The sequence below is a fragment of the Hydra viridissima genome, unplaced genomic scaffold (genome assembly GCF_058129835.1).
Source record: "Hydra viridissima isolate aposymbiotic clone 2 unplaced genomic scaffold, HvirCarnegie_v1 scaffold_12, whole genome shotgun sequence".
NCBI lineage: Eukaryota > Metazoa > Cnidaria > Hydrozoa > Anthoathecata > Hydridae > Hydra > Hydra viridissima.
In genome coordinates, this window is record NW_028324311.1 from 8,833,312 (window position 1) to 9,121,669 (window position 288,358).

Genomic DNA, 288,358 nt, shown 5'->3' on the forward strand with positions numbered 1-288,358 from the left:
AATTTTACTGAGTTGCTTAGTGTTTTCTTTCATATATACCAACATCTCAACCTTTGAGATTGAAAGATTGGTTCTTCTAGAGCTGTATATATTCCCTGCTGTTGAGAAAACTCTTTCAGATGTTGATGATGCAGCAGGTATACAGAGGTTTTTTCTGGCCAGCCTTGACATTATTGGGTAAATATACTGGTTTTGTTTCCAGAATTCCAGTACATTTGTATTTGCTGGAACTGGTTTTGAATTCAAATACCCCTCAATTTCAGTAGAAATGGCTTTCTTGGTGCTTGTTTCACCTCCAGGATTAATGTAACCTGCACCAAACACTTTCTTCCTCAGTTGTTCAGTGAAATCAAAGTCGTCGTCATCTTCATCATCCAACATTGAAGGGGAAGGAGTGCTTTGGCTAGCCAAAATTTCTTTTTTTGACAGTTCTTCCATAGCTTTTTTTACTGCAGTTTTGACTACTTCAAATTTTTCCCCCTCATCCACAAAGCACATGCCCTTGCTGTTAGGATCTAAAAAATGAGCTATAGAGAATTCAATATTCATCAACTCCCTTTTCGAATCTTTTGTTTAAATCTTCATTGAAGTAGTGAGCAAGCTCTGATGACACCTCGGTTTTTGGCTTGATCATCTCCCTTGCTAATCTTCCTCTGATGTTGTATAGGCAATTAATAACGGAACAGATGCTAACATTCTTTTCACTGCTGCATTTCTCAGAGAATTCTGAAAAGCCTCTCAGAAGCCGGATGACAGATTGAATAGATTCCACTTCATCATCTGTTGGTAAAAGATCTGTCAACTTACAACCTCCAGAAACAGTAGGGTTCGGATTCTTTAAAGAATGCATCGCCGGAAGAAGATCCACCACAGACTCCATTTGATGGAGGTCAGAGTTCCATCTTGTGGGGCATCTCTGTACTAACTTTGTTCTGGAGTTTTTTAAGGCTTTGGCAGCATTAACTAAAGTCATAGCTTTTTGAGAGGACTGGTTGAAGTGACCTACTAATTTTGTTATTTTGTGGTTGAGAATTGACCATTTTGGACATCTTTTATCATCGACAGCACCACTGACAACTAGATTTAGACGGTGGTCGACACACCAAATTGCACTTTGAACCCCAATTGATTTCCTAACACCTGCTTAGACATTAGCTGCACCGTCGACTGTTATCCAGGTTTTGACTCAAAATCAAGTTCCAGTTTGTTGATAGATTCATTGAGCTTCTTGGCAATATTGTCGGCAGTATGTTGTTCGGGGAAGTAGGACATTTCTACCAAGAAGCGCTTTAATTGGAACTTTGAATCTATATAGTGGAGTGTAAGGCTCATGAAAGACAAATTGGTGTGATCAGTGGTCCACACGTCGGATGTAAAGGCCACTCCATCAAGATTTGACTTGTCTGAATTGAAAATGTTTTTTACTTGTTCCTTGATGAATTTAAAAAGGAGAGGAATGTATTTTGTAGATATATTCTTTGCTGTAATGGCTCTGAATTGACCGTTGGTTGCAGTTCTCATCATCCGGGTGAATGCGTCAGTTTCTACAATAGAAAATGGTTGAGTGTCCTCAATCACCCATTTAGTAATGTCAACAACAGTTCTTATTTGATTGATGTCAGTAACTTCCCATTCAGGTTTGGTAGCCTGTTTTCTGCCTTGCAGTGTCTGTGTGTTGGAAGTGCCACAAGTTCCACTTGGTCCAGGCTGTGGCGATACTGGTGTATCTTTTTGTGTCTGTGGACATCTCCTCTTTTTTCCTCTTTCTTGTGTTTGTTCAAAATCTGAGTCTTCAGAGGCAAGCTCATCAAAAATGTCTGGTATTGTTGATTTTTGCTTGTCTTTCCTTTCTAATTGTTTATATAAATTCAAGTGGACTCTTTTCAAATGGTTCCTTAAAGGACTTGTGGTGCTTTTATTGATTAAGTATATTTTGCCACAGGCCTTGCATTTTGCCTTGTTTTCCTCCACATTGTTGAAGAATTCCCAAATATTAGACAGCTTAGGCATCTGAAAAGAAAAAAAAAGTGAAATGAAAAAAAAAAAAAGAAACGAATCGGATTGAGTTTGCCATATCGGATCGGACGAATATTTCGGATTATTTATTGAATTTAAAATCCACAAAAACGGATCAGATTGTTAATAAGGATTACTTTTCGGATTAAAAATTCGAAAACACGGATCAAATCACATTTTCGATTTACTGACTTTTTATTGAAATATTTGGCTCAATATTTCCTTAATATTTGCCTTAATAAAACGTGATAGTTTTTGATGCATACAAACAGTTTCCGAAAAAGAACTAATTATTTATTAAGTTATTTGAAAATTTTCCTTAATATTCGTCTTAACAATAAATGATATTTTAGAGGCATGCATAAAGTTTTCAATAAAAGAACTAATTATTTGCCTTAATTATTGAAATGAGCGTAACAATTTTTCAAACTAGTTTTTATCTCTATTTCTATTTTTATTTCTGTTAATATTTAAGTAGAAGAAATATTACAATATAAATTTTATCGGACCAATCCACTAATTGAAGCAATCCGCAAAGCGAAATAATTCGCAAAGGAATTCGATCCACAAAAAAAAAAAAAAAAAAACCGCAAAAATTCAGTTTGAAATATTCTTAACTTTTAAATCAAATTAATATAATAATGGCTTACCGTAATAAATGTAGGTGAAGAATAGTAGACTTGATCTGTTGAACGAATTGTTGTATGTTAAGATTTCCAAATAGAACTGATTGAAAATAAAAAAGAAATCCACTATTTATAGGACGCGCACATAATAAAAACGTAATTTTTTTGGACCACACCATTTAATGGTGACGCGAACGGAACGCGATTCGTATAATTCGCTAAACGAATAAAAGTTAAATTGATTTGTAAAAATTTTTCGGATTGATAATCCGAACAGCGAAGTGAATCCGCAAAAAAAAAATTCGCTAGTGGTTCGTAAATTAGTTTTCGGATTATTAATCCGAAAAATTTTTACGAACTGACTATTTTAATCCGCAAAATAAGTCGGATTGGCTTTTTGCGGATTTTACGAACCGAATCGGCGGTGCCTAGTTATTATAGAGATCAGTGGCTTAAAACCCACAGCAAATGAACATGAGAACTTTTGTGAAACCACCTCGTTATCGCCGAAAAATGCGAATGTGTGGTACCAAAGCTAGAAATTTTACTTACCAGAATCACCATGTAACCTTGAGGATCCTTATAAATTGTATATCGATAAATTCTTGTAAAATTTGGGGTATCAGTATAAATGAATTTTCTAAAAGAATTTAAACTTTCAAAAGTGTTTGCTTATAACTTAGAGAACTTTGATAAAGCAAACATTTTCAACATAAAATTAAATACCTCCAATTCAAGAATGTTGTAGGTTGAGTTATGTACAAGTGAACCGCCGAATTTCATTCGTTTTGGTTCACAGCGAAAGCTGTTTTTGCCTAACTCTGTTATCTTTCCCAAAAAAACAATGAACAAAAAAAAAAAAGAAACAAGTTCCGATTTTTGAAACGTTTTTTGTAACTGCAGTTTAACAACACTGTTTTTTTTTTATTAACAGGTTATAATTTGTTTTGTATATTTCCGTACATGAATATTTTAACAAAAGAGTTATGCACTAAAAGTTTGTTTTTTTTTTGTCTTAATATTATCTTTTTATTCACTATTACAAAACATTACATTTTATCTGACTTCAATATAACCATTTTGCGTTTTAAACTTAGTATTACTGAAGCAACTGTAGTAAAATTCTTCTTGTAGCATTTACTTCCATCATATGCAGATAGGAATCTTCCATCATATGCAGATGTTTTTGTCATAAGCAATAGTCTGTTATTTTGAACAGTGTCACAATCTCGAAATACCATTAAATTTCTCACAGTTTCTTATGTTCTCCTGTATAAACTTGTGCAATCATCTTCTTGTACCATTAACACAGAAAACATATTTTCAAGATTATTTGTCCAAATATAAAAATATATTATAAACCTGTGACGTTCCTTTGAGGTTGCCATTGGAATTGTTCTAATTTCTCAATCAGATGAAATTAGATTAATTGTTATCATATTCCCATCCTCCATTGAAAAGAAATATAGTCTGTGATTAGCATGAGTGGTAATCAATATGTTTATATCATTAGTATTAAAATTTAGTAAATTCATAATATTTTACACACTTAGCATTACTTTAAAATGGTTATTGCTATTGGTTTTGAAGGCAGTGCAAATAAACTTGGAATTGGAATTATTAAGGATGGTATAGTTCTATCTAATCCACGACATACTTATGTTACTCCCCCTGGGACAGGTAAAAATTTTTATTTAAAAAATATACGAACCAAAAGTTTGATGAATCTTTTTTTAAATCACTTTTCGAATTGTAAATATGAAATTAACAATAAAAAATTAACACAATTTATATAGTAGGTAGTTTTTACAGCTGTTTGTTATTTTATTTGCTATCTATTTTTATTGTTATCATAACGATTATTTATATTGTGATGATATATTATCATCACAATACAGCAAACAAAAAAAAGAAATTTTTTTTTTTTTCCCTATATACTGTCCATATTTTTTCTATTTTTTCAGATTAAAATGTTCTTTTATTTAAATAAATTTAACTTTAAATATAGTAAAAAGTAATATATTGAAAAATAATCTAAATTATTAAAACTACTTATTGTATCATGAAGTTTTGAGGTATTATATATTGTATTATATATTTTATTATTGAGGTATTATATATTGTATTATATTGTATTATGAAATTTTGAAATTTTTATTTGCTTTTAATATCAAACGCATTCTTAAGAAAAATAGTAATTATATTACCATAATTATTTCTTTATCATCTATTTTACCATCAAATAATGAGTTAAATTACATTAGTTTAGTTAAACAATTTTTTAGACTTGGCATTAGCTGGAAGCATTAGCTTGTCAATTATTTCCTACAGTTATGTACCAATCATGTTGTAATTGAAGTAACCCCAAGCCATGACACTTCCTCCATCATGTTAAAAAGTCAAGAAGTTGATATTAAATCTTTGAGTGACAAGACATTGAATGTATGTTTGTCATCAGATTAAATCAACATTAATTTTGACTCATTACTCTAGAGAATATTGGTCAATTTCTTTTTTATATAAAAAAGAGAAAATGGCATTTGGCATATCAGGCAATTCAAATATGAGGGAAACCAATTATTTCTTGACATATCATCTTCCAAGCAATCTTTATACACTATGGTGTTGTTTTACAGTTCCAACACCAGTTATCTTTGTTAACAATTTTCTCATTTTCTTGGATTATATTTTGTAAATTTTGTAATGATCCTGTTTCTCTCTTATTTGGATAATGTGGCATTTTCTGTTAAATGTTTTTAAAATTTTAAATTACTACAATAAAAGTAAAAAAAGCAATTCATATCAAGAAATAGTACTATGGTCATTCCATGCCAAGTGAACTAATACCCCCACATGGACCACTTCAGATTTTGATGAAATTTATTGGGTGCTATATATCAACAAAATAAGCAAAACAGATTTCAAAATTTCCAACCTAGAAAATACTCAGAACACTTTCAGGTGAACAAATAATATTTTGAAATTTTTCCGTAATGACAGGCTAAACTTGAAATTTCCCTTTCTAAATGGCAGATTTTGTGATTTCAAAAAGGTGATTTTTAAAAACCAGATTTTAAAATTCTTGATAGACATTTTGGATTCAGGGGGCTAAGGCTATTTATACAAAAGTTGTGTCATAAAAATGATCTATATATAGATTTTTTAAAACTATATTTCTGGTTTAAATGGTCTGTTACTTGTTTCTTGAAAAGTTTGTACACATCAATCCAAAGGTGTTTTATTTGAAAAAAGCCAGTAAAAAAAAAAAAAAGAAAAAGAGTAGTATTTATCTGTAACTTGCTCATTCATATAAGTTACTATGTGCACATTTTTGAAGCTCTGAAATCTTAGAAAAAAAGTATAAAATTGCAATTAAATAACATTATCACATTTTATTTACTAAAAGCTTAAAGATATGAATATTATTAATGGTATTGATTTGACAAAAACCTTGCAAACTACTGGACTTTTTAGATTAAAGCGAATTGCATTTTTAGTATTTAAAATGAAATTGTTTTTGTTTTTAGGAGCTAATTAATAGTTAATAGTAGTAACTAATAGCAATTAATTTAAAGCAGTAATACATCTTAGCCTTCTACTTTTTATGAAAATTTTCACCTTATTATATTTAACAAGTCTAAAAGAATAAATGTCTGAACAAAACCAAGAGTTTTCATGTTTAAGAAGTGAAAATAATCTGACTAAATTTATCTGTAACCATGGTAAACATTATTGTAATCCTTTTAACGTGTAAAAAATAAACAAAAAAGTAAAAAATAAATCTTAAGATTTAAACTACTATGTGAGCCTAAATAAATTTATTTTGATTTGAAAAATGTTAATTTTTCTTTTTTTGAGTCTTAAAATTTTTAGTCTTCCAGTAGCAAAAGATTTTTTTTTAGTCAGAAACTCTGAATTAATTGTAGAAGGACGCATTTTCATTTTCATCTGCATTCTAAAATTAAGAAGATGAAAATGAAAGTGATAACAACGAACCTCAAGACAATGACAGTTTTGTAATCAGTTTTGGTTATTCATGTATTAAGTTTGTTTCTAACAAATATCTAACTGTATATGGAAAGGATAAAGTGAACTAAATAAGAAATGCTACACAAAAAACTGTTACAACTCTACTAGATGTAAATATAACAGTATTTGGTGAAAATGGATCTCCTTGAACTATTTGCTGCAAAAGCAACCATCATCTTCAAAATCCCTAAAAATAACCCAGCTTATGCTAGCTCCAGACAGTTAGATAATAAAGAAACCCCTGCAGTAAATTTTGACTTCACAAAGATATGTAAAACGAGCAAAAGAATATCGAAAAGAATATTAAAAGACAGAAAGATAAATTGAGTTCTATCAAATCTGACAAATACTCAAGTTGCGTTTTGGAAAAAAAAAAATCTGTAAAATTTGATTGTGTAAACCAACATTTCCAAACATAACTTCTTTAAAGGTTTTAGTTTTGATGATTTAATAATAAATGATAACATTTTATCTTTGAATATTTAGTGTTATACATCTAGTATTTAAAATTTATTTAGTTTTATATTCTTTGCTAAGGTTTACAAATTTAAAAATGATTTAAAAAAATATTTTTATAAATTAAATTTAGTATGACTTAGGAAATCTACTTGAGGGGGTTATGAATGAGTCCCACTCATTTTTTTACTTTTTTTATGAGACTTAGATTGATGTGTACAAAAAATTTCAAGGAAGAAATTTAAGAAGCTTTTGAATTATAAATGTAGTTTTACAAACTCTAGGCCAAGGAATTTTTTAATGATAACTTTTTATATTCAAAATATCTATTAAGCATGAGTAGATCAACATTTAATTTGATTTGTGTCATTTAGAAAACTAGAAGAATGAATTCTTTGAAATCACAAATCTACATTTTAACAAAAAGTTTCAAGTTTATCCTGCGATTATGAAAAAATATCTAGTCAGATTTTTACTTTTTTGTTTATCTGAAAATACTTACTAGTTGAAATTATTGAGGTATGTAAACAGTTTGTTTAAAAAGTTGTTAACTCTAAAAAAAGAAGAAAAAACAGTTCTTATGTAAGGGGGTAGTTTTTATGTAAAATGTTCCTTTTTTTTAAATAGACATTTCTCAAGAACCATGTAAGATATTAAGTTGAAATTTTCAGGATGTGCTTATTTCACTGATATTCCCCCCCCCCCCCCCAAGTTTCAAAATCTGAAGAGGTCTAACTGGTTCCACTAATCAATACCTACAATAAAATTTCATCAATTTCACAAATTAATTCCAAATATTTCCAAAATTGATTAAGTTTGTGACAATATAAACTTTAATTGCTTTAATTTGATAAAAATTATCTTTAAATATTTTATTTTATATATAAAAAAATTTAATATTCTGTGTTACTAACTATATTCCAGGCTTTCTTCCAAGAGATACTGCAAAGCATCATCAGCAACATGTACTAGCCATTCTTCAACAGTAATCTTTTTAAGTTATTTTCTGTTTTGACATGTGTATCTGTGAAATATGTATATGTATATATGTAAATATATGCACATACATAAATAATAATACATAAATAAGTAATATAAAAAACATATATACATGTACATATACATATTATGCATAATACTTTTTAAAAGAAATATCTTCATACCCTATATTAACACTCTAAATCAAATTTAGAAAAATAATTATATTACAAATTTTTACAGAACAACAAAAATGCAGTTACAAAAACTTATTATAAAAAAAGCAGAATACTTTTTGTTTATTGGTTTGATCTAAATTTTGTGTAAACCTACTCCAGTGGACCATAAGTGTATTTTTGTCTTGTATAAACCTACTTCCTCATGGACCATAGGTTTATGTCAGTTTTTATAAATATTTTTAAAGAACAAGGCTATTTCTAAATGTTGCAAATTTTTAATGAGAATCCAAATCAGATTTTGTTTTTATATCAAAAAGTCTTGCTTAGGTGCCTCTTTAAACTAAGTAAATATTTGCATTTAAAACTCCAAGTTGGAATTGAAGCTGATTAGTATTATTGTACCAAACTGACATGTAGTAGTTATGAGATTAGAATTTTATGACACTTTTTTATAGTTTTAAATAAATTTAATTATAAAAGTCAAAATTTTCATTATTAAATTTATTTTATACTACATAAACATTCCTGTTATTTTCAAGATCTTCTGTACTATTTATTCTAACCATTTATTTCCCACTTAGCACTGTGTCTACAGATTGCCCATGAGATGACGGGTGTGATACTTTTATTGGTTTTAATTAAAAACTGTTTGACTTCAGAAGTTAGTACTAACTCATAAACAGCTGATTTTAAAGTTATCAGATCTGACAGTTTCTCATCAGTTGAATTCACCTATCTGTAAATACCCATTTCCATCACCTTGAATCTCTTGAAAAAAATGCACTTAATTTCCCCTTGTTAAACAAATGTGATCTTTTACTGTGTTAAAAAAAATTATTTTGATCTAATTTTTTATTATTTGTTGTAAGCATCATACATTAATGAGAGCTGTTGTAGCAATTGTAACTGGATCTTTAAGCAGACACTATATCTAACAGTACAGGCTTGTTTTATAATTCAAATACATAACAACAAAATATAAACAGTATCAATAGCTAGATAAAATAAATGTTCAACTTTAGCCTATTTATGGCTAAATGTCTTACATTAAAAATTTCTACTTGTTCCTACCTTCTCTGAACTCACTGCTGCTCTACAGAATTCACCACCTCCAAATTTTTATAATGAGAATACCCAAGAAAAAAGTAACTTTGTTACTTTTCCTTGGGTATTCAATATTTTAGCAATTTGGATCACAGCCTACTTTTTGGCAGCCCTTTTTCCCTATACCAAAACAAACAGTTATACAAAAAAAAACAAACATCCTTTTATAAAAAGTTAGATAAAAACGAAGGCTATACATTAGGAATGTCTTTATTAAAAATATTTAGTAAAAAAAATTTGACCCAAATTTACATAACCTCATTTTCTTACTTTTTTTTAGTTTTAATTAAGTAATAAAATATATAATCAAATAATAGTTAAAAGGTTAATCAATGGCTCCACATGTTATATTATATTTGGTATTTGATTAATGTATTTATGACAAGGAAAAGAAACTGTGTATCTGGTTATTCTTGATGAATATTTAACAACAACTTAATTGGCTCTTATAAATAATTCTAAAATGTTTGAAAGTTGATTCCAGACTGCTGCTTCAGTGATTGGCTTGATGCTGTTCATGAAATAATTAAAGTTTTTTTTACAAGTAGCTTTACAAACATTGGAAATGGCTTAGAAATGACTCCAATTTCACTTTTTTCCAGCAAGATATCAGATTAAGAGGAGTTGATTGTGGAAGCGATGATTCTTAGTGGAGATGATTGGAGTATAGGATGAAATATCCAGTAACTGAATGTAATGAATTAGAGAAAAAACAACTCCATGATGTGGTGACATTATCATTAAGAGCTGCCTTGTAGTCACTTAGACTAGATGTAGCCATCTAGTCTGGATTTCAGTCCTTTAGTCTGGATTTGAGCCCTCAAATTGGAATGAAAATGATTCATATTGAAAAGGTAAAGCTGTTATTACTTCTATCAAAGTTATCAATCATGCTATCGAGCCCTCAATTTCACTAATGAATTCCTTCAATCAATCAGTAGCAAGGCCAGTCTTAAATGCAAAAACTTATCCAAGCTGTTTAGTTCTTGAATATAATATTAGGAAATGAATGTAACAGATTCTTGCAAAAGCACCCTGATGACACTGCAGATTTATGCCATAAAAATGCAACTGCAGTAAATGAAATCTAAACTGCTGAACTTATCCTCCATTGAGCAACCTCTCAATATCAAAAATTGAATGCAAAAAATTACATATAAGTTAGTTTGCATAAAAGGAACAATATTAGATACTTTGATTTTCAAAAATATTTTTTCAGACCTTTCTAATATATATATATTGCTTACAGATTGAAAACTCCATAGTTTTTTAGGCTTGAAATAAAATATTTCAATTTGTCACTAATTTTATTTATCAGTGTCACTTTATACAAGACGAAGTTATCAAATTTTGTGGCAGCTCAATTAGATGTCAACCTTGGAGCTATTTGTAAATTTTTTTTTTAATCTTTAGGGCACTTGATGATTCAAAGATTACCCCTAAAGAGATTGACTGTGTCTGCTTTACAAAAGGTAAAATTAAAATATAGGAACTCATTACTTAAAATTTAATTGCAGGTTGCAGCAAAAGTTTTGATATAGCTTTTTACAAGATAACTTCTTTCCTTATTCCAACAGATCTTAAAAAGAGAAAATGTCTTTAAACTGGCTCGTTAGTTTTTCATGACTATGTTCAAGATTGTTAAATCTAACTTTGGAGGGGAAACCAAAGTTACCAAATGATTTAAAAGAATAATATATTATCAAATATTCAAAGGTTACTTTATTTGAAATTAGAAAGTTTGCTATCAATTATAAAAAGTCCTAGATTATTAGTAATTCAAACCAAAGTAGAAAACAAATTAAGTTTGTTTTAGTTATTTGATTCAAAATAAAAGAAAAAGCATCCTTAACATAAACAGCATCTTATTTTATGAACTTCCAATGCAAGCTGAAGACCAGATTAATTTTATAAACTTTAATTTTATTTTACTTAAATGTTGAATATTATTCTGTTTTTTTAAATCCTGTTAAAATTTTTAAAAGATATTTCTCCATTTCTCAGGTTCAGTCAACATAAACGTTTTGTTTGTCAAATCAATATCTTATATATTCACTTTTGTCAGTGTTGCTAAAAAGGTAACCAAAAAAATAGGACCTTTTTTGTGATTTGAATTCTTATTGAGTTTTCTTTTTCTTTTTACTGAGCTAAGATGAAGCTTGCACCTTTACTTAAACCTTAGTTAATTTTCTACTTTTTAAAATTTAAGAATTTATTATATAAAGGTTTCTTGCTGTAATTCTAGAATCATCAATGTTTCTTTGAGTTTTTAAAAAGGTAAAATGATACTAAGACTAATTAGCAAACTTACTTACAGATAAATTAAATCTACATAGATATTGCTCTGTTGTATGATTGATAACAAATCGTTTAGACAAAAAGGAAGGAATTTTTACTTTCATTATAAATAGAGATTACTTTCATGGCATAGAAAGACTTTTTTGCATGTCAAGAGTTTTAAATCTGAAAAGGATGATTAAAAATATTTTAGGTCCTGGCATGGGAGCACCACTTGTTTCTACTGCAATTGTTGCAAGGACAGTGGCACAGTTGTGGGATAAGCCTCTTGTTTCTGTGAATCATTGCATTGGGCGTATCTTTTAATAAATTATTAAACTACTGCATACTATACTACTAAATTGTAAAAGACAAATTTTTTTTTCTTAAAATTACAAATACTAGATATAGAGATGGGCAGACTAGTTACTGGTGCTATAAACCCAGTTGTACTTTATGTCAGTGGTGGCAACACTCAAGTAAGAAAGATTTATGTTAATTTTTTTTTTAGCAGTTACAATCATCTTCTTTTTACATAATGAAACTATTATGTTATATTTTAAAATTGATTTTGAAATATTATCTACAGAAGAAAAGATCATTTTAAATAAAAGTAATCACAAAACATTAATTTTAGGCCTCATTTAATTCGAAAACTGAAAATACTTTTGCACTTAATTATCAATCTTTTTAATCATAGGTGATATCTTATTCACAACAATGTTATCGAATATTTGGGGAAACAATTGATATGGCTGTAGGAAACTGCTTGGATCGATTTGCTCGTGTACTCAGAGTATGGTTTTAAATGAAGTAAAATCAGTAAAGTTCCTTGATTATTTTTTTTTTCAAACTAAACATCATTTTTGTACATAATTTTTAGCTTTCAAATGATCCTAGTCCTGGTTACAACATTGAGCAAATGGCAAAGCGGTATTTATTATTTGTACTCTTTGTAAAATTGTTAAGTAGTGCAAGAAGGTAATACCACTGCTGTTGCAATTATTATTTGAGGTGTTGTGTATATAATTGTCCTATGAGTTTAAGAATTATGAAAGGGGAATGTTGCTAGTGGGGGAAACAAGAAAGCAATAGGAATGAGAAATTGTTACCATATGTTGGTGCCATCTTTAAAACAAATTCTTCAAGCCTATCACAAAATTAAACATTTCTTTCATAGGCTCTGTAATACAACTAATTTAGTCATTTACATATAAAGTTTTTTCTTCTTCACTGTTAAATAACAAATAATTTTAGCATAATCTTTCTTTTTACTTTCCATTTCTTTATAAAATAGTAGATTCATGCTTCTTAGTTCTAGTTTTGAAAGGTATTTTCATATTTACCATCTGTGAACATCATTCTATATATGTGAAGTTCATTCTATAATTCAATTTCTGGTGCAAATATAATCATAACTTAATACCTTAAGTCATTCTACCAATTACATCTAGCACATCCATTTCTTCACCCATATTTTTTAAAATATCTAACACAAATTGCCGCTAAATACTTGATCACCATGCTTAATTTGGTCTGTGTTGTAATATATTGGATAGTGTAAGTATTTTTGTAGCCCCTTAGGGGGTGGTAAAAAATTGTTATCAAAATAATACTTTTCTATTTGCTTTTTGTACCAAGCTACTCAATGTGTTCCACTATTTTCACTGGAGTCTAAGTTAAATACCACACTCAGATTTTCTAGGCTTTTTACATAATGTATCTCTAAGATATTCACTTCTAAAGTTTTTTTTTATTTTTATATCTAAGCTGCTTTTATAAGATTAGTGTTAAATAATGGTTTGTTTTCTAATTTAATTTCACCAAACTTTATTTCCATTTTATGCAAACTTTTTCTCTAGATATAAAATGAATATTAAACAATATTTGTGGAGAGATTCTTTGAACAAACATCAAATTAATCAATTACTACCTAGATTTCTAAGTAGTAATATCTTCTATTAGAGGTTTAGTAATTGGTAAATATGAATGTGATAAGACAACACTATTACTTAATCTACTCATTAATCCAGGATGGTTAGATAGTAATAGACATGGTTTTTGGTAAAAGTCTTTTTCAACCAGAGTAGTCTTTAAAGAGATTAAAGTCTTTGAAAATTACCTAAGAAAAATATATCAAGATTTTTTGATGATAATGAGGCAATACTATAAACAGGTATATCTTATATACCAGTTTGGTATATTTTCTCACTTATTGAGGCAACAGTGTAAGAAAATAAAAATCTATAGGATAATGAATTGTACTAATGGCTGACAAATTTTAAACCCTGTAAATAACCATAAAGACGTGTGCATTTTTCATTTACACTGGTGATATGAAAAGACAAACGGTAGTTTCACAGCAAAAATGGAGATGAAGAACCACCTAAATGCTCTCTGTGGGATGACTATGCCAAGAAGTACATGGCTGACTTTGTATTTATGAATTTGCTTTTTTTAAATACTGATACTTGATCAGAATTTCCTAGATGAAGACCCTAGCACATTGAATGATCAAGTAGGCCATTATTTTCAAAGCTTGTCAATTTAGGACGACCCTAGTGTATAATGATACAGTTTTGTATCTTTTTATAAGGCAATAAAATATATAATGCATATTGATCTAAGTATATATTACTATAAGCTATCATGATTTTACAAAAGAGAAGTTTACCATTACAATAGTTTTTTGACATGGAAGTGTTTTGTCTGCCTGCTCCTATCTTAAATTTTTAAAAAAGTTGCAGATTTAAATAATTCAATGGGAGGTTCTTCAAAAATCACTGTTTTATCCATGTTATCATTAAAACAATAACAAAAAATTATTTACAAAAATAAAACTCTTTACACACACAAAAAAAAATCTGCTTATTGTAAGTTTAAAAAGAATATAATTACATTCCATTTGTATATACAATATGTAAGAAATACTTACGTAAGAAATTTAGCTCAGAAAAGAAAACAATCCATAACAATTCACGAATAAAAATTACAGGCATGTCAAAATAATTTGAAAGTGTAATAAACTACTTCTTGAAATGAATTGAGATGAAAAAGCTGGAGTTAGTTTTCCTAATCTCCAAAAAACTCTAGTGTATACAATTGCTATACTTGAGCAATCTCAATATTAAATAGTTGCTACATTTAATCCATGAGGCTGTTAAGCACAACAATATCAAATCAATAGGAAATGTTTAATTTTGATGTTTTATTGACCTTTCACTTCATTATAAAAAGTATGAGAACTTCCAAAATAGTATCAGTATTTTTTTCCAATATTTAAACCCACTTGCAAAATGTCTATTATTAAACCTGACATGTTATTAGTAAATGATATTTACCAAAATTTAAGTTGATTACATTTGATAATTTAACTTTTTTATTCTGTTGAAAAAAAAAGACAAATAAATCAAATATTTAATATTTATTTAGTAAATATATATTTGACAATTATTTAAACCACTCAGAATCATCAAATAGTTTATTAGCACAGAATCTTGAAATATTTCATGATTTTAATATTTCAAATGTAATATTTGAAAATTCTGGAAAATCTTTCAATATATATTTTTCTTTTTTTTTTAAATTTGAATTGTAAAACTAAATCTAAAACTTCTAGCTGTAAATTTTGGAAATATCTACAGGGCATTTCTAGATAAACTTTAGTCGTAGGTATTTTAAATAACAAAATAAAGTTCTAATGGGTTTGCTTACACTTTGTCTGCCTAGTTTCAGTGATATCTTGAAAATATTTATTGAAATCAGATTTTTCCTTTTTAGAGTGTTAGCTAGCAATGTACCCAAGATTTTTATTCCTAAATGTATTTACTTTTTAAATTTTATTGGATAGTTTTCTATTTTTAGTGGCAAAAAGTTTGTTGAGCTTCCATACTCAGTAAAAGGAATGGATGTCAGTTTTTCAGGAATTCTTTCTTATATTGAGGTAAAGTGCTTCAACTTTTGTTATTATTTAAAGCAACAACTCAAACATGTACTATACAGCTATTCACAAAAGTTTAAACGATTGCAGAATTTTTATCAAGTATGTTTGGTTATTGTTTAATAAAAAAAAACTGTAAAATAATATCGAATCAATTTTTTTTATTTAGTAAAGAAAAAGTAATTAGCTTTAAAATAAATATGAACATATTATAAAAACTTTAATATTTAGTTAGAAAAAAACTATTACAAAAAATCTTATAGGAAAAATAAGTAGCACAAAAGTTTAAACGAATTGCAACATTTGAACAAAAAATGAAAAAAAAAAGCAGAATTAACATTTAAAGTGTCCTCCTTGTTTTTATAGCAAAGATAAACTCGTTTATGCATTGATTCAACTAATTTCATGCACATCACGCAAGGTACTTTTAGCCAGTACTCATTCAAAAGTTGTTTTAAATGCTGAGTTGATTGAATTTCATGGTATGTCAGTTGATTGTCGATCCAAGACCAAATATTTTCAATTGGGTTGAGATCTGGTGATCTAGGGCACCAGGGCATCACATTGAACTTTTTTTTCAAAAAATATTTTTTGATTGAGTGAGCTGTGTCAGCTGAAGCCCCGTCTTGTTGAAAGATAAATTGCTTGCTTCTGCCATACAAGTGTCTGATTGATGGAACTAAATACATTTCCAATGTGTTCTTGTAAGTGTATTGATTAATTCAGCCTTCGTACAGCTCACAGAAGCCTATACCTTTGTGAGAAAAACATCACCAGATGGCAATCAAACCTCCACCGCCTTGTCGACGATTTTACAAAAACCTGTCTGAATATTTCTCAGTTGCAAATCTTTTGACATAGATTCTTCCCTTGCGGTTTACTACTTGAAAATTAGCTATATCACTCCAAATAACTTTTGCCCACTGTTCTACAGACCAGTTCAGCCACACTCGTCGTTAACGTTTATCCGTGATTGAAAGAATAGGTTTTTTAGCAGCTATGTACGTTCCAATACCTTTGTCCAACTATGTTCTTCTCACGAGCTCTCTGCTAACTTTTTGATTATTTTTTGAGTCGTTGAAGATTTGTGCAAGCTCTTTGTAGCTGAGTCTGGGGTTTTCTCTGCTCATTCTGAATATACCATTTTTGTCACGGTTGCTGAGTTTGGATGGTCTCCCAGTACGCGGCATGTCGGAGACGTCCTTGGTAAATTCCCAGGTTTTGATGGTTTTTCTAACGCAATATTCAGAAATGTTAAGTATTTTGCCTATTTGAACGTTTGTGTGATTTTTTGTCTGCGCCATACTAATAATTTGCCATTTGATGTCACTAGAAACTGATTTTCGACCCATTTGCACGCAATTGAAATTAATTTGAAATTCACAATATTTTAAGTTGGATTTTAATGAATTAAAAGCTGCCTGATGATATTCTGATGAATTTTTTGATTGTAAACCACTTATTTTAACTTGATTTGAAAATAAAAAAATTTTCGCACCGGATTAATCAATTAATTAGAAAATAATTGATCCTAAATAAAATCGTTTAAACTTTTGTGACACCTCTTAATTTGTATCATTGTACCTTTTAATGAAATTTCTGAGTAAACAGTGATGAGTCGAAACCTCCTTTTTTTTATTTTATTAACAAATAACCTATTTGCCAAATTGGAAAAAAAAATTATTTTGATATTTATTTCCGTTAGATTTTTATTCAAGAAAAACCGAAGATATATATATATATATATATATATATATATATATATATATATATATATATATATATATATATATATATATATATATATATTAGGGTGATTCAAATTGTAATAGAAAAAAAAATTTAACAAAAAAAAATATGGACAATGCAGAAAGAAAGTTAAAAAAACTTTATGACGAATATCTGTTGCTGAAAAACACCGACAATCAAAATTGGACAATTGGACAGAAAGAAGGACTTTTTTATGCTGACCTTGAAGAACTTTTTGATATATCAACCAAAAATGCATCAGAAGTTATGAAAAACGATGAAGATAAAGCATTTTTACATCAGCAGCAAGAAGAACCATTAAGTTGTAGCATGGCAGGAATTGATCGGAATTTAACAGCTAGGGAGGCACAGAAACAAGTCAGAGAAACTAAAATTTAATTGAGGCGTCAAAGCAGTAAGGTGGAAATGATGGAAAAAAACAGAACTCATTTCTTCTTCATCAGTAGTTGACATTGTGAGTGAAAGTAGCTCAAGTTCCTCGAATGATGATGATTATCAGACTCCTTCCTCTTCCAGCACACGAGTGGTTCAACGAAAAAGAAGATGAAATTTCTAACATAATATTGTATCGTCTCTTGATCGTGTTAATATTTCTGATTGCCGTGCACTCTTTGTGGTTGGAACAGTTGCTCAGGCTCTTGGTTACTCTCTAAAAGATTTATCATTGTTGTACAGCACAATCCGCAGAGAAAGGCAATTGGGATCTGCATTGGGATGGAAAGCTCTTACCTGATATCACTGGTGGTCAAAAAAAAGTGGATAGAATTGCCATCCTTGTGACTGGTGGTGGGGTGGAAAAATTGCTGGGCATTCCAAAGATTGATCGAGGTACAGGTGAGCAACAGGCTGATGCTTGCATGAAAGCTCTTAAAGATTGGAAATTGGAAGAACTTGTTCAGGGACCGGTTTTTGACACTACTTCATCCAACACTGGGTTTAACATTGGTGCCTGCACAATAATAGAGTAGAATCTTGACCGTAATCTTATATGGATAGCATGCAGACACCATGTCTTTGAAGTCATGCTTTCCATCATTTTCATGACTGCATTTGGAAGCAGTGGAGGACCTGAAGTTGGAATTTTTAACCGTTTCCAGAAGTAATGGCCAGCAATCAACAAGGAGGTGTTTACTATAGGAAATGAAGAATTGTATAACTGTGATTTTTTTCTCAAACTCCGTGAAGAAATGGTAGTGTATTATAGTGAAGCAATTAAAAGTCAACAACCCAGGGATGATTACTTAGAACTCTTAAATTTGTGCTTTATTTTTCTTGGAGAATCAACTGCAACATCGGAGTTGAATGTAAAGTTTTGGGCACCAGGTGCAATACACAATGCATGTTGGATGGCAAAAGCTATATATTGTATGAAGATATATTTATTTCAGGATCAATTTCTTATTACTGAAAAGGATAAGAAAGGAATAACAGGCATAAGTCTTTTTGTGGCATTTATATATGGACAGTTTTGGAATGAAGCTCTGTTAGCTAAACGAGCACCATTCAATGATGCCAAGCTTCTTTAACAAATTCAAGAAAATCCAAATCATACAATTGCAATTAATGCAGCAAAAGCTTTTCATCACCATCTGTGGTATTTTTCTGAACATCTAACAGGATTGGCTTTCTTTGATTCCCGTGTCGACAACAACACCAAGAGAGACATGGCAAACAACCTGAAATAACAGCCAAAATAGATATCTCTCAAAAGACATGATGCTGCCACATTCAATTGTCACAGTACATTGTCTTCCTTTGTTACACAACACACCGCAGAACTTTTCAATCTAATTTTGAAGAATGGCAAAGAAAAAGCTGAATCATTTTTAATTAAAGAATCTTCAGAGTGGGAAATGGAATCAACATATCTTGAAATGAAGCACAAGGTTCGTCAAATGAAGGTAGTCAACGATTGCACGACACGAGGCATAGCACTTATAACATACTTCAACTAAAGTGTTATGAAAGATGATGAAAATGATTGATCTATTATTGCCTAGTGTAATTACATTGTAGTACAGGACTATATTATTCTTTGTTTAACATTTAACATCCACTATCCACCACATGATAAGTAATTAATAATAAATAGTTAAAAAAATTTTTTTTTTTACTTTTTTAACTTCATTCCAAAATGTGACAAAACATGGCAACCCCTAAATATCATCCGATTTGATTCAAATTTCGGAAAATAATTACTATTGTCATATAGAACAAGGGCAAGCTTGAGGAAAACTAAAGTTTTGAACCTAAAAATTTTGCATCACTGTAGTATATATATATATATATATATATATATATATATATATATATATATATATATATATATATATATATATATATATATATAAAACGAAGAAACAACAACTATGTATGGTACTTAAAGTTTCATGCCTAGCGGCAATCATCAGCCATGAAATACAAATCAAAAATCTATAAAAACCGTTACAAGTTGCAAAAATTACTGTATCGTGTGCTCTGACGTCATATTAGGAAAAAGAGGAGGAAAAGAAAGAAAGAAAGAAAGAAAGAAAGCAATAAAGAAGTAAAGAAATGAAAGAAAGCAATAGAGAAATAAAGAAAAGAAAAGAAAGAAAAGAAAAGAAAAGAAAAGAAAAGAAAAGAAAAGAAAAGAAAAGAAAAGAAAAGAAAAGAAAAGAAAAGAAAAGAAAAGAAAAGAAAAGAAAAGAAAAGAAAGAAAAGAAAAGAAAAGAAAAGGAAAGAAAGAAAAGAAAGAAAAGAACGAAAAGAACGAAAAGAAAGAAAGGAAAGAAAGAAAGAAAGAAAAGAAAAGAAATAAATAATATAGGCCTAGTCACCAGTATCAAATTTCGAAAGAAGAAATTTATTTCTATGCCTGCATTTTGAAACCAATTCATTCTTCTTATTCAATAAGGTACCTTCATTAAACATAATCATGTACTTCTCATGCAGGCATAGCATGCAACATTTTGTGGCCGGGTTGTACGATTTGCAATGTTTGATTATCTTCCACTTAACGATAGGTGTGAAATTTTCTTCTTTCATTTTCCATATTTCTTTCGATAGTTCTGTGTCGTTCTTATATTTTTCAATGTTAAAGGATTTTTGGTGGTTTGCATACCTTAGTTTGAAAGGTGTTTCGCTGATGCCGTAATATATTTTTTCTTTCATTACTGGGTTGCTGGAAGAGATGGTGGCTTGGTAGACTATGTTTTTTGTAAGACAATTTTGATGTAAAGGACACTTAGTTTTATTGATGCAATTACAGGTTTTTTCTGTAATGTTGGGGTTTTTTTGCTGCTGGTTTTTTTGCAGAATGCTTTGGTTGTGGGAATTTATGATGTCTTTTATGTTCGGCATGCAGCTGTAGCTCACTTTAATGTAATTTCTATTGAAAATCTTATGGAGTTTGTGGTTTACTGGGAAATGTTTGTCGACCAGGTTTAAAAACCGCTTTCCTATATTTGTGCAAACATTTTTGCTGTAAGGAGGATTGAACCAGATAATTCTTCGCTTACGACTTTTGTTGTTAACAGGTTGTAAATTGGGGATGTATATAAGCTTTTGGTCGTAACCTGATTTTTCTAAGGCTTCCTCATACATATAAGAAGAATTTCTGAAGATTTGTTCGCTAGATGAATTGGCAGACAATCGTAGCTCGATGGAATGCGGGATCTGCTTTAAAATGTTAGGAGGATGGTTGGATTCAGCATGAATATAGCTTAAAACATTTTCAGGTTTACTATAAGGCCGGAAAGAGCAGTCATTGAGGTTTAAAGTGACGTCAAGATAATTGACAATTTTCAAATTACATTGGATGGAAATAAGTAAGCCATTGTCTTTGAAGATTTGAACAAAGTGCTTTTTTATTCTTTCCATTTGCGTGCCGCTGGTGTTTCTAAATATAGCTAAACCATCGTCTCGATATAGTCCAAAATCATCTTTGTTATAATGTTGCGATAGTTGGAAAAGTAGGAAAATGCCAACAAGTTCACAAACCTCGGCACCGTCAAAAGCACCCATGGTAACATCAAACAAACCGCTTTTCTTTTTAACCCAAACTTGATCATTATTAAAGAGTATCGATTTTCTTGCGTGTTTGATAATCATTTTTTGATCATTATTAATTGTTACGTGCTTCTCAGCAAAGCTAATTGCGTTGTTTAAAAGATTTTCATTGATTGAAGGGTAGAAGTCATTTATGTCAAAGATAAGAAACTTATACAGGTGTTTTTCAGTGATTATCTTAAACCAATCAGTGACATTTTGCGTACATATCCATTGATTGAGACCAAGTATACGTTTGATATCATGGTTTATTTTTGATAGTATAGATGGTTTTTATAGATTTTTGATTTGTATTTCATGGCTGATGATTGCCGCTAGGCATGAAACTTTAAGTACCATACATAGTTGTTGTTTCTTCGTTTTATATATATATATATTGCTCTATTTATACAAAATATTGAGCACTCTTATACGAACAAGAGATATTGTATTTGAAAATAATACAACCTAAAATAGCTATATATATATATATATATATATATATATATATATATATATATATATATATATATATATATATATATATATATATAGTACATGTTTGAGTTGTTGCTTTTTGCAGTTTTGCAGTACTGGGACAGGCTTTGTTAGGTAATGTGTGCGAACATGTTGCTAGCTAGCCCTGCAACAGTTATGTTAGCTGACTCCAAAAAACTAAAGTATTAAAAAACATAAAATGTGACAGGTTAGAATGAACCATATAACACTTACATCTATTCAAGTTTACTTGTAGCTAATACAGAACAAAATGAACTTCACCAGTTACATACAGCTCCAGATACCTTAAAATGAATTATTATTGCAAAAAACTAGTTATTAGTGCAAAAATGATATCATCATTTTCAGAACTTGCAGCTATTTGTGTGCTTTTTATAACTTTACCTATAACTGTGGCTGATGTAGAACATTCTTTTTCAAAATTAAAAATACTAAAAGCTTATATCTGGCCAACAATATCACAGGACAGAGATGATGGATTGACATTATTGTCTTTTATAGTGACAAAGTGAAAAAAAAAGGACACCAAAAAACTTGTAACTGATTATATCAATGTAAAATCATGAAAAAAATGTTTTTTTTAGAGACCTTTAATTATTGTATTTAATTATTATTATAAAGTATAGAAGATTAATTTGGTTTTTGTTTAATCATGAAGCATCAGTTCTTTAGGAAAGAGCATTTTTTAACATTAAAAAATATTTTAGTAATTGTTTAGATAAGAATGAATTATTAAATTAGCTGACACATTTTTGGAAATTGATGAAAATAAAGTTTCAAATTCTTGCTAGTAGATTTTTATGTAAAATTAGAGTGTTAAAACTTATATTGAGTTCTTACATACTAAGTTATCTGTTGTTAGAAGATTATATGTATAAATTATGTATAGAAGATTACATGATTTATCATTTTTAAATTAAAAAATGGAGTATTTTATAAATTTAATTCACCACCTTAAAACTATGGCTACATCAATGTTTTAAGAAGGGGTGAGGCCTCATAAACTTTTGCATACAAGTCACTGAACTGATGGGAACAATGAAACCTTTAGCATGCTTGATTATGTCAGAAATGGTCTGTCTTGAAATATTTTCTCCATTTGAGTGATTTTTTTGCCATAAGAGTTTGTAAATTCACTTTCTTTGTTTCTTGTTTTAAGCTGATTTTTTAAAAAATTGCAATAGTTATGTAGTACTATCAAGAAATAAAAGTAGAATATAAAACACCCTTTATATTATTTTTGTATTATACACTTGGTACAGTTGGCTTCCTTAGTTTGTACTACTTAGTAGTAGATCAAATCCTAGCTGTTAATTATGACATAGTTCTCAAATCAGTCAAGAACCTCTTTAGTGCAATTAGATTAAGATGTTAATTGTGAGAAAGATTGTCATTAAAAATATCTCCCCTCTTGTCTGCTTTTTTCAATTGGATTCTAGAAGCATAGAGTTCTAAAAATATAGTATAAGTACATTACAAATATTACTTTCTGTTTATTCAATTGTATAAATTGTTCTTAGCACCATTTTTATTTTGATACTGTGCCAAAAAAAGAAATTATCTACCAAAATGCTCTGCAGTCAGCAACTTTCACAAGTACCAAAGCAACCCATATAATTCATCTACATGAAAATTTTGATTTACAATAATATTCTGATTAACAGGAGTGAAATTCTCCATGACACTCGTTTTTGTTTCATTATTTAGACTCTAAAGAACAAAAAGAAAATTGTTTTTCAAAATTGGTGCATGGGATAACCCCTCAAATGTCCTGAAAAAAACTATAGTCATAAGAAATAGATAGTCTGGCCACTTGCAGTATTCCTTTGATCAACTCTTTGTTCGGATTTTTTTAATGTCCAGTTTGCTTCAGAGTGCACAAAATTTGTTTTCATCAATTGTTTATCTACGAACTGCTTGTTTAAATTACATCTTTTTCATCCAATACTAAGAATGCCTGGTGCTAATTGTTCTATTAATGGATGCTGTACTTCTAGGAGGTGTAAGGGAGTCTCAATATTTAAAGTTCCTGCTTCTAACGACAGTTTTAATACTTCTTGGAGGGAAAGTCTGATTGTCATTATTCTTAAAGATCGTTATGAAGATATAAGTTTGAAGACTCAAATAGAAAATAAGCGTCTGTTTATTTGTGAAAAGCATTATCTTCAGAAATGATACTTTATAACAATAAAAAAGACATTGAAACCTGGATCATTGCTGACTCTGTGCTAACCAATAAAATGTTTTACACTAATTCCTATACAAACAAAACCTACATCTGCCATCATTTCTAAAAAAGATGCTTTAAAGACTTCAAATAATATTACTGCCTTTAAGTCTATATATCAATGATTTGAAGAGTTCTTAAATCGTATTAGCAACTTACGAATTTGTGGCTGGACCATGAGTGTGAGTCCTGTTGTGGCAGTATTTAAACTTTATGTTAAAACCCACACATGTCCTTGTTATGAAATATGTTGATGATAGTCTTGCTTTCACCATTTGTGTATATTCTTGACTCATTCCAGATAATCATTCAATATATACAAAATACAGAAGATCTATGTGACATATTTCAGCATCAAATCTTTTATCTGTTGTTACTTCTTTAAATTAATATGTTCTGGAATAAATGATAACTTTGCATTAAAATCAAATCTTTATTTCAAACATTGTATTTCAAAAAAATTTGATTTATTTACATCTAGAAATAAGTTTCCCTTAAACCAGACAGTATTTTTGATCTCAGTCATGTATTATGCTGATTGAGTGGACATTATGCTGTTCTCAATGCAAAAACATTGGAAAAAATGAAGTTAAATGTTTGAAAAAAAAGATTTGCCAATTCTACTATCCCTGCTAAATTAAATGCCCCAGTAACATTTACATCTCCAGATCGTCTAAAGCTTACATTACAGAGTGTTCGTCTAGAATATAGAGAATTAAAAAAAAAATTAGCTTTAATAAAGCAAGAGATTGAAAGTTCATCACTAGCTATTAGTAAAAATATTGAAAGTGATTTAGTTCTAATAATGGCAGTAGCTGATAAAAGTCAGATTTTTCCATTTATGAACCTGTTTTGGGAGGAGCAGCAAAAGTATTTAAAAAGCTCAAAGCAAGGGATTTGATATCATCCAGCAATAATAGGTTATCGTTTGGGATTACCTGCAAAATCACCAGCTGTTTATGAAGCTATAAGGTTAAATGAGAAAACCAATTCTGGTTTTTTTAAATTTACCAAGTCATAGGCGATTGCGTGACTATAAAAGTTATGTTAAGTCTAAGTTGGGATTCAATAAAAAAGCAATAGAAGAATTAAAAGATAAAGTCATTAATTTTTCAGTTCAAGAGAAATTTATAGTCCTAGTTCTTGATGAAATGAAAATTCAAGAAAATCTTGTTTGGGACAAACATGCTGGAGAATAATTGATTATGTTGATTTTGGTGATCCTATTGTTAATTTTGCAACGTTACAACAATCCGATAAACTTGCTTCTCATGTTTTAGTTTTTTTAATTAGAAGTACTATATATCCTTTTAAATACATTTTTTGCAAATTTTGCTACTACAAATATTACATAAGTGCAATTCTTTTTTCTATTTTGGAAAGCTGTAGGAATTTTAGAAATCTCTGTAGGTTAAAAAGCAGTTGCTGTTACTTGTAATAGAGCATCATCGAATAGAAAATTTTTAAAAATGCGTTATAATCTGACTGAAGAAGATATTAATGGTAATGTTGATGTGATTTACCGCACTGATAATCTTTTTGCTGATGATGATAAAAGATTTATATATTTTATTTCTGATGTTCCTCATTTAATTAAAACAGTAAGGAACAACCTTTACCATTCTGGAGCTGGTAAAAGAAATTGTAATATGTGGAATAAGGGTCAACATATTCTATGGTCCTATATTTCTGATTTATTTTATGAAGATTTAAAATGTCAATTTTATGCATGTCCAAAGCTAACTGTTGAGCACATCAAATTAAATCCATTTTCAGCTTTGAATGTTCCTTTAGCTGTACAAGTTTTAAGTGATTCATGTAGTACTGCATTAAAAATCTATGCACCATCAGATACAGCTGGGACAGCACAATTTTGCAAATATTTTAATGGTTTTTTTTGATTGTTTAAATGTTTTGAATACAAATGATTGTATTTTGAAACCATTTTCCGACACAAATGATGCTTGATTTCCATGGCTAAAAGAAACATTTTTAAAGTATTGATTACTTACATTAAATTTTTTTTTTATGTTTGTAATAAATTCAATTTGAGTTAATTTTGCAGACCTTTTTTTACATTTACTTTTGTTTCAGTATAAACAGGCACCTATTATCCTTTTTATAAAACCTCTCTCCCTCTCTCTCTCCTAATATATATATATATATATATATATATATATATATATATATATATATATATATATATATTAGGGGTAGAATTGATCTTTGAGTTGTTTTTATTCTATGAGTTATTTGTTGTTTATCATAAATGTTAAACCAGTATGTGTATAGTTAATTTTGGACTTCATTTTTGATTATTTTTTGTTTTCTTTTAGATAAGGGAGGGTCTTTTACCTAGCTCTTATTCACATGAACAAATAACAATTTTTTTAAATTAATCTTTTTTATGACAAATAATTGCTAAAGATACTAAGCCAAGCATGCTTTCATGAGATTTGTGGCTATGAAAAAAACAGTTTTTAAGTGTAATATTCTACTAAACTATTATAATCCAATTGATGTTTTTTTCATTTTTGAGCAGAGGGATTTTGACTTTGTTTGATTCTCTTTGATTTTGTGGATACTTAGTTTTTCTTTTGCATATGAAAAAGATCTTACTCTGACATAAAGTGTAATCAGATGATAAAATAAGTTTAAAGCAGTGGCGTATCTAGGGTAGGGCAGGCAGGGCACGTGCCATGGGCGCCAGCCTGAAAGGGGCGCAAAAGAGGCTTGGTTGCGATACAATAAGCGAGAATTATATAAAATAAATTAAGAAATAATATATCATATAAAATAAATATATTATATAAAATAAAGTTTGTCTCATCATTTATTAAAAAATTGTAATTAAGCACTTTATGTGGGGGAAGAGGGGCGCGAGATCAGTGTTTGCCCCAGGCGCTATTTACCCTAGGTACGCCACTGGTTTAAAGACAGTTGTTTGGAAACTCGATTTGTGCAAAGATAACAAAGTTAAGATATGTTACCCAAAACTGCACTGGTTTTTAAAGTTTCAGTTACAACTAGCTCTGAATCAATTTTTTTTACAAAGCTTTTACTTTAATGGCAAAAGAGAAACTCAACTTTTGTAAAAATTTCTAAAATTGGAGGAGACACTTTCCACAAACAATCACAATTTTTAGCATTCACAAATTTATTATAAGATTTAGTGCATGTATCTGGGTTCTCAAAAAATTGTTCTGTTTTATCAGCATTAAGAAGTGAAAGGCAGTCTGTGCTTAACTTTTGCTGCCATAATCGAGAACTGCGAATTCTGCAATAAAATGTGCTGAATACATAACCACTTAGATAAAAGATAATTTCTTTATCTCTATCAGAAAGTTCAACAGATGATAAAGCATTTAAATTTATAAGAGAATTAATGTAAAATGTAAAATGAGTTTGTAAGAAATACTAAAACATGATTGCATTGTTCATAGCCAAGAAGTCTTGTTGATTTTTTAGTCAGATAGCTAAAGAAAATTCCATGATTAACAGTTTTACAAAACTTAGAATAAAAACTTTCAGCATCAACATCAGCGTTAAAACCAGCTATTACTATCTCTAATAGAGATAGAGTTTGTTGTGAAGCATCTAAAAGCATTGCATGATTAATTCTTTACTCATCTCTATACAAATCAGGATAGCATTTGTCATTGATTAAAATAGTAATGCTTTTATTGAGAAGATTTTTAAATTCGTTTAGAAGAACAGGTGGTTTAAGATTTTTTATTGTTAAATCTGAAGGAATACTTTGATGTTTTGAATTTGTATGCCTTGTAAGGCCTCTTTGAGATATGCACTTCTTTCACTAGACAACTTCAACACCAAAGTTCACTAGACAACTTCAACACCAAAGCATTTACAAAATTTAATCTTTAACAAAACTTTCGTCTTCAAAAAGAATATCATTCTTTAAAGAAAAAAATAATGCTTTTTTATCAAATTCACCATGGCGTTCTTTGTGTGTTTCCATTTTTTGTGCACTCAGTTGCTGGCTGTCCAACAAATTTCAAGTGTTTTTCATTATTATTAGAAAAATATTACAGCCCAAGTGATCAGATTAACTATTTCTTATAATATGAAAAAACAAAGCAAAAGTGATCCTAAAGTTTAATTAGGAATTTGAGGGGAAATATGGTCTGATCAGAAGAAAAAAATGGAAAAAAATATTTAATAATAATTTCTGGGGTGCCTCATAAGAAGGGACACAGGTAATCTAATGTATGTTGTATGTATTTTTTAAAATATATATATATATATATATATATATATATATATATATATATATATATATATATATATATATATATATATATATATATATATATATAACACACACACTATAAAAGCTATTTTTACTAAAAATTTCCATCATTTTTTAGTCAGAAAAGTTAATATTGTTTAGAGTACTGCAGAAAAGATGTTAAAGAATAAAGAGTGCACAGCTGAAGACTTGTGTTTTTCACTTCAAGTATGTTCGTTTATTATGTTTAGTTTTAGAAGATTGAAATTTAGCTGATAGTTTCTTTAATTAGTGCCCTTTTTTTTTTGTCTATTATTTTCTATTATTAGTACCTGCAGATATAATTAAATATATTTAATACTCTAGAATATTATTGTAGGCATCCATCATATTACTTTTTTGTAGTAGCATTATGTATACCTACTGCTTGTACCAATGACCTTTTAAAGTTTATGCAGTATACAGGATTTATTTATTCTTGAGACAAAAAAAGGTTTTCATGTGTATTTAGTTTCCATGCTACAAACTATATCATTTTTATTCATTGCAAAATTTTTTTTACATGATTAATGTTTCGATACCATTTTATTTATAATTTAGTACGGAATGAATCTTTATAAGTCAGAATAAGGATCATATGACAAATGATATTAAGCATGTTCTTTTTTGTGTTAATTTGATATCTAGATGTTATTTTTGTGTAATTTTGAAATGGATTACTTTGTGAATATAACGAAGCAGTTACAAGCAATGCACAATATTGATTTAAATCAATAAGCATTTTTGTGAAATGTGATGATCATTCATACTGTTTGTTGAAGTTGACAGTATAAATCATAATAATTTGTTGAAAGAATGGTGATGTTTTTAATGTTGATGTACTTAAGGAATGCTATGGTTAAAAAGCAAAGAATTGAAATTGATTCTTTTGGTAGCATTTGTTTGTATTAATTATTGTGATTACTACTTAGAGAATATTTAAATATCCTTATTTCATAGTAGTTTAATGTTTTTAAGACATATTCAGTGTTATTTTTTCCTTTTTATTACTAAAGTTACTTTTGAAATTTTATAAATTACTTCTAAAGAAATGGTAATATTTAATTTTTATCACCATCATTTAAAATACCAATTCTGTTAAATGCACCAAAATTGCAATATAAAAGAATTAAAAAAAAAAAAAAAAAAAAAAAAAATGAATAAATGAAATGAAATGAAAGAATAAATGAAATGAAACTGAAATTGAGAGAAGTTGAGTTGTGCTTATAAAATGTGTGTTCTGGATTTTTAAAATATTGCTTAGTATCAAAGTCATTGCTGGTTACCTAATATTTTAGTTGTGTTTTCATGGATTGCTATTAAAATTATGCTTTTTTCTTTAGGAAACATTATTTGCTATGCTTATTGAAATAACAGGTAATGATTTATCTCTATATATAGATCACAATTTTCAAGACTGGTGAAAGTAAGGTATTAAATTAGAATTATCAGTAAAAATAAAAAATACATAAAATACCATTATTTAGTCAACAACAGCATCAATTTACATTTGATATATTTAAATCAATAAAAAGTTCTCTGGTATGAAGAATTTATTACTGAGAATTACTTTATCTTTAGAAAGAGCTATGGCCCATTGCGGTTCTACAGAAGTCCTTATTGTTGGAGGTGTTGGGTGTAAGAAGTACACTATATATCTTTGATTTTTTTTTTTTTTTAGCTTTATAGTTGGGTTGCGTCTTGATTTTTTAGATGTTTCATACTGGCTAGTACTTTAGATGTTTGAGTAAATTGTGTTTTAAAATGTTCAAATTCTTTTTTGCAAATATTTAAAAAATTGTTTTTTTTTTGTTTTTTTGTTTTATAAGTTTGATAAATAAAAGGCAAAGAATGCTATTTAAAAATTAGTAAAATAAATTAAGCTTTTTTTTCTTAGTTTGCTTTGTTATATGACAGTTAGACTAGATATGAAAATTTTAAAATAATTTTTTATAGGTAATAAAAGACTTCAGGAAATGATGGGTAAGACTTTCAGTAGCAACATAATATAGGAACATAAATTTTACTTTGAATTTTTAAATGAATTAAGCAGTTTGTAAATGAAATATAATTTAAGTTTATTATTATTCTATGGAAAGAAACATTACTGTAATTTAAAAAAAAACATGTAACATTTCTGAAAAGTGCTTTTTTTTAATAAAAAAAAATTTAATGGATGAGTGTGAATGCTTTAATGCTCAATAATTAATAAGATGAAATCTATTCTAATAATATATATTTAAAAAAAAAACCTTATTTAACTGTAGAAAAACCATCCTCATAGGGGAGTTGGGAGATGCATTGATCAGCATAGGAGTATTTTCTAACATGCTAACATAACTTGATTTAATTTGAATTTTCTAACATAACTTGAAATAGATTTAAAAACTTGTTAAATAAAAAAATTTATTAATTGTAAAGCATAAGTAAAACAATCTGACTTTTAGAATATATAAATGTTTTAATTTAAAAAAAGTACAAATCCCAACCTATGGGGTAATATGATCTTTAACTTGGGGTGCATTGGTCTTATATTAGTGACATTAATTAAATGTTTAATACTTCTATATCTAAATTTTGTAAAAAAAATTTTTTTTATTAACGTTATTTTTTCTGGCAGATGCTTTTGGGTAAGGTTTCAAAACTTCAGATGAGATTATAGAAGCAATGCTTGCTAACACTTTGTTTAAAATACTTGTTTCAACATTTACTATAGTTATTTGAGGCACCATGTCAACAACATGCACTGCAGTCATTTCAGGTTCCACGTTTTAACAGAAATGGTGGTAACTGTATCTGGAACAGCACGATCTCTAACTGATGATAGTAAATATTCATCATCTTCAAAAATTTGAAGATTGAATGAATCAATGCCAGCTATCTGAAATCCTTTCTGTGTATTAGATGGCAAGAAAGCTTTTGTATAAGGCTCTTGAACTATTGAAACAATATTGTAAATCATCAAAGGTCTAGGATTTGTGACCATCCAATTATCACATGCAAAATTGTAAAACCTTTTCAAAGGTTCAAGAACAGATGAATGAATGAATCCAATGAATGAATAGATCCAATGCCTGCAATTTACAGTTAGAATTATATTTTATATTGATTTCTTACTGTTTTAAGGTTTTGAAAAAGCTCTCCTACATTGTTTTTTTTAAAAAACAATTTGTTTTTAATATGTACTTTACATAATACTAATTTATAACACAAGTAGGTTTAAAAAAATGGAATGCTAAAAGCTATTGTTTGTTTATATATACATTTTTGATAATCATAAATATGCCATTTGTTTAACTGTATGGCTTTTAAACAAAAACATTTAAATTCAAAACATCAAAATTGGGCACTTAAATCCTCCGATCAATGACCCCCGCATAGTCAAAGATCGATGTGACCCAATTGGTATAGTTAACATATTGATGACAATATTTTATACAAATTGTAACCAAATAAAAAATATATACACTATTATACATCTATGAATAATAGTGTTTATATTTTTAAACCCGTACAGATATCTAATTAAAAATGTATTTGAATTAGTTTACTATTTTACAAAAATCACTTTTGTTGAAAAAAAATATATTTTCTATTATTTAAATGCCACTGAAAATCTTATCAAAAATATTACGAATAAACAATAAGGGCAGCATAATGGTTAACCAAATTGCAGCCTCATTCCTAGTAATGCAAAGTTAGCGAGTAAAATCTAAGGGTGGAATGCAAGAACTGAACTTCAAACCTGAAGTGCAACTTGAGCGAATGCATGAGCGAACTTCAACTTAAGTCAGACTTGAAAACTGCCGAAAATAGACCGTTTTCAAGTCTGACTTCAAACCAGACTTTAGAAAGCAAGAATTCTTTCCAAATTTTAAATCTGAAGTCTGACTTGAACAGAATGCATGAATTGAACTTGAACTGAAGTTCAGACTTGAAAAACGAGAATTTTTGAATTTTCAAGTCATTTTTTTTTCAACTTTGGTTTCAAGATTGGTCTGCTCCAGACCAATCTTGAAACCAAAGTTGAAAAAAAAAAAAAAAAAACCGCCATTATCATTTTGCTGAAGCATAGCAAAACTTTGAAAAGTGTGTCTTTTAAAACATCCTGTAACTATGTAATGATCCAACATGTCATATTATGATGCCATTAGAAATGCTTATTAGCATTTTAAAATGTCAGACGTCCTAGCGTTATAAAATCCTAACAACTAATGAAGATCTTACACTTTTAAGATAGTAAACAGCCTTGTTAGCGAATTGTATTCTAATATGCCAATTCCACAAGGCTGTTGATTAAGGCACGTTTATGTGATACAGTATAAAAGTAAATTTCATTTAGTAATAAACAGTTCCAGTTATACAAAGAAGTGATATGTGTAAAAGGATTAAAACTCCCTTACGAACAAAACTGCAAAATTCCAGCCGTAATAATATCCTGTTTTGTGCTTTGCAAAATTGCCCTTCTACAAAATGATCATTAGGAAGGCAACAAAGTACAAAATAGCAAAAAAAGAGATGGCGCTAAAGCATTTGCAAGAGATATTTTTGGAGAAACAAAGAGAAATCAAATTGGGGACCAATTTTTTTAAAAAAAGTTTTTGGGTGTCTAATTATGGACAAAAGTCTAAAAACAAAAACGTTTGCAAATATTTATACTGCATATTATTTCAAAAGAATTACATTTTACATTTCAAATTAGTATTATATGAAAGTATTATATATAATATATTGTATATTATGTTTAATATATTTAATATTTGTTTATATATTATATATAAACAGTTTCACTAAAAAAAAAAGTGATAAATTAAAACATTAAAAAAAAAACAAGATCTGATATTGTTTGAAAATAATTATCCTCAAATAGAATAATTCTGTTGTGTTGTTTTTTTTAAACTTATAACTGAAATTTTTTTTGGGTAAATTTCCATTTCATCTCATGTTATTTTTGTTTGTATCGCTACTTTTTTTTGGAGTGAGTTTTTTTTTAATATTACCTATTTCTATTTGTTTTTGCATTAGTTCTTTATCAAGATCATGAATTTTATTATATTGCTTTTTTGCATTTCTTTTGTTAGGAGATTTTTGTTTAACTTGTTCTTTTTCATGTGTTAATGAGCAAGGTGCTTTCAATGGTTTTGTAAAAGTTTTCTTTTCTGTTTCTATAAGTTGCCCAATAATTTCAGAAGACCTGTTCCCATATGTGATCTCCATTGACTCGTTTGGAATACTTTCTTCTAATATTTAAAATAATAGAAAAAAGATAAATAACAATACATTGCACCATGTATTGTCAATGTAGGGTTCTGTACATTGTGTAGAATCCTATATTGACGCTATACTATATAGTATACTATACTATATAGTATAGTATCATCCCCAAAAGGCGTCAATATAGGATTGTGTATTTATTCCGATAAGCGCCCTGAATTCAAGGCCTTGATTTTTTTTCAAGTTCAACTTATTCTGTTTACTAGAGGTGTGCGAAACTAAGTTTCGAGTTTGAGTATGAGTTTATTCAATAATCGAACTCGAATCGAATGTGCTTAGTTAATCGAATATAATTTGAATTTTGAACCTAAAGTTCGATATTTAAAAAACTGCTGTAACATTGTATTAAAACGCTTCAAAAAATCGCCATAAAATTATTTTTAAAACGCTTCAAAATAGAGGACGAGAGAGTAAGGAGCGTTATTTGGAATTAATTTGATAGACGTAAAATTAACGATACTATTTTTGGTTTTTGTAAAATTGAAAAATGCAGTCAAAAAATATCTTGTCCTACTTCATCTACAACTGGCTTATTTACTCACCTGAGAAGTTATCATAAGAAGGAATCAGCAGAGTGTGATAAAAAGGCACAAGAAGTAAAAAGAATGAAAAAAGAAGAAAATAAAGCTGAAAAACAACTGTCAGTTAGTGTCACAGATCTGTAGGCTAAAAAAACAGCATGGACGTCTGATCACGAAAAAGCTAAAGAAACAACACGAGCTATAGGCCGCATGTTGGCTTCCGATTACCTACCGTACGATTTTGTAGAAGGACAAGGTTTTCAGGCACTTATGAAGTTGGTTGTTCCTCAGTATCATATTCTGAGCAGGACCACTTTTTCTTGCAGTATTGTACTATGTATAAAAATTTGAAACGAGAAATGATTGATCGCATTACTACTGAGTTTGTTGGCATGCCATCCTATTGCTTTTCCACAGACATATGGTCTTTTCACGCACTGGATTCCTATATATTTTTGAGTTTGTTTTTCCTATATTTTTTGACAGTTTTTGTAATATTTTATTAGGTTCAGCCAGATGCAGTTTGCACACTGGTAGAACCCAGGTACAAGTCACTTTGCAAGCAACCTGAGAAGCTGTCGACCAACTTATCAAAGCTTCATGAATTACTCAATGAACTTCCAACAGTACCAGGTTCAGAACTAAAACCAGTCTCAGCTATCAATGACGGAGTCTACACTAGAAACACAATCAACAGGCTTGTGGGAATCCCTCGATAACATGATGGCAACAACTGCAACCAACGACAATGTTGCTGATGCTGGTGTGTCAAGTACAAGTGCACTTGATGATGATGTGAAGAATACTTGAAAGATATGGCAATTGGGCGCAATGGTTGTCCACTGACATGGTGGAGGCAAAATAAAAGTCGATTTTCTTGTCTTGCTAAGCTTGCTCAATCACTTCTCGCAATCCCAACGACCAGTGTCAATACAGAGCGTCTGAACTCCTCATCTCGGAACATTGTTTCCATTCCTCAAACTCGAACTCGATCGAATTTTTTGTAATCTCGATCGAACTCGATCGAAGATAAAATACCTGATGTCACACAGCTCTACTGTTTACGCATTCACTCAAGTCAATTTATCAAGTCTGACTTGACAAAGTTGAACTTGACTTAAGTTTGGTTCTTCCATTCCACCCTAAGAGATCATACTGCCCCAGCGATCAATGTGCTCCCATCTCCCTTTTCTGTTTAAATTGTAAAAAAAAGAAAACAAAAAAAAACACAAAGTAAGGATCTAAATGCGCTGTAAAATGTCTAAAAAATTTTTCAAAGCAAACAGTTTCAAATCTTAATGCTACAATTTGGGGTCTTAATCTGATCAAACCTGTTTTTAGAGTAAAATATTTTCATTTAATTGGTGGTTGGAAAAATGATAGTGTCAGGATGTTTTCGATGCAAAAGGATTTGCAATTATGTAATAAGACCAATTTAAGTATTTTTATGAATGTAGAATAACCAATCTTTAAATTTCCAAATAAAGATATTTGACGTTTTATTCATGATGGATTAGTAGGTTGGAAGGGTTCAGACGGACAAAGTTTGTTATTTACATGCATATTAAGTTTTACGATTTTATTATCTACTGACCTTATCACGGATATTTTTTTCATCAAACAAAAAATTTGTAAAATTTAAGTTTATTTTATTAGAATACAAAGAAGTGATGTTCAGTTTTAATAAAATTAATCATTTGTTTTTAAAAAATAATTTGTTAATTTTAAAGTTAAGCTGAAAACCATTTTCTTTATTAGTTATGTATTGCTTTGGTACTTTTTAACTATTTCCTTTTAACATGTGCTCAACAATATGTTCAAAAATAAAACTGAAAAAGATAAATATTAAAAAATATTAAATCAATTCTTTTATTATTTCAAAAAAATCAACTCCTTACGTAAGTCACGGTTATCATGAAATCCAATATTGCCAACCTAGCTGACCCAAGAATGCCACTTATATGGGGTGATTTTAAATTCTTTTAGGTACGTCTGCGGGAAAAAAATGACTTTGAAGTTACAAAAATGGAAAAAATTTACCTTCTTTTTTGACATAGCAAAACTGCTAAAAAAACCATACCATTAGTCATAGACCAATAAAATATGGTGGCAATGCAGCCTATGCCAATACCAAGATTTGGGTAAAGTTTTATCCCAATCCCTGCAGTATAACAAAAGTTAGGGTAATTTTAGTGTTGATTTTTTCACTTACAGTGCAAAACTTTTCTGATTATGGCCTATTCCAAGCCCCCAGGCCATAATGTGGGTAACACATGTGCTCTAGTTGGATATACTAGCAACATTATAAAATAAGGATTTTCATGTTCTTACCAAAATTTTTGGTTTAGGGGGTCAAAACTGTTGTTCTTGATTGAGTCCTATTTACAGCATATGCACCTTTTTTTATGTAAAACCTTATATGATAGTGCTATTAGTGCCCCATAAGCATTCTTTTAACTAAACCACTACCTTAAAAGTTAGTTGAGACATTTTTACAGATTTTTTGATGAAAATTATAAAAAATCTTGACATTTTTTACTCTAGTAACTTTGCGCTTATTCTACACATGGATTTAGCCCTGAAGATTTGTGAGCAAAGCAAAGAAACATGTCAAAAACCTTTTGCATGTGATTTTTAACTGGTCAACATGTATTGTGTGCTGAAAAACCCATTTCATACATAAAATCAACTAAAAATGCCTAGAATTTCCTTAGTGCTTTGTTTTCAAAATCATTATCAAATGTACAAACTGTAAAGTTCAATAAATTTACACTAACAGTGAATTAATTTCTAAAATTTATTCAATTCTATTCACTTCTTGTGAAATCTTGACACTCTTTAATTTGTTAACATGACATTTAAAGCACTGGTCAGTTTATTATTCTTAAAATGAATACTTTTTTTCTTCTCTATCATAAGATATACTTAAATTTAATTTCAAAGAGTTAAGTGTTTTAATTTTAGTCTTGATCCATTTTTGTTTTAACAATGATTAGAATTAACAATATCAACCCATCATCAAGTGAATAAGACCATACACGATTAACTTGATTTTTGCTTTGGTTTTGTACGCTGTTACGTACATATCATAAAAACTTAAAATCACAACAAAACTTTGTTTTTGTAGTGCTGAAATGAAACGTTTGTAGAAATATCCAAAACTGTTAAACCTTTCACTTGAAAATCGTTGTATGTGGTAAAAGTTTGTATTTCATTTTTATAATATAGAAATTGTTAGGCTGAAGTAATAGGATTGATTTAGGTAAATATGTAGCTCTACTAGCAGCAATATGATATTTATTTGAAATATATCTGCTTGAGTCAATGTGATGTATATGTTAGTGTGTTAAATTCAAACTATTAAAGATGGCAGGATTCTAAAGATTATCATAATCTTGAAATCCAATCAAAAAAAACTCTAGGCATCTCTTACGATGATATTACAGAGAGTCCGCTAGTAATGTTAATAATGAAATAACATTGCCAGGAATCTTAATATTTGTCAATCATGTTCTTCAATTTCATATTATGGCTAAGTTTGTTTAGGTACACAGCTACAATCCACTGACTCCTTAAGATACCAAATCAGGCAAGAAACCATGAGCAGAACAGAAAGTGTGTCTGCATACTCTGCCTCCAAAAATGTGGCCAACAGATGACTGCTTTTCAGGCTAAAAGAGTTTGTCGCATTTACCAGGCAAATCTTAATATGTGTGCCTCAAGGTCTTTGTGAATCATGCAGAACTGCCTTAAGACGAAAAGAGGAAGGAAAGGATGTTGCTTTGCCAAAGTTGTTTGATTTCAAAACTATCCGAGTCAGAGCTAAAACATGTAGTCATGTGTATGACTGCTAGATTTGCAAAATTGGCCAGTCTAGGTTTCAAGAAAAAGCCTTGTGAACCTTATGAAAAAATGAATGTGAGTCAAATGCCAGCTGTGAAATGCAGTACCTGCCTCAGCCCATTAGGTAAGGAATTACCACATCATTGTTCACAGTTAAAGTTCAGGGAAAATATACAGAAATTGGCTTCATTAGATGCCAAAGCTGCAGAACAGATAGCATCCAATGTGATTGAAAATAAGGTAGCATCTCCAAAAGCCACAATTCGTTTGGCAAAAGCATCTGGAGGTCATCCACTTCCTGTTACTCCAGGTACAGTATCAGCAAAAAATAATTATAATATTATAATTTTGTAAGTGATTAGTTATAAAATGATAGTTTTTGTAATTTTTGTTTGCTGGAGGTAATGAATGCAATTTTTCTATAGGGTCAAGTGCAGCAAGATTAAATTCTGCCACATCAACATTGACAACCCAAGACCTCATCAATGTACAAATTAACACTGGCCTCTCCAACAATGGGATCAAAAAATTAGTGAAAACTGTTCATCAGTGTTCATCACTTTTATGCCAATTTTCAAATCACTGGTCAACAACTGAAGGAGTTTTTTACTTTAACAGACTTAAAAACCACAGATTCCAAAGGTTGTGACACAACCCATGTTGTTGTTCATTGCAAAGATTTGTCTGTTCTGGTTAATCAAATCATTCAATGTAGAGAAACTCCAGGTGGCTACTTTGTTAAATTAGGCATTGATGGAGGCAAAGGTTTCCTCAAGTTTTGTGTCAGTGTTATTTATTGAGAGTTCCACAGAACAAGATAAATCGAACTCACCACCTCAAAGGCAGCTTTTGAGTTCCAGAGCAGCAAAAGCAACAAGTGTGAAAAGACAAATTCTTGTGGCAGTCTCTGAAGATTTGCCAGAAACTCATTCTAATACTCAAAAGGTCTGGTCACTCATCCATGATTATTGCATGTGACATGAAAGTTGCCAGCATTATTTGTGGACTTCAAACACACTCAAGCGTGCACCCTTGTTGTTGGTGTGATATTGACTCAAAGAACCTTGCTTGCAGAGCTGTCATTGACGGTTTCAAAAAAGTTTAATTTGCTTGTGAACTCATGTTTTAGAAATGTACTAGAAAAGGATTTTTCTTTCAAGATTGATCAATTTAAAGCCTCATATTTGGCAATCCAACTTGGAAGCATCACGCCCAAAATTCACACAGTATTCCAACACATCAAGGACTTTGCAAACATGAAACAATTGCCCTTAGGACAATTCAGTGAACAAGCTGTTGAGACCGCGCATCAAGATTTTCACCTGCATTGGTCATGATACAAGAGAAATAAAACCCACCTTGAATACAAAGAAAGGCTGTTCAGTTGTCTTGTGGGTTTGAATAGCAAACTCCTTTAGAAAATTATAAAAGATTTTCATCCATTCAGCTTCATTTTAATGGATTAATATTACTTGTTAGGAGAGAATTTAAGCTCATAAGTAACCCATTATGATGAATTATAGTCAATTTAAAAAAAAATAGTTAAAACTTGTGCCTATCTTATGTCAAAGTTTAGTGCCATTTGAGAATAATAAACTGACCAGTGCTTTAAATGTCATGTTAATAAATTAAAGAGTGTCAAGATTTCACAAGAAGTGAATAGAATTGAATAAATTTTAGAAATTAATTCACTGTTAGTGTAAATTTATTGAACTTTACAGTTTGTACATTTGATAATGATTTTGAAAACAAAGCACTAAGGAAATTCTAGGCATTTTTAGTTGATTTTATGTATGAAATGGGTTTTTCAGCACACAATACATGTTGACCAGTTAAAAATCACATGCAAAAGGTTTTTGACATGTTTCTTTGCTTTGCTCACAAATCTTCAGGGCTAAATCCATGTGTAGAATAAGCGCAAAGTTACTAGAGTAAAAAATGTCAAGATTTTTTATAATTTTCATCAAAAAATCTGTAAAAATGTCTCAACTAACTTTTAAGGTAGTGGTTTAGTTAAAAGAATGCTTATGGGGCACTAATAGCACTATCATATAAGGTTTTACATAGAAAAAGGTGCATATGCTGTAAATAGGACTCAATCAAGAACAACAGTTTTGACCCCCTAAACCAAAAATTTTGGTAAGAACATGAAAATCCTTATTTTATAATGTTGCTAGTATATCCAACTAGAGCACATGTGTTACCCACATTATGGCCTGGGGGCTTGGAATAGGCCATAATCAGAAAAGTTTTGCACTGTAAGTGAAAAAATCAACACTAAAATTACCCTAACTTTTGTTATACTGCAGGGATTGGGATAAAACTTTACCCAAATCTTGGTATTGGCATAGGCTGCATTGCCACCATATTTTATTGGTCTATGACTAATGGTATGGTTTTTTTAGCAGTTTTGCTATGTCAAAAAAGAAGGTAAATTTTTTCCATTTTTGTAACTTCAAAGTCATTTTTTTTCCCGCAGACGTACCTAAAAGAATTTAAAATTTGCACAAGGTGACACTGGTATGTGTGCACTATCACCCCATATAAGTGGCATTCTTGGGTCAGCTAGGTTGGCAATATTGGATTTCATGTTAACCGTGAAGTTCACAAGGACAGGGGAAAAATTACCAGAATTGTTAGTCGTAAAAATTTTTAAAGTTATGAGACAGCAACTTTGTATTCCTTTATGATATTTTGCATGAGAAGCAAATATGTAAGTTATGTTACTTAAATAGTTAATATTTCTTTGGATTCTTTAAGGTATCATGGCTAAGGAGAGAGGTGCTGTTTTGTTCTCTACTGATGAAAGGTCAGATCCTTTTTTTTTTTTACATTATCTGACAAGGGTGATGCTTCTAACAACTTGCTTTACTTAAAATTTTCTGAAAAAACACTTTTTTTTACGTCTGAATTTACTGGAGGGGAAAGAATTTTTCTTGTAAATCCAGACAGGTTTACTCAAAAAAAAACATATTCATTACTATTTGTTATATATAGAAGAAATTTACACACATTCATTATTGTTATGTTAAATTATATAGAGTATATGTATTAATAGTATACCAATAACATAAGTTTAAAAATATTTAAAAGCTTCCATTTTATCTATTTTTCATTCTTTATATATTTTCACCTTTCTTTTAATTTTAGAAATTACTATTTGAGACATAGGTGTGTGAGTTTCTAGAAACTCACACACCTATGTCTCAAATAGTAATTTCTAAAATTACTGATTGTAGACTTTCTTAAGGTCTGTTTTGTAAACTTCCTTAAAGTCTGTTGGTATTAAGTTTTGTGAAGTACTAGTTCATACCGACGCTTTTATATAATTAAGGCTTTTTTGACCAGATACGGATACTAGTTTATTTTTTTGTTGAAATTTTTCATAATGAAAACACATACAGAGTGCGGAAAAAAAATTATTTGTAACTTTCCTTTCTATAGCTTAAATCTCTTGAAGTTTTGTTTACCTTTTTTTTTTTTACAATAAATTAGTTATTTTTACAATAAATTAGTTTTTGCATTGATAATGGCGCTATGATAGCTCAAGCTGGATACGAAATGTTTCGGACAGGTCATGTAACTCCCATGGAAGACAGTTGGTGTACACAGAGGTGATTTAAAAAAAAAATTTTATAGCGTACTTTGGGATCTAATGTGGATCTAATTTAATTTTTTTTAGTTTTGATTAAAAAGTTCTAGTTAAAGTTAACTTTTTTCTAGAATGTTTTTTTTCTTTAAGTTCATAATAGGCAATTACTTTGTACGAGTTTAATATATTAAAAGCTTGTACACATTTCCCCCATTCCCTATATATATTATTTATCATTTGCACATGTGAAAAATGTATTGGCATATATCAAAGAATGAAGAGTAATTCTTGTTTTTTGAAATTAAGTCATGTAAATGTGGTTTTCTCACACATTTTCAAGAATGTTTCATTTTATAAAACATTTAACAAATAAACTAAAGAAACAGTCTATAATAAATGTCAAAAATTTTTATGCTTTACTAAAGGTTTTTTTGATTGTGGCTGATATTTTTGTAGTTATACGGTTATCTGATTCCTGAATTAAATCTACAAAAGTCTTACCAGTTCACCTTCAGGTAATAGGCCTGGATTTACGGCTACTAGTCCTAATTTATAACTTACAGAGAGATTTACGAGGATTGTTTAAAGCTTCATTATATTCAATATTTGAAACATTCTTATAGTGAATTTGCACGTTCTATGATTTTAACGCAAGTTTAACGAACTGGATTTTGTGTTTCAAAATATTCTCCAAAAATTTAACTGCATTTAATTTATTAATCACCTAAAATATAATTTCAAAATTTTTGATGTTTGATAACATCAAAAACTTTGTCTTCTGTCTTTCAGTACTTATTTCTCATATTTCTTACTATCGCAGATTAATAAAGTTAAATGATCAATATTTTTATTAAAAAACTGTGTTTAAAGTCAAAGCTAACTTTCATGTAGAGTCTAAGAACACGTTGGTGCTGTTTTTTTATTGCTAATATTGTCATTTTAGATATCGAACAGATGAAGTGCGTGTTACTTGGCGAGATTAAAAGCTTTACAAAAAGCTATAAGACCCTTTTCTCTAATTTCAATGTATGGATTAGCTCAAGTTAAAGATCGAGAGTTATTTTTCATCAGTTTCCATCGTTCTTTTCAAAGATTATATAGTCTAATGTCATCTTTTTGTTTGCTTTTTGAGTTTGAAATGATGAGGTGGAATCTGAATAAAAACTTTTTTATATAGAAATTTATCTTAGAAAAAAACGAGGGGAAGCAGTTCGTTACATAATACCCGAACAATTCTTTTTGTCAGGTTATTTGTGAAAAAGGCCCATTTTGTTAAAAAATAATTGATATTTTTAAAAAAATTACCAAGAGAGGAATATAAGCGCAACAATCCATTTACACTTGGCATTTAAACAAAGTTTATTATATTTCATCATGCTATTCGTGCAATCTGATTGGCAAAATTACTGTATCTCACCTTTTATTTGAAATGTTACGAAAAAAACATTGTAAACCAAAACCAGCAAAAGCGATCGTAAAACATTGTGTGTTTCCAAAATTATTTTCTTTTTTGTTTCTTGAAATTATGCGAGAAAGACTAATTTTAAAATTATGATCGGACGTGCGTAAAAGAGCAAAACATTTCAAAAATGTTTGTTAGCCAGTCAAGTGCTTAGTCATTACAAAGTCTAGGCGATGCTGATACTAAAAACGAAGAAGAAAGTGAACGTGAAAAAGACATTCAAACACTATCTTCAGATCCAGATGACCCACCAGCCTATGAAAGCGAAGCCGAAAGACCAGGCAATATATTGCTAATTAATTTAATTTCTTTGTTAACTGCTTGTATACTTTACACAGGGTGTTAATTGCCTTCAGACGTTTTTAGTTGCAAAGAATCAAGAGACAATAGGAGGCATTCAAAGTTTTGTTCAAAATTAATCATAATTATTAGGCCTAATTTTTATTAAATTTGTCATTTTAGATGGCTGCCCAAAACTGAAGCTTCCTTTACTCAAGGAAGTGAGAAAGGAGGTGCACGACAGAAACACTCCCTTTTTTCGCAGTAAACAACTTTTCCAGCAACCAACTGTCGGGGAAATTCATCGGCTGCAAACTTTAAACATTGCGATTTTTGTAATTTTTAAAAATCTTTTAATAATTTTCGGGACCCAAACGATGATGAAGTCAAAAACCGAATGGGTATGGGTTTTTGGGTATTAAAAAATTCAATACTCGAACGGCTACCCGATAATTTATCGGTTTCGGTTCCTTAACTGTCTTTGCTCTTTAACCCGCTCGGTCATTGTTTCGGATGTTCAGACTATCGTTTGTTAAACGGGCCTTTTTTTCAGTTCAATTTCATGTAAAATGCGTTATAAACCCTTGAGTTTCGTAGTTTGGTTGGGAGAATTACTCCATGTTCATTACAATAGGCACTGATCCGTTTTGGTGAAAAACTCACGTTTGTGATTTTTTAGGCATTTTGCAAAGAGAAATATGAGTCTCGATTTTCCTACCATCTCACAAAAAGAATTCTTCCGCATAGAACGAGAAGAATATCCATACTAATATTTTTACTCTATTGATTTACATTTTTTAATAATAAAAAAATTATGTTATTCATATACATTCTGAATAAAGAAATATGGCAATATTGTCCAGCAGAGACAGCTATGAACAAAATTTTTAACGCCAGCTACATTTTAACAAACAAATCAAGATAGATCACTTCTTTGCAAATTTCAAGTTTTGTACAACAGTTACGGATAACAACAAGGGGGCCTTCCCTTATTATCCATCTTTCTCTTAAATGTTCTATTCAAATTCTACTCGCAAATTCAATCTAATATTTGACAACAAATAAACTCACTAGTACTAAATTAAAAGAAGCCAGAAAAATTTGAATGAACTATCTTATTTTGTCTTGAAAAACTTGAACGAACTGTCTGTTCCTTTTAGAGTATCCACTTGCCTTTAAATATATTGTATAACTTTCTTAATTTTCAGTTCTACTAGATTAATATACGGCCCAACATCTTTGAAGACGTACACCCACTAGATCTTCTAATGGCTTCAGAGGAAATAATAAGAAATAATAGCTGCTCAAAAGAGAGCCGAGCTTTTGTAAAAGGACAAAATGCGATGAGGGGAGTACAGACCTTAAATAGTGTAATACCTTATCCCCCTTCTCGCACCATCACACAAACACAGTTTGGACTATGAAATTTGGAATACGAAAATGATCATTAAAATAGCACATTATAAATTCTTTAAAACTATGCTGTCAGTGGGTATTGCATTACTTTTTCTTTGAATTGATATGAAAATATTTTTGCATTCCTATTTTCACTTTATTTCAGCAATCTCTAAACATGGAAAGGCGGACCTGTGCAAAAAGGGCCAAGAAAAGTTAAACGAAATATAATTTTTATAACAGCATATTAAAAAATACATGCAATTATATATAGCTTATTAATAAAACATAAGTTTATTTAGAAACTATGTAAATGAAGAATTAAAAGAGAACACTTAAAATTTAATTTATAGTAATTTTTTACTTAAAAGTTATTTAGAAGTCCACAGATCTTTGACATAACAAAGGCGATGGCATTTAATTAATGAAACATAAAAGGTACAGGATTTTCAGTTTTTTACTAGAATTTTGGAGAATGATAGTTTTTGGCATATTGCCATAAAACATATTATTTTTAAAAACCAAGATTAATGCACATGGACATAGTGGTATTATTTTTTTGAACACTAAAAAATGTTTGTTTAAATGTTTCGGTTTATGAACGATTTTAATCGCTCTTAGAAATAAGTTAAACACAGCTCTATGTTGAACGCAAGGCTCTCTTCTCTGGGCATCATACATATTATTTGCAATTTGCATGTGCAAACAGTATTAAAAAACATTAACATTAATTAGTTCGTAATAAGATTTGCCAAAAAAAACAATTAGTTACTAATGACTTGCACCAAGCTCAAATTTAACAGAATGATGCATTATAATCATAAATATTGACTAAACTAAATTCTTTTTTTTCTTTTTGACTTAAACCATTCTGATTCTCACCAACTCAATTAAAGAAGTATAATATGAATTATTGGAAAAATTGTTATTGCAAAAAAATGTTTTTCTTATTATTAGTTACACGCTTTAAAAACTAAAGTTTGGCTTTTTATATGACAAACAAATCTCTTTTTTGCACATATAAAGAACTTAATAATTTTCACCAGACCCCCTAAATAACCTTGTTTACTCAACATAACGCATCTCTTACAGATACATGTTTTTCCAGGTTTAGTAGCACCACTGTAAAAGCACTCGAGAATAAGTAAATATCGATGACGTGCACAGTGTACTCCTTAAATTTAACTAAACTTATAGCTTGTGATTAATAGATAACAAACTGTTTCTAAAATCTATTGTTTAGCTTTTTCTTAACAAAACGCCATCAAAAGAACGGATAAAAACTTACAGTAGAACCTTAAGTTCTTTGTTGAGAAGTTATCGTGGCATAAAATTTCGTTTTATTAAGTTTTTTAGATTGTCTATATTTTCTGATTTAACGGCCGAAACACCAATGACCGGAAGATCAATTTTACTTTGAATGCTTGCCACAACCGCTTGATACTGATCTAATAAATCAATTTTATTTAAAACAACAATTGAATTTAAGCTGGTCATATTCAACTTGTACATTCTTAGTTCATTCTTTAATATTTCGAATTGATGAAGGGGATCATTCACTGATATGTCCAAAACATACAACAAAAAGTTGCAACGTTCAATATGGCGAAGAAATACATGACCAAGGCCTTTGTTAACATGAGCACCTTCAATTAATCCTGGTATATCGGCAACTAAAGATATCATCAATTATAACTACAAAATTAAATATACAACTTGACTATCGAAATATACAACAACTATCGAAAATAAATTAAAATAACTTTTAACATTTTTTTTGATGACGTAGATAGTTTTTATTACTTATAAAAATGATAACAGCACTTGCCATACTATAAAAATATCTCAATTATTATACCAGAAATCTTTATATTTTCGAACACCATTATACCAATGTTAGGACTGAGCGTAGTAAATGGATAGTCAGCAACTTTGGGGGTTGCACGTGAAAGAGAACGTAGTAATGTTGATTTACCCGCGTTGGGAAAACCAACCTTAAATGAAATAAATAATTATAGAACATGTACGAGAAACTAAAAAATTTGAACAACACATTTTCATGGCACGTAAGAAACTTAAAGAGCAAAAAATTTCTTGGTAGTAGCAAGTGTAATTACCGTTTCGCACATCGGGCCAGAATGCCACTTTTTGTGACGAATTTAATACTTTATTACGATAGAATTTAGTACCCTTTAATTACTTATTACTCGAAAACTTAAACATTTGATAGAAAACAAATATTATTGCGAGTGCTTGAGATCTCCTGGGTCGTGCTTGGAGTTGCTTTTTTAGAAGCTGCTATCCGCTTCTTCACAGAAACAAATTGCCTACCATCCAAGGAACATGGGAGCAAGTTCTTCAATTTATATATACTTGAAATTATTATATGCTTTAAATTCTTGAGATTTAATTACTCTTCTTATCAAAACTTGGCTGTATTTAAAATTTCTCGCAAAATCTCTCTGCGACTGACATGGATTTGCTTTTATGAAACGAATGAATAATTAAAGATAAATTTATCTTTAAATTCGTTCTTTTTCTCTTCCTGCTTTTCTTTTAGTTCGATTCTCTCTATTCGCCGCAAAATAAATCCAACTGAAGATCGAGTTTTTCAACATTAGTCAATTTTGAAATATCAACCTAGAAATCTATGCAATTGAGGGCAATCTTACTTAAACACCGCTTTTTTATTAAAACCGGAAAATGTTGTACCAAAAGTTCAATTTCTTGCGAAGACGAAGGCAGAAATATTTTAACTTAGTTACAAATAATAGCTGACTGGATGAGAATTTTTGCAAATTTCTAATTTTAGATGCTTCACGTTCGGAGGGAATATTGATGCTTTATTTTATTGATTACTTTAAATGCTTTACTTTCGGAAGGCATTCATCATAATCTAAAGAAAGTCCACCAATAGCACCAGGAGATTTCTATAAGCTGATTTATTGCGTACCTAGTTACATCAAAACTCACAATCTAGCCATCTAGCATATTTCTTCTCAAACCATCTGTTCGTTCCAACATGACTTAAAATTCTAACATTGTAATTTTTATTTGAAATACTATTTTTCCTAATAAATTTGAATATATTACACTACTTCAATACTTATCTAAATGGAAAACTAAAATGTTTACAACAAATATTTACCAAAACTCCTATTTTATTTATCTGCTATTATAAAAACATGTTCATAATTTACTAACACGAGGTCATTTAAAGAAATATTAAATACTGTCTTAGTAATTAAATTATAAAACAAATATATATATTTTCTTTTTTTAGAGCTTTTTAACAAAATTTAAGACTACAAATACCAAGAGTACAAGAACTGGAAGCCAGAAAAAAAAAAAATATCTTTGTAAAAATTTTTAAAAGCACATTTGTTGCAAAACATTTTTAAGTTAACATTTAAACATAAACTTATTATGTGAAAATGCTGTGACACAATGCTTGTGTGCATTATTAAAAATTTTTATCTCAATGAAATACAATAGCGATTAATAAAAATTTTTATTCTTTTTTTTTTAACTTTTATTACTCACTGGCCCAATGTGCTTCGGTGTAATGTAGAAAGAATCTAGATTATATTGTCACTTTCATCTTCTAACCAAATGCTAAGAGTCCTTAAGTTAAGTTTTTGTCAAATTAAACCAAGTAATATTTACCCTAATTTACTTTATGCATTAAATAAATATGACCACAAATAAATAATTGTAATAAAATAAATATTATTAAATAGCACAAACAAATAATTAATTACTTATTACTTAACTTTTTTTTAAAAACCGTCAATTATTACACACTTAAAAAGCTGGATTTTCTCAAAATAAAGAATGTCCTTAATGATAATAATTTTTGTTATATTTCGAGAACTACTTTCGATTTTAATAATTTTTTCTGTTTAAAAGCAAATTTATCTCCAAATACAGAAAAGATTTTAGAAAGCATCATCTTTAAGCTGATTATAATATTTTCTCCATTTAGTGCAGACACATCGCATAAACTTTTGGACGACGGTTTTATTACAATCTCATCATGCCACACCCCAAATTCAGCAAATTGATTAAATGTCTGCTGCATTTTTGCACTTCTAACGTAGCTCACGTTTCATGCTTGCCCAAATTTTTCAATTTGAAAAAAATTTGGCACGTGGATTCATGTTTTTTTGGGACAAATTCAACACCATTTTGTTGATACCATTCGATTACACTTCTTGAGTAATGAGATGATGCAAGACAGGCCAGTAGACGGGGGATTATCGTGCTTTATGACGTTAGGCATAAGTCACATTTTTTAACATTCTTTCGCGTAAACTTCGAAGCTCATGTTTCCGTTCGTGAAAAATGGCTAAGTTTTGAAACCAAAACAACGGATGGCTTGTCAAACCATAACTTTCTTACCAAGCTTTTTGGTTTTAAATGCTTTTAGCGAAAGACCAGGTTTTGTCCTTTTTGGGGTTGAGTAAAACTGCTGGCCTGGGAGCGTTGAACAATCGAGTTTGCAGTAGGTTATATCATCCATTACTAAACACTTTGTAATGGATGATAAAATTTCCTTGATGCTCTTCTCGTAAGACATGTACCAGAAAAAATCTGCGCGTGTTCTGATGTGGTGTTTACGGAAACCGTACATCATTTAAAAAAGCTAATTGTTTTAAAATGTGATTGTATTAATGTTGTTCAAAATTTAAACAACTCTGTTATTAAAACAATTAGCTTTAATTGAAACGTCATCAAATCAAGATAAGCGAGAAAAAATTTTGCATTTTTTCGTTGAAAATCCTGGTGCATCAAACAAAACAATTTCTAAAGAGCTGCAGATTGCTTTGAGAACAGTGCAGAGCGTTGTGAAATGATTTAAGGACACTGGTACAATCATAAGAAAATCAGGAAGTGGAAGAAAAAAATGTTTTGTTAGACGAGATCTTGGTAAAAAGGTAAAAGATGCCTTAGACAGAAAACCGGAGATTTCTGTTCGAACATTAGCGAATAAATTTAAGACAAGTGCTTCCACTTTACAAAGAGTTAAGAGAAATTGTGGTTATAAATCTTATAAAAAGAAAAAAGTTTCTCGTCGTGAAGAAAAGCAAGAAAATGTCGCAATTCGATGTTCAAAGCTGCTCTATAAAAAATTATGTGCTAAAAAATCTTGTTTGATTATTGACGACGAAGCTTATTGTGCTGCATATTTCCGATCTCTTCCAGGACACCAATATTATTCAGCAATTAATCGCAAGAAACTGAATTCCAAATATAAATGGATTGGAATGCAAAAATTCGCTTAAAAATTCTTAGTTTGGCAAGCAATTTTTGAATGTGGTGAAAGAAGCTCTTGTTTTGTGACTACGGGAACAATTAACACCAAAATATACATAAAAGAATGCCTCAAGAAAGTCTTTTGCGTTTTTAAGAACACACACGGGTAACCCGTTATTTTGGCCCGATTTAGCATCATGTCTATACTCTGGGACAACTTTAAACTGGCTTAGAGAACATAAAGTAGATTTCGTTGAAAAACACTGCAATCCACCAAATTGTCCCGAACTACGTCCTATCGAAAGATATTGGGCTCTTGTCAAAAGAAAACTAAGGTTCAATGTAAAAGAAGCCAAAAACATTAAAGACTTTAAAAATAAATGGATGAGAGCTACCAAGAAAGTCCAGCCGAAGACTGTGCAAAAGCTGATGTCGAGTGTAAAACGCAAAGTGCGTGCGTTCCCACGTACAAAACTTCACAAACTTTCTTAAGTGAAATTTAAAAATATTATTATATATAGACTTTTAAAATATACATAACATTCAATATCGAAATAGTTAGATAAATATCCTTTATAATGTCCGCGCAGATTTTTTCTGGTACATGTCTTAGTAGTTTTCGACATCAGTTTTTGGCCTTCGCTAAAGTGCTGTTAAATCTTCCAAAAAATTTCTGATTGTTTGTCTTGTATTTAAATCTCTTTTTGACTTTTGGATTGCCTTTGGAACACTAGTTTTTTCTTTTTTTTTTTTTGATATCCCGAACGGAGTACTCTGGATTACCATCGATCCTACTGATCACTTTTTGATCAAGTTTTAAAATTTCTAAGTTTCTTGATTATCTTTCAAATCCACGACTTTTACTCCACGATTTAATGATATGACAAAAAGTTTTCCTTTAAACTTTATATTTTTTTTGCTAGCGTATTAATTGGAACATCACGATTTTAAAGCCACTCATCCAAAACAAATTTTCTCAATTCTACTTGCGAACACATTTTATTTGTTTACAATCACTTTTTTAAACTTCCTTTATGTTATTTGCAAGGAAGAAAATTTTGCCTTAAAACAAAAAACTTTTTATAATCGATTTAGTGGTTCTCAAAATATTTCCAAATCCCTTAGGTCGAGTGTGGGGAACCTTTCTGAACTTGGGGGCCGCATGACCCTTAAAAAAATTGTTTGGGGGCCGCACTAATAAATATGCAAATTTGGTGTATAGTACTCGTACTAATGTTATATTTCTTAAAGCATCTTGTATCACAATATTTCTAACGCATGTATCACAATATTTTTTAATGTATCATGATATCACAAAAGTTATCAATGACTTTTCTGATTCTGTTTCTTTTGAACCAGAACTTGAATATTTGGCTCTATTTTTATAGTTTTAAGCTTCAGTTGGTCTTCCAGATGCTCATCGGTCAACTGTGACCTTAAGACTTGATAAATGTCATGTGTGAAAACGTAGATTCACAGCAGTAGCTTGTACCAAAGCAGCTCAGAAGACGCCTGGCAATTTGACGGAGTTTTGGATACTCAACTGCAGTTTTCCAAGTTTCCAATGGATCCTTCTTGTTGTCAAAGAGAGATTTTAGGATACTGTCCTCAGAAAGCTCAATCAATTCCATTTGTAAATATTCTGGAGATGTTGAAATTTCAACAAGATGAGGGTGAAAAGCTAGTTTCAGTGTTTCATTATGTTCTTCAAAGTCTTTAAACCTGTCATTAAATTCTGCAATCAAAGAATCCAGGACTGTTTCATATCTTGATATATCATTATTTTTCAACCTTTTTCTCATTTTTTTGTTCAAGAATAATTTTTTTGAGCTCTGGGAAATGTTCTGTTGATAAATTTGACTTAGAAATAACATCTTTAAGAAAAACAAGTTTTTTCTTGAATGCCTGAATCTGTTGCCACATTTCATAGATTGGCTTAGTTTTACCTTGCAATCAACTATTCAGCATGTTATGCTTTGCCATCAGATCGCAGAGGAATGCAGCATCTCTACAAAATTCTGGATTAGAAAGCTCACAGATTTTCTTTTGACTTGTAAAAAACTCCTCAATTTGTTTTCGAAGCTCAAGCAATTTTTGCAGTACTAACCCTTGTGACAACCAACGAACTTTGGAATAGTAAGGAAGATCCACAGAATATGTTTCTTCATCAGATTGCAAAAGGTTTCGAAACTGTCGATGGCGTGAAGAATGTGCCCGTATATAATTTACAATCCCTATAACTTTTTTTAATGTGTCATCGAAAGTTTTTGCACAAAGACTTTGCTGATGGAGAATACAATGAAATGTAATCAGACAATCTGGATCAGACAATTTTTTTTTCAGGAAAGCAATGAACCCTTCATTTTTTCCACGCATAGAAGAAGCTCCATCAGAACAAATGCTGACTAGATTTTTGAACTGAAGTTGAGCCTGACAACTTTTTTCTTTAAAAGCAGCAAATATATCACAGCCTCGCGTTTTTCCTTTTAGTGTTTCTAAAGCAAACAACTCTTCATAACTTTTGAAGTCTGCAGTTATAACCCGAATAAATAACAGAAGTTGGGCAGAATCAGTCATATCAGTGGACTCATCTAAAGCAATTGAATAATATGCGTCCTCCATTTGACATATTGAGATTAATTGCTCAGAACTATTTGTAGCAAGCTCATGTTGACGGTCCGTAATTTTTCGCCGAGAAAGCGGAAGCTGCTTATACTTATCCACTTTATCTGGATCCATACATGACACTGCTTCAATGAGGCAAGCCTTCAAGGTTTCAATATCACTATATGGTTTTCTTATTTTGCCAAGAATAAGAGTAATTTTATATGTTGGTTCAGTTGGAGGACGTCCATAAAGTACGTACGCAGTAAAACCAATGCTTTTGGACCCCCCTCCCCCCTAGTACGCACTTATACGCTTTTAACACCCCTCCCCCTCTGCGTACGTACGCGTTATTTATTAAAAAAGTATGACCTCCCCCCCCACCCAAAAAAAAAAGTTTTCAAATCATTAAACACAAAAAAGATCAATTTAGCTATTTATATTTCCACAAATGGTGACTTAAATAAATTGAAAATGTTATGGAAAACAGGCATGAACTCTGCTTCTAATCTTTCATTAGTAATCTCCTCACTGACTTCTTCACTTTCACTTAAATCACTCTCCATATCAATCTTTATTTTTTGTTTTTTATGTGCTTTCTTGTGCCGTTTCATTGCTGCCTCGCTCGGCCAGTATTTATTGCATTTGTCGCAAATTTCGTTTACAAGTTTTTTATCCAATGAAGGACAATACAGATCAAATGGTATAATTTTGTACTTTAAGCCTTCTGTAGGTTAGGGCAGGTCGATTTTGGAATCAGAGGTTTGGTAATAAACAGATTTGATTAATAGGTGAAAAAAATGTGCTTGGTAAAGTTTTTTTTGTTTTAATGAAGTTTAAGTTGAGCTAAAATGATTTTAAATATTGATATATTTAATTAAAAATTTTTTTGCAACGCCATCTTTATCACTAACATTTTTATACAAATTAAAAATTGCCGCACTTACGCAAAATAAACAAATGTTATAATTGTGTGGGAAAAAGAAAGTTTTGTGGACGAAAAATAATGTTTTCAAACAAGCGTAAAACACGAAATTGCACAAAAAGCAAGTTTTGTGGAAGTCCTAACCCTCTTGCAAATACAGAACCACCCACAAACAGACAGATTATTCAAGATTTTTATTTTCTTAACAATACTTATCCAAGTTATTGCTTTAGCGTAATTGTAAAACTAATAGCTGAAAAAGTAATCATGATTTGGAAAAAAGTTAACACTCGGCTACCATTAATGTCCACATATTGTGTCGAAAAAAAAGTTGGAGTACTTCTAAACATATCCAGGTTAATTAACCGAAGAAAATGCAAAGTATTAACAGAAAAAAACACTTCTAAAAAATTGGATAGGCTTTTTGATATCAGTTCCTGCACATGTGATCTTAAAGTTGTACTTTGTAATGATAAAAATTTCAACTTGGCTCAGTTGATTGTGAAAGGTCTAAAAAAGGATCTTTAAAGAAACATAAAACTGAACATAAAAATATGGAACAATCATTACAACAAGAAACATTTAATTTACTTCCAGAAATAGTATTATCAGAATCTGATTCAGAATCTGTTATTTCTAGCTCTAGTGAGGTAATTAACTAATAAATCGAAATTAAGTTCATTATTACATTTTTAAAATTTACTTTCTTTTTTTTAACATATCACTTTTTTATATAAAATTTTTTTGTTAATTAACTTTATAACTTTTCTTTTAGATATGGGAGCCTGCAAGAAATCCATCAGGAATTTACAATCTTTGGAAGTTTCCAAAGTTTGCTATTGAGTTGATCAGAAACGATATAGGAAGTTCGATTGGAGCTGCATTAGGGAATACTCTTTTGCTCGATCTATCAGGACTGTTTAATGATCCAGCAATTATATCAAGTTTAGTTTTAGACAAATCCAAAATAGACAGACAAAAAAAGTCAGTTAAAGTATTGTCAGACTTAAAATCCTTTGAAAATAACAGAGGGTTTGTTTGCCTTGATGTTGATGGTAAAATTGATAATGAAACTTTAGTTATAAGTGAAATAAAAAAAGAAGATGGTGAGGTTGTGTTAAAGAGATCAACAGAGAAAGAACACCACATGACTGTGACTAAAGAACTTCTCCCTAACCTTTACAGTGGGGAGTATCTTACTCACAAAGTTTTACCTCTTGTTGGAGCAACAGGAAAAAAGCAAGCTCAGTGCCTATACGAAGTTCTTGAAGAGTATGATTCTTTAAACACTCTAAAAGCAGTTTTGGTAGACAATACTTCCACAAACACAGGTCATAAAGCAGGAATGGTTGTGGAGTTAGAGAAAAAACTAGGACGAAAACTTCAGACTATAGGCTGCTATCTTCATCAGAATGAGCTTCCCTTTAGATCTTTGTTTAAAAAAATTGATGGAGTAACTAATTCACCAAACCATTTTGCTGGACCTTTAGGTAAAATGGCAAATATCAATAATGAGCTTAATTTAGTTGTTAATTTTGGTGTTATTAAGTCTCCAATTATTGTTTTAGAAAAAGAAATTTTAGATGATTTAAGTAGTGACCAGAGGCTTTTATATGAATATTGCATTGCAATTGCCACTGGAAATATGAGTGTTAAATATTCAAGTTGGAAAATTGGTCCCCTTAATCATTCTCGTTGGTTAACATTGGCAATACGGTTGATGTCTTTATATGTCCGAGTACTAGTTCCTGATTCTAAATTAATTATTTTGGTAACCTATATTGTCCAAGTCTATGTTCCTACATGGTTCCTCCATAAAAAGAGCAATAAGTTACACGAAGCTCCATCAATTATATATTTTATGATTAACCAAATCAAGCTCCAAGGAAAAGAGGTGCAAGATATTTGCATAGCAAACTTAAGGTTCAATACTTTTTGCCTACTTCCTGAGAATATTTTGTACTCAATGTTAAAGTCAGAGGAAATATATATAAGATCAATAGCAATGCAGAGATTACCTTGATATTAGAAATCGTAAAAAAGATGGCCAAGTTATAAACAGAATTAATAAAATTCCAGAAATTAACATTGATGCTCATATATGGTATGAGCTCATAAACATTTTCGATGAAGACATAGATGAACCAGCAACAACTCAAAATATTACTGATGAAGAGATAGTAGAAAAGTTATTATCTGGAGAAAAAATTGACCTCCCAGGTCTTCCTTCACATTCACAGAGTGTTGAGAGATCTGTACAACTTGTTTCCATGGCTTCTCATACTGTTTTTAGAAAGGAAGCACGTCATAAGCATATTTTAGCAAAAATTCTAAGCAGAAAGCATAGAAAGAGTTTTATGTCTAAACGTTATTATGGTGAGACATATGATGATATTTTTTGTTAATTTAAAAACTAATTTATTGCTACTTGTACATGTAAAATTAAAATTTAATAAAAATGTATAATAATTTTTGAGTTAGTCATTACCTCGTGTGGTTGAACATTGTTAAAATAATTTCTTAATAAATAAAAAGATCTGAATGCAATTTTTTTATGGAATCTTTTATTTATATAATTTCAAATTTTGACAGTTATTTCAAAGGTTTTTAATAATCGTTATTAAAATTTAACTTATTGGGTAAATTTAACTTATCTGAAATAATTAAGATTTTCTATTTTACAAATATTCTATTATATAACCCAGGCGTCGGTAACCTTTTTTAACTAGAGAGGTTTTTCATTAAATAGTTAAAATAAATATTCATTAAATAATTTTAAAAAAAGAGCCGCAGGATTACAGTTTTAGACCCCTGATATAACCATTAAACAAATTTTCAACATTTTAAATTTGCGTTTTTTTTTATAAAATCCGGACCAGAATTTACAAAAGAATTTTGTTAAAGTATGAATATCTAACTTAGAAAAAAAAAAAATTTTTTTTGATTTAGAGTACTTTATTTTGTTTTTCTTTATTTCTAAGTAACTGTCAGTCCTTTTGCTTTTTATCTATTTTATTTTATATATAAATTAGTTGGGTCCTGAATTTATAATACAATGCCGCAGTAAATGTTGCGCGGAAAGCCTTAGGACCCAACTTCAAAGCTAAAATCGCTCATGAAGAAACTATTTTAATTTCATAAAATTTTCCAGGATGTGTTTTTGGACTGTTTAGAAATTATCTCCATAATGCCAAACACTGAAATCCAAAAAAAGTTGTAATTCGACCTGCCCTACTGTAGGTATATCTTGTAGCAAAAGCCTATGCGTCAGAGGTGCAAAGTTTGAATGGTTTGATATGTTTTTAAAATATCGAGATAGTTCCATCGCTTTGTAAACATTCTCGCAGTACTCGTAGATGGCCGGAAATGGAATGAAACGTTGGGGGATGGTATTCAGCCAATTTGTTTCAAACGATGAACAACATAACTTGTCCTGGCATTTCACAAAATGTAGACAGTATCGCGATTACTGGCAATGTTTCTCTACCCAAACAGGATCAGGATTCGGCGGTTTATATGCTTTTCCAACTGGAACTGCCCGAAGAATCAAGGTTATCGCCAAAATAATCATGGAGAAGAACTATTCCAGCCAAATCACGAGAAAGAGGTGCCATTCTTCTTTCAATGGGGTTAAAGGCTGAAAGCCCAGCTGCATTCACACCGTGAAGCAAGACATCTAAATCCAGCAAGCGGAAGAGATCAACAGCAGTTGCTAATGTTTTAGGGAAGCGTGGTGCCTCATCTTGAGCTCCATCAGTCTCCATTAACATAATTGGTTTACGTCTAACCATCTTGGTTTCAAAAAGCTCCCTAACATCAAAAGCATGTGTAAAAGCATTCGATGTATCGTGTTTCCCACTTCTTATGCGTATGAAAGTGTCTCCACTGTAGGATACATTTCCATTATTGTTAACTTCGCATATGCCATACACCGATGGGATTAACTTGTGCTGTGGGCCAACGACAAAGCCATGATCCATAAGTTTGACCTTGTATTCCATATGCATCAGCAACGGCGCTTGAAGGCTTGCAGCAGTAAGACCCAACGGTACCCTGGCTTTATCATCATTGGACATGAAAAGCACAGCTTTTGGTCCAAAAAATTTGCAAACTTCAAACATGTCATCAATAAAAGATTTGGCAAACATTCTATCATCATTTCTTTTTCGCAGTGAATTTTCTGGACGTAGTAGCTTCACAGGAACTGTTTTTACATGCTTTTTTCCTTCATGAGTGTTTTCACGTCGTGGTAAAAGACGAAGGTACAAACCACTTCTACTCAAGTTGAAGCCTATTTTCGTCAGCTCTTTCTGAAAACACTGCGAAGATATTCTGTTCTTCGACGCACATCTGCTGCTGATGAAATTTGCACAATTTTTATGATTGTTGATAAAAGTTCTGGTTGATCAATTTCGAGCCGTAGTCGTCCAGGATGGTTTCGCATAAACTGTTTCAAAGCACTCGATACTTCAGGGTTGTTTTGACAAACTGTTTCGATGCCCTCTTTAAGTTTTTGCCTCCGTTTTCTTTGTCGTGCCGATTCACGAATCAATCTGAAAACAAAATATTACATAAATCTTTGATTCCGTTATAAAACCTTCTATACTTAAGGTTTTCTGAATTCTGCGAACTTTGTAAATCCTCAATTTAAAGTTCTTATTGACAATTTGAAAACAAAATTTTGAAAGTTACTGCCTGCTTAAAAGTTTTGTTTTTATGGCCAAGACGTCTGTCTATACTTCTTAGCTCTATTCGATATATCTCTTAACATTTACCTGTCCAAGTTTGTTTTTTCTCTTCTTATGCTTTCTTTCACATTGTCTAATTGTTTCCTCGTTACAGTAGACAAACCAGAATCGCGTAAGATTATTAAGGATGAAAGCTGTGATTCAATATCTGAGATTTTCTTCCGACTTTTAACTTGCGCCGGATTTGCTCTTTCCTTCTTGTTTGATGTTAAATCTAAATTAGGAAATTATCAAAAATAAACTATTATAAATTCTTGATAGTTATAGAGATTGGATGTAGAGAAAATAGTCAAGTTGTCCAATTATGATGAATAAAACTATGCAATTGCAATATAGTCGTACAATGTAGTTTAATTACCAATTCGGTTGAATTAAATATATAGAAAATCATGAGAGAAAAAGTTTGTAAATTATTACAAAAAATGGCTTACTAAGTTCAATCCTTTCAGGTTCTGTCGTAGTTGCGTTCGGAAAACTTTGTATTTTATTTGACGAAGACGGCACTGGATGGATATCTTTTTTCTTTTTGCTAGGCGGTGATAAAGCATTTCCTCAGAATGACATGATTGATCCTTTTGACTTTTTTGCTTTCACTTTTAATTCGTTTACTTTTTTTTCATACAAAGACTGATCATATTTTACTATTTTCCACAACTCCTGTGCGTGCTGATACTGCTTTTGTTTTTCAAGTGTTGAATATGCTTTCTTATATAACTCAAGGAGTTGAAGATACTTTTCCTCGTTCCCAACAAATTCGTTCGACATCTTGGGAGTAAGCATTTTTTTTTGTTGCAACGTTTTCAATTATTCGATTAGATAGATAAAAGTTTTTGTTTATTTGGAAATAAACGATTTCATCATAAGATTCAGTGTCGTTAAAGCGAAGAACGTAAAAAAATAACCCGACTCAAATTAATTGCAGTTACATTTCGCAATGAAAGGTGTTGGTCTCTATTAGCATTAAAATTGTTGTTTTTAAAAATATTTGTTTTTTATAATCAGAAAAAATACATTTAAACTTTAATAATAATTTGAAGTAGTACATTGTTAATAACAAGTTAATAATAAAATATTAATTTAAAATAATAAAAAAATAACTTGTTGTAAAGTTTTAATTGAAAAGATAAAAACCAGGTTGCGTAATTTAAAAAAAAGATTTTTTACATTCGAAAAGTTCGTTGCTTTTTATGCAGATTAAGTTTTAAAAATAATTCCTGAGAAAGATAGACAAACCGCGTACGTACTCGCTGTCTTGAACACTCCCCTCCCCTTGTACGCATTTGTACGTTTTTTGGTAACCCCCCACCCCCCATACCTGCGTACGTACTTTATGGATGCCCCCCTTGCTCTATTTCCATGTTCTCGAACAATTGAAATGTCTGCTGTTGTTTGCTTTTTTGAGACTTCAGTTTTGCTAATGCATTTTTTCGAGCTTCTCCCTCTAATTTTGCATACTTATGATCCTTATGAATGTTTTCATGTCTCTTTGCAGTAGCATTCTTCTAAGTAGCAAATGTGAGGTCACACAACAAGCAAAGCATTTTATCCTTGGTTGGAATAATAAAGTAATCTTCCTCCCATTTTTCATTAAAAGACCGATTTTCCTCTTGCACTGTTCTTGCTTTTTTAGGGAGAACTGACATTTTGATACTAGTTGAAAAATTAGACATAAATAGAAAACCATGATATACATCATAATACAAAAACTTACAGTCTATTGATTTCTAATGTCACAAAAAAAAAAATTCGTACGTTGTTTTTATTTATTCATTTTGTTATGTTTTGTTGTCATTTTTGTCAATCAATTATTACTGTACCAGCTTTGCCAAGTTAAACAATTTTTTCCCTTAATTAACATTAGCATTCATACATTTTATTATAACTAAAATATAAAATTAAAGTAATTTTTTAAATTTAATTATTTTTTCTAAAATATTTAAAAAAAAATTTAAGTTCTTAATCTTAGATTTCAAGCCCGCAGGTTCCCCACCCCTGCCTTAGGTCATTTCCATTCTGGACGACCTTTAGTTATTTTGACTTACTTTTAGCATTAAGTATTACAAGTTAGAATAAACCTTTGAATAGAAAATTATCTGTGATAAGCTAGGACATTATACACCCTTTCAGAAAAAAAAACATAAATACTTAAAAGAATTTGCCTACCAGCCCAACATCAGCGATTGATTTTAACTCAATGTCAATGTATAACTCATCACCAAAGCCACCTTCTGTAAATTCTCGAGGCTTAACGTTTAATGATGACCTAAAATGAACATTACCCTTTCCACCATATCCACCAAAAGCAACAGTAGCACAATTACCTTCATTGACAAGGTCAGCAACTATATCAGAAGTTGCTGCCTTGAAAATAATAGATCCTTGGGGAACCTAAAAATAATTTAAAACATCACCATGTTTCCATTTTTACAATTTGTTACAGCGTTGTCTTTAAATTATTCAACAGGTTGTCTTTTAATTATTCAGGCATTTGTAAAAACTCAAACTATTCAAAGATTTGTAAAGATTCTACTTTGTCATTCAAAAATGGTTCTAAATTGCCACTAAAAGAGTTCCACACCAATAAACATATGTATGACGAAAAGTAAAAGTATTTGTCAGATGTTTTCCTCCATTCTGATCTGCATACAAACACTTTTTGTAGTAGAAAACGAAAACTTTAAACTTGGAAATATCACTCCATAGGACTGTCTTCCAGTGTTCAAGTATTCATTTTTTATGTTCTTCAGCCCATTTCAACATGTCTTCATTACAATCTTTCTATCCTCAGAATAAGTTTTTGTTAAATACATTCTGATTCGCATTAAAATTCTTCATGTTGTAACCTATTGTTCTTCTCACTATTTTCAGTTCCATTGAAACTTGGCAGTTACTTTTACCACTTTTATGGAATCTAATTACTATTGCGCCGATTACAACACAATATTTTTATACTTTAATTAGGCATGTTTTGCTGCATCCAAATACTTACCTTAATTAATAAATCATCACCATTTCTTCCATGCCTATTCCTTCCAGATCCATTCCCACCTCTTTCAGCATGATAAGAAGACTTTAAATGAGACAGGTGTGAGAAAGACGAGTCCGCAATTATAGAAATATTTCCTCCTCTACCTCCGTCTCCACCATCAGGACCACCTTTGTGATCTCTACAAAACAATAAAAAAAAAAAAAGAACTTAATTAAAAGCAGCTTTTATTTAAGTTCTAATTATAAATTAACATTATTTTCATTTTTGTTGTTTTAAAATATTTATCTAGGATTATAAACTTCAACATGAAATGCTATCAATCTTTATTCTTTTTAAAAAATCATAACCAGTTTGAGTAAATAAGAACCATTAAGAACAGAAAATAAGTGCTTGTGTTGAGAGAAAAAAAGTTATTATAAGCATACTTAGAATGCACAAATGAGTCTGAGCCTTTTCCACCATCCCCTGCTTTCAAATACAGACGTTTCCAATCAACAAACATTTTATCTCCTGAATTATGATTTAGATAGTTATAATGTACATATACAAAATTAAAACCTCGATATTAACCCCAAATGCACATTTCATCAGTCTGTTCGTTTAACTAAATCTTTGACAAAAACATTACCTTTAGCATAAATAAGCATCCTTCTGCGCTTTGATACAGCTTTGTTAATATTTGTAGAATTATTATCTTTAGCAGAACTAAACTCGTACAAAATTTTTCCACCACTAAAACAATTACTCTTATACATTAAGTTACTTCTCCACCTGAACCTGAATAAAAACATGATGTGATCTATAATAAAAAAGAAAGAAATTTAAACTATCTTAAAATATATTTAAAAAAATTAGAATATAAAGTAGTGTGAAAAATAATAAAATTAGTTTTAAATTTAGTTGATTTGTTTGGCTGGTGCATAGGGTTTTTCATTTAGATAAAGTTAGCAACAGTACTTTTTTGTTAATGTATAAATTTACTTGTCAGTCTTACTTAAAAAGCAACTCACACCATTTGATAATTGACTAAGATTGTCTCAGAAACACTGGACCTCTAGTCAGAACTTGGTTATATTGCCTTGCACCAACCAAGTTTTAGTGATAGAATGCAGGAAAAATACTGCTAAACATTAGGCAAAAAGCGAAGAAGTTTCAATGTACATTACAGCAGAATAATATCAAGGTTTCTATCAGTTGAGCCAGGCACTATCTCATTGAGTTAGGATTCCTTTCTCACTGACAAAAAAACAAAAAAAAAACAAAGATAAAATGACAGTAAAAACTGTATGATTGATGTTAGGTAAGAGTATTATAAAAGTGTAATAACTACATAAAAAGGTACAAAACTGATTTCATTCAGTTTACTTGCTCTAATCACATGGTGGCCACAAAACTTTAAAAGTAAAATTCCAGGACATTTCCAGGACATTCCAGGACATTTTATATCCTATTAAATAAATATTATCAATAATCTTAACATTAAATTTATTCATACTGATTGAATTATAGAATAAATATATATATATATATATATATATATATATATATATATATATATATATATATATATATATATATATATATATACACACATATATTTGCAAAAAAAATTAATATTACTTCAATATTAGTAATTTTTTAACTTGATTTAGAAAAAAAAATTCCAGAACATTTCAGGACATTTTTGAAAAAAATTTAATTTTCCAGAACATTCCAGGACTGTGGCCACTATGAATAAGCAATAGTTCAATTTTGGTGATCCTTAGATATCTAGAGAAATTTGAGTTTTTGCTTGTTGCTAACTAGAGACTTCCTAGGTCAGTGAGCAGCAATCTCTGATATTAAGCTGATCCACTGTACCCTTAAATTGCTTGCTAATTGTTTTTCTTTCTATCCTGCAATTCAACACCAAAATCCGCCTTGTATGCAGCATTACAACAAAGAGGTCAAGAGGTCAGAGGTCATTTTGGAGATGATATCAGTCCCATATCAAGTCTTCTCTTGTTAGTATAAATTGTTTTTTGAATAAAACAAACTTTTTTAACAATCTCTTTTGAAAGAATGCATCAAGTTTTATTTTTTTAATTCTTAAGAGCTTAAATTTTAATTCTTTTTTGAGTTAAATCAGTAACTTTTTAGATTGTTAAAAACAACACAAAATTATTTCAAGAATAATGAAGCATAAAAAAAATTAAATGTCACAGAGCTGCTAGGTACACTAATACCGCCTAACTTTAAAAAAAAAAAAATTGATAAAGGGATTAAAAATGTTAGAACAGTGTATCTTAAGACAGCCTGCACATTTGTACCAAAGTTAGAAAATCAGACAAACTTACCTCAAAATCCAAAAAATTTGAAACTGGTTGAAATTGCAAAAAAATTTTAATTTTTTACAAGTTCATAATGACATCAGAAAAATAAAAAACGTTATGACTTTATTTAGATGGAAAACAAAAAAAAAACCCATGCTCTGGCCAAAAAATTTTTGAAATTTAAAAATGATTCTAAAATTTTTCACACCACTATAAAACCTCTCTTTTATTAAGATATCAAGAGAAATGTTAAACTCTTTTATTTGAAAAAAAATTTTTTTTTGCATTTTTTCATGAATAGCACTTAAGCTCAAATCTGATTTTAAACTTATCTTATTTTGCATACTGATAAAATACCTATATTTTTTACAAATTTTCTGACAAAGAATAAAACCATGTGTTCAATATGGTTTTTATTTCTGTTGTAAAAAATCTGGTAAAATATTAATCTTTTAATATTACATTAAATAAATGACTATTATATAAATTTGGATGGAATTTACTTACATTTCCTGGCTTCAATCAACCACTAGGACAAAATAATTCATTTACATAAATATTATTGTAACTATTATCAATTTTTAATGCTTACACAGATATAATACACTTTTTTAAAAATAAAAAAGAAATTTTAATAAATTTAAATCTAAATTGATGTTGGGATTGTAAAAAGTTTACAAAAAATGTCTATCATTTCTTATTATCATATTAGCTTAAAAAAATAATGTTATCACAGTTTTTCAAGCAATAATAGAAACATCAATAAAACATTTCAACAGCTAATCCTTAATACTAATATTCAAAATAAAAAAATATGAATAAAAAATAAAAGCAAAGTTAAACCACTTTAACTTTTTGGTAATCAATACTTCACTCTAAGTTTAGCAATCAAAGAAAAGTAATAAGTTTATTATTTATATAGTTGCTCAAGAACATCCACAGTTTGTTTAATATTCTTAACCTGAACTGCTAAATCAGCCATTAGCTTCATTTTTTGATCAAGTTCCTCACATTTTGCAATCAGTCCATACATGGATCTAATACTATTTTCAACTTCTATATGAGTATTGTTGATTGTATTGTGATATGTTTGCACACTTTCTAATGATACTTTTGTTATACTGCTTAGCTCATTGGATAAAAAAAGAATAATTTTCTCCAAATTTACTTGAGTATATTTAGCTTGTTCTTCAAGTTCTTTTATTACAGTTGGGTCTACAGCTGGTAATACAGTACCTTTATCTCCTTTAATTTGATACTGACAAGGTGTAAAAATATCTTCCTCTGATGAGCTGGAAACGTATTTAACTAAATCTTTTTCTGTGTTTAAAACAAATAAATCTTCTTCAGATGAGCTTGAGATACAAGTGTTTATTTCATTAGCATCAGTTTTTGTTGTCATGTTGATCTTTCCATAAATTAACTCTTAATTTCAAATAAATATATAAAAAAATAAAAAATGTGCTTTTTATATATGCTGGTCTTTTTTGTTCTTTTTTAAAAAAAAAAAATTGTAAAAAAAGATTTGTAAAAAATTATTTGTATTTAACTTTTTCTATTTGAGTTTCAAAAAAGTAATATTCATACTTATAATTACATATTATTTCCATGAAAAAAAAAAAAACAAATAAAATACTTAAATATCTTAAAGTCAAAAAATAAACACACACTATTGAAGTTAATGTCAAGCTTTTAAAAATATTGAAAATATATGTAGAAGAACATATTCCAACTTAAGACTTTCTCAAAAAGAAAATTTTTTTTCACAAGTAAAAAATTATCTCATTCAATGGCAGATATTTGTACATCTGGAAGCTGTGCTGCTATTGTTACTAAAATTACTTTAGGACTGGTAACATCGGTTACTTGTAACTCTGATCCATACACAATACCAAGCTCTAAAAGTAATCACCACTAATTAAAAAAATATGCAAAGCAACAGTTGTAACTAATATAATAAGAAAGTAAGGACTAAATGGATTACACAGGGAAATAAACGTATAGATATAATAACTTAAGTTAATCAAATATCAAAAGAGAAAAACTTTAGTAAGCATAAAAAGCTTGTTTAAATTCATCTAATAATTTAAACAACAACTTTTTTTACATGTTTTAATTAAGTAACATTTAACTAATTATAGTGAAACAGTATTATTTATAGTGAAATAGAGTAAATTATAGTGAAATAGTATTAATTATAGTGAAGCAGTATTAATTGTAGTGAATTAGTATTAATTATAGTGAAACAGTATTACTTGTAGTGAAAAAGTATTAATTATAATGAAACAGTATTAATTATAGTGAAACAGTATTACTTGTAGTGAAACAGTATTAACTATAGTGAACTAGTATCAATTATAGTGAAGCAGTATTAATTATAGTGATATAGTATCAATTATAGTGAAACAGTATTAATTTTAGTGAAACAGTATTAATTTTAGTGAAAAAGTATCAATTATAGTGAAACAGTATTAATTATAGTGAAAAAGTATTAATTTAAGGTGTAGTTTTAGTAAATGAATTACATGCAACCTTTAATAAATATAGTTAGAATATTATTTTGAGAACTTCATTTTTATCATAAGTTATTATTTTAAGTATGATTATTGAGCATTTTTCTAAATCTTCATAATTATTTTAATAATGTAATCTTAAAAATGTACTTGCTCTTATGCTAAGCATAAAGAGCAAGTACACTTTGGTAGAAAACAAGCAATTATAAACAAGTATTAAATAAATTATTCAGTAACTGATGGAACTTTGTTGCCTGATTCTAATCCAAAGATGCGTTTTTTAACTTTTGAAAACTTCCTTAGACAGTCTACTATAGATAAATTAGATTGAGATAAAATATCTCTCACCTAAATATCAACTTTTACTATATTGTAAACTTGAGCCAATATGTGAATAGTCTCCCAAGTAGTGTTACAATCACAAGTTAGTGTTAAAATTATTAGGAGATGAAATTAAGTAATGAGTTTCAGCTTTCAGAAATTTTATCAAACAATTTTGGAAACCTTTTATCTGTGATTTGCTCTATTTTAAATAACTAATTTGTACCAATAATCAAGAAAATGTGTAGTTCTTGGAGATTCTCCTTCTAGGGAAGCTTTAAACTTAATACCACAAACAGGCATAATAACCAGATTGAGAGGACAGACCAAAGATAAATTACCACAATTGTAGGCAAATGTCAAGTGGCTTTACATTTTAATGACTTGAAGTTTTCTTTTCAAACTTTTTATCAACAATAAAATAACGAAAATTAGATGCTAAATTTTACAATTTTTATGGTGTAATTCATGGTTAATCAAGATATTTGGAAAAAAAATATCAATGGATGGATGATAAAATTCCTTCTTTTTAAATGTTGTTAAGAACTTCAATGATAGCAATCTTCACTTCATGATTTCTCCTTTTTTAAAAACCATTCAAACATGCACCAGCTGTGGAGAAAAACAAAATTCAATTTCAATTTAAGACTTTATTGCAGTGTGACAATTTTTATAACATTAAATTTCTTATTCATTTGTAACCAAAATTGCCTAATTATATGGGTTTCTAACATCATATTTCTTAGTCATGATTTCTACAATATTTTCATTTACCCTCATTTATATTACCATTACAAAATAAGTCAACTAAACATTTTAATAATTAGAAGTATATGTGACGGTAAATCTTAAACTTTGGTGTTTCTAATATCATTTAAAGAATTTGTTTGGAAAATTACTAAGACTTATTCAAATGTTACGCAGAAAAAGTTTGTGTCAAAAATGCTAAACCACATAAGTAAATTTTGTTGTTTGTGGAAAAGATATTTTTAAACCAAAAGAGTTGCAACTGACAAGGTGAAACAACCATATTTACATTATTTTGGTCATTCAGTGGTGCAATGTAAAGAATGGACCGCAAAACTTTTGCAATTCATTTTATACAATGTAGCAATTTGTGCTACATTGTATTAAATGACTTATTTAATAAAGAAGACATTGAGGTAAATAGACAAACATCAGAATATATACCTTCCAATAGCTTCCTGCAGTACCACATTTATTTGAAAAGTATGAGTTGAACAATTTGACTCAGGTTTTTTTTGCCTGTTGAGTAAGCTGAAATATTGAAATCTAGATTGAAAGAATGGCATTTGCTAGCACCCAACACAAAAGTATGTGTGCAGAGGAAAAGAAACAGACACTTGTCAAACATTTTTACAAACACCGAGTCAATTTGCTTTTTTAACAATATTATATCACAATACTTTATCACAATGACAAATGAAGAATTTTTATGGATGGTTCAAACCTGTAATCTTAAAAGCAATATTACTTCACCACAGCAACCAATATCTTTATTGGCTGCCTATTAGATACTCAGTTATTTTAAAAGAAATATATGAAAACAACAACTCATCTTACACTTAATCAAATACAAAAAAAAAAAAAAAAAAAAATTTTGTGCTGATTAAAAGTTGTTCCCACATTACTTGAATTACAGGGAGAGTTTACAAAATACTGTTTTTCTTTACTTTTGGGACAGTAGAAACAACATAAACCACTACAAACTCTGTCAAATATGAACCTCTTATTCCCGAAAAAAATGTGATTCTTCCAAACTTACACATAAAACTTGATGTGATGAAAATTTTTGTCAAGGCTATATGTAAAAATAGTAAACGACTTTTTTTTTATTTAAAAAGTGCTTTTTCCAAACTAAGTGATTCTAAATTGAAGAGCAGTTTTCCAAAACTTGTTAAGTCCATTTTTGTAGTTTTGAGATATTTAGGTTTTTTTGTTTATGAAAAAACTAAAACTCACATGTAAATTTTTATAAGTTGAAAACATTCAAATTACTTACACTTCATTTATAATTAAGCTTTGGTAAATCTTTGTTTATTATAAGCCACTTTTTAAGCCCTTTAAAATGTGTTCATTTTTCCAAAACTGTGTAAGTCCATGTGACTTAACAAGTTTTGGTTGAACTATAAAATGTACTAGGTAAAAACTCTTCTATAACTGTTGATTGTTGTGTTGTAACATCTTTTAATTTTACATAAAGTAAGTATTGTCTTTAAAAAATAACTGAACTTAGACTAAAGCCCTTTAATAATAATCTTAATTGAAGATAATCACATTAAACTTTTTATTTGTATTTATTTACAGTCATTTATTCTTCAAATGCAGTGATTGAAAGCTTAATATGATTACAAAATACTTAATTTTAAACAACATTATTACAGAATAACATTAATAACAACATTAATAACAACATTATGCAATAATTTAAATCTCCAATGTATTATTTTTGGCTTTTTATTGAAAAATTTTCCAAAACACACTAAACAAGAACACTAACAGTTGCAATAAAATATAAAGTATCTACATGTAATAGTAGTTGACAAGACACACGTCTTAATAGTGAAGTGATAATATTAATATGTGGATTATGTCAAATGAAGCAAATTTAAATGATACAATGAACAGAAAATAAAAATACATTACATTTCAAAAAAATATAACAAAAAATATTAATAATAGAACAAACATCAGTTATAGGAAATTTTTACAAAAAAGATTCAGTGATACCATCATAGATCTGAACTTCCTCTCCTTCTCCTTCAACATTCGCTCCCAATACATCATTATAAAATGAAACTGCATTAGCTGGAATAGTAAAAAATGACATAAGTTTTCGCACATCATCAGCTTTAACTTTTTTAACTTTGTTTTCTGGGGTTAATTTAACAGCCTTTTCAAGCGCCTCGATTTTCTTCCCCTTAGCCAAAACTGTTACCATTGTTGGTTCAGCATTGTAGGTTATCTGAACAAACAGTGCAGTTTTAGTATAGGTTAACACTCGCTGTTCTCTCATTAAGAATGGTAGCTTTGATTTTAAAATATTTTTTGTTACCAACTGAAAATCAAACATTTCCCAGTTTATTACAAATACGTGTAAAGTGCCAAATTCAGAAAAAATATCAATATTCCTCTGGGGATAGAATATTTTCTCTTTTCCGAAGCATTTTCTCTATTCTTCCAAACACTCTATCTGGAGGCATATAACTACGCCCTCGAATAGGGAAAAAATGTTCAATTTTTGTAAAAACTTCACTTTTTTTAATGAAATTCATCAGAGTGCTCATTACAACAGAGTTTTTATTTTGCGATGAGCAAGCATCTGAAAAAAGGCGTATAATTTTAGGACTCACTTCATTTTGACTGCACTCATCTTCAATCTTATCTAAGTAGTTCAATAATGCAGAAGCTACTTGATTGCTTCCGCGTCCACTTTGAGTCTCAAGCCATGTCCACATTTTGTTTGTCTTGTTTTGCACCCTGCCTTACAAATGTAAGGTTGTACAGCCATACCTGGAAAGTAGTAATAAGCTTTTGCTTAGCAGCTGGTGTGCTTGCACTCTTAATTTCCATTTTCGTTGTCTCACAAAAAGAGCAGACATCTGTTCTAGGATTTCCAAAGCCTAAGTTGAATTTGGAAATGAACACTTGAGTAAACTTTGATAACGAAGCTTTTTCATGTTGCTTAGATTTCCATGTACGCCACATTTTGGCAATAGACAGCTCTGGGGGAAGATACGACCTCACACTTTTGCCTCTCCCATAATGACTTTCTCTGCATCGTTAGGTAGCGATGAAGTCTGTGATGCTTTTTGTTATCCTTATATCATTGAGACTCTGTCTGGATCCACCTCTGGTCTCTTTAATAACAGAGCTTTCATTCTGGGCGTAGTTGCGCTGTATTCTCTGAATACGGTCTGCAGAACAACATGCAATTGATCTAAATGATTTAGAACATAGAGGCACTAGGTCACCTGCACTGTTGCGCACAGTGTAGTTAAGTATTTGCCGGCGTGTTTTAGTCTGCAATGCCTTACAATGTCTTGTTCTAGATGGCATTTTACTCGACACATGCCTTAGAATGAACTTGTCTTGCTCAATCTTTTCTCCACATTGATAAAATGCATCGAAAAATCCTAAAAACAAAAGAAAATATAATTAAATATAATATAAATTATATTACAATTTTATTATATTAAATTTAAATATTAACATTAGAATATTATAAATATAAAACCATTTTTATAATAAACAATAGTACTTTATTAAAAACTAAAAAATAATGCCTATATTAATAATAAAATATATAGGTCTAATCCTTAAAACAAAAAGTTATTTTTTTCAATAATAACTAGACTCGATTATATTACTATAACTATAACTATTAGACTACTGTCTAATAGTAGATCTACTAATATTAGAAGAGACCAACCTTGTAAATCTTTCGAAACTAGGTCACCAGCCCTACACTGGCCATTACGATGTTGGCAGCTTAGTATTGGCACTTTATCGATCTTTTTATATTTTGTACTCTTATCTTTTGTTTTCTGCCATTCTTTAATTCTTTTTCGTCCTCTACCGGGTGTTACTGGGGAAGCGAATTCATCAAGGAGCTCCAATACATCTACATTGTCGTTCGACGCCATTGCAACAAAATGCTTTCACTGCGCATGCGCATGGACATAACAAGTTTTGGAAAGAATTCGTATCATGACTTACCAAGTTTTGGAAAAATGTCAATATTTTGTACTTACTTTATATTGCCATATAACAAGTTTTGCATGAAATGGTTTTATTCATTAAATAGACATCAGAGAGAATTTCCAGAAAAATAAGTTATCTCATTTTTTTCATTTTTTGACTTAACCAGTTTTGGAAAACTTCTCTTCAATTGAAAGAAAGCATTTATTACAAACAAATAAGGAAATTTATGAAGAACAATTAATGAAAATCTTACTGAGAATGAACAAGCAGCTTGTTGCTAAAGAGGATTTTTAAGCAATAATAAAGCTGAGAATACTGAATTTGAGTGAGACTTGTTACAAAAATATGAGATAATGGAGTGTAGAATCTTTTTAAAAATACAAATTTTCTATTCTCATTTCATTTTTCCCCCTCAAATTCTGGAATAATGAGTGATAAGCAAGGTAAATGTTTCACCAGGATATTAAATGGATAGAAAAACATTACGGATAACGGTGGTAACAGATAACAATTAATCAAATAAAAAATTTAATCATTGATTTCCTAACAAATAATAGATTAACTTGCCATTTTAAAAATCAAAAAAATTTGGCGTTTTTTGAAAAAAAACATGAATTACTCATACTTTTATTTGATACCACTGAGAAATGTAAATAATTAATACATTTTCAGTGTAGCAGTATAATTAGTCTTATTGCCATTTAAAATTTTTTCTGAAGTTTGGAAGCATTTTTTTTATCAGAAAAAAAAAAAGAAATCAATATTGAAATGCAAACATTGTTCAGTCAAATTTAAATTCCATTCATCATTCAAGTTTGTTGTATCATTTAGAACACAAACATAAAATTTTGGCAACCAAAATTGTTTCAAGAAAGTCAAAAACTATACAGCAAAATTTTGCTTTAATCAAACAAGTAGCAAAGCTGAAGAGGTATTAGTTCATTTAACAGATGTAGATCTTGTCTTTTTTGTAACTTTATAGTAAAGATAACAAATATGGCTGGAAAGCTCAAGTACTAAAAATCCCTGATGATAGACATGCTATAAAGGCAATTGTTATGAACTATGGAAACTCAATTAAGTTAAAAATTGCTCAAGAGTTTCTGCAAAAAAAAATAATAAAATAAAGAAAAATTTTAAATTTCTCTTTATGAGTGGACTTTAGGTGAAAATAGAAGATACTTGTGTCTTAATGTACATTTTTCAGACAAATGTCTCTGGTTTTGGAATGAATAGAATAAATGGTTCAATGCCTTCCAGAAAGAGAAGTTATTATCATTACTGACAAGTTGAATAAATTTTTGGATATCACTGATGGTACTTCAGTTATGAAGAGAATGGGACAAGGAGTGGGGGTTATCCACCAACTTTGCAATTGCCATGGCATTCATCTTGCAGTGTGCAATATTTTTTATAAGAAAAAAAGTTAGCAACAAAAACAACTCAAGAAGAACTTATCAATGATGAGGATAATGAAAATTAAAAATACTGGAATGAAGAAAGCAATAAGAAACAATCGATAAGGGAATCCAGTTCAATGACGACTATGGTATTCTAATATCAAAAGTTTGTAAAATAGCCAAGATATTTAGAAAATCACCACTTGAAAATGACATTCTTCAAAAAATTTCTATAACTGATTTAGGAAAAGAGCTTAAGCTTATTATGGATATCAAGATGGAATTCTCTAATCAGTATGCTAAAACAATTCTTGAAATTAAAAAATGTTATTGGAAAAGCTCTTGTGGATATATACAGAACAGATATGATTTTAAATGAAGAAATAAAACATGTATCTGATATTGTTCAGGCTCTTGATATTGTAGAGCCAAGTGTTATAGTATTGGGGAAAAGAGATTGACCTGATAAAATCTAATAAAATTATTTTGTTTTTATTACAAAATCTTAGAGAGCAAAATACTAATATAGGTCAAAATTTATTTACTGTGATCTCTGAGAGAATTAATGAAAGAAGGAATTGTAATAATGTTGATTTACTTTGCTATTTAGATAATCTAAGTGACTATAAATCAGATTCAGAATCATCAGATAATTTTTTACAGTACCCAAATAAAACTGAAATTGCTAACACATCAAGAGAAATATTTGTACATTTATTTCTGCACAAGGATAACCAAAGGAAAAGTGAACTAGAAGTTAAAGTAACATCTGAATTTGAATACACTTCTAATATGGAACCGATGAGAAAAAAAAACTAAAGCTGAAGAACTAGCAGAAATTATATCACCTACAACTTCATTAGTAGGAAGAGCTAAAGGACTGACTTGTAATTCATCCCTTCAAGAAATTTTGACTTAAATTAAATGTGAAATGATAGTACTTAAAAGCATTGAAAATGGCCATGCTCTTTAGAAAAGATTTGTAATGGCATGTTAAGTCTTCCCCCATCTTCTATAGAAGCAGAGAAAGTTTTTGTGCCGCTGGTTTGTTTATTTCTAAGTTACAAACTAGTTTTAATGATGATACTATTAATAACTTATATTTTTTTAAATCATATACGACGAAAAAAAAAAGAAAAAAAAACCTTTATGAGTACAATATACTTTCTGTATATTGTAAAAATCCAATTTGAAAAATTAATTGAAAATAAGTCAATTTTGTGAAAATTCATATCTAACTAATTCAAAATATTAATTAATCTACTACCCCTTAGTTATGAAAGAAAGATGAATTGCCAAAAGTTTAAAAAATTACTGTTGGTTCATAGCTCAAGAGGATTTTACAATTCACAAAAGGAAAAGTTTATTTTTCATTATTTTCTTTCATAACATGTGGCTCATTTTTCTATACAATACTTAAATTTGAACTAGTTTTGTTTGCATTATATGTAAAAGTGTTTATTATAACTACACTTAACAAAATTCAAAATACAGGTAATTAAACATGTTTAGAGTTGATTTGAAACTTTCATGTCTTTATTCATTTGTTGAACCTAAACTTATCATTACTTGAAAATGCTACATGTTACAAGAATTAAGTTTATGTTTGTGCTTAGCAGCCCCAATTTAACAGAATTGATTTAACTCAATGTTACTAAACAAAGTTTTTTTTTTGTCAAATAGTATTAATGAAGATTGTTAAATAGAGACTGATATCAGATACTAAATTGATTTAGATACTAATCTTACATAAGAAATAGTTAAAAGAAAACCTGAGAAGATATTTCTTAAACTATTATATCATAATTGTACAATAGACTTAAAAACTTATTAGAAATACCTATAGTTCTTGATTTCTTTGTTAAATCTTTAAAATTACTGTCAAAGAGAATCACTTAACATTTAAGCTACTAAGCTGTACACTTTTAAGCTACTTAGCTGCATACTTTTGAAAAAAATTCTAACTCAATATTAAAAAATCTTACCTGTCAATGACTTGGAAAGATTTTGTCGAGTTGCTTGTTCCAATGATTCAATATTCTTTAAAGACAAATACATTTAATTAAATTTCAATTAAAGAGCATTCAAACAAGCCACAAAAACAAAAATAACCTCGAACATATTCATTAGTCCAATCCTTTTAACAAACATCTTACAGCTTTTTTTACCCAAAACTTAAAAAATTAGTATTAAGAAAGAAAAAACAACATTTTTATTTTAATGCATTATAGCAGTCTCCTTTGCAGTAGTTTAAAACTAATTAAACTTCTAATAAGCAAATTTATTAGAAGTTAAAGAAATTTTAAACCCCCTAAACTTTTAAATGCAGTAGCTTAAAACCCTTTAAACTTCTAAGAGACTTTGAATAAAACAGCAGACATGAAGAAAAACTAATATAATGAAAAACACCTTAAAAATAATAATCAAAATAGTATATATAAAAAAAAAACATAGGCTAAAACAATATTTTACCGGGATATAAAGAGTTCTATTTTTCCCCTCAACCCATGTTGTAATAGACGGGGAAAGCAGTTGCCTAAAAATATTAAAATTTCAGTCTATTTAGGAATATCAACTGATATTCCTAAAACAGTTAATACAGAGATGTTAGAGATGTAAAACCCTTTTAGATACTCTCAGTACAACATAAAAAAAACTTTAAACTAAATTTTAAGAATTAGAAAAAAAGTAAGTAAAAAAAAAATACAATCTAGAGTGTTTTTTAAGCATAAGAACCAGAGTCTGAAGTGTGATATTGACATCAACTTTCATTGGCAAAGGCTTTTGACTGCAAGCAGTGCAATCATCCTAAGAAAAAAAAAGAACTTTTATTTGATAAGTCAATATATCTTATTTAACAGTAAATTAATACAGATATCAATTAAACCTTTCTTTCAGCCTCAAATGTGTATGTGTAGACACCTTGACCATCATTAAAATTAATGTAATTATTGATATGATTGTAGCAACTAAAGAGAAATTACAAATAATTTTAAACAGCAACACTAGTAATTTATAATGACCTCTTAGGTTTAATGAGAGAGGTGATTTAAATACAGATCAATTTTAATGAAAAAAGTAAATTTTATGAAATCAAAACAACTGCTGAAAACAGAGCATAGTATGTATGTAAAAGAACCAAATTTTTTTAAAAATGTTTATATTAGCCATTAAAACACTACAAATAAAGAAATATTCTGTTCAGAGCAACTGTAATTATGATTTCCAAAAATTAAAATAAAATCAACAACTTACAAAGTAATTAGTTTCCACACTTCTGAGGTACAGATTGCTGGTAAATATTAAAAAATAATGTAGAAAATAATCTTAAGGGAAAAAAAAAGCAATAGAACTATTTAAATCAAATGTGATACACAATTTTTATGTAAAACTTGTCTAGATGTCTAGAAATAGCTTCACCTGCAATTACAGCATTTGTAGAAGCAACAGCAGGTATTATGTGTTTAATAACTCCTTGTGTAAGCCTGAAAGTTAAACCTTGTATTCCATATTGTCTTGCACGAGCAGATGCTTTTTCATATATCCATTGTATGTGGGAAGTGTCATCACCATCAACACATATTTCTTTAAAAAAAGAATAAAATTGACTAAAGTACACTTTCTAATCTCAAAGCAATGACTTATTAAACAAACATTTTTACACAATTTTTTTTTTTTTTAACTTTGTCCACATTTCAAATCTTTCTTCAGGTAGTATATATGAACAATATTTTTAAACTTGATATCAAAAACACATAGCACCCAGCATTAATACTGCAAACTGTGCTGATCTTGTAATTTGTTCTTTTTTTATTGATTAAATATTTAGAACTGAGAAACTAACATATTACCTAATGTGGTTCACATAATACAAAAAAAATATGAAAAAAATGTACACCTCCAAATGGTTTCTCATTAACCCACAAAAGAGTTCTTACATACTCAATACAATGTTCAGGAAGACGAGGTGTTTCAGCAATAGTGCACATTGGGTAATTTACCTAAACAGAATTTAGATAAAATTATAATAAAATATATTTTATAGGAATATATATCAAAAACTAAAGATTTAATTTAACAAAAAACATGGTAAATTTGAAATAGATTAGAAAAAGAAAATAAAAAGAGCTAATTCCAGGAAATAAACAAAATACTCCAACAAATTACTTCATTTACAAATGATTTATGTTAGCAATTATTGGTATTATATCTCAAATGATTTGAAATAGAGTTTTCATGCTGCTTAAAAAATAACATCTAACAAGTTTGATATGCATTAATAATTTTTCTTAAAACAGGCAATATGGCTCTCAAAAAAGTGATGAGAGATGCAAAATTTCTTTCACAGATATTCTGACATTGGACTTATGTTTGCTAAAAGATATACTGGTACTGGACTTGTGTTAGTTACATAGTATTGGTAGAATTTACAAATTGTATGTGTTAACGTCTTTGCTTGGATAATGCAAGGCTCTGGTTGGAACCTACTGATCTTAAAAAATGAAAATATTTTAATTCTACTAAATGAAATTTTTTCATGAATAAAGCTAAAAATAAAAATGTCTTACAATATTTAATACAACCATCATCAGCTGCTATCACAGATTTAATCACAAACTGAAAATTTGAATACACAGCCTTGATTTATGCCTCTGGTTGTCCTAAGGGTGCCAATATTAGATTAACGACAATCACAGGCCCTGGCCTCAATGAACATATACACCTAGAAATCAAGGAAGTTTAAATTCATTAAATTAAGACAGCCAAGTTTGCACAGTCTTTGTCATGTGACAGGGAGTACCATCTTGAACAAATAGAACTTCTTGTGGGTCAGGAAAGGTGGCAACAACCTAAGGAAGGACACGATCATTCAAAGCTTGGTCCAGCTACTCTTTAGTACCCATCCTTAAGCCTGTCCTAAAAACTACAGGTGGCAGCTTTTCTCTTAAAGAGACAATAAATCAAAAAACTATGACTTGTGCAGTATGCTTAGACTTGTAGACTGATTTGATGACATCAAGGACTTCTTTGGCATTCTTCTTGTTGATGAAAGTGTCAGTTTGGCTGATGCTGGCTAATCAACAGTGGAATCTTTTTGAGAACAGATATCTGCATTTTTTTAACATGGCTTAACATATTGGATTGTTCCAGTATGAGAGCCTTTAGGTAGTCAGCAAGAAGAAAATTTTTTGTCCTGGTCAATCACCTTGCACCAATTTTTGACAATCCTTCTCACTGATGCTTCAGATACATTCATTGAGGTGGATCCTGTTATGACAGATATCGTTCCTGTTAATCTGGCTTTAAATGGTGCTAACTAGCCTGAGTGTGACATCAGAAAGATTCCTTCATGATCCTGGCTTATTTTTGATATTTTAGGCAATATATTGTATATGACATTATATTATTAATATTGGCAACTTAGTTATACTTTATCATTGGAGACAAGATTTCCACTTTTTTTAAAGCAAATATGCCATCAAAAACTCCATAGGATCATCTTCTGCTGTCTTTTATTTTCTAGTTGAATGTTCATCTATTACTCTTTCATAATAGCATTTAAAGTATCCAGTCTTTCTATGATATCCCATTAGAATGAAAGAGATGTTAAAAGGATTAGGGGGATTGTCAACTGTATCTAATTTTGAAAGCTTATTATTAAGCTTAGTAGCTACAATTAAAGTGTGTGATTTAACTTTTAATGCATAACTTAAGATATAGTTATGGTGTAGTAACAAAAACTAAATACCTGTTGAGGAAATAAGTCAAGATTACATTCAATGCATGCAGTTCTTCCTGGCAATATTACACGTGCATTCCCTTTAAATCCTAGAATAAGGATGCAAATCTGTTTTCTGATGTGTAATGCAAGGCAACAACATAACAACTATAGGCAAAATAAATTAGTAGTTTTGTAAATAAAAATAAAATAGTAATTTTGACCAGAAAATATTTCTTCATCGCCCGTTGAAAATTCTTTTTCATCTTTATATTTAAAAAGTTATTTACTATTTTATTGATCATAGTTGGGCTGAAAGCATTTTTTAAAGGAAAATTTTTTTAAAAATTTATAAGCTTTTATCTTGCTTTTTTTGTTTATTGACTATTGAATATTCCATAAACTACTCTGCATTTAGATAATACAATAACATAGCAGAATTACTTTTATAAAGCAGTGTTTGTCTTTATGCATAATTGACAGCACTTCACTACATTTTTGAACATGTAAACCTTTTCAGTACTTTTTTTATTTACAATTATCTACAAACACAATATTCTACATTAGAAATAAAGTCATTGAGTATAAAATGTTAATTACACTGTAGAGCTTCAATTAATTTGGTTTACAAAAGAACTCAAAAAAAATCTTTGTTCAAAACTATTTTATCTGTGTACTGATATATGATTTTTGTTTGATGGTATCATTTTCTTCTAAAACCACCACAGTGTCAAGTAAATAACAAAAATGAATACATAAAAGTATCAATAGCCTTGACATAAACTTTATATCAAGACTATAGGTACTTTTGTATATTCATTTTTATTAGTTACCTAAAATTGTCGGGTTAAAAAATATGTATTTTCAAAAATAGACAGTAGAAGAGTTGAAACCTACCTTCTGTACCACCATCTACCATTGGAATGATTGATGAAGGATCAACTTCGCCATTTTCCAAGTAATTAACTAAACTTAACTATTACAAGAAAAATCAGAAAATTCATAACAGAAATATCTCAAAAAAAGTCTTAGCTATTTCTTAGAAACAAAAAAATTACTGAATTTAGGTACATATATATGTTTTCTAAAAGAATTGAAGAATATATATGTTTTCTAAAAGAATTGAATCTAATTTTGTTACCTGCCTCTGTTTATTAGTATTAAAGGTATATATGATAAAATATAAAGTTTTGATGATTTTTTACATATTGGTTTCATACCATTTTGGAAAAGAAAAGAATGGGTTTTTTTTTTGAAAAAAATTCTCATATATATGTTGATCAGTAACTTATGATTATTGGAATTATCAACATTTTATTGGTTTCCAAAAAACCTATAGATTAATAATAATAGATTTAAAAACACTTTCTTAAAAACAGTATAGTTGATCCTAGTAGAATAAGTACTTTTGATCCTTTTGACCTGGTAGAGAACTTAAAAATTGTCATATAATTGAGAGAAAATATTTTGATATTTTCAGGTTAGTCAGATGCTTGTGTTTTTTTTCTTCTTTTTCTTGCAAATGATTTTTATAGAAGGTATTAAAAAACAAAGATGTACTAAAAATTTAAAAAACAGCTACTTGTTTAGCTGTTTTTTAAATTTTTAGTACATCTTTGTTTTTTTTTTTTTTTTGCTCATAGAAATGTTATTAAAAATTTGAAGATTTTACTACAGCAACTCCATAAACTGGTTTTTCAAAGAAAAATGTGACGTGAACATCATCAAATTTAAATTGAGACTAAATTGAAATTTCATTGTATAACTGTTGGAAATCAGTCAAATAATCAAATCAGCAAAACAAAAGCCTTGCCCCAACATTAATTTTACCTTAATTGATTACTATGGACTTTTCTTTTACTTGCAATAGTAAACAAAAAGTCCATAGTAACCAATTAAGGTAAAATTAATATTTTGCAAAAATTTTTTTTATAACAAACGGGTTAGAAAAATGCTATTAAAAAACAATATTTTTTCTTTTGAAAAAAACTATTTTTCTAACCAACATTTGATTTCAATAATAGTGACTAAGGAATAACCAAGTTTTTGAACTTTTAAATTTTTCCATATCAAGTTCTCTGGAAGGAATATCATTCTGTTATCATGGAGAGTTTAGTAATTAGTCATACACTCTTTAGAACCATATACAGCTCATAATACTTATAACAAAAACTTTATAGACAATTAGAGGTGGTTGGTTTCTTGCTTGATCAACATTAGCAAAAGTGAATCCAAAACATTCAAAATTAAAAACAAAAATAAAAATATAAATGCAACTTTTTAAACATAGCTGTAAACTTTGAATGTGTGCCTTTTTCTAACTTTCTTTCCTTCAACAAGAGAAAAATCTTAGAAAAAGGAACACACTTTGACAATTTTTCTTGAAAAACTATTTTAATTGGAAATATATTTTATATTGTAATCAATATTACAACATGGTATATTTCAGGTTTATTAAAAATTTCTATGTATAGATTTATAATAACTTTCTATGTTTAGGACAGTGGTTAATCTTACACATGAGACAGTAGAAATAACTAAGAAAAGTGAAAAATATGATGCAGTTTATTCTGAAATAATTTTAAAAAATCCTTCAAAAAAAGGTTTAATTTTATACTACTCAAGGTAATTTTAACATAAAAAATCTTAAAACATTTTTATTTTATTATTAGTGAAAAAACAATATCAAAGAAACAACAATAAAAACCAAAATCTGCTGTAAACACCTAATTTAAGCAGTAGTTATGAATCTTTAAATTTTTGTCAAAATAGAAAATATTGAGGATCAATCTTAACACCAATTGGTTTTATTTTACCAAAATAAAAGTTGTTGGAGTGCTAGTAAAGAAAAAGCGTTTCCTTATGAGTCAGGGAGTAAATTAGTTAAGACTCTTATATGGCAAAATAAACCATAATCTATGATTAATAGAATTAAGTTTTTTTAAAATATAAAACTTCATTAAAAATAAAGCAGTAAAAAGCCTTTTTTAATATTAGCAATAATAGAAAAAAATCAAATATTGCTAATAGCAGTGATCTTAAATATTCATTAAAAATTGTAGTAGATAAAAACTGTATCACATTTTACCAGCATCCCATTTATCCATCTTCTTCCCACAACAGAATCTAAGCCACATACAACAAGGTTAAAACCTTAAAATGAAATTTAAAAAAAATTAACTCACAAGTAGGGCTTTGTAGACACACAAGATAAGGCTTGGTTTCAATTACAATTACATACAACACTTTTAAATGTATAATAAATTAGAACACATAATATATGAAATAATTATTTTAATAATGGGAACATGATTCTTTATTCTGTGACTTAACATGACTGGTCATTGTATTTAATAAACACTGCAAATGATACTTCCTTTCAGTAGTTGTATCATCACTTAGCTTTGTTTAATCATCATCAAGATTTATTTTTTTTAAATTTTACAAATACCTAATATCAAAATTAGTTGAATTGTTTCACAAAAAGCTCTCTCATTTATAAAAATTACAGACAGTTATTCATTTATTATGTTAAGTGGCATTTAAATAGAAGTATAAAAATTAATAATATTAAACATTCTAACTAGTTTTGAATTCAATAGTTAACCAATAGAAAACCAATAATTATGTAGAAAAAATATTAGTCATAAAACTAACTTTCCATCATCTTTCCAAAAGAAAGAAAGACATTAAAAAAAAAAAAAAATTACATGAAAAAACAGGGTTTTGTTTTCTAGAGCTATGGCAGAGTTTTCTAGAGGTTTTGTTTTCTAGTGCACATGTTAAAAGCAAATTTAAAAAAATTAGTTACTGAGAAAACTGTTAGCTAAATAGCTAAAACAAAAAGTAAACATTACCCTGGAACTGGGGCATGTTGTCATAACAAGAAGAATAAATTGTCACACTAAACAAGATAAATTGTCACATATTTTGTACCCAAAAACAAATCTTAAAAGAAAAAAATATCTAATAAGTTATAATGATTATACCAGTCAGGATATACAAAATAAGGACTGAGCACAATCAGAGCATGCAAATTAAGCAAGTCATTACTTTTCTTTGGGCAACATTAACATTTTTAAATGTTAAAAGATTTTTAAGTAGAATTTACAAAATAATTTTTTAAATATAAAATAACATTACTTCCTGAAAAAAAACAGTTCTATCTTGTAGAAACTAACAAATTTATAGGAAATTATTTTAACTAAAAACCATTCTACTAAGATTTAAAGAGCCCTTTATCATTTTTTTTTTCTTTTCAGTAACCTCCAAAAAATCTCCTAAGAAAGAGTTTTTCAGATATACTAAGAGAGAAATTTTGATTAACTATATTTTTCATAGCCTAAATGAATTTATTCCCTTAGAAATTAAAACATAATGACATCAATAGCAAAAATTAATGCCAATTGCTTAATATTTTATAAATTTGTGTGAAATTAAATGAGTACATGTTTGTTTAAAGTGCCAAATGCAATTAAAATATCAAAAATCCAATAATCATCAGATTTAATGAGTTCCCTGTTTCTTTTGAAAATTTGTTGAAAACAAAAAATCAACAGATTTCCCTGTACCCTTATTTAAATAAAAATTGACTTAAATAGACAAATTAATGATAAAATGTATAAAGATTTTAGGTGCCATATAAAAAATTGCTGTGTCACTAATCTGGGAATATATTTATCAATTTTGTTCAACTTTATATATAAATCTTGCAACATTGATTTTTGCCACAGTTCTATTTTTTTTTCAATTATGATTAGATATATATTTCAATTATGATTAGATATATTATGCAAGTAGTTTTAAAGCAGCTGGCTGATGCTTGCTCAAAATATAAGACATGTATTCTGATGTGGTGTTTAGGGAAACCGTGCATCATTTTAAATAGCTATGTCTTAAAATGCCATTGTATTAATGTTATTCAAAATTTAAACAACTCTGTTGTTAAAACAATTAGTTTTAACTGAAATGTCATCAAATTAAGATAAGAAGTGAGAAAAAATTTTCCATTTTCTCATTGAAAATCCTGGTGTATAAAACAAAACAATTTCTAAAGAGCTGCAGATTGCTTTGAGAACAGTGCAGAGCATTGTGAAACGATTTAAGGATACTGGTACAATCAAAAGAAAATCAGGAAGTGGAAGAAAAAAATTGTTTTGTTGGACAAGATCTTCGTAAAATAGTTAAAGATGCTTTAGACAGAAAACCTGAGATATCTGTTCAAACTTTAGCGAATAAATTTAAGGCAAGTGCTTCCACTATACAAATAGTAGAGAGAAATTGTGGCTCTAAATCTTATAAAAAGAAAAAAGTTCCTCATCAAGAAGAAAAGCAAGAAAATGTTGCATTCAATGTTCAAAGCTGCTCTATAAAAAATTATGTGCTAAAAAAACCTTGTTTGATTATTGATGATGAAACTAATTGTGCTGCATATTTCTGATCTTTTCCAGGACACCAATATTATTCAGCAACTAATTGCAAGAAACTGAATGAATTGGAATGCAAAAAAACACTAAAAAAATTCTTAGTTTGGCAAGCAATTTAGGAATGTGGTGAAAGGAGCTCTTTTTTGTGACGACGGGAACAATTAACACCAAAATATACATAAAAGAATGCCTCAAGAAAGTCTTTTGCCGTTTTTAAGAACACATACAGGTAACCTGTTATTTTGGCCCAATTTAGCATCATGTCATTACTCTGGGACAACTTTAAACTGGCTTAGAGAATATAAAGTAGATTTCGTTGAAAAACACTGCAATCCACAAAGTTGTCCCGAACTACGTCCTATCAAAAGATATTGGGCTCTTGTCAAAAGAAAACTAAGGTTCAATGAAAAAGAAGCCAAAAACATTAAAGACGTCAAAAATAAATGGATTAGAGCTACCAAGAAAGTCCAACTGAAGACTGTAAAACCTGATGTCAAGTGTAAAACCCAAAGTGTGTGCATTCTCAGGTAAAAAACTTCTCAAACTTTCTTGAGTGAAATTTATTAATACTAATATATGTACTTTCAAAATATATATAACATTCAATATTGAAATAAAATGGTTAAATAAATATCCTTTATAATGTCCGCACAGATTTTTTCTGGTGCTTGTCTTATTGACACAATATATACCTGTAGGCTAAATGACAACATGCACCTGTCAGCTAAATTTACTTTTTACATCTATTAAAAATAAATATAAAAAGTAATTATATCTTTCTTCTTTTTGCTCTTCAAATCTTAAAAAATATTAAGATAAGCTTAGATATCATTTTATCAAAATTAGTAATAAAATATGTTATTATATCTAAAATAGGTTATTTCCTAAAATAACTCAATCATTTTATACCAGAAAACTGTGTTGAGCTCAAAAAACTCTAAACCTTACTTCATTGAGTAATAATTCCTGCAGGTAACAGATAAAAAATTTCTAATGAAGATTGTATTTAAAGTAATTAATAAATTTTTTTCAAGGCAGAACTTTTTTATATACAGTACTGTGCAAAAGAAAATAGCACACAAGAGAATTTTAATAAATTCAAGATAAAATGTCAAACAAAATGAAATTGAAACAAAAATATACGTATAAGCATATTTTTTATTAAATTGCATAATATAATACAAGTTTTATTAAAAACATTTAACTTTATAACTATACACAGAGACTTAATTAATATTTAGTGTGACCACCATTATTTACAATAACATCTTGGAGCCTTTTAGTTATACTTTTATACAGATTCTCAATAAATGTGATGGGGATATTATACCATTCTTCTTTTAGAACATTCCAAAGCTCATTTACATTCTTTGGCAACCTTTCCATCTTCTTTCTGTCTAAGTAGTCCCACGCATGTTCGATTATGTTCAAATCAGGGCTCTTAGGAGGCCAAAGCATGGTTTTAAGCACTCCCCCCTCTTCCAGATTTGACAAATAATTTTAAATTAATTTGCAATTATGTTTGGGATCGTTATCCTGTTGTAGGATAAAGTAATCCCCAATCAGTTGTCACCCAGAAGGCACAGTATGATTATGTAAAATATTTTTATATTTTATACCTGTAAGCTTTTATGTTATTCTAACAATGTTCCCTACCTCTTTTATTGAAATACAACCCCAAACTTGAATATTCCCTCCACCATGTTTGATAGTTGATGCTAGACATGGCTCCTTAAATGCCTCTCCCTTTCTTCGCCTAACATACTGACGTCTATTCGTCCCAAATATTTGAAATTTAGATTTGTCTGTAAACAATATCTTGTCCCATTGATTTTTCTGCCACTCTTTGTGCTCTCTGGCAAACTTTAATCTTTTTTCTTTATTACCTTTGCGTAGTAAAGGTTTTTTAATAGCTACACAGCCTTTTTATCCACATTTTATTAAAGGTCGTTGCACAGTAGATCCATGTGCTAAAGTTCTACTAGCTCTTTTAAGATCTTGAACGAGTTCTGCGCTTACTTTCTTGCAATTTCATTCTTCTCCACATTCTTATTTATCAGAAAATATTTAACAATAATAAATTTAAATAAAATAACAAATAATACAGTGGTTGATGTAATCAATTTCTAGTGTTGATACTTGTCCGCAATAGATAAGCAAACATTATAAGTGGGTGAAAAATGATACGAGTTGAAACCATTTAATAAATATTAATAAAAAAGTTATATTATTAACGAAATCATTAACTAAAATAAATAAATATATCTTTATTTAAAACAATATCTTAGTTTAATTTAATAAAAACTCAATATTATTTACTTATATTTATTTAAATGTACATTTTTTTTAAAATTTCTTAGGTGCTACTTTCTTTTGTACAGTATTGTATATTTGTATTAAATTTTCTAAAAACTTTAAACAGAAAATTTCAATATAATTGGTTAGATAACCAAAACCATATTGCTTATAAAAAAACTCTCCTTAGAATTTAAAACTAGGCCAGTGATTTTAAATAGAAATTCATTTAAAGTGAATTTCAAGGCTGGTAAGATACATTGCAAATGAAAATTTTGATTTGTTGAGATGTCCATAACTGGTGTCTTCATTAAATTTTTATTACCTATACATTTTAAATATACCAGAAAAATTTCACCTGAATTTCTGAGTATACAATTCAAATTCAAATCGATCAGTTGGAAGTGACATGAACCATTGCAGTGCGCCTCTTTAATTTCTTTGTCAAATTTTTAAACACCCACCTGTCACATTGGTTTAGATCAGGACTATAGGCCAAATGACTGATCAATGTGACTTGTTGATTGAAAATAAAAATTATTAATTTTCATATGCAGAAGAAAAAAAGGCTGCACTGCAGTGGTTTAGGTCACTACCAGCGGATTGATTTAAAATAGAACTAAATATATAATATATATATATATATAATATATAATATAAAATATATAATTGTTTGTATGACTATTGTAAAGATGTCATATGCTGGAGACTACATTACATGGAAATAACATGCTATTTTATGTCATTATTATTTAATAAAAAACATTGGCAAATTCCTAAAACTTTTTGAACATACAAAATAATTTATATATCTAAATAAAAATAGAAAACCTCTATAAAAATCACTGCTTAAGTCTTGTATCTTGCAATAATGTCTAAAATTTTTATAGTTAAAGATTTCTAAAATTCTAAATATTTGTTTATATAAATATAGCTTCAGCTAGATAATTAGCATCTGGTTGCTAATAGTTTTCTAAAGCATGCAATTGTTAAATTCAGAATGATGAATTTCATTTTAAAATTTGTCACTAACACATTTTAAAAATATTTTTTTTGCATAATTACATTAAGTAATGATAGTATTAATTAAAAACATCAACAAACGAGTCAAGATATTTCTCTTAATTAAAATGTCATTAAAACCAGTAGAAAAACAAAAAAAAATTCTGCATAACTATCTACAAAATCCTTCTGGATTGTTACTTTCAATCGCTAAAGCATCAGAATCTAGCAAAACTACAGTTTATATGGTCATAAAACAATATAAGAGCTCTACATCTATAAAACGAGCAAAAGGATCTGGAAGAAAGAGTCGCTTTAAGGATAAGAAAGCAGCAATTAGAATTTGATGATCAAGCTAGACTTTTGCCATTTTATTGAAGTTACAATATCCCCTGTTGGTTCTGGCCTGATCTTCCTTCTCGTCATTATTCTAAGAAGACCATAGAGTTATACAATTCGAGAGACATCAAATTTATACCAAAAAGCTTAAAACCACCAAACTGCCCCACAGTTCTGTCCCATTGGAAATTTTGGGGATTTGGTAAATTATATTTGTGTAAGAGTAGCACAACAATAAGTACAGCTAAAGATTTGATTAGAGAGTGAAAATTAGAAGGGAAAAAAAATTGGCAAAAACACTGTGCAGAAGTTGATGTCATTGATTTGCATAAATGTTTGCTTATTTATTCAAAATAAGGAGAAATATTAAAATAAAAAGCATTTTTTATAATCTTCAAGTTCCTTAGATTAAAATAAATATTGAAGTTTTTGCATTAGTTAAATTATTTTTTTTTTAACTTTTGATTGAATTTAACGATCAAATGCTTTAAAAAATAACAAACTTAAGCACACCATATATTTAAAAAGTAAAATTTGAAAAGCATAATTTTTAACTAGAGCAAGAAAAAACAAACTTAATGATGCTAAAATTTTCAGAAAGCTGTAAAAAAAGTTACTTAGATATCAGCAGCATGTTACTTATTATTAGTAATATACCTGCTACTGATCAGTAACTTGATGGTATAAATACATGATGGTATACATGATGGCATTAAATACATTAAATTCTGCTTTTTAAAAAGAGTGATGATTCAACCACAATAATTAATTATATTGGAATAAATTTTATCAACATATGTTGGAAACTTAACTTTATATTGAGTTCACACATTATGTTTGATACACACCATGCTTTTTTAGCTTTGACAGATAAATAATTTTAGTTAACAGTAACGAGGTAAACACAAACATGATTCATTGGCAAATGTGAGCATAAAACGTTTATCACTTGCCTACTAAACCTGATATTTGATAAATCTTTATTATATGACATGCTTATAAAACAAATATTAGAAGAATATATTTTATGACCTATTCTAGTGTTAAATTTGTTCCCTTAAAATACAAAACAAAAAAAAATTTTTTTAAATTTTAGTTTTATAAATTGTAGACAAATAATGATAACTCTAGACTATTCACAATAGTTCTAATACAAATAGTTCTTTACCAGTACAAAAAGTTAACTTAACTTTGTTGTTTTTACTAAAAGCTTTTTAAAAACATGAAATTCCTTTTGTCTAAACAAAATTTTTTCATAAAGATTAAATGAGTTATACTTATTGAACTGAATACAGAAGGAGGAGGAACTGATCTGAACATCAGAAAAAATACATAAAAGACTTAAAGTTTAAAACAAAAATAAAAGTAAACAGTGCAAAGTTTATAAGAAAATCTATAACCTGCACTGGCATTAAAAAAAGATAAATTTTTTAAAGAAGGATACGGGATTACACAACATCCTTTAATTCGATTGTTTACAAAATTAGCAGCAACTTCAGCTTTGGGTTTTCCAATATCCTTTTTTCTAAAACAAAAGAAACGATTATAAAAAATTTAACTGTAAATGTGTTAATAGTCCTCTTAGATGGCAGATGTTATGGGAGACTCTATGTCTAATTACCTAAATTTACCTAATACCCAAGTTTTTTTTAAATTACCTAATACCCAAGTTTTTTTTTTAGCCTAGGTTTGATTTTATTGGTTTTTTCTTTACACAAGCTTCTTTGTTAACAGATATTAGAAACAACAATGATTGATGTCAAGGTGATGAGAATCTTCAGCGAATCTCTATTCAATCCTGCTAATGAAAGCCTGAAAACTTATTATAATACAGTATACTTACAAAGTATCAGATATTGGACCAAGAAAACTTTCATTATGGTTTACCAACACCTTAATATAAATGGATAAAATATATTGAGTATCTTCTTTACAATAACAGCAGAATAAAAATCAGTAAGAAAAGGGAGTGAGAAAAAATGTTGAAAGAAAAAAAGAATAAGGACTTAATCAACTGAGAACTAAATAAGGTTTATTCATATTAGGATGTTCTGGTAATAGTAAAGACAGGAACTCTGTTAGAGGGTTTTTTCCAAAATTACACAATATTTTCTTTAGTATTAAGAGTAGGCAAATAATACACATAATAATTATTCATCATCCTCTATGCCCAGTCTAGCAAAGAGAACATTAATGTTAACAAAATCCTACTTTCATGTCCTAGGCTTTCCACAAAATGGTAATTTGCAGACATAAGTTTGCGAGTGCAAAAAATTATTTGATTTGAATTTACTCTTTAGAATCTCAGGAGGTCAGAAATTTACAGTTATAAAAGTTCTTTTTTACAACGAAATAGTAAAATAGTCTCAGCACCAATAGATATTTCATTAAAAAAATATCAATGTATTTAAAATTTCTTCTTAAATATATATAGATTGCATATTTATATCAGTGATACATAAAAATAAGATTTAGATAAGTTCAATTACGATCTTAAAAATAAGAATACACTTTGATATATAGTATGTTTATATCAAAACTCCTTGCAGTTTTACTAACTTTAAATACACTCTGTAAAAATGTGCATTTTAATTACTCTTTAAAAACCTCATACAAAATGTTTTAAAAGTAAATAGTTAAATTTTTTCAATTAAAAACACATAAATATGTTTGACTTTTAAAAATAAAATGAACCTGAAAAGAAACTGCCGATTGAGATTAGAAAGATCAACAGTATCCATATCAATTACATGAATTTGCTTGAATCCCATCATACCCTAAATAAAATTTGATAATGAATGAAAGTAACATAGTTAGAAAGAATGAAAGCTAAAAATAGAAAATCCATTAAAGAAGTCTTCAAAGTGACATTTTTTTATGACTTAAAATTACTGACCTTTCTTTTTTTTTTTTAAATATGGAATTAAACTCCTTGTATACCTACAGAGTATATTGGTGACATACAACAAATTTAAAACTAAATTAAGCAGTCAAAAATTTTACTCAAATCAGAAATTGAAATAATTTTAAAAACCAGTAGCATTAGCAGTATACTTTCAGATCTTATTAAACTATTTTTTAGTCTCAGTGTTTTGACTCTTGGAAAATCAGTCTCAGCAAGCAAAATGTAAATAATCTGAAAGAATACAAATGAAATATAATTTTTTCAATAGTAGAAATAAATTCATGCCATTTAGTGAGAATACTAGATAGATTAAAAAACAACAACAAAATTTTTCTGTCTATTAGTAAATGCAGTATTAAAAGATTTGTAGCAACAAAAACAGTTAAAGACTAAAAGGTTTTAATACTGCTACTCCCAAAAAGCTTCTCTGACAGTATGTTTGGAGAGAAAAAGAAGTAGAAAAAGATGCTGCTGATATAAAAGATATCAGCAGCATCTTTTTCTACTTTCTTCATCTTTTTCTACTTTTCTACATCCTTTTCTACTTCTTAGAGGAGCACTATGCGATTACAATAAATGTGTTGGTCATGCATGCCAGAAAACAGTAAAATCAATATTGCCAAAAAATCCAACCAAAAACATAGAACCATTGCAAATTTTAGGAACCATTTAGATATACTTTGTTAAGAATTGTTTAGCATTTCTAAGGGGCTATATTGCTGATGGTCACTCAGCATTCTTGCATAATACTTTGGAAGGAAAAAACATACATGGTGGTTAACAAAGGTGAATTTATTTTGATAATTACAATTTTTCAAAAAAAATCCTTCTAAAGCACTACATAAAATAGTGAGACAGTGTTACTAACTTTTAATGGAAATTTGTAAAGAAAACTGATGAACTAGTGTTGAAAAATAACAGTTACTTTGTTCATCTATATTTAGAAATATTGAATAACTTTTTAATCATGACAATTTATTATAGCAAATTTTATTAACAATTCTCTTAACATACCAAATAAAATTGGTCAAAAGTTCAAAACTGCAGACTTACTTTGGAAAGCAAACAAGATCATCTATTCTAATATCTAATTTAGACACATGAAGGGAAAAATTATTACATTTGATCTATTAGTGACTTTAGGTGACATTTTACTTTCATCTTTACACATCAAATTTGGCTTGATCAAAAACTTCATTAAAAAGAATCTATTAAGTTCCTGATTTTAATGTTTCCAAAGTTTAGTTCAGCTAAAAAAGAGGGTCTTTTTGTTGAATAACAGTTTAGTCAAATAATGCAAAAATGAAGGTTGATAGAAACTCTATTTTAGATTGAATTATATTACCAGACTACTGCTGGATATTGCAGCATAGTACTCCACACCAAGTGAAACTGATCCTAAAGAAGTCAATTTTATTAGTGATGAGAAAAATATTCTTTTTTTTTCTAGACAATTGCTAAAATAATTTAAATAACTAATCGTGCTGAGTGAAATTAACATAAAACTAATGTTAACTAAAGGGTGAACATAATTAAGCTAACCCTTCAATAGTAACTTTTTATAGAACAAAAGCACTATTCCAAAACCTTTATCAGTTGTTTTAAAGTTTAAGCACCTCTATAAAATATACCTTATAGAAATATGTACTTTAAAAAATGAATTTCATAACCTAGAACTAATATAATGTTACTAAGATAACTTAGTAAACAATTAATTTTTAGTGTGAGTGATATTTATTGACTCAAAGTAAATTAAATTTTTATGTAAAGCCAGTTAACTTTGTGCTATGCAAAAAGGACAATATAATTTTAGTTGCACCAAATGTCAGAAAAACAAATAGCTAAAAAAACAGAACTTGAACATTTTATTCACTTGTTTGGTATTTCTTAGTAATAGTTAGCAACGCTATGTTGTTTATTGAAATTAAAAAATGTGAACTGCTTTTGATCAACAGTTCAAAAAAATTTTTAATGGGTGGTGTGGATAAAATTTAACAAAAAAGAAAACTGAAAAAGATTAGGAGTTTCTATACAAAAAAATGGCAACTGAAGATGGAGAAAAAGAAGAAAAAAGAAGAAAAATGAAAAAATACAGAGCAGCTAAATATAAGAGTTGCATTTACAAAACATATGTTCAGTAGTTTTATATCTGAATCTGAGGATTCCGATGAAGATATAATTTGCACCAGAAGATTACCCTAAGGAAAATATCAAACTGACCAAAACCCAAGAAAGTCCATGTGTGCCATTACCTAATAAATGAGCATAAACAACAAAACCATTTCTAAAACAGTTACAGAAAACCTGTGAATGAAGTCCTATGCCATGAGAAATCCTGACAGACACTATGAAGGAGACATGCAAAAATATAATTTCAGTTAAAACTTAAATTGTAAAATCTGTAAAAGCTAATAAAAAGATATAATATAATCCAAACATAATTTTAAAACAAGCATCTTAAGTTAAAAGTAATTAAATTAAAAGTAATTAAAATATTAGTTTTAAAGTTATTCCGCATATAAAAGCCAATATTGCTTTAATATCCTCAATGCCTACCTTTGACGAAGCTGTTGGCATCACCTATACAATTATAAAGACTTCATCCCATCAAGAGGAGAAAACACCTTAATGTTGATTTCTTTAACTTTTTGGTTTTCTAATGTGGGTAACCTCAAGGTAATCAACAACTAGTAATGATTCATTTAGAATGATAGCCATTAAAAATTTTTCTTATGTTCAAAACAAATTTGGCATCTGTTCAATAGCAATCTTGCAGGTTATGTGCTTGAACCTGGTAATAATTTGATTGTCCCATTTGAAAAAAACCAGCCTGTCTTTTAAGCAATAGAAATGGCTCTGCTAACAAACCCAGTTTAGAATCAGTTATTATAATTATGGAATTAGGCTGGTGTTGATTCAATAATAAAAGTGAATTTATGTAGATACCTATGGCATAACTTTGAATTTGCCATCAGAAAACCATATCTGCTAATGAACCATCCCTTTCAAGTTAGCTGAAGTGCTGAATATCAATATCCTTTTATTTCCTTGATCAGAATTATCTAGTAAAAATCTGTATACCACATCCTAGTGAACCATAAAATTGGCCATTGTGAGCTTAATGAAGTAATATCTTTAGAAAGAACAAAAGAAAAATCCAAAAATGCAACTGCATTGTTTCTCCTGATATTCATGCATTGATGTAAAGAGGAAATCTGGAGCAAAGAAAAACTGCAGAGCTGTAGGAGATTAGAGAGATTTAAGAGTCCAATTTTCAGGTCATCAATTGCAAAGTAAAAATATACTTTTTTTTTTTTTTATCAATAAATACATTTTCAGCTGAGCAAGCAATACCAATATTACCAAGAAAAAAATTTTTAAGACAAAGGGCAATTAATCCAAGACTAGCTAAATAAAGAAAAATCCTATATAAGCAAACCCCAATAAAATTATGGAAAATGTTCAATTAACAAGCTTTTAAATGAAGATTTAAAACATTTCAATAATGAGTTGAGTTCTTTGCTTCATTTAAGAAAATTACTTGAAATAATAAATTTTATTTCTTTATCACTATTTCTGCTGCATAACTAAACTGACATATATGTTTGTTTCATAAAAATGTGCAACTAGCTGATTTTTTTAAGACTTTGTACTTTAAAATTTCTATTAACATTAAAAGTTAAACTAATAGAAATTTTAAAATAATTTTTGTTTAAAAATCAAATAAAAAATTAATCATCATTCCCCAACTTTTATTAATTGAAAAGAATGACAAATTGAGCTAAACAGAAATTTCATTAAACTCTTGTGTATAGTTGTTTATATTACTGAATTATAATACAGAAGATTTAAATAAATTCATAAAAAACAAAAAGAGAAAACTAAAATTCATACCAGATCTTTTAAAAGTTCACAGCCCAAACCACCTGCTCCAATAACCAAAATCTTTATATTATCACGCATAAATGAAAAATTCTAAAAAATGAGCCTGTAAACAAGCAATTGTTATTTTGGACAAAAAAAAAGTATTTTTTATTACAGTGCCTAGAAATAGTTTGCAGGAAAGTCTGCAAATAAATGCAAGAGAAAAAAAGACAAGACCTTAAGACAATTTTACTTTATCAAGTATTACATGTTATAGGTAAATTTTTTGTGCAGCATTTAAAAAACTTAAGAAAGAATTAGTTCAAAAAAAAAAAAAAAAAAAAAAAGGATCTTTTATATATATACTTTTACATTTTGGTAATGACTGATGCTTTAAAGTTGAGTAAACTTTTTTTTTCTTTACTTATTGTGTATACATACACATAGACACATATGTATATAGAAATCAGAATTGAAATATCACTCACCTGTGAGTCAGATTCATATTGAAGATTAGAAAAAGGTCCTGTTGTTGACAAAAATGATTTCAAATTATTCCATTTTCTTTCTCTAAGTATAAAACAATGCAGTTACAATATCTTACTGAAAACATAAATGTTGCTAACAAATTACAATTAATTTTTTTCTTCTTATGACTATGTTTTAAGCATCTTTTTTATATTATTCTGTTACTTAAAAAATATAGAATCAACAATGTTAACAAATTTTTGCAAACATTGTGTGTGAGCATTTTTAAAGATGACTTAGAAAAATAAAATAAAGGTTTAAATAGTAATAATCCACTGAAAATATATCTATAACTAAGTGTGGAACTCAAAAATTCTATCAAATATTTGAAAGTTAGTTTTAATGTAATTACATTTTAATTTTAGGTAAAAATAAGAGTGGTCCGTTTTCTTTTTTTTTTTTTTTTTTTTTTTGATAGAATGCTTTTTGCTTTTTTAAATTTCCTTTCTCAATCAAATAAATGCCATTAACTTTTGGCATATTAAAATGTTTAGTACTGATTCAATTCCAGTAAAACATTTATGTAAATTTAAGTAAGTAATTGCAACTCAAAAAGAATGTGTTTTATTTATGCTAAAAAATAAACAAAGAAAGAACATAACAATAAGATTGTTTGACATTTCAGAAATAACAGAAAGTCACATTCATATCAACTGCCACACTCCAAACCTTTAGTAACAAAGTTTTAGCTAATCTGCCCTTGACCGTAAGCAAAACTGGAAAGGGAGAAAAAGACACAAGTTACTAATGTAAAAATTTTATTTGCCTGTGATGGACCTTGGTGGTTTATGACAATTGTGCTTGAAACTTTTTTGAGAAGAAGTTAGAGAAAAAAGGGCCAGGATTTTAGCCACTGTGTTCAATTTTTCACTAATATCATAGAAACTCAATTTAAACAAAACCATACTTCTAAGTAATTAAAACAAAAATTGTTTGTTTCTTAACTACTGCATAAGAGCAATAGTTTGAGCAAATACAAGACTGTGGATGGTAAAATAAAAAATTAAAAATTGAAATGATGTTCAAAAAATTAAAAAAAGAAAGATGAACTGAGATTAATGAAAACTTTCAGATATTTCTAGCATTTCTAGGTAATTACTATTATTGAAATTGTTTACAAAGCATCAAAGGGGAATGCTATCAAAAAAAGTTAAAAATAATGGTAAAAAATTGAAGAAACTATTAGTTGGAACATATTAGGGCAGAATCTATTGAGCTTCACCCTGAAGTTTTGTCAGTAACACAGATATGCAGAGAAGAGGTGTTTAAACATGGAAATTCTTACACAGTAGATATAAAAACACCCCTACAAAATAAAATTATTAACATTAAAAACTGATTCAAATAAGTATCAAATTTTTTTTAAATTTTAGAATACCTGGAAATAATAAAATAGCTAAAAAAAACTACTAAACTTGTTATTTCTTTTTATTAAGATTATTGCAGTTGAATGATGCTTAAGACACAAGTTTAAATTAAAAGAAAAGTTGTGCTGAGTAATTAAACTGCTGGCTTAATAAAAAAAATCACGTAAGGAACTGATGAAAATGATTGACTGTTGTCAAGAAATCAATCAATTTTAGAGAAACTATAGAAGAAGCATTTCAAAAATTCTTTATTCTTATATAGTAGAGTAACACAAGATATCAAAATAAAAAAATGCTGAGACTAAGGGTGATTTTTAGAAAATTATAAAATCATTTGCGCACACCAAAACTCATAGATTTAATTGGATTAAAACTCTGGAACTATTTGTTAAAAGCATACTTTCATCCATTTGTCCTAGAGAAGGGTTCAAAAAATCTATTTACTACAAAGTAATAAAAATTTGAGTTTTCTGTACAAAACTATTAATACAGAATTGGAAAAGAAAATTATCACTTTCTGTTTTCAAGAATATCTTTGAAGCTATAGTTAAAATTAAGCAAATTCTAATGCATTTGTTGTATGCACTGACAATGACCTGGATATGAAAATAATGAGGGAGGTGATCAACAAGTAGCAACTGGTATAAATTCTGGAAATTATTTCATTCCCAGGAAACTGTTCCTTAAGAAAAAGAAAATACTTTTGTTACATTTTTCAAATCAAATGTACTTACGAAAGTTCAATAAGATTGCTATCAAGCTCCATACCAAGGTCAACTGTTTATTCTAATCTGTAAAATGAACTTTTAAACATGCAAAAGGAATGTATGTATGTATGTATGTATGTATGTATGTATGTATGTATGTATGTATGTATGTATGTATGTATGTATGTATGTATGTATGTATGTATGTATGTATGTATGTATGTATGTATGTATGTATGTATGTATGTATGTATGTATGTATGTATGTATGTATGTATGTATGTATGTATGTATGTATGTATGTATGTATGTATGTATGTATGTATGTATGTATGTATGTATGTATGTATGTATGTATGTATGTATGTATGTATGTATGTATGTATGTATGTATGTATGTATGTATGTATGTATGTATGTATGTATGTATGTATGTATGTATGTATGTATGTATGTATGTATGTATGTATGTATGTATGTATGTATGTATGTATGTATGTATGTATGTATGTATGTATGTATGTATGTATGTATGTATGTATGTATGTATGTATGTATGTATGTATGTATGTATGTATGTATGTATGTATGTATGTATGTATGTATGTATGTATGTATGTATGTATGTATGTATGTATGTATGTATGTATGTATGTATGTATGTATGTATGTATGTATGTATGTATGTATGTATGTATGTATGTATGTATGTATGTATGTAGGTACGCGGAAATAGCGATTTACGGAACCGATTTTTATGCTAAAATTTTGGCTCTCACTTTTTTAACTTTTTTTTGAGGCAGCGTGAGGCAGACGTAGTTTTGTGGAGTTTCTTTTTAGAAACATATATACACATAGATACTTTTTGGAAAGAAGAAAGACTAATCTTCACTTTTTTAAAACTTTTATTATGGTTACTAAACTTTTTTATGTGATATTTTGCTCCTAAATATTAGGCTGATGTTCTCTCTTGAATTTGGGGTCGAAGAAATGTAAAGTCCGCTTTTTTTATTATTAAAATAGTTTCTTTCATGTATTTTCTACGCACATGCCAAATTTCAACGAATAATGAGGATAAGCAATTAGTTTAATTTGTGTTATACCAAGTATACCACTTTTTTCAGGTAGCTCTAGGCAAACGGTTTTTTGAGGTGGTTCTTTTTAGAAACATATATAAACCTTGACAACTTTTGAAAAAAAGAAAGGTTAGGCTTGTTTTTTATATCACTATTGTGTATCGCTACCATACTTTTTTATGGAGTATTTTGCTAAGAATTTTGCATGAAAATTTGGTTGATGTTGTCACTTGGACTTGTAGTCGAAGAAATGTAAAGTCCGCTTTTTTTATTATTAAAATAGTTTGCTTTATGCATTTTCTATGAACATGCCAAATTTCAACTAAAAATAAGGATTAGCAATTACTCTAATTAGTGTTGGACTTTAGGTACCTAATTTCGGTTTTTCTGTTATTTTTTTTTTTAAGCGAAATCCGGGTGGGGGCCGAAATCTGGATAAGGGGGGGGGATTCAAATGAAAATCTTATTTTGAATTATTTTGACTTATATTATTAAGGTGAGTTTCCACTCATCCTTTTTTGCTACGGGTAGGGAAAGGGATGGGAAAAAAAACGAATATGGACAGATCGGATGGGATATATTCATTTCCACTTGCACTGGTCAAACTTGCTTTACTTTAACTTTCACTTTTAAGTAATGATAGCTAAATAATAAAAATGGCGGTGTTATCGATTCTTAGCAGAAGAACTTTACATTTGTTATTACTGAATTATTTAAAAATCAAAAGAAGGCAAAAGTATAAAAAAAGGTTTTGGGTCAGAAAATTATTTAGAGAAAGAAAAACAAAAGGAGCATTCAATTTATTTATAAAAGATATGCAACTTTTCGATCACGAATTCTTTTTTAAGTTTTTTCGAATGACACCTACAAAGTATGAACATTTGTTAAGTCTAATTGCACCGGCGATTACAAAATCTTCCCTCAGACGCGAGACAATTGGAGCGAGTGAACGTTTAATGGTCACTTTGAGATATATTTTTGGAGGCACTTCACAAATAGACCTATCTGGTATGTTTCGAATAAGTCCGACTTCCATAGGAAGAATAATAAACGAAACCTCTACTGCTATATGGACTATTTTGTTGGCTATGGAATATATTAGCTATCCAAAAAACAAAAATGAATGGAGATCTATAGCAAACGAATTTGAGAAGAAATGGAACTTCTCCAATTGCATAGGGGCTATAGATGGGAAACATATAGTTATGCAAGCCCCTTCAAGATCAGGCTCGTTCTACTTTAATTATAAAAAATCTCACTCTATTGTTCTGATGGCTATTTGTAATGCAAACTATGAATTCACACTTGTTGATATTGGTGATACTGGTAGAAACAGTGATGGTGGTGTATTCAGAAATAGTAAAATGGGAATTGCTTTTGAATCAAAGTTATTAAATATCCCAGAACCTTATGAACCAATAGGCTCAAACGTAAAACTGCCATATGTTCTAATTGGAGATGAGGCATTTCCCCTCAAAAACTATTTAATGAAGCCATACCCTAAAGAAATATTATCTTTGAAGGAAAGAATATATAACTATAGATTGGCACGTGCACGCAGAACAATAGAAAATACTTTTGGTATTTTGGCAGCAAGATGCAGAATTTTTTGCAAACCAATTATTGCAAAAGAAAATATTGTAATTAACGTGACTAAAGCTGCCACTGCTCTGCATAACTACCTTATGCATGGTCGTCAGTTTGAACCATTAAATCAATATTGCCCTTCAAAATTTGTTGATTATGAAACACCATCTGGTTTGCAAGCTGGTAAATGGCGAAGTGATGTTTCTGATTACCAAGGAATAACACTTTTACAAAAACCATTAGGCTCAAATAACTATACTCGTGATGCAAAGGCAGTGAGGGAATCATTTCGAGACTTCTTTAATTCTCCCCAAGGACAGGTTCCATGGCAATATGATATGGTTACTCATACTCAAAACACATTTGATCAAAGATGAAATTCCTCTTCCTTTATATATATATATATATATATATATATATATATATATATATATATATATATATATATATATATATATATATATATATATATATATATATATATATATATATATATATATATATATATATCTGTGTGTGTGTTATATATATGAATATATATAGTTTTTTTAGTTGCTTTATTTGTTTTTATTTTTGAAGTATTTTATTGTTTACCTTAAATGTATATATTGAATGTAAAAATAACTAACATCTTCGTATATGAAATATATTTTATTTGAAAATTAAATTTTACATTTTCATTCATTGTCACTTTCCATTTCAAGGAGGATTTCCATAACTTTTATTTTTGCTAATTGTTTACTTTTATTTTTGCTAATGTTTTTCTTTTTTGAAAGATTATGAAAAGAGCTTACTAAGCTTTTACAGAATAACTCATCTGGATCATTTTCATTTATTTTCATCAGTTTATTTTGCTCCACATCATTCATTATTGCTTTTTCAAGAGCAACTTGTAATGGGTCAATTTTCATTTTTCTTTTCATATGATTTGGCGATGAGATAATCATCTGAGGTGATGTAATTGAATTTATAACTGTTTCATTTTCTACTAAAGTCAAATTATCTCTTGAACTTGATGCTCTAATGGAATTGTCTATATTTTCAAGTCCTCTGTGTTCAACTAAATGTTGTGTTGCAAAAATATCGCATTTTATGTTTGAACTAGTCGATTTTACCCCAATGACATCTTTCAAAAACATTAATTCTGTGAAGAATTGGCATGATGGTAATTGTTCCCCACCAGCTCCAGACATGGTAGCCTTTTTTTGACGATTCAAGCATCTACGAGAATTTTCTCTCAATTTCGTCCATGCTGAAGTCAAAGTTTTTTCTACACACAAAAAGAAAAAAAAAAAAAAATAGGTTACGTTATGTAAAATAGGTTACGTCATTTTATTACTTAGAAATTTTTGTTTAAATTTACTTGGAAAAATAAATAGCTACCTTCTATTTTTAATAAAGTAGATATCTGCCTCCATGCTTCAACTTTTAAAGGTGTTTCCTTATATGCGCGAGTTGTTGTGTCCCATAAACATGGAAATTTTCTCACTTCTTCTATTAAATGAGCCTCCAAGTTTGTTGGAACATTTTGTATTCTTGAAAAATCCACATTTAGTTCATTCATTATTAAATTAAATTTATAATAATATCGTAAATCGGACAGTTCACTTCAAAGTTTAATATTTTAACATTTTATTCGGGTATTTATACAATTTAAAGTAAGCAGTAAAACTAACAAAGTTGTAATTGTGAGTAACTAAATATCTTAATGATTTCCATTTTGCTTCATAGTAGGAAAGTAAAAATATACGCGTAAATAGCTTTAAGTAATTACATACATAGTTATAGGAAAATAAATGTTTTTGACAAAATTACGAAATTAAAGCTTTATGACAAAATTACGAAAATGGAAAAATTCTTGGAAACTTTTACACTTTTTTGTTTTTAATTTTCGAAAATTCTAGCAAGGTGATTGGCTGCTCGTTTCGCTATTTGTTTATTTACGGGAAAAATTTGATTTGAGATTAACCTTTTCCCGAGACAGATATGATGGGAAAAACTAAGCTGCGGGAAAATCAAATTACAAACTGCGCATGCTCACGTGATTAATTTTCCCATCCTTTCCCGTTCCCGTAGCTAAACGGATGAGTGGAAACTCACCTTTAGATTTAATTAAATATGGACAATGCCAACAAAAATCTTATGGCTACACTAACAGATAGTAAGTTCAATTTTTTTTTCTCATATCCAAAAATAATGATAAATGTAAAACCTTAATTGTTTTTTATGTAACATAAAAAAAGATTAATGTTTCAGATTAAAACTGTTGGCATTCAATAGGAACAGCTTTAATATTTTAAAATACTAACATTTAATATTTTAAAAGCACTAAGAAGTTTTGGCGCTACTGCAGTTTCTCCCCCCCCTTTTTTTATTTTTGATTATGATAGAGAATTTTATGCTGATTCAGAAAAATATAAAAACATGGACCTGAAAATCAACGGAAAGTGCTCTATTTCGAAGTCAAAGTTGAAAAAAATCCCACTAAAAACCCTAATATTCGCCATTTTTTTTCAAAACGCTTTCATTTTTGACAAAAGTTAATTACCGTTACATTGCGCAATAAAAAAACCTGGTTTCCATCAGCCTTCGCATTACTATTTTAAAGTGTTATAAGGAAAGTGTAATAAACGAAATGAAATTAATGGAAGATTTCAAATAAAAGTTGAACTTAGAATGTGGGAATGTAAAAAAATTGATGAATAATTATTATTGTATTGTACGCTGGTTTTTTTTATTAAAAAAAACGGTTTAAAGGTGACATTTTCTAAATTTTACACGTGATAAAACAACTATGAATTAAGTTTCAAAAGTTCTTCTTTTAGGAAACTAAAATTTTGAATTCTTTTTTAAAATTCATTACAAAAGTACATTACTTGCAATATAGTTTATTCTCTAATAAATCAAAAAACGGCTATTTTCATTGCCACAAAAAATTGCGCGAGATAAACATACTTTAACGACTTTTTTTAATGTAAAAACCATGCTATAAATTTATTGCTTTGTCAGCTAAAAAATCATTAACTTAATATTCTCAAAATGGCGAATATTAGGGTTTTTAGTGGGATTTTTTTCAACTTTGACTTCGAAATAGAGCACTTTCCGTTGATTTTCAGGTCCATGTTTTTATATTTTTCTGAATCAGCATAAAATTCTCTATCATAATCAAAAATAAAAAAAGGGGGGGGAGAAACTGCAGTAGCGCCGAAGTTTTTTGTTAAGATTAATCTAATGAAGTATGTATTCATATGTGGTTTATTATAAAACATATCATTCAATGATAATCATTGTTATTGTCTTTTATCATATTTGGATTATATACTTCTTTATCTGTGGATTAGTGTTTAAATCATTATACAAGCATGTCTAACATTTATTTCTTGTTTAGATCCTACACAGCTTTTTGTAGATTTTTTAAGATTTTGTAAGTATAAGTCACATAAATATTGGGTTTATTAATTAAAAAAAGATTTACATAATCACAAAGAGAAAATAGTTAAAATTAAGTAAATATTAATAAAACATTTATAATATCTTCCTATATAAAGAAACACTTAAAAAACTTAAGTTAATGTTCTTTACTTATTGTATACTTATCTTTATCTGTGTTTATTGTTTACATAAGTTTATAACCATTCCTAATTTTAGCTTGTTGCTTATAAAAATGTCTTTATATTTGAATAGTTATATTTTAATTGTTTATTTTCATTTTTTTAGTATAGTTGTTGCACCTTAAGCAGAACAGCTTTAACGATTGTTGCATTTGTAACTTGATGTTGACAATTTCAAATTATATTGTGTAAAATTTTTTTAACATTTTTTAGTCGAATCTACACGGCCTACTGCTGGTAAGTTTGTATCAGTTTGTATATGTTAATTATTACTGAATTAGTTTTTAATCTGTGAATAGATTTCAAAGAATACCAATTTCAAAGTCATTATTTTTCAATATTTATTTTTTATTACAAATTTTGAATTTTAGTTACATCCTCGTCTTCAACAAATGGTAAGTTTAATAACTATTACTTTTTAATATGTGTATATATTTTTGACGATTGCAATATAAGTTTTTTATTAAATAATTTTTAACCTTAGTTCCTTCTACATCTGCTATAAGTGGTATTTGTACAAATTTTTACCTTTCATTATGTTTATGCATATCTTGGTAATTACAGTATTTATTTTTAATTACAACTTTGATAACCTATAGTTACATCTTCATTGGCTACTGCGACTAGTAAGTTTAAAAACTATTATTTGCAAACATGTACACACCTTTCATATAAATTGCAAATTTTTATAAAAACTTTTTTTATCTTTAGTTACATATGCACAACCTTCTGCTGGTAAATTTATGATTTAGAAATGTTTCTGAATGATTATTCAATTTATGTTTCTATTTATATACACTATTTAATGGATTAGTATTGTGTTATCCCTCAAAGTGCAGTAGAATGAAATGACCAATCTCATTAACATTTTTTGAGCTATCATCGATTAATATGTTGTTCATATTATTTATTCAGCCTATGACTTTCACAATTAATTTTTTTATGTTAAATTTTACATAATGCTTTTAAGTACTAATCCACTACAACTAGTAAGTTTAAAAACTATTATTTGCAAATATGGTACAGCAAGTTGTGTAGCTTGCAAAACATTTTTGATAGACAGCTCTGGCTTACCTTCACGTGGTGTCTATTGTTAAAAATGGTATTTAGTTTCATTATTGGAATTTTAAATAATATCATTTACTAAAAGCCAAGACATAAATTTGTTATATTTTGTATTTTAAAAATTTTTTAAATTTATTTTATCTTGGCTTATTTTTAGGGTGGATACTCCAACTTGCATCTTGTAATGTGGTAAGGTTTGTAAAGTTATGTCTCCCTTTTTAAGTAAACACAATTTAAAAACATTTTCAAGCTTAAATAAGAATTAGAGGGGGGACTTTGGGCGTGGCACATGCCCCTTCCCCAACTAACATAGTAAAATAATCTTGAATACTTATTTCTCTTTTTCCATAAACTCTATTTAAAACCTTTATTGATATATATTTAAAAAATTTTTTTTTAGGTTGGATAAGACTGGGGGGGTGGGGCGGGGTGTTAAGCGTGGCACATGCCCCGCCCCTAATGTCAATCTATACACCACTTGTATATGATGTAAAGTAAGAAAATATAATTTAAACTTTTTAACACAAAGTATAATAAGTGTTTTTTAGGTTTAAATGTTTAAGAATGTAACATTTCACTACGAGGGTGTTAAAACATAACAAAGATGTCCACCCTTTAATCTAAAAAAGACCACTAATATTTGGAAATGGAATGGAAGCAAATTATATTAACGTTTAGTGTATAAAGATAACATATTTTATCAGAAAAACACTCTTTCATGTGAAAAACTTGTATTTTTTAAGGTTACGATGGTGTTCCGGTTCCCCCTCTGGCCCTCTATACATCCCTTCTATCTATAGAGTTATGTGAACTTGTAGCCTACTCTTACATCTATCTTTTGATACCAAGGTTTAGGCATTTGGATAAGATTTGACAAAGTTATAACAATTTCAGTGAAAAAAAAATTTTTTTTGGAACCAATTTCTTCAATAAATCCATATATCGAAAATTTGCTACTAAAAACGTCATAACTTTTTTTTAAATTGTTCGTTTTTAATAATTTTTCACCTTTAAAATACTGTATTGAAGGGCTTTCTAATGATATACAACATTTTAGTATATGCTCAGTTTTAAAAAATCAGTCCACGTACCTATACTAATGCTGTTTCCGTAAAATGGTTATTACTACATTGAAATTTCTGTGATGCTATTAACTATTTTTGTTCTTTTTTAGAAAATTTAGAAAAGTAAATTAAACTTTTGTGCCAACACTGACATGGCATGTCACATGTTATTTTATAATGATTATTGTCAATGTGTTTTTATAATGATGTAAAGTGTTTTTTTACTGTTTGTTTATGTGTTAATATGTGTTATACAGTTGTTTTAAAAATGTGTTTAAATATGTATATAAGGAATATATTTAACCTTATATACATATTTAAACACATTTACTGTGTTTATAGTTGGTACATATGTTTATATTATGTTGTTTCCGTGTTTTCAAAATGCTGTGACTTGGTAAACATCTACCTGAAAATCAATTATTGTATTTTAGAGAAGTAGCAGAACAAATTTGCAAGCAAAAGGAGCAACATCTTGGGAGGATATGCGTACTGTTAATGGTATTGTCCTTGAAACGTTTCTTGAAGCATGTGTTTTGAAAGAATTGTTGTAAGATGACACTGAATGGCAGAATGCTCTTTCTGAGGCGGTTTTAACACGTATGCCAAAGCAAATTAGACAGTTGTTTTCAATTATTTTGACCTTTTGTGAATCTGACAATCCTTTACATCTCTGGAATACATGCAAAGCTTTTATGATGGAAGATTTCATTCACCGCTCAATCCCACTTCTAATAGCTGAACAAGCTACTCTTCATCAAATTGAAAAGATAATTAATCAAAGTGGTAAAATGCTGACTGATTACAATCTGCCTGTTATTGATGAGTTTATTGGCTTAAATCTAGAAAATTTTGATGAAAATGTTCAACAACTGAAATAGTAGAATTGTGTATAAACACAACCAGCTGAAATAGTAGAATTGTGTGTAAAATGTTCTTTGCAAAATTTTGATGAAAATGTTCAACAACTGAAATAGTAGAATTGTGTATAAACACAACCAGCTGAAATAGTAGAATTGTGTGTAAAATGTTCTTTGCATTGGCAATGGGTGCAGAAGTTTGCATTAACTGAAAATATGAGAGTACAAGATGGGGAAGGTGAATTTTCCCAATGGCTACTAAAACTTGGGAATGGAACAATACCTGTAAAAGAGGAGGATCCTTTTAAAGGAAGCATTAAAATACTAAATCATTGCATTAGAGAAAATGAATCAGTTGTTGAAAAGATTTTTGGAAATGCTGATCAAAATGATTATTCTAAATGCGTGATTTTAACACCAACTAATGTTGATTCATTATCAATGAAGAAGTGCTTGAATGGCTGCTGGGTGAGGTCAAAATTTATTTAAGTGCTGATCAAATTGATACTGATGACCTTAATGAAAGAAATAACTTTCTTGTTGAGTTTTTGAACAGCTTAACTCCTTCAGGTATGCTACCTCATTGTTAAAAATTGAAAGTTGGTTGTGTAATTTTGCTACTTAGAAATTTAGATCTCAAAGCTGGGTTATGTAATGGTACTCGAATGAAAGTTTGTGCTCTTCAAAATAATTATATTGATGCAGAGGTTTTGACAGGTGTTTCTGGTGGTAAATGGGTTTTTGTTCCTCGAATTCAGTTGGCTCCATCAGATTCTAATTTACCTTTTGTTCTGAAACGTCAGCAGTTTCCTGTCAGATTGGCTCATTCAATGACAATTAATAAAATCAAGGTAAAACATTTGATAGAGTTGGAGTATTTCTCAAAAAACGGTGTTTCTCATGGTCAACTATATGTTGCATGTTCAAGAACTAGGGCATTTAATAGTTTGTTTTTCAAAGTTGATAAACATCTCATTCAAGGTATGGTAGGTAAAAAGTGTTACACAAATGTTATATATTTTTTTATTACTGTAATATTTTTTTTATTACTGTAATATTTTTTTCATAGTTTTTGATAAATATACCTGTCATTTAATGTTTATATGTGTTATATGAAACCATATTTGTTTATAGCTGTATATATGTTTAAATTATGTTGTTTCCATGTTTTCAAAGTTGTGTGAGTTGGCATTATATTGATCAAGATTGATAACCTTGCCAGCCAAGCGGTGTACTTATAGCAGAGGTGTGACTTGGCAGCATTTAGTGTCAGGCGGTTTTACTGCTTTAGAGCTAGGTTGTGTTGTCTAGCCTTTTTTAATTATTCTGGAAACACAATAATGTCTGTTAATGTTTAGCGTAATGTGTATGGGAGAGTATGCAACCTTGATCTTTAAATCTAGGGTGTTTTAATGTCCTAAATTTGAAGTAATTGAATAACTAATATTGAATATAAAAACAAATATACTTTTATGTAGTTACATGTTTAAATTGGTTTTCTACTTTTGCCTTTCAAATTTTAATTTGGTTTGTTATTTTCGCTGGATTTTAGGATCAAGGGTGTAAATATTCTATTGTTGTGTGTTATTGTTGTGATGTTTTGCGTTGATAGACTGCTTGGCTTACCTTCACGTTGGTGTCTAATGTTAAAAATGAATAATAGGTAGTTTCATTATTGGACTTACTGCTTTTATTTATTTACTAATAGCCAACATTATGCTAAAAATACAGTTTATATCTTAATTTGATTTTTTTTTTTAATTTATTTTAGTATTGTTAATCCTTTACACTTCGAAACAGATTTTATAGTTACATTTTCGATAAATGTTTATATTAACTGCCGTGTCAAAATAGGTTACTATAAATAGGTAAATCGATTTTCAGTTTTTATGTGGTGTTTTTTTTTCTTTAAGATTTACGATTGCCGCATTTATACGATTTATAAAAAGAAAACCTGATTACCTTTTATTGTAAACTTCTGTCAGTTAAAATGATATAAATATATGCAATTAGTTCAATTTTTTTTAAATTTTTTCTATTTTATGTCTAATAATATTTGTTGTACATAGGGGATCTTTTTAAACGGGGGGGGGGGGGGGGTGAATATTGTAGTTTTGCGCATTTGTCAAATATCGAGTTACTTAAATTTTATAAGGTGTTTAACTAATGAACTAGCTTGATTTTGAGGAAAGAAAAAATTATTATATATGTTAGATTCTTAAATCATTGTTTCACATTTTATTATTCTGGTAAAAGGTCTTCATCAAAAACTTGATTACTCTTAATAAAAATAGCTCTATTCTCCTGACCACCATTAAGGCAAAAACGGGGTAGGGAGGTCCTTTATTAGTGTCAAAATATTTAAGAAAATTGAGTTTCGAGTAACAAAAGGAATTTTTAGTAAATGGTAGCAAATTACTAGGGATGCGCCGAACCAAAATTTTTCGCCGAACACCGAATCCGAACGTTCGGCCATGTATCTTTGCCGAACACCGAACGACTCAGCAACCGAGCTATTGTTAAAATATTACTTAAACGATTGTTATTATGAAATTTTGTTTGAAAACTTATATAGTACCTTTGAAAAGCTAATTTATTATTGGATGATTAATTGGATAAAAGAAAATAAATGCTAACATTTTTATTTGTAGTGTAAAAAAAAATCTTAACGATTTTTTATTTAAAAAGATAATACAATTACAGTTAGGGAATATAAATAAATGTATAACAGAACGCATAGGATAAAATAACATTATATGTAACATTATTTTAAAACAAATTTACACAGTTTAAATTTAAAATCCTTTACTTTATTTTTGGTTGAACTTCATTTTTATAATTTAGTAATAATATTTTAATCTTGTAAAAGTATAAAACAATGTCTTCTGAAAAAATGTCTTATAAAAGTAGTGTGTGAAAATATTTTGAAGCTTCTAAAAAAGACATTCTTTTTTCTATCTGCCTACTATGCAAAGCAATACTCTCCAGAGGTGGGAGTTGTCCAAAAACATTTACCATTAGTGCAATTAGGCGCCATTTACAAAAAAAGCACCTTGTAGAGTATATATAGGCTGAAAATGAGTCTGATAAAAAAAAAAATATTGAAACATCGACCGTTTCTACATCAAGTGATTTGGAAATAAAAAACAATTAAAATTAATAGGGAGTATTAATAAAAAAAGGTTGTGGGATATTAATGACCCTAGAGCAATCAAGATTCACGATCGCATTGGAGAAATAATGGCGTTGGATATTCAACCATACACAAGAAGATCTTGGTCTTAGAAAATTAATTGAAGAAGATCTTGGTCTTAAAATATTAATTGAAGAGATGTGCCCTAATTACCGAATACCCAGTAATTCTACTTTAGTGAAAATATTGTTAAACAAATTTATGGTAATCTGTTTAATTCAATCAAGAGGAATATATCTGCAAATGATCAACATAAAGATTGAAGAGTATTTAAAACTCCCGCTAGTTATGGAAAAAGAAAGCCCTCTTTTATGGTGGAAAAATTGTGAAAGCTCTTTAAAAAACTTAAAGAAAATAGCCCAAAGGTTTCTTTCAGCACCACCTCCTTCTGTTGAAAGTGAAAGACTTTTTATTCAGGTGGCAACATTTATGAACCAAAAAGAAACACATTATTACCAGAAAGTGGTGAAAAGTTAATGTTTACACATTGTAACTTGAGGGCAACAAGTAATAATTGATTTTCATGTTTTTGACATTTTATTTTTCTAAAATTATTTATTTGTGATTGTTATTACTATTACATAATACAATTATACATTAATAACAAAATACTTGATTGGAGCGTTATTATGGAACTCCATAATAATGTTTTTCCCTAAGTTTGCTTTTTTCAAATATTTTTATCAGTTAAACCAGTTGAGTAGCAAGCTTGTAAGAAACTTTCTCTGTAGTGAAATTTATTTATTTTACCACAGCAATAGGCACCACTTTTAACAGATCTAAATTAAATATAATATCTTTTTCGTTTAAATTCCTATTTGTTATTTTTAGATTAGTAAATGGTGATTTTATATTATTAGATTTTTTTGATGAGCTAAAGTTTTACTCAATCGATGCAGGAGTATTTTAAAATTATTTTAGTCAAGTAGAATTTTTGGTAAATCTGTTATTCCATTTGGTCCAATTTATTCTGTATTGAAAATACATAATAAAGTTTAAACTAAAATTGTATTGAAATACATTTATAAAATCTTATGTCTTTCTATGTTTAATCGGTAAAATATATTTTTAGTAAAAACTTTATCCATTTAAACTGTAGCTATGGTACGAATGAATTAAATTTTATTTATATTTAGGTAAATGTACGATGATTTCCTAATTTGCATTAATGGCCGAACCTTTGCTAAGGTTCGGCCTAACCGAACGTTCGGCAAAAGAGCCGAACGTTCGGTTTTGCCGAACGTTCGGCGCATCCCTACAAATTACCGTTTATTAAAAACTGTTGAAACAAAGAGGCCATATATAAATATGGTCAGATTAGTGCCATAAATAGTAATGGTCAGATGTTCAGTAATTTTTAATTTATTTCCTTGTGTGAATTTAACGTTTTAAAGACAATTTCCTTTTTTAAAGGAACATGTATCAAGGGGATACCAAAAAATTAATAATTCATGTATAATAAACGTTCGCTTTATATTACTCTTTGTAATTAAAGTTCATGTTATAAAAAATAAAACAAAAATTTAACTTTTTTCGTCAATTTAAAGCATGATGAAGTGTTATTATTTTCTGCCAGTAACTAAAAGCGTATTGTTTTGAACTTAGTAATGTCGAGGAAAATGGTTCTGCCTTACACTGATGTCAGTTTTAAATTTCTCAAATAATGTTAAATAATTGGTAAATTATTTTACCTCCGCATACTTTTTATTTTAATTTCACAGATGGTTTAGTTTTTTAAATTTGAAGGCGTTTTTCTAAAAGGGTATTAGTAATGGTTTCGAAACTCTAAATTGTGGAAAACAGCCACCATAAATTAACAGACCGACCATAACCCGTATTACGGGTTGCTTTTTGCTAGTTATTATAATTATTATTATTGTTATTATTATTTTAATTATTATTATTATTATTATTATTATTATTATTACTATTATTATTATTATTATTATTATTATTATTATTATTATTATTATTATTATTATTATTACTATTATTATTATTATTATTATTATTATTATTATTATTATTATTATTATTATTATTATTATTATTATAATTATAATTAATATTATTGTTATTGTTATTATTATTATTATTATTATTATTATTATTATTATTATTATTATTATTATTATTATTATTATTATTATTATTATTATAATTATTATTATTATTATTATTATTATTATTATTATTATTATTATTATTATTATTATTATTATTATTATTATTATTTATACTATTATTATTATAATAATTATTATTATTATAATTATAATTATTATTATTGTTATTATTATTATTAATATTATTATTATTATTAACATTATTATTATTATTGTTATTATTATTATTATTATTATTATTATTATTATTATTATTATTATTATTATTATTATTATTATTATTATTATTATTATTTATACTATTATTATTATTATTATTATTATTATTATTATTATTATTATTATAATTATAATTAATATTATTGTTATTGTTATTATTATTATTATTATTATTATTATTATTATTATTATTATTATTATTATTATTATTATAATTATTATTATTATTATTATTATTATTATTATTATTATTATTATTATTATTATTATTATTATTATTTATACTATTATTATTATAATTATTATTATTATTATAATAATAATAATTATTATTATTATAATTATAATTATTATTATTGTTATTATTATTATTAATATTATTATTATTATTAACATTATTATTATTATTGTTATTATTATTATTATTATTATTATTATTATTATTATTATTATTAATATTATTATTATTATTATTATTAATATTATTATTATTATTATTATTACTATTATTATTACTATTATTATTATTATTATTATTATTATTATTATTATTATTATTATTATTATTATTATTATTATTATTATTATTATTATTATTATTATTATTATTATTATTATTATTATTATTATTATTATTATTATTATTATTATTATTATTATTATTAGTATTATTATTATTAGTATTATTATTATTAGTATTATTATTATTATTATTAATATTGTTATTCCTATCATTACGAGTATTATTATTAATATTAATATTAATGTAATCATTATTACTCCCAGACAATTTGTCGGACGGATCAAGAACGGGGCCCACACGGGTCCGCAACTGGGCCCCATATGGGAAGACAAAGAGTATTCTGCCAGATCATGGCCGAGGTTTCCATATGGAGCCGATATAGGTAAGACCGAAGGGCATCCCGAAGGGGTCCATATCAAATTCCGTACATTAATACCGTAAGAGACCTTATCGGGTTTAAAACTGAAACACATATTAAAAATACATTGGGAACCAACCAGAACATGGCCGCGTATTTCAATTGGGGCACATTTGGCTGTGCCCTCTCTGTTGATTGTCTTTGTTATTTTCGTGCTCAACCTGACAGGATACAACAAAATAGGGCCAAGGGATCCAAGAAGAGTCGGTGAAAGCCTCGAAATTGGCCACATTTGGCCCAAATTTCGACGTTTTGTATGGAAATTGAGCCAAAAACGGGGTTTTGTCGCCAAATCCGGTACTTGCAAGCCTATCTGTTGATTGTCTTTGTCATTTTCGTGCTCAGCCTGATAGGTTACAACAGAATATGTCCAAAGGCTCCAAGAAATCTCGGTGAAAGGCTCCAATTTGACGAAATAATCACAGAATTGACATTACAAGCAAATTCTAAGCATTTCTGTGCATTTGTCGCAAAAATCGGTACTTACCACTGAATTGCTTGATGCCCTTGGCCATTTTTTTGCTCAGCCTGACAGGATACAACAAAATATGGCCAAAGGATCCAATGGGAGTCGGTGAAAGCCTCGAGTTTGGCCACATTTGGCCCAAATTTCGACGTTTTGTATGGAAATTGAGTCAAAAACGGGGTTTTGTCTCCAAATCAGAAACTTGCCAGCCTCTCTGTTGATTGTCTTTGTCATTTTCGTGCTCAGCCTGACAGGATACAACAAAATATGGCCAAGGGATCCAATGGGAGTCGGTGAAAGCTTTGAATTCGGCCACATTTGGCCCAAATTTCGACGTTTTGTATGGAAATTGAGCCAAAATCGGGGTTTTGTCGCCAAATCCGGTACTTGCCAGCCTCTCTGTTGATTGTTTTTGTCATTTTCGTGCTCAGCCTGATAGGTTACTGTTATGTTTCTTAACAGATCCAAAGAAAAGTTCGATTTCAGTAAAGCTTTTATTTTTGATTCAGTAATACCAATACAATACAATAATATCACAAACTTAATATTTATAGTAAAATAGAAAGTTCCTAGAATGATACAGAACATTCTGGAACGTTATTATATATCTAGAGGGTTCTATGGAAGATTCTCGAATGTTCTGTTGTATCTAGAAAGTTCTAGAATGGACCGTAACATCTCCTCGCCAGCTTGGTTTTACGGAGAGCAAGCGTTTTGATTATTCTTTGATAGGCATCTACTAGATCGTCTTGTTTTGACTTGTTTTTTTTTTTTTTTTTTTTTTTTTTTTTTATCTTAACCAGTCGGCTCACACGACAACAAATCGGGCTGTACTATTATTGACTCCTCCACCTCCCCGGAGTTGTAGCGATGCCTGAGTTGTTCAATATGACGATGGCAGACTAGACCATCAGGCTCTGTCTTCACTATGACAGATCGAGGACCGCATACTTCAGTGACAATAGCCGTAATCCATTTTGAGTTGTAATCATTACTTGAGCTAAAATATCTGGCATAAACCAAGTCTCCCACTGAATATTTTACAACTTTGGAAGAGTCCATAGATTGCTTTGATTGTTGTAAATGAACAGGGGATGGCAAAAGCAGATCGATTTGCGCCCGAATTTGTCTGCCATTGAGTAATTCGCTAGGGGACGATCCATTTGCTAAAGGAGTTCGGCGGTAGACCATGAGAAATTCCTGAAGAGCATTCTTAGGAGGTAGGTTTGATTTCTTCATGGCTTTTTTGAAAGTTTGAACTACACTGTTACGGAAAAAGGTGTTCATGTAAAAGAAAAAAGGTGCTGATGCGTGATACTATATGAACACCTATTAGGTGTTGCCGTTAAAAGGTGTTGATGTAAAAAAAGGTGTTCTTGTTACATTAACACCTAATAGGCGTTGCTGTTAAAAGGTGTCGATGCAAATAAAGGTGCTCATGTTTAATAGGTGTTCATGCAATTACAACGCGTTTATGACGCACATATTTAATTATTTAAAAGTAAACATGATCTTCTTAACCTTTCTGTTTACTCATAATTAGCATGTTTTAACAAAAAAATTTGCAATTTAGTTTTATGAAAAAAAAGTTCCATGAGCGCTAATAATATATGTTTTATAAAACAACCTTTCATTTTATATTATATACACATTAAGACTTTAAATATGCAAGCATATTTTATAACAAATAAAAATTATCAGTAAAAAACAAATTCATATATTTGAAATAAAATTTTAATACAAGTTTTTTAAGTTGTTTTTTAAGTTGTTTTTTTTAACTTTGAAAATATACTCGACTTCACCAGTTTTTGCAACTAAACGGTTGTCATGCTGACTAACAGAACTTGCATTAAAATGGTATAACAGATATCTGCTCTCCAGACATTTGATGAATGATTATCTAAAAACGAGCAAAAAGTTTTATAATTTATCATTGAAAAAATATAATAATAATAATTACTAAGACATTCCTACTGTATTTCATTTTTAGTTCATTTCATAAAAGAAAAACTACGTAATGTTACCTTTTCATTAACTTTACTTTTTCCATCTGCAGATGATGAGAAAGAATTCTCAATAGAGAGTTCTTTCTCTTAAATATTTTCAGTCGGAAGTTCAATCTTTTGTTCAACCCATTGTTGTTTTCTATTTATTGTACCCCTGAATAAACTAAACAAAAATCGTTTGAGAACAAATAAGATCTCCATAAAACAATTAATATACAAAATAAAAAAATCACACAAATACATTTATATACAATGTATAATAATATCTAACACTGCATTTATCAAATAGGTTCCTGAAAGGTTTTTGAAAACTTTTTCATATCATTTCAAATCAAAGATCCTTTAAATAGGCAAAAGTTTATACAAACAAACTTTAATTTTTTATAATTTCTTTAATAGTTTTATTTTTCCTTAACTATATGGTGCCTTACAATCAGTTGTTTTTATTTGTATGATTTATTAACTAATTTTAAGACTCTGACGAGTTGTAATACAGCTGATTATACTCAGTTGAATTAGAACTAAGAATCGAAGCCTTATAATCAATTAAATATAATCAGCTATTTATTTTATAAATAATTTACAAACACAAAATATGTGAATGTGACAAAAAAAATTAAACTTAGAACAACTTATATAACAAAAAATGTTACAAAAACATAAAATTATTAACATAAAATGTTAAAGATAAAACCAAAAATATATTTAAACCATTTTAACAAAGTCATTATAAAAGTAACAAAATAGATTTTACAATTTTGATGTTACTCATTTTTCTAATTTGCATAATTATTTCTAATATTTCAAAAACTGCCTCTTGTTTTTTGCAATGTATTAAATTAAACGCTACACTCAAAGAAGTGCCGACAAGAAGAACTTCAATTAAGTTTGCACAGGGAATAGAAAATTTATCAACTGTAACTGCAAAATCTCCATTTTCATAGTGAAGACGAATCATATTCTATAAATAAATAAATCAAATAGATCAAACAAAGTTATTTTTGATGTTAATCAAAAAAAAAAAAAAAAATGAGGATACCAATAAGGATTTTAAGGAGATTTAAGGTGAAATTTCCCCAATTTTTAAGAAGATTTAACCCTGAACAGGAAAATTTTCATTAATAAATAAGGACAACTAAGGAGAAAATCATTACTTTTTACACATTATCTTTGTTTTCAAATAGATAGAAAAACGTCAAAAACAAATTAGGTAAAGAAATTCTTACATTTTCAGCTGATAAAAAGTAGGACTTAAATAATTCTAACTCTTTCAAAAATCCAACAGTTTCTCGTGCATTATTACGTTGCATGAAAGTTGTTTCCATTACAACCTCTTGTTCAAGTGAGGTTTGAACATTGTTTGAAATTGTAACAAGCTAAAGTGTTTTATTAAAATATGTAATAAACATTTATACAATCAAAAATATGTTAATTTATAAAACAGATATAAAGCTAATATGTGGTACCCAATTTTTTGTGACAATCTAGGAATTGCAATTTAAAAAGATTGGGAGCAAATAGATAATTGTAAACTTACATATGCCTCATTTACAACGTCTGATACTTCATTAACATTGCTTATAAGTCTTAATGGTTCATTGATATCACTGTCACTTACTGTTCTAAAATAGATTAGGACACAATAGAAATATATAATATGATCATAAAATAAAAAAAAACTATTAAATTGAACAAGCATTGATCATCCATATCACATTTTAAAAATCCGGAAAACTGATTGCATAAAATATCTGGAAAAATCCGGAATATATTTTCCATTATTTTCTTCTTAATCTTGCTTTGAAAGTAAACAAAGAAAATCAGGAGAAATTAATGAAAACTGACAAACTTTTCATCTTTTTATAGATATTTAGTTTAATTAGGTTTTAATTTTTTAAAGATTTTTAAGGAGGAGTGGAAACACTGCAATAAAAATATATCAATTACATAAAAATATATCAAATACATAATAATCAAGTATATTTATATAAAAAAAAACCTCTTCATTGCCTTTGACACAGTAGCTTTTGCATATTTCTTTCGCTTTTCAATGACAGAAGCACAATTCATTTTTCTTCTATAATTTTTGAACCTGTCAATAATTCTTTGGTGGAAGCATTTCTAGTAGTAAAAAAAATAAATTAACGTTTTTCTTTTCTAGTCAATTTAATCGTGTATTGTTTTGTGTAGTTTCCATTATTACTTAAAACGATATTAAAATATAAAAAACTTAATAATTTATAATTCAATTTATAATTTATAATTTTATTAAAATTTTATTCATAATATATTAAAAATCACATGTTAAGTTTTTTAGATTTACTCAATTTATTTAAAAATCATAACACGACTGTAATAAAAATTTTTTATAATAGTTATAATAAAACTTTACATTTTTTCAGCAAGGATAAAATATTTTTAAACAACAAAATATTATAATTTAATTTATTTAATTCAACCACTACACCACAGATTAACTCACTGAATATTGAACAGCTTTGAACTCTGGATACTTTTCTTGAATAACCATCACCAGCTCATTTCACTGAATTCCATTTATATATCTATGATATTAAAAATAACTAATTTAGTTTAAGAACTTAGAGTTAAAATATTTAGATAAAAAAATCTATATAATAGAACTAAAAACACACGGATTTTGTTGATCAACATATTCCAATACTTTATGAAAAATGATCCCAACCCAGTGGTTCATAAATTGACCATCTGCTACTATTGATTTGGCATCAGGTATCCCACATGTAAGTCTTGCTTCCACAATTGCATCTGTTGGGATTTCAAATTTCAAACCTGGCCATTGTTTTAAAGAAATACTTTCATTTCCCACAACTTCTTCTGATGATTTATTTAATGCTAAACTTGACACTTGACGTTCCAAAAAAACTAGTTTCAAATTATTATTTTTAACTAAAAAATCGAGGGTTTCTCCATCATCTATTTCTGCACCAGAACCATCATACAATTGTAGCAAATTACTGGACGAACATGGGAACTTATTGCCACATTTTGACAGCAAATCAGAATATGATGTGTATAGAATAACTTTAATTGTGTCACCTTTTTGTACATTAATTGATTGCATCTGCAAATATCAATGATAATATATAACACAAAAAGTAAATTATTTTTTTATTAGTATATAATTAACTAATTAGTATTAAATTAGTATAAAATTAATACTATCATTAATATTAATTATCATTAATATAAGATATAAACATCCTGACCTACCTGCTGGCTTTATAAGAGGGTAATAGGGAGGATGCAGAAGTTTGCCAGGGCCCTGGGTTTTTTCAAGGGCCCAAAGAAAAAAAGTGACAATACATAGTTACTAGTTTTGTTTAATTTTGAATTAAATAAATTATAAACATAAAAGGCAGAAATAACAACTCATGAAAAATATTCATATGATAAATAATCGGACAATAAACTCTTTTTCTTTTATTTCAACAGATTTAGATGCACTTGATTTAAGAGAAAAAATGTCATGTAAAGAAAATGAGTTTTTATGATGCTCTACAACATATGAGTTAACCAAAGGAAAAAATGATATTGCTATTTCTTGGCACATTGCATACCAAACATTGTTAATAGACATCAAATAATTTATTTTAACAGCTTTTTCTTCGCTTAGAATCAAATAAGAAGATACTGTCAACTGTTTTCCCTGGACTGTTAATTTTTCTGTATGAAAAATTGTGTTCAAATATGGTTTAAACGGTTCAAGAAGTACTTCTTGAGCATGACGAAGAGATATCTTTGCATATGAGATAGATCCTGAAAAATAAAATATTTGTATTATATTGCATGAAAATAAACAAATATGTGATTCATCAATTATTATGATAGCAGCTTACCTGGAACAATATCATCAGTCCTTTCAAGAAGACGTCTACAAGTTTCATGCATTTGAAATCTTTTTGAAAATGAATATATAGGGTTTTTGAATTGATGACAAACTCTAGCTAGCTTTTTAAAAATCTGATGCCGTTGTTCAAAACGCATGCACCAGAAAGTTTTCATTGTTCCCATGTAGCTTGAAAGGTCAGGATAGTGAGTGATGAAATGAAGCTTTGCTGCTACTCTTGTGCCATTATATAATGTTTTGATATAGTTAATAAGTTGTGGAATAAGAAAATACAACGATTCAATATGTTCATTACAACGGCTATTTAAAATCAATAAAATTTCACAATGGATAATCATCATATCCCAATAAGGTGCATCTTCATCATTGAAATTATCAAAAAGAAACAATGGCAAACACAATGAAATGGTTAGCATTTCACTAGCAGTAAGTGCCAGCTTTGATGTCATATAAGTTGACGTCAATATTAAATTCACTGGCAATTTTACATCTCTTAGCAATAAATTCATACCAATCAATGTTAGTTTTCGCTTGGCCATGTAGTGATTCAAAAATGTTGAAATTACAACATGGCTTATTCCTTCCAAAAAACCATGCATGAAATCACTTGGGAAAAATGCAGGTAAAAATACATACGGTAAGTGTAAAAACGGAGATAACTCCAAACATCCATGTTGTTGTTTTGTACTATCAACAATATAAGATTCATGAGTTCTTTGAAATACATTTGTGTTTTCCTGTCTAACACAGAAGTAACAATGTCTACATATGTATCCACTATGAAAATGTGATTGCAAACCAAGAAGCGGATGAGCTGTTAAATTGTCAGCAGCCATAAAACATGCAATAACATGATATTCTTCATCATTTACAAAAAATGTATTAAATAATAAGTTGAACAAGTCATCAATAATTGGCTTAAAAAACTCATTGAGTGTAATTTTTTTAACCACTTTAAAATTGCACAATGAAGCTAAATGATAGTTGCTCATTTTAGATCCATTATTGTTTTGGTTTAAAATAGAAAAATAAATGACTGATATTTTATGTATACCCCTGCTGGTACCTATTGGGTTACATACCTCTAACTCATCAGAATACAAACCAATGTATACTGTTTTGGCTGGATCTGAAAATGGCAGGATAGAACTTTGAAAGTAGTTTGATTTTGAAAAAGATAAAGAGTCCGGGTGCAAAATTATTTGACCCTTAAGAATACTTTTTAGGTTTTCTCCTAGAGGCACATGATAAAAAAAATCCTCACCAACAGTAACTTTCACTGCTTTTACATGACCCAATTTACCTAAATAACTATCAAACTTATCTGGACTCATACAATGTGATAAACACAAATCAATACTGTTGTCTCTTTGAAGTTTATACAAGAAAGATTGGGCATATGGGTTGTGAATTGATATGCCAGCCTGTTGCAAAAAACTTTTAAATGAGCTACATACGTCACCCAATATAGCTTTAACTGAATCACTGTGTAGTAAAAGTAACTTTTTTGATGTATTTTCAGAAACCAAATGATAATTCATAGTTATCATAAAAAACTTTTTTATTTCATCAAACATGTCAAATATATCAGTGGACTGGTCTGCATTTTTGTCACATAACTTTGTATCAATACAAACTGGCAAATCCAATTGAATAGGTGATTCAATCTGATTCTGTAAAATATTATTTTGTCGTTCATCTTGATGCCTTCTATAAACATGATTTTTAGCAACTACATAGTTTTTAAATTCAGCAGAACAAAAATGGCACGGTATTCTAAAAAATATTACAAAAATTAAAATGTTATAATTAATGTTTGACAGTTGAATGTATAAAAGTTTGTAACTTACATATATATATATATATATATATATATATATATATATATATATATATATATATATATATATATATATATATATATATATTAAGGTGGGTCGAAATGTAAAAAATATTAAGTTGGAGATCCTGTACATGTCTAAAAAGTTGCTTTTTGATGTACTCGTTTGAAAAAACCTCACTTTTTATTTTATGGACAGTGTCTACAGGTCCCAACTCTGACTAGAAAGACTACATAAATACCTAATGTTAGTGTAATGTATTGCAATGTATTACAAATTAAAAATAATGTAAACTGTAACGAATCAATGTTAAACAGCAACAATACAAAGTTGTTTAACCTAACTGTTAATAAAATCTTTCTTGCTGTCTATTTTTGGTATCTCTAATCTGGATTTCTTACTCTGTAACACCATGCCATGACGGGACTTTCTCCCATAAACTTTACAGCTCGCAGCGCTAACGTCTTTAATTGTTCTCTCTACTGCCTGTGAATGACATGGAACATCGGGCAGTAGTATTGGATGTGTGTAAGTAAGTTGATCATTTAAAAGGTGTGATAGCATTGGAGGAGATGTAACATTACTCTGGTCCCAGTCAATCATGTTAATGAACGATGTCGCAGCCAAATTTAATGTTATATCCTTCTTATCAAAGACGCGAACCGGTATGTTACTATTAGTCTGCTTCTCTCTTGCTCTTATTATTTGTTCTACTGAAAAACGACGGACTTCCATATCACTATCACTAACTGCAGCTAACAGAATGTTTTCAGCATGTGCAAAGTAGCAGTTATTTTCGAGAACAGGACGAACCAAAGCCTGATCTAATGCATCAAGTTCCTGAAACAACTGAACTAAGTAAAAGAAGTTGTTAGCACCATTTTGGCAAGAAGAATTTGATTTGATTTTGAACCAAGAGGGTCCGTAAAAGTTCAAAATGAAATGCGTTACTCTTCTGAGAGGTTCAGATGCCACCTCTCTAGACATGTAGAGACGCAAAATCCTGTTCGCTTTCGTCAACCACCGAGCATGACTTATATTTCCAGGTAAACTCTTCTCGAGGAAATCAATGTCTGTAGAAGCCTGACGTCCACGCTGTACTGCTAGACATGCTTTCAAAAAGTACAGTTGGTCTGTGCTAAGATCCTTCTTGACAGCTTCATCACAATCAGTCACCTTACCAGTAATGGGCAAATAATTAACGACAGGCAATTCATTCGGATCATATTCTAGAGCTGAGCTAATTGTACCTGTCGATGTGGAAGGTCCTGTAGTTCGAGCAAAATCCACGCCTGCCAAAAACCTTCTAAATGGCAGCTCGTTACAGTGTAGAAGGCATACCAACCACTGTAATGGTCTACCTAAGTTCTCCTCCAATTTTCTTATGATTCCGTTGCTTTTACCTGTATTATTATTTGTGCCATCACACACAACACCTTGAATGCTTTCTACGGAGTTTGTCTCTATAATAACTGACATTAACTCCTTTGTTATATCAGCAGCTTTACTACTTTCAGGAACTACATGATCGATGTATATGTTTCCTGGATACGAGACAATACTATAGTGTTCTTCTTTTTTACTTCTTCTACAACCAAAACTCTCAACTAATGTAGCGTCTTGTTTTCCATCAAAGCCTATACAGCAAAATTCCTTATTGCTCTGCATATGTTCTTCAACCAGAGTATCTCTCAAGAAATTCCTTTGTCGACGTAGCTTTGAAGGATCAAGAATTGTTGCTGAAGACAACATACTGAGGTCTTTTAAAACAGCATTAACAATAAGACATGTATCTCTGTTGCTAATTTTGCATCGATCAACTGCTTTACATAATTCCTTGTACTTGTTTCTGTTCTGCACTGATACTGTCTCTTCCTCTGATGTATAATTACTTTCAGATGTGTTACGCTCATCCTCATCAATATCTTTCTCAGTTTCATATTCAACCTCTTTTGACTGTGCTTCATCACACACTAATTTCATAAACTTGCGTTTTTGTCTCTTTTCCAGTGTTGCTGTCGTTTCTTTGTCTACTCCACCAATTATCATATTTCTAACAGTTTTCTGGTCAACCCAGAAATCCCACTCTATCAATGGAATTTTATTTGGCAGTGGGCACGTGCATAAGTTCCTATCTCTAATGCCCGAATCAAAGCATTTGCAGGTACAAATGTCAAATAACTGCTGAAAAGAATTCAACTTTTCAGTGAACGTGTCTGATGTTCTTTTTGCATCTGAATATTTTTCAAGTGTATGTACTTTATCCATAAGTCTTCTAACCCTAATGATTGTGCTATTCACTTCTATTGTGGGAATACTTGCTTTTGAATAAATACATTTCACTCTGTCTGCTAAAATTGAATATCTTTCTTGCAAGCTAATTTCTAATACTGTTTTCTGATTATAATAGAACGCCTTAATAACGTCTTCATATGATGGGATTTGATTTTCAGGAAGATCAACTAACTGTCCAAACAATGGATGTTTAGTTGCACTTCGTGTACACATAAATATGGATATTTAATATATTTGTCTAAAATAATAAAAAAAACTACAACAAGTTATGGTTACAATAAATAAAAGCTGTTAAAACAATTTTTCATAAGAATTTAGTCAATAAATATTCCAATATTTATACAGACTATAATATGTTTAGCCCTCTCATAAATAGGCCTACATGTTAAACGAAGTGATCTTTCTACAGTCTAAACTATAGCCTACTGTAGTATACATCTATATTAGCCTACTTGAATTTTACTATAGATCTATTATTGCAAAGAAGAAAATAAAATTACAAAATAATATATTAGATATTTTGCTTGTTTCTAAAAAATCCAGCACATGGTTTGTTGCTAATGTTGGTGACGTCACATGTAAATAACGTTATAAAATTTATTCCATTTCTTTTTTAGCACTTGTAGTTAGGTGCTAAACCATTTGCCAACGCATTTTAGTCCATGATTTATAGTTGGTACGTATTTAGACTGTACCAAGGAAATGGTTAAAATACATCAAATAAGGTAAGGCTTTAATCAAAAGTTGGGACCCCTAAACGTTTCATAAAAAATCTTTAAATATTATTTTCATACTGTACTGATGCCAAGACAACTTTTTATTCATGTACAGGAAAGATAAAAAAATTCGACCCACCCTAATATATATATATATATATATATATATATATATATATATATATATATATATATATATATATATATATATATATATATATATATATATATATATATATATATATATATATAACTTTCAATTAGGTAATAACTTTTTAATTTTTACGTGTATGTGCATGTGTGTATATATTTTATGTTAATGATGAAAAGTTAAAGTACTTTTGTCCATAATGGATTCGATGGTAGTGAGATAGCAAATTGCCAACGGATTTGCATCTAAATGAACACTTGACACAAGGAAAAGCCATTGCAAATATTTTTCGCGACAAATGACAAAAATTTTATTCCAAAATAAGCTTTTTCTTCGTTCGCCCTAGGAATTTATTTTTAAAGCTTTATGTTTAAAAAGGTGTCGACGTCGACACCTTTTTACGTGAACACCTTTTTTTTTAACGCTAACACCTACTTTCTAAACAGTTTGTATTTTTTTGTCTTCAACACCTATTACGTTAACATAAACACCAATATAGGTGTTCGTGTTCGTATAATCAACACCTTTTTACGCTAACACCTTTTTTTTCAGACACGGACACCTTTTTCCGTAACAGTGTAGTCGTTCGGCAGCACCATTTGTGGCGGGGTGATATGGAGCACCTTTGAGCAGGACAATACCTCGACTATTACACCATTCTAGAAATTCCTGAGAAGTGAATGAGGAATAGTTATCGGTAACTAGAGCATGTGGATAACCGAAGTGTGCAAAATCTTCTTCCAGTAAATCAATGGTAGATTTGGCACTAATAGAAGACGTAGGATGAATACATGGATATTTAGATAGAGCATCAATCATGATAAGCCAATTAGTACCCATGAAATTGATTGCATGATCAAGATGTAGACGACTCCAAGGGCGTTCTGGTAGCATCCATGGATGGACTGCTGGTTTTGATGGAAGGTTCTGATTTTCCGCACAGGTAGTACACTGGTGTGCTAGATTAGTGATAGCTGAATCAATGCCTGGCCAATATACGGCAGATCGTGCGAGTTGTTTCATTCGTTGAATGCCGAAATGACCTAGGTGCAGTATCTTCAAGACTTGATCTTGAAGAGTTTTGGGGATGACAACACGTGGACCATAGAACAAGCATTTGCCTGAAACTGAGAGAGCTTCGGAAAGTTTTTGGAATTCCCGTATTTCGTCATTATTGTCGGATTCGACCCAACCATCTCGAACATTGCGAATAACTGCAGCGATGACAGGATCTTTGCTCGACTCGCGGACCAGGATATTCGGATCATGCATATTGATTTGACGACTAACGGTTTTCATCGCACAAATCATTAAATTTTCTTCACTACTTTCCTCCCCATCGAAAATGCGATCATGGTCAACCGGTAATCGACTGAGCGCGTCAGCGTCACCGTGTTCAGCTGTCTTACGAAACTCGATTTCGTAATTGTATTGGCTAAGAATTAAAGCCCATCGAGCCAGTCTATTTGCTGCCATAGCTGGAGTAGCCTTTGTTGGACCAAACAGAGCCAGTAGTGGTTTATGATCAGTAACGATGGTAAAACGACGACCAAAAAGAAATTGATGAAACTTTTTCAAACCAAAAATTATTGCCAATGCTTCTTTGTGAATTTGACTGTAGCGACGTTGACAATCAGTCAAAATCTTCGATACATTTGCAATTGGACGTTCAGAGCCATCTGCCAATCGATGAAACAATATGGCACCAATACCAACTTCTGAAGCGTCTGTTGCCATTCCTAACGGTTTCGAAGGATCGAAGTGAGTAAGAACTGAATCAGATGATAACAACTGTTTCACAGCTTCAAAAGCTGACTGTTGTTCGGATGTCCACTGCCATGGCACATCTTTCTTAATTAGACGATAGAGCGGGTCTAATGTCATAGACAAATTTGGAGGAAGAAATTTGCCGTAAAACTGTACTTGACCAAGAAATGATCGCAGCGTATTAACGTCCTTAGGAACTGGCATAGCCAAAACAGCATCAACTTTGTTACCTTTAGCAATACCTTCCGAAGATATTATATGACCAAGATATTCAATCGAAGGACTAGCGAAAATACATTTTTCTAGACGACAGCGTAGTCCGTTTTTGCTTAGTCGTTGTAGAAGACCACGCAAGTTGGAAATGTGATCGGCTGCGTTGTTGCCACTGACGAGAATATCATCGAGATAGACAGCTACACCAGGTAGATCACTTGTTAATTTATTCATTGTCTCTTGAAAGTACCCCGGTGCTGAAGTGATTCCAAATGGAAGACGTAGCTGAAGAAGTACACCAGTATGTGTACTGAGAGCCAGTCGTCTCTGAGAAATTGGACCCAAACGAATTTGATTATAAGCGTCAGCCAGGTCAATTTTTGTGTATCCATAACCGCCACGCAGTTTACGCAACAGGTCTTCTGGCAACGGCATTGGGTAGCGATGAGGTTCTAGCTGAGTATTAATGGAGACTGAATAGTCGCCACAAATTCGAATCTTTCGTTTTGTTTGTCCCGGAAGCGCGGTCTTTTGAATAGGAACCACAGGTGTACCTTCGTCATTGAATTGAGTACGTTTCCAAACACCATGCTTGATACCAGCTTCGTAAGCGTCAACCAGATCTTCTTGAATAGCGAAAGGTACAGGTCTTGGACGGCAGAAGATAGGCTTGTAGTCAGGCTTGAATTTTATTTCAAGTTCAAAGTCTTTCAAACAACCCAATTCTGGTTTAAACAGGTCTGGAAACTCAGAACATAGAATTCTGCACCTTTGTTGGAGATCTGTGTCAGGTTTGAGATGCTCAAAGACCTTAGCAACAGTACTCTTGGATGATTTCTTAATCTTTTCATCAACTGTAAGATCAAGTAGTCGAATACCCGATCGGCCAATAAGATTTAGTCCAGGAACAGAAGTTACGTGGAACCAGATCTTGCAACAGGTTGTTGGAGCTTTAACTGATAATTCAACTTTCCCTAGTATCGGAAGTTGATGCTTGCTTGCTGACTCGAATTGTAAATCCGACGATTGAAGATGTGGTTTACCCAAACTTTGCCATAAAGTATGGGTGATGAAGTTGGCTGGAGCTCCAGGATCGAGTTCGAATCTTATCGAATGCCCATTGATTTGGAGATTTTGTGTAATTTCATCATCAACATTGATTTGGTTGACTTGGCGAAGTGCTTTGGTCTGTCCATAAATGAATATAGGCTTGACCGTCTTTCGGGATTCAGCTTTTTTCTTGAAACAAACTGCTTCAATGTGACCATTTTTACCACAAAAATTACATTCGGCGTCCTTGAAACGGCAATTTTTGCGTTCATGGGTCGATTTGCCACAACTTCTACAAGCGGTTGACTCAGTCTGAGATTTGTTTTGTCGAGGAGCTGAGGATTTGGATTCCGATTTATGTTGCCCCAACTTATTGATTGGGAGAGACATCGGAGACTTTGAGGGACCAACGGCAGTTTCCTTGGCTACCTTGGCGGCCTCCTCGGTTTCGGTTGCTATTTCTACCGCCTTGGCGAAAGTTAGATCTTCATTTTTGCACTTGAAAAGAGCTTTGAGCACTGCTTCATTTTTAATAGAGCAGATAAAATGTGTTCGAAGAGCTTCATCCAGTGGATTTGTGATGTTAGCAAAGTCGCATGTTGCAGCCAATTGTCGAATTCGAGCAACCAGTTGTGGAATAGATTCACCTTGATTTCGACCAATGCTTGACCAAAATTTGAATCTTTCACGAACAAGGAATTTGGTTGGATTGTATTGTTCTTTCATGAATTGAGCAATTTGATCATACGAAAGATGGTTGACTGTTAAAGGAGTCTCTTGTTGGCTAGCAAGATTGCACAACTGTTTGTAGATGACTGGAGTTTGACAACTGAGAAAATAAGCAGCTTTGTTATTTCTTGTTATACCCCGAGCTTTAGCGAATGTTTCGAACCTTTCCTGATAGTCGACCCATAATTCAGCTGTTGAATCAAAAGCAGCAAAATCTTGAGTGACCTTTGATTCATTGGCTTCAAGCAGTTTGACAATGGCGTCTTGTTGCTCCTTGATTTGTCGCTGTTGTTCGGCTAGTTGTCGTTGACTAGCTTCTTGCAGCTTCTGCATTTCTGCCAATATCGCTACCAGAGTAGCACCGTGTTTTTCTTCCATAAGTAGTTTTTAGAAAATAGAGAGATCATCGTCGCCAAAAATCTGTTATGTTTCATAACAGATCCAAAGAAAAGTTCGATTTCAGTAAAGCTTTTATTTTTGATTAAGTAATACCAATACAATACAATAATATCACAAACTTAATATTTATAGTAAAATAGAAAGTTCCTAGAAAGATACAGAACATTCTGGAACGTTATTATATATCTAGAGGGTTCTATGGAAGATTCTCGAATGTTCTGTTGTATCTAGAAAGTTCTAGAATGGACCGTAACAGTTAAAACAGAATATGTCCAAAGGCTCCAAGAAATCTCGGTGAAAGGCTCCAATTTGACGAAATAATCACAGAATTGACATTACAAGCAAATTCTAAGCATTTCTGTGCATTTGTCGCAAAAATCGGTACTTACCACTGAATTGCTTGATGCCCTAGGCCATTTTTTTGCTCAGCCTGACATGATACAACAAAATATGGCCAAGGGATCCAATGGGAGTCGGTGAAAGCCTCGAATTTGGCCACATTTGGCCCAAATTTCGACGTTTTGAATGGAAATTGAGCCAAAAACGGGGTTTTGTCGCCAAATCCGGTACTTGCCAGCCTCTCTGTTGATTGTCTTTGTCATTTTCGTGCTCATCCTGACAGGATACAACAAAATAGGGCCAAGGGATCCAAGAGGAGTCGGTGAAAGTCTCGAATTTGGCCACATTTGGCCCAAATTTCGACGTTTTGTATGGAAATTGAGCCAAAATCGGGGTTTTGTCGCAAAATCCGGTACTTGCCAGCCTCTCTGTTGATTGTCTTTGTCATTTTCGTGCTCAGCCTGACAGGATACAACAAAATAGGGCCAAGGGATCCAAGAGGAGTCGATGAAAGCCTCGAATTTGGCCACATTTGGCCCAAATTTCGACGTTTTGTATGGAAATTGAGCCAAAAACGGGGTTTTGTCGCCATATCCGGTACTTGCCAGCCTCTCTGTTGATTGTCTTTGTCATTTTCGTGCTCAGCCTGACAGGATACAACAAAATAGGGCCAAGGGATCCAAGAGGAGTCGATGAAAGCCTCGAATTTGGCCACATTTGGCCCAAATTTCGACGTTTTGTATGGAAATTGAGCCAAAAACGGGGTTTTGTCGCCATATCCGGTACTTGCCAGCCTCTCTGTTGATTGTCTTTGTCATTTTCGTGCTCATCCTGATAAGTTACAACAGAATATGTCCAAAGGCTCCGAAAAATATCGGTGAAAGGCTCCAATTTGACGAAATAATCACAGAATTGACATTACAAGCAAATTCAAAGCATTTCTGTGCATTTGTCGCAAAAATCGGTACTTACCACTGAATTGCTTGATGCCCTTGGCCATTTTTTTGCTCAGCCTGACAGGTTACAACAAAATATGGCCAAGGGATCCAATGGGAGTTGGTGAAAGCCTCGAATTTGGCCACATTTGGCCCAAATTTCGACGTTTTGTATGGTTATTGAGTCAAAAACGGGGTTTTGTCGCCAAATCCGGTACTTGCCAGCCTCTCTGTTGATTGTCTTTGTCATTTTCGTGCTCAGTCTGACACGATACAACAAAATAGGGCCAAGGGATCCAATGGGAGTCGGTGAAAGATTCGAATTTGGCCACATTTGGCCCAAATTTCGACGTTTTGTATGGATATTAAGCCAAAAACGGGATTTTGTCGCCAAATCCGTAACTTCGTCAAACTTCTCAACAAAACCAATGTCAAAGACTTTAGAATCCACTGGGTTGGTATAAAAGCTTTTAGTATATTTCACCTTTAAACGATTGCACAAGTAGTTATCATCTGCAAGATTTTCAACAATCACAAAAAAATAGTTCTGATGTAGAAAACAAGAATCTCGAAAACTTACAGACAGGTTTGTACGCTTTGAAGTTTTAAATACAGTTCTGACATTTTGCAATTCAAACTGACGCTTTGCAACTTGTGATATTGGGTTGTTGCAGTTTCGAACTTGTTTCTTCAATGTTTGCAGAAAATTTTCAAAAGGGAAAGCGGACATTTCATTGAGTGAACAGTCTTGATTTTCAACATCGTCTGAGAGATGAACCAAACTGTGAATGTTATAAACCACAAAGGTTTCACCATAAAAAGTTGCAGCGTTTTCTACAAAACAGTTAAGCAAGTCCCTAGCATAAGATAAGTAATGACGCCTGAACTCACTATTAGAACTCAACAAAATAGAAATAGAAACATGCAGCAAAAGAAAATGTTGATACATGTCGCTTTGAAGCACAGCTTTCAACACCAGAGGACCAGTATAAAGTAAAAACTGCCTGAATTCTGTGGCTTTCCATCTGTCTAGCTCAGACAATGAACGTGGTTGGCGAGCAAAGTCAGAAGGTAACTTGCCATTTAAAGATAACAGTCTGTTAGAAACATCGCTTATTAAAAAGTTTGACAGCCTGCATACTCTTGGACCCTGAACTAAAAAAGTCAAAATTCTTTTTGTTGCTCCTAGACAAACTAAATGCATGTAATCTAAAACAAAGTCATTGATCAAAGATGCACCTAAACTTGAGAGAGGGGATACACCAACTTGATGACCATTTAAATACAACAGCTGATCAAAACAAGCATTAGACCTTAACAGATATGAACTTTGGGGCTTGAACACCACGCGATGAGCAACATACTCACCAACAATCTCACAACGCTCACAAGCGTGCTTTGAGGTGTGTACAACAACTTGTTTCAAAAATGCTCTAGCTGGAGCATCACAGATAAAAACACCAAGACCAAACTTTAAGTTTGTTTTGTTGAAGGTTATACCAGCTACACAGAGGTGCTTGACTTCTAGAACAAAGTCCTTCAAAAAATCATCTACAGGATGGGGCTTAGATTTCCCACAGTATAGTGCAACAATGAAAACATTAGAGTGAAACATGCCCAAAATAGGCCACATTTGTACAAGCGATGATTTAAACAAAGGCAAACCGTCTATGCTGACATTTAACTTAATCTCAGTAACATCAATCACATCCATTTCTTTTAAACGTTGAATCAAACCTTCCTGAATTCCAAAGTAAGTATAGGAGCCACCGCAGATTTCTTGAGTACAGATTCGTCTGGGAGTCTTTAACAACGTTCTAGCATCCTTTTGTAAATGCTCATAACCATGTCTATTGAGAACTGAAAGCAGATCATTGAAGGACTCACGAGATACATTGTGCTTAACTGCCCACCTAGCTAATTCGATGTTTAGAGGTGATGTCTTCGATCGATCAGCACTGCTAACATCGCTAACAATTTCGCTGCAAGCTAAAACGTCATCAACGTGAAGATCATGTTTGTCTGGTACTGCAACATCACCACTAGAAGGTTCAGTCGAAGTTAGCATCTTGGTAATCTCGGACTGGATTCTCCTATACTTTTTACTGTATACTCTTGCTCTTTCGTTCATTTCAGCGCTATAAACATAACGATGATAGTAAAAGTAAAAAAACAACAACAAACAAACAAACTTGTATCAAAATCTTGTATACATTGCGTCCGCAAGGCAAACTTTAAACTTACAAAAAAGCCGGGGAGGAAGAGATGGTAAAAGCTCTAGACCTGCAGAAGGCATTCTTATTCGTTATATTTAAAAACTCTCTTTCATTAAATACGCAACACAACATTACCGAATCATTTTCATAAAATAAACACGAACATCATGAGAAAATTGATAAACCGTAAATAACATAAATTTTGCAAAGAGATGCCAGCATGTCTAATAACAATTTTGTCCCCCGGTCATTCAAGCTAGCTAAAGCAACTCTGTAAAACAGCCAAACAAAAACTTACTCAAAAAAGCAAAACAAAAAACTTACACAGTTTCCTCCTGATACTTGCAGATTTTGAAACTTTTTTTCATTCAAGACTAAAAAAAAACAACAACTATATAAGAAACCGGGGAGGGAGAAGGCAAAAGCTCAAGATCTGCAGGAAGCATTCTTATTTATCAACTTTAAAAATTCTATCTTATTAAATAGTAACACAACATTTCCAAATCGCCTTCATAAAACAAACACAAACACCGTGAGAAAATCGATAAAACGTAAAAAAATAAAATTTTGCAAAGTAAAACTAGCACGTCAAAGAAAATTATTGTCCCCCGGTTATTCAACCTAGCTAAAGTAACTCTGTAAAACAGCCAAACAACTCGAAAAATCAAAACAAAAACTTACTCAGTTTACTCCTGGCATTTGCAGATTTTGAAACTTGTATCACAGAAGCCCTTTTTATGTCTATTTTCAAAACCTATTAACGTAGGTGTATTTCCCATAATTGGCTCATTAGGACAAACCTCTTGTGGGAGGATAGACATTTGTGGCAGAGGCGAACTTCCAAGCTCATTGTTTGCCTTAACCAATAACACACCAGGAAACGGCCCACGTGAATGTACCAATTTCATTCTATGCACGCTGCATCCGCACAAACCTAGGAATTTTCGACATTCACGTGACCAAAGGGGAGGGGGTTTTATCTTGCAAAAATTTTACTATCTCTCTCTCTCTTTCTTTACCCCTCTCGCTCCCCCTCACCCCTCTTACTACAGGCCTATTCGTCGTGCAACTGGAATTTTTTGTGCAGGCCTATTTTTTTACGGTTGTAGACAATTATTTGTTTAGATTTGTTTTAAAAGAGAAAATGCAATGTTGTTTATGACATGTTGTGAGTTGCTGTTGCATGATGTAATGCAAACGAACTTGGATAATTTTAGCGTGGAGTTTTAGAATTCGTTTAAAGCAAGTGATATACATATATTTTTAATTTCAGATGAAGTTTTTATATCGTGCCAAAAAAACTGTTGTGTGTATGCCTGTCACAATAATTATCAAAATGAACAAAATAGATGTATCGAGTGAAGCTAGTAAAGTATATCAGTGCATCATATTTTAAATTACAATGTTGAGCGTGAAAAACGGATAAAAGCCATTCCAATCTCTAATTCAGTTGTTAACAATAGCACTGTTATCTGTGAGTTACACTGGCCTCCAAAATTTGAAACAGTTACAGTATGTGGAGGAAAAAATCGACCAAAAAAAGCTCCATTTCCTTGGCTGGGAGTACCCTTATCTCAGATTCCAACTGCTGGTCCAACTCAAAGAACTAACATAATATCTTTAAGTGGCATTAGAAATACATAATATGATGAGTGTATGAAAATCTTCACTTTGAGACATTTCATAATGGAGTTAAGCGTAATGTTTCTATTTTAACAATCAATCTAATGATAACTGTTGAAACCTGGTCAAAGTTTGATAAGATACTTGACTTTTATGTTCCTTGAAAATGGACAATAAAAAAAAAGGTAATTTTGCAACATATTTTGGTTATTGGACAAAAAATAATTGGAGATAAAATTTAAAATTCAGACATAGTTATGTGCTTATTTGGCATATTTTTCATCATCAAGAGATATAAGGCCGAGATCCACAAGATTCTGACATTTTCTTAGTATCTTCATTATTGTTATATCTTAAAGTTCTTTTTATTTTTGTTATTTGTTACTTACTATTTCTAATATTTTTATCAAGTTTTAAATTTTCTGTTTTTGATATTTTTACTTGTTCTTCTGTATTATTTTCATCATCTGTTTCAGTATTTAAAATTTCATTTATCATTTGATTTTTTTTTTTTTTTTTTTTTTTTCCTTCTTCAAATATACAGTTACTATGCTTTTTTTTTGTTGTTACAGGGCTTTTGTTGCTGTTGTTCTTAGTTAAGGTTTCTATTTCACTTTGATATATTTTTAATTATTGTTGTTGTTTATTATCTTTGTTATACTTTTAAATTAACATGGTTATAATATCAATTTTCTTTATCCTTTTTATCTTATCATTTTTGTAACTGCAAGTTTGTAAATTATTTTTGTAATTGTAAAAATAATCACTTACCATTTTTGTAATTGATTATTACTTTTATGGTTATTGCTTTTGTTAAACTTTTAAAATTGTTTGTGTTTTAGAATGCTTTTTTATTATTCAATGTTGTAATTATTGATTATCTTTAAATATAGTTGTTTTTGCTTTGTTTTGTTTGTTTCTTTTTGTTTTTGTTTGGATTAGGGTGGATTAAATTTCCATCAGCTAATTCTTGCCAATTTCTTTGTTCTAACTTTTCAAATAGTTAAAGATCATGTTTGCAGAAAAACTTTAAGTAATTATGATGAAATCAGACTATTATTTAATGGATATGGTTGAACATAATTGTATAATACTGTGCAATATTTTTTAAAAAAATTTATGTACCACTGTTGCAACATCATCTGGCAAAGAATCTGCATTAAATGATCTAGTTGTAAATATATTTTATAGTTTAAAAAAAGTTTCATTTCGTTGTGTTGTTGTTTTCTGATTTTTTTCTTATTTTGAAATAAAATTTAAATGGAATTATTTGTTTGGTTTAGTAACATTTTCTCATCATTATAAGAAAATAACAATTATGTGTTTCAGACTGTAAAGCAGGTGAAATGATAATTATAGGTAATATAACTAACAGGTGAAATTATAATTTTGTAAACATACGATGCTTTGAATTAAAAAATATTTCAGTGAGTTTTATTTATGTTGTTCATTAATTTAGGTTAATATTTTTGTTTATCTCATATAAAAAAAATTACTACTGCTCATCCTTATCCCCTTCCTCTCCCTCCCCTCCCCCTGCCCCTCCTTTCCTCTTTGCTATATAAAAGATCCCAAAGGCTAAGTTTACTTCAAATTTATAGACGCTAAATCAAAAACATTCTCACGAGTGAATATACAAGATTAATTTCACTTTCAATCGCCCCTAAGAACTTTTGCGCTGTGATTAAGTTGTATTCTTTGGTTCCAACTAATTATTCTCTATTTATAATACAAAATCAACAGCAATGATATCCATTTCATTATTACATAAAGAGTTGTTTGCTAAACCTACCTAATGCTTATGCAAACGAAAAATATCGTAGGTTAAAAAAATATAAAACTAATGAGAAGATAAAACAGAAAAGATATACAAAATAAATGAACTTGTAAATAAAGAAAAAAAACCAAGCCCAAGTAAAGCATCATTTAAAGCAATTAAGCTCATATCATTCTCAGAGCCTAAAACAAGATATCTTAAAAACGTATACAATACGCAAATTAAAAACCAGTCTTCACGGAGACCAAATGGAGACATCTATAAGAAGTCTAAAATGCGCTTGTGCCGGCAGGGTGCCAGCCTCTCTGTTGATTGTCTTTGTCATTTTCGTGCTCAGCCTGATAGGTTACAACAGAATATGTCCAAAGGCTCCAAGAAATCTCGGTGAAAGGCTCCAATTTGACGAAATAATCACAGAATTGACATTACAAGCAAATTCTAAGCATTTCTGTGCATTTGTCGCAAAAATCGGTACTTACCACTGAATTGCTTGATGCCCTTGGCCATTTTTTTGCTCAGCCTGACAGGATACAACAAAATATGGCCAAGGGATCCAATGGGAGTCGGTGAAAGCCTCGAATTTGGCCACATTTGGCCCAAATTTCGACGTTTTGTATGGAAATTGAGCCAAAATCGGGGTTTTGTCGCCAAATCCGGTACTTGCCAGCCTCTCTGTTGATTGTCTTTGTCATTTTCGAGCTCAGCCTGACAGGATACAACAAAATAGGGCCAAGGGATGCAAGAGGAGTCGGTGAAAGTCTCGAATTTGGCCACATTTGGCCCAAATTTCGACGTTTTGTATGGAAATTGAGCCAAAAACGGGGTTTTGTCGCCAAATCCGGTACTTGCCAGCCTCCCCTGCCGGCACAAGCGCATTTTAGACTTCTTATAGATGTCTCCATTTGGTCTCCGTGAAGACTGGTTTTTAATTTGCGTATTGTATACGTTTTTAAGATATCTTGTTTTAGGCTCTGAGAATGATATGAGCTTAATTGCTTTAAATGATGCTTTACTTGGGCTTGGTTTTTTTTCTTTATTTACAAGTTCATTTATTTTGTATATCTTTTCTGTTTTATCTTCTCATTAGTTTTATATTTTTTTAACCTACGATATTTTTCGTTTGCATAAGCATTAGGTAGGTTTAGCAAACAACTCTTTATGTAATAATGAAATGGATATCATTGCTGTTGATTTTGTATTATAAATAGAGAATAATTAGTTGGAACCAAAGAATACAACTTAATCACAGCGCAAAAGTTCTTAGGGGCGATTGAAAGTGAAATTAATCTTGTATATTCACTCGTGAGAATGTTTTTGATTTAGCGTCTATAAATTTGAAGTAAACTTAGCCTTTGGGATCTTTTATATAGCAAAGAGGAAAGGAGGGGCAGGGGGAGGGGAGGGAGAGGAAGGGGATAAGGATGAGCAGTAGTAATTTTTTTTATATGAGATAAACAAAAATATTAACCTAAATTAATGAACAACATAAATAAAACTCACTGAAATATTTTTTAATTCAAAGCATCGTATGTTTACAAAATTATAATTTCACCTGTTAGTTATATTACCTATAATTATCATTTCACCTGCTTTACAGTCTGAAACACATAATTGTTATTTTCTTATAATGATGAGAAAATGTTACTAAACCAAACAAATAATTCCATTTAAATTTTATTTCAAAATAAGAAAAAAATCAGAAAACAACAACACAACGAAATGAAACTTTTTTTAAACTATAAAATATATTTACAACTAGATCATTTAATGCAGATTCTTTGCCAGATGATGTTGCAACAGTGGTACATAAATTTTTTTAAAAAATATTGCACAGTATTATACAATTATGTTCAACCATATCCATTAAATAATAGTCTGATTTCATCATAATTACTTAAAGTTTTTCTGCAAACATGATCTTTAACTATTTGAAAAGTTAGAACAAAGAAATTGGCAAGAATTAGCTGATGGAAATTTAATCCACCCTAATCCAAACAAAAACAAAAAGAAACAAACAAAACAAAGCAAAAACAACTATATTTAAAGATAATCAATAATTACAACATTGAATAATAAAAAAGCATTCTAAAACACAAACAATTTTAAAAGTTTAACAAAAGCAATAACCATAAAAGTAATAATCAATTACAAAAATGGTAAGTGATTATTTTTACAATTACAAAAATAATTTACAAACTTGCAGTTACAAAAATGATAAGATAAAAAGGATAAAGAAAATTGATATTATAACCATGTTAATTTAAAAGTATAACAAAGATAATAAACAACAACAATAATTAAAAATATATCAAAGTGAAATAGAAACCTTAACTAAGAACAACAGCAACAAAAGCCCTGTAACAACAAAAAAAAAGCATAGTAACTGTATATTTGAAGAAGGAAAAAAAAAAAAAAAAAAAAAAAATCAAATGATAAATGAAATTTTAAATACTGAAACAGATGATGAAAATAATACAGAAGAACAAGTAAAAATATCAAAAACAGAAAATTTAAAACTTGATAAAAATATTAGAAATAGTAAGTAACAAATAACAAAAATAAAAAGAACTTTAAGATATAACAATAATGAAGATACTAAGAAAATGTCAGAATCTTGTGGATCTCGGCCTTATATCTCTTGATGATGAAAAATATGCCAAATAAGCACATAACTATGTCTGAATTTTAAATTTTATCTCCAATTATTTTTTGTCCAATAACCAAAATATGTTGCAAAATTACCTTTTTTTTTATTGTCCATTTTCAAGGAACATAAAAGTCAAGTATCTTATCAAACTTTGACCAGGTTTCAACAGTTATCATTAGATTGATTGTTAAAATAGAAACATTACGCTTAACTCCATTATGAAATGTCTCAAAGTGAAGATTTTCATACACTCATCATATTATGTATTTCTAATGCCACTTAAAGATATTATGTTAGTTCTTTGAGTTGGACCAGCAGTTGGAATCTGAGATAAGGGTACTCCCAGCCAAGGAAATGGAGCTTTTTTTGGTCGATTTTTTCCTCCACATACTGTAACTGTTTCAAATTTTGGAGGCCAGTGTAACTCACAGATAACAGTGCTATTGTTAACAACTGAATTAGAGATTGGAATGGCTTTTATCCGTTTTTCACGCTCAACATTGTAATTTAAAATATGATGCACTGATATACTTTACTAGCTTCACTCGATACATCTATTTTGTTCATTTTGATAATTATTGTGACAGGCATACACACAACAGTTTTTTTGGCACGATATAAAAACTTCATCTGAAATTAAAAATATATGTATATCACTTGCTTTAAACGAATTCTAAAACTCCACGCTAAAATTATCCAAGTTCGTTTGCATTACATCATGCAACAGCAACTCACAACATGTCATAAACAACATTGCATTTTCTCTTTTAAAACAAATCTAAACAAATAATTGTCTACAACCGTAAAAAAATAGGCCTGCACAAAAAATTCCAGTTGCACGACGAATAGGCCTGTAGTAAGAGGGGTGAGGGGGAGCGAGAGGGGTAAAGAAAGAGAGAGAGAGATAGTAAAATTTTTGCAAGATAAAACCCCCTCCCCTTTGGTCACGTGAATGTCGAAAATTCCTAGGTTTGTGCGGATGCAGCGTGCATAGAATGAAATTGGTACATTCACGTGGGCCGTTTCCTGGTGTGTTATTGGTTAAGGCAAACAATGAGCTTGGAAGTTCGCCTCTGCCACAAATGTCTATCCTCCCACAAGAGGTTTGTCCTAATGAGCCAATTATGGGAAATACACCTACGTTAATAGGTTTTGAAAATAGACATAAAAAGGGCTTCTGTGATACAAGTTTCAAAATCTGCAAATGCCAGGAGTAAACTGAGTAAGTTTTTGTTTTGATTTTTCGAGTTGTTTGGCTGTTTTACAGAGTTACTTTAGCTAGGTTGAATAACCGGGGGACAATAATTTTCTTTGACGTGCTAGTTTTACTTTGCAAAATTTTATTTTTTTACGTTTTATCGATTTTCTCACGGTGTTTGTGTTTGTTTTATGAAGGCGATTTGGAAATGTTGTGTTACTATTTAATAAGATAGAATTTTTAAAGTTGATAAATAAGAATGCTTCCTGCAGATCTTGAGCTTTTGCCTTCTCCCTCCCCGGTTTCTTATATAGTTGTTGTTTTTTTTTAGTCTTGAATGAAAAAAAGTTTCAAAATCTGCAAGTATCAGGAGGAAACTGTGTAAGTTTTTTGTTTTGCTTTTTTGAGTAAGTTTTTGTTTGGCTGTTTTACAGAGTTGCTTTAGCTAGCTTGAATGACCGGGGGACAAAATTGTTATTAGACATGCTGGCATCTCTTTGCAAAATTTATGTTATTTACGGTTTATCAATTTTCTCATGATGTTCGTGTTTATTTTATGAAAATGATTCGGTAATGTTGTGTTGCGTATTTAATGAAAGAGAGTTTTTAAATATAACGAATAAGAATGCCTTCTGCAGGTCTAGAGCTTTTACCATCTCTTCCTCCCCGGCTTTTTTGTAAGTTTAAAGTTTGCCTTGCGGACGCAATGTATACAAGATTTTGATACAAGTTTGTTTGTTTGTTGTTGTTTTTTTACTTTTACTATCATCGTTATGTTTATAGCGCTGAAATGAACGAAAGAGCAAGAGTATACAGTAAAAAGTATAGGAGAATCCAGTCCGAGATTACCAAGATGCTAACTTCGACTGAACCTTCTAGTGGTGATGTTGCAGTACCAGACAAACATGATCTTCACGTTGATGACGTTTTAGCTTGCAGCGAAATTGTTAGCGATGTTAGCAGTGCTGATCGATCGAAGACATCACCTCTAAACATCGAATTAGCTAGGTGGGCAGTTAAGCACAATGTATCTCGTGAGTCCTTCAATGATCTGCTTTCAGTTCTCAATAGACATGGTTATGAGCATTTACAAAAGGATGCTAGAACGTTGTTAAAGACTCCCAGACGAATCTGTACTCAAGAAATCTGCGGTGGCTCCTATACTTACTTTGGAATTCAGGAAGGTTTGATTCAACGTTTAAAAGAAATGGATGTGATTGATGTTACTGAGATTAAGTTAAATGTCAGCATAGACGGTTTGCCTTTGTTTAAATCATCGCTTGTACAAATGTGGCCTATTTTGGGCATGTTTCACTCTAATGTTTTCATTGTTGCACTATACTGTGGGAAATCTAAGCCCCATCCTGTAGATGATTTTTTGAAGGACTTTGTTCTAGAAGTCAAGCACCTCTGTGTAGCTGGTATAACCTTCAACAAAACAAACTTAAAGTTTGGTCTTGGTGTTTTTATCTGTGATGCTCCAGCTAGAGCATTTTTGAAACAAGTTGTTGTACACACCTCAAAGCACGCTTGTGAGCGTTGTGAGATTGTTGGTGAGTATGTTGCTCATCGCGTGGTGTTCAAGCCCCAAAGTTCATATCTGTTAAGGTCTAATGCTTGTTTTGATCAGCTGTTGTATTTAAATGGTCATCAAGTTGGTGTATCCCCTCTCTCAAGTTTAGGTGCATCTTTGATCAATGACTTTGTTTTAGATTACATGCATTTAGTTTGTCTAGGAGCAACAAAAAGAATTTTGACTTTTTTAGTTCAGGGTCCAAGAGTATGCAGGCTGTCAAACTTTTTAATAAGCGATGTTTCTAACAGACTGTTATCTTTAAATGGCAAGTTACCTTCTGACTTTGCTCGCCAACCACGTTCATTGTCTGAGCTAGACAGATGGAAAGCCACAGAATTCAGGCAGTTTTTACTTTATACTGGTCCTCTGGTGTTGAAAGCTGTGCTTCAAAGCGACATGTATCAACATTTTCTTTTGCTGCATGTTTCTATTTCTATTTTGTTGAGTTCTAATAGTGAGTTCAGGCGTCATTACTTATCTTATGCTAGGGACTTGCTTAACTGTTTTGTAGAAAACGCTGCAACTTTTTATGGTGAAACCTTTGTGGTTTATAACATTCACAGTTTGGTTCATCTCTCAGACGATGTTGAAAATCAAGACTGTTCACTCAATGAAATGTCCGCTTTCCCTTTTGAAAATTTTCTGCAAACATTGAAGAAACAAGTTCGAAACTGCAACAACCCAATATCACAAGTTGCAAAGCGTCAGTTTGAATTGCAAAATGTCAGAACTGTATTTAAAACTTCAAAGCGTACAAACCTGTCTGTAAGTTTTCGAGATTCTTGTTTTCTACATCAGAACTATTTTTTTGTGATTGTTGAAAATCTTGCAGATGATAACTACTTGTGCAATCGTTTAAAGGTGAAATATACTAAAAGCTTTTATACCAACCCAGTGGATTCTAAAGTCTTTGACATTGGTTTTGTTGAGAAGTTTGACGAAGTGGCATTTACATCCAAAAGGGTTCTGGTTCTCAAGACTGAACTTGTAAGAGTAAAGAAGGTTTCAGTATTGCCTTTCAATAATGGTTTTGTATATTTTCCTCTTTTGCATGAATCAGAGCAAAAATAATTTTTTTTTTGTGCATTATTTGTTGTTGTTACTTTGTTTGTTTTTTATTTGTTTAGTTTTCTTTGTTTTTTATTAGTTTAGTTTTTTTTTTTTTTTATTTAGTTTTTAACTGCAGAATTAAAGTTTTTCAAAATCAATTTGCTTATTTTAGCACAATGCAACATCCTTAACCAATTTCAACTTGCTCAATTTTTATTCTTCTTCAATATGGGAATTTAAGAATTAGGTTACATTGAAATGTTTTTCATAACAACAGTTTATTGATCATTTTAGTATTTCAAAAATGTTTTAGAATAGATTTATAGTATTTCTGAATTACATTAACAGTTGCATTACTTGTGATCATAATAATCAATTTAATATTGTCCTTTGTTTGGAGCTGTTCTCATCTTAAAATTGTTTTCTTTAGATTGATTAACAATACTTAGTAAAAAGGTTTGACGAAAGATGGAACCAGTACCAATGAAAAAGTGGGCTTGTGCAGTATGGCAAGAGAAGAGCAAAACAGAAATAGGAGTAGTTTTAAGAAAATGGATTGATACAGAAAAAAAGGTTGTTTATTGGCCAAGTGGTGTAGATGTATTACGGGCTGAGAGATACAATCTTTCACCAAGTTCACACTGGAAGCAGTTTAGACTTATAAAAATGAAATGTGAGGGTGGTAGGTCTTTTTTCATTTTTTCAAGTTGCTATTACTTTTATTGTATTTGTGTGAGTAAGATTTTAAATCAGCTATGTGTTTGTTATTTTTTTTTGTTTTTGTTTTTTTTTTAAAAAAGTAAATGTCTACTTTTGTTAAAGATGACATTGAAGTGTGTAAACTATCAGACTTGTCTGCTTCAGAAGATGAGCATGGTTTTGTTGTTGACAATACATTGACCTCAAATGAAACATCAGGTTAGAAACTGCACCCTTTGTTGGATTTTTTATAATAGGTTTACATCAAATGCATGTCATTTAATACAAATACATGGTTTTTTTGTTTGTTTTTTTCAGACATTCCATTGATACCAGCTTCTGCTCCTCACAAAACCAAATTAACAGCATTTCCAACTCCACCATCTTCTTTTGTCCCTTCGTCCTCAAAAGTCAGTCAATCATCGCAAAGTTTCAGAGAAGCAACACGCTCTCGGTCTAGATCCCCTGTGACCAACAGGTAATTTAACTGAGTTTTATCACATTGAACTCTGCATGATTAAACAATGCAGTGATGTGATATTTTATTTCATGTTAAGGACACCTCAACCTGTTGCATGCAGCTCCTCCCAAGGTTTTCCTCTTGAAACTGCACGTAAGGAAAATTGTTTTGACTAAAGCGGTTTATTTTAAATATGATTGAGCTTGAGAGTTGCAATAAAGAATTGTTTGGAACATGTTCTGTTCAGGTGACTTCTACTCAATATTTTTCAATTTATTCTAACAGAGTTTCAAAAAGCTGTTCTTAACAATTTGGGAGAGATTGCAGTATTCATGAATGAGCTACGCGAAAGGAGAGCTGTCCATAATGACACCAAACAAATCTCAGCTCTTTTGAGCATAGAAGAGTTTGAGACAGTAGAAGAGCAACTGAAGGATGAAAACTACAGAAAAAATTTGGTAATTTCACCACTGTTGTTTTTTTAACAATTATTGGACAGAAAATCTACTTTTTTTTTTAAAGATAGTTCCTAATTTGCAGTTGGTCTTTGTATACAGGTAGAACAGCTCTCTCAAATTGGGGGTGTAGATGTCAAAGATGCAACTTCAAAAATCATTGACAGAATGTTTTCTGTGAAACTGCAATGTAAAATGAACATGAAAGGGAGTGGCGGAAAGTTAGCATTAGAAAAGTCTGGGTTATGGAGAGTTGTAATTGGTAAATATGCTTTTGTGTGTGTGTGTGTGTGTGTGTGTGTGTGTGTGTGTGTGTGTGTGTGTGTGTGTGTGTGTGTGTGTGTGTGTGTGTGTTTGTGAGAAACATCTAGAAAATTAGCTAATGCAGTATTTTGTGGGTAAATTCTTTACAGAAGTTAAGAGGAACTGAAACTAGTTTAGATATTTTGCTTTCTTTAATTGTTTATCTAATTTACTTAAAGATGCTGTGAAAATAACATTTCCTGCTATGAAAGAGTCCAGTATGAGAGAACGTGTAATGGTTAAGCTAAAGAATGCGCCAGGTCGAAAAGATGGTACAAAAAACCAATAAAAGGTTTACTCCGATCAACGGTCTGATGTTGGGAGAATTGTAATTGGTAATTATACTTTTATTTAAGACTAAGAAACAACTGAAATGGTAGCTAATGCCATGCATAGTTTGTAATGTTTTTACCAAAGAAATAATGAACTGAATTAGTTGTTCTTTTAAAATTGTTTTTAATTTTGTTTTTTTTCTTATTGGATTTTTTTTTAATTGTTTATCATTTTTACTGTTTATTTTAAACTCTTTTTTGTATTTATAATTGAAATGCTGCCTGCACAAACTGCATTAGTCACACTATTTTCATTTTGAGATGTAACCATTTTAAGATTACTTGTAATAAACTAAAATAAGTTCACTGCTTTGTTTATTTTTTAAACTTTCTTGTCAAGAAATTCACAAGTCTGTTTTGTTTTTCTAAAGATAGTAAAAAAGATATAAAAAGAGAAAATAACTTAAATTTTATTGTTTAAATATATAAAATAAATGGTTGATGAATTTAATAACTATAAAATCCATCATGCATTTTTTAATATGCAGAATTTCGTTGCAAGAACCAATAGTATTGATTGTTTATTTTAAAAAATAAATTATTAAACAAATATGTTTTTTCAAATATTCTTTTGTTCAAAAAAAAGAAAGGATAAGCACCAAAATATCATTTCTATGTTTTAAGTATTAAAACTTTCAAAATGTTGAATTAAAAAGAAAAAAGAAAATATCTCACAGTTTATTTTTAAAGAACAAAACAAGGATAACTTTGCATGGATTCTTTTTGTTACAAGATTTCATTATATTAACCCATTCATATGGTTTGCTTATTTCTCCAATTTTTTCTTCTTTTTTCAATTCTTGCAAAGCATCAGTTAATAAGTGTTATGAAATAGGGTAATTAATTATTATTCTTTGAAAAGCTCCATTGTACAAAGGTTAACCAAACAATACAAAAGATATATTTTGTTTTGACTGTAGCACTTCTAGGCAAACAGAGTTATCTTCTCGTTTCTATCATTCTTGTTTTCTTTAATATAATCATCTAAAAATGTTATTACTTCATTGGGTCCTTTATCTGCAGCATTTTCTACATTATAATAGAAGGTTGTTTTTTAAGAAACAAGGTTAATGATACCAAAATTGTGTACCCATGTGTCTTTTGTAATATACTCCACTAACATTAGTTGCTTACTTGTAGTTAGTTACTTTTTGATAATTCGTACATAATACAAGACTGCTGTTACTTTTTGATAATTCGTACATAATACAAGACTTGTTTGTCCAACTCATATTTTTTTGTTTCATCATAGAAAACCTGTGCTTTTCAGATATGCATATCATGTTGGAGTGTGAAGTTTTTTGCTAGAAGTATACCTCCTTTCAAAAGTTAGCATTAAAAAGAGTAATCTAAATATAAATTTGATAAAGTTATCATTAATTTATAACAAATTTGCTATTAACTTATACATTAAAAAGAATTTAAAATGCAACTTTATTACAACTTAGAGACTAAATTTAAAAAGCTAGACTAGACTAAACTGAAACATTATTAATTAATGATTTCTTTGAGGTAACTTAAAATATTACTTTAGTTTTATAATCATTACATGTAAACATACATTCAATATTTTTTTAATTGAAAATATGTCCTTAAAAATAGATGAACAAACTGAATTCCTAAATTGAAATTTTATTATATATCTATGAACTATTATATTTTACTTATTTACTTAAGTTAAAGTCATTTATAATGTATCTATAAGTAAATTAAACAGTAAATAGTATTTCTATGCTAAAATGTTAATCTTTTTTCAAACATATTTCAAGTAAGGGATGAAATAGTTTGTAATTTAATAAAATAAACAATAATACCATGAAATATCATATAGTTATAATGACTGCTAATGGTAGTTACAACTTCAACAAAACAAATGTATAGGCATTACAAACACTAAAGATTAATAATGAAAGATTAATCAATAGCATGCTACAATTATCACAAGTGTTGATCCTTTGTTTAAACTTATTAATACAGTAGTATTGTTCCTTTTACCAATTAAGAGTTTCCATTATAATAACTGTTAATCATTATAATTGTAGAACAGATTTTCTTCACATTTTTTTTTTATCTTTTTATTTGTATTTCTGCACCAGTTTTCTTCAACTCTTTTTCTTCTTTTGGATGCCATGATAGCTTGTTTGTATTCGGCAAAAATATTAGATCTATTTGTCACTTGTAAAATCCCTTATTGAAATTGATTCTATTTTTTATGCAGCTCAGATATTTTTTTTGTTCAAAATAGCTGGTACACATGAAAGTTTATTAGTTCATTATTGAAGTGACATAGTTATCTCTGTTTTTTGTTTTTTGTTTTTGTTTTTTTAATGGACTTAAGGAGTTTTTGCTGGCAGCACTTCATTTGCTATTGTTTATTGTTTTAATTGTTTATTGCTTTAGTTGCAATTTTATTTTCTTGTGTAGTTGTTGTTGTTATTTATTATCTGTACTCTCAAAGAAGTTAAGTTTTGTTTATAATTGTTATTGTTTGGTATTTTTATCACATTTTAAAATTAACTAGTTTATATTTTTAAGTTCTTTTTCTTACTTATTATTGCTATTGCTTGTTAACTTCATTTTTTATTGCTTTTGATATAATTTTAAAATCTTTGTATCAATGTTTTTGTTTTTAATCATTATTGTTAAGTTTTGAAGTTTTTTTTAACTACTTCTTTATTAATTATTGTTGTTGTTCTTTTTATTATATTTCTATGTTTTTTTAATATTTATTGCTTATTGTATTTACTCTTTAATAACTCTTATTGAATTTAAAAATAAATTTTGACTACTTTATATTGCTAATATTTGAGATTTTTTTTTTATTGTAAAAACCTTTCTTGCTGTTTATTATTGTCATTGTTTATCATTTTTATGATGCTTTTTTGTGATAATTATTATTGTTTATTACTTTTATCACATTTTAAAGCTCTTGCTATTATTTATAGTTGCTGTTGTTTGTTAGTTTAATTATATTTGTATAGTTTTGATTTATATTTATAAGCTACACTTGATTGTTCCGTTATTTTGTTAATACATAGAGCTGCTGCAATTTTTTTATTTTTGTAGCAACAAAGCGCTGTTTTCAACTCCTCATTCAAATCAACAATCCCTTTCATCCAGATTATCCTCTCTCCTCCTCCCCTGCCTCCTTGCCAAAAATGAGGCCAGAATGATACATTTATTTTTCTCCTATGGAGCAAGATCCACAACATTCTGACACTTTTTTATTATCTTAATTATTGTTTTATCTTAAAGTTTTTTTGTTTTTTTGTTTTCTATCTTTTATTACTTATCACTTCTCATTGCTAATGTTTTTATCAAGCTTAAATTTTTTTTTTTTTGGTTGTTCTTCTATATTATTTTCATCATCTGTTTAAGTTTTTAAAGTGTCATTTTTTTAAAATTTCTGTTCCTTTATTCACATAGGCAAGTGCTATGCTTTTTTTTTTTTTTTTTTTTTTTCAATCACCTAGATGCTAGTCTCAACTCCTAAATCAAATCAATAATCCCTCTCATCCAGATTAATCCCTCTCCTCCATCTCTGCCTTCATGTAAGGCTGGAAAGATACATTTATTTTCATTCTATGGACACGAGATCCACAACATTCTTACATTTTTTTGTTATCATTATTATTGTTTTAACTTTTTTTTTTTACCATTTATCTTTTATTATTGTTAATAATTTCATCAAGCTTTAAATTTTTCTCTATAATTTTTAGTTTTTCTTCTGTATTATTTTCATAATCTGTTTCAGTTTTTAAAACTTCATTTATTTATTTATTTTCTTTTATGTTTTTTTTTTTTTTTTTTCAGGCAGGGTTTTTATTGTAGTTGTTGTTGTTGTTATTGCTGTGGTTGTTGTTGTTGTTGTTGTTGTTATGGTTGTTGGTGTTGTGGTTGTTGTTGTTGCTGTTGCTGTTGTTGTTGATGAGGTTAGTTAAGATTTCTATTATATTTTGCAACAACTTTAACTATTGTTGTTGTTTATTATCTTTGTTACACTTTTAAGTTAATGTTGTTATAATAAAAAATTCCTTTTATCCCTTATCATTTTTGTAATTGATTATTACTTTTATTGTTTATTGCTTTTGTTAAACTTTTTAAATTCTTTGTACTAGTGTTGTTGTTGTTGGGTGTTTTTATTGTGTTTAAAAATGCTTTTTATTATTCAATCTTGTAACTATTAACTATCTTTAAATATAGTTGTTTAGTTTTTTTTTTATTATAGGTTTGAATTGTTCTTACTTACTAAAAATGTTTACGTATTTTTGCAGATGCTGTAAAAGTTTCCGTTATTAAAAGAGTCGTTATTGCACGTTCGAGCATTAGTTAAGCTAAAGAATTTATCAATCCAAAAAGATGTTATGAACTGTATTTGAACGCATTACTTTGAGGAGTTTAATACGAATGTGGTTCGAACAAGTAGAAACTCCTAAAATTTTAACAATTCGTACTTATATTTTTCAGCCACTGTATTTGTAGGATAGAAGTAATATTTCTTGTTAATGTTTTAAATAAGTATGCTTGATATTTGTGCTTTTGCATTTCCATTTAAAAGTTTTATTTAAGAAACTCTATAATCTAACTGATATAAGAACAAATAAAGTTCCGTGTTAGTCCTATTTTTCTACTAATAATGAATAGTTAAAATAACACATTTCTCTTTGAATTTTAGTATGTATTACGGTTGTAAACTATTTGCATTTGAAAAATAAATATGTATGACATGAATAAATATGCGTTTTACTATTATTTTCCAAATAGATGATAACATTTACAAAGAATGTATTTTATGAAATATTCCTATGCATTAACTATTATTAACTTGATATTATTGAAGGACATTTAATTATAAAATTTATTATAAAATTCCTTTCCGTAATATTGAGTTAATAATAGTTATGAAAAGAGATCATAAAGAAAAAGGTTACAGGCAAGCTAACAAAAAGAGCTCTAAAAGACGCAATATCAAGACCTCTTTAAGAAAACTTTCCGTAAGCGTCTTATCGTCTCACGTTTTAGACGTCTACGGAGACGATTTCAAAACCAAAAATATGCCTATAAAAAACATCTTTTAAACGTCTTTGTGCCGGCTGGGTCTCTGTTGATTGTCTTTGTCATTTTCGTGCTCAGCCTGATAGGTTACAACAGAATATGTCCAAAGGCTCCAAGAAATCTCGGTGAAAGGCTCCAATTTGACGAAATAATCACAGAATTGACATTACGAGCAAATTCTAAGCATTTCTGTGCATTTGTCGCAAAAATCGGTACTTACCACTGAATTGCTTGATGCCCTTGGCCATTTTTTTGCTCAGCCTGACAGGATACGACAAAATATGGCCAAGGGATCCAATGGGAGTTGGTGAAAGCCTCGATTTTGGCCACATTTGGCCCAAATTTCGACGTTTTGTATGGAAATTGAGCCAAAAACGGGGTTTTGTCGCCAAATCCGGTACTTGCCAGCCTCTCTGTTGATTGTCTTTGTCATTTTCGTGCTCAGCCTGATAGGTTACAACAGAATATGTCCAAAGGCTCCAAGAAATCTCGGTGAAAGGCTCCAATTTGACGAAATAATCACAGAATTGACATTACAAGCAAATTCTAAGCATTTCTGTGCATTTGTCGCAAAAATCGGTACTTACAACTGAATTGCTTGATGCCCTTGGCCATTTTTTTGCTCAGCCTGACAGGATACAACAAAATATGGCCAAGGGATCCAATGGGAGTCGGTGAAAGCCTCGATTTTGGCCACATTTGGCCCAAATTTCGACGTTTTGTATGGAAATTGAGCCAAAAACGGGGTTTTGTCGCCAAATCCGGTACTTGCCAGCCTCTCTGTTGATTGTCTTTGTCATTTTCGTGCTCAGCCTGACAGGATACAACAAAATAGGGCCAAGGGATGCAAGAGGAGTCGGTGAAAGTCTCGAATTTGGCCACATTTGGCCCAAATTTCGACGTTTTGTATGGAAATTGAGCCAAAAACGGGGTTTTGTCGCCAAATCCGGTACTTGCCAGCCTCTCTGTTGATTGTCTTTGTCATTTTCGTGCTCAGCCTGATAGGTTACAACAGAATATGTCCAAAGGCTCCAAGAAATCTCGGTGAAAGGCTCCAATTTGACGAAATAATCACAGAATTGACATTACAAGCAAATTCTAAGCATTTCTGTGCATTTGTCGCAAAAATCGGTACTTACCACTGAATTGCTTGATGCCCTTGGCCATTTTTTTGCTCAGCCTGACAGGATACAACAAAATATGGCCAAGGGATCCGATGGGAGTCGGTGAAAGCCTCGATTTTGGCCACATTTGGCCCAAATTTCGACGTTTTGTATGGAAATTGAGCCAAAAACGGGGTTTTGTCGCCAAATCCGGTACTTGCCAGCCTCTCTGTTGATTGTCTTTGTCATTTTCGTGCTCAGCCTGATAGGATACAACAAAATAGGGCCAAGGGATGCAAGAGGAGTCGGTGAAAGGCTCCAATTTGACGAAATAATCACAGAATTGACATTACAAGCAAATTCTAAGCATTTCTGTGCATTTGTCGCAAAAATCGGTACTTACCACTGAATTGCTTGATGCCCTTGGCCATTTTTTTGCTCAGCCTGACAGGATACAACAAAATATGGCCAAGCGATCCAATGGGAGTCGTTGAAAGCCTCGATTTTGGCCACATTTGGCCCAAATTTCGACGTTTTGTATGGAAATTGAGCCAGAAACGGGGTTTTGTCGCCAAATCCGGTACTTGCCAGCCTCTCTGTTGATTGTCTTTGTCATTTTCGTGCTCAGCCTGACAGGATACAACAAAATAGGGCCAAGGGATGCAAGAGGAGTCGGTGAAAGTCTCGAATTTGGCCACATTTGGCCCAAATTTCGACGTTTTGTATGGAAATTGAGCCAAAAACGGGGTTTTGTCGCCAAATCCGGTACTTGCCAGCCTCTCTGTTGATTGTCTTTGTCATTTTCGTGCTCAGCCTGATAGGTTACAACAGAATATGTCCAAAGGCTCCAAGAAATCTCGGTGAAAGGCTCCAATTTGACGAAATAATCACAGAATTGACATTACAAGCAAATTCTAAGCATTTCTGTGCATTTGTCGCAAAAATCGGTACTTACCACTGAATTGCTTGATGCCCTTGGCCATTTTTTTGCTCAGCCTGACAGGATACAACAAAATATGGCCAAGGGATCCAATGGGAGTCGGTGAAAGCCTCGAATTTGGCCACATTTGGCCCAAATTTCGACGTTTTGTATGGAAATTGAGCCAAAAACGGGGTTTTGTCGCCAAATCCGGTACTTGCCAGCCTCTCTGTTGATTGTCTTTGTCATTTTCGTGCTCAGCCTGACAGGATACAACAAAATAGGGCCAAGGGATGCAAGAGGAGTCGGTGAAAGTCTCGAATTTGGCCACATTTGGCCCAAATTTCGACGTTTTGTATGGAAATTGAGCCAAAAACGGGGTTTTGTCGCCAAATCCGGTACTTGCCAGCCTCTCTGTTGATTGTCTTTGTCATTTTCGTGCTCAGCCTGATTGGTTACAACAGAATATGTCCAAAAACTCCAAGAAATCTCGGTTAAAGGCTCCAATTTGACGAAATAATCACAGAATTGACATTACAAGCAAATTCTAAGCATTTCTGTGCATTTGTCGCAAAAATCGGTACTTACCACTGAATTGCTTGATGCCCTTGGCCATTTTTTTGCTCAGCCTGACAGGATACAACAAAATATGGCCAAGGGATCCAATGGGAGTCAGTGAAAGCCTCGAATTTGGCCACATTTGGCCCAAATTTCGACGTTTTGTATGGAAATTGAGCGAAAAACGGGGTTTTGTCGCCAAATCCGGTACTTGCCAGCCTCTCTGTTGATTGTCTTTGTCATTTTCGTGCTCAGCCTAACAGGATACAACAAAATAGGGCCAAGGTATGCAAGAGGAGTCGGTGAAAGTCTCGAATTTGGCCACATTTGGCCCAAATTTCGACGTTTTGTATGGAAATTGAGCCAAAAACGGGGTTTTGTCGCCAAATCCGGTACTTGCCAGCCTCTCTGTTGATTGTCTTTGTCATTTTCGTGCTCAGCCTGATAGGTTACAACAGAATATGTCCAAAGGCTCCAAGAAATCTCGGTGAAAGGCTCCAATTTGACGAAATAATCACAGAATTGACATTACAAGCAAATTCTAAGCATTTCTGTGCATTTGTCGCAAAAATCGGTACTTACCACTGAATTGCTTGATGCCCATGGCCATTTTTTTGCTCAGCCTGACAGGATACAACAAAATATGGCCAAGGGATCCAATGGGAGTCGGTGAAAGCCTCGAATTTGGCCACATTTGGCCCAAATTTCGACGTTTTGTATGGAAATTGAGCCAAAAACGGGGTTTTGTCGCCAAATCCGGTACTTGCCAGCCTCTCTGTTGATTGTCTTTGTCATTTTCGTGCTCAGCCTGACAGGATACAACAAAATAGGGCCAAGGGATGCAAGAGGAGTTGGTGAAAGTCTCGAATTTGGCCACATTTGGCCCAAATTTCGACGTTTTGTATGGAAATTGAGCCAAAAACGGGGTTTTGTCGCCAAATCCGGTACTTGCCAGCCTCTCTGTTGATTGTCTTTGTCATTTTCGTGCTCAGCCTGACAGGATACAACAAAATAGGGCCAAGGGATGCAAGAGGAGTCGGTGAAAGTCTCGAATTTGGCCACATTTGGCTCAAATTTCGACGTTTTGTATGGAAATTGAGCCAAAAACGGGGTTTTGTCGCCAAATCCGGTACTTGCCAGCCTCTCTGTTGATTGTCTTTGTCATTTTCGTGCTCAGCCTGATAGGTTACAACAGAATATGTCCAAAGGCTCCAAGAAATCTCGGTTAAAGGCTCCAATTTGACGAAATAATCACAGAATTGACATTACAAGCAAATTCTAAGCATTTCTGTGCATTTGTCGCAAAAATCGGTACTTACCACTGAATTGCTTGATGCCCTTGGCCATTTTTTTGCTCAGCCTGACAGGATACACCAAAATATGGCCAAGGGATCCAATGGGAGTCGGTGAAATCCTCGATTTTGGCCACATTTGGCCCAAATTTCGACGTTTTGTATGGAAATTGAGCCAAAAACGGGGTTTTGTCGCCAAATCCGGTACTTGCCAGCCTCTCTGTTGATTGTCTTTGTCATTTTCGTGCTCAGCCTGACAGGATACAACAAAATAGGGCCAAGGGATGCAAGAGGAGTCGGTGAAAGTCTCGAATTTGGCCACATTTGGCCCAAATTTCGACGTTTTGTATGGAAATTGAGCCAAAAACGGGGTTTTGTCGCCAAATCCGGTACTTGCCAGCCTCTCTGTTGATTGTCTTTGTCATTTTCGTGCTCAGCCTGATAGGTTACAACAGAATATGTCCAAAGGCTCCAAGAAATCTCGGTGAAAGGCTCCAATTTGACGAAATAATCACAGAATTGACATTACAAGCAAATTCTAAGCATTTCTGTGCATTTGTCGCAAAAATCGGTACTTACCACTGAATTGCTTGATGCCCTTGGCCATTTTTTTGCTCAGCCTGACAGGATACAACAAAATATGGCCAAGGGATCCAATGGGAGTCAGTGAAAGCCTCGAATTTGGCCACATTTGGCCCAAATTTCGACGTTTTGTATGGAAATTGAGCGAAAAACGGGGTTTTGTCGCCAAATCCGGTACTTGCCAGCCTCTCTGTTGATTGTCTTTGTCATTTTCGTGCTCAGCCTGACAGGATACAACAAAATAGGGCCAAGGTATGCAAGAGGAGTCGGTGAAAGTCTCGAATTTGGCCACATTTGGCCCAAATTTCGACGTTTTGTATGGAAATTGAGCCAAAAACGGGGTTTTGTCGCCAAATCCGGTACTTGCCAGCCTCTCTGTTGATTGTCTTTGTCATTTTCGTGCTCAGCCTGATAGGTTACAACAGAATATGTCCAAAGGCTCCAAGAAATCTCGGTGAAAGGCTCCAATTTGACGAAATAATCACAGAATTGACATTACAAGCAAATTCTAAGCATTTCTGTGCATTTGTCGCAAAAATCGGTACTTACCACTGAATTGCTTGATGCCCTTGGCCATTTTTTTGCTCAGCCTGACAGGATACAACAAAATATGGCCAAGGGATCCAATGGGAGTCGGTGAAAGCCTCGATTTTGGCCACATTTGGCCCAAATTTCGACGTTTTGTATGGAAATTGAGCCAAAAACGGGGTTTTGTCGCCAAATCCGGTACTTGCCAGCCTCTCTGTTGATTGTCTTTGTCATTTTCGTGCTCAGCCTGACAGGATACAACAAAATAGGGCCAAGGGATGCAAGAGGAGTTGGTGAAAGTCTCGAATTTGGCCACATTTGGCCCAAATTTCGACGTTTTGTATGGAAATTGAGCCAAAAACGGGGTTTTGTCGCCAAATCCGGTACTTGCCAGCCTCTCTGTTGATTGTCTTTGTCATTTTCGTGCTCAGCCTGATAGGATACAACAAAATAGGGCCAAGGGATGCAAGAGGAGTCGGTGAAAGGCTCCAATTTGACGAAATAATCACAGAATTGACATTACAAGCAAATTCTAAGCATTTCTGTGCATTTGTCGCAAAAATCGGTACTTACCACTGAATTGCTTGATGCCCTTGGCCATTTTTTTGCTCAGCCTGACAGGATACAACAAAATATGGCCAAGCGATCCAATGGGAGTCGTTGAAAGCCTCGATTTTGGCCACATTTGGCCCAAATTTCGACGTTTTGTATGGAAATTGAGCCAGAAACGGGGTTTTGTCGCCAAATCCGGTACTTGCCAGCCTCTCTGTTGATTGTCTTTGTCATTTTCGTGCTCAGCCTGACAGGATACAACAAAATAGGGCCAAGGGATGCAAGAGGAGTTGGTGAAAGTCTCGAATTTGGCCACATTTGGCCCAAATTTCGACGTTTTGTATGGAAATTGAGCCAAAAACGGGGTTTTGTCGCCAAATCCGGTACTTGCCAGCCTCTCTGTTGATTGTCTTTGTCATTTTCGTGCTCAGCCTGACAGGATACAACAAAATAGGGCCAAGGGATGCAAGAAATCTCGGTGAAAGGCTCCAATTTGACGAAATAATCACAGAATTGACATTACAAGCAAATTCTATGCATTTCTGTGCATTTGTCGCAAAAATCGGTACTTACCACTGAATTGCTTGATGCCCTTGGCCATTTTTTTGCTCAGCCTGACAGGATACAACAAAATATGGCCAAGGGATCCAATGGGAGTCGGTGAAAGCCTCGATTTTGGCCACATTTGGCCCAAATTTCGACGTTTTGTATGGAAATTGAGCCAAAAACGGGGTTTTGTCGCCAAATCCGGTACTTGCCAGCCTCTCTGTTGATTGTCTTTGTCATTTTCGTGCTCAGCCTGACAGGATACAACAAAATAGGGCCAAGGGATGCAAGAGGAGTCGGTGAAAGTCTCGAATTTGGCCACATTTGGCCCAAATTTCGACGTTTTGTATGGAAATTGAGCCAAAAACGGGGTTTTGTCGCCAAATCCGGTACTTGCCAGCCTCTCTGTTGATTGTCTTTGTCATTTTCGTGCTCAGCCTGACAGGATACAACAAAATAGGGCCAAGGGATGCAAGAGGAGTTGGTGAAAGTCTCGAATTTGGCCACATTTGGCCCAAATTTCGACGTTTTGTATGGAAATTGAGCCAAAAACGGGGTTTTGTCGCCAAATCCGGTACTTGCCAGCCTCTCTGTTGATTGTCTTTGTCATTTTCGTGCTCAGCCTGACAGGATACAACAAAATAGGGCCAAGGGATGCAAGAAATCTCGGTGAAAGGCTCCAATTTGACGAAGTAATCACAGAATTGACATTACAAGCAAATTCTATGCATTTCTGTGCATTTGTCGCAAAAATCGGTACTTACCACTGAATTGCTTGATGCCCTTGGCCATTTTTTTGCTCAGCCTGACAGGATACAACAAAATATGGCCATGGGATCCAATGGGAGTCGGTGAAAACCTCGATTTTGGCCACATTTGGCCCAAATTTCGACGTTTTGTATGGAAATTGAGCCAAAAACGGGGTTTTGTCGCCAATTCCGGTACTTGCCAGCCTCTCTGTTGATTGTCTTTGTCATTTTCGTGCTCAGCCTGACAGGATACAACAAAATAGGGCCAAGGGATGCAAGAGGAGTCGGTGAAAGTTTCGAATTTGGCCACATTTGGCCCAAATTTCGACGTTTTGTATGGAAATTGAGCCAAAAACGGGGTTTTGTCGCCAAATCCGGTACTTGCCAGCCTCTCTGTTGATTGTCTTTGTCATTTTCGTGCTCAGCCTGACAGGATACAACAAAATAGGGCCAAGGGATGCAAGAGGAGTCGGTGAAAGTCTCGAATTTGGCCACATTTGGCCCAAATTTCGACGTTTTGTATGGAAATTGAGCCAAAAACGGGGTTTTGTCGCCAAATCCGGTACTTGCCAGCCTCTCTGTTGATTGTCTTTGTCATTTTCGTGCTCAGCATGATAGGTTACAACAGAATATGTTCAAAGGCTCCAAGAAATCTCGGTGAAAGGCTCCAATTTGACGAAATAATCACAGAATTGACATTACAAGCAAATTCTAAGCATTTCTGTGCATTTGTCGCAAAAATCGGTACTTACCACTGAATTGCTTGATGCCCTTGGCCATTTTTTTGCTCAGCCTGACAGGATACAACAAAATATGGCCAAGGGATCCAATGGGAGTCGGTGAAAGCCTCGAATTTGGCCACATTTGGCCCAAATTTCGAAGTTTTGTATGGAAATTGAGCCAAAAACGGGGTTTTGTCGCCAAATCCGGTACTTGCCAGCCTCTCTGTTGATTGTCTTTGTCATTTTCGTGCTCAGCCTGACAGGATACAACAAAATAGGGCCAAGGGATGCAAGAGGAGTCGGTGAAAGTCTCGAATTTGGCCACATTTGGCCCAAATTTCGACGTTTTGTATGGAAATTGAGCCAAAAACGGGGTTTTGTCGCCAAATCCGGTACTTGCCAGCCTCTCTGTTGATTGTCTTTGTCATTTTCGTGCTCAGCCTGACAGGATACAACAAAATAGGGCCAAGGGATGCAAGAGGAGTCGGTGAAAGTCTCGAATTTGGCCACATTTGGCCCAAATTTCGACGTTTTGTATGGAAATTGAGCCAAAAACGGGGTTTTGTCGCCAAATCCGGTACTTGCCAGCCTCTCTGTTGATTGTCTTTGTCATTTTCGTGCTCAGCTTGACAGGATACAACAAAATAGGGCCAAGGGATGCAAGAGGAGTCGGTGAAAGTCTCGAATTTGGCCACATTTGGCCCAAATTTCGACGTTTTGTATGGAAATTGAGCCAAAAACGGGGTTTTGTCGCCAAATCCGGTACTTGCCAGCCTCTCTGTTGATTGTCTTTGTCATTTTCGTGCTCAGCCTGACAGGATACAACAAAATAGGGCCAAGGGATGCAAGAGGAGTCGGTGAAAGTCTCGAATTTGGCCACATTTGGCCCAAATTTCGACGTTTTGTATGGAAATTGAGCCAAAAACGGGGTTTTGTCGCCAAATCCGGTACTTGCCAGCCTCTCTGTTGATTGTCTTTGTCATTTTCGTGCTCAGCCTGATAGGTTACAACAGAATATGTCCAAAGGCTCCAAGAAATCTCGGTGAAAGGCTCCAATTTGACGAAATAATCACAGAATTGACATTACAAGCAAATTCTAAGCATTTCTGTGCATTTGTCGCAAAAATCGGTACTTACCACTGAATTGCTTGATGCCCTTGGCCATTTTTTTGCTCAGCCTGACAGGATACAACAAAATAGGGCCAAGGGATGCAAGAGGAGTCGGTGAAAGCCTCGAATTTGGCCACATTTGGCCCAAATTTCGACGTTTTGTATGGAAATTGAGCCAAAAACGGGGTTTTGTCGCCAAATCCGGTACTTGCCAGCCTCTCTGTTGATTGTCTTTGTCATTTTCGTGCTCAGCCTGATAGGTTACAACAAAATATGTCCAAAGGCTCCAAGAAATCTCGGTGAAAGGCTCCAATTTGACGAAATAATCACAGAATTGACATTACAAGCAAATTCTAAGCATTTCTGTGCATTTGTCGCAAAAATCGGTACTTACCACTGAATTGCTTGATGCCCTTGGCCATTTTTTTGCTCAGCCTGACAGGATACAACAAAATATGGCCAAGGGATCCAATGGGAGTCGGTGAAAGCTTCGATTTTAGCCACATTTGGCCCAAATTTCGACGTTTTGTATGGAAATTGAGCCAAAAACGGGGTTTTGTCGCCAAATCCGGTACTTGCCAGCCTCTCTGTTGATTGTCTTTGTCATTTTCGTGCTCAGCCTGACAGGATACAACAAAATAGGGCCAAGGGATGCAAGAGGAGTCGGTGAAAGTCTCGAATTTGGCCACATTTGGCCCAAATTTCGACGTTTTGTATGGAAATTGAGCCAAAAACGGGGTTTTGTCGCCAAATCCGGTACTTGCCAGCCTCTCTGTTGATTGTCTTTGTCATTTTCGTGCTCAGCCTGACAGGATACAACAAAATAGGGCCAAGGGATGCAAGAGGAGTCGGTGAAAGTCTCGAATTTGGCCACATTTGGCCCAAATTTCGACGTTTTGTATGGAAATTGAGCCAAAAACGGGGTTTTGTCGCCAAATCCGGTACTTGCCAGCCTCTCTGTTGATTGTCTTTGTCATTTTCGTGCTCAGCCTGATTGGTTACAACAGAATATGTCCAAAGGCTCCAAGAAATCTCGGTGAAAGGCTCCAATTTGACGAAATAATCACAGAATTGACATTACAAGCAAATTCTAAGCATTTCTGTGCATTTGTCGCAAAAATCGGTACTTACCACTGAATTGCTTGATGCCCTTGGCCATTTTTTTGCTCAGCCTGACAGGATACAACAAAATATGGCCAAGGGATCCAATGGGAGTCGGTGAAAGCCTCGAATTTGGCCACATTTGGCCCAAATTTCGACGTTTTGTATGGAAATTGAGCCAAAAACGGGGTTTTGTCGCCAAATCCGGTACTTGCCAGCCTCTCTGTTGATTGTCTTTGTCATTTTCGTGCTCAGTCTGACAGGATACAACAAAATAGGGCCAAGGGTTGCAAGAGGAGTCGGTGAAAGTCTCGAATTTGGCCACATTTGGCCCAAATTTCGACGTTTTGTATGGAAATTGAGCCAAAAACGGGGTTTTGTCGCCAAATCCGGTACTTGCCAGCCTCTCTGTTGATTGTCTTTGTCATTTTCGTGCTCAGCCTGACAGGATACAACAAAATAGGGCCAAGGGATGCAAGAGGAGTCGGTGAAAGTCTCGAATTTGGCCACATTTGGCCCAAATTTCGACGTTTTGTATGGAAATTGAGCCAAAAACGGGGTTTTGTCGCCAAATCCGGTACTTGCCAGCCTCTCTGTTGATTGTCTTTGTCATTTTCGTTCTCAGCCTGACAGGATACAACAAAATAGGGCCAAGGGATGCAAGAGGAGTTGGTGAAAGTCTCGAATTTGGCCACATTTGGCCCAAATTTCGACGTTTTGTATGGAAATTGAGCCAAAAACGGGGTTTTGTCGCCAAATCCGGTACTTGCCAGCCTCTCTGTTGATTGTCTTTGTCATTTTCGTGCTCAGCCTGATAGGTTACAACAGAATATGTCCAAAGGCTCCAAGAAATCTCGGTGAAAGGCTCCAATTTGACGAAATAATCACAGAATTGACATTACAAGCAAATTCTAAGCATTTCTGTGCATTTGTCGCAAAAATCGGTACTTACCACTGAATTGCTTGATGCCCTTGGCCATTTTTTTGCTCAGCCTGACAGGATACAACAAAATATGGCCAAGGGATCCAATGGGAGTCGGTGAAAGCCTCGAATTTGGCCACATTTGGCCCAAATTTCGACGTTTTGTATGGAAATTGAGCCAAAAACGGGGTTTTGTCGCCAAATCCGGTACTTGCCAGCCTCTCTGTTGATTGTCTTTGTCATTTTCGTGCTCAGCCTGACAGGATACAACAAATTAGGGCCAAGGGATGCAAGAGGAGTCGGTGAAAGTCTCGAATTTGGCCACATTTGGCCCAAATTTCGACGTTTTGTATGGAAATTGAGCCAAAAACGGGGTTTTGTCGCCAAATCCGGTACTTGCCAGCCTCTCTGTTGATTGTCTTTGTCATTTTCGTGCTCAGCCTGATAGGTTACAACAAAATATGTCCAAAGGCTCCAAGAAATCTCGGTGAAAGGCTCCAATTTGACGAAATAATCACAGAATTGACATTACAAGCAAATTCTAAGCATTTCTGTGCATTTGTCGCAAAAATCGGTACTTACCACTGAATTGCTTGATGCCCTTGGCCATTTTTTTGCTCAGCCTGACAGGATACAACAAAATATGGCCAAGGGATCCAATGGGAGTCGGTGAAAGCTTCGATTTTAGCCACATTTGGCCCAAATTTCGACGTTTTGTATGGAAATTGAGCCAAAAACGGGGTTTTGTCGCCAAATCCGGTACTTGCCAGCCTCTCTGTTGATTGTCTTTGTCATTTTCGTGCTCAGCCTGACAGGATACAACAAATTAGGGCCAAGGGATGCAAGAGGAGTCGGTGAAAGTCTCGAATTTGGCCACATTTGGCCCAAATTTCGACGTTTTGTATGGAAATTGAGCCAAAAACGGGGTTTTGTCGCCAAATCCGGTACTTGCCAGCCTCTCTGTTGATTGTCTTTGTCATTTTCGTGCTCAGCCTGATAGGTTACAACAAAATATGTCCAAAGGCTCCAAGAAATCTCGGTGAAAGGCTCCAATTTGACGAAATAATCACAGAATTGACATTACAAGCAAATTCTAAGCATTTCTGTGCATTTGTCGCAAAAATCGGTACTTACCACTGAATTGCTTGATGCCCTTGGCCATTTTTTTGCTCAGCCTGACAGGATACAACAAAATATGGCCAAGGGATCCAATGGGAGTCGGTGAAAGCTTCGATTTTAGCCACATTTGGCCCAAATTTCGACGTTTTGTATGGAAATTGAGCCAAAAACGGGGTTTTGTCGCCAAATCCGGTACTTGCCAGCCTCTCTGTTGATTGTCTTTGTCATTTTCGTGCTCAGCCTGATAGGTTACAACAGAATATGTCCAAAGGCTCCAAGAAATCTCGGTGAAAGGCTCCAATTTGACGAAATAATCACAGAATTGACATTACAAGCAAATTCTAAGCATTTCTGTGCATTTGTCGCAAAAATCGGTACTTACCACTGAATTGCTTGATGCCCTTGGCCATTTTTTTGCTCAGCCTGACAGGATACAACAAAATATGGCCAAGGGATCCAATGGGAGTCGGTGAAAGCCTCGAATTTGGCCACATTTGGCCCAAATTTCGACGTTTTGTATGGAAATTGAGCCAAAAACGGGGTTTTATCGCCAAATCCGGTACTTGCCAGCCTCTCTGTTGATTGTCTTTGTCATTTTCGTGCTCAGCCTGACAGGATACAACAAAATAGGGCCAAGGGATGCAAGAGGAGTCGGTGAAAGTCTCGAATTTGGCCACATTTGGCCCCAATTTCGACGTTTTGTATGGAAATTGAGCCAAAAACGGGGTTTTGTCGCCAAATCCGGTACTTGCCAGCCTCTCTGTTGATTGTCTTTGTCATTTTCGTGCTCAGCCTGATAGGTTACAACAGAATATGTCCAAAGGCTCCAAGAAATCTCGGTGAAAGGCTCCAATTTGACGAAATAATCACAGAATTGACATTACAAGCAAATTCTAAGCATTTCTGTGCATTTGTCGCAAAAATCGGTACTTACCACTGAATTGCTTGATGCCCTTGGCCATTTTTTTGCTCAGCCTGACAGGATACAACAAAATATGGCCAAGGGATCCAATGGGAGTCGGTGAAAGCCTCGAATTTGGCCACATTTGGCCCAAATTTCGACGTTTTGTATGGAAATTGAGCCAAAAACGGGGTTTTGTCGCCAAATCCGGTACTTGCCAGCCTCTCTGTTGATTGTCTTTGTCATTTTCGTGCTCAGCCTGACAGGATACAACAAAATAGGGCCAAGGGATGCAAGAAATCTCGGTGAAAGGCTCCAATTTGACGAAATAATCACAGAATTGACATTACAAGCAAATTCTATGCATTTCTGTGCATTTGTCGCAAAAATCGGTACTTACCACTGAATTGCTTGATGCCCTTGGCCATTTTTTTGCTCAGCCTGACAGGATACAACAAAATATTGCCAAGGGATCCAATGGGAGCCGGTGAAAGCCTCGAATTTGGCCACATTTGGCCCAAATTTCGACGTTTTGTATGGAAATTGAGCCAAAAACGGGGTTTTGTCACCAAATCCGGTACTTGCCAGCCTCTCTGTTGATTGTCTTTGTCATTTTCGTGCTCAGCCTGACAGGATACAACAAAATAGGGCCAAGGGATGCAAGAGGAGTTGGTGAAAGTCTCGAATTTTGCCACATTTGGCCCAAATTTCGACGTTTTGTATGGAAATTGAGCCAAAAACGGGGTTTTGTCGCCAAATCCGGTACTTGCCAGCCTCTCTGTTGATTGTCTTTGTCATTTTCGTGCTCAGCCTGACAGGATACAACAAAATAGGGCCAAGGGATGCAAGAGGAGTCGGTGAAAGTCTCGAATTTCGCCACATTTGGCCCAAATTTCGACGTTTTGTATGGAAATTGAGCCAAAAACGGGGTTTTGTCGCCAAATCCGGTACTTGCCAGCCTCTCTGTTGATTGTCTTTGTCATTTTCGTGCTCAGCCTGACAGGATACAACAAAATAGGGCCAAGGGATGCAAGAGGAGTCGGTGAAAGTCTCGAATTTGGCCACATTTGGCCCAAATTTCGACGTTTTGTATGGAAATTGAGCCAAAAACGGGGTTTTGTCGCCAAATCCGGTACTTGCCAGCCTCTCTGTTGATTGTCTTTGTCATTTTCGTGCTCAGTCTGATAGGTTACAACAGAATATGTCCAAAGGCTCCAAGAAATCTCGGTGAAAGGCTCCAATTTGACGAAATAATCACAGAATTGACATTACAAGCAAATTCTAAGCATTTCTGTGCATTTGTCGCAAAAATCGGTACTTACCACTGAATTGCTTAATGCCCTTGGCCATTTTTTTGCTCAGCCTGACAGGATACAACAAAATATGGCCAAGGGATCCAATGGGAGTCGGTGAAAGCCTCGAATTTGGCCACATTTGGCCCAAATTTCGACGTTTTGTATGGAAATTGAGCCAAAAACGGGGTTTTTTCGCCAAATCCGGTACTTGCCAGCCTCTCTGTTGATTGTCTTTGTCATTTTCGTGCTCAGCCTGACAGGATACAACAAAATAGGGCCAAGGGATGCAAGAGGAGTCGGTGAAAGTCTCGAATTTGGCCACATTTGGCCCAAATTTCGACGTTTTGTATGGAAATTGAGCCAAAAACGGGGTTTTGTCGCCAAATCCGGTACTTGCCAGCCTCTCTGTTGATTGTCTTTGTCATTTTCGTGCTCAGCCTGACAGGATGCAACAAAATAGGGCCAAGGGATGCAAGAAATCTCGGTGAAAGGCTCCAATTTGACGAAATAATCACAGAATTGACATTACAAGCAAATTCTATGCATTTCTGTGCATTTGTCGCAAAAATCGGTACTTACCACTGAATTGCTTGATGCCCTTGGCCATTTTTTTGCTCAGCCTGATAGGATACAACAAAATATGGCCAAGGGATCCAATGGGAGTCGGTGAAAGCCTCGAATTTGGCCACATTTGGCCCAAATTTCGACGTTTTGTATGGAAATTGAGCCAAAAACGGGGTTTTGTCGCCAAATCCAGTACTTGCCAGCCTCTCTGTTGATTGTCTTTGTCATTTTCGTGCTCAGCCTGATAGGTTACAACAGAATATGTCCAAAGGCTCCAAGAAATCTCGGTGAAAGGCTCCAATTTGACGAAATAATCACAGAATTGACATTACAAGCAAATTCTAAGCATTTCTGTGCATTTTTCGCAAAAATCGGTACTTACCACTGAATTGCTTGATGCCCTTGGCCATTTTTTTGCTCAGCCTGATAGGATACAACAAAATATGGCCAAGGGATCCAATGGGAGTCGGTGAAAGCCTCGAATTTGGCCACATTTGGCCCAAATTTCGACGTTTTGTATGGAAATTGAGCCAAAAACGGGGTTTTGTCGCCAAATCCAGTACTTGCCAGCCTCTCTGTTGATTGTCTTTGTCATTTTCGTGCTCAGCCTGACAGGATACAACAAAATAGGGCTAAGGGATGCAAGAGGAGTCGGTGAAAGTCTCGAATTTGGCCACATTTGGCCCAAATTTCGACGTTTTGTATGGAAATTGAGCCAAAAACGGGGTTTTGTCGCCAAATCCGGTACTTGCCAGCCTCTCTGTTGATTGTCTTTGTCATTTTCGTGCTCAGCCTGACAGGATACAACAAAATAGGGCCAAGGGATGCAAGAGGAGTTGGTGAAAGTCTCGAATTTGGCCACATTTGGCCCAAATTTCGACGTTTTGTATGGAAATTGAGCCAAAAACGGGGTTTTGTCGCCAAATCCGGTACTTGCCAGCCTCTCTGTTGATTGTCTTTGTCATTTTCGTGCTCAGCCTGATAGGTTACAACAGAATATGTCCAAAGGCTCCAAGAAATCTCGGTGAAAGGCTCCAATTTGACGAAATAATCACAGAATTGACATTACAAGCAAATTCTAAGCATTTCTGTGCATTTGTCGCAAAAATCGGTACTTACCACTGAATTGCTTGATGCCCTTGGCCATTTTTTTGCTCAGCCTGACAGGATACAACAAAATTTTGCCAAGGGATCTAATGGGAGTCGGTGAAAGCCTCGAATTTGGCCACATTTGGCCCAAATTTCGACGTTTTGTATGGAAATTGAGCCAAAAACGGGGTTTTGTCGCCAAATCCGGTACTTGCCAGCCTCTCTGTTGATTGTCTTTGTCATTTTCGTGCTCAGCCTGATAGGTTACAACAGAATATGTCCAAAGGCTCCAAGAAATCTCGGTGAAAAGCTCCAATTTGACGAAATAATCACAGAATTGACATTACAAGCAAATTCTAAGCATTTCTGTGCATTTGTCGCAAAAATCGGTACTTACCACTGAATTGCTTGATGCCCTTGGCCATTTTTTTGCTCAGCCTGACAGGATACAACAAAATATGGCCAAGGGATCCAATGGGAGTCGGTGAAAGCCTCGCATTTGGCCACATTTGGCCCAAATTTCGACGTTTTGTATGGAAATTGAGCCAAAAACGGGGTTTTGTCGCCAAATCCGGTACTTGCCAGCCTCTCTGTTGATTCTCTTTGTCATTTTCGTGCTCAGCCTGACAGGATACAACAAAATAGGGCCAAGGGATGCAAGAGGAGTTGGTGAAAGTCTCGAATTTGGCCACATTTGGCCCAAATTTCGACGTTTTGTATGGAAATTGAGCCAAAAACGGGGTTTTGTCGCCAAATCCGGTACTTGCCAGCCTCTCTGTTGATTGTCTTTGTCATTTTCGTGCTCAGCCTGACAGGATACAACAAAATAGGGCCAAGGGTTGCAAGAAATCTCGGTGAAAGGCTCCAATTTGACGAAATAATCATAGAATTGACATTACAAGCAAATTCTATGCATTTCTGTGCATTTGTCGCAAAAATCGGTACTTACCACTGAATTGCTTGATGCCCTTGGCCATTTTTTTGCTCAGCCTGACAGGATACAACAAAATATGGCCAAGGGATCCAATGGGAGTCGGTGAAAGCCTCGAATTTGAACACATTTGGCCCAAATTTCGACGTTTTGTATGGAAATTGAGCCAAAAACGGGGTTTTGTCGCCAAATCCGGTACTTGCCAGCCTCTCTGTTGATTTTCTTTGTCATTTTCGTGCTCAGCCTGACAGGATACAACAAAATAGGGCCAAGGGATGCAAGAGGAGTCGGTGAAAGTCTCGAATTTGGCCACATTTGGCCCAAATTTCGACGTTTTGTATAGAAATTGAGCCAAAAACGGGGTTTTGTCGCCAAATCCGGTACTTGCCAGCCTCTCTGTTGATTGTCTTTGTCATTTTCGTGCTCAGCCTGACAGGATACAACAAAATAGGGCCAAGGGATGCAAGAGGAGTCGGTGAAAGTCTCGAATTTGGCCACATTTGGCCCAAATTTCGACGTTTTGTATGGAAATTGAGCCAAAAACGGGGTTTTGTCGCCAAATCCGGTACTTGCCAGCCTCTCTGTTGATTGTCTTTGTCATTTTCGTGCTCAGCCTGATAGGTTACAACAGAATATGTCCAAAGGCTCCAAGAAATCTCGGTGAAAGGCTCCAATTTGACGAAATAATCACAGAATTGACATTACAAGCAAATTCTAAGCATTTCTGTGCATTTTTCGCAAAAATCGGTACTTACCACTGAATTGCTTGATGCCCTTGGCCATTTTTTTGCTCAGCCTGATAGGATACAACAAAATATGGCCAAGGGATCCAATGGGAGTCGGTGAAAGCCTCGAATTTGGCCACATTTGGCCCAAATTTCGACGTTTTGTATGGAAATTGAGCCAAAAACGGGGTTTTGTCGCCAAATCCAGTACTTGCCAGCCTCTCTGTTGATTGTCTTTGTCATTTTCGTGCTCAGCCTGACAGGATACAACAAAATAGGGCTAAGGGATGCAAGAGGAGTCGGTGAAAGTCTCGAATTTGGCCACATTTGGCCCAAATTTCGACGTTTTGTATGGAAATTGAGCCAAAAACGGGGTTTTGTCGCCAAATCCGGTACTTGCCAGCCTCTCTGTTGATTGTCTTTGTCATTTTCGTGCTCAGCCTGACAGGATACAACAAAATAGGGCCAAGGGATGCAAGAGGAGTTGGTGAAAGTCTCGAATTTGGCCACATTTGGCCCAAATTTCGACGTTTTGTATGGAAATTGAGCCAAAAACGGGGTTTTGTCGCCAAATCCGGTACTTGCCAGCCTCTCTGTTGATTGTCTTTGTCATTTTCGTGCTCAGCCTGATAGGTTACAACAGAATATGTCCAAAGGCTCCAAGAAATCTCGGTGAAAGGCTCCAATTTGACGAAATAATCACAGAATTGACATTACAAGCAAATTCTAAGCATTTCTGTGCATTTGTCGCAAAAATCGGTACTTACCACTGAATTGCTTGATGCCCTTGGCCATTTTTTTGCTCAGCCTGACAGGATACAACAAAATTTTGCCAAGGGATCTAATGGGAGTCGGTGAAAGCCTCGAATTTGGCCACATTTGGCCCAAATTTCGACGTTTTGTATGGAAATTGAGCCAAAAACGGGGTTTTGTCGCCAAATCCGGTACTTGCCAGCCTCTCTGTTGATTCTCTTTGTCATTTTCGTGCTCAGCCTGACAGGATACAACAAAATAGGGCCAAGGGATGCAAGAGGAGTTGGTGAAAGTCTCGAATTTGGCCACATTTGGCCCAAATTTCGACGTTTTGTATGGAAATTGAGCCAAAAACGGGGTTTTGTCGCCAAATCCGGTACTTGCCAGCCTCTCTGTTGATTGTCTTTGTCATTTTCGTGCTCAGCCTGACAGGATACAACAAAATAGGGCCAAGGGTTGCAAGAAATCTCGGTGAAAGGCTCCAATTTGACGAAATAATCATAGAATTGACATTACAAGCAAATTCTAAGCATTTCTGTGCATTTGTCGCAAAAATCGGTACTTACCACTGAATTGCTTGATGCCCTTGGCCATTTTTTTGCTCAGCCTGACAGGATACAACAAAATATGGCCAAGGGATCCAATGGGAGTCGGTGAAAGCCTCGCATTTGGCCACATTTGGCCCAAATTTCGACGTTTTGTATGGAAATTGAGCCAAAAACGGGGTTTTGTCGCCAAATCCGGTACTTGCCAGCCTCTCTGTTGATTGTCTTTGTCATTTTCGTGCTCAGCCTGACAGGATACAACAAAATAGGGCCAAGGGATGCAAGAGGAGTCGGTGAAAGCCTCGAATTTGGCCACATTTGGCCCAAATTTCGACGTTTTGTATGGAAATTGAGCCAAAAACGGGGTTTTGTCGCCAAATCCGGTACTTGCCAGCCTCTCTGTTGATTGTCTTTGTCATTTTCGTGCTCAGCCTGACAGGATACAACAAAATAGGGCCAAGGGATGCAAGAGGAGTCGGTGAAAGTCTCGAATTTGGCCACATTTGGCCCAAATTTCGACGTTTTGTATGGAAATTGAGCCAAAAACGGGGTTTTGTCGCCAAATCCGGTACTTGCCAGCCTCTCTGTTGATTGTCTTTGTCATTTTCGTGCTCAGCCTGACAGGATACAACAAAATAGGGCCAAGGGATGCAAGAGGAGTTGGTGAAAGTCTCGAATTTGGCCACATTTGGCCCAAATTTCGACGTTTTGTATGGAAATTGAGCCAAAAACGGGGTTTTGTCGCCAAATCCGGTACTTGCCAGCCTCTCTGTTGATTGTCTTTGTCATTTTCGTGCTCAGCCTGATAGGTTACAACAGAATATGTCCAAAGGCTCCAAGAAATCTCGGTGAAAGGCTCCAATTTGACGAAATAATCACAGAATTGACATTACAAGCAAATTCTAAGCATTTCTGTGCATTTGTCGCAAAAATCGGTACTTACCACTGAATTGCTTGATGCCCTTGGCCATTTTTTTGCTCAGCCTGATAGGATACAACAAAATATGGCCAAGGGATCCAATGGGAGTCGGTGAAAGCCTCGAATTTGGCCACATTTGGCCCAAATTTCGACGTTTTGTATGGAAATTGAGCCAAAAACGGGGTTTTGTCGCCAAATCCGATACTTGCCAGCCTCTCTGTTGATTGTCTTTGTCATTTTCGTGCTCAGCCTGACAGGATACAACAAAATAGGGCCAAGGGATGCAAGAGGAGTCGGTGAAAGTCTCGAATTTGGCCACATTTGGCCCAAATTTCGACGTTTTGTATGGAAATTGAGCCAAAAACGGGGTTTTGTCGCCAAATCCGGTACTCGCCAGCCTCTCTGTTGATTGTCTTTGTCATTTTCGTGCTCAGTCTGATAGGTTACAACAGAATATGTCCAAAGGCTCCAAGAAATCTCGGTGAAAGGCTCCAATTTGACGAAATAATCACAGAATTGACATTACAAGCAAATTCTAAGCATTTCTGTGCATTTGTCGCAAAAATCGGTACTTACCACTGATATGCTTAATGCCCTTGGCCATTTTTTTGCTCAGCCTGACAGGATACAACAAAATATGGCCAAGGGATCCAATGGGAGTCGGTGAAAGCCTCGAATTTGGCCACATTTGGCCCAAATTTCGACGTTTTGTATGGAAATTGAGCCAAAAACGGGGTTTTGTCGCCAAATCCGGTACTTGCCAGCCTCTCTGTTGATTGTCTTTGTCATTTTCGTGCTCAGCCTGACAGGATACAACAAAATAGGGCCAAGGGATGCAAGAAATCTCGGTGAAAGGCTCCAATTTGACGAAATAATCACAGAATTGACATTACAAGCAAATTCTAAGCATTTCTGTGCATTTGTCGCAAAAATCGGTACTTACCACTGAATTGCTTGATGCCCTTGGCCATTTTTTTGCTCAGCCTGACAGGATACAACAAAATATGGCCATGGGATCCGATGGGAGTCGGTGAAAGTCTCGAATTTGGCCACATTTGGCCCAAATTTCGACGTTTTGTATGGAAATTGAGCCAAAAACGGGGTTTTGTCGCCAAATCCGGTACTTGCCAGCCTCTCTGTTGATTGTCTTTGTCATTTTCGTGCTCAGCCTGATAGGTTACAACAGAATATGTCCAAAGGCTCCAAGAAATCTCGGTGAAAGGCGCCAATTTGACGAAATAATCACAGAATTGACATTACAAGAAAATTCTAAGCATTTCTGTGCATTTGTCGCAAAAATCGGTACTTACCACTGAATTGCTTGATGCCCTTGGCCATTTTTTTGCTCAGCCTGACAGGATACAATAAAATATGGCCAAGGGATCCAATGGGAGTTGGTGAAAGCCTCGAATTTGGCCACATTTTGCCCAAATTTCGACGTTTTGTATGGAAATTGAGCCAAAAACGGGGTTTTGTCGCCAAATCCGGTACTTGCCAGCCTCTCTGTTGATTGTCTTTGTCATTTTCGTGCTCAGCCTGACAGGATACAACAAAATAGGGCCAAGGGATGCAAGAGGAGTCGGTGAAAGTTTCGAATTTGGCCACATTTGGCCCAAATTTCGACGTTTTGTATGGAAATTGAGCCAAAAACGGGGTTTTGTCGCCAAATCCGGTACTTGCCAGCCTCTCTGTTGATTGTCTTTGTCATTTTCGTGCTCAGCCTGACAGGATACAACAAAATAGGGCCAAGGGATGCAAGAGGAGTCGGTGAAAGTCTCGAATTTGGCCACATTTGGCCCAAATTTCGACGTTTTGTATGGAAATTGAGCCAAAAACGGGGTTTTGTCGCCAAATCCGGTACTTGCCAGCCTCTCTGTTGATTTTCTTTGTCATTTTCGTGCTCAGCCTGACAGGATACAACAAAATAGGGCCAAGGGATCCAATGGGAGTCGGTGAAAGCCTCGAATTAGGCCACATTTGGCCCAAATTTCGACGTTTTGTATGGAAATTGAGCCAAAAACGGGGTTTTGTCGCCAAATCCGGTACTTGCCAGCCTCTCTGTTGATTGTCTTTGTCATTTTCGTGCTCAGCCTGATAGGTTACAACAGAATATGTCCAAAGGCTCCAAGAAATCTCGGTTAAAGGCTCCAATTTGACGAAATAATCACAGAATTGACATTACAAGCAAATTCTAAGCATTTCTGTGCATTTGTCGCAAAAATCGGTACTTACCACTGAATTGCTTGATGCCCTTGGCCATTTTTTTGCTCAGCCTGACAGGATACAACAAAATATGGCCAAGGGATCCAATGGGAGTCGGTGAAAGCCTCGAATTTGGCCACATTTGGCCCAAATTTCGACGTTTTGTATGGAAATTGAGCCAAAAACGGGGTTTTGTCGCCAAATCCGGTATTTGCCAGCCTCTCTGTTGATTGTCTTTGTCATTTTCGTGCTCAGCCTGACAGGATAAAACAAAATAGGGCCAAGGGATCCAAGAGGAGTCGGTGAAAGTCTCGAATTTGGCCACATTTGGCCCAAATTTCGACGTTTTGTATGGAAATTGAGCCAAAAACGGGGTTTTGTCGCCAAATCCGGTACTTGCCAGCCTCTCTGTTGATTGTCTTTGTCATTTTCGTGCTCAGTCTGATAGGTTACAACAGAATATGTCCAAAGGCTCCAAGAAATCTCGGTGAAAGGCTCCAATTTGACGAAATAATCACAGAATTGACATTACAAGCAAATTCTAAGCATTTCTGTGCATTTGTCGCAAAAATCGGTACTTACCACTGATATGCTTAATGCCCTTGGCCATTTTTTTGCTCAGCCTGACAGGATACAACAAAATATGGCCAAGGGATCCAATGGGAGTCGGTGAAAGCCTCGAATTTGGCCACATTTGGCCCAAATTTTGACGTTTTGTATGGAAATTGAGCCAAAAACGGGGTTTTGTCGCCAAATCCGGTACTTGCCAGCCTCTCTGTTGATTGTCTTTGTCATTTTCGTGCTCAGCCTGACAGGATACAACAAAATAGGGCCAAGGGATGCAAGAAATCTCGGTGAAAGACTCCAATTTGACGAAATAATCACAGAATTGACATTACAAGCAAATTCTAAGCATTTCTGTGCATTTGTCGCAAAAATCGGTACTTACCACTGAATTGCTTGATGCCCTTGGCCATTTTTTTGCTCAGCCTGACGGGATACAACAAAATATGGCCAAGGGATCCAATGGGAGTCGGTGAAAGCCTCGAATTTGGCCACATTTGGCCCAAATTTCGACGTTTTGTATGGAAATTGAGCCAAAAACGGGGTTTTGTCGCCAAATCCGGTACTTGCCAGCCTCTCTGTTGATTGTCTTTGTCATTTTCGTGCTCAGCCTGACAGGATACAACAAAATAGGGCCAAGGGATGCAAGAGGAGTCGGTGAAAGCCTCGAATTTGGCCACATTTGGCCCAAATTTCGACGTTTTGTATGGAAATTGAGCCAAAAACGGGGTTTTGTCGCCAAATCCGGTACTTGCCAGCCTCTCTGTTGATTGTCTTTGTCATTTTCGTGCTCAGCCTGACAGGATACAACAAAATAGGGCCAAGGGATGCAAGAGGAGTCGGTGAAAGTCTCGAATTTGGCCACATTTGGCCCAAATTTCGACGTTTTGTATGGAAATTGAGCCAAAAACGGGGTTTTGTCGCCAAATCCGGTACTTGCCAGCCTCTCTGTTGATTGTCTTTGTCATTTTCGTGCTCAGCCTGACAGGATACAACAAAATAGGGCCAAGGGATGCAAGAGGAGTCGGTGAAAGTCTCGAATTTGGCCACATTTGGCCCAAATTTCGACGTTTTGTATGGAAATTGAGCCAAAAACGGGGTTTTGTCGCCAAATCCGGTACTTGCCAGCCTCTCTGTTGATTGTCTTTGTCATTTTCGTGCTCAGCCTGATAGGTTACAACAGAATATGTCCAAAGGCTCCAAGAAATCTCGGTGAAAGGCTCCAATTTGACGAAATAATCACAGAATTGACATTACAAGCAAATTCTAAGCATTTCTGTGCATTTGTCGCAAAAATCGGTACTTACCACTGAATTGCTTGATGCCATTGGCCATTTTTTTGCTCAGCCTGACAGGATACAACAAAATATGGCCAAGGGATCCAATGGGAGTCGGTGAAAGCCTCGAATTTGGCTACATTTGGCCCAAATTTCGACGTTTTGTATGGAAATTGAGCCAAAAACGGGGTTTTGTCGCCAAATCCGGTACTTGCCAGCCTCTCTGTTGATTGTCTTTGTCATTTTCGTGCTCAGCCTGACAGGATACAACAAAATAGGGCCAAGGGATGCAAGAGGAGTCGGTGAAAGTCTCGAATTTGGCCACATTTGGCCCAAATTTCGACGTTTTGTATGGAAATTGAGCCAAAAACGGGGTTTTGTCGCCAAATCCGGTACTTGCCAGCCTCTCTGTTGATTGTCTTTGTCATTTTCGTGCTCAGCCTGATAGGTTACAACAGAATATGTCCAAAGGCTCCAAGAAATCTCGGTGAAAGGCTCCAATTTGACGAAATAATCACAGAATTGACATTACAAGCAAATTCTAAGCATTTCTGTGCATTTGTCGCAAAAATCGGTACTTACCACTGAATTGCTTGATGCCCTTGGCCATTTTATTGCTCAGCCTGACAGGATACAACAAAATATGGCCAAGGGATCCAATGGGAGTCGGTGAAAGCCTCGAATTTGGCCACATTTGGCCCAAATTTCGACGTTTTGTATGGAAATTGAGCCAAAAACGGGGTTTTGTCGCCAAATCTGGTACTTGCCAGCCTCTCTGTTGATTGTCTTTGTCATTTTCGTGCTCAGCCTGACAGGATACAACAAAATAGGGCCAAGGGATGCAAGAGGAGTCGGTGAAAGTCTCGAATTTGGCCACATTTGGCCCAAATTTCGACGTTTTGTATGGAAATTGAGCCAAAAACGGGGTTTTGTCGCCAAATCCGGTACTTGCCAGCCTCTCTGTTGATTCTCTTTGTCATTTTCGTGCTCAGCCTGACAGGATACAACAAAATAGGGCCAAGGGATGCAAGAGGAGTTGGTGAAAGTCTCGAATTTGGCCACATTTGGCCCAAATTTCGACGTTTTGTATGGAAATTGAGCCAAAAACGGGGTTTTGTCGCCAAATCCGGTACTTGCCAGCCTCTCTGTTGATTGTCTTTGTCATTTTCGTGCTCAGCCTGACAGGATACAACAAAATAGGGCCAAGGGATGCAAGAAATCTCGGTGAAAGGCTCCAATTTGACGAAATAATCATAGAATTGACATTAAAAGCAAATTCTAAGCATTTCTGTGCATTTGTCGCAAAAATCGGTACTTACCACTGAATTGCTTGATGCCCTTGGCCATTTTTTTGCTCAGCCTGACAGGATACAACAAAATATGGCCAAGGGATCCAATGGGAGTCGGTGAAAGCATCGCATTTGGCCACATTTGGCCCAAATTTCGACGTTTTGTATGGAAATTGAGCCAAAAACGGGGTTTTGTCGCCAAATCCGGTACTTGCCAGCCTCTCTGTTGATTGTCTTTGTCATTTTCGTGCTCAGCCTGACAGGATACAACAAAATAGGGCCAAGGGATGCAAGAGGAGTCGGTGAAAGCTTCGAATTTGGCCACATTTGGCCCAAATTTCGACGTTTTGTATGGAAATTGAGCCAAAAACGGGGTTTTGTCGCCAAATCCGGTACTTGCCAGCCTCTCTGTTGATTGTCTTTGTCATTTTCGTGCTCAGCCTGATAGGTTACAACAGAATATAACCAAAGGCTCCAAGAAATCTCGGTGAAAAGCTCCAATTTGACGAAATAATCAAAGAATTGACATAACAAGCAAATTCTAAGCATTTCTGTACATTTGTCGCAAAAATCGGTACTTACCACTGAATTGCTTGATGCCCTTGGCCATTTTTTTGCTCAGCCTGACAGGATACAACAAAATATGGCCATGGGATCCAATGGGAGTAGGTGAAAGCCTCGATTTTAGCCACATTTGGCCCAAATTTCGACGTTTTGTATGGAAATTGAGCCAAAAACGGGGTTTTGTCGCCAAATCCGGTACTTGCCAGCCTCTCTGTTGATTGTCTTTGTCATTTTCGTGCTCAGCCTGACAGGATACAACAAAATAGGGCCAAGGGATGCAAGAGGAGTCGGTGAAAGTCTCGAATTTGGCCACATTTGGCCCAAATTTCGACGTTTTGTATGGAAATTGAGCCAAAAACGGGGTTTTGTCGCCAAATCCGGTACTTGCCAGCCTCTCTGTTGATTGTCTTTGTCATTTTCGTGCTCAGCCTGACAGGATACAACAAAATAGGGCCAAGGGATGCAAGAGGAGTCGGTGAAAGTCTCGAATTTGGCCACATTTGGCCCAAATTTCGACGTTTTGTATGGAAATTGAGCCAAAAACGGGGTTTTGTCGCCAAATCCGGTACTTGCCAGCCTCTCTGTTGATTGTCTTTGTCATTTTCGTGCTCAGCCTGATAGGTTACAACAGAATATGTCCAAAGGCTCCAAGAAATCTCGGTGAAAGGCTCCAATTTGACGAAATAATCACAGAATTGACATTACAAGCAAATTCTAAGCATTTCTGTGCATTTGTCGCAAAAATCGGTACTTACCACTGAATTGCTTGATGCCCTTGACCATTTTTTTGCTCAGCCTGACAGGATACAACAAAATATGGCCAAGTGATCCAATGGGAGTCGGTGAAAGCCTCGAATTTGGCTACATTTGGCCCAAATTTCGACGTTTTAAATGGAAATTGAGCCAAAAACGGGGTTTTGTCGCCAAATCCGGTACTTGCCAGCCTCTCTGTTGATTGTCTTTGTCATTTTCGTGCTCAGCCTGACAGGATACAACAAAATAGGGCCAAGGGATGCAAGAGGAGTCGGTGAAAGTCTCGAATTTGGCCACATTTGGCCCAAATTTCGACGTTTTGTATGGAAATTGAGCCAAAAACGGGGTTTTGTCGCCAAATCCGGTACTTGCCAGCCTCTCTGTTGATTGTCTTTGTCATTTTCGTGCTCAGCCTGATAGGTTACAACAGAATATGTCCAAAGGCTCCAAGAAATCTCGGTGAAAGGCTCCAATTTGACGAAATAATCACAGAATTGACATTACAAGCAAATTCTAAGCATTTCTGTGCATTTGTCGCAAAAATCGGTACTTACCACTGAATTGCTTGATGCCCTTGGCCATTTTTTTGCTCAGCCTGACAGGATACAACAAAATATGGCCAAGGGATCCAATGGGAGTCGGTGAAAGCCTCGAATTTGGCCACATTTGGCCCAAATTTCGACGTTTTGTATGGAAATTGAGCCAAAAACGGGGTTTTGTCGCCAAATCCGGTACTTGCCAGCCTCTCTGTTGATTGTCTTTGTCATTTTCGTGCTCAGCCTGACAGGAAACAACAAAATAGGGCCTAGGGATGCAAGAGGAGTCGGTGAAAGTCTCGAATTTGGCCACATTTGGCCCAAATTTCGACGTTTTGTATGGAAATTGAGCCAAAAACGGGGTTTTGTCGCCAAATCCGGTACTTGCCAGCCTCTCTGTTGATTGTCTTTGTCATTTTCGTGCTCAGCCTGATAGGTTACAACATAATATGTCCAAAGGCTCCAAGAAATCTCGGTGAAAGGCTCCAATTTGACGAAATAATCACAGAATTGACATTACAAGCAAATTCTAAGCATTTCTGTGCATTTGTCGCAAAAATCGGTACTTACCACTGAATTGCTTGATGCCCTTGGCCATTTTTTTGCTCAGCCTGACAGGATACAACAAAATATGGCCAAGGGATCCAATGGGAGTCGGTGAAAGCCTCGAATTTGGCCACATTTGGCCCAAATTTCGACGTTTTGTATGGAAATTGAGCCAAAAACGGGGTTTTGTCGCCAAATCCGGTACTTGCCAGCCTCTCTCTTGATTGTCTTTGTCATTTTCGTGCTCAGCCTGATAGGTTACAACAGAATATGTCCAAATGCTCCAAGAAATCTCGGTGAAAGGCTCCAATTTGACGAAATAATCACAGAATTGACATTACAAGCAAATTCTAAGCATTTCTGTGCATTTGTCGCAAAAATCGGTACTTACCACTGAATTGCTTGATGCCCTTGGCCATTTTTTTGCTCAGCCTGACAGGATACAACAAAATATGGCCAAGGGATCCAATGGGAGTCGGTGAAAGCCTCGAATTTGGCCACATTTGGCCCAAATTTCGACGTTTTGTATGGAAATTGAGCCAAAAACGGGGTTTTGTCGCCAAATCCGGTACTTGCCAGCCTCTCTGTTGATTGTCTTTGTCATTTTCGTGCTCAGCCTGACAGGATACAACAAAATAGGGCCAAGGGATGCAAGAGGAGTCGGTGAAAGTCTCGAATTTGGCCACATTTGGCCCAAATTTCGACGTTTTGTATGGAAATTGAGCCAAAAACGGGGTTTTGTCGCCAAATCCGGTACTTGCCAGCCTCTCTGTTGATTGTCTTTGTCATTTTCGTGCTCAGCCTGATAGGTTTCAACAGAATATGTCCAAAGGCTCCAAGAAATCTCGGTGAAAGGCTCCAATTTGACGAAATAATCACAGAATTGACATTACAAGCAAATTCTAAGCATTTCTGTGCATTTGTCGCAAAAATCGGTACTTACCACTGAATTGCTTGATGCCCTTGGCCATTTTTTTGCTCAGCCTGACAGGATACAACAAAATATGGCCAAGGGATCCAATGGGAGTCGGTGAAAGTTTCGAATTTGGCCACATTTGGCCCAAATTTTGACGTTTTGTATGGAAATTGAGCCAAAAACGGGGTTTTGTCGCCAAATCCGGTACTTGCCAGCCTCTCTGTTGATTGTCTTTGTCATTTTCGTGCTCAGCCTGACAGGATACAACAAAATAGGGCCAAGGGATGCAAGAGGAGTTGGTGAAAGTCTCGAATTTGGCCACATTTGGCCCAAATTTCGACGTTTTGTATGGAAATTGAGCCAAAAACGGGGTTTTGTCGCCAAATCCGGTACTTGCCAGCCTCTCTGTTGATTGTCTTTGTCATTTTCGTGCTCAGCCTGACAGGATACAACAAAATAGGGCCAAGGGATGCAAGAGGAGTCGGTGAAAGTCTCGAATTTGGCCACATTTGGCCCAAATTTCGACGTTTTGTATGGAAATTGAGCCAAAAACGGGGTTTTGTCGCCAAATCCGGTACTTGCCAGCCTCTCTGTTGATTGTCTTTGTCATTTTCGTGCTCAGCCTGACAGGATACAACAAAATAGGGCCAAGGGATGCAAGAGGAGTCGGTGAAAGTCTCGAATTTGGCCACATTTGGCCCAAATTTCGACGTTTTGTATGGAAATTGAGCCAAAAACGGGGTTTTGTCGCCAAATCCGGTACTTGCCAGCCTCTCTGTTGATTGTCTTTGTCATTTTCGTGCTCAGCCTGATAGGTTACAACAGAATATGTCCAAAGGCTCCAAGAAATCTCGGTGAAAGGCTCCAATTTGACGAAATAATCACAGAATTGACATTACAAGCAAATTCTAAGCATTTCTGTGCATTTGTCGCAAAAATCGGTACTTACCACTGAATTGCTTGATGCCCTTGGCCATTTTTTTGCTCAGCCTGACAAGATACAACAAAATATGGCCAAGGGATCCAATGGGAGTTGGTGAAAGCCTCGAATTTGGCCACATTTGGCCCAAATTTCGACGTTTTGTATGGAAATTGAGCCAAAAACGGGGTTTTGTCGCCAAATCCGGTACTTGCCAGCCTCTCTGTTGATTGTCTTTGTCATTTTCGTGCTCAGCCTGACAGGATACAACAAAATAGGGCCAAGGGATGCAAGAGGAGTCGGTGAAAGTCTCGAATTTGGCCACATTTGGCCCAAATTTCGACGTTTTGTATGGAAATTGAGCCAAAAACGGGGTTTTGTCGCCAAATCCGGTACTTGCCAGCCTCTCTGTTGATTGTCTTTGTCATTTTCGTGCTCAGCTTGATAGGTTACAACAGAATATGTCCAAAGGCTCCAAGAAATCTCGGTGAAAGGCTCCAATTTGACGAAATAATCACAGAATTGACATTACAAGCAAATTCTAAGCATTTCTGTGCATTTGTCGCAAAAATCGGTACTTACCACTGAATTGCTTGATGCCCTTGGCCATTTTTTTGCTCAGCCTGACAGGATACAACAAAATATGGCCAAGGGATCCAATGGGAGTCGGTGAAAGCCTCGAATTTGGCCACATTTGGCCCAAATTTCGACGTTTTGTATGGAAATTGAGCCAAAAACGGGGTTTTGTCGCCAAATCCGGTACTTGCCAGCCTCTCTGTTGATTGTCTTTGTCATTTTCGTGCTCAGCCTGACAGGATACAACAAAATAGGGCCAAGGGATGCAAGAGGAGTCGGTGAAAGTCTCGAATTTGGCCACATTTGGCCCAAATTTCGACGTTTTGTATGGAAATTGAGCCAAAAACGGGGTTTTGTCGCCAAATCCGGTACTTGCCAGCCTCTCTGTTGATTGTCTTTGTCATTTTCGTGCTCAGCCTGATAGGTTACAACAGAATATGTCCAAAGGCTCCAAGAAATCTCGGTGAAAGGCTCCAATTTGACGAAATAATCACAGAATTGACATTACAAACAAATTCTAAGCATTTCTGTGCATTTGTCGCAAAAATCGGTACTTACCACTGAATTGCTTGATGCCCTTGGCCATTTTTTTGCTCAGCCTGACAGGATACAACAAAATATGGCCAAGGGATCCAATGGGAGTTGGTGAAAGCCTCGAATTTGGCCACATTTGGCCCAAATTTCGACGTTTTGTATGGAAATTGAGCCAAAAACGGGGTTTTGTCGCCAAATCCGGTACTTGCCAGCCTCTCTGTTGATTGTCTTTGTCATTTTCGTGCTCAGCCTGACAGGATACAACAAAATAGGGCCAAGGGATGCAAGAGGAGTCGGTGAAAGTCTCGAATTTGGCCACATTTGGCCCAAATTTCGACGTTTTGTATGGAAATTGAGCCAAAAACGGGGTTTTGTCGCCAAATCCGGTACTTGCCAGCCTCTCTGTTGATTGTCTTTGTCATTTTCGTGCTCAGCCTGATAGGTTACAACAGAATATGTCCAAAGGCTCCAAGAAATCTCGGTGAAAGGCTCCAATTTGACGAAATAATCACAGAATTGACATTACAAGCAAATTCTAAGCATTTCTGTGCATTTGTCGCAAAAATCGGTACTTACCACTGAATTGCTTGATGCCCTTGGCCATTTTTTTGCTCAGCCTGACAGGATACAACAAAATAGGGCCAAGGGATGCAAGAGGAGTCGGTGAAAGTCTCGAATTTGGCCACATTTGGCCCAAATTTCGACGTTTTGTATGGAAATTGAGCCAAAAACGGGGTTTTGTCGCCAAATCCGGTACTTGCCAGCCTCTCTGTTGATTGTCTTTGTCATTTTCGTGCTCAGCCTGACAGGATACAACAAAATAGGGCCAAGGGATGCAAGAGGAGTCGGTGAAAGTCTCGAATTTGGCCACATTTGGCCCAAATTTCGACGTTTTGTATGGAAATTGAGCCAAAAACGGGGTTTTGTCGCCAAATCCGGTACTTGCCAGCCTCTCTGTTGATTGTCTTTGTCATTTTCGTGCTCAGCCTGATAGGTTACAACAGAATATGTCCAAAGGCTCCAAGAAATCTCGGTGAAAGGCTCCAATTTGACGAAATAATCACAGAATTGACATTACAAGCAAATTCTAAGCATTTCTGTGCATTTGTCGCAAAAATCGGTACTTACCACTGAATTGCTTGATGCCCTTGGCCATTTTTTTGCTCAGCCTGACAGGATACAACAAAATATGGCCAAGGGATCCAATGGGAGTCGGTGAAAGCCTCGCATTTGGCCACATTTGGCCCAAATTTCGACGTTTTGTATGGAAATTGAGCCAAAAACGGGGTTTTGTCGCCAAATCCGGTACTTGCCAGCCTCTCTGTTGATTGTCTTTGTCATTTTCGTGCTCAGCCTGACAGGATACAACAAAATAGGGCCAAGGGATCCAATGGGAGTCGATGAAAGCCTCGAATTTGGCCACATTTGGCCCAAATTTCGACGTTTTGTATGGAAATTGAGCCAAAAACGGGGTTTTGTCGCCAAATCCGGTACTTGCCAGCCTCTCTGTTGATTGTCTTTGTCATTTTCGTGCTCAGCCTGACAGGATACAACAAAATAGGGCCAAGGGATGCAAGAGGAGTCGGTGAAAGTCTCGAATTTGGCCACATTTGGCCCAAATTTCGACGTTTTGTATGGAAATTGAGCCAAAAACGGGGTTTTGTCGCCAAATCCGGTACTTGCCAGCCTCTCTGTTGATTGTCTTTGTCATTTTCGGGCTCAACCTGATAGGTTACAACAGAATATGTCCAAAGGCTCCAAGAAATCTCGGTGAAAGGCTCCAATTTGACGAAATAATCACAGAATTGACATTACAAGCAAATTCTAAGCATTTCTGTGCATTTGTCGCAAAAATCGGTACTTACCACTGAATTGCTTGATGCCCTTGGCCATTTTTTTGCTCAGCCTGACAGGATACAACAAAATATGGCCAAGGGATCCAATGGGAGTCGGTGAAAGCCTCGAATTTGGCCACATTTGGCCCAAATTTCGACGTTTTGTATGGAAATTGAGCCAAAAACGGGGTTTTGTCGCCAAATCCGGTACTTGCCAGCCTCTCTGTTGATTGTCTTTGTCATTTTCGTGCTCAGCTTGACAGGATACAACAAAATAGGGCCAAGGGATGCAAGAGGAGTCGGTGAAAGTTTCGAATTTGGCCACATTTGGCCCAAATTTCGACGTTTTGTATGGAAATTGAGCCAAAAACGGGGTTTTGTCGCCAAATCCGGTACTTGCCAGCCTCTCTGTTGATTGTCTTTGTCATTTTCGTGCTCAGCCTGATAGGTTACAACAGAATATGTCCAAAGGCTCCAAGAAATCTCGGTGAAAGGCTCCAATTTGACGAAATAATCACAGAATTGACATTTCAAGCAAATTCTAAGCATTTCTGTGCATTTGTCGCAAAAATCGGTACTTACCACTGAATTGCTTGATGCCCTTGGCCATTTTTTTGCTCAGCCTGACAGGATACAACAAAATATGGCCAAGGGATCCAATGGGAGTCGGTGAAAGCCTCGAATTTGGTCACATTTGGACCAAATTTCGACGTTTTGTATGGAAATTGAGCCAAAAACGGGGTTTTGTCGCCAAATCCGGTACTTGCCAGCCTCTCTGTTGATTGTCTTTGTCATTTTCGTGCTCAGCCTGACAGGATACAACAAAATAGGGCCAAGGGATGCAAGAGGAGTCGGTGAAAGTCTCGAATTTGGCCACATTTGGCCCAAATTTCGACGTTTTGTATGGAAATTGAGCCAAAAACGGGGTTTTGTAGCCAAATCCGGTTTTTGCCAGCCTCTCTGTTGATTGTCTTTGTCATTTTCGTGCTCAGCCTGACAGGATACAACAAAATAGGGCCAAGGGATGCAAGAGGAGTCGGTGAAAGTCTCGAATTTGGCCACATTTGGCCCATATTTCGACGTTTTGTATGGAAATTGAGCCAAAAACGGGGTTTTGTCGCCAAATCCGGTACTTGCCAGCCTCTCTGTTGATTGTCTTTGTCATTTTCGTGCTCAGCCTGATAGGTTACAACAGAATATGTCCAAAGGCTCCAAGAAATCTCGGTGAAAGGCTCCAATTTGACGAAATAATCACAGAATTGACATTACAAGCAAATTCTAAGCATTTCTGTGCATTTGTCGCAAAAATCGGTACTTACCACTGAATTGCTTGATGCCCTTGGCCATTTTTTTGCTCAGCCTGACAGGATACAACAAAATATGGCCAAGGGATCCAATGGGAGTCGGTGAAAGCCTCGAATTTGGCCACATTTGGCCCAAATTTCGACGTTTTGTATGGAAATTGAGCCAAAAACGGGGTTTTGTCGCCAAATCCGGTACTTGCCAGCCTCTCTGTTGATTGTCTTTGTCATTTTCGTGCTCAGCCTGACAGGATACAACAAAAGAGGGCAATGGGATGCAAGAAATCTTGGTGAAAGGCTCCAATTTGACGAAATAATCACAGAATTGACATTACAAGCAAATTCTAAGCATTTCTGTGCATTTGTCGCAAAAATCGGTACTTACCACTGAATTGCTTGATGCCCTTGGCCATTTTTTTGCTCAGCCTGACAGGATACAACAAAATATGGCCAAGGGATCCAATGGGAGTCGGTGAAAGCCTCGAATTTGGCCACATTTGGCCCAAATTTCGACGTTTTGTATGGAAATTGAGCCAAAAACTAGGTTTTGTCGCCAAATCCGGTACTTGCCAGCCTCTATGTTGATTGTCTTTGTCATTTTCGTGCTCAGCCTGACAGGATGCAACAAAATAGGGCCAAAAGATGCAAGAGGAGTCGGTGAAAGTCTCGAATTTGGCCACATTTGGCCCAAATTTCGACGTTTTGTATGGAAATTGAGCCAAAAACGGGGTTTTGTCGCCAAATCCGGTACTTGCCAGCCTCTCTGTTGATTGTCTTTGTCATTTTCGTGCTCAGCCTGATAGGTTACAACAGAATATGTCCAAAGGCTCCAAGAAATCTCGGTGAAAGGCTCCAATTTGACGAAATAATCACAGAATTGACATTACAAGCAAATTCTAAGCATTTCTGTGCATTTGTCGCAAAAATCGGTACTTACCACTGAATTGCTTGATGCCCTTGGCCATTTTTTTGCTCAGCCTGACGGGATACAACAAAATATGGCCAAGGGATCCAATGGGAGTCGGTGAAAGCCTCGATTTTAGCCACATTTGGCCCAAATTTCGACGTTTTGTATGGAAATTGAGCCAAAAACGGGGTTTTGTCGCCAAATCCGGTACTTGCCAGCCTCTCTGTTGATTGTCTTTGTCATTTTCGTGCTCAGCCTGACAGGATACAACAAAATAGGGCCAAGGGATGCAAGAAATCTCGGTGAAAGGCTCCAATTTGACGAAATAATCACAGAATTGACATTACAAGCAAATTCTAAGCATTTCTGTGCATTTGTCGCAAAAATCGGTACTTACCACTGAATTGCTTGATGCCCTTGGCCATTTTTTTGCTCAGCCTGACAGGATACAACAAAATATGGCCAAGGGATCCAATGGGAGTTGGTGAAAGCCTCGAATTTGGCCACATTTGGCCCAAATTTCGACGTTTTGTATGGAAATTGAGCCAAAAACGGGGTTTTGTCGCCAAATCCGGTACTTGCCAGCCTCTCTGTTGATTGTCTTTGTCATTTTCGTGCTCAGCCTGACAGGATACAACAAAATAGGGCCAAGGGATGCAAGAGGAGTCGGTGAAAGTCTCGAATTTGGCCACATTTGGCCCAAATTTCGACGTTTTGTATGGAAATTGAGCCAAAAACGGGGTTTTGTCGCCAAATCCGGTACTTGCCAGCCTCTCTGTTGATTGTCTTTGTCATTTTCGTGCTCAGCCTGATAGGTTACAACAGAATATGTCCAAAGGCTCCAAGAAATCTCGGTGAAAGGCTCCAATTTGACGAAATAATCACAGAATTGACATTACAAGCAAATTCTAAGCATTTCTGTGCATTTGTCGCAAAAATCGATACTTACCACTGAATTGCTTGATGCCCTTGGCCATTTTTTTGCTCAGCCTGACAGGATACAACAAAATATGGCCAAGGGATCCAATGGGAGTCGGTGAAAGCCTCGAATTTGGCCACATTTGGCCCAAATTTCGACGTTTTGTATGGAAATTGAGCCAAAAACGGGGTTTTGTCGCCAAATCCGGTACTTGCCAGCCTCTCTGTTGATTGTCTTTGTCATTTTCGTGCTCAGCCTGACAGGATACAACAAAATAGGGCCAAGGGATGCAAGAGGAGTCGGTGAAAGTCTCGAATTTGGCCACATTTGGCCCAAATTTCGACGTTTTGTATGGAAATTGAGCCAAAAACGGGGTTTTGTCGCCAAATCCGGTACTTGCCAGCCTCTCTGTTGATTGTCTTTGTCATTTTCGTGCTCAGTCTGATAGGTTACAACAAAATATGTCCAAAGGCTCCAAGAAATCTCGGTGAAAGGCTCCAATTTGACGAAATAATCACAGAATTGACATTACAAGCAAATTCTAAGCATTTCTGTGCATTTGTCGCAAAAATCGGTACTTACCACTGAATTGCTTGATGCCCTTGGCCATTTTTTTGCTCAGCCTGACAGGATACAACAAAATAGGGCCAAGGGATGCAAGAAATCTTGGTGAAAGGCTCCAATTTGACGAAATAATCACAGAATTGACATTACAAGCAAATTCTAAGCATTTCTGTGCATTTGTCGCAAAAATCGGTACTTACCACTGAATTGCTTGATGCCCTTGGCCATTTTTTTGCTCAGCCTGACAGGATACAACAAAATATGGCCAAGGGATCCAATGGGAGTCGGTGAAAGCCTCGTATTTGGCCACATTTGGCCCAAATTTCGACGTTTTGTATGGAAATTGAGCCAAATACGGGGTTTTGTCGCCAGATCCGGTGTTTGCCAGCCTCTCTGTTGATTGTCTTTGTCATTTTCGTGCTCAGCCTGACAGGATACAACAAAAAGGGGAGCAAGGGATGCAAGAGGAGTCGGTGAAAGTCTTGAATTTGGCCACATTTGGCCCAAATTTCGACGTTTTGTATGGAAATTGAGCCAAAAACGGGGTTTTGTCGCCAAATCCGGTACTTGCCAGTCTCTCTGTTGATTGTCTTTGTCATTTTCGTGCTCAGCCTGACAGGATACAACAAAATAGGGCCAAGGGATGCAAGAAATCTCGGTGAAAGGCTCCAATTTGACGAAATAATCACAGAATTGACATTACAAGCAAATTCTAAGCATTTCTGTGCATTTGTCGCAAAAATCGGTACTTACCACTGAATTGCTTGATGCCCTTGGCCATTTTTTTGCTCAGCCTGACAGGATACAACAAAATATGGCCAAGGGATCCAATGGGAGTCGGTGAAAGCCTCGAAATTGGCCTCATTTGGCCCAATTTTCGACGTTTTGTATGGAAATTGAGCCAAAAACGGGGTTTTGTCGCCAAATCCGGTACTTGCCAGCCTCTCTGTTGATTGTCTTTGTCATTTTCGTGCTCAGCCTGACAGGATACAACAAAATAGGGCCAAGGGATGCAAGAGGAGTTGGTGAAAGTCTCGAATTTGGCCACATTTGGCCCAAATTTCGACGTTTTGTATGGAAATTGAGCCAAAAACGGGGTTTTGTCGCCAAATCCGGTACTTGCCAGCCTCTCTGTTGATTGTCTTTGTCATTTTCGTGCTCAGCCTGACAGGATACAACAAAATAGGGCCAAGGGATGCAAGAGGAGTCGGTGAAAGTCTCGAATTTGGCCACATTTGGCCCAAATTTCGACGTTTTGTATGGAAATTGAGCCAAAAACGGGGTTTTGTCGCCAAATCCGGTACTTGCCAGCCTCTCTGTTGATTGTCTTTGTCATTTTCGTGCTCAGCCTGATAGGTTACAACAGAATATGTCCAAAGGCTCCAAGAAATCTTGGTGAAAGGCTCCAATTTGACGAAATAATCACAGAATTGACATTACAAGCAAATTCTAAGCATTTCTGTGCATTTGTCGCAAAAATCGGTACTTACCACTGAATTGCTTGATGCCCTTGGCCATTTTTTTGCTCAGCCTGACAGGATACAACAAAATATGGCCAAGGGATCCAATGGGAGTCGGTGAAAGCCTCGAATTTGGCCACATTTGGCCCAAATTTCGACGTTTTGTATGGAAATTGAGCCAAAAACGGGGTTTTGTCGCCAAATCCGGTACTTGCCAGCCTCTCTGTTGATTGTCTTTGTCATTTTCGTGCTCAGCCTGACAGGATACAACAAAATAGGGCCAAGGGATGCAAGAGGAGTCGGTGAAAGCCTCGAATTTGGCCACATTTGGCCCAAATTTCGACGTTTTGTATGGAAATTGAGCCAAAAACGGGGTTTTGTCGCCAAATCCGGTACTTGCCAGCCTCTCTGTTGATTGTCTTTGTCATTTTCGTGCTCAGCCTGACAGGATACAACAAAATAGGGCCAAGGGATGCAAGAGGAGTCGGTGAAAGTCTCGAATTTGGCCACATTTGGCCCAAATTTCGACGTTTTGTATGGAAATTGAGCCAAAAACGGGGTTTTGTCGCCAAATCCGGTACTTGCCAGCCTCTCTGTTGATTGTCTTTGTCATTTTCGTGCTCAGCCTGATAGGTTACAACAGAATATGTCCAAAGGCTCCAAGAAATCTTGGTGAAAGGCTCCAATTTGACGAAATAATCACAGAATTGACATTACAAGCAAATTCTAAGCATTTCTGTGCATTTGTCGCAAAAATCGGTACTTACCACTGAATTGCTTGATGCCCTTGGCCATTTTTTTGCTCAGCCTGACAGGATACAACAAAATATGGCCAAGGGATCCAATGGGAGTCGGTGAAAGCCTCGAATTTGGCCACATTTGGCCCAAATTTCGACGTTTTGTATGGAAATTGAGCCAAAAACGGGGTTTTGTCGCCAAATCCGGTACTTGCCAGCCTCTCTGTTGATTGTCTTTGTCATTTTCGTGCTCAGCCTGACAGGATACAACAAAATAGGGCCAAGGGATGCAAGAGGAGTCGGTGAAAGCCTCGAATTTGGCCACATTTGGCCCAAATTTCGACGTTTTGTATGGAAATTGAGCCAAAAACGGGGTTTTGTCGCCAAATCCGGTACTTGCCAGCCTCTCTGTTGATTGTCTTTGTCATTTTCGTGCTCAGTTTGATAGGTTACAACAGAATATGTCCAAAGGCTCCGAGAAATCTCGGTGAAAGATTCCAATTTGACGAAATAATCACAGAATTGACATTACAAGCAAATTCTAAGCATTTCTGTGCATTTGTCGCAAAAATCGGTACTTACCACTGAATTGCTTGATGCCCTTGGCCATTTTTTTGCTCAGCCTGACAGGATACAACAAAATATGGCCAAGGGATCCAATGGGAGTCGGTGAAAGCCTCGAATTTGGCCACATTTGGCCCAAATTTCGACGTTTTGTATGGAAATTGAGCCAAAAACGGGGTTTTGTCGCCAAATCCGGTACTTGCCAGCCTCTCTGTTGATTGTCTTTGTCATTTTCGTGCTCAGCCTGACAGGATACATCAAAATAGGGCCAAGGGATGCAAGAGGAGTCGGTGAAAGTCTCGAATTTGGCCACATTTGGCCCAAATTTCGACGTTTTGTATGGAAATTGAGCCAAAAACGGGGTTTTGTCGCCAAATCCGGTACTTGCCAGCCTCTCTGTTGATTGTCTTTGTCATTTTCGTGCTCAGCCTGATAGGTTACAACAGAATATGTCCAAAGGCTCCAAGAAATCTCGGTGAAAGGCTCCAATTTGACGAAATAATCACAGAATTGACATTACAAGCAAATTCTAAGCATTTCTGTGCATTTGTCGCAAAAATCGGTACTTACCACTGAATTGCTTGATGCCCTTGGCCATTTTTTTGCTCAGCCTGACAGGATACAACAAAATATGGCCAAGGGATCCAATGGGAGTCGGTGAAAGCCTCGAATTTGGCCACATTTGGCCCAAATTTCGACGTTTTGTATGGAAATTGAGCCAAAAACGGGGTTTTGTCGCCAAATCCGGTACTTGCCAGCCTCTCTGTTGATTGTCTTTGTCATTTTCGTGCTCAGCCTGACAGGATACAACAAAATAGGGCCAAGGGATGCAAGAGGAGTCGGTGAAAGTCTCGAATTTGGCCACATTTGGCCCAAATTTCGACGTTTTGTATGGAAATTGAGCCAAAAACGGGGTTTTGTCGCCAAATCCGGTACTTGCCAGCCTCTCTGTTGATTGTCTTTGTCATTTTCGTGCTCAGCCTGACAGGATACAACAAAATAGGGCCAAGGGATGCAAGAGGAGTCGGTGAAAGTCTCGAATTTGGCCACATTTGGCCCAAATTTCGACGTTTTGTATGGAAATTGAGCCAAAAACGGGGTTTTGTCGCCAAATCCGGTACTTGCCAGCCTCTCTGTTGATTGTCTTTGTCATTTTCGTGCTCAGCCTGATAGGTTACAACAGAATATGTCCAAAGGCTCCAAGAAATCTCGGTGAAAGGCTCCAATTTGACGAAATAATCACAGAATTGACATTACAAGCAAATTCTAAGCATTTCTGTGCATTTGTCGCAAAAATCGGTACTTACCACTGAATTGCTTGATGCCCTTGGCCATTTTTTTGCTCAGCCTGACAGGATACAACAAAATATGGCCAAGGGATCCAATGGGAGTCGGTGAAAGCCTCGAATTTGGCCACATTTGGCCCAAATTTCGACGTTTTGTATGGAAATTGAGCCAAAAACGGGGTTTTGTCGCCAAATCCGGTACTTGCCAGCCTCTCTGTTGATTGTCTTTGTCATTTTCGTGCTCAGCCTGACAGGATACAACAAAATAGGGCCAAGGGATGCAAGAGGAGTCGGTGAAAGTCTCGAATTTGGCCACATTTGGCCCAAATTTCGACGTTTTGTATGGAAATTGAGCCAAAAACGGGGTTTTGTCGCCAAATCCGGTACTTGCCAGCCTCTCTGTTGATTGTCTTTGTCATTTTCGTGCTCAGCCTGATAGGTTACAACAGAATATGTCCAAAGGCTCCAAGATATCTCGGTGAAAGGCTCCAATTTGACGAAATAATCACAGAATTGACATTACAAGCAAATTCTAAGCATTTCTGTGCATTTGTCGCAAAAATCGGTACTTACCACTGAATTGCTTGATGCCCTTGGCCATTTTTTTGCTCAGCCTGACAGGATACAACAAAATATGGCCAAGGGATCCAATGGGAGTTGGTGAAAGCCTCGAATTTGGCCACATTTGGCCCAAATTTCGACGTTTTGTATGGAAATTGAGCCAAAAACGGGGTTTTGTCGCCAAATCCGGTACTTGCCAGCCTCTCTGTTGATTGTCTTTGTCATTTTCGTGCTCAGCCTGACAGGATACAACAAAATAGGGCCAAGGGATGCAAGAGGAGTAGGTGAAAGTCTCGAATTTGGCCACATTTGGGCCAAATTTCGACGTTTTGTATGGAAATTGAGCCAAAAACGGGGTTTGGTCGCCAAATCCGGTACTTGCCAGCCTCTCTGTTGATTGTCTTTGTCATTTTCGTGCTCAGCCTGATAGGTTACAACAGAATATGTCCAAAGGCTCCAAGAAATCTCGGTGAAAGGCTCCAATTTGACGAAATAATCACAGAATTGACATTACAAGCAAATTCTAAGCATTTCTGTGCATTTGTCGCAAAAATCGGTACTTACCACTGAATTGCTTGATGCCCTTGGCCATTTTTTTGCTCAGCCTGACAGGATACAACAAAATATGGCCAAGGGATCCAATGGGAGTCGGTGAAAGCCTCGAATTTGGCCACATTTGGCCCAAATTTCGACGTTTTGTATGGAAATTGAGCCAAAAACGGGGTTTTGTCGCCAAATCCGGTACTTGCCAGCCTCTCTGTTGATTGTCTTTGTCATTTTCGTGCTCAGCCTGACAGGATACAACAAAATAGGGCCAAGGGATGCAAGAGGAGTAGGTGAAAGTCTCGAATTTGGCCACATTTGGGCCAAATTTCGACGTTTTGTATGGAAATTGAGCCAAAAACGGGGTTTGGTCGCCAAATCCGGTACTTGCCAGCCTCTCTGTTGATTGTCTTTGTCATTTTCGTGCTCAGCCTGATAGGTTACAACAGAATATGTCCAAAGGCTCCAAGAAATCTCGGTGAAAGGCTCCAATTTGACGAAATAATCACAGAATTGACATTACAAGCAAATTCTAAGCATTTCTGTGCATTTGTCGCAAAAATCGGTACTTACCACTGAATTGCTTGATGCCCTTGGCCATTTTTTTGCTCAGCCTGACAGGATACAACAAAATATGGCCAAGGGATCCAATGGGAGTCGGTGAAAGCCTCGAATTTGGCCACATTTGGCCCAAATTTCGACGTTTTGTATGGAAATTGAGCCAAAAACGGGGTTTTGTCGCCAAATCCGGTACTTGCCAGCCTCTCTGTTGATTGTCTTTGTCATTTTCGTGCTCAGCCTGACAGGATACAACAAAATAGGGCCAAGGGATGCAAGAGGAGTCGGTGAAAGTCTCGAATTTGGCCACATTTGGGCCAAATTTCGACGTTTTGTATGGAAATTGAGCCAAAAACGGGCTTTTGTCGCCAAATCCGGTACTTGCCAGCCTCTCTGTTGATTGTCTTTGTCATTTTCGTGCTCAGCCTGATAGGTTACAACAGAATATGTCCAAAGGCTCCAAGAAAACTCGGTGAAAGGCTCCAATTTGACGAAATAATCACAGAATTGACATTACAAGCAAATTCTAAGCATTTCTGTGCATTTGTCGCAAAAATCGGTACTTACCACTGAATTGCTTGATGCCCTTGGCCATTTTTTTGCTCAGCCTGACAGGATACAACAAAATAGGGCCAAGGGATCCAATGGGAGTCGGTGAAAGCCTCGAATTTGGCCACATTTGGCCCAAATTTCGACGTTTTGTATGGAAATTGAGCCAAAAACGGGGTTTTGTCGCCAAATCCGGTACTTGCCAGCCTCTCTGTTGATTGTCTTTGTCATTTTCGTGCTCAGCCTGACAGGATACATTAAAATATGGCCAAGGGATGCAAGAGGAGTCGGTGAAAGTCTCGAATTTGGCCACATTTGGCCCAAATTTCGACGTTTTGTATGGAAATTGAGCCAAAAACGGGGTTTTGTCGCCAAATCCGGTACTTGCCAGCCTCTCTGTTGATTGTCTTTGTCATTTTCGTGCTCAGCCTGATAGGTTACAACAGAATATGTCCAAAGGCTCCAAGAAATCTCGGTGAAAGGCTCCAATTTGACGAAATAATCACAGAATTGACATTACAAGCAAATTCTAAGCATTTCTGTGCATTTGTCGCAAAAATCGGTACTTACCACTGAATTGCTTGATGCCCTTGGCCATTTTTTTGCTCAGCCTGACAGGATACAACAAAATATGGCCGAGGGATCCAATGGGAGTCGGTGAAAACTTCGAATTTGGCCACATTTGGCCCAAATTTCGACGTTTTGTATGGAAATTGAGCCAAAAACGGGGTTTTGTCGCCAAATCCGGTACTTGCCAGCCTCTCTGTTGATTGTCTTTGTCATTTTCGTGCTCAGCTTGACAGGATACAACAAAATAGGGGCAAGGGATGCAAGAGGAGTCAGTGAAAGTCTCGAATTTGGCCACATTTGGCCCAAATTTCGACGTTTTGTATGGAAATTGAGCCAAAAACGGGGTTTTGTCGCCAAATCCGGTACTTGCCAGCCTCTCTGTTGATTGTCTTTGTCATTTTCGTGCTCAGCCTGACAGGATACAACAAAATAGGGCCAAGGGATGCAAGAAATCTCGGTGAAAGGCTCCAATTTGACGAAATAATCACAGAATTGACATTACAAGCAAATTCTAAGCATTTCTGTGCATTTGTCGCAAAAATCGGTACTTACCACTGAATTGCTTGATGCCCTTGGCCATTTTTTTGCTCAGCCTGACAGGATACAACAAAATAAGGCCGAGGGATCCAATGGGAGTCGGTGAAAGCCTCGAATTTGGCCACATTTGGCCCAAATTTCGACGTTTTGTATGGAAATTGAGCCAAAAACGGGGTTTTGTCGCCAAATCCGGTACTTGCCAGCCTCTCTGTTGATTGTCTTTGTCATTTTCGTGCTCAGCCTGACAGGATACAACAAAATAGGGCCAAGGGATGCAAGGGGAGTCGGTGAAAGTTTCGAATTTGGCCACATTTGGCCCAAATTTCGACGTTTTGTATGGAAATTGAGCCAAAAACGGGGTTTTGTCGCCAAATCCGGTACTTGCCAGCCTCTCTGTTGATTGTCTTTGTCATTTTCGTGCTCAGCCTGACAGGATACAACAAAATAGGGCCAAGGGATGCAAGAGGAGTCGGTGAAAGTCTCGAATTTGGCCACATTTGGCCCAAATTTCGACGTTTTGTATGGAAATTGAGCCAAAAACGGGGTTTTGTCGCCAAATCCGGTACTTGCCAGCCTCTCTGTTGATTGTCTTTGTCATTTTCGTGCTCAGCCTGATAGGTTACAACAGAATATGTCCAAAGGCTCCAAGAAATCTCGGTGAAAGGCTCCAATTTGACGAAATAATCACAGAATTGACATTACAAGCAAATTCTAAGCATTTCTGTGCATTTGTCGCAAAAATCGGTACTTACCACTGAATTGCTTGATGCCCTTGGCCATTTTTTTGCTCAGCCTGACAGGATACAACAAAATATGGCCAAGGGATCCAATGGGAGTCGGTGAAAGCCTCGAATTTGGCCACATTTGGCCCAAATTTCGACGTTTTGTATGGAAATTGAGCCAAAAACGGGGTTTTGTCGCCAAATCCGGTACTTGCCAGCCTCTCTGTTGATTGTCTTTGTCATTTTCGTGCTCAGCCTGACAGGATACAACAAAATAGGGCCAAGGGATGCAAGAGGAGTCGGTGAAAGTCTCGAATTTGGCCACATTTGGCCCAAATTTCGACGTTTTGTATGGAAATTGAGCCAAAAACGGGGTTTTGTCGCCAAATCCGGTACTTGCCAGCCTCTCTGTTGATTGTCTTTGTCATTTTCGTGCTCAGCCTGATAGGTTACAACAGAATATGTCCAAAGGCTCCAAGAAATCTTGGTGAAAGGCTCCAATTTGACGAAATAATCACAGAATTGACATTACAAGCAAATTCTAAGCATTTCTGTGCATTTGTCGCAAAAATCGGTACTTACCACTGAATTGCTTGATGCCCTTGGCCATTTTTTTGCTCAGCCTGACAGGATACAACAAAATATGGCCAAGGGATCCAATGGGAGTCGGTGAAAGCCTCGAATTTGGCCACATTTGGCCCAAATTTCGACGTTTTGTATGGAAATTGAGCCAAAAACGGGGTTTTGTCGCCAAATCCGGTACTTGCCAGCCTCTCTGTTGATTGTCTTTGTCATTTTCGTGCTCAACCTGACAGGATACAACAAAATAGGGCCAAGGGATGCAAGAGGAGTCGGTGAAAGTCTCGAATTTGGCCACATTTGGCCCAAATTTCGACGTTTTGTATGGAAATTGAGCCAAAAACGGGGTTTTGTCGCCAAATCCGGTACTTGCCAGCCTCTCTGTTGATTGTCTTTGTCATTTTCGTGCTCAGCCTGACAGGATACAACAAAATAGGGCCAAGGGATGCAAGAGGAGTCGGTGAAAGTCTCGAATTTGGCCACATTTGGCCCAAATTTCGACGTTTTGTATGGAAATTGAGCCAAAAACGGGGTTTTGTCGCCAAATCCGGTACTTGCCAGCCTCTCTGTTGATTGTCTTTGTCATTTTCGTGGTCAGCCTGATAGGTTACAACAGAATATGTCCAAAGGCTCCAAGAAATCTCGGTGAAAGGCTCCAATTTGACGAAATAATCACAGAATTGACATTACAAGCAAATTCTAAGCATTTCTGTGCATTTGTCGCAAAAATCGGTACTTACCACTAAATTGCTTGATGCCCTTGGCCATTTTTTTGCTCAGCCTGACAGGATACAACAAAATATGGCCAAGGGATCCAATGGGAGTTGGTGAAAGCCTCGAATTTGGCCACATTTGGCCCAAATTTCGACGTTTTGTATGGAAATTGAGCCAAAAACGGGGTTTTGTCGCCAAATCCGGTACTTGCCAGCCTCTCTGTTGATTGTCTTTGTCATTTTCGTGCTCAGCCTGACAGGATACAACAAAATAGGGCCAAGGGATGCAAGAGGAGTCGGTGAAAGTCTCGAATTTGGCCATATTTGGCCCAAATTTCGACGTTTTGTATGGAAATTGAGCCAAAAACGGGGTTTTGTCGCCAAATCCGGTACTTGCCAGCCTCTCTGTTGATTGTCTTTGTCATTTTCGTGCTCAGCCTGACAGGATACAACAAAATAGGGCCAAGGGATGCAAGAGGAGTCGGTGAAAGTCTCGAATTGGGCCACATTTGGCCCAAATTTCGACGTTTTGTATGGAAATTGAGCCAAAAACGGGGTTTTGTCGCCAAATCCGGTACTTGCCAGCCTCTCTGTTGATTGTCTTTGTCATTTTCGTGCTCAGCCTGACAGGATACAACAAAATAGTACCAAGGGATGCAAGAGGAGTCGGTGAAAGTCTCGAATTTGGCCACATTTGGCCCAAATTTCGACGTTTTGTATGGAAATTGAGCCAAAAACGGGGTTTTGTCGCCAAATCCGGTACTTGCCAGCCTCTCTGTTGATTGTCTTTGTCATTTTCGTGCTCAGCCTGACAGGATACAACAAAATAGGGCCAAGGGATGCAAGAGGAGTCGGTGAAAGTCTCGAATTTGGCCACATTTGGCCCAAATTTCGACGTTTTGTATGGAAATTGAGCCAAAAACGGGGTTTTGTCGCCAAATCCGGTACTTGCCAGCCTCTCTGTTGATTGTCTTTGTCATTTTCGTGCTCAGCCTGATAGGTTACAACAGAATATGTCCAAAGGCTCCAAGAAATCTCGGTGAAAGGCTCCAATTTGACGAAATAATCACAGAATTGACATTACAAGCAAATTCTAAGCATTTCTGTGCATTTGTCGCAAAAATCGGTACTTACCACTAAATTGCTTGATGCCCTTGGCCATTTTTTTGCTCAGCCTGACAGGATACAACAAAATATGGCCAAGGGATCCAATGGGAGTTGGTGAAAGCCTCGAATTTGGCCACATTTGGCCCAAATTTCGACGTTTTGTATGGAAATTGAGCCAAAAACGGGGTTTTGTCGCCAAATCCGGTACTTGCCAGCCTCTCTGTTGATTGTCTTTGTCATTTTCGTGCTCAGCCTGACAGGATACAACAAAATATGGCCAAGGGATGCAAGAGGAGTCGGTGAAAGTCTCGAATTTGGCCACATTTGGCCCAAATTTCGACGTTTTGTATGGAAATTGAGCCAAAAACGACGTTTTGTCGCCAAATCCGGTACTTGCCAGCCTCTCTGTTGATTGTCTTTGTCATTTTCGTGCTCAGCCTGACAGGATACAACAAAATAGGGCCAAGGGATGCAAGAGGAGTCGGTGAAAGTCTCGAATTTGGCCACATTTGGCCCAAATTTCGACGTTTTGTATGGAAATTGAGCCAAAAACGGGGTTTTGTCGCCAAATCCGGTACTTGCCAGTCTCTCTGTTGATTGTCTTTGTCATTTTCGTGCTCAGCCTGACAGGATACAACAAAATATGGCCAAGGGATCCAATGGGAGTCGGTGAAAGCTTCGAATTTGGCCACATTTGGCCCAAATTTCGACGTTTTGTATGGAAATTGAGCCAAAAACGGGGTTTTGTCGCCAAATCCGGTACTTGCCAGCCTCTCTGTTGATTGTCTTTGTCATTTTCGTGCTCAGCCTGACAGGATACAACAAAATAGGGCCAAGGGATGCAAGAGGAGTCGGTGAAAGTCTCGAATTTGGCCACATTTGGCCCAAATTTCGACGTTTTGTATGGAAATTGAGCCAAAAACGGGGTTTTGTCGCCAAATCCGGTACTTGCCAGCCTCTCTGTTGATTGTCTTTGTCATTTTCGTGCTCAGCCTGATAGGTTACAACAGAATATGTCCAAAGGCTCCAAGAAATCTCGGTGAAAGGCTCCAATTTGACGAAATAATCACAGAATTGACATTACAAGCAAATTCTAAGCATTTCTGTGCATTTGTCGCAAAAATCGGTACTTACCACTGAATTTCTTGATGCCCTTGGCCATTTTTTTGCTCAGCCTGACAGGATACAACAAAATATGGCCAAGGGATCCAATGGGAGTCGGTGAAAGTTTCGATTTTAGCCACATTTGGCCCAAATTTCGACGTTTTGTATGGAAATTGAGCCAAAAACGGGGTTTTGTCGCCAAATCCGGTACTTGCCAGCCTCTCTGTTGATTGTCTTTGTCATTTTCGTGCTCAGCCTGACAGGATACAACAAAATAGGGCCAAGGGATGCAAGAGGAGTCGGTGAAAGTCTCGAATTTGGCCACATTTGGCCCAAATTTCGACGTTTTGTATGGAAATTGAGCCAAAAACGGGGTTTTGTCGCCAAATCCGGTACTTGCCAGCCTCTCTGTTGATTGTCTTTGTCATTTTCGTGCTCAGCCTGACAGGATACAACAAAATAGGGCCAAGGGATGCAAGAGGAGTCGGTGAAAGTCTCGAATTTGGCCACATTTGGCCCAAATTTCGACGTTTTGTATGGAAATTGAGCCAAAAACGGGGTTTTGTCGCCAAATCCGGTACTTGCCAGCCTCTCTGTTGATTGTCTTTGTCATTTTCGTGCTCAGCCTGACAGGATACAACAAAATAGGGCCAAGGGATGCAAGAGGAGTCGGTGAAAGTCTCGAATTTGGCCACATTTGGCCCAAATTTCGACGTTTTGTATGGAAATTGAGCCAAAAACGGGATTTTGTCGCCAAATCCGGTACTTGCCAGCCTCTCTGTTGATTGTCTTTGTCATTTTCGTGCTCAGCCTGACAGGATACAATAAAATAGGGCCAAGGGATGCAAGAAATCTCGGTGAAAGGCTCCAATTTGACGAAATAATCACAGAATTGACATTACAAGCAAATTCTAAGCATTTCTGTGCATTTGTCGCAAAAATCGGTACTTACCACTGAATTGGTTGATGCCCTTGGCCATTTTTTTGCTCAGCCTGACAGGATACAACAAAATATGGCCGAGGGATCCAATGGGAGTCGGTGAAAGTCTCGAATTTGGCCACATTTGGCCCAAATTTCGACGTTTTGTATGGAAATTGAGCCAAAAACGGGGTTTTGTCGCCAAATCCGGTACTTGCCAGCCTCTCTGTTGATTGTCTTTGTCATTTTCGTGCTCAGCCTGACAGGATACAACAAAATAGGGCCAAGGGATGCAAGAGGAGTCGGTGAAAGTCTCGAATTTGGCCACATTTGGCCCAAATTTCGACGTTTTGTATGGAAATTGAGCCAAAAACGGGGTTTTGTCGCCAAATCCGGTACTTGCCAGCCTCTCTGTTGATTGTCTTTGTCATTTTCGTGCTCAGCCTGATAGGTTACAACAGAATATGTCCAAAGGCTCCAAGAAATCTCGGTGAAAGGCTCCAATTTGACGAAATAATCACAGAATTGACATTACAAGCAAATTCTAAGCATTTCTGTGCATTTGTCGCAAAAATCGGTACTTACCACTGAATTGCTTGATGCCCTTGGCCATTTTTTTGCTCAGCCTGACAGGATACAACAAAATATGGCCAAGGGATCCAATGGGAGTTGGTGAAATCCTCGATTTTAGCCACATTTGGCCCAAATTTCGACGTTTTGTATGGAAATTGAGCCAAAAACGGGGTTTTGTCGCCAAATCCGGTACTTGCCAGCCTCTCTGTTGATTGTCTTTGTCATTTTCGTGCTCAGCCTGACAGGATACAACAAAATAGGGCCAAGGGATGCAAGAGGAGTCGGTGAAAGGCTCCAATTTGACGAAATAATCACAGAATTGACATTACAAGCAAATTCTAAGCATTTCTGTGCATTTGTCGCAAAAATCGGTACTTACCACTGAATTGCTTGATGCCCTTGGCCATTTTTTTGCTCAGCCTGACAGGATACAACAAAATATGGCCAAGGGATCCAATGGGAGTCGGTGAAAGCCTCGAATTTGGCCACATTTGGCCCAAATTTCGACGTTTTGTATGGAAATTGAGCCAAAAACGGGGTTTTGTCGCCAAATCCGGTACTTGCCAGCCTCTCTGTTGATTGTCTTTGTCATTTTCGTGCTCAGCCTGACAGGATACAACAAGTTAGGGCCAAGGGATTCAAGAGGAGTCGGTGAAAGTCTCGAATTTGGCCACATTTGGCCCAAATTTCGACGTTTCGTATGGAAATTGAGCCAAAAACGGGGTTTTGTCGCCAAATCCGGTACTTGCCAGCCTCTCTGTTGATTGTCTTTGTCATTTTCGTGCTCAGCCTGATAGGTTACAACAGAATATGTCCAAAGGCTCCAAGAAATCTCGGTGAAAGGCTCCAATTTGACGAAATAATCACAGAATTGACATTACAAGCAAATTCTAAGCATTTCTGTGCATTTGTCGCAAAAATCGGTACTTACCACTGAATTGCTTGATGCCCTTGGCCATTTTTTTGCTCAGCCTGACAGGATACAACAAAATATGGCCAAGGGATCCAATGGGAGTCGGTGAAAGTTTCGATTTTAGCCACATTTGGCCCAAATTTCGACGTTTTGTATGGAAATTGAGCCAAAAACGGGGTTTTGTCGCCAAATCCGGTACTTGCCAGCCTCTCTGTTGATTGTCTTTGTCATTTTCGTGCTCAGCCTGACAGGATACAACAAAATAGGGCCAAGGGATGCAAGAGGAGTCGGTGAAAGTCTCGAATTTGGCCACATTTGGCCCAAATTTCGACGTTTTGTATGGAAATTGAGCCAAAAACGGGGTTTTGTCGCCAAATCCGGTACTTGCCAGCCTCTCTGTTGATTGTCTTTGTCATTTTCGTGCTCAGCCTGACAGGATACAACAAAATAGGGCCAAGGGATGCAAGAGGAGTCGGTGAAAGTCTCGAATTTGGCCACATTTGGCCCAAATTTCGACGTTTTGTATGGAAATTGAGCCAAAAACGGGGTTTTGTCGCCAAATCCGGTACTTGCCAGCCTCTCTGTTGATTGTCTTTGTCATTTTCGTGCTCAGCCTGACAGGATACAACAAAATAGGGCCAAGGGATGCAAGAGGAGTCGGTGAAAGTCTCGAATTTGGCCACATTTGGCCCAAATTTCGACGTTTTGTATGGAAATTGAGCCAAAAAGGGGTTTTGTCGCCAAATCCGGTACTTGCCAGCCTCTCTGTTGATTGTCTTTGTCATTTTCGTGCTCAGCCTGACAGGATACAATAAAATAGGGCCAAGGGATGCAAGAAATCTCGGTGAAAGGCTCCAATTTGACGAAATAATCACAGAATTGACATTACAAGCAAATTCTAAGCATTTCTGTGCATTTGTCGCAAAAATCGGTACTTACCACTGAATTGGTTGATGCCCTTGGCCATTTTTTTGCTCAGCCTGACAGGATACAACAAAATATGGCCAAGGGATCTAATGGGAGTCGGTGAAAGCCTCGAATTTGGCCACATTTGGCTTAAATTTCGACGTTTTGTATGGAAATTGAGCCAAAAACGGGGTTTTGTCGCCAAATCCGGTACTTGCCAGCCTCTCTGTTGATTGTCTTTGTCATTTTCGTGCTCAGCCTGACAGGATACAACAAAATAGGGCCAAGGGATGCAAGAGGAGTCGGTGAAAGTCTCGAATTTGGCCACATTTGGCCCAAATTTCGACGTTTTGTATGGAAATTGAGCCAAAAACGGGGTTTTGTCGCCAAATCCGGTACTTGCCAGCCTCTCTGTTGATTGTCTTTGTCATTTTCGTGCTCAGCCTGATAGGTTACAACAGAATATGTCCAAAGGCTCCAAGAAATCTCGGTGAAAGGCTCCAATTTGACGAAATAATCACAGAATTGACATTACAAGCAAATTCTAAGCATTTCTGTGCATTTGTCGCAAAAATCGGTACTTACCACTGAATTGCTTGATGCCCTTGGCCATTTTTTTGCTCAGCCTGACAGGATACAACAAAATACGGCCAAGGGATCCAATGGGAGTCGGTGAAATCCTCGATTTTAGCCACATTTGGCCCAAATTTCGACGTTTTGTATGGAAATTGAGCCAAAAACGGGGTTTTGTCGCCAAATCCGGTACTTGCCAGCCTCTCTGTTGATTGTCTTTGTCATTTTCGTGCTCAGCCTGACAAGATACAACAAAATAGGGCCAAGGGATGCAAGAGGAGTCGGTGAAAGGCTCCAATTTGACGAAATAATCACAGAATTGACATTACAAGCAAATTCTAAGCATTTCTGTGCATTTGTCGCAAAAATCGGTACTTACCACTGAATTGCTTGATGCCCTTGGCCATTTTTTTGCTCAGCCTGACAGGATACAACAAAATATGGCCAAGGGATCCAATGGGAGTCGGTGAAAGCCTCGAATTTGGCCACATTTGGCCCAAATTTCGACGTTTTGTATGGAAATTGAGCCAAAAACGGGGTTTTGTCGCCAAATCCGGTACTTGCCAGCCTCTCTGTTGATTGTCTTTGTCATTTTCGTGCTCAGCCTGACAGGATACAACAAATTAGGGCCAAGGGATGCAAGAGGAGTCGGTGAAAGTCTCGAATTTGGCCACATTTGGCCCAAATTTCGACGTTTCGTATGGAAATTGAGCCAAAAACGGGGTTTTGTCGCCAAATCCGGTACTTGCCAGCCTCTCTGTTGATTGTCTTTGTCATTTTCGTGCTCAGCCTGATAGGTTACAACAGAATATGTCCAAAGGCTCCAAGAAATCTTGGTGAAAGGCTCCAATTTGACGAAATAATCACTGAATTGACATTACAAGCAAATTCTAAGCATTTCTGTGCATTTGTCGCAAAAATCGGTACTTACCACTGAATTGCTTGATGCCCTTGGCCATTTTTTTGCTCAGCCTGACAGGATACAACAAAATATGGCCAAGGGATCCAATGGGAGTCGGTGAAAGCCTCGAATTTGGCCACATTTGGCCCAAATTTCGACGTTTTGTATGGAAATTGAGCCAAAAACGGGGTTTTGTCGCCAAATCCGGTACTTGCCAGCCTCTCTGTTGATTGTCTTTGTCATTTTCGTGCTCAGCCTGACAGGATACAACAAAATAGGGCCAAGGGATGCAAGAGGAGTCGGTGAAAGTCTCGAATTTGGCCACATTTGGCCCAAATTTCGACGTTTTGTATGGAAATTGAGCCAAAAACGGGGTTTTGTCGCCAAATCCGGTACTTGCCAGCCTCTCTGTTGATTGTCTTTGTCATTTTCGTGCTCAGCCTGATAGGTTACAACAGAATATGTCCAAAGGCTCCAAGAAATCTCGGTGAAAGGCTCCAATTTGACGAAATAATCACAGAATTGACATTACAAGCAAATTCTAAGCATTTCTGTGCATTTGTCGCAAAAATCGGTACTTACCACTGAATTGCTTGATGCCCTTGGCCATTTTTTTGCTCAGCCTGACAGGATACAACAAAATATGGCCAAGGGATCCAATGGGAGTCGGTGAAAGCCTCGAATTTGGCCACATTTGGCCCAAATTTCGACGTTTTGTATGGAAATTGAGCCAAAAACGGGGTTTTGTCGCCAAATCCGGTACTTGCCAGCCTCTCTGTTGATTGTCTTTGTCATTTTCGTGCTCAGCCTGACAGGATACAACAAAATAGGGCCAAGGGATGCAAGAGGAGTCGGTGAAAGTCTCGAATTTGGCCACATTTGGCCCAAATTTCGACGTTTTGTATGGAAATTGAGCCAAAAACGGGGTTTTGTCGCCAAATCCGGTACTTGCCAGCCTCTCTGTTGATTGTCTTTGTCATTTTCGTGGTCAGCCTGATAGGTTACAACAGAATATGTCCAAAGGCTCCAAGAAATCTCGGTGAAAGGCTCCAATTTGACGAAATAATCACAGAATTGACATTACAAGCAAATTCTAAGCATTTCTGTGCATTTGTCGCAAAAATCGGTACTTACCACTGAATTGCTTGATGCCCTTGGCCATTTTTTTGCTCAGCCTGACAGGATACAACAAAATATGGCCAAGGGATCCAATGGGAGTTGGTGAAAGCCTCGAATTTGGCCACATTTGGCCCAAATTTCGACGTTTTGTATGGAAATTGAGCCAAAAACGGGGTTTTGTCGCCAAATCCGGTACTTGCCAGCCTCTCTGTTGATTGTCTTTGTCATTTTCGTGCTCAGCCTGACAGGATACAACAAAATAGGGCCAAGGGATGCAAGAGGAGTCGGTGAAAGTCTCGAATTTGGCCACATTTGGCCCAAATTTCGACGTTTTGTATGGAAATTGAGCCAAAAACGGGGTTTTGTCGCCAAATCCGGTACTTGCCAGCCTCTCTGTTGATTGTCTTTGTCATTTTCGTGCTCAGCCTGACAGGATACAACAAAATAGGGCCAAGGGATGCAAGAGGAGTCGGTGAAAGTCTCGAATTTGGCCACATTTGGCCCAAATTTCGACGTTTTGTATGGAAATTGAGCCAAAAACGGAGTTATGTCGCCAAAACCGGTACTTGCCAGTCTCTCTGTTGATTGTCTTTGTCATTTTCGTGCTCAGCCTGACAGGATACAACAAAATAGGGCCAAGGGATGCAAGAAATCTCGGTGAAAGGCTCCAATTTGACGAAATAATCACAGAATTGACATAACAATCAAATTCTAAGCATTTCTGTGCATTTGTCGCAAAAATCGGTACTTACCACTGAATTGCTTGATGCCCTTGGCCATTTTTTTGCTCAGCCTGACAGGATACAACAAAATATGGCCAAGGGATCCAATGGGAGTCGGTGAAAGCCTCGAATTTGGCCACATTTGGCCCAAATTTCGACGTTTTGTATGGAAATTGAGCCAAAAACGGGGTTTTGTCGCCTAATCCGGTACTTGCCAGCCTCTCTGTTGATTGTCTTTGTCATTTTCGTGCTCAGCCTGACAGGATACAACAAAATAGGGCCAAGGGATGCAATAAATCTCGGTGAAAGGCTCCAATTTGACGAAATAATCACAGAATTGACATTACAAGCAAATTCTAAGCATTTCTGTGCATTTGTCGCAAAAATCGGTACTTACCACTGAATTGCTTGATGCCCTTGGCCATTTTTTTGCTCAGCCTGACAGGATACAACAAAATAGGGCCAAGGGATCCAATGGGAGTCGGTGAAAGCCTCGAATTTGGCCACATTTGGCCCAAATTTCGACGTTTTGTATGGAAATTGAGCCAAAAACGGGGTTTTGTCGCCAAATCCGGTACTTGCCAGCCTCTCTGTTGATTGTCTTTGTCATTTTCGTGCTCAGCCTGACAGGATACAACAAAATAGGGCCAAGGGATGCAAGAGGAGTCGGTGAAAGTCTCGAATTTGGCCACATTTGGCCCAAATTTCGACGTTTTGTATGGAAATTGAGCCAAAAACGGGGTTTTGTCGCCAAATCCGGTACTTGCCAGCCTCTCTGTTGATTGTCTTTGTCATTTTCGTGCTCAGCCTGATAGGTTACAACAGAATATGTCCAAAGGCTCCAAGAAATCTCGGTGAAAGGCTCCAATTTGACGAAATAATCACAGAATTGACATTACAAGCAAATTCTAAGCATTTCTGTGCATTTGTCGCAAAAATCGGTACTTACCACTGAATTGCTTGATGCCCTTGGCCATTTTTTTGCTCAGCCTGACAGGATACAACAAAATATGGCCAAGGGATCCAATGGGAGTCGGTGAAAGCCTCGAATTTGGCCACATTTGGCCCAAATTTCGACGTTTTGTATGGAAATTGAGCCAAAAACGGGGTTTTGTCGCCAAATCCGGTACTTGCCAGCCTCTCTGTTGATTGTCTTTGTCATTTTCGTGCTCAGCCTGACAGGATACAACAAAATAGGGCCAAGGGATCCAATGGGAGTCGGTGAAAGTCTCGAATTTGGCCACATTTGGCCCAAATTTCGACGTTTTGTATGGAAATTGAGCCAAAAACGAGGTTTTGTCGCCAAATCCGGTACTTGCCAGCCTCTCTGTTGATTGTCTTTGTCATTTTCGTGCTCAGCCTGACAGGATACAACAAAATAGGGCCAAGGGATGCAAGAGGAGTCGGTGAAAGTCTCGAATTTGGCCACATTTGGCCCAAATTTCGACGTTTTGTATGGAAATTGAGCCAAAAACGGGGTTTTGTCGCCAAATCCGGTACTTGCCAGCCTCTCTGTTGATTGTCTTTGTCATTTTCGTGCTCAGCCTAACAGGATACAACAAAATAGGGCCAAGGGATGCAAGAGGAGTCGGTGAAAGTCTCGAATTTGGCCACATTTGGCCCAAATTTCGATGTTTTGTATGGAAATTGAGCCAAAAACGGGGTTTTGTCGCCAAATCCGGTACTTGCCAGCCTCTCTGTTGATTGTCTTTGTCATTTTCGTGCTCAGCCTGATAGGTTACAACAGAATATGTCCAAAGGCTCCAAGAAATCTCGGTGAAAGGCTCCAATTTGACGAAATAATCACAGAATTGACATTACAAGCAAATTCTAAGCATTTCTGTGCATTTGTCGCAAAAATCGATACTTACCACTGAATTGCTTGATGCCCTTGGCCATTTTTTTGCTCAGCCTGACAGGATACAACAAAATATGGCCAAGGGATCCAATGGGAGTCGGTGAAAGCCTCGAATTTGGCCACATTTGGCCCAAATTTCGACGTTTTGTATGGATATTGAGCCAAAAACGGGGTTTTGTCGCCAAATCCGGTACTTGCCAGCTTCTCTGTTGATTGTCTTTGTCATTTTCGTGCTCAGCCTGACAGGATACAACAAAATAGGGCCAAAGGATGCAAGAGGAGTCGGTGAAAGTTTCGAATTTGGCCACATTTGGCCCAAATTTCGACGTTTTGTATGGAAATTGAGCCAAAAACGGGGTTTTGTCGCCAAATCCGGTATTTGCCAGCCTCTCTGTTGATTGTCTTTGTCATTTTCGTGCTCAGCCTGACAGGATACAACAAAATAGGGCCAAGGGATGCAAGAGGAGTCGGTGAAAGTCTCGAATTTGGCCACATTTGGCCCAAATTTCGACGTTTTGTATGGAAATTGAGCCAAAAACGGGGTTTTGTCGCCAAATCCGGTACTTGCCAGCCTCTCTGTTGATTGTCTTTGTCATTTTCGTGCTCAGCCTGATAGGTTACAACAGAATATGTCCAAAGGCTCCAAGAAATCTCGGTGAAAGGCTCCAATTTGACGAAATAATCACAGAATTGACATTACAAGCAAATTCTAAGCATTTCTGTGCATTTGTCGCAAAAATCGGTACTTACCACTAAATTGCTTGATGCCCTTGGCCATTTTTTTGCTCAGCCTGACAGGATACAACAAAATATGGCCAAGGGATCCAATGGGAGTCGGTGAAAGCCTCGAATTTGGCCACATTTGGCCCAAATTTCGACGTTTTGTATGGAAATTGAGCCTAAAACGGGGTTTTGTCGCCAAATCCGGTACTTGCGAGCCTCTCTGTTGATTGTCTTTGTCATTTTCGTGCTCAGCCTGACAGGATACAACAAAATAGGGCCAAGGGATGCAAGAGGAGTCGGTGAAAGTCTCGAATTTGGCCACATTTGGCCCAAATTTCGACGTTTTGTATGGAAATTGAGCCAAAAACGGGGTTTTGTCGCCAAATCCGGTACTTGCCAGCCTCTCTGTTGATTGTCTTTGTCATTTTCGTGCTCAGCCTGACAGGATACAACAAAATAGGGCCAAGGGATGCAAGAGGAGTTGGTGAAAGTCTCGAATTTGGCCACATTTGGCCCAAATTTTGACGTTTTGTATGGAAATTGAGCCAAAAACGGGGTTTTGTCGCCAAATCCGGTACTTGCCAGCCTCTCTGTTGATTGTCTTTGTCATTTTCGTGCTCAGCCTGACAGGATACAATAAAATAGGGCCAAGGGATGCAAGAAATCTCGGTGAAAGGCTCCAATTTGACGAAATAATCACAGAATTGACATTACAAGCAAATTCTAAGCATTTCTGTGCATTTGTCGCAAAAATCGGTACTTATTACTGAATTGGTTGATGCCCTTGGCCATTTTTTTGCTCAGCCTGACAGGATACAACAAAATATGGCCAAGGGATCCAATGGGAGTCGGTGAAAGCCTCGAATTTGGCCACATTTGGCCCAAATTTCGACGTTTTGTATGGAAATTGAGCCAAAAACGGGGTTTTGTCGCCAAATCCGGTACTTGCCAGCCTCTCTGTTGATTGTCTTTGTCATTTTCGTGCTCAGCCTGACAGGATACAACAAAATAGGGCCAAGGGATGCAAGAGGAGTCGGTGAAAGTCTCGAATTTGGCCACATTTGGCCCAAATTTCGACGTTTTGTATGGAAATTGAGCCAAAAACGGGGTTTTGTCGCCAAATCCGGTACTTGCCAGCCTCTCTGTTGATTGTCTTTGTCATTTTCGTGCTCAGCCTGACTGGATACAACAAAATAGGGCCAAGGGATGCAAGAGGAGTTGGTGAAAGTCTCGAATTTGGCCACATTTGGCCCAAATTTTGACGTTTTGTATGGAAATTGAGCCAAAAACGGGGTTTTGTCGCCAAATCCGGTACTTGCCAGCCTCTCTGTTGATTGTCTTTGTCATTTTCGTGCTCAGCCTGACAGGATACAATAAAATAGGGCCAAGGGATGCAAGAAATCTCGGTGAAAGGCTCCAATTTGACGAAATAATCACAGAATTGACATTACAAGCAAATTCTAAGCATTTCTGTGCATTTGTCGCAAAAATCGGTACTTATTACTGAATTGGTTGATGCCCTTGGCCATTTTTTTGCTCAGCCTGACAGGATACAACAAAATATGGCCAAGGGATCCAATGGGAGTCGGTGAAAGCCTCGAATTTGGCCACATTTGGCCCAAATTTCGACGTTTTGTATGGAAATTGAGCCAAAAACGGGGTTTTGTCGCCAAATCCGGTACTTGCCAGCCTCTCTGTTGATTGTCTTTGTCATTTTCGTGCTCAGCCTGACAGGATACAACAAAATAGGGCCAAGGGATGCAAGAGGAGTCGGTGAAAGTCTCGAATTTGGCCACATTTGGCCCAAATTTCGACGTTTTGTATGGAAATTGAGCCAAAAACGGGGTTTTGTCGCCAAATCCGGTACTTGCCAGCCTCTCTGTTGATTGTCTTTGTCATTTTCGTGCTCAGCCTGATAGGTTACAACAGAATATGTCCAAAGGCTCCAAGAAATCTCGGTGAAAGGCTCCAATTTGACGAAATAATCACAGAATTGACATTACAAGCAAATTCTAAGCATTTCTGTGCATTTGTCGCAAAAATCGGTACTTACCACTGAATTGCTTGATGCCCTTGGCCATTTTTTTGCTCAGCCTGACAGGATACAACAAAATATGGCCAAGGGATCCAATGGGAGTCGGTGAAAGCCTCGAATTTGGCCACATTTGGCCCAAATTTCGACGTTTTGTATGGAAATTGAGCCAAAAACGGGGTTTTGTCGCCAAATCCGGTACTTGCCAGCCTCTCTGTTAATTGTCTTTGTCATTTTCGTGCTCAGCCTGACAGGATACAACAAAATAGGGCCAAGGGATGCAAGAGGAGTCGGTGAAAGTCTCGAATTTGGCCACATTTGGCCCAAATTTCGACGTTTTGTATGGAAATTGAGCCAAAAACGGGGTTTTGTCGCCAAATCCGGTACTTGCCAGCCTCTCTGTTGATTGTCTTTGTCATTTTCGTGCTCAGCCTGACAGGATACAACAAAATAGGGCCAAGGGATGCAAGAGGAGTCGGTGAAAGTCTCGAATTTGGCCACATTTTGCCCAAATTTCGACGTTTTGTATGGAAATTGAGCCAAAAACGGGGTTTTGTCGCCAAATCCGGTACTTGCCAGCCTCTCTGTTGATTGTCTTTGTCATTTTCGTGCTCAGCCTGACAGGATACAACAAAATAGGGCCAAGGGATGCAAGAGGAGTCGGTGAAAGTCTCGAATTTGGCCACATTTGGCCCAAATTTCGACGTTTTGTATGGAAATTGAGCCAAAAACGGGGTTTTGTCGCCAAAACCGGTACTTGCCAGTCTCTCTGTTGATTGTCTTTGTCATTTTCGTGCTCAGCCTGACAGGATACAACAAAATAGGGCCAAGGGATGCAAGAAATCTCGGTGAAAGGCTCCAATTTGACGAAATAATCACAGAATTGACATTACAAGCAAATTCTAAGCATTTCTGTGCATTTGTCGCAAAAATCGGTACTTACCACTGAATTGCTTGATGCCCTTGGCCATTTTTTTGCTCAGCCTGACAGGATACAACAAAATATGGCCAAGGGATCCAATGGGAGTCGGTGAAAGCCTCGAATTTGGCCACATTTGGCCCAAATTTCGACGTTTTGTATGGAAATTGAGCCAAAAACGGGGTTTTGTCGCCAAATCCGGTACTTGCCAGCCTCTCTGTTGATTGTCTTTGTCATTTTCGTGCTCAGCCTGACAGGATACAACAAAATAGGGCCAAGGGATGCAAGAGGAGTCGGTGAAAGTCTCGAATTTGGCCACATTTGGCCCAAATTTCGACGTTTTGTATGGAAATTGAGCCAAAAACGGGGTTTTGTCGCCAAATCCGGTACTTGCCAGCCTCTCTGTTGATTGTCTTTGTCATTTTCGTGCTCAGCCTGATAGGTTACAACAGAATATGTCCAAAGGCTCCAAGAAATCTCGGTGAAAGGCTCCAATTTGACGAAATAATCACAGAATTGACATTACAAGCAAATTCTAAGCATTTCTGTGCATTTGTCGCAAAAATCGGTACTTACCACTGAATTGCTTGATGCCCTTGGCCATTTTTTTGCTCAGCCTGACAGGATACAACAAAATATGGCCAAGGGATCCAATGGGAGTCGGTGAAAGCCTCGAATTTGGCCACATTTGGCCCAAATTTCGACGTTTTGTATGGAAATTGAGCCAAAAACGGGGTTTTGTCGCCAAATCCGGTACTTGCCAGCCTCTCTGTTGATTGTCTTTGTCATTTTCGTGCTCAGCCTGACAGGATACAACAAAATAGGGCCAAGGGATGCAAGAGGAGTCGGTGAAAGTCTCGAATTTGGCCACATTTGGCCCAAATTTCGACGTTTTGTATGGAAATTGAGCCAAAAACGGGGTTTTGTCGCCAAATCCGGTACTTGCCAGCCTCTCTGTTGATTGTCTTTGTCATTTTCGTGCTCAGCCTGACAGGATACAACAAAATAGGGCCAAGGGATGCAAGAGGAGTCGGTGAAAGTCTCGAATTTGGCCACATTTGGCCCAAATTTCGACGTTTTGTATGGAAATTGAGCCAAAAACGGGGTTTTGTCGCCAAATCCGGTACTTGCCAGCCTCTCTGTTGATTGTCTTTGTCATTTTCGTGCTCAGCCTGATAGGTTACAACAGAATATGTCCAAAGGCTCCAAGAAATCTCGGTGAAAGGCTCCAATTTGACGAAATAATCACAGAATTGACATTACAAGCAAATTCTAAGCATTTCTGTGCATTTGTCGCAAAAATCGGTACTTACCACTGAATTGCTTGATGCCCTTGGCCATTTTTTTGCTCAGCCTGACAGGATACAACAAAATATGGCCAAGGGATCCAATGGGAGTCGGTGAAAGCCTCGAATTTGGCCACATTTGGCCCAAATTTCGACGTTTTGTATGGAAATTGAGCCAAAAACGGGGTTTTGTCGCCAAATCCGGTACTTGCCAGCCTCTCTGTTGATTGTCTTTGTCATTTTCGTGCTCAGCCTGACAGGATACAACAAAATAGGGCCAAGGGATGCAAGAGGAGTCGGTGAAAGTCTCGAATTTGGCCACATTTGGCCCAAATTTCGACGTTTTGTATGGAAATTGAGCCAAAAACGGGGTTTTGTCGCCAAATCCGGTACTTGCCAGCCTCTCTGTTGATTGTCTTTGTCATTTTCGTGCTCAGCCTGACAGGATACAACAAAATAGGGCCAAGGGATGCAAGAGGAGTCGGTGAAAGTCTCGAATTTGGCCACATTTGGCCCAAATTTCGACGTTTTGTATGGAAATTGAGCCAAAAACGGGGTTTTGTCGCCTAATCCGGTACTTGCCAGCCTCTCTGTTGATTGTCTTTGTCATTTTCGTGCTCAGCCTGATAGGTTACAACAGAATATGGCCAAAGGCTCCAAGAAATCTCGGTGAAAGGCTCCAATTTGACGAAATAATCACAGAATTGACATTACAAGCAAATTCTAAGCATTTCTGTGCATTTGTCGCAAAAATCGGTACTTACCACTGAATTGCTTGATGCCCTTGGCCATTTTTTTGCTCAGCCTGACAGGATACAACAAAATATGGCCAAGGGATCCAATGGGAGTCGGTGAAAGCCTCGAATTTGGCCACATTTGGCCCAAATTTCGACGTTTTGTATGGAAATTGAGCCAAAAACGGGGTTTTGTCGCCAAATCCGGTACTTGCCAGCCTCTCTGTTGATTGTCTTTGTCATTTTCGTGCTCAGCCTGACAGGATACAACAAAATAGGGCCAAGGGATGCAAGAGGAGTCGGTGAAAGTCTCGAATTTGGCCACATTTGGCCCAAATTTCGACGTTTTGTATGGAAATTGAGCCAAAAACGGGGTTTTGTCGCCAAATCCGGTACTTGCCAGCCTCTCTGTTGATTGTCTTTGTCATTTTCGTGCTCAGCCTGATAGGTTACAACAGAATATGTCCAAAGGCTCCAAGAAATCTCGGTGAAAGGCTCCAATTTGACGAAATAATCACAGAATTGACATTACAAGCAAATTCTAAGCATTTCTGTGCATTTGTCGCAAAAATCGGTACTTACCACTGAATTGCTTGATGCCCTTGGCCATTTTTTTGCTCAGCCTGACAGGATACAACAAAATATGGCCAAGGGATCCAATGGGAGTCGGTGAAAGCCTCGAATTTGGCCACATTTGGCCCAAATTTCGACGTTTTGTATGGAAATTGAGCCAAAAACGGGGTTTTGTCGCCAAATCCGGTACTTGCCAGCCTCTCTGTTGATTGTCTTTGTCATTTTCGTGCTCAGCCTGACAGGATACAACAAAATAGGGCCAAGGGATGCAAGAGGAGTCGGTGAAAGTCTCGAATTTGGCCACATTTGGCCCAAATTTCGACGTTTTGTATGGAAATTGAGCCAAAAACGGGGTTTTGTCGCCAAATCCGGTACTTGCCAGCCTCTCTGTTGATTGTCTTTGTCATTTTCGTGCTCAGCCTGATAGGTTACAACATAATATGTCCAAAGGCTCCAAGAAATCTCGGTGAAAGGCTCCAATTTGACGAAATAATCACAGAATTGACATTACAAGCAAATTCTAAGCATTTCTGTGCATTTGTCGCAAAAATCGGTACTTACCACTGAATTGCTTGATGCCCTTGGCCATTTTTTTGCTCAGCCTGACAGGATACAACAAAATATGGCCAAGAGATCCAATGGGAGTCGGTGAAAGCCTCGAATTTGGCCACATTTGGCCCAAATTTCGACGTTTTGTATGGAAATTGAGCCAAAAACGGGGTTTTGTCGCCAAATCCGGTACTTGCCAGCCTCTCTGTTGATTGTCTTTGTCATTTTCGTGCTCAGCCTGACAGGATACAACAAAATAGGGCCAAGGGATGCAAGAGGAGTTGGTGAAAGTCTCGAATTTGGCCACATTTGGCCCAAATTTCGACGTTTAATATGGAAATTGAGCCAAAAACGGGGTTTTGTCGCCAAATCCGGTACTTGCCAGCCTCTCTGTTGATTGTCTTTGTCATTTTCGTGCTCAGCCTGACAGGATACAACAAAATAGGGCCAAGGGATGCAAGAGGAGTCGGTGAAAGTCTCGAATTTGGCCACATTTGGCCCAAATTTCGACGTTTTGTATGGAAATTGAGCCAAAAACGGGGTTTTGTCGCCAAATCCGGTACTTGCCAGCCTCTCTGTTTAATTGTCTTTGTCATTTTCGTGCTCAGCCTGACAGGATACAACAAAATAGGGCCAAGGGATGCAAGAGGAGTTGGTGAAAGACTCGAATTTGGCCACATTTGGCCCAAATTTCGACGTTTTGTATGGAAATTGAGCCAAAAACGGGGTTTTGTCGCCAAAACCGGTACTTGCCAGTCTCTCTGTTGATTGTCTTTGTCATTTTCGTGCTCAGCCTGACAGGATACAACAAAATAGGGCCAAGGGATGCAAGAAATCTCGGTGAAAGGCTCCAATTTGACGAAATAATCACAGAATTGACATTACAAGCAAATTCTAAGCATTTCTGTGCATTTGTCGCAAAAATCGGTACTTACCACTGAATTGCTTGATGCCCTTGGCCATTTTTTTGCTCAGCCTGACAGGATACAACAAAATACTGCCAAGGGATCCAATGGGAGTCGGTGAAAGCCTCGAATTTGGCCACATTTGGCCCAAATTTCGACGTTTTGTATGGAAATTGAGCCAAAAACGGGGTTTTGTCGCCAAATCCGGTACTTGCCAGCCTCTCTGTTGATTGTCTTTGTCATTTTCGTGCTCAGCCTGACAGGATACAACAAAATAGGGCCAAGGGATGCAAGAGGAGTCGGTGAAAGTCTCGAATTTGGCCACATTTGGCCCAAATTTCGACGTTTTGTATGGAAATTGAGCCAAAAACGGGGTTTTGTCGCCAAATCCGGTACTTGCCAGCCTCTCTGTTGATTGTCTTTGTCATTTTCGTGCTCAGCCTGATAGGTTACAACAGAATATGTCCAAAGGCTCCAAGAAATCTCGGTGAAAGGCTCCAATTTGACGAAATAATCACAGAATTGACATTACAAGCAAATTCTAAGCATTTCTGTGCATTTGTCGCAAAAATCGGTACTTACCACTGAATTGCTTGATGCCCTTGGCCATTTTTTTGCTCAGCCTGACAGGATACAACAAAATATGGCCAAGGGATCCAATGGGAGTTGGTGAAAGCCTCGAATTTGGCCACATTTGGCCCAAATTTCGACGTTTTGTATGGAAATTGAGCCAAAAACGGGGTTTTGTCGCCAAATCCGGTACTTGCCAGCCTCTCTGTTGATTGTCTTTGTCATTTTCGTGCTCAGCCTGACAGGATACAACAAAATAGGGCCAAGGGATGCAAGAGGAGTCGGTGAAAGTCTCGAATTTGGCCACATTTGGCCCAAATTTCGACGTTTTGTATGGAAATTGAGCCAAAAACGGGGTTTTGTCGCCAAATCCGGTACTTGCCAGCCTCTCTGTTGATTGTCTTTGTCATTTTCGTGCTCAGCCTGATAGGTTACAACAGAATATGTCCAAAGGCTCCAAGAAATCTCGGTGAAAGGCTCCAATTTGACGAAATAATCACAGAATTGACATTACAAGCAAATTCTAAGCATTTCTGTGCATTTGTCGCAAAAATCGGTACTTACCACTGAATTGCTTGATGCCCTTGGCCATTTTTTTGCTCAGCCTGACAGGATACAACAAAATATGGCCAAGGGATCCAATGGGAGTCGGTGAAAGCCTCGAATTTGGCCACATTTGGCCCAAATTTCGACGTTTTGTATGGAAATTGAGCCAAAAACGGGGTTTTGTCGCCAAATCCGGTACTTGCCAGCCTCTCTGTTGATTGTCTTTGTCATTTTCGTGCTCAGCCTGACAGGATACAACAAAATAGGGCCAAGGGATGCAAGAGGAGTCGGTGAAAGTCTCGAATTTGGCCACATTTGGCCCAAATTTCGACGTTTTGTATGGAAATTGAGCCAAAAACGGGGTTTTGTCGCCAAATCCGGTACTTGCCAGCCTCTCTGTTGATTGTCTTTGTCATTTTCGTGCTCAGCCTGATAGGTTACAACAGAATATGTCCAAAGGCTCCAAGAAATCTCGGTGAAAGGCTCCAATTTGACGAAATAATCACAGAATTGACATTACAAGCAAATTCTAAGCATTTCTGTGTATTTGTCGCAAAAATCGGTACTTACCACTGAATTGCTTGATGCCCTTGGCCATTTTTTTGCTCAGCCTGACAGGATACAACAAAATATGGCCAAGGGATCCAATGGGAGTCGGTGAAAGCCTCGAATTTGGCCACATTTGGCCCAAATTTCGACGTTTTGTATGGAAATTGAGCCAAAAACGGGGTTTTGTCGCCAAATCCGGTACTTGCCAGTCTCTCTGTTGATTGTCTTTGTCATTTTCGTGCTCAGCCTGACAGGATACAACAAAATAGGGCCAAGGGATGCAAGAAATCTCGGTGAAAGGCTTCAATTTGACGAAATAATCACAGAATTGACATTACAAGCAAATTCTAAGCATTTCTGTGCATTTGTCGCAAAAATCGGTACTTACCACTGAATTGCTTGATGCCCTTGGCCATTTTTTTGCTCAGCCTGACAGGATACAACAAAATATGGCCAAGGGATCCAATGGGAGTCGGTGAAAGCCTCGAATTTGGCCACATTTGGCCCAAATTTCGACGTTTTGTATGGAAATTGAGCCAAAAACGGGGTTTTGTCGCCAAATCCGGTACTTGCCAGCCTCTCTGTTGATTGTCTTTGTCATTTTCGTGCTCAGCCTGACAGGATACAACAAAATAGGGCCAAGGGATGCAAGAGGAGTCGGTGAAAGTCTCGAATTTGGCCACATTTGGCCCAAATTTCGACGTTTTGTATGGAAATTGAGCCAAAAACGGGGTTTTGTCGCCAAATCCGGTACTTGCCAGCCTCTCTGTTGATTGTCTTTGTCATTTTCGTGCTCAGCCTGACAGGATACAACAAAATAGGGCCAAGGGATGCAAGAGGAGTCGGTGAAAGTCTCGAATTTGGCCACATTTGGCCCAAATTTCGACGTTTTGTATGGAAATTGAGCCAAAAACGGGGTTTTGTCGCCAAATCCGGTACTTGCCAGCCTCTCTGTTGATTGTCTTTGTCATTTTCGTGCTCAGCCTGATAGGTTACAACAGAATATGTCCAAAGGCTCCAAGAAATCTCGGTGAAAGGCTCCAATTTGACGAAATAATCATAGAATTGACATTACAAGCAAATTCTAAGCATTTCTGTGCATTTGTCGCAAAAATCGGTACTTACCACTGAATTGCTTGATGCCCTTGGCCATTTTTTTGCTCAGCCTGACAGGATACAACAAAATATGGCCAAGAGATCCAATGGGAGTCGGTGAAAGCCTCGAATTTGGCCACATTTGGCCCAAATTTCGACGTTTTGTATGGAAATTGAGCCAAAAACGGGGTTTTGTCGCCAAATCCGGTACTTGCCAGCCTCTCTGTTGATTGTCTTTGTCATTTTCGTGCTCAGCCTGACAGGATACAACAAAATAGGGCCAAGGGATGCAAGAGGAGTTGGTGAAAGTCTCGAATTTGGCCACATTTGGCCCAAATTTCGACGTTTAATATGGAAATTGAGCCAAAAACGGGGTTTTGTCGCCAAATCCGGTACTTGCCAGCCTCTCTGTTGATTGTCTTTGTCATTTTCGTGCTCAGCCTGACAGGATACAACAAAATAGGGCCAAGGGATGCAAGAGGAGTCGGTGAAAGTCTCGAATTTGGCCACATTTGGCCCAAATTTCGACGTTTTGTATGGAAATTGAGCCAAAAACGGGGTTTTGTCGCCAAATCCGGTACTTGCCAGCCTCTCTGTTTAATTGTCTTTGTCATTTTCGTGCTCAGCCTGACAGGATACAACAAAATAGGGCCAAGGGATGCAAGAGGAGTTGGTGAAAGACTCGAATTTGGCCACATTTGGCCCAAATTTCGACGTTTTGTATGGAAATTGAGCCAAAAACGGGGTTTTGTCGCCAAAACCGGTACTTGCCAGTCTCTCTGTTGATTGTCTTTGTCATTTTCGTGCTCAGCCTGACAGGATACAACAAAATAGGGCCAAGGGATGCAAGAAATCTCGGTGAAAGGCTCCAATTTGACGAAATAATCACAGAATTGACATTACAAGCAAATTCTAAGCATTTCTGTGCATTTGTCGCAAAAATCGGTACTTACCACTGAATTGCTTGATGCCCTTGGCCATTTTTTTGCTCAGCCTGACAGGATACAACAAAATACTGCCAAGGGATCCAATGGGAGTCGGTGAAAGCCTCGAATTTGGCCACATTTGGCCCAAATTTCGACGTTTTGTATGGAAATTGAGCCAAAAACGGGGTTTTGTCGCCAAATCCGGTACTTGCCAGCCTCTCTGTTGATTGTCTTTGTCATTTTCGTGCTCAGCCTGACAGGATACAACAAAATAGGGCCAAGGGATGCAAGAGGAGTCGGTGAAAGTCTCGAATTTGGCCACATTTGGCCCAAATTTCGACGTTTTGTATGGAAATTGAGCCAAAAACGGGGTTTTGTCGCCAAATCCGGTACTTGCCAGCCTCTCTGTTGATTGTCTTTGTCATTTTCGTGCTCAGCCTGATAGGTTACAACAGAATATGTCCAAAGGCTCCAAGAAATCTCGGTGAAAGGCTCCAATTTGACGAAATAATCACAGAATTGACATTACAAGCAAATTCTAAGCATTTCTGTGCATTTGTCGCAAAAATCGGTACTTACCACTGAATTGCTTGATGCCCTTGGCCATTTTTTTGCTCAGCCTGACAGGATACAACAAAATATGGCCAAGGGATCCAATGGGAGTTGGTGAAAGCCTCGAATTTGGCCACATTTGGCCCAAATTTCGACGTTTTGTATGGAAATTGAGCCAAAAACGGGGTTTTGTCGCCAAATCCGGTACTTGCCAGCCTCTCTGTTGATTGTCTTTGTCATTTTCGTGCTCAGCCTGACAGGATACAACAAAATAGGGCCAAGGGATGCAAGAGGAGTCGGTGAAAGTCTCGAATTTGGCCACATTTGGCCCAAATTTCGACGTTTTGTATGGAAATTGAGCCAAAAACGGGGTTTTGTCGCCAAATCCGGTACTTGCCAGCCTCTCTGTTGATTGTCTTTGTCATTTTCGTGCTCAGCCTGATAGGTTACAACAGAATATGTCCAAAGGCTCCAAGAAATCTCGGTGAAAGGCTCCAATTTGACGAAATAATCACAGAATTGACATTACAAGCAAATTCTAAGCATTTCTGTGCATTTGTCGCAAAAATCGGTACTTACCACTGAATTGCTTGATGCCCTTGGCCATTTTTTTGCTCAGCCTGACAGGATACAACAAAATATGGCCAAGGGATCCAATGGGAGTCGGTGAAAGCCTCGAATTTGGCCACATTTGGCCCAAATTTCGACGTTTTGTATGGAAATTGAGCCAAAAACGGGGTTTTGTCGCCAAATCCGGTACTTGCCAGCCTCTCTGTTGATTGTCTTTGTCATTTTCGTGCTCAGCCTGACAGGATACAACAAAATAGGGCCAAGGGATGCAAGAGGAGTCGGTGAAAGTCTCGAATTTGGCCACATTTGGCCCAAATTTCGACGTTTTGTATGGAAATTGAGCCAAAAACGGGGTTTTGTCGCCAAATCCGGTACTTGCCAGCCTCTCTGTTGATTGTCTTTGTCATTTTCGTGCTCAGCCTGATAGGTTACAACAGAATATGTCCAAAGGCTCCAAGAAATCTCGGTGAAAGGCTCCAATTTGACGAAATAATCACAGAATTGACATTACAAGCAAATTCTAAGCATTTCTGTGTATTTGTCGCAAAAATCGGTACTTACCACTGAATTGCTTGATGCCCTTGGCCATTTTTTTGCTCAGCCTGACAGGATACAACAAAATATGGCCAAGGGATCCAATGGGAGTCGGTGAAAGCCTCGAATTTGGCCACATTTGGCCCAAATTTCGACGTTTTGTATGGAAATTGAGCCAAAAACGGGGTTTTGTCGCCAAATCCGGTACTTGCCAGTCTCTCTGTTGATTGTCTTTGTCATTTTCGTGCTCAGCCTGACAGGATACAACAAAATAGGGCCAAGGGATGCAAGAAATCTCGGTGAAAGGCTTCAATTTGACGAAATAATCACAGAATTGACATTACAAGCAAATTCTAAGCATTTCTGTGCATTTGTCGCAAAAATCGGTACTTACCACTGAATTGCTTGATGCCCTTGGCCATTTTTTTGCTCAGCCTGACAGGATACAACAAAATATGGCCAAGGGATCCAATGGGAGTCGGTGAAAGCCTCGAATTTGGCCACATTTGGCCCAAATTTCGACGTTTTGTATGGAAATTGAGCCAAAAACGGGGTTTTGTCGCCAAATCCGGTACTTGCCAGCCTCTCTGTTGATTGTCTTTGTCATTTTCGTGCTCAGCCTGACAGGATACAACAAAATAGGGCCAAGGGATGCAAGAGGAGTCGGTGAAAGTCTCGAATTTGGCCACATTTGGCCCAAATTTCGACGTTTTGTATGGAAATTGAGCCAAAAACGGGGTTTTGTCGCCAAATCCGGTACTTGCCAGCCTCTCTGTTGATTGTCTTTGTCATTTTCGTGCTCAGCCTGACAGGATACAACAAAATAGGGCCAAGGGATGCAAGAGGAGTCGGTGAAAGTCTCGAATTTGGCCACATTTGGCCCAAATTTCGACGTTTTGTATGGAAATTGAGCCAAAAACGGGGTTTTGTCGCCAAATCCGGTACTTGCCAGCCTCTCTGTTGATTGTCTTTGTCATTTTCGTGCTCAGCCTGATAGGTTACAACAGAATATGTCCAAAGGCTCCAAGAAATCTCGGTGAAAGGCTCCAATTTGACGAAATAATCACAGAATTGACATTACAAGCAAATTCTAAGCATTTCTGTGCATTTGTCGCAAAAATCGGTACTTACCACTGAATTGCTTGATGCCCTTGGCCATTTTTTTGCTCAGCCTGACAGGATACAACAAAATATGGCCAAGGGATCCAATGGGAGTCGGTGAAAGCCTCGAATTTGGCCACATTTGGCCCAAATTTCGACGTTTTGTATGGAAATTGAGCCAAAAACGGGGTTTTGTCGCCAAATCCGGTACTTGCCAGCCTCTCTGTTGATTGTCTTTGTCATTTTCGTGCTCAGCCTGACAGGATACAACAAAATAGGGCCAAGGGATGCAAGAGGAGTCGGTGAAAGTCTCGAATTTGGCCACATTTTGCCAAAATTTCGACGTTTTGTATGGAAATTGAGCCAAAAACGGGGTTTTGTCGCCAAATCCGGTACTTGCCAGCCCCTCTGTTGATTGTCTTTGTCATTTTCGTGCTCAGCCTGATAGGTTACAACAGAATATGTCCAAAGGCTCCAAGAAATCTCGGTGAAAGGCTCCAATTTGACGAAATAATCACAGAATTGACATTACAAGCAAATTCTAAGCATTTCTGTGCATTTGTCGCAAAAATCGGTACTTACCACTGAATTGGTTGATGCCCTTGGCCATTTTTTTGCTCAGCCTGACAGGATACAACAAAATATGGCCAAGGGATCCAATGGGAGTCGGTGAAAGCCTCGAATTTGGCCACATTTGGCTTAAATTTCGACGTTTTGTATGGAAATTGAGCCAAAAACGGGGTTTTGTCGCCAAATCCGGTACTTGCCAGCCTCTCTGTTGATTGTCTTTGTCATTTTCGTGCTCAGCCTGACAGGATACAACAAAATAGGGCCAAGGGATGCAAGAGGAGTCGGTGAAAGTCTCGAATTTGGCCACATTTGGCCCAAATTTCGACGTTTTGTATGGAAATTGAGCCAAAAACGGGGTTTTGTCGCCAAATCCGGTACTTGCCAGCCTCTCTGTTGATTGTCTTTGTCATTTTCGTGCTCAGCCTGATAGGTTACAACAGAATATGTCCAAAGGCTCCAAGAAATCTCGGTGAAAGGCTCCAATTTGACGAAATAATCACAGAATTGACATTACAAGCAAATTCTAAGCATTTCTGTGCATTTGTCGCAAAAATCGGTACTTACCACTGAATTGCTTGATGCCCTTGGCCATTTTTTTGCTCAGCCTGACAGGATACAACAAAATATGGCCAAGGGATCCAATGGGAGTCGGTGAAAGCCTCGAATTTGGCCACATTTGGCCCAAATTTCGACGTTTTGTATGGAAATTGAGCCAAAAACGGGGTTTTGTCGCCAAATCCGGTACTTGCCAGCCTCTCTGTTGATTGTCTTTGTCATTTTCGTGCTCAGCCTGACAGGATACAACAAAATAGGGCCAAGGGATGCAAGAGGAGTCGGTGAAAGTCTCGAATTTGGCCACATTTGGCCCAAATTTCGACGTTTTGTATGGAAATTGAGCCAAAAACGGGGTTTTGTCGCCAAATCCGGTACTTGCCAGCCTCTCTGTTGATTGTCTTTGTCATTTTCGTGCTCAGCCTGATAGGTTACAACAGAATATGTCCAAAGGCTCCAAGAAATCTCGGTGAAAGGCTCCAATTTGACGAAATAATCACAGAATTGACATTACAAGCAAATTCTAAGCATTTCTGTGCATTTGTCGCAAAAATCGGTACTTACCACTAAATTGCTTGATGCCCTTGGCCATTTTTTTGCTCAGCCTGACAGGATACAACAAAATATGGCCAAGGGATCCAATGGGAGTCGTTGAAAGCCTCGAATTTGGCCACATTTGGCCCAAATTTCGACGTTTTGTATGGAAATTGAGCCAAAAACGGGGTTTTGTCGCCAAATCCGGTACTTGCCAGCCTCTCTGTTGATTGTCTTTGTCATTTTCGTGCTCAGCCTGACAGGATACAACAAAATAGGGCCAAGGGATGCAAGAGGAGTCGGTGAAAGTCTCGAATTTGGCCACATTTGGCCCAAATTTCGACGTTTTGTATGGAAATTGAGCCAAAAACGGGGTTTTGTCGCCAAATCCGGTACTTGCCAGCCTCTCTGTTGATTGTCTTTGTCATTTCCGTGCTCAGCCTGACAGGATACAACAAAATAGGGCCAAGGGATGCAAGAGGAGTCGGTGAAAGTCTCGAATTTGGCCACATTTGGCCCAAATTTCGACGTTTTGTATGGAAATTGAGCCAAAAACGGGGTTTTGTCGCCAAATCCGGTACTTGCCAGTCTCTCTGTTGATTGTCTTTGTCATTTTCGTGCTCAGCCTGACAGGATACAACAAAATAGGGCCAAGGGATGCAAGAAATCTTGGTGAAAGGCTCCAATTTGACGAAATAATCACAGAATTGACATTACAAGCAAATTCTAAGCATTTCTGTGCATTTGTCGCAAAAATCGGTACTTACCACTGAATTGCTTGATGCCCTTGGCCATTTTTTTGCTCAGCCTGACAGGATACAACAAAATATGGCCAAGGGATCCAATGGGAGTCGGTGAAAGCCTCGAATTTGGCCACATTTGGCCCAAATTTCGACGTTTTGTATGGAAATTGAGCCAAAAACGGGGTTTTGTCGCCAAATCCGGTACTTGCCAGCCTCTCTGTTGATTGTCTTTGTCATTTTCGTGCTCAGCCTGACAGGATACAACAAAATAGGGCCAAGGGATGCAAGAGGAGTCGGTGAAAGTCTCGAATTTGGCCACATTTGACCCAAATTTCGACGTTTTGTATGGAAACTGAGCCAAAAACGGGGTTTTGTCGCCAAATCCGGTAATTGCCAGCCTGTCTGTTGATTGTCTTTGTCATTTTCGTGCTCAGCCTGATAGGTTACAACAGAATATGTCCAAAGGCTCCAAGAAATCTCGGTGAAAGGCTCCAATTTGACGAAATAATCACAGAATTGACATTACAAGCAAATTCTAAGCATTTCTGTGCATTTGTCGCAAAAATCGGTACTTACCACTGAATTGCTTGATGCCCTTGGCCATTTTTTTGCTCAGCCTGACAGGATACAACAAAATATGGCCAAGGGATCCAATGGGAGTCGGTGAAAGCCTCGATTTTAGCCACATTTGGCCCAAATTTCGACGTTTTTTATGGAAATTGAGCCAAAAACGGGGTTTTGTCGCCAAATCCGGTACTTGCCAGCCTCTCTGTTGATTGTCTTTGTCATTTTCGTGCTCAGCCTGACAGGATACAACAAAATAGGGCCAAGGGATGCAAGAGGAGTTGGTGAAAGTCTCGAATTTGGCCACATTTGGCCCAAATTTCGACGTTTTGTATGGAAATTGAGCCAAAAACGGGGTTTTGTCGCCAAATCCGGTACTTGCCAGCCTCTCTGTTGATTGTCTTTGTCATTTTCGTGCTCAGCCTGATAGGTTACAACAGAATATGTCCAAAGGCTCCAAGAAATCTCGGTGAAAGGCTCCAATTTGACGAAATAATCACAGAATTGACATTACAAGCAAATTCTAAGCATTTCTGTGCATTTGTCGCAAAAATCGGTACTTACCACTGAATTGCTTGATGCCCTTGGCCATTTTTTTGCTCAGCCTGACAGGATACAACAAAATATGGCCAAGGGATCCAATGGGAGTCGGTGAAAGCCTCGAATTTGGCCACATTTGGCCCAAATTTCGACGTTTTGTATGGAAATTGAGCCAAAAACGGGGTTTTGTCGCCAAATCCGGTACTTGCCAGCCTCTCTGTTGATTGTCTTTGTCATTTTCGTGCTCAGCCTGATAGGTTACAACAGAATATGTCCAAAGGCTCCAAGAAATCTCGGTGAAAGGCTCCAATTTGACGAAATAATCACAGAATTGACATTACAAGCAAATTCTAAGCATTTCTGTGCATTTGTCGCAAAAATCGGTACTTACCACTGAATTGCTTGATGCCCTTGGCCATTTTTTTGCTCAGCCTGACAGGATACAACAAAATATGGCCAAGGGATCCAATGGGAGTCGGTGAAAGCCTCGATTTTAGCCACATTTGGCCCAAATTTCGACGTTTTGTATGGAAATTGAGCCAAAAACGGGGTTTTGTCGCCAAATCCGGTACTTGCCAGCCTCTCTGTTGATTGTCTTTGTCATTTTCGTGCTCAGCCTGACAGGATACAACAAAATAGGGCCAAGGGATGCAAGAAATCTCGGTGAAAGGCTCCAATTTGACGAAATAATCACAGAATTGACATTACAAGCAAATTCTAAGCATTTCTGTGCATTTGTCGCAAAAATCGGTACTTACCACTGAATTGCTTGATGCCCTTGGCCATTTTTTTGCTCAGCCTGACAGGATACAACAAAATATGGCCAAGGGATCCAATGGGAGTCGGTGAAAGCCTCGAATTTGGCCACATTTGGCCCAAATTTCGACGTTTTGTATGGAAATTGAGCCAAAAACGGGGTTTTGTCGCCAAATCCGGTACTTGCCAGCCTCTCTGTTGATTGTCTTTGTCATTTTCGTGCTCAGCCTGACAGGATACAACAAAATAGGGCCAAGGGATGCAAGAGGAGTCGGTGAAAGTCTCGAATTTGGCCACATTTGGCCCAAATTTCGACGTTTTGTATGGAAATTGAGCCAAAAACGGGGTTTTGTCGCCAAATCCGGTACTTGCCAGCCTCTCTGTTGATTGTCTTTGTCATTTTCGTGCTCAGCCTGATAGGTTACAACAGAATATGTCCAAAGGCTCCAAGAAATCTCGGTGAAAGGCTCCAATTTGACGAAATAATCACAGAATTGACATTACAAGCAAATTCTAAGCATTTCTGTGCATTTGTCGCAAAAATCGGTACTTACCACTGAATTGCTTGATGCCCTTGGCCATTTTTTTGCTCAGCCTGACAGGATACAACAAAATATGGCCAAGGGATCCAATGGGAGTCGGTGAAAGCCTCGAATTTGGCCACATTTGGCCCAAATTTCGACGTTTTGTATGGAAATTGAGCCAAAAACGGGGTTTTGTCGCCAAATCCGGTACTTGCCAGCCTCTCTGTTGATTGTCTTTGTCATTTTCGTGCTCAGCCTGACAGGATACAACAAAATAGGGCCAAGGGATGCAAGAGGAGTCGGTGAAAGTCTCGAATTTGGCCACATTTGGCCCAAATTTCGACGTTTTGTATGGAAATTGAGCCAAAAACGGGGTTTTGTCGCCAAATCCGGTACTTGCCAGCCTCTCTGTTGATTGTCTTTGTCATTTTCGTGCTCAGCCTGACAGAATACAACAAAATAGGGCCAAGGGATGCAAGAGGAGTCGGTGAAAGTCTCGAATTTGGCCACATTTGGCCCAAATTTCGACGTTTTGTATGGAAATTGAGCCAAAAACGGGGTTTTGTCGCCAAATCCGGTACTTGCCAGCCTCTCTGTTGATTGTCTTTGTCATTTTCGTGCTCAGCCTGACAGGATACAACAAAATAGGGCCAAGGGATGCAAGAGGAGTCGGTGAAAGTTTCGAATTTGGCCACATTTGGCCCAAATTTCGACGTTTTGTATGGAAATTGAGCCAAAAACGGGGTTTTGTCGCCGAATCCGGTACTTGCCAGTCTCTCTGTTGATTGTCTTTGTCATTTTCGTGCTCAGCCTGACAGGATACAACAAAATAGGGCCAAGGGATGCAAGAAATCTCGGTGAAAGGCTCCAATTTGACGAAATAATCACAGAATTGACATTACAAGCAAATTCTAAGCACTTCTGTGCATTTGTCGCAAAAATCGGTACTTACCACTGAATTGCTTGATGCCCTTGGCCATTTTTTTGCTCAGCCTGACAGGATACAACAAAATATGGCCAAGGGATCCAATGGGAGTCGGTGAAAGCCTCGAATTTGGCCACATTTGGCCCAAATTTCGACGTTTTGTATGGAAATTGAGCCAAAAACGGGGTTTTGTCGCCAAATCCGGTACTTGCCAGCCTCTCTGTTGATTGTCTTTGTCATTTTCGTGCTCAGCCTGACAGGATACAACAAAATAGGGCCAAGGGATGCAAGAGGAGTCGGTGAAAGTCTCGAATTTGGCCACATTTGGCCCAAATTTCGACGTTTTGTATGGAAATTGAGCCAAAAACGGGGTTTTGTCGCCAAATCCGGTACTTGCCAGCCTCTCTGTTGATTGTCTTTGTCATTTTCGTGCTGAGCCTGATAGGTTACAACAGAATATGTCCAAAGGCTCCAAGAAATCTCGGTGAAAGGCTCCAATTTGACGAAATAATCACAGAATTGACATTACAAGCAAATTCTAAGCATTTCTGTGCATTTGTCGCAAAAATCGGTACTTACCACTGAATTGCTTGATGCCCTTGGCCATTTTTTTGCTCAGCCTGACAGGATACAACAAAATATGGCCAAGGGATCCAATGGGAGTCGGTGAAAGCCACGAATTTGGCCACATTTGGCTCAAATTTCGACGTTTTGTATGGAAATTGAGCCAAAAACGGGGTTTTGTCGCCAAATCCGGTACTTGCCAGCCTCTCTGTTGATTGTCTTTGTCATTTTCGTGCTCAGCCTGACAGGATACAACAAAATAGGGCCAAGGGATGCAAGAAGAGTTGGTGAAAGTCTCGAATTTGGCCACATTTGGCCCAAATTTCGACGTTTTGTATGGAAATTGAGCCAAATACGGGGTTTTGTCGCCAAATCCGGTACTTGCCAGCCTCTCTGTTGATTGTCTTTGTCATTTTCGTGCTCAGCCTGACAGGATACAACAAAATAGGGCCAAGGGATGCAAGAGGAGTCGGTGAAAGTTTCGAATTTGGCCACATTTGGCCCAAATTTCGACGTTTTGTATGGAAATTGAGCCAAAAACGGGGTTTTGTCGCTAAATCCGGTACTTGCCAGCCTCTCTGTTTAATTGTCTTTGTCATTTTCGTGCTCAGCCTGACAGGATACAACAAAATAGGGCCAAGGGATGCAAGAGGAGTCGGTGAAAGTCTCGAATTTGGCCACATTTGGCCCAAATTTCGACGTTTTGTATGGAAATTGAGCCAAAAACGGGGTTTTGTCGCCAAAACCGGTACTTGCCAGTCTCTCTGTTGATTGTCTTTGTCATTTTCGTGCTCAGCCTGACAGGATACAACAAAATAGGGCCAAGGGATGCAAGAAATCTCGGTGAAAGGCTTCAATTTGACGAAATAATCACAGAATTGACATTACAAGCAAATTCTAAGCATTTCTGTGCATTTGTCGCAAAAATCGGTACTTACCACTGAATTGCTTGATGCCCTTGGCCATTTTTTTGCTCAGCCTGACAGGATACAACAAAATATGGCCAAGGGATCCAATGGGAGTCGGTGAAAGCCTCGAATTTGGCCACATTTGGCCCAAATTTCGACGTTTTGTATGGAAATTGAGCCAAAAACGGGGTTTTGTCGCCAAATCCGGTACTTGCCAGCCTCTCTGTTGATTGTCTTTGTCATTTTCGTGCTCAGCCTGACAGGATACAACAAAATAGGGCCAAGGGATGCAAGAGGAGTCGGTGAAAGTCTCGAATTTGGCCACATTTGGCCCAAATTTCGACGTTTTGTATGGAAATTGAGCCAAAAACGGGGTTTTGTCGCCAAATCCGGTACTTGCCAGCCTCTCTGTTGATTGTCTTTGTCATTTTCGTGCTCAGCCCGATAGGTTACAACAGAATATGTCCAAAGGCTGCAAGAAATCTCGGTGAAAGGCTCCAATTTGACGAAATAATCACAGAATTGACATTACAAGCAAATTCTAAGCATTTCTGTGCATTTGTCGCAAAAATCGGTACTTACCACTGAATTGCTTGATGCCCTTGGCCATTTTTTTGCTCAGCCTGACAGGATACAACAAAATATGGCCAAGGGATCCAATGGGAGTCGGTGAAAGCCTCGAATTTGGCCACATTTGGCCCAAATTTCGACGTTTTGTATGGAAATTGAGCCAAAAACGGGGTTTTGTCGCCAAATCCGGTACTTGCCAGCCTCTCTGTTGATTGTCTTTGTCATTTTCGTGCTCAGCCTGACAGGATACAACAAAATAGGGCCAAGGGATGCAAGAGGAGTCGGTGAAAGTCTCGAATTTGGCCACATTTGGCCCAAATTTCGACGTTTTGTATGGAAATTGAGCCAAAAACGGGGTTTTGTCGCCAAATCCGGTACTTGCCAGCCTCTCTGTTGATTGTCTTTGTCATTTTCGTGCTCAGCCTGACAGGATACAACAAAATAGGGCCAAGGGATGCAAGAGGAGTTGGTGAAAGTCTCGAATTTGGCCACATTTGGCCCAAATTTCGACGTTTTGTATGGAAATTGAGCCAAAAACGGGGTTTTGTCGCCAAATCCGGTACTTGCCAGTCTCTCTGTTGATTGTCTTTGTCATTTTCGTGCTCAGCCTGACAGGATACAACAAAATAGGGCCAAGGGATGCAAGAAATCTTGGTGAAAGGCTCCAATTTGACGAAATAATCACAGAATTGACATTACAAGCAAATTCTAAGCATTTCTGTGCATTTGTCGCAAAAATCGGTACTTACCACTGAATTGCTTGATGCCCTTGGCCATTTTTTTGCTCAGCCTGACAGGATACAACAAAATATGGCCAAGGGATCCAATGGGAGTCGGTGAAAGCCTCGAATTTGGCCACATTTGGCCCAAATTTCGACGTTTTGTATGGAAATTGAGCCAAAAACGGGGTTTTGTCGCCAAATCCGGTACTTGCCAGCCTCTCTGTTGATTGTCTTTGTCATTTTCGTGCTCAGCCTGACAGGATACAACAAAATAGGGCCAAGGGATGCAAGAGGAGTCGGTGAAAGTCTCGAATTTGGCCACATTTGGCCCAAATTTCGACGTTTTGTATGGAAATTGAGCCAAAAACGGGGTTTTGTCGCCAAATCCGGTACTTGCCAGCCTCTCTGTTGATTGTCTTTGTCATTTTCGTGCTCAGCCTGATAGGTTACAACAGAATATGTCCAAAGGCTCCAAGAAATCTCGGTGAAAGGCTCCAATTTGACGAAATAATCACAGAATTGACATTACAAGCAAATTCTAAGCATTTCTGTGCATTTGTCGCAAAAATCGGTACTTACCACTGAATTGCTTGATGCCCTTGGCCATTTTTTTGCTCAGCCTGACAGGATACAACAAAATATGGCCAAGGGATCCAATGGGAGTCGGTGAAAGCCTCGAATTTGGCCACATTTGGCCCAAATTTCGACGTTTTGTATGGAAATTGAGCCAAAAACGGGGTTTTGTCGCCAAATCCGGTACTTGCCAGCCTCTCTGTTGATTGTCTTTGTCATTTTCGTGCTCAGCCTGAAAGGATACAACAAAATAGGGCCAAGGGATGCAAGAGGAGTCGGTGAAAGTCTCGAATTTGGCCACATTTGGCCCAAATTTCGACGTTTTGTATGGAAATTGAGCCAAAAACGGGGTTTTGTCGCCAAATCCGGTACTTGCCAGCCTCTCTGTTGATTGTCTTTGTCATTTTCGTGCTCAGCCTGATAGGTTACAACAGAATATGTCCAAAGGCTCCAAGAAATCTCGGTGAAAGGCTCCAATTTGACGAAATAATCACAGAATTGACATTACAAGCAAATTCTAAGCATTTCTGTGCATTTGTCGCAAAAATCGGTACTTACCACTGAATTGCTTGATGCCCTTGGCCATTTTTTTGCTCAGCCTGACAGGATACAACAAAATATGGCCAAGGGATCCAATGGGAGTCGGTGAAAGCCTCGAATTTGGCCACATTTGGCCCAAATTTCGACGTTTTGTATGGAAATTGAGCCAAAAACGGGGTTTTGTCGCCAAATCCGGTACTTGCCAGCCTCTCTGTTGATTGTCTTTGTCATTTTCGTGCTCAGCCTGACAGGATACAACAAAATAGGGCCAAGGGATGCAAGAGGAGTCGGTGAAAGTCTCGAATTTGGCCACATTTGGCCCAAATTTCGACGTTTTGTATGGAAATTGAGCCAAAAACGGGGTTTTGTCGCCAAATCCGGTACTTGCCAGCCTCTCTGTTGATTGTCTTTGTCATTTTCGTGCTCAGCCTGACAGGATACAACAAAATAGGGCCAAGGGATGCAAGAGGAGTCGGTGAAAGTCTCGAATTTGGCCACATTTGGCCCAAATTTCGACGTTTTGTATGGAAATTGAGCCAAAAACGGGGTTTTGTCGCCAAATCCGGTACTTGCCAGTCTCTCTGTTGATTGTCTTTGTCATTTTCGTGCTCAGCCTGACAGGATACAACAAAATAGGGCCAAGGGATGCAAGAAATCTCGGTGAAAGGCTCCAATTTGACGAAATAATCACAGAATTGACATTACAAGCAAATTCTAAGCATTTCTGTGCATTTGTCGCAAAAATCGGTACTTACCACTGAATTGCTTGATGCCCTTGGCCATTTTTTTGCTCAGCCTGACAGGATACAACAAAATATGGCCAAGGGATCCAATGGGAGTCGGTGAAAGCCTCGAATTTGGCCACATTTAGCCCAAATTTCGACGTTTTGTATGGAAATTGAGCCAAAAACGGGGTTTTGTCGCCAAATCCGGTACTTGCCAGCCTCTCTGTTGATTGTCTTTGTCATTTTCGTGCTCAGCCTGACAGGATACAACAAAATAGGGCCAAGGGATGCAAGAGGAGTCGGTGAAAGCCTCGAATTTGGCCACATTTAGCCCAAATTTCGACGTTTTGTATGGAAATTGAGCCAAAAACGGGGTTTTGTCGCCAAATCCGGTACTTGCCAGCCTCTCTGTTGATTGTCTTTGTCATTTTCGTGCTCAGCCTGACAGGATACAACAAAATAGGGCCAAGGGATGCAAGAGGAGTCGGTGAAAGTCTCGAATTTGGCCACATTTGGCCCAAATTTCGACGTTTTGTATGGAAATTGAGCCAAAAACGGGGTTTTGTCGCCAAATCCGGTACTTGCCAGTCTCTCTGTTGATTGTCTTTGTCATTTTCGTGCTCAGCCTGACAGGATACAACAAAATAGGGCCAAGGGATGCAAGAAATCTCGGTGAAAGGCTCCAATTTGACGAAATAATCACAGAATTGACATTACAAGCAAATTCTAAGCATTTCTGTGCATTTGTCGCAAAAATCGGTACTTACCACTGAATTGCTTGATGCCCTTGGCCATTTTTTTGCTCAGCCTGACAGGATACAACAAAATATGGCCAAGGGATCCAATGGGAGTCGGTGAAAGCCTCGAATTTGGCCACATTTAGCCCAAATTTCGACGTTTTGTATGGAAATTGAGCCAAAAACGGGGTTTTGTCGCCAAATCCGGTACTTGCCAGCCTCTCTGTTGATTGTCTTTGTCATTTTCGTGCTCAGCCTGAAAGGATACAACAAAATAGGGCCAAGGGATGCAAGAGGAGTCGGTGAAAGTCTCGAATTTGGCCAGATTTGGCCCAAATTTCGACGTTTTGTATGGAAATTGAGCCAAAAACGGGGTTTTGTCGCCAAATCCGGTACTTGCCAGCCTCTCTGTTGATTGTCTTTGTCATTTTCGTGCTCAGCCTGATAGGTTACAACAGAATATGTCCAAAGGCTCCAAGAAATCTCGGTGAAAGGCTCCAATTTGACGAAATAATCACAGAATTGACATTACAAGCAAATTCTAAGCATTTCTGTGCATTTGTCGCAAAAATCGGTACTTACCACTGAATTGCTTGATGCCCTTGGCCATTTTTTTGCTCAGCCTGACAGGATACAACAAAATATGGCCAAGGGATCCAATGGGAGTCGGTGAAAGCCTCGAATTTGGCCACATTTGGCCCAAATTTCGACGTTTTGTATGGAAATTGAGCCAAAAACGGGGTTTTGTCGCCAAATCCGGTACTTGCCAGCCTCTCTGTTGATTGTCTTTGTCATTTTCGTGCTCAGCCTGACAGGATACAACAAAATAGGGCCAAGGGATGCAAGAGGAGTCGGTGAAAGTCTCGAATTTGGCCACATTTGGCCCAAATTTCGACGTTTTGTATGGAAATTGAGCCAAAAACGGGGTTTTGTCGCCAAATCCGGTACTTGCCAGCCTCTCTGTTGATTGTCTTTGTCATTTTCGTGCTCAGCCTGATAGGTTACAACAGAATATGTCCAAAGGCTCCAAGAAATCTCGGTGAAAGGCTCCAATTTGACGAAATAATCACAGAATTGACATTACAAGCAAATTCTAAGCATTTCTGTGCATTTGTCGCAAAAATCGGTACTTACCACTGAATTGCTTGATGCCCTTGGCCATTTTTTTGCTCAGCCTGACAGGATACAACAAAATATGGCCAAGGGATCCAATGGGAGTCGGTGAAAGCCTCGAATTTGGCCACATTTGGCCCAAATTTCGACGTTTTGTATGGAAATTGAGCCAAAAACGGGGTTTTGTCGTCAAATCCGGTACTTGCCAGCCTCTCTGTTGATTGTCTTTGTCATTTTCGTGCTCAGCCTGAAAGGATACAACAAAATAGGGCCAAGGGATGCAAGAGGAGTCGGTGAAAGTCTCGAATTTGGCCACATTTGGCCCAAATTTCGACGTTTTGTATGGAAATTGAGCCAAAAACGGGGTTTTGTCGCCAAATCCGGTACTTGCCAGCCTCTCTGTTGATTGTCTTTGTCATTTTCGTGCTCAGCCTGATAGGTTACAACAGAATATGTCCAAAGGCTCCAAGAAATCTCGGTGAAAGGCTCCAATTTGACGAAATAATCACAGAATTGACATTACAAGCAAATTCTAAGCATTTCTGTGCATTTGTCGCAAAAATCGGTACTTACCACTGAATTGCTTGATGCCCTTGGCCATTTTTTTGCTCAGCCTGACAGGATACAACAAAATATGGCCAAGGGATCCAATGGGAGTCGGTGAAAGCCTCGAATTTGGCCACATTTGGCCCAAATTTCGACGTTTTGTATGGAAATTGAGCCAAAAACGGGGTTTTGTCGCCAAATCCGGTACTTGCCAGCCTCTCTGTTGATTGTCTTTGTCATTTTCGTGCTCAGCCTGACAGGATACAACAAAATAGGGCCAAGGGATGCAAGAGGAGTCGGTGAAAGTCTCGAATTTGGCCACATTTGGCCCAAATTTCGACGTTTTGTATGGAAATTGAGCCAAAAACGGGGTTTTGTTGCCAAATCCGGTACTTGCCAGCCTCTCTGTTGATTGTCTTTGTCATTTTCGTGCTCAGCCTGATAGGTTACAACAGAATATGTCCAAAGGCTCCAAGAAATCTCGGTGAAAGGCTCCAATTTGACGAAATAATCACAGAATTGACATTACAAGCAAATTCTAAGCATTTCTGTGCATTTGTCGCAAAAATCGGTACTTACCACTGAATTGCTTGATGCCCTTGGCCATTTTTTTGCTCAGCCTGACAGGATACAACAAAATATGGCCAAGGGATCCAATGGGAGTCGGTGAAAGCCTCGAATTTGGCCACATTTGGCCCAAATTTCGACGTTTTGTATGGAAATTGAGCCAAAAACGGGGTTTTGTCGCCAAATCCGGTACTTGCCAGCCTCTCTGTTGATTGTCTTTGTCATTTTCGTGCTCAGCCTGACAGGATACAACAAAATAGGGCCAAGGGATGCAAGAGGAGTCGGTGAAAGTCTCGAATTTGGCCACATTTGGCCCAAATTTCGACGTTTTGTATGGAAATTGAGCCAAAAACGGGGTTTTGTCGCCAAATCCGGTACTTGCCAGTCTCTCTGTTGATTGTCTTTGTCATTTTCGTGCTCAGCCTGACAGGATACAACAAAATAGGGCCAAGGGATGCAAGAAATCTCGGTGAAAGGCTCCAATTTGACGAAATAATCACAGAATTGACATTACAAGCAAATTCTAAGCATTTCTGTGCATTTGTCGCAAAAATCGGTACTTACCACTGAATTGCTTGATGCCCTTGGCCATTTTTTTGCTCAGCCTGACAGGATACAACAAAATATGGCCAAGGGATCCAATGGGAGTCGGTGAAAGCCTCGAATTTGGCCACATTTGGCCCAAATTTCGACGTTTTGTATGGAAATTGAGCCAAAAACGGGGTTTTGTCGCCAAATCCGGTACTTGCCAGCCTCTCTGTTGATTGTCTTTGTCATTTTCGTGCTCAGCCTGAAAGGATACAACAAAATAGGGCCAAGGGATGCAAGAGGAGTCGGTGAAAGTCTCGAATTTGGCCAGATTTGGCCCAAATTTCGACGTTTTGTATGGAAATTGAGCCAAAAACGGGGTTTTGTCGCCAAATCCGGTACTTGCCAGCCTCTCTGTTGATTGTCTTTGTCATTTTCGTGCTCAGCCTGATAGGTTACAACAGAATATGTCCAAAGGCTCCAAGAAATCTCGGTGAAAGACTCCAATTTGACGAAATAATCACAGAATTGACATTACAAGCAAATTCTAAGCATTTCTGTGCATTTGTCGCAAAAATCGGTACTTACCACTGAATTGCTTGATGCCCTTGGCCATTTTTTTGCTCAGCCTGACAGGATACAACAAAATATGGCCAAGGGATCCAATGGGAGTCGGTGAAAGCCTCGAATTTGGCCACATTTGGCCCAAATTTCGACGTTTTGTATGGAAATTGAGCCAAAAACGGGGTTTTGTCGCCAAATCCGGTACTTGCCAGCCTCTCTGTTGATTGTCTTTGTCATTTTCGTGCTCAGCCTGACAGGATACAACAAAATAGGGCCAAGGGATGCAAGAGGAGTCGGTGAAAGTCTCGAATTTGGCCACATTTGGCCCAAATTTCGACGTTTTGTATGGAAATTGAGCCAAAAACGGGGTTTTGTCGCCAAATCCGGTACTTGCCAGCCTCTCTGTTGATTGTCTTTGTCATTTTCGTGCTCAGCCTGACAGGATACAACAAAATAGGGCCAAGGGATGCAAGAGGAGTCGGTGAAAGTCTCGAATTTGGCCACATTTGGCCCAAATTTCGACGTTTTGTATGGAAATTGAGCCAAAAACGGGGTTTTGTCGCCAAATCCGGTACTTGCCAGTCTCTCTGTTGATTGTCTTTGTCATTTTCGTGCTCAGCCTGATAGGTTACAACAGAATATGTCCAAAGGCTCCAAGAAATCTCGGTGAAAGGCTCCAATTTGACGAAATAATCACAGAATTGACATTACAAGCAAATTCAAAGCATTTCTGTGCATTTGTCGCAAAAATCGGTACTTACCACTGAATTGCTTGATGCCCTTGGCCATTTTTTTGCTCAGCCTGACAGGATACAACAAAATATGGCCAAGGGATCCAATGGGAGTCGGTGAAAGCCTCGAATTTGGCCACATTTGGCCCAAATTTCGACGTTTTGTATGGAAATTGAGCCAAAAACGGGGTTTTGTCGCCAAATCCGGTACTTGCCAGCCTCTCTGTTGATTGTCTTTGTCATTTTCGTGCTCAGCCTGACAGGATACAACAAAATAGGGCCAAGGGATGCAAGAGGAGTCGGTGAAAGTCTCGAATTTGGCCACATTTGGCCCAAATTTCGACGTTTTGTATGGAAATTGAGCCAAAAACGGGGTTTTGTCGCCAAATCCGGTACTTGCCAGCCTCTCTGTTGATTATCTTTGTCATTTTCGTGCTCAGCCTGATAGGTTACAACAGAATATGTCCAAAGGCTCCAAGAAATCTCGGTGAAAGGCTCCAATTTGACGAAATAATCACAGAATTGACATTACAAGCAAATTCTAAGCATTTCTGTGCATTTGTCGCAAAAATCGGTACTTACCACTGAATTGCTTGATGCCCTTGGCCATTTTTTTGCTCAGCCTGACAGGATACAACAAAATATGGCCAAGGGATCCAATGGGAGTCGGTGAAAGCCTCGAATTTGGCCACATTTGGCCCAAATTTCGACGTTTTGTATGGAAATTGAGCCAAAAACGGGGTTTTGTCGCCAAATCCGGTACTTGCCAGCCTCTCTGTTGATTGTCTTTGTCATTTTCGTGCTCAGCCTGAAAGGATACAACAAAATAGGGCCAAGGGATGCAAGAGGAGTCGGTGAAAGTCTCGAATTTGGCCACATTTGGCCCAAATTTCGACGTTTTGTATGGAAATTGAGCCAAAAACGGGGTTTTGTCGCCAAATCCGGTACTTGCCAGCCTCTCTGTTGATTGTCTTTGTCATTTTCGTGCTCAGCCTGATAGGTTACAACAGAATATGTCCAAAGGCTCCAAGAAATCTCGGTGAAAGGCTCCAATTTGACGAAATAATCACAGAATTGACATTACAAGCAAATTCTAAGCATTTCTGTGCATTTGTCGCAAAAATCGGTACTTACCACTGAATTGCTTGATGCCCTTGGCCATTTTTTTGCTCAGCCTGACAGGATACAACAAAATATGGCCAAGGGATCCAATGGGAGTCGGTGAAAGCCTCAAATTTGGCCACATTTGGCCCAAATTTCGACGTTTTGTATGGAAATTGAGCCAAAAACGGGGTTTTGTCGCCAAATCCGGTACTTGCCAGCCTCTCTGTTGATTGTCTTTGTCATTTTCGTGCTCAGCCTGACAGGATACAACAAAATAGGGCCAAGGGATGCAAGAGGAGTCGGTGAAAGTCTCGAATTTGGCCACATTTGGCCCAAATTTCGACGTTTTGTATGGAAATTGAGCCAAAAACGGGGTTTTGTCGCCAAATCCGGTACTTGCCAGCCTCTCTGTTGATTGTCTTTGTCATTTTCGTGCTCAGCCTGATAGGTTACAACAGAATATGTCCAAAGGCTCCAAGAAATCTCGGTGAAAGGCTCCAATTTGACGAAATAATCACAGAATTGACATTACAAGCAAATTCTAAGCATTTCTGTGCATTTGTCGCAAAAATCGGTACTTACCACTGAATTGCTTGATGCCCTTGGCCATTTTTTTGCTCAGCCTGACAGGATACAACAAAATATGGCCAAGGGATCCAATGGGAGTCGGTGAAAGCTTCGAATTTGGCCACATTTGGCCCAAATTTCGACGTTTTGTATGGAAATTGAGCCAAAAACGGGGTTTTGTCGCCAAATCCGGTACTTGCCAGCCTCTCTGTTGATTGTCTTTGTCATTTTCGTGCTCAGCCTGACAGGATACAACAAAATAGGGCCAAGGGATGCAAGAGGAGTCGGTGAAAGTCTCGAATTTGGCCACATTTGGCCCAAATTTCGACGTTTTGTATGGAAATTGAGCCAAAAACGGGGTTTTGTCGCCAAATCCGGTACTTGCCAGCCTCTCTGTTGATTGTCTTTGTCATTTTCGTGCTCAGCCTGATAGGTTACAACATAATATGTCCAAAGGCTCCAAGAAATCTCGGTGAAAGGCTCCAATTTGACGAAATAATCACAGAATTGACATTACAAGCAAATTCTAAGCATTTCTGTGCATTTGTCGCAAAAATCGGTACTTACCACTGAATTGCTTGATGCCCTTGGCCATTTTTTTGCTCAGCCTGACAGGATATAACAAAATATGGCCAAGGGATCCAATGGGAGTCGGTGAAAGCCTCGAATTTGGCCACATTTGGCCCAAATTTCGACGTTTTGTATGGAAATTGAGCCAAAAACGGGGTTTTGTCGCCAAATCCGGTACTTGCCAGCCTCTCTGTTGATTGTCTTTGTCATTTTCGTGCTCAGCCTGACAGGATACAACAAAATAGGGCCAAGGGATGCAAGAGGAGTCGGTGAAAGTCTCGAATTTGGCCACATTTGGCCCAAATTTCGACGTTTTGTATGGAAATTGAGCCAAAAACGGGGTTTTGTCGCCAAATCCGGTACTTGCCAGCCTCTCTGTTGATTGTCTTTGTCATTTTCGTGCTCATCCTGACAGGATACAACAAAATAGGGCCAAGGGATGCAAGAGGAGTCGGTGAAAGTCTCGAATTTGGCCACATTTGGCCCAAATTTCGACGTTTTGTATGGAAATTGAGCCAAAAACGGGGTTTTGTCGCCAAATCCGGTACTTGCCAGTCTCTCTGTTGATTGTCTTTGTCATTTTCGTGCTCAGCCTGACAGGATACAACAAAATAGGGCCAAGGGATACAAGAAATCTCGGTGAAAGGCTCCAATTTGACGAAATAATCACAGAATTGACATTACAAGCAAATTCTAAGCATTTCTGTGCATTTGTCGCAAAAATCGGTACTTACCACTGAATTGCTTGATGCCCTTGGCCATTTTTTTGCTCAGCCTGACAGGATACAACAAAATATGGCCAAGGGATCCAATGGGAGTCGGTGAAAGCCTCGAATTTGGACACATTTGGCCCAAATTTCGACGTTTTGTATGGAAATTGAGCCAAAAACGGGGTTTTGTCGCCAAATCCGGTACTTGCCAGCCTCTCTGTTAATTGTCTTTGTCATTTTCGTGCTCAGCCTGACAGGATACAACAAAATAGGGCCAAGGGATGCAAGAGGAGTCGGTGAAAGTCTCGAATTTGGCCACATTTGGCCCAAATTTCGACGTTTTGTATGGAAATTGAGCCAAAAACGGGGTTTTGTCGCCAAATCCGGTACTTGCCAGCCTCTCTGTTGATTGTCTTTGTCATTTTCGTGCTCAGCCTGACAGGATACAACAAAATAGGGCCAAGGGATGCAAGAGGAGTCGGTGAAAGTCTCGAATTTGGCCACATTTGGCCCAAATTTCGACGTTTTGTATGGAAATTGAGCCAAAAACGGGGTTTTGTCGCCAAATCCGGTACTTGCCAGTCTCTCTGTTGATTGTCTTTGTCATTTTCGTGCTCAGCCTGACAGGATACAACAAAATAGGGCCAAGGGATACAAGAAATCTCGGGAAAGGCTCCAATTTGACGAAATAATCACAGAATTGACATTACAAGCAAATTCTAAGCATTTCTGTGCATTTGTCGCAAAAATCGGTACTTACCACTGAATTGCTTGATGCCCTTGGCCATTTTTTTGCTCAGCCTGACAGGATACAACAAAATATGGCCAAGGGATCCAATGGGAGTCGGTGAAAGCCTCGAATTTGGCTACATTTGGCCCAAATTTCGACGTTTTGTATGGAAATTGAGCCAAAAACGGGGTTTTGTCGCCAAATCCGGTACTTGCCAGCCTCTCTGTTGATTGTCTTTGTCATTTTCGTGCTCAGCCTGACAGGATACAACAAAATAGGGCCAAGGGATGCAAGAGGAGTCGGTGAAAGTCTCGAATTTGGCCACATTTGGCCCAAATTTCGACGTTTTGTATGGAAATTGAGCCAAAAACGGGGTTTTGTCGCCAAATCCGGTACTTGCCAGCCTCTCTGTTGATTGTCTTTGTCATTTTCGTGCTCAGCCTGATAGGTTACAACAGAATATGTCCAAAGGCTCCAAGAAATCTCGGTGAAAGGCTCCAATTTGACGAAATAATCACAGAATTGACATTACAAGCAAATTCTAAGCATTTCTGTGCATTTGTCGCAAAAATCGGTACTTACCACTGAATTGCTTGATGTCCTTGGCCATTTTTTTGCTCAGCCTGACAGGATACAACAAAATATGGCCAAGGGATCCAATGGGAGTCGGTGAAAGCCTCGAATTTGGCCACATTTGGCCCAAATTTCGACGTTTTGTATGGAAATTGAGCCAAAAACGGGGTTTTGTCGCCAAATCCGGTACTTGCCAGCCTCTCTGTTGATTGTCTTTGTCATTTTCGTGCTCATCCTGACAGGATACAACAAAATAGGGCCAAGGGATGCAAGAGGAGTCGGTGAAAGTCTCGAATTTGGCCACATTTGGCCCAAATTTCGACGTTTTGTATGGAAATTGAGCCAAAAACGGGGTTTTGTCGCCAAATCCGGTACTTGCCAGCCTCTCTGTTGATTGTCTTTGTCATTTTCGTGCTCAGCCTGACAGGATACAACAAAATAGGGCCAAGGGATGCAAGAGGAGTCGGTGAAAGTCTCGAATTTGGCCACATTTGGCCCAAATTTCGACGTTTTGTATGGAAATTGAGCCAAAAACGGGGTTTTGTCGCCAAATCCGGTACTTGCCAGTCTCTCTGTTGATTGTCTTTGTCATTTTCGTGCTCAGCCTGATAGGTTACAACAGAATATGTCCAAAGGCTCCAAGAAATCTCGGTGAAAGGCTCCAATTTGACGAAATAATCACAGAATTGACATTACAAGCAAATTCAAAGCATTTCTGTGCATTTGTCGCAAAAATCGGTACTTACCACTGAATTGCTTGATGCCCTTGGCCATTTTTTTGCTCAGCCTGACAGGATACAACAAAATATGGCCAAGGGATCCAATGGGAGTCGGTGAAAGCCTCGAATTTGGCCACATTTGGCCCAAATTTCGACGTTTTGTATGGAAATTGAGCCAAAAACGGGGTTTTGTCGCCAAATCCGGTACTTGCCAGCCTCTCTGTTGATTGTCTTTGTCATTTTCGTGCTCAGCCTGAAAGGATACAACAAAATAGGGCCAAGGGATGCAAGAGGAGTCGGTGAAAGTCTCGAATTTGGCCACATTTGGCCCAAATTTCGACGTTTTGTATGGAAATTGAGCCAAAAACGGGGTTTTGTCGCCAAATCCGGTACTTGCCAGCCTCTCTGTTGATTGTCTTTGTCATTTTCGTGCTCAGCCTGATAGGTTACAACAGAATATGTCCAAAGGCTCCAAGAAATCTCGGTGAAAGGCTCCAATTTGACGAAATAATCACAGAATTGACATTACAAGCAAATTCTAAGCATTTCTGTGCATTTGTCGCAAAAATCGGTACTTACCACTGAATTGCTTGATGCCCTTGGCCATTTTTTTGCTCAGCCTGACAGGATACAACAAAATATGGCCAAGGGATCCAATGGGAGTCGGTGAAAGCCTCGAATTTGGCCACATTTGGCCCAAATTTCGACGTTTTGTATGGAAATTGAGCCAAAAACGGGGTTTTGTCGCCAAATCCGGTACTTGCCAGCCTCTCTGTTGATTGTCTTTGTCATTTTCGTGCTCAGCCTGACAGGATACAACAAAATAGGGCCAAGGGATGCAAGAGGAGTCGGTGAAAGTCTCGAATTTGGCCACATTTGGCCCAAATTTCGACGTTTTGTATGGAAATTGAGCCAAAAACGGGGTTTTGTCGCCAAATCCGGTACTTGCCAGCCTCTCTGTTGATTGTCTTTGTCATTTTCGTGCTCAGCCTGATAGGTTACAACAGAATATGTCCAAAGGCTCCAAGAAATCTCGGTGAAAGGCTCCAATTTGACGAAATAATCACAGAATTGACATTACAAGCAAATTCTAAGCATTTCTGTGCATTTGTCGCAAAAATCGGTACTTACCACTGAATTGCTTGATGCCCTTGGCCATTTTTTTGCTCAGCCTGACAGGATACAAAAAAATATGGCCAAGGGATCCAATGGGAGTCGGTGAAAGCCTCGAATTTGGCCACATTTGGCCCAAATTTCGACGTTTTGTATGGAAATTGAGCCAAAAACGGGGTTTTGTCGCCAAATCCGGTACTTGCCAGCCTCTCTGTTGATTGTCTTTGTCATTTTCGTGCTCAGCCTGACAGAATACAACAAAATAGGGCCAAGGGATGCAAGAGGAGTCGGTGAAAGTCTCGAATTTGGCCACATTTGGCCCAAATTTCGACGTTTTGTATGGAAATTGAGCCAAAAACGGGGTTTTGTCGCCAAATCCGGTACTTGCCAGCCTCTCTGTTGATTGTCTTTGTCATTTTCGTGCTCAGCCTGACAGGATACAACAAAATAGGGCCAAGGGATGCAAGAGGAGTCGGTGAAAGTCTCGAATTTGGCCACATTTGGCCCAAATTTCGACGTTTTGTATGGAAATTGAGCCAAAAACGGGGTTTTGTCGCCAAATCCGGTACTTGCCAGCCTCTCTGTTGATTGTCTTTGTCATTTTCGTGCTCAGCCTGACAGGATACAACAAAATAGGGCCAAGGGATGCAAGAAATCTCGGTGAAAGGCTCCAATTTGACGAAATAATCACAGAATTGACATTACAAGCAAATTCTAAGCATTTCTGTGCATTTGTCGCAAAAATCGGTACTTACCACTGAATTGCTTGATGCCCTTGGCCATTTTTTTGCTCAGCCTGACAGGATACAACAAAATATGGCCAAGGGATCCAATGGGAGTTGGTGAAAGCCTCGAATTTGGCCACATTTGGCCCAAATTTCGACGTTTTGTATGGAAATTGAGCCAAAAACGGGGTTTTGTCGCCAAATCCGGTACTTGCCAGCCTCTCTGTTGATTGTCTTTGTCATTTTCGTGCTCAGCCTGACAGGATACAACAAAATAGGGCCAAGGGATGCAAGAGGAGTCGGTGAAAGTCTCGAATTTGGCCACATTTGGCCCAAATTTCGACGTTTTGTATGGAAATTGAGCCAAAAACGGGGTTTTGTCGCCAAATCCGGTACTTGCCAGCCTCTCTGTTGATTGTCTTTGTCATTTTCGTGCTCAGCCTGATAGGTTACAACAGAATATGTCCAAAGGCTCCAAGAAATCTCGGTGAAAGGCTCCAATTTGACGAAATAATCACAGAATTGACATAACAAGCAAATTCTAAGCATTTCTGTGCATTTGTCGCAAAAATCGGTACTTACCACTGAATTGCTTGATGCCCTTGGCCATTTTTTTGCTCAGCCTGACAGGATACAACAAAATATGGCCAAGGGATCCAATGGGAGTCGGTGAAAGTCACGAATTTGGCCACATTTGGCCCAAATTTCGACGTTTTGTATGGAAATTGAGCCAAAAACGGGGTTTTGTCGCCAAATCCGGTACTTGCCAGCCTCTCTGTTGATTGTCTTTGTCATTTTCGTGCTCAGCCTGACAGGATACAACAAAATAGGGCCAAGGGATGCAAGAGGAGTCGGTGAAAGTCTCGAATTTGGCCACATTTGGCCCAAATTTCGACGTTTTGTATGGAAATTGAGCCAAAAACGGGGTTTTGTCGCCAAATCCGGTACTTGCCAGCCTCTCTGTTGATTGTCTTTGTCATTTTCGTGCTCAGCCTGACAGGATACAACAAAATAGGGCCAAGGGATGCAAGAGGAGTCGGTGAAAGTCTCGAATTTGGCCACATTTGGCCCAAATTTCGACGTTTTGTATGGAAATTGAGCCAAAAACGGGGTTTTGTCGCCAAATCCGGTACTTGCCAGTCTCTCTGTTGATTGTCTTTGTCATTTTCGTGCTCAGCCTGACAGGATACAACAAAATAGGGCCAAGGGATGCAAGAAATCTTGGTGAAAGGCTCCAATTTGACGAAATAATCACAGAATTGACATTACAAGCAAATTCTAAGCATTTCTGTGCATTTGTCGCAAAAATCGGTACTTACCACTGAATTGCTTGATGCCCTTGGCCATTTTTTTGCTCAGCCTGACAGGATACAACAAAATATGGCCAAGGGATCCAATGGGAGTCGGTGAAAGCCTCGAATTTGGCCACATTTGGCCCAAATTTCGACGTTTTGTATGGAAATTGAGCCAAAAACGGGGTTTTGTCGCCAAATCCGGTACTTGCCAGCCTCTCTGTTGATTGTCTTTGTCATTTTCGTGCTCAGCCTGAAAGGATACAACAAAATAGGGCCAAGGGATGCAAGAGGAGTCGGTGAAAGTCTCGAATTTGGCCACATTTGGCCCAAATTTCGACGTTTTGTATGGAAATTGAGCCAAAAACGGGGTTTTGTCGCCAAATCCGGTACTTGCCAGCCTCTCTGTTGATTGTCTTTGTCATTTTCGTGCTCAGCCTGATAGGTTACAACAGAATATGTCCAAAGGCTCCAAGAAATCTCGGTGAAAGGCTCCAATTTGACGAAATAATCACAGAATTGACATTACAAGCAAATTCTAAGCATTTCTGTGCATTTGTCGCAAAAATCGGTACTTACCACTGAATTGCTTGATGCCCTTGGCCATTTTTTTGCTCAGCCTGACAGGATACAACAAAATATGGCCAAGGGATCCAATGGGAGTCGGTGAAAGCCTCGAATTTGGCCACATTTGGCCCAAATTTCGACGTTTTGTATGGAAATTGAGCCAAAAACGGGGTTTTGTCGCCAAATCCGGTACTTGCCAGCCTCTCTGTTGATTGTCTTTGTCATTTTCGTGCTCAGCCTGAAAGGATACAACAAAATTGGGCCAAGGGATGCAAGAGGAGTCGGTGAAAGTCTCGAATTTGGCCACATTTGGCCCAAATTTCGACGTTTTGTATGGAAATTGAGCCAAAAACGGGGTTTTGTCGCCAAATCCGGTACTTGCCAGCCTCTCTGTTGATTGTCTTTGTCATTTTCGTGCTCAGCCTGATAGGTTACAACAGAATATGTCCAAAGGCTCCAAGAAATCTCGGTGAAAGGCTCCAATTTGACGAAATAATCACAGAATTGACATTACAAGCAAATTCTAAGCATTTCTGTGCATTTGTCGCAAAAATCGGTACTTACCACTGAATTGCTTGATGCCCTTGGCCATTTTTTTGCTCAGCCTGACAGGATACAACAAAATATGGCCAAGGGATCCAATGGGAGTCGGTGAAAGCCTCGAATTTGGCCACATTTGGCCCAAATTTCGACGTTTTGTATGGAAATTGAGCCAAAAACGGGGTTTTGTCGCCAAATCCGGTACTTGCCAGCCTCTCTGTTGATTGTCTTTGTCATTTTCGTGCTCAGCCTGACAGGATACAACAAAATAGGGCCAAGGGATGCAAGAGGAGTCGGTGAAAGTCTCGAATTTGGCCACATTTGGCCCAAATTTCGACGTTTTGTATGGAAATTGAGCCAAAAACGGGGTTTTGTCGCCAAATCCGGTACTTGCCAGCCTCTCTGTTGATTATCTTTGTCATTTTCGTGCTCAGCCTGATAGGTTACAACAGAATATGTCCAAAGGCTCCAAGAAATCTCGGTGAAAGGCTCCAATTTGACGAAATAATCACAGAATTGACATTACAAGCAAATTCTAAGCATTTCTGTGCATTTGTCGCAAAAATCGGTACTTACCACTGAATTGCTTGATGTCCTTGGCCATTTTTTTGCTCAGCTTGACAGGACACAACAAAATATGGCCAAGGGATCCAATGGGAGTCGGTGAAAGCCTCGAATTTGGCCACATTTGGCCCAAATTTCGACGTTTTGTATGGAAATTGAGCCAAAAACGGGGTTTTGTCGCCGAATCCGGTACTTGCCAGCCTCTCTGTTGATTGTCTTTGTCATTTTCGTGCTCAGCCTGACAGGATACAACAAAATAGGGCCAAGGGATGCAAGAGGAGTCGGTGAAAGTCTCGAATTTGGCCACATTTGGCCCAAATTTCGACGTTTTGTATGGAAATTGAGCCAAAAACGGGGTTTTGTCGCCAAATCCGGTACTTGCCAGCCTCTCTGTTGATTGTCTTTGTCATTTTCGTGCTCAGCCTGACAGGATACAACAAAATAGGGCCAAGGGATGCAAGAGGAGTCGGTGAAAGTCTCGAATTTGGCCACATTTGGCCCAAATTTCGACGTTTTGTATGGAAATTGAGCCAAAAACGGGGTTTTGTCGCCAAATCCGGTACTTGCCAGTCTCTCTGTTGATTGTCTTTGTCATTTTCGTGCTCAGCCTGACAGGATACAACAAAATAGGGCCAAGGGATGCAAGAAATCTCGGTGAAAGGCTCCAATTTGACGAAATAATCACAGAATTGACATTACAAGCAAATTCTAAGCATTTCTGTGCATTTGTCGCAAAAATCGGTACTTACCACTGAATTGCTTGATGCAATTGGCCATTTTTTTGCTCAGCCTGACAGGATACAACAAAATATGGCCAAGGGATCCAATGGGAGTCGGTGAAAGCCTCGAATTTGGCCACATTTGGCCCAAATTTCGACGTTTTGTATGGAAATTGAGCCAAAAACGGGGTTTTGTCGCCAAATCCGGTACTTGCCAGCCTCTCTGTTGATTGTCTTTGTCATTTTCGTGCTCAGCCTGAAAGGATACAACAAAATAGGGCCAAGGGATGCAAGAGGAGTCGGTGAAAGTCTCGAATTTGGCCAGATTTGGCCCAAATTTCGACGTTTTGTATGGAAATTGAGCCAAAAACGGGGTTTTGTCGCCAAATCCGGTACTTGCCAGCCTCTCTGTTGATTGTCTTTGTCATTTTCGTGCTCAGCCTGATAGGTTACAACAGAATATGTCCAAAGGCTCCAAGAAATCTCGGTGAAAGGCTCCAATTTGACGAAATAATCACAGAATTGACATTACAAGCAAATTCTAAGCATTTCTGTGCATTTGTCGCAAAAATCGGTACTTACCACTGAATTGCTTGATGCCCTTGGCCATTTTTTTGCTCAGCCTGACAGGATACAACAAAATATGGCCAAGGGATCCAATGGGAGTCGGTGAAAGCCTCGAATTTGGCCACTCTTGGCCCAAATTTCGACGTTTTGTATGGAAATTGAGCCAAAAACGGGGTTTTGTCGCCAAATCCGGTACTTGCCAGCCTCTCTGTTGATTGTCTTTGTCATTTTCGTGCTCAGCCTGACAGGATACAACAAAATAGGGCCAAGGGATGCAAGAGGAGTCGGTGAAAGTCTCGAATTTGGCCACATTTGGCCCAAATTTCGACGTTTTGTATGGAAATTGAGCCAAAAACGGGGTTTTGTCGCCAAATCCGGTACTTGCCAGCCTCTCTGTTGATTGTCTTTGTCATTTTCGTGCTCAGCCTGACAGGATACAACAAAATAGGGCCAAGGGATGCAAGAGGAGTCGGTGAAAGTCTCGAATTTGGCCACATTTGGCCCAAATTTCGACGTTTTGTATGGAAATTGAGCCAAAAACGGGGTTTTGTCGCCAAATCCGGTACTTGCCAGTCTCTCTGTTGATTGTCTTTGTCATTTTCGTGCTCAGCCTGACAGGATACAACAAAATAGGGCCAAGGGATGCAAGAAATCTCGGTGAAAGGCTCCAATTTGACGAAATAATCACAGAATTGACATTACAAGCAAATTCTAAGCATTTCTGTGCATTTGTCGCAAAAATCGGTACTTACCACTGAATTGCTTGATGCCCTTGGCCATTTTTTTGCTCAGCCTGACAGGATACAACAAAATATGGCCAAGGGATCCAATGGGAGTCGGTGAAAGCCTCGAATTTGGCCACATTTGGCCCAAATTTCGACGTTTTGTATGGAAATTGAGCCAAAAACGGGGTTTTGTCGCCAAATCCGGTACTTGCCAGCCTCTCTGTTGATTGTCTTTGTCATTTTCGTGCTCAGCCTGAAAGGATACAACAAAATAGGGCCAAGGGATGCAAGAGGAGTCGGTGAAAGTCTCGAATTTGGCCAGATTTGGCCCAAATTTCGACGTTTTGTATGGAAATTGAGCCAAAAACGGGGTTTTGTCGCCAAATCCGGTACTTGCCAGCCTCTCTGTTGATTGTCTTTGTCATTTTCGTGCTCAGCCTGATAGGTTACAACAGAATATGTCCAAAGGCTCCAAGAAATCTCGGTGAAAGGCTCCAATTTGACGAAATAATCACAGAATTGACATTACAAGCAAATTCTAAGCATTTCTGTGCATTTGTCGCAAAAATCGGTACTTACCACTGAATTGCTTGATGCCCTTGGCCATTTTTTTGCTCAGCCTGACAGGATACAACAAAATATGGCCAAGGGATCCAATGGGAGTCGGTGAAAGCCTCGAATTTGGCCACTCTTGGCCCAAATTTCGACGTTTTGTATGGAAATTGAGCCAAAAACGGGGTTTTGTCGCCAAATCCGGTACTTGCCAGCCTCTCTGTTGATTGTCTTTGTCATTTTCGTGCTCAGCCTGACAGGATACAACAAAATAGGGCCAAGGGATGCAAGAGGAGTCGGTGAAAGTCTCGAATTTGGCCACATTTGGCCCAAATTTCGACGTTTTGTATGGAAATTGAGCCAAAAACGGGGTTTTGTCGCCAAATCCGGTACTTGCCAGCCTCTCTGTTGATTGTCTTTGTCATTTTCGTGCTCAGCCTGACAGGATACAACAAAATAGGGCCAAGGGATGCAAGAGGAGTCGGTGAAAGTCTCGAATTTGGCCACATTTGGCCCAAATTTCGACGTTTTGTATGGAAATTGAGCCAAAAACGGGGTTTTGTCGCCAAATCCGGTACTTGCCAGTCTCTCTGTTGATTGTCTTTGTCATTTTCGTGCTCAGCCTGATAGGTTACAACAGAATATGTCCAAAGGCTCCAAGAAATCTCGGTGAAAGGCTCCAATTTGACGAAATAATCACAGAATTGACATTACAAGCAAATTCAAAGCATTTCTGTGCATTTGTCGCAAAAATCGGTACTTCCCAGCTGGCACAAAGACGTTTAATAGATGTTTTTAATAGGCATATTTTTGGTTTTGAAATCGTCTCCGTAGACGTCTAAAACGTGAGACGATAAGACGCTTACGTAAAGCTTTCTTAAAGAGGTCTTGATATTGCGTCTTTTAGAGCTCTTTTTCTTAGCTTGCCTGTAACCTTTTTCTTTATGATCTCTTTTCATAACTATTATTAACTCAATATTACGGAAAGGAATTTTATAATAAATTTTATAATTAAATGTCCTTCAATAATATCAAGTTAATAATAGTTAATGCATAGGAATATTTCATAAAATACATTCTTTGTGAATGTTATCATCTATTTGGAAAATAATAGTAAAACGCATATTTATTCATGTCATACATATTTATTTTTCAAATGCAAATAGTTTACAACCGTAATACATACTAAAATTCAAAGAGAAATGTGTTATTTTAACTATTCATTATTAGTAGAAAAATAGGACTAACACGGAACTTTATTTGTTCTTATATCAGTTAGATTATAGAGTTTCTTAAATAAAACTTTTAAATGGAAATGCAAAAGCACAAATATCAAGCATACTTATTTAAAACATTAACAAGAAATATTACTTCTATCCTACAAATACAGTGGCTGAAAAATATAAGTACGAATTGTTAAAATTTTAGGAGTTTCTACTTGTTCGAACCACATTCGTATTAAACTCCTCAAAGTAATGCGTTCAAATACAGTTCATAACATCTTTTTGGATTGATAAATTCTTTAGCTTAACTAATGCTCGAACGTGCAATAACGACTCTTTTAATAACGGAAACTTTTACAGCATCTGCAAAAATACGTAAACATTTTTAGTAAGTAAGAACAATTCAAACCTATAATAAAAAAAAAACTAAACAACTATATTTAAAGATAGTTAATAGTTACAAGATTGAATAATAAAAAGCATTTTTAAACACAATAAAAACACCCAACAACAACAACACTAATACAAAGAATTTAAAAAGTTTAACAAAAGCAATAAACAATAAAAGTAATAATCAATTACAAAAATGATAAGGGATAAAAGGAATTTTTTATTATAACAACATTAACTTAAAAGTGTAACAAAGATAATAAACAGCAACAATAGTTAAAGTTGTTGCAAAATATAATAGAAATCTTAACTAACCTCATCAACAACAACAGCAACAGCAACAACAACAACCACAACACCAACAATCATAACAACAACAACAACAACAACAACCACAGCAATAACAACAACAACAACTACAATAAAAACCCTGCCTGAAAAAAAAAAAAAAACATAAAAGAAAATAAATAAATAAATGAAGTTTTAAAAACTGAAACAGATTATGAAAATAATACAGAAGAAAAACTAAAAATTATAGAGAAAAATTTAAAGCTTGATGAAATTATTAACAATAATAAAAGATAAATGGTAAAAAAAAAAAGTTAAAACAATAATAATGATAACAAAAAAATGTAAGAATGTTGTGGATCTCGTGTCCATAGAATGAAAATAAATGTATCTTTCCAGCCTTACATGAAGGCAGAGATGGAGGAGAGGGATTAATCTGGATGAGAGGGATTATTGATTTGATTTAGGAGTTGAGACTAGCATCTAGGTGATTGAAAAAAAAAAAAAAAAAAAAAAAGCATAGCACTTGCCTATGTGAATAAAGGAACAGAAATTTTAAAAAAATGACACTTTAAAAACTTAAACAGATGATGAAAATAATATAGAAGAACAACTAAAAAAAAAAAATTTAAGCTTGATAAAAACATTAGCAATGAGAAGTGATAAGTAATAAAAGATAGAAAACAAAAAAACAAAAAAACTTTAAGATAAAACAATAATTAAGATAATAAAAAAGTGTCAGAATGTTGTGGATCTTGCTCCATAGGAGAAAAATAAATGTATCATTCTGGCCTCATTTTTGGCAAGGAGGCAGGGGAGGAGGAGAGAGGATAATCTGGATGAAAGGGATTGTTGATTTGAATGAGGAGTTGAAAACAGCGCTTTGTTGCTACAAAAATAAAAAAATTGCAGCAGCTCTATGTATTAACAAAATAACGGAACAATCAAGTGTAGCTTATAAATATAAATCAAAACTATACAAATATAATTAAACTAACAAACAACAGCAACTATAAATAATAGCAAGAGCTTTAAAATGTGATAAAAGTAATAAACAATAATAATTATCACAAAAAAGCATCATAAAAATGATAAACAATGACAATAATAAACAGCAAGAAAGGTTTTTACAATAAAAAAAAAATCTCAAATATTAGCAATATAAAGTAGTCAAAATTTATTTTTAAATTCAATAAGAGTTATTAAAGAGTAAATACAATAAGCAATAAATATTAAAAAAACATAGAAATATAATAAAAAGAACAACAACAATAATTAATAAAGAAGTAGTTAAAAAAAACTTTAAAACTTAACAATAATGATTAAAAACAAAAACATTAATACAAAGATTTTAAAATTATATCAAAAGCAATAAAAAATGAAGTTAACAAGCAATAGCAATAATAAGTAAGAAAAAGAACTTAAAAATATAAACTAGTTAATTTTAAAATGTGATAAAAATACCAAACAATAACAATTATAAACAAAACTTAACTTCTTTGAGAGTACAGATAATAAATAACAACAACAACTACACAAGAAAATAAAATTGCAACAAAAGCAATAAACAATTAAAACAATAAACAATAGCAAATGAAGTGCTGCCAGCAAAAACTCCTTAAGTCCATTAAAAAAACAAAAACAAAAAACAAAAAACAGAGATAACTATGTCACTTCAATAATGAACTAATAAACTTTCATGTGTACCAGCTATTTTGAACAAAAAAAATATCTGAGCTGCATAAAAAATAGAATCAATTTCAATAAGGGATTTTACAAGTGACAAATAGATCTAATATTTTTGCCGAATACAAACAAGCTATCATGGCATCCAAAAGAAGAAAAAGAGTTGAAGAAAACTGGTGCAGAAATACAAATAAAAAGATAAAAAAAAAATGTGAAGAAAATCTGTTCTACAATTATAATGATTAACAGTTATTATAATGGAAACTCTTAATTGGTAAAAGGAACAATACTACTGTATTAATAAGTTTAAACAAAGGATCAACACTTGTGATAATTGTAGCATGCTATTGATTAATCTTTCATTATTAATCTTTAGTGTTTGTAATGCCTATACATTTGTTTTGTTGAAGTTGTAACTACCATTAGCAGTCATTATAACTATATGATATTTCATGGTATTATTGTTTATTTTATTAAATTACAAACTATTTCATCCCTTACTTGAAATATGTTTAATAAAATAAATATGTAAAATAAAAAAGATTAACATTTTAGCATAGAAATACTATTTACTGTTTAATTTACTTATAGATACATTACAAATGACTTTAACTTAAGTAAATAAGTAAAATATAATAGTTCATAGATATATAATAAAATTTCAATTTAGGAATTCAGTTTGTTCATCTATTTTTAAGGACATATTTTCAATTAAAAAAATATTGAATGTATGTTTACATGTAATGATTATAAAACTAAAGTAATATTTTAAGTTACCTCAAAGAAATCATTAATTAATAATGTTTCAGTTTAGTCTAGTCTAGCTTTTTAAATTTAGTCTCTAAGTTGTAATAAAGTTGCATTTTAAATTCTTTTTAATGTATAAGTTAATAGCAAATTTGTTATAAATTAATGATAACTTTATCAAATTTATATTTAGATTACTCTTTTTAAAGCTAACTTTTGAAAGGAGGTATACTTCTAGCAAAAAACTTCACACTCCAACATGATATGCATATCTGAAAAGCACAGGTTTTCTATGATGAAACAAAAAAATATGAGTTGGACAAACAAGTCTTGTATTATGTACGAATTATCAAAAAGTAACAGCAGTCTTGTATTATGTACGAATTATCAAAAAGTAACTAACTACAAGTAAGCAACTAATGTTAGTGGAGTATATTACAAAAGACACATGGGTACACAATTTTGGTATCATTAACCTTGTTTCTCTTTAAAAACAACCTTCTATTGTAATGTAGAAAATGCTGCAGATAAAGGACCCAATGAAGTAATAACATTTTTAGATGATTATATTAAAGAAAACAAGAATGATAGAAACGAGAAGATAACTCTGTTTGCCTAGAAGTGCTACAGTCAAAACAAAATATATCTTTTGTATTGTTTGGTTAACCTTTGTACAATGGAGCTTTTCAAAGAATAATAATTAATTACCCTATTTCATAACACTTATTAACTGATGCTTTGCAAGAATTGAAAAAAGAAGAAAAAAGTGGAGAAATAAGCAAACCATATGAATGGGTTAATATAATGAAATCTTGTAACAAAAAGAATCCATGCAAAGTTATCCTTGTTTTGTTCTTTAAAAATAAACTGTGAGATATTTTCTTTTTTCTTTTTAATTCAACATTTTGAAAGTTTTAATACTTAAAATATAGAAATGATATTTTGGTGCTTATCCTTTCTTTTTTTTGAACCGAAGAATATTTGAAAAAACATATTTGTTTAATAATTTATTTTTGAAAATAAACAATCAATACTATTGGTTCTTGCAACGAAATTCTGCATATTAAAAAATGCATGATGGATTTTATAGTTATTAAATTCATCAACCATTTATTTTATATATTTAAACAATAAAATTGAAGTTATTTTCTCTTTTTATATCTTTTTTACTATCTTTAGAAAAACAAAACAGACTTGTGAATTTCTTGACAAGAAAGTTTAAAAAATAAACAAAGCAGTGAACTTATTTTAGTTTATTACAAGTAATCTTAAAATGGTTACATCTCAAAATGAAAATAGTGTGACTAATGCAGTTTGTGCAGGCAGCATTTCAATTATAAATACAAAAAAGAGTTTAAAAATAAACAGTAAAAATGATAAACAATTAAAAAAAAATCCAATAATAAAAAAAACAAAATTAAAAGCAATTTTAAAAGAACAACTAATTCAGTTCATTATTTCTTTGGTAAAAACATTACAAACTATGCATGGCATTAGCTACCATTTCAGTTGTTTCTTAGTCTTAAATAAAAGTATAATTACCAATTACAATTCTCCCAACATCAGACCGTTGATCGGAGTAAACCTTTTATTGGTTTTTTGTACCATCTTTTCGACCTGGCGCATTCTTTAGCTTAACCATTACACGTTCTCTCATACTGGACTCTTTCATAGCAGGAAATGTTATTTTCACAGCATCTTTAAGTAAATTAGATAAACAATTAAAGAAAGCAAAATATCTAAACTAGTTTCAGTTCCTCTTAACTTCTGTAAAGAATTTACCCACAAAATACTGCATTAGCTAATTTTCTAGATGTTTCTCACACACACACACACACACACACACACACACACACACACACACACACACACACACACAAAAGCATATTTACCAATTACAACTCTCCATAACCCAGACTTTTCTAATGCTAACTTTCCGCCACTCCCTTTCATGTTCATTTTACATTGCAGTTTCACAGAAAACATTCTGTCAATGATTTTTGAAGTTGCATCTTTGACATCTACACCCCCAATTTGAGAGAGCTGTTCTACCTGTATACAAAGACCAACTGCAAATTAGGAACTATCTTTAAAAAAAAAGTAGATTTTCTGTCCAATAATTGTTAAAAAAACAACAGTGGTGAAATTACCAAATTTTTTCTGTAGTTTTCATCCTTCAGTTGCTCTTCTACTGTCTCAAACTCTTCTATGCTCAAAAGAGCTGAGATTTGTTTGGTGTCATTATGGACAGCTCTCCTTTCGCGTAGCTCATTCATGAATACTGCAATCTCTCCCAAATTGTTAAGAACAGCTTTTTGAAACTCTGTTAGAATAAATTGAAAAATATTGAGTAGAAGTCACCTGAACAGAACATGTTCCAAACAATTCTTTATTGCAACTCTCAAGCTCAATCATATTTAAAATAAACCGCTTTAGTCAAAACAATTTTCCTTACGTGCAGTTTCAAGAGGAAAACCTTGGGAGGAGCTGCATGCAACAGGTTGAGGTGTCCTTAACATGAAATAAAATATCACATCACTGCATTGTTTAATCATGCAGAGTTCAATGTGATAAAACTCAGTTAAATTACCTGTTGGTCACAGGGGATCTAGACCGAGAGCGTGTTGCTTCTCTGAAACTTTGCGATGATTGACTGACTTTTGAGGACGAAGGGACAAAAGAAGATGGTGGAGTTGGAAATGCTGTTAATTTGGTTTTGTGAGGAGCAGAAGCTGGTATCAATGGAATGTCTGAAAAAAACAAACAAAAAAACCATTTATTTGTATTAAATGACATGCATTTGATGTAAACCTATTATAAAAAATCCAACAAAGGGTGCAGTTTCTAACCTGATGTTTCATTTGAGGTCAATGTATTGTCAACAACAAAACCATGCTCATCTTCTGAAGCAGACAAGTCTGATAGTTTACACACTTCAATGTCATCTTTAACAAAAGTAGACATTTACTTTTTTAAAAAAAAAACAAAAACAAAAAAAAATAACAAACACATAGCTGATTTAAAATCTTACTCACACAAATACAATAAAAGTAATAGCAACTTGAAAAAATGAAAAAAGACCTACCATCCTCACATTTCATTTTTATAAGTCTAAACTGCTTCCAGTGTGAACTTGGTGAAAGATTGTATCTCTCAGCCCGTAATACATCTACACCACTTGGCCAATAAACAACCTTTTTTTCTGTATCAATCCATTTTCTTAAAACTACTCCTATTTCTGTTTTGCTCTTCTCTTGCCATACTGCACAAGCCCACTTTTTCATTGGTACTGGTTCCATCTTTCGTCAAACCTTTTTACTAAGTATTGTTAATCAATCTAAAGAAAACAATTTTAAGATGAGAACAGCTCCAAACAAAGGACAATATTAAATTGATTATTATGATCACAAGTAATGCAACTGTTAATGTAATTCAGAAATACTATAAATCTATTCTAAAACATTTTTGAAATACTAAAATGATCAATAAACTGTTGTTATGAAAAACATTTCAATGTAACCTAATTCTTAAATTCCCATATTGAAGAAGAATAAAAATTGAGCAAGTTGAAATTGGTTAAGGATGTTGCATTGTGCTAAAATAAGCAAATTGATTTTGAAAAACTTTAATTCTGCAGTTAAAAACTAAATAAAAAAAAAAAAAAACTAAACTAATAAAAAACAAAGAAAACTAAACAAATAAAAAACAAACAAAGTAACAACAACAACTAATGCACAAAAAAAAAATTATTTTTGCTCTGATTCATGCAAAAGAGGAAAATATACAAAACCATTATTGAAAGGCAATACTGAAACCTTCTTTACTCTTACAAGTTCAGTCTTGAGAACCAGAACCCTTTTGGATGTAAATGCCACTTCGTCAAACTTCTCAACAAAACCAATGTCAAAGACTTTAGAATCCACTGGGCTGGTATAAAAGCTTTTAGTATATTTCACCTTTAAACGATTGCACAAGTAGTTATCATCTGCAAGATTTTCAACAATCACAAAAAAATAGTTCTGATGTAGAAAACATGAATCTCGAAAACTTACAGACAGGTTTGTACGCTTTGAAGTTTTAAATACAGTTCTGACATTTTGCAATTCAAACTGACGCTTTGCAACTTGTGATATTGGGTTGTTGCAGTTTCGAACTTGTTTCTTCAATGTTTGCAGAAAATTTTCAAAAGGGAAAGCGGACATTTCATTGAGTGAACAGTCTTGATTTTCAACATCGTCTGAGAGATGAACCAAACTGTGAATGTTATAAACCACAAAGGTTTCACCATAAAAAGTTGCAGCGTTTTCTACAAAACAGTTAAGCAAGTCCCTAGCATAAGATAAGTAATGACGCCTGAACTCACTATTAGAACTCAACAAAATAGAAATAGAAACATGCAGCAAAAGAAAATGTTGATACATGTCGCTTTGAAGCACAGCTTTCAACACCAGAGGACCAGTATAAAGTAAAAACTGCCTGAATTCTGTGGCTTTCCATCTGTCTAGCTCAGACAATGAACGTGGTTGGCGAGCAAAGTCAGAAGGTAACTTGCCATTTAAAGATAACGATGTCTGTTAGAAACATCGCTTATTAAAAAGTTTGACAGCCTGCATACTCTTGGACCCTGAACTAAAAAAGTCAAAATTCTTTTTGTTGCTCCTAGACAAACTAAATGCATGTAATCTAAAACAAAGTCATTGATCAAAGATGCACCTAAACTTGAGAGAGGGGATACACCAACTTGATGACCATTTAAATACAACAGCTGATCAAAACAAGCATTAGACCTTAACAGATATGAACTTTGGGGCTTGAACACCACGCGATGAGCAACATACTCACCAACAATCTCACAACGCTCACAAGCGTGCTTTGAGGTGTGTCCAACAACTTGTTTCAAAAATGCTCTAGCTGGAGCATCACAGATAAAAACACCAAGACCAAACTTTAAGTTTGTTTTGTTGAAGGTTATACCAGCTACACAGAGGTGCTTGACTTCTAGAACAAAGTCCTTCAAAAAATCATCTACAGGATGGGGCTTAGATTTCCCACAGTATAGTGCAACAATGAAAACATTAGAGTGAAACATGCCCAAAACAGGCCACATTTGTACAAGCGATGATTTAAACAAAGGCAAACCGTCTATGCTGACATTTAACTTAATCTCAGTAACATCAATCACATCCATTTCTTTTAAACGTTGAATCAAACCTTCCTGAATTCCAAAGTAAGTATAGGAGCCACCGCAGATTTCTTGAGTACAGATTCGTCTGGGAGTCTTTAACAACGTTCTAGCATCCTTTTGTAAATGCTCATAACCATGTCTATTGAGAACTGAAAGCAGATCATTGAAGGACTCACGAGATACATTGTGCTTAACTGCCCACCTAGCTAATTCGATGTTTAGAGGTGATGTCTTCGATCGATCAGCACTGCTAACATCGCTAACAATTTCGCTGCAAGCTAAAACGTCATCAACGTGAAGATCATGTTTGTCTGGTACTGCAACATCACCACTAGAAGGTTCAGTCGAAGTTAGCATCTTGGTAATCTCGGACTGGATTCTCCTATACTTTTTACTGTATACTCTTGCTCTTTCGTTCATTTCAGCGCTATAAACATAACGATGATAGTAAAAGTAAAAAAACAACAACAAACAAACAGACTTGTATCAAAATCTTGTATACATTGCGTCCGCAAGGCAAACTTTAAACTTACAAAAAAGCCGGGGAGGAAGAGATGGTAAAAGCTCTAGACCTGCAGAAGGCATTCTTATTCGTTATATTTAAAAACTCTCTTTCATTAAATACGCAACACAACATTACCGAATCATTTTCATAAAATAAACACGAACATCATGAGAAAATTGATAAGCCGTAAATAACATAAATTTTGCAAAGAGATGCCAGCATGTCTAATAACAATTTTGTCCCCCGGTCATTCAAGCTAGCTAAAGCAACTCTGTAAAACAGCCAAACAAAAACTTACTCAAAAAAGCAAAACAAAAAAATTACACAGTTTCCTCCTGATACTTGCAGATTTTGAAACTTTTTTTCATTCAAGACTAAAAAAAAACAACAACTATATAAGAAACCGGGGAGGGAGAAGGCAAAAGCTCAAGATCTGCAGGAAGCATTCTTATTTATCAACTTTAAAAATTCTATCTTATTAAATAGTAACACAACATTTCCAAATCGCCTTCATAAAACAAACACAAACACCGTGAGAAAATCGATAAAACGTAAAAAAATAAAATTTTGCAAAGTAAAACTAGCACGTCAAAGAAAATTATTGTCCCCCGGTTATTCAAGCTAGCTAAAGTAACTCTGTAAAACAGCCAAACAACTCGAAAAATCAAAACAAAAACTTACTCAGTTTACTCCTGGCATTTGCAGATTTTGAAACTTGTATCACAGAAGCCCTTTTTATGTCTATTTTCAAAACCTATTAACGTAGGTGTATTTCCCATAATTGGCTCATTAGGACAAACCTCTTGTGGGAGGATAGACATTTGTGGCAGAGGCGAACTTCCAAGCTCATTGTTTGCCTTAACCAATAACACACCAGGAAACGGCCCACGTGAATGTACCAATTTCATTCTATAGACGCTGGATCCGCACAAACCTAGCAATTTTCGACATTCACGTGACCAAAGGGGAGGGGGTTTTATCTTGCAAAAATTTTACTATCTCTCTCTCTCTTTCTTTACCCCTCTCGCTCCCCCTCACCCCTCTTACTACAGGCCTATTCGTCGTGCAACTGGAATTTTTTGTGCAGGCCTATTTTTTTACGGTTGTAGACAATTATTTGTTTAGATTTGTTTTAAAAGAGAAAATGCAATGTTGTTTATGACATGTTGTGAATTGCTGTTGCATGATGTAATGCAAACGAACTTGGATAGTTTTAGCGTGGAGTTTTAGAATTCGTTTAAAGCAAGTGATATACATATATTTTTAATTTCAGATGAAGTTTTTATATCGTGCCAAAAAAACTGTTGTGTGTATGCCTGTCACAATAATGATCAAAATGAACAAAATAGATGTATCGAGTGAAGCTAGTAAAGTGTATCAGTGCATCATATTTTAAATTACAATGTTGAGCGTGAAAAACGGATAAAAGCCATTCCAATCTCTAATTCAGTTGTTAACAGTAGCACTGTTATCTGTGAGTTACACTGGCCTCCAAAATTTGAAACAGTTACAGTATGTGGAGGAAAAAATCGACCAAAAAAAGCTCCATTTCCTTGGCTGGGAGTACCCTTATCTCAGATTCCAACTGCTGGTCCAACTCAAAGAACTAACATAATATCTTTAAGTGGCATTAGAAATACATAATATGATGAGTGTATGAAAATCTTCACTTTGAGACATTTCATAATGGAGTTAAGCGTAATGTTTCTATTTTAACAATCAATCTAATGATAACTGTTGAAACCTGGTCAAAGTTTGATAAGATACTTGACTTTTATGTTCCTTGAAAATGGACAATAAAAAAAAAAAAGGTAATTTTGCAACATATTTTGGTTATTGGACAAAAAATAATTGGAGATCAAATTTAAACATCAGACATAGTTATGTGCTTATTTGGCATATTTTTCATCATCAAGAGATATAAGGCCGAGATCCACAAGATTCTGACATTTTCTTAGTATCTTCATTATTGTTATATCTTAAAGTTCTTTTTATTTTTGTTATTTGTTACTTACTATTTCTAATATTTTTATCAAGTTTTAAGTTTTCTGTTTTTGATATTTTTACTTGTTCTTCTGTATTATTTTCATCATCTGTTTCAGTATTTAAAATTTCATTTATCATTAGATTTTTTTTTTTTTTTTTTTTTCCATCTTCAAATATACAGTTACTATGCTTTTTTTTTGTTGTTACAGGGCTTTTGTTGCTGTTGTTCTTAGTTAAGGTTTCTATTTCACTTTGATATATTTTTAATTATTGTTGTTGTTTATTATCTTTGTTATACTTTTAAATTAACATGGTTATAATATCAATTTTCTTTATCCTTTTTATCTTATCATTTTTGTAACTGTAAGTTTGTAAATTATTTTTGTAATTGTAAAAATAATCACTTACCATTTTTGTAATTGATTATTACTTTTATGGTTATTGCTTTTGTTAAACTTTTAAAATTGTTTGTGTTTTAGAATGCTTTTTTATTATTCAATGTTGTAATTATTGATTATCTTTAAATATAGTTGTTTTTGCTTTGTTTTGTTTGTTTCTTTTTGTTTTTGTTTGGTCTAGTTGTAAATATATTTTATAGTTTAAAAAAAGTTTCATTTCGTTGTGTTGTTGTTTTCTGATTTTTTTTCTTATTTTGAAATAAAATTTAAATGGAATTATTTGTTTGGTTTAGTAACATTTTCTCATCATTATAAGAAAATAACAATTATGTGTTTCAGACTGTAAAGCAGGTGAAATGATAATTATAGGTAATATAACTAACAGGTGAAATTATAATTTTGTAAACATACGATGCTTTGAATTAAAAAATATTTCAGTGAGTTTTATTTATGTTGTTCATTAATTTAGGTTAATATTTTTGTTTATCTCATATAAAAAAAATTACTACTGCTCATCCTTATCCCCTTCCTCTCCCTCCCCTCCCCCTGCCCCTCCTTTCCTCTTTGCTATATAAAAGATCCCAAAGGCTAAGTTTACTTCAAATTTATAGACGCTAAATCAAAAACATTCTCACGAGTGAATATACAAGATTAATTTCACTTTCAATCGCCCCTAAGATCTTTTGCGCTGTGATTAAGTTGTATTCTTTGGTTCCAACTAATTATTCTCTATTTATAATACAAAATCAACAGCAATGATATCCATTTCATTATTACATAAAGAGTTGTTTGCTAAACCTACCTAATGCTTATGCAAACGAAAAATATCGTAGGTTAAAAAAATATAAAACTAATGAGAAGATAAAACAGAAAAGATATACAAAATAAATGAACTTGTAAATAAAGAAAAAAAACCAAGCCCAAGTATAGCATCATTTAAAGCAATTAAGCTCATATCATTCTCAGAGCCAAAAACAAGATATCTTAAAAACGTATACAAAACGCAAATTAAAAACCAGTCTTCACGGAGACCAAATGGAGACCTCTATAAGAAGTCTAAAATGCGCTTGTGCCGGCAGGGTTACCACTGAATTGCTTGATGCCCTTGGCCATTTTTTTGCTCAGCCTGACAGGATACAACAAAATATGGCCAAGGGATCCAATGGGAGTCGGTGAAAGCCTCGAATTTGGCCACATTTGGCCCAAATTTCGACGTTTTGTATGGAAATTGAGCCAAAAACGGGGTTTTGTCGCCAAATCCGGTACTTGCCAACCTCTCTGTTGATTGTCTTTGTCATTTTCGTTCTCAGCCTGCCAGGATACAACAAAATAGGGCCAAGGGATGCAAGAGGAGTCGGTGAAAGTCTCGAATTTGGCCACATTTGGCCCAAATTTCGACGTTTTGTATGGAAATTGAGCCAAAAACGGGGTTTTGTCGCCAAATCCGGTACTTGCCAGCCTCTCTGTTGATTGTCTTTGTCATTTTCGTGCTCAGCCTGACAGGATACAACAAAATAGGGCCAAGGGATGCAAGAGGAGTCGGTGAAAGTCTCGAATTTGGCCACATTTGGCCCAAATTTCGACGTTTTGTATGGAAATTGAGCCAAAAACGGGGTTTTGTCGCCAAATACGGTACTTGCCAGCCTCTCTGTTGATTGTCTTTGTCATTTTCGTGCTCAGCTTGATAGGTTACAACAGAATATGTCCAAAGGCTCCAAGAAATCTCGGTGAAAGGCTCCAATTTGACGAAATAATCACAGAATTGACATTACAAGCAAATTCTAAGCATTTCTGTGCATTTGTCGCAAAAATCGGTACTTACCACTGAATTGCTTGATGCCCTTGGCCATTTTTTTGCTCAGCCTGACAGGATACAACAAAATATGGCCAAGGGATCCAATGGGAGTCGGTGAAAGCTTCGAATTTGGCCACATTTGGCCCAAATTTCGACGTTTTGTATGGAAATTGAGCCAAAAACGGGGTTTTGTCGCCAAATCCGGTACTTGCCAGCCTCTCTGTTGATTGTCTTTGTCATTTTCGTGCTCAGCCTGACAGGATACAACAAAATAGGGCCAAGGGATGCAAGAGGAGTCGGTGAAAGTCTCGAATTTGGCCACATTTGGCCCAAATTTCGACGTTTTGTATGGAAATTGAGCCAAAAACGGGGTTTTGTCGCCAAATCCGGTACTTGCCAGCCTCTCTGTTGATTGTCTTTGTCATTTTCGTGCTCAGCCTGATAGGTTACAACAGAATATGTCCAAAGGCTCCAAGAAATCTCGGTGAAAGGCTCCAATTTGACGAAATAATCACAGAATTGACATTACAAGCAAATTCTAAGCATTTCTGTGCATTTGTCGCAAAAATCGGTACTTACCACTGAATTGCTTGATGCCCTTGGCCATTTTTTTGCTCAGCCTGACAGGATATAACAAAATATGGCCAAGGGATCCAATGGGAGTCGGTGAAAGCCTCGAATTTGGCCACATTTGGCCCAAATTTCGACGTTTTGTATGGAAATTGAGCCAAAAACGGGGTTTTGTCGCCAAATCCGGTACTTGCCAGCCTCTCTGTTGATTGTCTTTGTCATTTTCGTGCTCAGCCTGAAAGGATACAACAAAATAGGGCCAAGGGATGCAAGAGGAGTTGGTGTAAGTCTCGAATTTGGCCACATTTGGCCCAAATTTCGACGTTTTGTATGGAAATTGAGCCAAAAACGGGGTTTTGTCGCCAAATCCGGTACTTGCCAGCCTCTCTGTTGATTGTCTTTGTCATTTTCGTGCTCAGCCTGATAGGTTACAACAGAATATGTCCAAAGGCTCCAAGAAATCTCGGTGAAAGGCTCCAATTTGACGAAATAATCACAGAATTGACATTACAAGCAAATTCTAAGCATTTCTGTGCATTTGTCGCAAAAATCGGTACTTACCACTGAATTGCTTGATGCCCTTGGCCATTTTTTTGCTCAGCCTGACAGGATACAACAAAATATGGCCAAGGGATCCAATGGGAGTCGGTGAAAGCCTCGAATTTGGCCACATTTGGCCCAAATTTCGACGTTTTGTATGGAAATTGAGCCAAAAACGGGGTTTTGTCGCCAAATCCGGTACTTGCCAGCCTCTCTGTTGATTGTCTTTGTCATTTTCGTGCTCAGCCTGAAAGGATACAACAAAATAGGGCCAAGGGATGCAAGAGGAGTTGGTGAAAGTCTCGAATTTGGCCACATTTGGCCCAAATTTCGACGTTTTGTATGGAAATTGAGCCAAAAACGGGGTTTTGTCGCCAAATCCGGTACTTGCCAGCCTCTCTGTTGATTGTCTTTGTCATTTTCGTGCTCAGCCTGATAGGTTACAACAGAATATGTCCAAAGGCTCCAAGAAATCTCGGTGAAAGGCTCCAATTTGACGAAATAATCACAGAATTGACATTACAAGCAAATTCTAAGCATTTCTGTGCATTTGTCGCAAAAATCGGTACTTACCACTGAATTGCTTGATGCCCTTGGCCATTTTTTTGCTCAGCCTGACAGGATACAACAAAATATGGCCAAGGGATCCAATGGGAGTCGGTGAAAGCCTCGAATTTGGCCACATTTGGCCCAAATTTCGACGTTTTGTATGGAAATTGAGCCAAAAACGGGGTTTTGTCGCCAAATCCGGTACTTGCCAGCCTCTCTGTTGATTGTCTTTGTCATTTTCGTGCTCAGCCTGACAGGATACAACAAAATAGGGCCAAGGGATGCAAGAGGAGTCGGTGAAAGTCTCGAATTTGGCCACATTTGGCCCAAATTTCGACGTTTTGTATGGAAATTGAGCCAAAAACGGGGTTTTGTCGCCAAATCCGGTACTTGCCAGCCTCTCTGTTGATTGTCTTTGTCATTTTCGTGCTCAGCCTGACAGGATACAACAAAATAGGGCCAAGGGATGCAAGAGGAGTCGGTGAAAGCCTCGAATTTGGCCACATTTGGCCCAAATTTCGACGTTTTGTATGGAAATTGAGCCAAAAACGGGGTTTTGTCGCCAAATCCGGTACTTGCCAGTCTCTCTGTTGATTGTCTTTGTCATTTTCGTGCTCAGCCTGATAGGTTACAACAGAATATGTCCAAAGGCTCCAAGAAATCTCGGTGAAAGGCTCCAATTTGACGAAATAATCACAGAATTGACATTACAAGCAAATTCTAAGCATTACTGTGCATTTGTCGCAAAAATCGGTACTTACCACTGAATTGCTTGATGCCCTTGGCCATTTTTTTGCTCAGCCTGACAGGATACAACAAAATATGGCCAAGGGATCCAATGGGAGTCGGTGAAAGCCTCGAATTTGGCCACATTTGGCCCAAATTTCGACGTTTTGTATGGAAATTGAGCCAAAAACGGGGTTTTGTCGCCAAATCCGGTACTTGCCAGCCTCTCTGTTGATTGTCTTTGTCATTTTCGTGCTCAGCCTGAAAGGATACAACAAAATAGGGCCAAGGGATGCAAGAGGAGTCGGTGAAAGTCTCGAATTTGGCCACATTTGGCCCAAATTTCGACGTTTTGTATGGAAATTGAGCCAAAAACGGAGTTTTGTCGCCAAATCCGGTACTTGCCAGCCTCTCTGTTGATTGTCTTTGTCATTTTCGTGCTCAGCCTGATAGGTTACAACAGAATATGTCCAAAGGCTCCAAGAAATCTCGGTGAAAGGCTCCAATTTGACGAAATAATCACAGAATTGACATTACAAGCAAATTCTAAGCATTTCTGTGCATTTGTCGCAAAAATCGGTACTTACCACTGAATTGCTTGATGCCCTTGGCCATTTTTTTGCTCAGCCTGACAGGATACAACAAAATAGGGCCAAGGGATCCAATGGGAGTCGGTGAAAGCCTCGAATTTGGCCACATTTGGCCCAAATTTCGACGTTTTGTATGGAAATTGAGCCAAAAACGGGGTTTTGTCGCCAAATCCGGTACTTGCCAGCCTCTCTGTTGATTGTCTTTGTCATTTTCGTGCTCAGCCTGACAGGATACAACAAAATAGGGCCAAGGGATCCAATGGGAGTCGGTGAAAGCCTCGAATTTGGCCACATTTGGCCCAAATTTCGACGTTTTGTATGGAAATTGAGCCAAAAACGGGGTTTTGTCGCCAAATCCGGTACTTGCCAGCCTCTCTGTTGATTGTCTTTGTCATTTTCGTGCTCAGCCTGATAGGTTACAACAGAATATGTCCAAAGGCTCCAAGAAATCTCGGTGAAAGGCTCCAATTTGACGAAATAATCACAGAATTGACATTACAAGCAAATTCTAAGCATTTCTGTGCATTTGTCGCAAAAATCGGTACTTACCACTGAATTGCTTGATGCCCTTTGGCATTTTTTTGCTCAGCCTGACAGGATACAACAAAATAGGGCCAAGGGATCCAATGGGAGTCGGTGAAAGCCTCGAATTTGGCCACATTTGGCCCAAATTTCGACGTTTTGTATGGAAATTGAGCCAAAAACGGGGTTTTGTCGCCAAATCCGGTACTTGCCAGCCTCTCTGTTGATTGTCTTTGTCATTTTCGTGCTCAGCCTGACAGGATACAACAAAATAGGGCCAAGGGATCCAATGGGAGTCGGTGAAAGCCTCGAATTTGGCCACATTTGGCCCAAATTTCGACGTTTTGTATGGAAATTGAGCCAAAAACGGGGTTTTGTCGCCAAATCCGGTACTTGCCAGCCTCTCTGTTGATTGTCTTTGTCATTTTCGTGCTCAGCCTGATAGGTTACAACAGAATATGTCCAAAGGCTCCAAGAAATCTCGGTGAAAGGCTCCAATTTGACGAAATAATCACAGAATTGACATTACAAGCAAATTCTAAGCATTTCTGTGCATTTGTCGCAAAAATCGGTACTTACCACTGAATTGCTTGATGCCCTTGGCCATTTTTTTGCTCAGCCTGACAGGATACAACAAAATATGGCCAAGGGATCCAATGGGAGTCGGTGAAAGCCTCGAATTTGGCCACATTTGGCCCAAATTTCGACGTTTTGTATGGAAATTGAGCCAAAAACGGGGTTTTGTCGCCAAATCTGGTACTTGCCAGCCTCTCTGTTGATTGTCTTTGTCATTTTCGTGCTCAGCCTGACAGGATACAACAAAATAGGGCCAAGGGATGCAAGAGGAATCGGTGAAAGTCTCGAATTTGGCCACATTTGGCCCAAATTTCGACGTTTTGTATGGAAATTGAGCCAAAAACGGGGTTTTGTCGCCAAATCCGGTACTTGCCTGCCTCTCTGTTGATTGTCTTTGTCATTTTCGTGCTCAGCCTGACAGGATACAACAAAATAGGGCCAAGGGATGCAAGAGGAGTCGGTGAAAGTCTCGAATTTGGCCACATTTGGCCCAAATTTCGACGTTTTGTATGGAAATTGAGCCAAAAACGGGGTTTTGTCGCCAAATCCGGTACTTGCCAGCCTCTCTGTTGATTGTCTTTGTCATTTTCGTGCTCAGCCTGATAGGTTACAACAGAATATGTCCAAAGGCTCCAAGAAATCTCGGTGAAAGGCTCCAATTTGACGAAATAATCACAGAATTGACATTACAAGCAAATTCTAAGCATTTCTGTGCATTTGTCGCAAAAATCGGTACTTACCACTGAATTGCTTGATGCCCTTGGCCATTTTTTTGCTCAGCCTGACAAAATACAACAAAATATGGCCAAGGAATCCAATGGGAGTCGGTGAAAGCCTCGAATTTGGCCACATTTGGCCCAAATTTCGACGTTTTGTATGGAAATTGAGCCAAAAACGGGGTTTTGTCGCCAAATCCGGTACTTGCCAGCCTCTCTGTTGATTGTCTTTGTCATTTTCGTGCTCAGCCTGACAGGATACAACAAAATAGGGCCAAGGGATGCAAGAGGAGTCGGTGAAAGTCTCGAATTTGGCCACATTTGGCCCAAATTTCGACGTTTTGTATGGAAATTGAGCCAAAAACGGGGTTTTGTCGCCAAATCCGGTACTTGCCAGCCTCTCTGTTGATTGTCTTTGTCATTTTCGTGCTCAGCCTGACAGGATACAACAAAATAGGGCCAAGGGATGCAAGAGGAGTCGGTGAAAGTCTCGAATTTGGCCACATTTGGCCCAAATTTCGACGTTTTGTATGGAAATTGAGCCAAAAACGGGGTTTTGTCGCTAAATTCGGTACTTGCCAGCCTCTCTGTTTAATTGTCTTTGTCATTTTCGTGCTCAGCCTGACAGGATACAACAAAATAGGGCCAAGGGATGCAGGAGGAGTCGGTGAAAGTCTCGAATTTGGCCACATTTGGCCCAAATTTCGACGTTTTGTATGGAAATTGAGCCAAAAACGGGGTTTTGTCGCCAAAACCGGTACTTGCCAGTCTCTCTGTTGATTGTCTTTGTCATTTTCGTGCTCAGCCTGACAGGATACAACTAAATAGGGCCAAGGGATGCAAGAAATCTCGGTGAAAGGCTTCAATTTGACGAAATAATCACAGAATTGACATTACAAGCAAATTCTAAGCATTTCTGTGCATTTGTCGCAAAAATCGGTACTTACCACTGAATTGCTTGATGCCCTTGGCCATTTTTTTGCTCAGCCTGACAGGATACAACAAAATATGGCCAAGGGATCCAATGGGAGTCGGTGAAAGCCTCGAATTTGGCCACATTTGGCCCAAATTTCGACGTTTTGTATGGAAATTGAGCCAAAAACGGGGTTTTGTCGCCAAATCCGGTACTTGCCAGCCTCTCTGTTGATTGTCTTTGTCATTTTCGTGCTCAGCCTGACAGGATACAACAAAATAGGGCCAAGGGATGCAAGAGGAGTCGGTGAAAGTCTCGAATTTGGCCACATTTGGCCCAAATTTCGACGTTTTGTATGGAAATTGAGCCAAAAACGGGGTTTTGTCGCCAAATCCGGTACTTGCCAGCCTCTCTGTTGATTGTCTTTGTCATTTTCGTGCTCAGCCTGAAAGGATACAACAAAATAGGGCCAAGGGATGCAAGAGGAGTCGGTGAAAGTCTCGAATTTGGCCACATTTGGCCCAAATTTCGACGTTTTGTATGGAAATTGAGCCAAAAACGGGGTTTTGTCGCCAAATCCGGTACTTGCCAGCCTCTCTGTTGATTGTCTTTGTCATTTTCGTGCTCAGCTTGATAGGTTACAACAGAATATGTCCAAAGGCTCCAAGAAATCTCGGTGAAAGGCTCCAATTTGACGAAATAATCACAGAATTGACATTACAAGCAAATTCTAAGCACTTCTGTGCATTTGTCGCAAAAATCGGTACTTACCACTGAATTGGTTGATGCCCTTGGCCATTTTTTTGCTCAGCCTGACAGGATACAACAAAATATGGCCAAGGGATCCAATGGGAGTCGGTGAAAGCCTCGAATTTGGCCACATTTGGCCCAAATTTCGACGTTTTGTATGGAAATTGAGCCAAAAACGGGGTTTTGTCGCCAAATCCGGTACTTGCCAGCCTCTCTGTTGATTGTCTTTGTCATTTTCGTGCTCAGCCTGACAGGATACAACAAAATAGGGCCAAGGGATGCAAGAGGAGTCGGTGAAAGTCTCGAATTTGGCCACATTTGGCCCAAATTTCGACGTTTTGTATGGAAATTGAGCCAAAAACGGGGTTTTGTCGCCAAATCCGGTACTTGCCAGCCTCTCTGTTGATTGTCTTTGTCATTTTCGTGCTCAGCCTGACAGGATACAACAAAATAGGGCCAAGGGATGCAAGAGGAGTCGGTGAAAGTCTCGAATTTGGCCACATTTGGCCCAAATTTCGACGTTTTGTATGGAAATTGAGCCAAAAACGGGGTTTTGTCGCCAAATCCGGTACTTGCCAGCCTCTCTGTTGATTGTCTTTGTCATTTTCGTGCTCAGCCTGATAGGTTACAACAGAATATGTCCAAAGGCTCCAAGAAATCTCGGTGAAAGGCTCCAATTTGACGAAATAATCACAGAATTGACATTACAAGCAAATTCTAAGCATTTCTGTGCATTTGTCGCAAAAATCGGTACTTACCATTGAATTGCTTGATGCCCTTGGCCATTTTTTTGCTCAGCCTGACAGGATACAACAAAATATGGCCAAGGGATCCAATGGGAGTCGGTGAAAGCCTCGAATTTGGCCACATTTGGCCCAAATTTCGACGTTTTGTATGGAAATTGAGCCAAAAACGGGGTTTTGTCGCCAAATCCGGTACTTGCCAGCCTCTCTGTTGATTGTCTTTGTCATTTTCGTGCTCAGCCTGACAGGATACAACAAAATAGGGCCAAGGGATGCAAGAGGAGTCGGTGAAAGTCTCGAATTTGGCCACATTTGGCCCAAATTTCGACGTTTTGTATGGAAATTGAGCCAAAAACGGGGTTTTGTCGCCAAATCCGGTACTTGCCAGCCTCTCTGTTGATTGTCTTTGTCATTTTCGTGCTCAGCCTGACAGGATACAACAAAATAGGGCCAAGGGATGCAAGAGGAGTCGGTGAAAGTCTCGAATTTGGCCACATTTGGCCCAAATTTCGACGTTTTGTATGGAAATTGAGCCAAAAACGGGGTTTTGTCGCCAAATCCGGTACTTGCCAGCCTCTCTGTTGATTGTCTTTGTCATTTTCGTGCTCAGCCTGATAGGTTACAACAGAATATGTCCAAAGGCTCCAAGAAATCTCGGTGAAAGGCTCCAATTTGACGAAATAATCACAGAATTGACATTACAAGCAAATTCTAAGCATTTCTGTGCATTTGTCGCAAAAATCGGTACTTACCACTGAATTGCTTGATGCCCTTGGCCATTTTTTTGCTCAGCCTGACAGGATACAACAAAATATGGCCAAGGGATCCAATGGGAGTCGGTGAAAGCCTCGAATTTGGCCACATTTGGCCCAAATTTCGACGTTTTGTATGGAAATTGAGCCAAAAACGGGGTTTTGTCGCCAAATCCGGTACTTGCCAGCCTCTCTGTTGATTGTCTTTGTCCTTTTCGTGCTCAGCCTGACAGGATACAACAAAATAGGGCCAAGGGATGCAAGAGGAGTCGGTGAAAGTCTCGAATTTGGCCACATTTGGCCCAAATTTCGACGTTTTGTATGGAAATTGAGCCAAAAACGGGGTTTTGTCGCCAAATCCGGTACTTGCCAGCCTCTCTGTTGATTGTCTTTGTCATTTTCGTGCTCAGCCTGACAGGATACAACAAAATAGGGCCAAGGGATGCAAGAGGAGTCGGTGAAAGTCTCGAATTTGGCCACATTTGGCCCAAATTTCGACGTTTTGTATGGAAATTGAGCCAAAAACGGGGTTTTGTCGCCAAATCCGGTACTTGCCAGTCTCTCTGTTGATTGTCTTTGTCATTTTCGTGCTCAGCCTGACAGGATACAACAAAATAGGGCCAAGGGATGCAAGAAATCTTGGTGAAAGGCTCCAATTTGACGAAATAATCACAGAATTGACATTACAAGCAAATTCTAAGCATTTCTGTGCATTTGTCGCAAAAATCGGTACTTACCACTGAATTGCTTGATGCCCTTGGCCATTTTTTTGCTCAGCCTGACAGGATACAACAAAATATGGCCAAGGGATCCAATGGGAGTCGGTGAAAGCCTCGAATTTGGCCACATTTGGCCCAAATTTCGACGTTTTGTATGGAAATTGAGCCAAAAACGGGGTTTTGTCGCCAAATCCGGTACTTGCCAGCCTCTCTGTTGATTGTCTTTGTCATTTTCGTGCTCAGCCTGACAGGATACAACAAAATAGGGCCAAGGGATGCAAGAGGAGTCGGTGAAAGTCTCGAATTTGGCCACATTTGGCCCAAATTTCGACGTTTTGTATGGAAATTGAGCCAAAAACGGGGTTTTGTCGCCAAATCCGGTACTTGCCAGCCTCTCTGTTGATTGTCTTTGTCATTTTCGTGCTCAGCCTGATAGGTTACAACAGAATATGTCCAAAGGCTCCAAGAAATCTCGGTGAAAGGCTCCAATTTGACGAAATAATCACAGAATTGACATTACAAGCAAATTCTAAGCATTTCTGTGCATTTGTCGCAAAAATCGGTACTTACCACTGAATTGCTTGATGCCCTTGGCCATTTTTTTGCTCAGCCTGACAGGATACAACAAAATATGGCCAAGGGATCCAATGGGAGTCGGTGAAAGCCTCGAATTTGGCCACATTTGGCCCAAATTTCGACGTTTTGTATGGAAATTGAGCCAAAAACGGGGTTTTGTCGCCAAATCCGGTACTTGCCAGCCTCTCTGTTGATTGTCTTTGTCATTTTCGTGCTCAGCCTGACAGGATACAACAAAATAGGGCCAAGGGATGCAAGAGGAGTCGGTGAAAGTCTCGAATTTGGCCACATTTGGCCCAAATTTCGACGTTTTGTATGGAAATTGAGCCAAAAACGGGGTTTTGTCGCCAAATCCGGTACTTGCCAGCCTCTCTGTTGATTGTCTTTGTCATTTTCGTGCTCAGCCTGATAGGTTACAACAGAATATGTCCAAAGGCTCCAAGAAATCTCGGTGAAAGGCTCCAATTTGACGAAATAATCACAGAATTGACATTACAAGCAAATTCTAAGCATTTCTGTGCATTTGTCGCAAAAATCGGTACTTACCACTGAATTGCTTGATGCCCTTGGCCATTTTTTTGCTCAGCCTGACAGGATACAATAAAATATGGCCAAGGGATCCAATGGGAGTCGGTGAAAGCCTCGAATTTGGCCACATTTGGCCCAAATTTCGACGTTTTGTATGGAAATTGAGCCAAAAACGGGGTTTTGTCGCCAAATCCGGTACTTGCCAGCCTCTCTGTTGATTGTCTTTGTCATTTTCGTGCTCAGCCTGAAAGGATACAACAAAATAGGGCCAAGGGATGCAAGAGGAGTCGGTGAAAGTCTCGAATTTGGCCACATTTGGCCCAAATTTCGACGTTTTGTATGGAAATTGAGCCAAAAACGGGGTTTTGTCGCCAAATCCGGTACTTGCCAGCCTCTCTGTTGATTGTCTTTGTCATTTTCGTGCTCAGCCTGATAGGTTACAACAGAATATGTCCAAAGGCTCCAAGAAATCTCGGTGAAAGGCTCCAATTTGACGAAATAATCACAGAATTGACATTACAAGCAAATTCTAAGCATTTCTGTGCATTTGTCGCAAAAATCGGTACTTACCACTGAATTGCTTGATGCCCTTGGCCATTTTTTTGCTCAGCCTGACAGGATACAACAAAATATGGCCAAGGGATCCAATGGGAGTCGGTGAAAGCCTCGAATTTGGCCACATTTGGCCCAAATTTCGACGTTTTGTATGGAAATTGAGCCAAAAACGGGGTTTTGTCGCCAAATCCGGTACTTGCCAGCCTCTCTGTTGATTGTCTTTGTCATTTTCGTGCTCAGCCTGACAGGATACAACAAAATAGGGCCAAGGGATGCAAGAGGAGTTGGTGAAAGTCTCGAATTTGGCCACATTTGGCCCAAATTTCGACGTTTTGTATGGAAATTGAGCCAAAAACGGGGTTTTGTCGCCAAATCCGGTACTTGCCAGCCTCTCTGTTGATTGTCTTTGTCATTTTCGTGCTCAGCCTGATAGGTTACAACAGAATATGTCCAAAGGCTCCAAGAAATCTCGGTGAAAGGCTCCAATTTGACGAAATAATCACAGAATTGACATTACAAGCAAATTCTAAGCATTTCTGTGCATTTGTCGCAAAAATCGGTACTTACCACTGAATTGCTTGATGCCCTTGGCCATTTTTTTGCTCAGCCTGACAGGATACAACAAAATATGGCCAAGGGATCCAATGGGAGTCGGTGAAAGCCTCGAATTTGGCCACATTTGGCCCAAATTTCGACGTTTTGTATGGAAATTGAGCCAAAAACGGGGTTTTGTCGCCAAATCCGGTACTTGCCAGCCTCTCTGTTGATTGTCTTTGTCATTTTCGTGCTCAGCCTGACAGGATACAACAAAATAGGGCCAAGGGATGCAAGAGGAGTCGGTGAAAGTCTCGAATTTGGCCACATTTGGCCCAAATTTCGACGTTTTGTATGGAAATTGAGCCAAAAACGGGGTTTTGTCGCCAAATCCGGTACTTGCCAGCCTCTCTGTTGATTGTCTTTGTCATTTTCGTGCTCAGCCTGATAGGTTACAACAGAATATGTCCAAAGGCTCCAAGAAATCTCGGTGAAAGGCTCCAATTTGACGAAATAATCACAGAATTGACATTACAAGCAAATTCTAAGCATTTCTGTGCATTTGTCGCAAAAAACGGTACTTACCACTGAATTGCTTGATGCCCTTGGCCATTTTTTTGCTCAGCCTGACAGGATACAACAAAATATGGCCAAGGGATCCAATGGGAGTCGGTGAAAGCCTCGAATTAGGCCACATTTGGCCCAAATTTCGACGTTTTGTATGGAAATTGAGCCAAAAACGGGGTTTTGTCGCCAAATCCGGTACTTGCCAGCCTCTCTGTTGATTGTCTTTGTCATTTTCGTGCTCAGCCTGACAGGATACAACAAAATAGGGCCAAGGGATGCAAGAGGAGTCGGTGAAAGTCTCGAATTTGGCCACATTTGGCCCAAATTTCGACGTTTTGTATGGAAATTGAGCCAAAAACGGGGTTTTGTCGCCAAATCCGGTACTTGCCAGCCTCTCTGTTGATTGTCTTTGTCATTTTCGTGCTCAGCCTGATAGGTTACAACAGAATATGTCCAAAGGCTCCAAGAAATCTCGGTGAAAGGCTCCAATTTGACGAAATAATCACAGAATTGACATTACAAGCAAATTCTAAGCATTTCTGTGCATTTGTCGCAAAAATCGGTACTTACCACTGAATTGCTTGATGCCCTTGGCCATTTTTTTGCTCAGCCTGACAGGATACAACAAAATATGGCCAAGGGATCCAATGGGAGTCGGTGAAAGCCTCGAATTTGGCCACATTTGGCCCAAATTTCGACGTTTTGTATGGAAATTGAGCCAAAAACGGGGTTTTGTCGCCAAATCCGGTACTTGCCAGCCTCTCTGTTGATTGTCTTTGTCATTTTCGTGCTCAGCCTGACAGGATACAACAAAATAGGGCCAAGGGATGCAAGAGGAGTCGGTGAAAGTCTCGAATTTGGCCACATTTGGCCCAAATTTCGACGTTTTGTATGGAAATTGAGCCAAAAACGGGGTTTTGTCGCCAAATCCGGTACTTGCCAGCCTCTCTGTTGATTGTCTTTGTCATTTTCGTGCTCAGCCTGATAGGTTACAACAGAATATGTCCAAAGGCTCCAAGAAATCTCGGTGAAAGGCTCCAATTTGACGAAATAATCACAGAATTGACATTACAAGCAAATTCTAAGCATTTCTGTGCATTTGTCGCAAAAATCGGTACTTACCACTGAATTGCTTGATGCCCTTGGCCATTTTTTTGCTCAGCCTGACAGGATACAACAAAATATGGCCAAGGGATCCAATGGGAGTCGGTGAAAGCCTCGAATTTGGCCACATTTGGCCCAAATTTCGACGTTTTGTATGGAAATTGAGCCAAAAACGGGGTTTTGTCGCCAAATCCGGTACTTGCCAGCCTCTCTGTTGATTGTCTTTGTCATTTTCGTGCTCAGCCTGACAGGATACAACAAAATAGGGCCAAGGGATGCAAGAGGAGTCGGTGAAAGTCTCGAATTTGGCCACATTTGGCCCAAATTTCGACGTTTTGTATGGAAATTGAGCCAAAAACGGGGTTTTGTCGCCAAATCCGGTACTTGCCAGCCTCTCTGTTGATTGTCTTTGTCATTTTCGTGCTCAGCCTGATAGGTTACAACAGAATATGTCCAAAGGCTCCAAGAAATCTCGGTGAAAGGCTCCAATTTGACGAAATAATCACAGAATTGACATTACAAGCAAATTCTAAGCATTTCTGTGCATTTGTCGCAAAAATCGGTACTTACCACTGAATTGCTTGATGCCCTTGGCCATTTTTTTGCTCAGCCTGACAGGATACAACAAAATATGGCCAAGGGATCCAATGGGAGTCGGTGAAAGCCTCGAATTTGGCCACATTTGGCCCAAATTTCGACGTTTTGTATGGAAATTGAGCCAAAAACGGGGTTTTGTCGCCAAATCCGGTACTTGCCAGCCTCTCTGTTGATTGTCTTTGTCATTTTCGTGCTCAGCCTGACAGGATACAACAAAATAGGGCCAAGGGATGCAAGAGGATTCGGTGAAAGTCTCGAATTTGGCCACATTTGGCCCAAATTTCGACGTTTTGTATGGAAATTGAGCCAAAAACGGGGTTTTGTCGCCAAATCCGGTACTTGCCAGCCTCTCTGTTGATTGTCTTTGTCATTTTCGTGCTCAGCCTGATAGGTTACAACAGAATATGTCCAAAGGCTCCAAGAAATCTCGGTGAAAGGCTCCAATTTGACGAAATAATCACAGAATTGACATTACAAGCAAATTCTAAGCATTTCTGTGCATTTGTCGCAAAAATCGGTACTTACCACTGAATTGCTTGATGCCCTTGGCCATTTTTTTGCTCAGCCTGACAGGATACAACAAAATATGGCCAAGGGATCCAATGGGAGTCGGTGAAAGCCTCGAATTTGGCCACATTTGGCCCAAATTTCGACGTTTTGTATGGAAATTGAGCCAAAAACGGGGTTTTGTCACCAAATCCGGTACTTGCCAGCCTCTCTGTTGATTGTCTTTGTCATTTTCGTGCTCAGCCTGACAGGATACAACAAAATAGGGCCAAGGGATGCAAGAGGAGTCGGTGAAAGTCTCGAATTTGGCCACATTTGGCCCAAATTTCGACGTTTTGTATGGAAATTGAGCCAAAAACGGGGTTTTGTCGCCAAATCCGGTACTTGCCAGTCTCTCTGTTGATTGTCTTTGTCATTTTCGTGCTCAGCCTGATAGGTTACAACAGAATATGTCCAAAGGCTCCAAGAAATCTCGGTGAAAGGCTCCAATTTGACGAAATAATCACAGAATTGACATTACAAGCAAATTCTAAGCATTTCTGTGCATTTGTCGCAAAAATCGGTACTTACCACTGAATTGCTTGATGCCCTTGGCCATTTTTTTGCTCAGCCTGACAGGATACAACAAAATATGGCCAAGGGATCCAATGGGAGTCGGTGAAAGCGTCGAATTTGGCCACATTTGGCCCAAATTTCGACGTTTTGTATGGAAATTGAGCCAAAAACGGGGTTTTGTCGCCAAATCCGGTACTTGCCAGCCTCTCTGTTGATTGTCTTTGTCATTTTCGTGCTCAGCCTGACAGGATACAACAAAATAGGGCCAAGGGATGCAAGAGGAGTCGGTGAAAGTCTCGAACTTGGCCACATTTGGCCCAAATTTCGACGTTTTGTATGGAAATTGAGCCAAAAACGGGGTTTTGTCGCCAAATCCGGTACTTGCCAGCCTCTCTGTTGATTGTCTTTGTCATTTTCGTGCTCAGCCTGATAGGTTACAACAGAATATGTCCAAAGGCTCCAAGAAATCTCGGTGAAAGGCTCCAATTTGACGAAATAATCACAGAATTGACATTACAAGCAAATTCTAAGCATTTCTGTGCATTTGTCGCAAAAATCGGTACTTACCACTGAATTGCTTGATGCCCTTGGCCATTTTTTTGCTCAGCCTGACAGGATACAACAAAATATGGCCAAGGGATCCAATGGGAGTCGGTGAAAGCCTCGAATTTGGCCACATTTGGCCCAAATTTCGACGTTTTGTATGGAAATTGAGCCAAAAACGGGGTTTTGTCGCCAAATCCGGTACTTGCCAGCCTCTCTGTTGGTTGTCTTTGTCATTTTCGTGCTCAGCCTGACAGGATACAACAAAATAGGGCCAAGGGATGCAAGAGGAGTCGGTGAAAGTCTCGAATTTGGCCACATTTGGCCCAAATTTCGACGTTTTGTATGGAAATTGAGCCAAAAACGGGGTTTTGTCGCCAAATCCGGTACTTGCCAGCCTCTCTGTTGATTGTCTTTGTCATTTTCGTGCTCAGCCTGATAGGTTACAACAAAATAGGGCCAAGGGATACAAGAAATCTCGGTGAAAGGCTCCAATTTGACGAAATAATCACAGAATTGACATTACAAGCAAATTCTAAGCATTTCTGTGCATTTGTCGCAAAAATCGGTACTTACCACTGAATTGCTTGATGCCCTTGGCCATTTTTTTGCTCAGCCTGACAGGATACAACAAAATATGGCCAAGGGATCCAATGGGAGTTGGTGAAAACCTCGAATTTGGCCACATTTGGCCCAAATTTCGACGTTTTGTATGGAAATTGAGCCAAAAACGGGGTTTTGTCGCCAAATCCGGTACTTGCCAGCCTCTCTGTTGATTGTCTTTGTCATTTTCGTGCTCAGCCTGACAGGATACAACAAAATAGGGCCAAGGGATGCAAGAGGAGTCGGTGAAAGTCTCGAATTTTGCCACATTTGGCCCAAATTTCGACGTTTTGTATGGAAATTGAGCCAAAAACGGGGTTTTGTCGCCAAATCCGGTACTTGCCAGCCTCTCTGTTGATTGTCTTTGTCATTTTCGTGCTCAGCCTGACAGGATACAACAAAATAGGGCCAAGGGATGCAAGAGGAGTCGGTGAAAGTCTCGAATTTGGCCACATTTGGCCCAAATTTCGACGTTTTGTATGGAAATTGAGCCAAAAACGGGGTTTTGTCGCCAAATCCGGTACTTGCCAGTCTCTCTGTTGATTGTCTTTGTCATTTTCGTGCTCAGCCTGACAGGATACAACAAAATAGGGCCAAGGGATACAAGAAATCTCGGTGAAAGGCTCCAATTTGACGAAATAATCACAGAATTGACATTACAAGCAAATTCTAAGCATTTCTGTGCATTTGTCGCAAAAATCGGTACTTACCACTGAATTGCTTGATGCCCTTGGCCATTTTTTTGCTCAGCCTGACAGGATACAACAAAATATGGCCAAGGGATCCAATGGGAGTCGGTGAAAGCCTCGAATTTGGCCACATTTGGCCCAAATTTCGACGTTTTGTATGGAAATTGAGCCAAAAACGGGGTTTTGTCGCCAAATCCGGTACTTGCCAGCCTCTCTGTTGATTGTCTTTGTCATTTTCGTGCTCAGCCTGAAAGGATACAACAAAATAGGGCCAAGGGATGCAAGAGGAGTCGGTGAAAGTCTCGAATTTGGCCACATTTGGCCCAAATTTCGACGTTTTGTATGGAAATTGAGCCAAAAACGGGGTTTTGTCGCCAAATCCGGTACTTGCCAGCCTCTCTGTTGATTGTCTTTGTCATTTTCGTGCTCAGCCTGATAGGTTACAACAGAATATGTCCAAAGGCTCCAAGAAATCTCGGTGAAAGGCTCCAATTTGACGAAATAATCACAGAATTGACATTACAAGCAAATTCTAAGCATTTCTGTGCATTTGTCGCAAAAATCGGTACTTACCACTGAATTGCTTGATGCCCTTGGCCATTTTTTTGCTCAGCCTGACAGGATACAACAAAATATGGCCAAGGGATCCAATGGGAGTCGGTGAAAGCGTCGAATTTGGCCACATTTGGCCCAAATTTCGACGTTTTGTATGGAAATTGAGCCAAAAACGGGGTTTTGTCGCCAAATCCGGTACTTGCCAGCCTCTCTGTTGATTGTCTTTGTCATTTTCGTGCTCAGCCTGACAGGATACAACAAAATAGGGCCAAGGGATGCAAGAGGAGTCGGTGAAAGTCTCGAATTTGGCCACATTTGGCCCAAATTTCGACGTTTTGTATGGAAATTGAGCCAAAAACGGGGTTTTGTCGCCAAATCCGGTACTTGCCAGCCTCTCTGTTGATTGTCTTTGTCATTTTCGTGCTCAGCCTGATAGGTTACAACAGAATATGTCCAAAGGCTCCAAGAAATCTCGGTGAAAGGCTCCAATTTGACGAAATAATCACAGAATTGACATTACAAGCAAATTCTAAGCATTTCTGTGCATTTGTCGCAAAAATCGGTACTTACCACTGAATTGCTTGATGCCCTTGGCCATTTTTTTGCTCAGCCTGACAGGATACAACAAAATATGGCCAAGGGATCCAATGGGAGTCGGTGAAAGCCTCGAATTTGGCCACATTTGGCCCAAATTTCGACGTTTTGTATGGAAATTGAGCCAAAAACGGGGTTTTGTCGCCAAATCCGGTACTTGCCAGCCTCTCTGTTGATTGTCTTTGTCATTTTCGTGCTCAGCCTGACAGGATACAACAAAATAGGGCCAAGGGATGCAAGAGGAGTCGGTGAAAGTCTCGAATTTGGCCACATTTGGCCCAAATTTCGACGTTTTGTATGGAAATTGAGCCAAAAACGGGGTTTTGTCGCCAAATCCGGTACTTGCCAGCCTCTCTGTTGATTGTCTTTGTCATTTTCGTGCTCAGCCTGATAGGTTACAACAGAATATGTCCAAAGGCTCCAAGAAATCTCGGTGAAAGGCTCCAATTTGACGAAATAATCACAGAATTGACATTACAAGCAAATTCTAAGCATTTCTGTGCATTTGTCGCAAAAATCGGTACTTACCACTGAATTGCTTGATGCCCTTGGCCATTTTTTTGCTCAGCCTGACAGGATACAACAAAATATGGCCAAGGGATCCAATGGGAGTCGGTGAAAGCCTCGAATTTGGCCACATTTGGCCCAAATTTCGACGTTTTGTATGGAAATTGAGCCAAAAACGGGGTTTTGTCGCCAAATCCGGTACTTGCCAGCCTCTCTGTTGATTGTCTTTGTCATTTTCGTGCTCAGCCTGACAGGATACAACAAAATAGGGCCAAGGGATGCAAGAGGAGTCGGTGAAAGTCTCGAATTTGGCCACATTTGGCCCAAATTTCGACGTTTTGTATGGAAATTGAGCCAAAAACGGGGTTTTGTCGCCAAATCCGGTACTTGCCAGCCTCTCTGTTGATTGTCTTTGTCATTTTCGTGCTCAGCCTGATAGGTTACAACAGAATATGTCCAAAGGCTCCAAGAAATCTCGGTGAAAGGCTCCAATTTGACGAAATAATCACAGAATTGACATTACAAGCAAATTCTAAGCATTTCTGTGCATTTGTCGCAAAAATCGGTACTTACCACTGAATTGCTTGATGCCCTTGGCCATTTTTTTGCTCAGCCTGACAGGATATATCAAAATATGGCCAAGGGATCCAATGGGAGTTGGTGAAAGCCTCGAATTTGGCCACATTTGGCCCAAATTTCGACGTTTTGTATGGAAATTGAGCCAAAAACGGGGTTTTGTCGCCAAATCCGGTACTTGCCAGCCTCTCTGTTGATTGTCTTTGTCATTTTCGTGCTCAGCCTGACAGGATACAACAAAATAGGGCCAAGGGATGCAAGAGGAGTCGGTGAAAGTCTCGAATTTGGCCACATTTGGCCCAAATTTCGACGTTTTGTATGGAAATTGAGCCAAAAACGGGGTTTTGTCGCCAAATCCGGTACTTGCCAGCCTCTCTGTTGATTGTCTTTGTCATTTTCGTGCTCAGCCTGACAGGATACAACAAAATAGGGCCAAGGGATGCAAGAGGAGTCGGTGAAAGTCTCGAATTTGGCCATATTTGGCCCAAATTTCGACGTTTTGTATGGAAATTGAGCCAAAAAAGGGGTTTTGTCGCCAAATCCGGTACTTGCCAGTCTCTCTGTTGATTGTCTTTGTCATTTTCGTGCTCAGCCTGACAGGATACAACAAAATAGGGCCAAGGGATGCAAGAGGAGTCGGTGAAAGCCTCGAATTTGGCCACATTTGGCCCAAATTTCGACGTTTTGTATGGAAATTGAGCCAAAAACGGGGTTTTGTCGCCAAATCCGGTACTTGCCAGCCTCTCTGTTGATTGTCTTTGTCATTTTCGTGCTCAGCCTGATAGGTTACAACAGAATATGTCCAAAGGCTCCAAGAAATCTCGGTGAAAGGCTCCAATTTGACGAAATAATCACAGAATTGACATTACAAGCAAATTCTAAGCATTTCTGTGCATTTGTCGCAAAAATCGGTACTTACCACTGAATTGCTTGATGCCCTTGGCCATTTTTTTGCTCAGCCTGACAGGATACAACAAAATATGGCCAAGGGATCCAATGGGAGTCGGTGAAAGCCTCGAATTTGGCCACATTTGGCCCAAATTTCGACGTTTTGTATGGAAATTGAGCCAAAAACGGGGTTTTGTCGCCAAATCCGGTACTTGCCAGCCTCTCTGTTGATTGTCTTTGTCATTTTCGTGCTCAGCCTGACAGGATACAACAAAATAGGGCCAAGGGATGCAAGAGGAGTCGGTGAAAGTCTCGAATTTGGCCACATTTGGCCCAAATTTCGACGTTTTGTATGGAAATTGAGCCAAAAACGGGGTTTTGTCGCCAAATCCGGTACTTGCCAGCCTCTCTGTTGATTGTCTTTGTCATTTTCGTGCTCAGCCTGATAGGTTACAACAGAATATGTCCAAAGGCTCCAAGAAATCTCGGTGAAAGGCTCCAATTTGACGAAATAATCACAGAATTGACATTACAAGCAAATTCTAAGCATTTCTGTGCATTTGTCGCAAAAATCGGTACTTACCACTGAATTGCTTGATGCCCTTGGCCATTTTTTTGCTCAGCCTGACAGGATACAACAAAATATGGCCAAGGGATCCAATGGGAGTCGGTGAAAGCCTCGAATTTGGCCACATTTGGCCCAAATTTCGACGTTTTGTATGGAAATTGAGCCAAAAACGGGGTTTTGTCGCCAAATCCGGTACTTGCCAGCCTCTCTGTTGATTGTCTTTGTCATTTTCGTGCTCAGCCTGACAGGATACAACAAAATAGGGCCAAGGGATGCAAGAGGAGTCGGTGAAAGTCTCGAATTTGGCCACATTTGGCCCAAATTTTGACGTTTTGTATGGAAATTGAGCCAAAAACGGGGTTTTGTCGCCAAATCCGGTACTTGCCAGCCTCTCTGTTGATTGTCTTTGTCATTTTCGTGCTCAGCCTGATAGGTTACAACAGAATATGTCCAAAGGCTCCAAGAAATCTCGGTGAAAGGCTCCAATTTGACGAAATAATCACAGAATTGACATTACAAGCAAATTCTAAGCATTTCTGTGCATTTGTCGCAAAAATCGGTACTTACCACTGAATTGCTTGATGCCCTTGGCCATTTTTTTGCTCAGCCTGACAGGATACAACAAAATATGGCCAAGGGATCCAATGGGAGTCGGTGAAAGCCTCGAATTTGGCCACATTTGGCCCAAATTTCGACGTTTTGTATGGAAATTGAGCCAAAAACGGGGTTTTGTCGCCAAATCCGGTACTTGCCAGCCTCTCTGTTGATTGTCTTTGTCATTTTCGTGCTCAGCCTGATAGGTTACAACAGAATATGTCCAAAGGCTCCAAGAAATCTCGGTGAAAGGCTCTAATTTGACGAAATAATCACAGAATTGACATTACAAGCAAATTCTAAGCATTTCTGTGCATTTGTCGCAAAAATCGGTACTTACCACTGAATTGCTTGATGCCCTTGGGCATTTTTTTGCTCAGCCTGACAGGATACATCAAAATAGGGCCAAGGGATCCAATGGGAGTCGGTGAAAGCCTCGAATTTGGCCACATTTGGCCCAAATTTCGACGTTTTGTATGGAAATTGAGCCAAAAACGGGGTTTTGTCGCCAAATCCGGTACTTGCCAGCCTCTCTGTTGATTGTCTTTGTCATTTTCGTGCTCAGCCTGACAGGATACAACAAAATAGGGCCAAGGGATCCAATGGGAGTCGGTGAAAGCCTCGAATTTGGCCACATTTGGCCCAAATTTAGACGTTTTGTATGGAAATTGAGCCAAAAACGGGGTTTTGTCGCCAAATCCGGTACTTGCCAGCCTCTCTGTTGATTGTCTTTGTCATTTTCGTGCTCAGCCTGATAGGTTACAACAGAATATGTCCAAAGGCTCCAAGAAATCTCGGTGAAAGGCTCCAATTTGACGAAATAATCACAGAATTGACATTACAAGCAAATTCTAAGCATTTCTGTGCATTTGTCGCAAAAATCGGTACTTACCACTGAATTGCTTGATGCCCTTGGGCATTTTTTTGCTCAGCCTGACAGGATACAACAAAATAGGGCCAAGGGATCCAATGGGAGTCGGTGAAAGCCTCGAATTTGGCCACATTTGGCCCAAATTTCGACGTTTTGTATGGAAATTGAGCCAAAAACGGGGTTTTGTCGCCAAATCCGGTACTTGCCAGCCTCTCTGTTGATTGTCTTTGTCATTTTCGTGCTCAGCCTGACAGGATACAACAAAATAGGGCCAAGGGATCCAATGGGAGTCGGTGAAAGCCTCGAATTTGGCCACATTTGGCCCAAATTTCGACGTTTTGTATGGAAATTGAGCCAAAAACGGGGTTTTGTCGCCAAATCCGGTACTTGCCAGCCTCTCTGTTGATTGTCTTTGTCATTTTCGTGCTCAGCCTGATAGGTTACAACAGAATATGTCCAAAGGCTCCAAGAAATCTCGGTGAAAGGCTCCAATTTGACGAAATAATCACAGAATTGACATTACAAGCAAATTCTAAGCATTTCTGTGCATTTGTCGCAAAAATCGGTACTTACCACTGAATTGCTTGATGCCCTTTGGCATTTTTTTGCTCAGCCTGACAGGATACAACAAAATAGGGCCAAGGGATCCAATGGGAGTCGGTGAAAGCCTCGAATTTGGCCACATTTGGCCCAAATTTCGACGTTTTGTATGGAAATTGAGCCAAAAACGGGGTTTTGTCGCCAAATCCGGTACTTGCCAGCCTCTCTGTTGATTGTCTTTGTCATTTTCGTGCTCAGCCTGACAGGATACAACAAAATAGGGCCAAGGGATCCAATGGGAGTCGGTGAAAGCCTCGAATTTGGCCACATTTGGCCCAAATTTCGACGTTTTGTATGGAAATTGAGCCAAAAACGGGGTTTTGTCGCCAAATCCGGTACTTGCCAGCCTCTCTGTTGATTGTCTTTGTCATTTTCGTGCTCAGCCTGATAGGTTACAACAGAATATGTCCAAAGGCTCCAAGAAATCTCGGTGAAAGGCTCCAATTTGACGAAATAATCACAGAATTGACATTACAAGCAAATTCTAAGCATTTCTGTGCATTTGTCGCAAAAATCGGTACTTACCACTGAATTGCTTGATGCCCTTTGGCATTTTTTTGCTCAGCCTGACAGGATACAACAAAATAGGGCCAAGGGATCCAATGGGAGTCGGTGAAAGCCTCGAATTTGGCCACATTTGGCCCAAATTTCGACGTTTTGTATGGAAATTGAGCCAAAAACGGGGTTTTGTCGCCAAATCCGGTACTTGCCAGCCTCTCTGTTGATTGTCTTTGTCATTTTCGTGCTCAGCCTGATAGGTTACAACAGAATATGTCCAAAGGCTCCAAGAAATCTCGGTGAAAGGCTCCAATTTGACGAAATAATCACAGAATTGACATTACAAGCAAATTCTAAGCATTTCTGTGCATTTGTCGCAAAAATCGGTACTTACCACTGAATTGCTTGATGCCCTTGGGCATTTTTTTGCTCAGCCTGACAGGATACAACAAAATAGGGCCAAGGGATCCAATGGGAGTCGGTGAAAGCCTCGAATTTGGCCACATTTGGCCCAAATTTCGACGTTTTGTATGGAAATTGAGCCAAAAACGGGGTTTTGTCGCCAAATCCGGTACTTGCCAGCCTCTCTGTTGATTGTCTTTGTCATTTTCGTGCTCAGCCTGACAGGATACAACAAAATAGGGCGAAGGGATCCAATGGGAGTCGGTGAAAGCCTCGAATTTGGCCACATTTGGCCCAAATTTCGACGTTTTGTATGGAAATTGAGCCAAAAACGGGGTTTTGTCGCCAAATCCGGTACTTGCCAGCCTCTCTGTTAATTGTCTTTGTCATTTTCGTGCTCAGCCTGATAGGTTACAACAGAATATGTCCAAAGGCTCCAAGAAATCTCGGTGAAAGGCTCCAATTTGACGAAATAATCACAGAATTGACATTACAAGCAAATTCTAAGCATTTCTGTGCATTTGTCGCAAAAATCGGTACTTACCACTGAATTGCTTGATGCCCTTTGGCATTTTTTTGCTCAGCCTGACAGGATACAACAAAATAGGGCCAAGGGATCCAATGGGAGTCGGTGAAAGCCTCGAATTTGGCCACATTTGGCCCAAATTTCGACGTTTTGTATGGAAATTGAGCCAAAAACGGGGTTTTGTCGCCAAATCCGGTACTTGCCAGCCTCTCTGTTGATTGTCTTTGTCATTTTCGTGCTCAGCCTGACAGGATACAACAAAATAGGGCCAAGGGATCCAATGGGAGTCGGTGAAAGCCTCGAATTTGGCCACATTTGGCCCAAATTTCGACGTTTTGTATGGAAATTGAGCCAAAAACGGGGTTTTGTCGCCAAATGCGGTACTTGCCAGCCTCTCTGTTGATTGTCTTTGTCATTTTCGTGCTCAGCCTGATAGGTTACAACAAAATAGGGCCAAGGGATCCAATGGGAGTCGGTGAAAGCCTCGAATTTGGCCACATTTGGCCCAAATTTCGACGTTTTGTATGGAAATTGAGCCAAAAACGGGGTTTTGTCGCCAAATCCGGTTCTTGCCAGCCTCTCTGTTGATTGTCTTTGTCATTTTCGTGCTCAGCCTGATAGGTTACAACAGAATATGTCCAAAGGCTCCAAGAAATCTCGGTGAAAGGCTCCAATTTGACGAAATAATCACAGAATTGACATTACAAGCAAATTCTAAGCATTTCTGTGCATTTGTCGCAAAAATCGGTACTTACCACTGAATTGCTTGATGCCCTTGGGCATTTTTTTGCTCAGCCTGACAGGATACAACAAAATAGGGCCAAGGGATCCAATGGGAGTCGGTGAAAGCCTCGAATTTGGCCGCATTTGGCCCAAATTTTGACGTTTTGTATGAAAATTGAGCCAAAAACGGGGTTTTGTCGCCAAATCCGGTACTTGCAAGCCTCTCTGTTGATTGTCTTTGTCATTTTCGTGCTCAGCCTGATAGGTTACAACAGAATATGTCCAAAGGCTCCAAGAAATCTCGGTGAAAGGCTCCAATTTGACGAAATAATCACAGAATTGACATTACAAGCAAATTCTAAGCATTTCTGTGCATTTGTCGCAAAAATCGGTACTTACCACTGAATTGCTTGATGCCCTTGGCCATTTTTTTGCTCAGCCTGACAGGATACAACAAAATATGGCCAAGGGATCCAATGGGAGTCGGTGAAAGCCTCGAATTTGGCCACATTTGGCCCAAATTTCGACGTTTTGTATGGAAATTGAGCCAAAAACGGGGTTTTGTCGCCAAATCCGGTACTTGCCAGCCTCTCTGTTGATTGTCTTTGTCATTTTCGTGCTCAGCCTGACAGGATACAACAAAATAGGGCCAAGGGATGCAAGAGGAGTCGGTGAAAGTCTCGAATTTGGCCACATTTGGCCCAAATTTCGACGTTTTGTATGGAAATTGAGCCAAAAACGGGGTTTTGTCGCCAAATCCGGTATTTGCCAGCCTCTCTGTTGATTGTCTTTGTCATTTTCGTGCTCAGCCTGACAGGATACAACAAAATAGGGCCAAGGGATGCAAGAGGAGTCGGTGAAAGTCTCGAATTTGGCCACATTTGGCCCAAATTTCGACGTTTTGTATGGAAATTGAGCCAAAAACGGGGTTTTGTCGCCAAATCCGGTACTCGCCAGTCTCTCTGTTGATTGTCTTTGTCATTTTCGTGCTCAGCCTGACAGGATACAACAAAATAGGGCCAAGGGATGCAAGAGGAGTCGGTGAAAGTCTCGAATTTGGCCACATTTGGCCCAAATTTCGACGTTTTGTATGGAAATTGAGCCAAAAACGGGGTTTTGTCGCCAAATCCGGTACTCGCCAGTCTCTCTGTTGATTGTCTTTGTCATTTTCGTGCTCAGCCTGACAGGATACAACAAAATAGGGCCAAGGGATACAAGAAATCTCGGTGAAAGGCTCCAATTTGACGAAATAATCACAGAATTGACATTACAAGCAAATTCTAAGCATTTCTGTGCATTTGTCGCAAAAATCGGTACTTACCACTGAATTGCTTGATGCCCTTGGCCATTTTTTTGCTCAGCCTGACAGGATACAACAAAATATGGCCAAGGGATCCAATGGGAGTTGGTGAAAGCCTCGAATTTGGCCACATTTGGCCCAAATTTCGACGTTTTGTATGGAAATTGAGCCAAAAACGGGGTTTTGTCGCCAAATCCGGTACTTGCCAGCCTCTCTGTTGATTGTCTTTGTCATTTTCGTGCTCAGCCTGACAGGATACAACAAAATAGGGCCAAGGGATGCAAGTGGAGTCGGTGAAAGTCTCGAATTTGGCCACATTTGGCCCAAATTTCGACGTTTTGTATGGAAATTGAGCCAAAAACGGGGTTTTGTCGCCAAATCCGGTACTTGCAAGCCTCTCTGTTGATTGTCTTTGTCATTTTCGTGCTCAGCCTGACAGGATACAACAAAATAGGGCCAAGGGATGCAAGAGGAGTCGATGAAAGTCTCGAATTTGGCCACATTTGGCCCAAATTTCGACGTTTTGTATGGAAATTGAGCCAAAAACGGGGTTTTGTCGCCAAATCCGGTACTTGCCAGTCTCTCTGTTGATTGTCTTTGTCATTTTCGTGCTCAGCCTGACAGGATACAACAAAATAGGGCCAAGGGATGCAAGAAATCTTGGTGAAAGGCTCCAATTTGACGAAATAATCACAGAATTGACATTACAAGCAAATTCTAAGCATTTCTGTGCATTTGTCGCAAAAATCGGTACTTACCACTGAATTGCTTGATGCCCTTGGCCATTTTTTTGCTCAGCCTGACAGGATACAACAAAATATGGCCAAGGGATCCAATGGGAGTCGGTGAAAGCTTCGAATTTGGCCACATTTGGCCCAAATTTCGACGTTTTGTATGGAAATTGAGCCAAAAACGGGGTTTTGTCGCCAAATCCGGTACTTGCCAGCCTCTTTGTTGATTGTCTTTGTCATTTTCGTGCTCAGCCTGACAGGATACAACAAAATAGGGCCAAGGGATGCAAGAGGAGTCGGTGAAAGTCTCGAATTTGGCCACATTTGGCCCAAATTTTGACGTTTTGTATGGAAATTGAGCCAAAAACGGGGTTTTGTCGCCAAATCCGGTACTTGCCAGCCTCTCTGTTGATTGTCTTTGTCATTTTCGTGCTCAGCCTGATAGGTTACAACAGAATATGTCCAAAGGCTCCAAGAAATCTCGGTGAAAGGCTCCAATTTGACGAAATAATCACAGAATTGACATTACAAGCAAATTCTAAGCATTTCTGTGCATTTGTCGCAAAAATCGGTACTTACCACTGAATTGCTTGATGCCCTTGGCCATTTTTTTGCTCAGCCTGACAGGATACAACAAAATATGGCCAAGGGATCCAATGGGAGTCGGTGAAAGCCTCGAATTTGGCCACATTTGGCCCAAATTTCGACGTTTTGTATGGAAATTGAGCCAAAAACGGGGTTTTGTCGCCAAATCCGGTACTTGCCAGCCTCTCTGTTGTTTGTCTTTGTCATTTTCGTGCTCAGCCTGACAGGATACAACAAAATAGGGCCAAGGGATGCAAGAGGAGTTGGTGAAAGTCTCGAATTTGGCCACATTTGGCCCAAATTTCGACGTTTTGTATGGAAATTGAGCCAAAAACGGGGTTTTGTCGCCAAATCCGGTACTTGCCAGCCTCTCTGTTGATTGTCTTTGTCATTTTCGTGCTCAGCCTAACAGGATACAACAAAATAGGGCCAAGGGATGCAAGAGGAGTCGGTGAAAGTCTCGAATTTGGCCACATTTGGCCCAAATTTCGACGTTTTGTATGGAAATTGAGCCAAAAACGGGGTTTTGTCGCCAAATCCGGTACTTGCCAGTCTCTCTGTTGATTGTCTTTGTCATTTTCGTGCTCAGCCTGACAGGATACAACAAAATAGGGCCAAGGGATACAAGAAATCTCGGTGAAAGGCTCCAATTTGACGAAATAATCACAGAATTGACATTACAAGCAAATTCTAAGCATTTCTGTGCATTTGTCGCAAAAATCGGTACTTACCACTGAATTGCTTGATGCCCTTGGCCATTTTTTTGCTCAGCCTGACAGGATACAACAAAATATGGCCAAGGGATCCAATGGGAGTCGGTGAAAGCCTCGAATTTGGCCACATTTGGCCCAAATTTCGACGTTTTGTATGGAAATTGAGCCAAAAACGGGGTTTTGTCGCCAAATCCGGTACTTGCCAGCCTCTCTGTTGATTGTCTTTGTCATTTTCGTGCTCAGCCTGACAGGATACAACAAAATAGGGCCAAGGGATGCAAGAGGAGTCGGTGAAAGTCTCGAATTTGGCCACATTTGGCCCAAATTTCGACGTTTTGTATGGAAATTGAGCCAAAAACGGGGTTTTGTCGCCAAATCCGGTACTTGCCAGCCTCTCTGTTGATTGTCTTTGTCATTTTCGTGCTCAGCCTGATAGGTTACAACAGAATATGTCCAAAGGCTCCAAGAAATCTCGGTGAAAGGCTCCAATTTGACGAAATAATCACAGAATTGACATTACAAGCAAATTCTAAGCATTTCTGTGCATTTGTCGCAAAAATCGGTACTTACCACTGAATTGCTTGATGCCCTTGGGCATTTTTTTGCTCAGCCTGACAGGATACAACAAAATAGGGCCAAGGGATCCAATGGGAGTCGGTGAAAGCCTCGAATTTGGCCACATTTGGCCCAAATTTCGACGTTTTGTATGGAAATTGAGCCAAAAACGGGGTTTTGTCGCCAAATCCGGTACTTGCCAGCCTCTCTGTTGATTGTCTTTGTCATTTTCGTGCTCAGCCTGACAGGATACAACAAAATAGGGCCAA

General features: G+C 36.0%; 15 protein-coding genes and 2 pseudogenes across 77 annotated transcripts; 4 read left to right on the forward strand and 13 right to left on the reverse strand.

The window, feature by feature from the left end:
- Nucleotides 1–1,170: 1,170 nt before the first annotated feature.
- LOC149881115 (uncharacterized) lies at nucleotides 1,171–2,776 on the reverse strand. Its single transcript, XM_090069035.1, has 2 exons — nucleotides 2,667–2,776; nucleotides 1,171–2,010 (listed from the first exon to the last, which is right to left on the reverse strand). Exon 2 carries the CDS (start codon nucleotides 2,008–2,010, stop codon nucleotides 1,171–1,173), a length of 840 nt encoding a protein of 279 aa, XP_089925161.1. The 5' UTR covers nucleotides 2,667–2,776.
- Nucleotides 2,777–3,141: 365 nt separating this feature from the next.
- Nucleotides 3,142–42,779, forward strand: LOC145193945 (putative tRNA N6-adenosine threonylcarbamoyltransferase). 5 transcript variants are annotated; one of them, XM_090069033.1, is made up of 16 exons: nucleotides 3,142–4,322; nucleotides 8,052–8,112; nucleotides 10,802–10,860; nucleotides 11,880–11,981; nucleotides 12,071–12,144; nucleotides 12,366–12,461; nucleotides 12,549–12,598; nucleotides 15,530–15,608; nucleotides 28,562–28,627; nucleotides 29,782–29,815; nucleotides 30,020–30,076; nucleotides 30,395–30,421; nucleotides 40,837–40,885; nucleotides 41,592–41,690; nucleotides 42,125–42,183; nucleotides 42,612–42,779. In XM_090069033.1, exons 1-15 carry the CDS (start codon nucleotides 4,208–4,210, stop codon nucleotides 42,138–42,140), a joined length of 984 nt encoding a protein of 327 aa, XP_089925159.1. In that variant the 5' UTR covers nucleotides 3,142–4,207; the 3' UTR covers nucleotides 42,141–42,183; nucleotides 42,612–42,779. The 5 variants fall into 5 exon arrangements, 3 of the variants coding, with proteins under 3 accessions (XP_089925159.1, XP_089925158.1, XP_089925160.1); XM_090069032.1 differs by lacking the exon at nucleotides 42,125–42,183; XR_016445709.1 differs by lacking the exons at nucleotides 42,125–42,183; nucleotides 42,612–42,779 and having other exon boundaries at nucleotides 30,020–30,083; nucleotides 40,837–41,133; nucleotides 41,291–41,690.
- Nucleotides 42,780–46,026: 3,247 nt separating this feature from the next.
- On the reverse strand, nucleotides 46,027–64,376 carry LOC145194016 (uncharacterized). 4 transcript variants are annotated; one of them, XM_090069047.1, is made up of 7 exons: nucleotides 64,146–64,376; nucleotides 61,955–62,103; nucleotides 61,752–61,836; nucleotides 61,327–61,504; nucleotides 60,501–60,725; nucleotides 46,663–46,798; nucleotides 46,027–46,477 (listed from the first exon to the last, which is right to left on the reverse strand). In XM_090069047.1, coding segments are annotated over exons 1-7 (1,131 nt in total). In that variant the 5' UTR covers nucleotides 64,148–64,376; the 3' UTR covers nucleotides 46,027–46,121. The 4 variants fall into 4 exon arrangements, with proteins under 4 accessions (XP_089925173.1, XP_089925172.1, XP_089925171.1 ...); XM_090069046.1 differs by having other exon boundaries at nucleotides 61,955–62,125; XM_090069045.1 differs by lacking the exon at nucleotides 64,146–64,376 and adding an exon at nucleotides 62,337–62,356.
- Nucleotides 53,671–56,009, forward strand: LOC149881116 (uncharacterized; annotated as a pseudogene). The gene is made up of 2 exons (XR_016445710.1): nucleotides 53,671–54,239; nucleotides 54,365–56,009. The product of XR_016445710.1 is annotated as an uncharacterized LOC149881116 (transcript).
- Nucleotides 57,402–59,247, reverse strand: LOC149881117 (uncharacterized; annotated as a pseudogene). The gene is made up of 3 exons (XR_016445716.1): nucleotides 58,769–59,247; nucleotides 58,365–58,551; nucleotides 57,402–58,142 (listed from the first exon to the last, which is right to left on the reverse strand). The product of XR_016445716.1 is annotated as an uncharacterized LOC149881117 (transcript).
- Nucleotides 64,377–64,382: 6 nt separating the features above from the next.
- Nucleotides 64,383–65,040, reverse strand: LOC145194009 (BLOC-1-related complex subunit 6-like). The gene has a single exon (XM_080071582.2). It carries the CDS (start codon nucleotides 65,038–65,040, stop codon nucleotides 64,549–64,551), a length of 492 nt encoding a protein of 163 aa, XP_079927708.2. The 3' UTR covers nucleotides 64,383–64,548.
- Nucleotides 65,041–65,162: 122 nt separating this feature from the next.
- Nucleotides 65,163–97,486, reverse strand: LOC145193942 (NEDD8-activating enzyme E1 catalytic subunit-like). 13 transcript variants are annotated; one of them, XM_090069039.1, is made up of 18 exons: nucleotides 96,777–97,486; nucleotides 94,636–94,717; nucleotides 94,178–94,258; nucleotides 90,073–90,155; nucleotides 88,823–88,903; nucleotides 86,869–86,912; nucleotides 81,405–81,469; nucleotides 79,214–79,292; nucleotides 78,347–78,426; nucleotides 76,496–76,598; nucleotides 76,018–76,182; nucleotides 75,853–75,889; nucleotides 75,485–75,566; nucleotides 75,305–75,405; nucleotides 75,070–75,133; nucleotides 74,583–74,637; nucleotides 67,664–67,750; nucleotides 65,163–65,536 (listed from the first exon to the last, which is right to left on the reverse strand). In XM_090069039.1, exons 1-17 carry the CDS (start codon nucleotides 96,806–96,808, stop codon nucleotides 67,692–67,694), a joined length of 1,293 nt encoding a protein of 430 aa, XP_089925165.1. In that variant the 5' UTR covers nucleotides 96,809–97,486; the 3' UTR covers nucleotides 65,163–65,536; nucleotides 67,664–67,691. The 13 variants fall into 13 exon arrangements, 8 of the variants coding, with proteins under 8 accessions (XP_089925165.1, XP_089925163.1, XP_089925166.1 ...); XM_090069037.1 differs by having other exon boundaries at nucleotides 67,664–67,765; XM_090069040.1 differs by lacking the exon at nucleotides 67,664–67,750 and adding an exon at nucleotides 91,629–91,681 and having other exon boundaries at nucleotides 96,777–96,835.
- On the reverse strand, nucleotides 69,201–69,951 carry LOC149881118 (uncharacterized). Its single transcript, XM_090069051.1, has 2 exons — nucleotides 69,847–69,951; nucleotides 69,201–69,458 (listed from the first exon to the last, which is right to left on the reverse strand). The coding sequence occupies exons 1-2, from the start codon at nucleotides 69,949–69,951 to the stop codon at nucleotides 69,201–69,203; spliced, it is 363 nt and encodes a 120-aa protein (XP_089925177.1).
- LOC149881119 (uncharacterized) lies at nucleotides 69,224–71,665 on the reverse strand. The gene is made up of 2 exons (XM_090069050.1): nucleotides 70,926–71,665; nucleotides 69,224–70,629 (listed from the first exon to the last, which is right to left on the reverse strand). The coding sequence occupies exons 1-2, from the start codon at nucleotides 71,137–71,139 to the stop codon at nucleotides 70,277–70,279; spliced, it is 567 nt and encodes a 188-aa protein (XP_089925176.1). The 5' UTR covers nucleotides 71,140–71,665; the 3' UTR covers nucleotides 69,224–70,276.
- Nucleotides 97,487–100,089: 2,603 nt separating the features above from the next.
- LOC149881120 (uncharacterized) lies at nucleotides 100,090–101,034 on the reverse strand. The gene is made up of 2 exons (XM_090067936.1): nucleotides 100,796–101,034; nucleotides 100,090–100,682 (listed from the first exon to the last, which is right to left on the reverse strand). The coding sequence occupies exons 1-2, from the start codon at nucleotides 100,974–100,976 to the stop codon at nucleotides 100,090–100,092; spliced, it is 774 nt and encodes a 257-aa protein (XP_089924062.1). The 5' UTR covers nucleotides 100,977–101,034.
- Nucleotides 101,035–101,456: 422 nt separating this feature from the next.
- LOC149881121 (uncharacterized) lies at nucleotides 101,457–108,030 on the forward strand. Of its 28 annotated transcripts, none has more exons than XM_090069183.1 (10): nucleotides 101,457–101,573; nucleotides 102,801–102,836; nucleotides 103,237–103,260; nucleotides 103,395–103,418; nucleotides 103,508–103,531; nucleotides 103,623–103,649; nucleotides 103,735–103,758; nucleotides 104,083–104,125; nucleotides 104,246–104,582; nucleotides 105,587–108,030. In XM_090069183.1, exons 1-8 carry the CDS (start codon nucleotides 101,531–101,533, stop codon nucleotides 104,118–104,120), a joined length of 240 nt encoding a protein of 79 aa, XP_089925309.1. In that variant the 5' UTR covers nucleotides 101,457–101,530; the 3' UTR covers nucleotides 104,121–104,125; nucleotides 104,246–104,582; nucleotides 105,587–108,030. The 28 variants fall into 28 exon arrangements, with proteins under 28 accessions (XP_089925309.1, XP_089925306.1, XP_089925299.1 ...); XM_090069180.1 differs by lacking the exon at nucleotides 104,083–104,125 and having other exon boundaries at nucleotides 104,246–104,277; nucleotides 104,489–104,582; XM_090069178.1 differs by lacking the exons at nucleotides 101,457–101,573; nucleotides 104,083–104,125 and adding an exon at nucleotides 101,897–102,528 and having other exon boundaries at nucleotides 104,246–104,277; nucleotides 104,489–104,582.
- A 6,628-nt stretch (nucleotides 108,031–114,658) lies between these two features.
- On the reverse strand, nucleotides 114,659–118,180 carry LOC149881122 (uncharacterized). Of its 4 annotated transcripts, XM_090069425.1 has the most exons (8): nucleotides 117,618–118,180; nucleotides 117,446–117,527; nucleotides 116,963–117,084; nucleotides 116,501–116,585; nucleotides 116,190–116,339; nucleotides 116,003–116,062; nucleotides 114,982–115,924; nucleotides 114,659–114,857 (listed from the first exon to the last, which is right to left on the reverse strand). In XM_090069425.1, the coding sequence occupies exons 2-6, from the start codon at nucleotides 117,491–117,493 to the stop codon at nucleotides 116,057–116,059; spliced, it is 411 nt and encodes a 136-aa protein (XP_089925551.1). In that variant the 5' UTR covers nucleotides 117,494–117,527; nucleotides 117,618–118,180; the 3' UTR covers nucleotides 114,659–114,857; nucleotides 114,982–115,924; nucleotides 116,003–116,056. The 4 variants fall into 4 exon arrangements, with proteins under 4 accessions (XP_089925551.1, XP_089925549.1, XP_089925550.1 ...); XM_090069423.1 differs by lacking the exon at nucleotides 116,003–116,062; XM_090069424.1 differs by having other exon boundaries at nucleotides 114,982–116,062.
- Nucleotides 118,181–118,309: 129 nt separating this feature from the next.
- Nucleotides 118,310–124,361, reverse strand: LOC149881123 (uncharacterized). Of its 2 annotated transcripts, none has more exons than XR_016445818.1 (3): nucleotides 121,038–123,855; nucleotides 118,842–120,628; nucleotides 118,310–118,761 (listed from the first exon to the last, which is right to left on the reverse strand). XR_016445818.1 is itself a non-coding variant. In XM_090069402.1 (3 exons), exons 1-3 carry the CDS (start codon nucleotides 124,130–124,132, stop codon nucleotides 118,388–118,390), a joined length of 2,250 nt encoding a protein of 749 aa, XP_089925528.1. In that variant the 5' UTR covers nucleotides 124,133–124,361; the 3' UTR covers nucleotides 118,310–118,387. The 2 variants fall into 2 exon arrangements, 1 of the variants encoding a protein (XP_089925528.1); XM_090069402.1 differs by lacking the exon at nucleotides 121,038–123,855 and adding an exon at nucleotides 124,044–124,361.
- A 3,683-nt stretch (nucleotides 124,362–128,044) lies between these two features.
- Nucleotides 128,045–132,412, reverse strand: LOC149881124 (uncharacterized). Its single transcript, XM_090067938.1, has 4 exons — nucleotides 132,185–132,412; nucleotides 131,828–131,877; nucleotides 129,666–131,425; nucleotides 128,045–128,082 (listed from the first exon to the last, which is right to left on the reverse strand). The coding sequence occupies exons 2-4, from the start codon at nucleotides 131,869–131,871 to the stop codon at nucleotides 128,045–128,047; spliced, it is 1,842 nt and encodes a 613-aa protein (XP_089924064.1). The 5' UTR covers nucleotides 131,872–131,877; nucleotides 132,185–132,412.
- Nucleotides 132,413–138,542: 6,130 nt separating this feature from the next.
- Nucleotides 138,543–148,238, forward strand: LOC149881125 (uncharacterized). Of its 10 annotated transcripts, none has more exons than XM_090069411.1 (9): nucleotides 141,288–141,311; nucleotides 141,805–142,056; nucleotides 142,197–142,292; nucleotides 142,392–142,551; nucleotides 142,631–142,686; nucleotides 142,819–142,991; nucleotides 143,091–143,250; nucleotides 143,471–143,626; nucleotides 147,898–148,233. In XM_090069411.1, the coding sequence occupies exons 2-8, from the start codon at nucleotides 141,843–141,845 to the stop codon at nucleotides 143,578–143,580; spliced, it is 969 nt and encodes a 322-aa protein (XP_089925537.1). In that variant the 5' UTR covers nucleotides 141,288–141,311; nucleotides 141,805–141,842; the 3' UTR covers nucleotides 143,581–143,626; nucleotides 147,898–148,233. The 10 variants fall into 10 exon arrangements, 9 of the variants coding, with proteins under 9 accessions (XP_089925532.1, XP_089925535.1, XP_089925529.1 ...); XM_090069410.1 differs by lacking the exon at nucleotides 141,288–141,311 and adding an exon at nucleotides 141,544–141,621; XR_016445819.1 differs by lacking the exon at nucleotides 141,288–141,311 and adding an exon at nucleotides 147,437–147,555 and having other exon boundaries at nucleotides 141,650–142,056; nucleotides 147,898–148,238.
- Nucleotides 148,239–247,328: 99,090 nt separating this feature from the next.
- LOC149881126 (uncharacterized) lies at nucleotides 247,329–253,894 on the reverse strand. 2 transcript variants are annotated; one of them, XR_016445609.1, is made up of 9 exons: nucleotides 253,496–253,894; nucleotides 253,260–253,355; nucleotides 253,001–253,160; nucleotides 252,866–252,921; nucleotides 252,561–252,733; nucleotides 252,303–252,462; nucleotides 251,953–252,108; nucleotides 248,005–248,123; nucleotides 247,329–247,662 (listed from the first exon to the last, which is right to left on the reverse strand). XR_016445609.1 is itself a non-coding variant. In XM_090068678.1 (8 exons), the coding sequence occupies exons 1-7, from the start codon at nucleotides 253,707–253,709 to the stop codon at nucleotides 251,999–252,001; spliced, it is 969 nt and encodes a 322-aa protein (XP_089924804.1). In that variant the 5' UTR covers nucleotides 253,710–253,893; the 3' UTR covers nucleotides 247,334–247,662; nucleotides 251,953–251,998. The 2 variants fall into 2 exon arrangements, 1 of the variants encoding a protein (XP_089924804.1); XM_090068678.1 differs by lacking the exon at nucleotides 248,005–248,123 and having other exon boundaries at nucleotides 247,334–247,662; nucleotides 253,496–253,893.
- LOC149881127 (uncharacterized) lies at nucleotides 253,726–256,474 on the reverse strand. Its single transcript, XM_090068677.1, has 4 exons — nucleotides 256,399–256,474; nucleotides 254,241–256,022; nucleotides 253,931–254,005; nucleotides 253,726–253,747 (listed from the first exon to the last, which is right to left on the reverse strand). The coding sequence occupies exon 2, from the start codon at nucleotides 256,013–256,015 to the stop codon at nucleotides 254,966–254,968; it is 1,050 nt and encodes a 349-aa protein (XP_089924803.1). The 5' UTR covers nucleotides 256,016–256,022; nucleotides 256,399–256,474; the 3' UTR covers nucleotides 253,726–253,747; nucleotides 253,931–254,005; nucleotides 254,241–254,965.
- Between the last annotated feature and the right edge of the window lie 31,884 nt (nucleotides 256,475–288,358).

Bases quoted from the DNA above. Each gene is read 5' to 3' on its own strand.
- LOC145193942 (XM_090069036.1), bottom strand. From the start codon at position 96,808: ATGGAGCTTGATAGCAATCTTATTGAACTTTC. The intron at 88,904-90,072 runs GTTCATTTTATT...CTTTTGTTTTAG, and splicing joins AATCGGCAGTTTCTTTTCAG to AAAAAAGGATATTGGAAAAC. The intron at 75,134-75,304 runs GTATTTTTTTTT...TAATATTTTTAG, and splicing joins CTTAAAAAACACTCTAGATT to GCAACTGCTTTCCCCGTCTA.
- LOC149881115 (XM_090069035.1), bottom strand. From the start codon at position 2,010: ATGCCTAAGCTGTCTAATATTTGGGAATTCTTCAACAATGTGGAGGAA.
- LOC145194016 (XM_090069046.1), bottom strand. From the start codon at position 62,117: ATGTTTTTATTCAGGTTCAGGTGGAGAAGTAACTTAATGTATAAGAGT. The intron at 61,837-61,954 runs GTAATGTTTTTG...ATCATAATTCAG, and splicing joins GATGCTTATTTATGCTAAAG to GAGATAAAATGTTTGTTGAT. The intron at 46,799-60,500 runs GTAGGCAAATTC...ATTTCATTTAAG, and splicing joins CAATCGCTGATGTTGGGCTG to GTTGGTTTTCCCAACGCGGG.
- LOC149881119 (XM_090069050.1), bottom strand. From the start codon at position 71,139: ATGGCGTCGAACGACAATGTAGATGTATTGGAGCTCCTTGATGAATTC. The intron at 70,630-70,925 runs GTTGGTCTCTTC...TTTTGTTTTTAG, and splicing joins AGTTTCGAAAGATTTACAAG to GATTTTTCGATGCATTTTAT.
- LOC149881122 (XM_090069423.1), bottom strand. From the start codon at position 117,493: ATGGTTATTCAAGAAAAGTATCCAGAGTTCAAAGCTGTTCAATATTCA. The intron at 116,340-116,500 runs GTAAGTTTACAA...AAAACACTTTAG, and splicing joins ACGTTGTAAATGAGGCATAT to CTTGTTACAATTTCAAACAA. The intron at 115,925-116,189 runs GTAAGAATTTCT...ATTTATTTATAG, and splicing joins ACTTTTTATCAGCTGAAAAT to AATATGATTCGTCTTCACTA.
- LOC149881118 (XM_090069051.1), bottom strand. From the start codon at position 69,951: ATGTGGACATGGCTTGAGACTCAAAGTGGACGCGGAAGCAATCAAGTA. The intron at 69,459-69,846 runs GTGAGTCCTAAA...CTGTTTGTTCAG, and splicing joins ATGAGTGCAGTCAAAATGAA to ATAACCTACAATGCTGAACC.
- LOC149881125 (XM_090069403.1), top strand. From the start codon at position 139,322: ATGTTGTGTTGCGTATTTAATGAAAGAGAGTTTTTAAATATAACGAAT. The intron at 139,426-139,531 runs GTAAGTTTAAAG...TTATGTTTATAG, and splicing joins TCTTCCTCCCCGGCTTTTTT to CGCTGAAATGAACGAAAGAG. The intron at 141,327-141,546 runs GTTTCAGTATTG...TGCTTATTTTAG, and splicing joins AACTTGTAAGAGTAAAGAAG to CACAATGCAACATCCTTAAC.
- LOC149881124 (XM_090067938.1), bottom strand. From the start codon at position 131,871: ATGAAAAAAAGTTTCAAAATCTGCAAGTATCAGGAGGAAACTGT. The intron at 131,426-131,827 runs GTAAGTTTTTTG...TTATGTTTATAG, and splicing joins AAGTATCAGGAGGAAACTGT to CGCTGAAATGAACGAAAGAG. The intron at 128,083-129,665 runs GTTTTTGGCTTA...CAAAAATAAAAG, and splicing joins GGATTTGGCGACAAAATCCC to CTTTACTGAAATCGAACTTT.
- LOC149881121 (XM_090069172.1), top strand. From the start codon at position 101,531: ATGGACAATGCCAACAAAAATCTTATGGCTACACTAACAGATA. The intron at 101,574-102,800 runs GTAAGTTCAATT...TTTCTTGTTTAG, and splicing joins TATGGCTACACTAACAGATA to ATCCTACACAGCTTTTTGTA. The intron at 103,759-104,245 runs GTAAATTTATGA...GCTTATTTTTAG, and splicing joins ATATGCACAACCTTCTGCTG to GGTGGATACTCCAACTTGCA.
- LOC149881123 (XM_090069402.1), bottom strand. From the start codon at position 124,132: ATGGCTTTTCCTTGTGTCAAGTGTTCATTTAGATGCAAATCCGTTGGC. The intron at 120,629-124,043 runs GTACTTTAACTT...AATATTTTTTAG, and splicing joins CGAATCCATTATGGACAAAA to AATACCGTGCCATTTTTGTT. The intron at 118,762-118,841 runs GTAAGCTGCTAT...TTTATTTTTCAG, and splicing joins GACTGATGATATTGTTCCAG to GATCTATCTCATATGCAAAG.
- LOC149881120 (XM_090067936.1), bottom strand. From the start codon at position 100,976: ATGAATGAACTAAATGTGGATTTTTCAAGAATACAAAATGTTCCAACA. The intron at 100,683-100,795 runs GTAGCTATTTAT...TTTTGTGTGTAG, and splicing joins TACTTTATTAAAAATAGAAG to AAAAAACTTTGACTTCAGCA.
- LOC145194009 (XM_080071582.2), bottom strand. From the start codon at position 65,040: ATGACAACAAAAACTGATGCTAATGAAATAAACACTTGTATCTCAAGC.
- LOC145193945 (XM_090069032.1), top strand. From the start codon at position 4,208: ATGGTTATTGCTATTGGTTTTGAAGGCAGTGCAAATAAACTTGGAATT. The intron at 10,861-11,879 runs GTAAAATTAAAA...AAAATATTTTAG, and splicing joins CTGTGTCTGCTTTACAAAAG to GTCCTGGCATGGGAGCACCA. The intron at 30,422-40,836 runs GTAAGACTTTCA...GGATTCTTTAAG, and splicing joins AAGACTTCAGGAAATGATGG to GTATCATGGCTAAGGAGAGA.
- LOC149881127 (XM_090068677.1), bottom strand. From the start codon at position 256,015: ATGAACGAAAGAGCAAGAGTATACAGTAAAAAGTATAGGAGAATCCAG.
- LOC149881126 (XM_090068678.1), bottom strand. From the start codon at position 253,709: ATGGAACCAGTACCAATGAAAAAGTGGGCTTGTGCAGTATGGCAAGAG. The intron at 252,734-252,865 runs GTAAGGAAAATT...TTATTCTAACAG, and splicing joins TTTTCCTCTTGAAACTGCAC to AGTTTCAAAAAGCTGTTCTT. The intron at 252,463-252,560 runs GTAATTTCACCA...CTTTGTATACAG, and splicing joins AAAACTACAGAAAAAATTTG to GTAGAACAGCTCTCTCAAAT.